General features: G+C 48.6%; 64 protein-coding genes across 64 annotated transcripts; 30 read left to right on the forward strand and 34 right to left on the reverse strand.

Moving 5' to 3' along the window:
* Positions 1-6,293: 6,293 nt before the first annotated feature.
* N7446_010513 (DUF3431 domain-containing protein) lies at positions 6,294-7,590 on the reverse strand. Its single transcript, XM_058519256.1, has 3 exons — positions 7,104-7,590; positions 6,423-7,043; positions 6,294-6,371 (listed from the first exon to the last, which is right to left on the reverse strand). Exons 1-3 carry the CDS (start codon positions 7,352-7,354, stop codon positions 6,311-6,313), a joined length of 933 nt encoding a protein of 310 aa, XP_058368094.1. The 5' UTR covers positions 7,355-7,590; the 3' UTR covers positions 6,294-6,310.
* Positions 7,591-10,236: 2,646 nt separating this feature from the next.
* Positions 10,237-12,169, forward strand: N7446_010514 (uncharacterized protein; the record flags this gene model as incomplete). Its single annotated transcript, XM_058519257.1, has 2 exons — positions 10,237-10,416; positions 10,484-12,169. The coding sequence occupies 2 exons, from the start codon at positions 10,237-10,239 to the stop codon at positions 12,167-12,169; spliced, it is 1,866 nt and encodes a 621-aa protein (XP_058368095.1).
* Positions 12,170-14,943: 2,774 nt separating this feature from the next.
* Positions 14,944-15,968, forward strand: N7446_010515 (metallo-beta-lactamase family protein; the record flags this gene model as incomplete). The annotated part of the gene is made up of 2 exons (XM_058519258.1): positions 14,944-15,065; positions 15,089-15,968. 2 exons carry the CDS (start codon positions 14,944-14,946, stop codon positions 15,966-15,968), a joined length of 1,002 nt encoding a protein of 333 aa, XP_058368096.1.
* A 963-nt stretch (positions 15,969-16,931) lies between these two features.
* Positions 16,932-17,639, reverse strand: N7446_010516 (uncharacterized protein; the record flags this gene model as incomplete). The annotated part of the gene is made up of 3 exons (XM_058519259.1): positions 16,932-17,185; positions 17,358-17,490; positions 17,538-17,639. 3 exons carry the CDS (start codon positions 17,637-17,639, stop codon positions 16,932-16,934), a joined length of 489 nt encoding a protein of 162 aa, XP_058368097.1.
* A 3,637-nt stretch (positions 17,640-21,276) lies between these two features.
* Positions 21,277-22,542, forward strand: N7446_010517 (Acyl-CoA N-acyltransferase; the record flags this gene model as incomplete). Its single annotated transcript, XM_058519260.1, has 1 exon — positions 21,277-22,542. One exon carries the CDS (start codon positions 21,277-21,279, stop codon positions 22,540-22,542), a length of 1,266 nt encoding a protein of 421 aa, XP_058368098.1.
* Positions 22,543-27,855: 5,313 nt separating this feature from the next.
* Positions 27,856-31,844, forward strand: N7446_010518 (Histidine protein kinase NIK1; the record flags this gene model as incomplete). Its single annotated transcript, XM_058519261.1, has 3 exons — positions 27,856-27,999; positions 28,073-31,741; positions 31,818-31,844. The coding sequence occupies 3 exons, from the start codon at positions 27,856-27,858 to the stop codon at positions 31,842-31,844; spliced, it is 3,840 nt and encodes a 1,279-aa protein (XP_058368099.1).
* A 2,827-nt stretch (positions 31,845-34,671) lies between these two features.
* N7446_010519 (ankyrin repeat domain-containing protein) lies at positions 34,672-35,634 on the reverse strand (the record flags this gene model as incomplete). The annotated part of the gene is made up of 2 exons (XM_058519262.1): positions 34,672-35,257; positions 35,414-35,634. The coding sequence occupies 2 exons, from the start codon at positions 35,632-35,634 to the stop codon at positions 34,672-34,674; spliced, it is 807 nt and encodes a 268-aa protein (XP_058368100.1).
* Positions 35,635-40,029: 4,395 nt separating this feature from the next.
* On the reverse strand, positions 40,030-40,817 carry N7446_010520 (uncharacterized protein; the record flags this gene model as incomplete). Its single annotated transcript, XM_058519263.1, has 4 exons — positions 40,030-40,191; positions 40,242-40,457; positions 40,479-40,708; positions 40,763-40,817. 4 exons carry the CDS (start codon positions 40,815-40,817, stop codon positions 40,030-40,032), a joined length of 663 nt encoding a protein of 220 aa, XP_058368101.1.
* A 3,049-nt stretch (positions 40,818-43,866) lies between these two features.
* N7446_010521 (uncharacterized protein) lies at positions 43,867-44,199 on the forward strand (the record flags this gene model as incomplete). Its single annotated transcript, XM_058519264.1, has 1 exon — positions 43,867-44,199. The coding sequence occupies one exon, from the start codon at positions 43,867-43,869 to the stop codon at positions 44,197-44,199; it is 333 nt and encodes a 110-aa protein (XP_058368102.1).
* Positions 44,200-45,211: 1,012 nt separating this feature from the next.
* N7446_010522 (uncharacterized protein) lies at positions 45,212-45,628 on the forward strand (the record flags this gene model as incomplete). The annotated part of the gene is made up of 1 exon (XM_058519265.1): positions 45,212-45,628. The coding sequence occupies one exon, from the start codon at positions 45,212-45,214 to the stop codon at positions 45,626-45,628; it is 417 nt and encodes a 138-aa protein (XP_058368103.1).
* A 1,266-nt stretch (positions 45,629-46,894) lies between these two features.
* Positions 46,895-47,746, reverse strand: N7446_010523 (uncharacterized protein; the record flags this gene model as incomplete). The annotated part of the gene is made up of 1 exon (XM_058519266.1): positions 46,895-47,746. One exon carries the CDS (start codon positions 47,744-47,746, stop codon positions 46,895-46,897), a length of 852 nt encoding a protein of 283 aa, XP_058368104.1.
* Positions 47,747-48,428: 682 nt separating this feature from the next.
* N7446_010524 (uncharacterized protein) lies at positions 48,429-48,893 on the reverse strand (the record flags this gene model as incomplete). The annotated part of the gene is made up of 3 exons (XM_058519267.1): positions 48,429-48,491; positions 48,578-48,834; positions 48,866-48,893. The coding sequence occupies 3 exons, from the start codon at positions 48,891-48,893 to the stop codon at positions 48,429-48,431; spliced, it is 348 nt and encodes a 115-aa protein (XP_058368105.1).
* A 4,119-nt stretch (positions 48,894-53,012) lies between these two features.
* N7446_010525 (SGNH/GDSL hydrolase family protein) lies at positions 53,013-53,763 on the reverse strand (the record flags this gene model as incomplete). Its single annotated transcript, XM_058519268.1, has 3 exons — positions 53,013-53,193; positions 53,248-53,436; positions 53,504-53,763. 3 exons carry the CDS (start codon positions 53,761-53,763, stop codon positions 53,013-53,015), a joined length of 630 nt encoding a protein of 209 aa, XP_058368106.1.
* A 1,573-nt stretch (positions 53,764-55,336) lies between these two features.
* N7446_010526 (Hsp70 family protein) lies at positions 55,337-57,717 on the forward strand (the record flags this gene model as incomplete). The annotated part of the gene is made up of 7 exons (XM_058519269.1): positions 55,337-55,978; positions 56,035-56,095; positions 56,150-56,345; positions 56,452-56,658; positions 56,721-56,889; positions 56,948-57,440; positions 57,605-57,717. 7 exons carry the CDS (start codon positions 55,337-55,339, stop codon positions 57,715-57,717), a joined length of 1,881 nt encoding a protein of 626 aa, XP_058368107.1.
* Positions 57,718-59,532: 1,815 nt separating this feature from the next.
* On the forward strand, positions 59,533-59,844 carry N7446_010527 (Phosphotransferase enzyme family protein; the record flags this gene model as incomplete). Its single annotated transcript, XM_058519270.1, has 1 exon — positions 59,533-59,844. One exon carries the CDS (start codon positions 59,533-59,535, stop codon positions 59,842-59,844), a length of 312 nt encoding a protein of 103 aa, XP_058368108.1.
* Positions 59,845-59,907: 63 nt separating this feature from the next.
* On the forward strand, positions 59,908-60,411 carry N7446_010528 (Phosphotransferase enzyme family protein; the record flags this gene model as incomplete). Its single annotated transcript, XM_058519271.1, has 1 exon — positions 59,908-60,411. One exon carries the CDS (start codon positions 59,908-59,910, stop codon positions 60,409-60,411), a length of 504 nt encoding a protein of 167 aa, XP_058368109.1.
* A 721-nt stretch (positions 60,412-61,132) lies between these two features.
* N7446_010529 (RPD3/Clr6 family histone deacetylase) lies at positions 61,133-62,788 on the forward strand (the record flags this gene model as incomplete). The annotated part of the gene is made up of 4 exons (XM_058519272.1): positions 61,133-61,315; positions 61,370-61,670; positions 61,733-62,274; positions 62,321-62,788. 4 exons carry the CDS (start codon positions 61,133-61,135, stop codon positions 62,786-62,788), a joined length of 1,494 nt encoding a protein of 497 aa, XP_058368110.1.
* Positions 62,789-63,211: 423 nt separating this feature from the next.
* N7446_010530 (HNH endonuclease signature motif containing protein) lies at positions 63,212-64,508 on the reverse strand (the record flags this gene model as incomplete). Its single annotated transcript, XM_058519273.1, has 4 exons — positions 63,212-63,404; positions 63,507-63,559; positions 63,788-63,903; positions 63,986-64,508. 4 exons carry the CDS (start codon positions 64,506-64,508, stop codon positions 63,212-63,214), a joined length of 885 nt encoding a protein of 294 aa, XP_058368111.1.
* A 287-nt stretch (positions 64,509-64,795) lies between these two features.
* On the reverse strand, positions 64,796-65,035 carry N7446_010531 (uncharacterized protein; the record flags this gene model as incomplete). Its single annotated transcript, XM_058519274.1, has 1 exon — positions 64,796-65,035. The coding sequence occupies one exon, from the start codon at positions 65,033-65,035 to the stop codon at positions 64,796-64,798; it is 240 nt and encodes a 79-aa protein (XP_058368112.1).
* Positions 65,036-68,095: 3,060 nt separating this feature from the next.
* On the reverse strand, positions 68,096-68,620 carry N7446_010532 (uncharacterized protein; the record flags this gene model as incomplete). The annotated part of the gene is made up of 1 exon (XM_058519275.1): positions 68,096-68,620. One exon carries the CDS (start codon positions 68,618-68,620, stop codon positions 68,096-68,098), a length of 525 nt encoding a protein of 174 aa, XP_058368113.1.
* A 2,389-nt stretch (positions 68,621-71,009) lies between these two features.
* On the reverse strand, positions 71,010-71,871 carry N7446_010533 (uncharacterized protein; the record flags this gene model as incomplete). Its single annotated transcript, XM_058519276.1, has 3 exons — positions 71,010-71,202; positions 71,256-71,600; positions 71,660-71,871. 3 exons carry the CDS (start codon positions 71,869-71,871, stop codon positions 71,010-71,012), a joined length of 750 nt encoding a protein of 249 aa, XP_058368114.1.
* Positions 71,872-74,702: 2,831 nt separating this feature from the next.
* Positions 74,703-75,245, forward strand: N7446_010534 (uncharacterized protein; the record flags this gene model as incomplete). Its single annotated transcript, XM_058519277.1, has 1 exon — positions 74,703-75,245. The coding sequence occupies one exon, from the start codon at positions 74,703-74,705 to the stop codon at positions 75,243-75,245; it is 543 nt and encodes a 180-aa protein (XP_058368115.1).
* A 1,991-nt stretch (positions 75,246-77,236) lies between these two features.
* On the reverse strand, positions 77,237-77,541 carry N7446_010535 (uncharacterized protein; the record flags this gene model as incomplete). Its single annotated transcript, XM_058519278.1, has 2 exons — positions 77,237-77,290; positions 77,383-77,541. 2 exons carry the CDS (start codon positions 77,539-77,541, stop codon positions 77,237-77,239), a joined length of 213 nt encoding a protein of 70 aa, XP_058368116.1.
* A 684-nt stretch (positions 77,542-78,225) lies between these two features.
* On the forward strand, positions 78,226-80,373 carry N7446_010536 (DUF3638 and DUF3645 domain-containing protein; the record flags this gene model as incomplete). The annotated part of the gene is made up of 3 exons (XM_058519279.1): positions 78,226-78,273; positions 78,357-78,422; positions 78,541-80,373. The coding sequence occupies 3 exons, from the start codon at positions 78,226-78,228 to the stop codon at positions 80,371-80,373; spliced, it is 1,947 nt and encodes a 648-aa protein (XP_058368117.1).
* Positions 80,374-80,450: 77 nt separating this feature from the next.
* Positions 80,451-81,956, forward strand: N7446_010537 (uncharacterized protein; the record flags this gene model as incomplete). Its single annotated transcript, XM_058519280.1, has 1 exon — positions 80,451-81,956. One exon carries the CDS (start codon positions 80,451-80,453, stop codon positions 81,954-81,956), a length of 1,506 nt encoding a protein of 501 aa, XP_058368118.1.
* A 1,144-nt stretch (positions 81,957-83,100) lies between these two features.
* On the reverse strand, positions 83,101-83,444 carry N7446_010538 (uncharacterized protein; the record flags this gene model as incomplete). Its single annotated transcript, XM_058519281.1, has 2 exons — positions 83,101-83,315; positions 83,339-83,444. 2 exons carry the CDS (start codon positions 83,442-83,444, stop codon positions 83,101-83,103), a joined length of 321 nt encoding a protein of 106 aa, XP_058368119.1.
* Positions 83,445-84,277: 833 nt separating this feature from the next.
* N7446_010539 (uncharacterized protein) lies at positions 84,278-85,459 on the reverse strand (the record flags this gene model as incomplete). The annotated part of the gene is made up of 1 exon (XM_058519282.1): positions 84,278-85,459. The coding sequence occupies one exon, from the start codon at positions 85,457-85,459 to the stop codon at positions 84,278-84,280; it is 1,182 nt and encodes a 393-aa protein (XP_058368120.1).
* Positions 85,460-85,820: 361 nt separating this feature from the next.
* N7446_010540 (serine/threonine-protein kinase) lies at positions 85,821-87,583 on the forward strand (the record flags this gene model as incomplete). Its single annotated transcript, XM_058519283.1, has 2 exons — positions 85,821-86,624; positions 86,681-87,583. The coding sequence occupies 2 exons, from the start codon at positions 85,821-85,823 to the stop codon at positions 87,581-87,583; spliced, it is 1,707 nt and encodes a 568-aa protein (XP_058368121.1).
* A 1,387-nt stretch (positions 87,584-88,970) lies between these two features.
* N7446_010541 (uncharacterized protein) lies at positions 88,971-90,504 on the reverse strand (the record flags this gene model as incomplete). The annotated part of the gene is made up of 3 exons (XM_058519284.1): positions 88,971-89,746; positions 89,812-90,331; positions 90,433-90,504. 3 exons carry the CDS (start codon positions 90,502-90,504, stop codon positions 88,971-88,973), a joined length of 1,368 nt encoding a protein of 455 aa, XP_058368122.1.
* A 4,532-nt stretch (positions 90,505-95,036) lies between these two features.
* N7446_010542 (uncharacterized protein) lies at positions 95,037-95,516 on the reverse strand (the record flags this gene model as incomplete). The annotated part of the gene is made up of 1 exon (XM_058519285.1): positions 95,037-95,516. One exon carries the CDS (start codon positions 95,514-95,516, stop codon positions 95,037-95,039), a length of 480 nt encoding a protein of 159 aa, XP_058368123.1.
* A 1,883-nt stretch (positions 95,517-97,399) lies between these two features.
* On the reverse strand, positions 97,400-97,847 carry N7446_010543 (uncharacterized protein; the record flags this gene model as incomplete). Its single annotated transcript, XM_058519286.1, has 3 exons — positions 97,400-97,411; positions 97,471-97,588; positions 97,639-97,847. The coding sequence occupies 3 exons, from the start codon at positions 97,845-97,847 to the stop codon at positions 97,400-97,402; spliced, it is 339 nt and encodes a 112-aa protein (XP_058368124.1).
* Positions 97,848-98,681: 834 nt separating this feature from the next.
* On the reverse strand, positions 98,682-99,828 carry N7446_010544 (uncharacterized protein; the record flags this gene model as incomplete). The annotated part of the gene is made up of 4 exons (XM_058519287.1): positions 98,682-99,160; positions 99,210-99,287; positions 99,334-99,614; positions 99,671-99,828. The coding sequence occupies 4 exons, from the start codon at positions 99,826-99,828 to the stop codon at positions 98,682-98,684; spliced, it is 996 nt and encodes a 331-aa protein (XP_058368125.1).
* Positions 99,829-100,207: 379 nt separating this feature from the next.
* Positions 100,208-101,088, forward strand: N7446_010545 (uncharacterized protein; the record flags this gene model as incomplete). The annotated part of the gene is made up of 3 exons (XM_058519288.1): positions 100,208-100,640; positions 100,691-100,840; positions 100,889-101,088. 3 exons carry the CDS (start codon positions 100,208-100,210, stop codon positions 101,086-101,088), a joined length of 783 nt encoding a protein of 260 aa, XP_058368126.1.
* Positions 101,089-104,937: 3,849 nt separating this feature from the next.
* N7446_010546 (uncharacterized protein) lies at positions 104,938-105,223 on the forward strand (the record flags this gene model as incomplete). Its single annotated transcript, XM_058519289.1, has 2 exons — positions 104,938-105,129; positions 105,194-105,223. The coding sequence occupies 2 exons, from the start codon at positions 104,938-104,940 to the stop codon at positions 105,221-105,223; spliced, it is 222 nt and encodes a 73-aa protein (XP_058368127.1).
* A 3,186-nt stretch (positions 105,224-108,409) lies between these two features.
* N7446_010547 (uncharacterized protein) lies at positions 108,410-108,628 on the forward strand (the record flags this gene model as incomplete). Its single annotated transcript, XM_058519290.1, has 1 exon — positions 108,410-108,628. One exon carries the CDS (start codon positions 108,410-108,412, stop codon positions 108,626-108,628), a length of 219 nt encoding a protein of 72 aa, XP_058368128.1.
* A 3,352-nt stretch (positions 108,629-111,980) lies between these two features.
* Positions 111,981-112,442, reverse strand: N7446_010548 (uncharacterized protein; the record flags this gene model as incomplete). The annotated part of the gene is made up of 1 exon (XM_058519291.1): positions 111,981-112,442. The coding sequence occupies one exon, from the start codon at positions 112,440-112,442 to the stop codon at positions 111,981-111,983; it is 462 nt and encodes a 153-aa protein (XP_058368129.1).
* An 8,518-nt stretch (positions 112,443-120,960) lies between these two features.
* Positions 120,961-121,369, reverse strand: N7446_010549 (uncharacterized protein; the record flags this gene model as incomplete). Its single annotated transcript, XM_058519292.1, has 2 exons — positions 120,961-121,141; positions 121,341-121,369. 2 exons carry the CDS (start codon positions 121,367-121,369, stop codon positions 120,961-120,963), a joined length of 210 nt encoding a protein of 69 aa, XP_058368130.1.
* A 1,105-nt stretch (positions 121,370-122,474) lies between these two features.
* Positions 122,475-123,574, forward strand: N7446_010550 (DNA-binding domain-containing protein; the record flags this gene model as incomplete). Its single annotated transcript, XM_058519293.1, has 2 exons — positions 122,475-122,820; positions 122,976-123,574. 2 exons carry the CDS (start codon positions 122,475-122,477, stop codon positions 123,572-123,574), a joined length of 945 nt encoding a protein of 314 aa, XP_058368131.1.
* A 2,566-nt stretch (positions 123,575-126,140) lies between these two features.
* N7446_010551 (uncharacterized protein) lies at positions 126,141-127,060 on the reverse strand (the record flags this gene model as incomplete). Its single annotated transcript, XM_058519294.1, has 2 exons — positions 126,141-126,422; positions 126,491-127,060. The coding sequence occupies 2 exons, from the start codon at positions 127,058-127,060 to the stop codon at positions 126,141-126,143; spliced, it is 852 nt and encodes a 283-aa protein (XP_058368132.1).
* Positions 127,061-127,769: 709 nt separating this feature from the next.
* Positions 127,770-132,101, reverse strand: N7446_010552 (uncharacterized protein; the record flags this gene model as incomplete). The annotated part of the gene is made up of 1 exon (XM_058519295.1): positions 127,770-132,101. The coding sequence occupies one exon, from the start codon at positions 132,099-132,101 to the stop codon at positions 127,770-127,772; it is 4,332 nt and encodes a 1,443-aa protein (XP_058368133.1).
* A 2,463-nt stretch (positions 132,102-134,564) lies between these two features.
* Positions 134,565-134,846, forward strand: N7446_010553 (uncharacterized protein; the record flags this gene model as incomplete). The annotated part of the gene is made up of 2 exons (XM_058519296.1): positions 134,565-134,621; positions 134,682-134,846. 2 exons carry the CDS (start codon positions 134,565-134,567, stop codon positions 134,844-134,846), a joined length of 222 nt encoding a protein of 73 aa, XP_058368134.1.
* Positions 134,847-149,466: 14,620 nt separating this feature from the next.
* On the forward strand, positions 149,467-150,504 carry N7446_010554 (uncharacterized protein; the record flags this gene model as incomplete). Its single annotated transcript, XM_058519297.1, has 1 exon — positions 149,467-150,504. The coding sequence occupies one exon, from the start codon at positions 149,467-149,469 to the stop codon at positions 150,502-150,504; it is 1,038 nt and encodes a 345-aa protein (XP_058368135.1).
* A 264-nt stretch (positions 150,505-150,768) lies between these two features.
* N7446_010555 (uncharacterized protein) lies at positions 150,769-151,482 on the reverse strand (the record flags this gene model as incomplete). The annotated part of the gene is made up of 1 exon (XM_058519298.1): positions 150,769-151,482. The coding sequence occupies one exon, from the start codon at positions 151,480-151,482 to the stop codon at positions 150,769-150,771; it is 714 nt and encodes a 237-aa protein (XP_058368136.1).
* Positions 151,483-152,496: 1,014 nt separating this feature from the next.
* Positions 152,497-153,306, forward strand: N7446_010556 (uncharacterized protein; the record flags this gene model as incomplete). Its single annotated transcript, XM_058519299.1, has 1 exon — positions 152,497-153,306. One exon carries the CDS (start codon positions 152,497-152,499, stop codon positions 153,304-153,306), a length of 810 nt encoding a protein of 269 aa, XP_058368137.1.
* Positions 153,307-153,580: 274 nt separating this feature from the next.
* N7446_010557 (uncharacterized protein) lies at positions 153,581-153,901 on the reverse strand (the record flags this gene model as incomplete). Its single annotated transcript, XM_058519300.1, has 1 exon — positions 153,581-153,901. The coding sequence occupies one exon, from the start codon at positions 153,899-153,901 to the stop codon at positions 153,581-153,583; it is 321 nt and encodes a 106-aa protein (XP_058368138.1).
* Positions 153,902-156,586: 2,685 nt separating this feature from the next.
* N7446_010558 (BCS1 and AAA domain-containing protein) lies at positions 156,587-157,958 on the forward strand (the record flags this gene model as incomplete). The annotated part of the gene is made up of 2 exons (XM_058519301.1): positions 156,587-156,761; positions 156,808-157,958. The coding sequence occupies 2 exons, from the start codon at positions 156,587-156,589 to the stop codon at positions 157,956-157,958; spliced, it is 1,326 nt and encodes a 441-aa protein (XP_058368139.1).
* Positions 157,959-158,233: 275 nt separating this feature from the next.
* N7446_010559 (uncharacterized protein) lies at positions 158,234-159,148 on the reverse strand (the record flags this gene model as incomplete). The annotated part of the gene is made up of 1 exon (XM_058519302.1): positions 158,234-159,148. The coding sequence occupies one exon, from the start codon at positions 159,146-159,148 to the stop codon at positions 158,234-158,236; it is 915 nt and encodes a 304-aa protein (XP_058368140.1).
* A 47-nt stretch (positions 159,149-159,195) lies between these two features.
* Positions 159,196-160,487, reverse strand: N7446_010560 (uncharacterized protein; the record flags this gene model as incomplete). Its single annotated transcript, XM_058519303.1, has 2 exons — positions 159,196-160,185; positions 160,236-160,487. The coding sequence occupies 2 exons, from the start codon at positions 160,485-160,487 to the stop codon at positions 159,196-159,198; spliced, it is 1,242 nt and encodes a 413-aa protein (XP_058368141.1).
* Positions 160,488-163,072: 2,585 nt separating this feature from the next.
* On the reverse strand, positions 163,073-165,027 carry N7446_010561 (uncharacterized protein; the record flags this gene model as incomplete). Its single annotated transcript, XM_058519304.1, has 2 exons — positions 163,073-164,658; positions 164,706-165,027. The coding sequence occupies 2 exons, from the start codon at positions 165,025-165,027 to the stop codon at positions 163,073-163,075; spliced, it is 1,908 nt and encodes a 635-aa protein (XP_058368142.1).
* A 2,450-nt stretch (positions 165,028-167,477) lies between these two features.
* Positions 167,478-169,331, reverse strand: N7446_010562 (uncharacterized protein; the record flags this gene model as incomplete). Its single annotated transcript, XM_058519305.1, has 3 exons — positions 167,478-168,803; positions 168,874-169,160; positions 169,214-169,331. 3 exons carry the CDS (start codon positions 169,329-169,331, stop codon positions 167,478-167,480), a joined length of 1,731 nt encoding a protein of 576 aa, XP_058368143.1.
* Positions 169,332-175,023: 5,692 nt separating this feature from the next.
* On the reverse strand, positions 175,024-176,238 carry N7446_010563 (uncharacterized protein; the record flags this gene model as incomplete). Its single annotated transcript, XM_058519306.1, has 2 exons — positions 175,024-175,765; positions 175,823-176,238. The coding sequence occupies 2 exons, from the start codon at positions 176,236-176,238 to the stop codon at positions 175,024-175,026; spliced, it is 1,158 nt and encodes a 385-aa protein (XP_058368144.1).
* Positions 176,239-176,690: 452 nt separating this feature from the next.
* On the forward strand, positions 176,691-178,684 carry N7446_010564 (P-loop containing nucleoside triphosphate hydrolase protein; the record flags this gene model as incomplete). Its single annotated transcript, XM_058519307.1, has 3 exons — positions 176,691-176,960; positions 177,053-177,158; positions 177,213-178,684. The coding sequence occupies 3 exons, from the start codon at positions 176,691-176,693 to the stop codon at positions 178,682-178,684; spliced, it is 1,848 nt and encodes a 615-aa protein (XP_058368145.1).
* Positions 178,685-178,691: 7 nt separating this feature from the next.
* N7446_010565 (uncharacterized protein) lies at positions 178,692-180,017 on the reverse strand (the record flags this gene model as incomplete). The annotated part of the gene is made up of 1 exon (XM_058519308.1): positions 178,692-180,017. The coding sequence occupies one exon, from the start codon at positions 180,015-180,017 to the stop codon at positions 178,692-178,694; it is 1,326 nt and encodes a 441-aa protein (XP_058368146.1).
* Positions 180,018-180,153: 136 nt separating this feature from the next.
* On the reverse strand, positions 180,154-181,101 carry N7446_010566 (uncharacterized protein; the record flags this gene model as incomplete). Its single annotated transcript, XM_058519309.1, has 1 exon — positions 180,154-181,101. The coding sequence occupies one exon, from the start codon at positions 181,099-181,101 to the stop codon at positions 180,154-180,156; it is 948 nt and encodes a 315-aa protein (XP_058368147.1).
* Positions 181,102-181,812: 711 nt separating this feature from the next.
* On the forward strand, positions 181,813-183,199 carry N7446_010567 (uncharacterized protein; the record flags this gene model as incomplete). Its single annotated transcript, XM_058519310.1, has 2 exons — positions 181,813-182,228; positions 182,317-183,199. 2 exons carry the CDS (start codon positions 181,813-181,815, stop codon positions 183,197-183,199), a joined length of 1,299 nt encoding a protein of 432 aa, XP_058368148.1.
* A 6,513-nt stretch (positions 183,200-189,712) lies between these two features.
* Positions 189,713-190,071, forward strand: N7446_010568 (uncharacterized protein; the record flags this gene model as incomplete). The annotated part of the gene is made up of 2 exons (XM_058519311.1): positions 189,713-189,934; positions 189,985-190,071. The coding sequence occupies 2 exons, from the start codon at positions 189,713-189,715 to the stop codon at positions 190,069-190,071; spliced, it is 309 nt and encodes a 102-aa protein (XP_058368149.1).
* Positions 190,072-190,916: 845 nt separating this feature from the next.
* N7446_010569 (ferric reductase-like transmembrane domain-containing protein) lies at positions 190,917-192,391 on the forward strand (the record flags this gene model as incomplete). The annotated part of the gene is made up of 7 exons (XM_058519312.1): positions 190,917-191,114; positions 191,174-191,328; positions 191,697-191,728; positions 191,808-191,906; positions 191,960-192,027; positions 192,076-192,268; positions 192,375-192,391. The coding sequence occupies 7 exons, from the start codon at positions 190,917-190,919 to the stop codon at positions 192,389-192,391; spliced, it is 762 nt and encodes a 253-aa protein (XP_058368150.1).
* An 812-nt stretch (positions 192,392-193,203) lies between these two features.
* N7446_010570 (uncharacterized protein) lies at positions 193,204-194,660 on the forward strand (the record flags this gene model as incomplete). The annotated part of the gene is made up of 2 exons (XM_058519313.1): positions 193,204-194,324; positions 194,375-194,660. The coding sequence occupies 2 exons, from the start codon at positions 193,204-193,206 to the stop codon at positions 194,658-194,660; spliced, it is 1,407 nt and encodes a 468-aa protein (XP_058368151.1).
* A 7,416-nt stretch (positions 194,661-202,076) lies between these two features.
* N7446_010571 (uncharacterized protein) lies at positions 202,077-203,582 on the reverse strand (the record flags this gene model as incomplete). The annotated part of the gene is made up of 1 exon (XM_058519314.1): positions 202,077-203,582. One exon carries the CDS (start codon positions 203,580-203,582, stop codon positions 202,077-202,079), a length of 1,506 nt encoding a protein of 501 aa, XP_058368152.1.
* A 1,285-nt stretch (positions 203,583-204,867) lies between these two features.
* On the forward strand, positions 204,868-205,344 carry N7446_010572 (uncharacterized protein; the record flags this gene model as incomplete). Its single annotated transcript, XM_058519315.1, has 1 exon — positions 204,868-205,344. The coding sequence occupies one exon, from the start codon at positions 204,868-204,870 to the stop codon at positions 205,342-205,344; it is 477 nt and encodes a 158-aa protein (XP_058368153.1).
* A 7,674-nt stretch (positions 205,345-213,018) lies between these two features.
* Positions 213,019-215,607, reverse strand: N7446_010573 (uncharacterized protein; the record flags this gene model as incomplete). Its single annotated transcript, XM_058519316.1, has 6 exons — positions 213,019-213,069; positions 213,116-214,173; positions 214,262-214,620; positions 214,684-215,114; positions 215,166-215,373; positions 215,429-215,607. The coding sequence occupies 6 exons, from the start codon at positions 215,605-215,607 to the stop codon at positions 213,019-213,021; spliced, it is 2,286 nt and encodes a 761-aa protein (XP_058368154.1).
* Positions 215,608-218,358: 2,751 nt separating this feature from the next.
* N7446_010574 (uncharacterized protein) lies at positions 218,359-219,769 on the forward strand (the record flags this gene model as incomplete). The annotated part of the gene is made up of 2 exons (XM_058519317.1): positions 218,359-218,488; positions 218,583-219,769. 2 exons carry the CDS (start codon positions 218,359-218,361, stop codon positions 219,767-219,769), a joined length of 1,317 nt encoding a protein of 438 aa, XP_058368155.1.
* Positions 219,770-236,573: 16,804 nt separating this feature from the next.
* Positions 236,574-238,798, reverse strand: N7446_010575 (PSP1 family protein; the record flags this gene model as incomplete). Its single annotated transcript, XM_058519318.1, has 2 exons — positions 236,574-237,738; positions 237,804-238,798. 2 exons carry the CDS (start codon positions 238,796-238,798, stop codon positions 236,574-236,576), a joined length of 2,160 nt encoding a protein of 719 aa, XP_058368156.1.
* An 8,744-nt stretch (positions 238,799-247,542) lies between these two features.
* On the forward strand, positions 247,543-249,958 carry N7446_010576 (uncharacterized protein; the record flags this gene model as incomplete). Its single annotated transcript, XM_058519319.1, has 16 exons — positions 247,543-247,625; positions 247,694-247,727; positions 247,794-247,863; positions 247,923-247,995; positions 248,060-248,088; positions 248,157-248,159; positions 248,217-248,353; positions 248,411-248,525; positions 248,579-248,657; positions 248,712-248,775; positions 248,826-248,858; positions 248,916-249,142; positions 249,197-249,403; positions 249,456-249,603; positions 249,655-249,733; positions 249,789-249,958. The coding sequence occupies 16 exons, from the start codon at positions 247,543-247,545 to the stop codon at positions 249,956-249,958; spliced, it is 1,551 nt and encodes a 516-aa protein (XP_058368157.1).
* Between the last annotated feature and the right edge of the window lie 27,543 nt (positions 249,959-277,501).

Consider the following 277,501-nt stretch of genomic DNA (forward strand, 5'->3'; position numbering starts at 1 on the left):
GGAGATCATTCTCGTAGTTACCCTGTGCTAGGTCAACCGTGTACCCTTCACGTTCCTGATGGTCGGACTTGTCAAGGCGGATAATATTATCCTGCAGCTCCGGTGGAATGAACTCATCACTCCAATTGTCTATCATCGATTGATTAATGGCCAATGTCTGATACAGATGATTGTGTCGGACGAGATATTGCAACGCAGCGAGAACTTTGACTCTACGTATAACAAGAAATGGACTTAGGTCCTCATACGTTGGTGGTCGATCACCTAACCAGAAAACCTTGATCAGGCTATCCAATCTCAACTGTCGGCTTGGCAGAATTTGAAGCAGCGGACCCGGGTCCTGTGGAATGACAATAAAATGACCTCGCAGCGCACGATGGCTGATAGAAGATCGCCGGCCCCCTGGACGCAATTTTACAATGACTCCCAGAGGGTGGCACCTTGCAATGACGCACTCCTCAGTCAGAGTAAGGTCGTCTAGTACAGACGGATAGTCCTGGCAGAGAGTCACGTTGACGAGATTCTTTGCAGAGAACTTAGGGGTAACCCCTCGAATAAGGGCTTTGTGGCAGGATAAGCACACATTCTAGGTGCGCTCACGCTGGCCACAGCGATCGAGAGCACTCCCGAGAGGTAAGAGCAAAGGATCACCATCATCAACAGGAACAACATCAGCATCTGGTACGAGCTTACCGCAAGAAGCACACACCGATCTTTTCGAAGCATTTGAGGTCATTTCTTCATAACTGGAAATCGACTTTCGTATGACAGAAGGTGTTATTTCTGGCGGGAAAGATTGAGTAGCGGCTGCATGACATTCGTATTCATTATGCAAAAAGCCAAGTGCCTTATCCAAACTGTCATTGGGTGCTTGTGGGTCTAAGGTCCTTGCCTTTTCGCACGGGGTTGTGGAAGCGGGTGAAGGCGGCGTGTCACGTTCGCGCCTGATGAAACAGACCCGGGAAATCCGTCTCTCGCAGTATCAGAATGCCCTGGAGAGACCATTTCGGTGGCGGTAGCGGATATCAAGAGACCGCGATATTTCTGGCGACAACTCTGGCGACAGGTATCGCACGTTTTATACCGCGGAGATTGCCACGGGCGATAGCATTGAGAGCAGAGAGCACGCTGAGAAGAGGAGGCTAGACCAACAGAATGTCCGATAGATTGTATAGACGTGGAGCCCGGTGCCTCAGCGACTGCAAGTGGATGACGACGGCGCCAGTGATGATGGCCCTCTGGCGGCAGGCGTCGCACGTTTTATATAGCAGCGGCTGCCAAGGTCGTTTGCATGAGGAGCATTGAGAGCTATGCTCCAAAGATAACGCCATAAGAGCGGAGCGAGTCAGGAATGGAAGGAGAGAATTGTATAGGAGGGGTTAGGTAAACTTGCCGTGTATGGCAGGCAGGGCATCAGGGCATATGAAAATGAAGATTAACAAAGACGTGGCGGTAATATTTACAGAGCACAGATAGTAAAACGAGTAACATATTTGGATACGGAAATTATCGAAAGGCAGCAGTGAACGTGAAAGGCCCAAAATTGTACAATAAAAGCATAGAAATAAAAGAAAGTGCTGGAGGCACGCGAAAGTATTGGTGTAGATTAGGGCTACGCAGGCGAGGCGGAATGACAGGCGAATAGCAAGAAGAGAGCAGCAGACAGTCTGAATGTCGAGGAAGCAGCACTGGCAGATTATTGTGATAGCGGACAGAAAGGGTATACGGCATAACATACAAGGATGATCCTGGCAAAGCATGCAAAGCACGATGATCAGAAAGCAGAGAGACAAAAAGAGGCGAGCGAACACGAGAAGGAAGACTGGTGACGCGCGCTCCACAAGCTCCGCACGCTGATGCCCTGAAACGACCAGTCACAAAGGAACGGAAGTTAGTATCCGCAAAGTGATCTTATTGGATGCAGCCGTAAGGCCTATAAGAGTAGATCGAAGGTTTAAGTGATCAAAAAATGGGTAAAGGACAGAGCTTAAACCTTGATATATAGTCAAATATATATAAGCTCGAAGTTCCTTGGAACTTAGTTTAGTGGCCTCCTAAAACCGTTTGTTCTTAAACGTTTGTTCTTAACCGTTTGCTCTTTACCATTTATTGCTGACTGTTTGTGGATCATTTGCAGTTGGCCGTTCACCCTTCACCATTTACCGTCTGTTGTGAACATTGTTAATCGCGCGTTGTTAAACGTGCACTGTTTCACCATCGCTGTGTTACTGGCCTATCTTTGCTCACCGTATCTTTTTTGAACTATTTTTACTGAATCTCTTTCTATTGCCTACCAGGCACGCAGGCGGACACGTGACACTAGCGTTGACAGCTCCAGTGGTCAGTACAGAATGCCAATCTGACGAGAGTTCGAATATTCGGTTACCTTGCACTTTGCCTCAAAATAACTGGTTAAAAGTCTGGAAGATGCTGGAAAAGTAGGAGAAACCGTGGCCATGTATCTTGAGATTCAAATTAGATCCAAATTCTCGTTGGAGATAAACGCGACTCGCCTCCGCTTTAAGCTACAGGTGAACGGTGATTGGCCCCAAAGATGGCAGCACGCACGGTATTAAATTGAACGCGCAGAAACAATTAAATGAGAACAGTGTGTCCTGAAGTAAGCCTTCACTGTCACGTATACATCTTCCTTGGTCAGGATGGCAAAACGTAACTCTGTGCGATTTATTTGTTCTCTCACGGACTATAGAGGTCCGTAATCACTACTGTCAACGCCAAATGTCTGTTGAAGACCTTAACCACGACGATGTAGTTCCAACTTTATTTTCACGTTCCGCTGCAGGAGGATAGACCATGTATTTTCATACCGCCCAACATAAAAGCGAGACCCCGCTGCGTAGAACAAAGTGACACAACTGAGACTGGACAACGTTACAAAGGCTTTTACAATGCAGGTTTGGCAATTTTGAGTCGGGTAAAGGGTGAATTATGCACACACCCAGATGGGCGGTAATGTAACGGCTAAAAGCCGACCCTCGCTTCGGTTTCAAGACAATAGCAATAGCTTTTCAAGGTGAATATTGAGCCGACCAAAATCACGATGTATGGGAAACAATCCTTGATTTCTCTCCCAATATTTGGCTCTGGCCCGAGATAGTTGAGACATCAGTGAGTCATACTGTTCGAATAGTAAGTTGGTGTCGGTGAAAGCTCGGCCGTACAGAGGCATACCTAGGACAATCTTGTAAGAGGCCAATCCGTGCAGGTGTAATAGTTGATCGCTTGGGTGGTGTTGAATGGAGTTCTGGCTATGTTGCTGTTGGATGCGTGGAGGTTGGCATCATGGCCGGCAACGGTGTCCCGACTTCTGGTATAATCGTAGGCCATCAAGTTCCAGAAGTCAAGGTACTAATTCACCTGGGCAAGATGCTCCCACTCGTAGTTGGCAGGGCCTAGAGTTTGGGTTGGCATAACTAAAATATTTGAAAGAAACGACACGTACCAGCAGGTGACGCAGTGGTGAGCAAGAAATGATAACCGTCTGCGTTGGCAGAGCTGTACAAATCCAAGGCCTGAAAAATATAGTCTTAGCAGAGTCATCAATAAGAGAAGCTTGAAATACTTCACGAAGACGGCGTAGGGCATCAACAAATTGGTCCGCTTCGTTGTAATTGGCAGGATACTATCCGATATCAGCATCAAACACTGTCGACGAATTAGCAAACTTACTTCAAAATCAACATCGATACCGTCAAAGCCCAAGTCCTTCAGCAGCTCGACAGAACTGTCAGCAAACTTCTGGCGTCCCCCCTCAGTTTCAAAGGCAGTTCTGTGGTTGGAAGAATACGTCCAGCCTCTAATCGACAAAAGAACCTTAGGTTTCGATTCTTCTTCTTGAGTAGGAAAAGCTCCTTGACACAACCATAGACATTATTCCCGGTATCAGCCCATGAATCAGGGGAGTAGTGCTTGTCGGTGGCCGACCAAGTATCCGACAGGACCACCTCACCAGAGGTTCGGGCATTGGCAAATGCGTAGAGAACATGGGTTAGTTTCTCGACAGGGATATCCTGAGGTTGGAAGTTGCGAGCGTAGATGCCCTGACGGTAATAAGTTAGTTTAATTTAGTGGTGGAGTAAATATGGTTCAAACTCATACCCAGTTCACAAAGTACGCCATGGAACGATATCCCTTAACATCACGAGTAGCAATGTTAGTCGTATTGGCCTTGGTCAAGTAGGGGATGTAGGTAGCGTTGGCTAGTTACGCCAGGCCCAACATAAAAGAAGGACAAAGTGCATCGTGAGAGAGTGGCAAGGTCGTATCTGATGATATGGCCCGGCCTAGCGCGCTTTGAGAAGAGGGGGCCATCGAGAAGAAAGGAAAAAGGCAGACAATTTGTAGTCGAAAAGCTATCCCACTGATCATTGTGACCCACAATAGGGCAACCAACCCCTCAATAAGTTCTCAGACATGACCGTGAGCGTAAATACAAGAAACGAACAAAATGATGAACCTGGTTCCGAGCGCGACTGTACTTGGCCTCTTGATGGAGGTAGCTGCGTTGATCTTAAATGAAAAAGAAACAATGGGGTCTGGATACATGTAATTAAGATCTGCCATATACCTATAGTAAGAGACAAGCCGATTCTAGAAGCCCAACTTGTCCTCCAGACTGAGAGCTTTCCACCCTCTTCGGCGTGGTTTGGTGGCTTTACTGTAATGGGCCTTGCAGTGTTAGTTTGCAGATTTTGTATGTGGTGAAGAAAGTACTACGCCACTTACGATCAAAAAGATAGAAAGGAACGGATAGTGGCATTGACACAGCGTTCGGCTACTTCTCTCGGAATGGTATCCTCGTAAGGAGTGTTGCAGTTGATATCCATGCTCAAGGTAATGTTGTTACCGCTGTTGGTAGAGACCATTACCGTCTCCGTGCCGGTTTCTAGATTCTGAGACCCAGCTTCGAAGCCTCCAAACTCTTTTCCCGGCCCTGAACAGTCGCTTGCGGTGTGGTAGGTAACTGACCACAGAGCAGAAGCTGATGTGGCTATTCCAAGGATAAGAGGCAAGATAAGGCGCATACTTTCAGCGTTTGGATGAAATGTGGATGTGATATAAATAAAGAGCAAGCTGGGGGCCAGAATACTGCCTGTAGGAAGTCATTTTTATATCTCCCTCCAGGTCAAAAGTGCACCTTTGCAGACAATACATGTATGGTCGAGTCCACTGTGCTAGTTTGACTGATTCAAAGGAGACATCGCTGAACTCCCTTTCCCAGACAGCTACTCCCGCAAGTCACTACACGCAATACTACACTGCCTGCTTCTTTGACAAACCCTGGTCATCCTCTTTAGTACGTTCGGCATAAAAAGAAGTAACCGATTGGGCTTTTCTGGTCCCCAGATTTGGTTTCACATAATTCGTCACAGTCATGGTCTTCCTTCGCTGTAGCGAAGACCAGGTCTGCTTATCAGGAACGGGAAAGCGGTCGAACCGTCAAGCACCGCCAAACTTCGAGGCATGAAAATTCGACCACAGGAGTTACGATGCACGATATGTGCAGTAGATACTTATCCTGTGGTACTGTTTTTCCTTCCCTCTCTTGTTGTTGGTCAATGCAGCGATAATAAGCCCCCAGCCGCTATACCGCTCTCCTGGGATGGTCAGCAGATATCTGCAACAATGGGCGGAAGCTGATTAGCCCTCTTTTTTGATCTCATCCACGGTCATGTTCATTCACACTTTGTTCTTACACTGACTCCGAAAAAGTCTATTTGTTCCACCATTTTTTCTCAGGCAAATTGGAGGTGCAAAGATTTTTCAACTGCGCTTGGAATGTTATTCTGACCAGTCAAATTACTGCACGCACCAGAAGATGCCTGTGACTTGTCATGTTTCTGGACACGGGCGACAGTAAAAATCCATTATTTGCGAATCCCCTGATGATAGCAATTTCAAGTGAGTCTGCTCAAGGCTAGCTTATAAGTGACAGTCCTCCACCATTAACAACTTCAGCGAGGTGTGCATCAAATATTTCAAGTCGCTAACTAAGCCTGGAGAGTTTGAACCTGCAGCCGCTCTAGATGCACACAAGTTGCGATCCTTTCATCCGCACGCATGTTTCTTACCCCGAGAACTTTCCGACAATGTGGAGACAGTTGCAACGGCGCACATTTCGGTTGAACGTAACAGACCCTGCCAACCACTCCGGAAATCACAAACTAGCAAATGCACATCGAAAAGGGGCATGTACAAGCCGTGCGACAAAATATATCAGACGCGTTTCCCAGGATATGTACAACAGCAGCACTAGTCACGATGCTGGGTCTGCGATAAATGCACAGGTTTAAGAAAGGGGTTGACACCTCCCGTAGACCTCGCATTGGCATAGCTGTTCATCGGGGCAACTGTGGAGCGTTAGGAAATGCCCAAATAAAGATAGGGTAAGTTTAACTTACTATACACCCTCCATACCAAAGATAATATGCCACAAGAACTCCATCACCCTACCCGAAGATGCATCGTTCAATTTGGTTTTAAGAATCCATTGTCGGATCTTGACATAGTCATTCAGCGGCCGCTTCTGCACCTGATCGCGCGAAACGGCAAATTGCGCACAACATGCCGCGCCAATCTCATCAGGCTTTCGGATGTATCCATGGCCACCGTATTCCATTTCCCAGGGCGAGGACATGTTCAACGGAGGTGTGCTCGTACCTTCGAAAACATCCCACCAGATCTGATCGGTGACATGCTTGTTGAAGCGGTGGGCACCCTTGCAGCCGGGATTCCAATTGCAGCGCAGGTTGACGTAGCCGTTTCGCTGGACGAAGTCGAGTTGGAGATTGCGCATGGCGATGACGTTGTCGTGGAGTGGCGCATCCACGTGCCAGGCCGTTAGGAATCCTGAGCGGTGTGCGTGGAGGAAGGCAATTGTTGCGGGGAGGTTGTTGTAGTTGTCGATTATGTAGGTTAGGTAGGCCATTGCTTCGTGGCCTTTGTTGAATGGTGTTATCAGGGCGCTGGCGTCAGATCGTGTTTCTCGGGAGGGATTGACAATGTAGATTGCGCGTTGCCAGCTAGTGAGATACAGGATTATTGCTGGTTTACGGGGTAGAGGTGGGATCGCAGGCACTCACTCAGGCAGTTCTTGTTCTACCCATTCGGTATGCTCCTCTTCCAGCTTGGCCATCACTATCACCTTGTCCCCCATGGCGGAGTCGGCGTATGTCGGGTTCGGAACGGCGCCATTGCGATCTAACCAATTAACCAAGTATGCGCCAGCGCGATATTGATTACAGAGGTCTTCAAGATGCGCCTTGAGGAGACATAATGAGAAAAGAAGCAGAGACGAGACGCATATCACTGTGAGACGTATTCCAACCCGCATGATGAAGAAAGTTTGAACACCAGAGACTTTAAAAAGGGAAGCCTGTGGTTGTAAAATTCAAGGCGCAGACAATCGCATTCAAGCCACGGATGGTTAGCTCCCTTAGGGGCAACCCTTTTTCAATATGAGAAAGGAGAGCAATATTTCGAAACAGGAGCGTCAATAGTCCCAAAATAGCAAGGCGGACGAAGGCAAATTCGAGGAGGGGCGAGGCTAAGGCTAAACTTAATCAAACGTTCCTAGTGCAAAGTTGACAAGCTTTCTCGAAGCCTTTGTAGGGCCGGAACCTCGTGGAAAGATCAGCCGTGGCTCAACGAATCGAACAATTTCGCTGCCCGAGTTGCGCCGCGTGCCTGGTGGTGGGCAGCAGGCATTGGACGGAACGACCGAGGACAAAAGTCAATTTGCTTCACTCCCAGAGCCGCATACATCCAACTATGTGCTTTGTGAAACCCAACCAGTTACTTCGGCGCTGGGGGCTCGTGCCCCACCGTAATGCACCAGTACACCCACTGAAAGGTGCTAAAACCAAAAATAGACTAACATGTGTCATAATACAGTTCGGGGAAGAGTCTCTAGTGTCTTTGCCCCTCTTCTGTCCGATTTGCCCCACAAGATAAAGTTATCGGGCCGATACATAATGTTTCCGTGGTAACCAGGAGCGCAAAGCTTAAACGCTGGCCGTACCAGTTGAGCTGTGGAGAAAGTACATGGAAGAATCGTGGTTGAAAAGGCCCAATAATTTCATCCGTTGCTCAACCATTTCAGGCCTCCCGTTAAATCTGCTCAGGGGATTTCATTAATGCTAGATCACCTCCATTTGTCCAACATGAGAATTCGCCGATATAAAGCATGAGCGAATTTGGAATTCTTTGCCACAATCCGTTTTCAACATGCAAACTTGGCGGGATACTAGAGTTCAGGCATTAGTCCCAAAGCAGGTCAAACAAGCGGGATTGGAGATGAATCCCAGCGCAATGGTGGCTTGCCCCGCTGATGGAGGGATTTTCGTTCATGGGACACTTCGGCGCTGGTAGCCTTTTAAGACCCAGCGCCAGTCATCGCCCGCAATTGTTTTGCTTTTCTAAAACTTCCTGTTACGAACAAATACAAAGCTGGTGCAACTGTCTCAAAAATGAAACATCTCCGTTATATCTTGTTGATTCCTTCAGCTCCAGTGAAATATTTCTTATTATTATGACCCACTCGTACTCGTGTTCTCCGAGGACTAGTTCATTGTTAACGTAGCTCGCCTACAGTTTCCGCAAGGAGCATAACACTCACCAGTTGTCCAATATGAGATGCTCAAACTGATCAGAGATAGTAGTTAGCAGTGCGCAAGCTGAACGTGTTACCCTCTCGCTCACCCGGATCAGGCTTGTCAAGATGAAAAATGTTGTCACGCAACTCAGATGGAATAAAGTCATCAGTCCAGTTGGCTATCATACGGTGGTTAATGTCAATGTCTTGATAGATCTTATTGCGTTGAACTAAATATTGGAGGGCAGCGAGCACCTTAAGCTTTCCTATTAGTAACAATGGCCTCAAGTCTGCATCAGTCGGAAGATATTTCCCTGCCCAGTGAACCTTAATTAAATTATTCAAAATTAAGTCAGGACTCGGGTGAATATGCAGGAGCGGTTTGGAGTCCTGTAGTATTGCAATGAAGTAGCCCCGTATTACACAGTAGCTCACAGGTGCTAAGTGTCCTCCCAGACGCAACCTAAGCACGATCACAACTGGGTGGCATTTGGCGATCAAACATTCCTCAACAGGAGTTAGATCTTAAAGTGTACTAATGTAGTTTTAACATAGCGTCACATTTACAAGATCTTTTGCAGAAAACTTCGGGGTTGTTTGTTGGGAAAGCGAAGAGCGGCATGTTTAGCATGTTCCAGGTGTTTTCTTGTTCGCAACACTGATCAAGTTTATCGTGCAGGAGTCGCAGTCTAGAATCCTCCAACTCAACCGCGGGGATATCCAAGACGTAGAGAAGTCTTCCGCAAGAGGCACATACGGCTCGATTGTTAGTGACCTCAATTGCTTCCTCGTAGCGGCGTACAGACGAACGCATACGCGTAGGAGACAGGTGTGGGGGAAACGCATTAGACGTCTCTATGTGATGGTGTAGTTCTAGGCGCAAAAGGTTCACGGCCTATTCTGCGAACAATTCATGCTTGTTCGGTTTAGAGATAGCCTCATCTGGTTGTCAACATTTTTAGACTTATTTTTCATCAGAGACGGAGGCAGATTCATTGACAAGTTGGTGACTCCCACCGCAGTGGCATATTAGCGAGCTCTAATCGCGCCCCGTCGACAACCTTCAGCGGCAGGGAAACAAGGGTGGCGTTGTGATACAATACCTCACCAGTCAACTTCCTGGGCGTGTAAAATTAGACGTAGACACCCGTCCGAATCGATACAAGTTAAGATCGATCCCCAGGCATAGATGACTTTGTTGGATTCGTAGGACTGAGAATTACCCAGTGAGGCAAAGAAATGTATGGTAGTTGGAAGCTCAATCAATTCAACATCGTTCGAGCAGGAATGATTCCCGATGTTGTTGCATTTGCTCCTGATACCTCTTCATAAGCCAAGAACAACCAATCCTCCTTTCATTTACAACGCCTTGAAGTGTCCGGTGCGTGAGGTGTCAGCATCCGCTGAGCGCCATCTGGTGGATGGGAACTGCTCAATGAGTCTGGGCTGACGCTTGGTTGCGCCCCATTTTGCCACAGAGACGGATTAAGTATTCTTTAGCGAGCCACCCAGCCCCAACTTCGGTGGCCTTTTCCAAACAACAGGTCGTGTGATTATAACACTGGAACCATCTCCCAGACTCTTACGTGCCTCTTCATAGCTCTCAGCAATCAGTTGTTACGATGAATTTCCAGGGGCAACATTCTCGTCCACCACCCCTTCCTCCGCGAAATCCGACCACCCCTGTTCCGATTACTCGACGCCCGGTTGCCCCGCCGCTTCCTCTGGCATCCAAACCCACTGGCGCTGCCCAAACACCTACAGCACCCGCTCCGAGGAATAACATTCTGGATGACCCGGACGTCAGTAAATCACAATGAATATCTAGAGCCATTTGCAACGAATCACTAAACTGACCAATTATACCAGGTCATTACCTACTGCCCAGAAAACAATATCCTCTATGCCACCGCATACTGGTACTCGACACCCGACGCCCCCGCGTTCGAGATCTGCTCTTATTGCTTTGCCTCGTACATTCGTTCAAGCCAGTGGACGGCAAAATTCGAACGACAGCTGAAATCCCCTGATACAGACCGTCGATGCCGCTTTAGTACCCCACGCATGCTCCAGTTATGGCCGCAGGTCCTTCGCAACAATGACTGGGCATACATCAGCGGATACATGAACCACCGGGCTGATATTATGGATTGTAAGAGCTCGACGCCATTGACTACCGACGGAGGGCGACAGTGGTATCGTCTTAAGAACAATGATATTGATGACTTCGCGATCTGTGCTGCGTGTTACGAGGATGTTGCGCTTGCCACACCGTTTGGGAATCTCTTCCAGCCGAATCCAATTGCTCCGCCAGCCGGTGAGCTGTGGGTTTGTGACATGACAGAGTATTCACGGCGAGCGATGCAGAAACTCGGTCAAACAAATAACTGGAGGGCCTTTGCTGCGACTGTGGCACACATGATGACGATGGCTCCTTGTGGTGGTACGACTGGAGTAATCGTATCGAAACGGGAATGGTATCGGCCGAAGCCGTACATCGATGATATGGCCATTTGTGGCGCATGCTACTTTCGCTATTTCGCTGCATCATTCATGGAATCAGAGTGGGAGCCAATCCGCGTGGACTTTGAGAACTGCCGCTGGAATACTTGGGTGTGCGATATGTCGCTCCTCTCGACGAAGGTAGCTTATATCAAAGCAATGCAGCAGAAGAACTACTATATATTCTGGAATGCTGCAAAGGTAATCCTTGCCAGCCCTCCCTGCCCCGCAGATGGCGCCTACCGGGGTCTCTGGTATGGTCTCAGGCTCACTGGTGAGGAAGTCGGTGCCTGTTCCCAGTGCTATGCGGGAATAGTCGAGCCCTTCGGATTCGGCAAATACTTCGTGCGGGCTCAATCCTCATCAAACGAGAAACGCATGTGCATCTTCAACGAGTCAGCACCCCGACGAGAGGAGTTCCTGAAGAAATTTGACGACGCAATAAGCACAAGAGACTTTTCGAGGTTCCAGGACTTTGCAGTTCGATTCGCTGTCCTGCCGCCCTGTCCAACGTACAACCTTGTCAAAGACCGCAAGTGGTATGGGAGTAATGAATTTCTCATCTGTGAGAGCTGCTGGGAAGAGTTCGCGAAAGGTACAAGTCTGGCGGCTCAGCTCCCTCATCATGGCATCGTCCTCTCTAACGCATGTTGCGATCTCTATTCCCACCGCATGCGCGGCTTATGGAATGAAGCGTGCGAGAAGGGTGATATGACCTATTTTACGGAGTTCGCGAAACACCGCGCTACGGTGTACGCGCGGACTGTTCCCCGGATCCAGGTCATCCTGACCATCATACGGATGCGGATGGACCAGAAAAAAGCCCTTCTGATGAATAGCCTCACGCTGCAGGCTTCAGACAATCTTGTCGCCCTAACAAAGGGGCCAAGTTGTAGCAGGTACGGGAACTCCGATATAGGGTATGGGTATGCGACTGCCGCTGGTGCAAGGGGAGCGATACAGTTCAATCAAGGCCTGAGCATAAACGCCGTTAATGGCAGTGACATGGTAGAGGTTGCCCAGCTGGAGAGAATATGGAAGGAGGTGGAGTAAGGGGTTTATAGTTCTTTAGGTCCCATGTGACTGCATTCAAAACTTCCAATCTCGTGAAGAGGTTTATGTACGTTAGCAATACGGAGTCAATTAGTCATCATTCTAGTAGGAGCCTGTACGTCGCTACATATAATCATTTCATAAACGAGGGAGAACCGCCCGGCCTTGCAACTTTACTCTTTGGGCGAGCTGAGGAGTGGGTAGATTACCACTAACTACCCTGAGTATCCATCCAAAGCACTAGTCACTTCCAGCCCCTGGTCATTACACGGTTACTATGCCATGTAAGTACAAGCCAGGCAGAAAGAAAAATGTCCCAGTAAAGTAATATCACGTACTCAATTTTCAAGGAAGAGACGCCTCTTTCTTGGCAAAAAGAGTTTCTTGAGATAGTTCGCCAATCAGAGAACCTGCAGCGTCGAAGATTAGTCGCAACTTCAAGCACTATCGTCTGATACCTATTACATTAGTAAGATGGCCGCGACAGTTTCGAATGGTGCGAATGCACAGAAACTGCCCCCCGAAAGGAGCGGAACACCAAAATTCATGGTGCCTGGTGACCCACCTCAATCGATGGAAGACATCGCAGAAGGAGCCCGCCGGGTGCTTAATCACATCGAGAACAACGGTACAGAGGATCGACATGTCACAGGATATATCCGTGCTGTTTGCCAGTTCGCGCTCAAACCCTAACGGGGCGACAGTCAGGGGATGGCCAGGTGCTCGAAGCGCTGACTAAGAAGCTTGGCTGTCCCCTTGCAGGAGAGGACTTGATTGGTATTCTCCTTTTCGAGCGCCGTTTTCCGAGTCCCAATTGCTTTAAAATCCACTGCATAATGGACCGAGAGGGGTGACCCGGTGTCGCAGCACTATGCTGGTTATAGGCCCAAAACGGGTGGAGATGCGCTTGAAGATAGAGGCAACTGCAAACTCGAGTGCTTCGCTTAGGAGTACGGTCGGTTTGGGAAGGATTTCGAATAATTGATGCTCTTTGAAGCGTTTCAACGTGTTATAGATCGTCCGACGGCTACATTCGAATCCATTAGCTAGTTTAACTGCGAAATTTCGTTTTTATTGCGAAATATAGTAGCTGACATTTTTTCAGTAGATAGTTCAGCCGTTTTATGATGTTTTGAACTCTTTTCATTGAATTCGGACATGTAGGGGAGGCGTAGGAAGAAAAATAAAAAGATGGGGTTGGTTGCCGGATCCAATTGTAGTGGGAAGTGGGAAGATATCTTTGAATAGTATCTGTAATTTTGGGTATCATCACCATCCTCAACTAGTTACTCGCGGGTGCAGCGGTATTCCTATTTATTCCGCAAATCTTCTTTGGCTCTCCGAACTATCAACCCGGAACCGCCACTCTTTTACTACTTTAATTCAAATCAAACTTGTATTAGATTTCCCTTGGTTAATCTACCCACAAAGTGCATACGCTGCCATATTCTAAAAACTTCCTTTGGCATATTGTCTCGACTGGCCCGTGGCTTCTAGCCCACTCTCACCAAATATCAGACCCGCACCAGATATCAGACCAAGTATCAGTTTGTCTCCGTAGGACGAGGCTGCAGGTTTTGGATCCACCAAGCTATTTAGTTTTTGCAACCAGGGAAACATGTTAAAAATTCCAGCTTCAAACTGCAATCGCTGTATTCCCTTTAAGCGGTCTGGGCTCCAGCTCCAGTTCCTTCCCTTGCCTCAACCTTCGTCAGTGGCTACAAGACAGTTTCTCTAAAACATATTACCATCATGGCCTAGAGCGACTCAAACAACAGCGATGAGCATAACAGAAACAGATACAATAGCAGAAAGGGCTCTTTTTATTATAATAGTGTTTATAAGGTACATGTAGTTAGGTTTCGTAAAGCAAATCAATTCGTCACCGCTAGATGTGGTAAGCGTATGTCTCTTTTGTCTGGAAAGGTAATCATTCACGATCACCACACCGTCACCGTCCAAGGCTCGCTGCTTTAATTCAATGCCATCTGGTTCATCCGTAAATAGGTCAGCCACAAACTGGTCAGCATCAGAACTAATCGTGACTCTGGTAATAATAAGCATTTCAGCAAGGCGCATTTTAAACTGCTTTGATTTTTTACCTCCAGATTGAGATCCCAGAATATTTCCTGATAGGCCGAAGCGGCTGTGCAAAGTCAAGATCCAATTGTGACCTTGTTCGTCAGAACGCCAAATTAATTCTCTCTGATGCAAACGCATACAACGGTGGCGAAGCTTTAGTTCTACCGCATAAGCGTGCGAAATTGACGAATCTGAAGCGCTATTAATAGCGTCTTGTCTCTAAATCTCAGTGGCAATGTGTTCCGAATAGTGCATTAACATACAGCCGAGAACATACGATAATAGGCAGTGATTCTAGGACAATAGATGGGCTCGCGCTCCATTGGCGTGTAATTAGAGACGATCACTAGAGTGGGCTTCAGCGAAAAGACTCGTAACACCGAAGCTTGGATGACTAAAATCTTCTCCCCAACCTCATATAACATGCGGGTCAGTGATAACTTTGCCAGGCCAAATCATACGGAAGGTTGAATATGAAAAGTGGCTCCACTAGAATCATGAGGAGCCAGTGATCGACATTCATTCAGATCTAGACCCAGCGACCTCGTAAGCCAGGGTAAGCCAAGACTCAGCGAGTTTGTCAGCATACGTCTCCTCAATAACTATCATGTGCAGAAGACGTCATTACCCGTATATAAATGGGCAACTCAGCGCATATCGAAGAAATACTTTGCATACTATCACTGTCAGCAATGCAATTCTCAACGCTAGATCTTTTGATTTGCTCTACTTGTGGTGTTCAGTACGACGTTAGTGCAGGATTGAACTCATGCAAAATCTGTGATGATCCTCGTCAATATGTACCTCCAACCGGGTGAATATCTTTTCTTTTGCTAGTTGCCTTGGAGCTAACGTAGCATTCAGCCAATCTTGGACATCGCTCAAGAGCTTACACTCATCCACGGAGAATTATCGGAACGTTTTCTCCACTGATCAAAACAACCCCAACTTAATTACTATACACACTGTCCCAAAGCTTGCTATCGGTCAAAGGGCCTTCCTCTGTCTCGGCGATGCTGTGTCTGGGAATGTTCTGTGGGACTGCATTACTTATATCGACGAGGAAACGGTTCGGCACGTGAACTCACTAGGCGGAGTTCAGGCAATTGTGGTTTCGCATCCACATTACTTTTCCACCAGTGCTCAGTGGGCCGAGGTGTTCAATTGTGATCTATTTGTATCTGCAGAAGACGAGCAGTGGCTTGGAAACAGGGGTGACGGCCACAGGCTGAAACTTTGGAAAGGAGAGCAACTCCATCTTCCCTGTGCTCGAAGTTCCAGTGAAATGCAGCATGGGTCAGACCTAATTGTGATTAAAGCGGGAGGGCATTTCCCTGGAAGTTCGGTTCTCTGGTGGAAGTCCACGAAAAAGTTACTGATTGCTGACACAATTTTGATTGTTCCGAGCGGACTTTACCATGTCAATCGCCTCCCTGGTACTTCTTCTTTCACGTTCATGTGGTCCTATCCAAATTATGTGGGTCATAATATTCACCAAGCCGTTTACATGTGGCTTACTACCTTACAGATAACTCTTCCTCCAGACGAGATATATGGTATTTGGAGAGCTATCAAGGACCTCGACTTTGAGGATACTCATGGTGCCTTCCTAGGACAAGAGATTAGAGGCAACAGCAAAAGCAGGGTACTCGAGAGCGCAAAAATTGTGCTTAGGGCTTCTGGTCATCTTCAGCATCCGTTGCTGGACGAAGTCTAGCTGGCTGTTGTCTTCGTCTTTTTTATCTATTCTATTTGCTTTAATAAGTGTCTGTATTCCTGTTTGCATTTTAACATATATTGACCAAACCAACCATGGTTCTTAAACGCCTAGGAAACTCACCACCCTTCTATGTCTCACCCTGTATTGTATGCAAAAATTATCCTCTGGCACTCTCTTCGCTTGCACTAGCCAATTAATGCCCGATCAAGAACGTGTGAAATCCCGGGCCGGCATTGTCTTTCTAGCAACTTCATTTCAACAAAGCCACTGAGTTCGTCTTCAATTAGTAGTTTTGTTAGGTGTATGGGGAGGACTTTTCAATGGAGATAGTACCTAGCGACTTCCCGAAAGTGCTTTTATCTCTAAGCCTGCGTGCTAAAAATAGCCCTTGCACTTTATTCATTCACACCGACGACATCAATACACTATGCAAGAAAGGAATTAAACCCTTGGTTGAGACCTGCTCCAAAATAACACCGGTTACACTTAATGAAGGCCTTAAGCTCAGCCAAAAACTCCTCGATTGGATTCAAGTACAGCGATACGGTGGCAAAAAGACTTGTTTTCACCCAATATCCTTGCACATCTGCGAAATCCGTTGTGGATGATGGAATGACGCATTATCCATGACCACAATAGATGCAGGACTGGGCCATGTTCCGCGGTGCTGAAGGAGAACTGAGATAAAACGTCTTTGGATATAGTAGCATCTGCTGCAACCCACGTAAGAGAACCATTCAAACATTCCTTCTCGCCTTCCTATACCTTCCAGTATTCCTCGATTCCAGGTCCCCCAATCGCCTAATTCCGCGTTTGCCCGAGTCAGCAACTCTAGTTTCCTTGTACTTTCTGACTCGAATTTGTCGATTTTGAGTTGGAGCTCATCAACTTGCTTTTCCAATGATCGAGTGGATCTTCCAGTCATTGCTATTCGTTGGGGTAATTTGCGCGAGGCATCGATCATGAAATCACCTCCTTGTAATATGAGTGTGTTGGGGCTCTCGTCAGGATGGGCAGGCAGCCAGCAGCAATGACCGGCTCAATAGTCTTCTCCACGCCATTGATCTTACCCACTAGATTATACTTGGGCTTGTCCAGATAATCGGCCGAAAACACACCAGCGGTGATAGGCCGAGCACGGACGCCCATACGCTCAAGCTCCTCTGCCAACTTTATGTTCTCCTCCAGAAGAGCTTGCGCGCCAGCGACAGGGTCTTTCCATCCGTGAGCCAGATCCCATCCGCAAATTGGGGCTCAACTCCGGCGGCTTCTAGCATGCGGTTGAGCTGCGGACAGGCACGGTGGACGACGATCGGATAAAGACCGACATGGTTCAACAAAGCGAGGGCCGAGGACAGATCTGGAGGTGCTCGGTGATAATCGCACCGCCGACCTTGATGACGGCGAACTGCTGGGAGGAAACGGAGGTGAAGTGGGACAGGTACTGCTGGGCCTCGCGCTTGGAACCGATGTTGCTCCGCAGTTGGACGACGGTGCTCGGGTCGAGCTCAGGAGAGGGCTGGCGGCGCGCGAGTATGGTCGGCCCTGGCGCAGGGGAGTCGATACGGAGCAGGCAACGACACCGGCTCGCAGAACCGAGACGGAGTACCGTGCGGAGAGCGATTGGAGGGGCTTGGTAGAAGCTGCGGCGGAGCGAAGGGACAGCATCTTGGTCACCAACAAGTGGTAGCGTTAATTGAGACTTAGCAGGTCGCTACTTGAAATGTCCCCATTTTGTAGAACTGATTGGGAGGAGCGGAGAGGGGGTATTAGGAGAAAAGAGGAGGAGAAGGAACCGCGCATAGACTACTAACCATGGGACTCCGATTCTTTTATTTCTGAATAGCTCTACAAGCCACAATCTGGGCATATCAACTTCAGAGAAAGTCTGGCCAGGATGAATGCGGGAAGCCGCAAGAATGGAGGGTATATGCGTCGCCGCTCAGAGATGGGCGGGTGGAAACTGCATGAACGAGAAGCTCCGATGAGAGCTCACAGATTCGTGTCGAGTTGGGTGACTTTTATACCTGACCGCGACGGAAGCCAATGTGAACTGGTGGCTGCCAAAATTAACACGGAGTGGTTGGAGGTCACGATATTTCACGCTCCTCAGCATGCTGCCGTAATTCGCTGTGGCAGGCAACCGTTCTCTCGCGCAGTGCTTCAGGTCAGGCAGAGACCAGCCAGTGTCAACAATGCTGACATATTAATCAGCCCCCGGTCTGGGGTTGCCACCAATTTCCCATTGAGTGCAAAGATAGGGTGTCCGAACAGTAGGCGGCGGTCATCATTCGTGGCCGTTCCCGAAGTTCCGAAGCTGGCTTGGCCCGAATAGAATGCTGGGGGCTGTTTAGCAAATAGGCCAAGCTTCGGATGGGGTCCACGGCGATAGTGTGGAAGCTCATGATGGAACTAGCCTACTGTGGACGGTTGATGCTAGTTGGTATTAAAGGACCCACTCTTCTAAAAAGAAGGCCGCCCTATTGGCCTTGTCCATGCACTTTCTAGAGTACAATGTGCCTTCGCGATTATGGCCTAGCAGCTTCTCTTGCCCCGAACTCTTCAAAACATGGTCTCTAGCTCTTTGTACCATTTTTGGCCACAGATTGAGAGGCAAGTCTGATAATAAGATACTATATGTCTCTGGGGTTTTATTACCAGAGCTGATCATTTGTGAAGCGACAGTGCCTTTTGATTTTAGCTCAGCTCTCGCACCTTTCCTTCATGGACTGACACTATTCCATAAATCAAGTATTCGCCTCGAGCAAAGATACAAAGCGGAATAACTTGCTGTTCTGTCAACTGGCGTCGCTAATACTGACAAGGTTGCATTGCGCCGAAGATATATTTAAGGGTAAGCGACCTCAGTGAATAAGCAATATCCTCAGAGAGGTCGTGTCTATACACTAAGCCGTGAGCCTGCATCGCTTCTCACTCAGGACGCTACGTCAGCTATCATCTCCTGCTATTCTTGAGCCTGCGTCTCGCATATGTACTTGGATTTCTGCTAGGCTTTATAACAGAAGCTCCTCCACCGCTTCATATCCATAAGAACTAGCATAATACTGTTGTGTCCCACCACCATTGGCCACCGAGTCTGCCTCCACATCATCTCGCTCCAGAAGCAGCCTCACCAATTCTTCATGTCCACACATAGCTGCGTAAGACAGTGGCGTGCGACCATTCTTGTTTTTCTGGTCCGCTTGAGTACTATTCTTCGCCAGTAGCAGCTCTTTCAGTCTGGCCTCGGCTTCTCTTGCGAGAAGGTGTAAGACTGTATTCCCTTCTTCATCCTGAATAGAAGTGTGTCGGAATGTCATGAGTCGGACGAGGTCAGGAACGGCGTGTAAAAGTGATAATTGGTCACAAGGGTTGAGATTCTCCGCCGCGAGGAGAATGATCTCTCTCAGGAGATAAGCACGATCTTTAGGCGTTGTCATCGTCTAGCGTATAAGGGATGCCAAACGATATTTAAAAACCCGCAGTGGTCCGATTGTGTGGCCTTGCAGAGCTGTCATAACGCGCCGACGCGGGTCAGGGGTCCCACCGAAGTGGGACCCAACCGAAGGTACGAGCGTCCACTGCAGTCAGATCATCCAAACTGTGATCATGGCCAAACTGGAGCCCTGGGACCCCACCAAACGTGACTTTTTATGTTACCCTTGCTGACGTTGGTGCGAATCACTCATGCGAATACGTGAGCTGCTGCCATTTGAATTAGGCTGATGGTAAGTTATCGAGACGGATCCACTGGAATGTATGGATTGTACCTGCCGTTTTTGGGGGAAAACAAAGTTTGACGGACCCGTGTCAAACTTTTGGGATTTGGTGCGGGGCGGTCCGATTTGAAATTATCATCAGGAGCGAATTTTTCTCATACCCGGGGGTATGCAATGCACGGGATGCAAGCTGATGCTCAAGTTGAAGCCAAGGTGCGTCAAGCTTCGACAAGCTTCAGTCTGCCAAGCATGAACCAGCACTCTTAATGTGGAGCAAGGGAAGGTCGCCCATGTCACGATCACTGGCCAATCAAAATACCCCGTTGCCGGCTGGAAGGCGAATGTGGGGAACGACAGAAGCTAGATACGGTGTTTTTGCACGAGCACACGCAAGCGAGGTTGGATGTTGTATCCTGAAAATTTCTACTTGCATCAGCCCAACGAAGCTGCACGCGGCTTATCCCGCCTTCTTCAAGAGAAAGATCTTGGTAATTAGGAGCAGGACGCATACAGATATCATGTGGAAAGCTGCATAAAATTGCTATGTGAAGAGCCAATGTATTACCATTCTTGTCCCCAATGCAACAGGATATTAGGTGGAATTTGGGACCCCGTTTCGTCTGAGCGCCTCGGACGGGACACACCAGTACACGATTCGGCCGTTCAGGTTGTTGAGATGAGGGATAGGATATCGAAGGCACAATAGCATAAGCCAGCAATTGAGTAGTATTGAATATGTCTTTCTAAATCTAAGGTGACCCCTGAGTGGAAGTACGCTATACACACTTCCCGATGATCCACGATCTATTAAGCTAGTGCGTCTCAGGGATGAGTACCTAGTATCTACAAGGCCTCAGCGGCATTAGCGACTGCTGAGAACTTAACGCAGGTGGTGCGCATACTATATATACAGTGCAACTGAGGCGTCAATACTTCAGTACTGGTAAGTTAGAGAAGCCCCGAGCGGTGGCTATTTATAGACCATCATACAAAGCACCTACTGCTTTCTAATTTAGCCTAGATTCTCATGACCCTGGGAGTCCAGTCAACAGTCCTGCTGGAGCGGAAGGTCCTGCCGAAATAAAATGCCCTGCCAGAGTCAATTTCCAGTAGCGAGTCCAGGCTAAAGTAGAAAGCAAGGGGCACTTTGTGTGATGGTCTATTAATAGCCTCCCTCTGGGGCTTCTCTCCTCCGTATACTTCCGATAGTAGTCCCAAGCCAATGCTACAGTCATTCTCGAGTTCGGTTTGACCAAAACCCACTCAATTACTCCTTTCTGGACCCACTGTCACGGCTTTAGCGCAGATAAAATCATTGAGTGAAGCACAAGGAATTGAGGGCCGCACTGGACTGTGCAGAGATGATGACGTGTTTTGCAGCCAAGCCACGAAGTTTACTTCAGCCACTCACCTATTTCCGCTGGTCTGAGATACCTTATTGGTAGTGACATTCATAGCCAGGGATTGGAATGTTTGCTCAGCTGATTTATGAGAGTTGGAAAAACAATAAATATGCGAGTCGAAGGATTCCAGTTCTGAGTTGCGTTTCATCGCTTCGCAATACATCAAGCAGCATATTGTTCTCCATGGCAGCCCTGAAGCCTCAAATCTACCAACATGACATCGGAATCCTTACTCATCTGGCTGCACAATTGCCATCTTCAATCGCTCTTCTACGTCGTATACAACATGGCATTGCCTACCCATCTTCAACCGCCAGAATCTTAGCAACGTTCCCCCCGGGATCGTCACCTACGCATAGCCAGCCCTGGCTGGCCGCACGAGTAGATCTCTTTCGCAGCCGGGAAACCCAGATTTTTCTGTACTCTAGCCTTGAGGCAGAGCATACATCAACTCCGACTATCTTTCCTTTCTTTACTGATCCTGCGCATCAAGCAACCAAGTCCTCCGGAGCAGGATCTGCCCCGGGCTCCATCAACACGAGCCTCGTTGCGTCCTCCCTGACAGCTACCCCAGACCACTTGGACGTCACGCGAGAGCAGCTCTTGAATATGCTGTTATATATCAAGACCAACCTACTGCCAGACTACCTGGCATCTCTATCAGCAATGCGCTCAATCGGAGCCATATCATCACCGGTCTCCAATTACGCGCCTTCTAGTCTGGATCCAAAGGCGTTTTTGATCGGGTCATTACATACTGGTCTTTTCACGCTTCTTCTACGCTCGGGGACATTCGCTCACCCGATAATTGACGCAGACGTGGATCTAGAGCCATATCCCGGCCTAAAGGTCCATCGATTCGATAGTCGGCCCTACCTGAAATATTTATTTCGACAAACTCGCCTCAACTCCAAAACTTCTGATGGTGCGATACCTCTACCGAAGGGCTATCGGTATTGTGATAAACGCGGGAGATTCGGTGTCCTCTACTCGCAGCTGGATCTTATCCAGAGTCGTACACATATTCCACGGTCAAAGGAGCAATTGTTGAGTATCCCGAGCGTAGTAGTGTACCACGACTCAGGTAAAGAAGAAAACATGCATGGATGGTCAGGTTCTAGTTGTTCTCCTTCTAAGGAAAAGGACGAAATGCCTATCGCGTGGGCTTTCCTGGGCCTAGATGGCGCTCTAGCGACGCTTCATGTCGAGCCTGGCCACCGGGGTCAAGGTCTTGCTCCTTGCTTATCGGTGGAAACCATGCGTCGAGGAATGGATCTAGATGGGATATTTAGCGCCAAAGGGGAGAACGAGGAAGTGCAAAATCACCTAAGAGAATGGGTTCATGCGGATGTGGCTCAGTATAACATGGCAAGTCGGAGGGTTATGGAGAAGGTTGGAGGCGAGGTATTGTCGACTGTTATGTGGACTGTGATAGAACTCTGTGATTAAATCCGCCTTTGAACTACTCACTGCAAATAGATGCAGTTGCTCAACCGGGGTTGATTGACCACCTATCAATCGCTTGCACCTACTTAGCCGACGCTTCTCCTGGCTCTTTGAAACCCCGCAGAGCATTTCCCGAACTCTGTATTTGAAAATGCCACGAAAGTATGCAACAAACATTGTTGCCGAGCATTGTAATTCTCGAAATCGGGTTATCTAACTAATACATGGAGCAAATATTTTCTAGCCTCACCTCCAAGCCCTATTACGAATAGAGTATCGAACCAGTCGCATCAAATTGAGAGTCGCAGTATTATCCCTCCATACTGTATAGTACAGTGCGTCTAGGTTTTTTTTTCTAGTAACTAAAGTGTAGGCTATAAATTTACGTGGACTACGTCAACTACGGTATGCTACGGGCCAATCGAAAAGAACAGAACATTTCGGTGCCTACCGACTAAAGTATTAGAGGTAGAGAGAAAGAGAGAAACAGGAAGTGAGGGCAGTGGGTGAGGTGCTTAAACGCATGCCTATCAAGCAAAGCACACAAATCTTGTGGACGCTCATCGGCTCCCATCCAGTCCACTACTCTCACAACTAAGAACCCCAGCCTAGCCTAACAAGATCCAGCCTTTTTCCTAATAGTGTCAAGGATTTACTGTTCTCAGTCATCTTAATATTGAACGTTGAATAATTTATCCGCGCTAAGGCCGCCGCGATGGGGCCAGAAAAGAGCGATGGAGTGTGTCTTGGTCAAGCCGATTTCGAGAGTGATTGTAGTTACACCACGAGGACCCACTCATCCCTCCTTCGTCTTGATGCGTGGTATGCTGAAAAGTTAGGACCCGTGCGAGCCCAGGAGCCGCACATAAGAGAGACAGCAGGTCAACAGGCATAAGGTATTCGGCGGAAAGCAGGGTAAGTTCGATAGGGAGATAGGCTCCCACAGTGCTGATATTCTGGTAACTGCCTTTCTCTGAGACCGCATCGAAAGCGTGATGAATTGGTTGACCGCCTACGACTGCCTTGATCTTGGTGCGCATCGCTAAGATATTATTCAGGTTGGAAGACTGGCCTGGTTGGCCGCCGAATGCTGGCGGTGTCGCACTCCTTGTGGCAAATTATCACTCACGCTCTTGACTCAACTCGTGTAAAACAATCCAAACAAAGAAATCTTAGACGAGCGCGACCACGTTCGACTCGCGATCAGGAGCGTCGACCACGGCGAAAGCGTTTTTAGTGGTCCTCTTAACGATCGGGCTCCACTTATCGAGCTTTAACTGGAGAAAGATAGGGGCCGCTCTGTACCAATCATCAGGCTAGGTATGAGACATACAGTGACGCCTCATAAGTTTGGACACCCTTCGTCCCACACCCCTAATTATTACCTAATATTCTGCCAACCAAAAACGTCTCCTATTCATCTAACCTCGAGCAGTTGACTTTTTCATGGGGTGCCTGAGAAAGCTATCCAGTTACCGTGCCATGCCCACCCACGCTGGTTTCGCACATATACTACAAGGGGCTAGTACTGGCATGTTACGACACCGGGTATTCCAAATTAGCCCTGTTTAGCATACGAAACAGTTGAGGTAGTATTCAAGAGCACTTCGACAAGTTGGGGAAACTGAAACCTCATTCATCCCTTGAACATTGTTCATTGGATCATTTGCGTCGTTCGGCTTCCTAGTTGGGCGTGTGAATTATATCTACTGTTTCCGTATCCCCGCGAAAGCGACATAATGAGAGCGTCTAGGGTAGGAGCCTATCTCCCTATCGAACTTACCCTGCTTTCCGCCGAATATCTTATGCCTGTTGACCTGCTGTCTCTCTTATGTGCGGCTCCTGGGCTCGCACGGGTCCTAACTTTTCAGCATACCACGCATCAAGACGAAGGAGGGAGGACGATCCTACATCTACTCGCGAGGGAGGGGGAGGGCGAATTGATGAAGCTGCTGCTCGCAAACGCCAGTATCAGGCCAGACCTGAAGGATAACTGTGGTCGGACGCCGTTATCCCATGCGGCTGAAGGATATGAAGCAGTGGTCAGGCTACTGCTTGACCGACAAGATGTCGAGGCGGACTCGAAGGATAACTTGGGTCGGACACCGTTGTTATATGCGGCCTGGCGTGGACATGAAGCGGTGGTCAGGCTACTGCTGGACCGACAAGATGTCAAGGCGGACTCGAAGGATAACGATGGGTTGACTCCGATATCCTATGCGGCTCGAGGCGGACATGAAGCGGTGGTCAGGCTACTACTGGACCGACAAGATGTTGAGGCGGACTCAAAGGATAACGATGGGTTGACTCCGATATCCTGTGCGGCTGGAGGTGGACATGAAGCAGTGGTCAGGCTACTGCTGAACCGACAAGATGTTGAGGCGGACTCGAAGGATAACTTGGGTCGGACACCGTTGTTATATGCGGCCTGGCGCGGACATGAAGCAGTGGTCAGGCTACTGCTTGACCGACAAGATGTCGAGGCGGACTCGAAGGCTAACTGGGGTCAGACACCGTTGTCCTTTGCGGCTGGGGGCGGACATGGAGCGGTGGTTAGGCTACTGCTGGACCGACAAGATGTTGAGGCGGACTCGAAGGATAACTCGGGTCGGACGCCGTTGCTATATGCAGCCTGGCGCGGACATGAAGCGGTGGTCAGGCTACTGCTGGACCGACAAGATGTCGAGGCGGACTCGAAAGCTAACTGGGGTCGGACACCGTTATCCTGTGCGGCTGAAGGTGGACATGAAGCGGTGGTCAGGCTACTGCTGGACCGACAAGATGTCAAGGCGGACTCGAAGGATAACTGTTGGAGAGGGAAGCGCTCGATGGCAGTCTGAGAAACAGACGGGTCGAAGTAGCGGAATAATCGCACACTCCTGCAGTGCTCAGCACCGAGGATACAGCAGGAGATATCAAAAAAAGATCATAGCGAGGCAAAAGAATATGTATTCGGAAAATCAACTTTGTGGTTTCGGGATGGGCGAGTTTTACTCCTAGGAGGTTGGAAAGCCCCAGAATCGCTGGTCAGCTTCCTAGGACTGTAGAGTTTGTCTCTAGGTAATGGTCATGAAAGAAGTTAACTATTTCCCCGGCATCCTTGATGAATCGAGGCTGGATGTGGTTGCTCCTTCAGGCTGGGTGGTGACGGTTAAAGTCACCGGATAAAAAAAGGGTGGCGGGTATTTTGTCACTGAGCGTGGTGGTTTGGATCGTGTGGTGGACCGCGGACAGAGTTTCTCCTGCCAACCCTTCATCGGGTGTGTGCATCAATACCGGCGGGATGTAGACCGAGAAGACCTGAATCTGATGGTCAGCGGTCCAGATCTTGATCGCGTTACGTCTGCGTGACTTCATTGCACCTGCCGGTGAGAAGCTGTTGAAAGCTCGCGGTTAACATAAGATGAGGTTTCGGACCTGGATAGAGCCATCTTCTACTGTAGGTTGGTACAGTCGCCATGCCGTGCCGTTCACGCGTGTCCGGTATGCAGTAATAGACGGTTCCTGAATGAGGAGAATGTCAAGGTTCTGACTTTGGTGATCGTTGATCAGGGCTTCTATGCCCGTTCTCGATTCGATGATGTTCAGCTGTAGGATTAGTAGCTTATTTCCTAACATGGTGAGGAAGTGGCGTTGGCGGGCTTCGGGCTCGATAGTCTCCTGTAGGGCTTCCCCACTTGCCGCACTGAGACGACCACTGGGCATTCGCTCTTCTCCTATCAGATTACTGTACTCTATCAGTGTGTGTATGTGCGTGTTCTCCCACAGCGCACATTCTCTACGTGACCTGTCTGCCAGAGAGTCCCACGAGAGTCGCTTCGAACAACTGCGTTGGTCGATGACAGATGGAGAAAATCAAGAGGGTTTGACAAGGTTGATAGATAGCTCATCGTAGCTGGAGGTTAAGATGATGGAGTGCGATCGCCACCTGGTGACTTAGGAGAACGCCAGCAGAGGCTTTCAGGGAGAAGTCGTACGGTACAATATCCAGGAGGTGTGGTCTACGGAGTATTGAGTATGAACTTGTAGTCGCCATCACTGGCAGGCTGGCAGACGATGTACTGTACTCCGCAGTTGTGATACTGAGCTTTCTGATAATATCCTGGCTTTGCGGTGAACTCTATCGTGTGCATCTATTTGTCTGTGCGTTGGCACCAGTCGTAGTAGTCGGAGCTGGAGTCACTTGCCTATGCTCATCTGAAGGCCATTATCATTTTAATAGTTACTTTTATTTGCGGCGAGTGTGGATATGAGAAATGATAGACGAGAGTTCCTAAGAGAGGATACGTATGTTCAAACAAAAAGCCAACCACGACAGGATACTCAAGAGTAGGTACGGAGTACTTTTTCTATAGAGTAGCACTACTACTAAGAACTAACCACTGGAAAGACCAGAGACACCGTCCTAAAAGGCTCTCTCCACATCCTCTCCCCCCCCCCCAAAAAAAATAATAATAATAATAACCAAAAATCTGAGCAGCCATCGGCATCGCCGCCCCTTTCGAAATCTTCTTTCTGATTTTGATCGGCTCCCTCTTCCTCCACTTTGGAACCCTGCCTTTACCACCCACCCCTGAGAACCCTAATTTGCCTTTATCTCCAACTGCCTTTTTCCTCCCATAACTACATTATCTCATTTTCGGCCTTTTCACCACAGAAGGACGCGTCGCTTACATAACTGCCTTACCAGGTGGCTGTCCTCCCATCCCCCTTCACCCTGAACATCCTTAGATACCCGAACTCTCTCTTTCAGGGTCTCCTTTTCGACATCCCCGATTTCCCGAGTCAGTCGGGATGTCCCTGGATCATACCCTCACATCCGTCCCCGAAGAACTCCTGTGGAATCACCCCATGTCGCTGTAACCGGCTTGCTGGATTTGTCGTGTCAAGAACCCGTCCCAGTAAGTTGTGCTTGTCCAGACTCCGCTTCGGCGTTCGACCGTCCCGAACTCTTTTTCTTGATGGCTCCCATTCTGGCCCACGAACGCATCGAGGTATCAGGATAGACATTTCACCCTGGATTCGTATCTTGTCGGGACGACAGACGGCGCGGAGACTCGGAGTTTCGGGTTCTGCATATCATCACGACCGTAGTGATCGACTAACAGGTTGCTAGGGCACAATGGCTGGTGCGGACGAGACTCTCGTGGCAGCGACGGCAGTGCTGCAGTCTCTCGCTAGAGACGAGCCCACCAGGGGCTCTGTCTCCCCCCCTTTGATTTCAAATTTCCCGCGACCATCGGTGCCAAATCATCCAAACTTCCCGGGGAACCCAGCCCAGCAAAGGTCGCCTTCGAAGCCGAGTTGGAGGCCTTGATGCGCCGCGTGCACTACCTGGAATTCCAAGCTGTCAGTCATCACAAACTCCCCGTCAACCCCCAGCAGACCACCCCGTCTGCTATCGGATCCAACGAGAAGGACCCTGATTTTTTTGTGGACCTTCGGGCTCGATCGCTTGTTGTCCGGTCAAGATTCTGACTCTTCTTATTGCCTTACACAGCAGCAAAAACTGAATCAACCCGATCGGCGACAGCGGACCCGGTCGGGCCCTGAAGAGAATTTCCCTCATCCACCCCAACCATCCACCCCGGTTGGAGACCTTGACGAAGACGACACCGACGAGGAGGATGAGACCGGCGCAATGCGTGTGGTGCGCGAAGAAGACATCAGCATCCTCCGCAATCATGTGCAAAAGCAAGCCGAGGAGATCAGCTTCCAGAAGGGTATCATAGCGCGGGTTTGCGACGAGTTGCAGAAGCAGGAGGAGCACACCCGCCGTGCACTCACCAAGGTCGAAAACGAGGATGTAGTTCTGCTCGAACGGGAGCTCCGGAAGCACCAGCAGGCCAACGAGGCCTTCCAAAAGGCTTTGCGAGAAATTGGCGGCATCATCACGCAAGTCGCCAACGGTGATCTCTCCATGAAGGTCCTGATACACCCCTTGGAGATGGACCCGGAAATTGTTACGTTCAAACGTACGATCAACACCATGATGGATCAACTGCAAGTCTTTGGTAGCGAAGTGTCTAGGGTCGCTCGCGAGGTCGGAACGGAGGGTATACTCGGCGGGCAAGCTCAAATTACTGGTGTCCACGGTATCTGGAAGGAGCTCACGGAGAACGTCAACATCATGGCCAAGAACCTGACGGACCAGGTGCGAGAAATTGCGGTTGTCACAACTGCTGTCGCCCACGGTGATCTGAGTCAGAAGATCGAAAGTCGCGCTCACGGTGAAATTTTGGAACTGCAACAGACGATCAATACCATGGTGGACCAACTCGGGACATTCGCTACGGAAGTCACACGAGTCGCGCGCGATGTCGGTACGGAAGGTGTACTGGGAGGTCAAGCTCAAATTGAAGGTGTCCAGGGCATGTGGAACGAACTTACGGTCAATGTCAACGCGATGGCCAATAATTTAACCACGCAAGTGCGTGATCTCTCCACTGTAACCAAAGCCGTCGCCAAGGGTGACCTGACGCAGAAGGTGCAAGCTAACTGCCGAGGAGAAATTGCCGAGCTGAAAAATATCATCAATTCCATGGTGGACCAACTACGCCAGTTCGCGCAGGAAGTCACCAAGATCGCAAAGGAGGTCGGTACCGATGGTGTACTAGGTGGCCAGGCCACCGTGAATGATGTGGAAGGCACATGGAAAGACCTTACAGAGAACGTCAACCGCATGGCCAACAACCTGACTACTCAGGTGCGTGAGATTGCGGACGTCACCACGGCTGTCGCCAAGGGCGATTTAACCAAGAAGGTCACTGCCAACGTGCAGGGCGAGATGCTTGATCTGAAGAGTACCATCAACGGCATGGTGGATCGTCTCAACACGTTTGCTTTCGAGGTTAGCAAGGTCGCGCGTGAGGTCGGTACCGATGGTACCCTGGGAGGTCAAGCTAAGGTGGACAATGTGGAAGGAAAATGGAAGGATCTCACCGATAACGTCAACACCATGGCGCAAAATTTGACGTCGCAAGTGCGAAGTATCTCGGACGTGACGCAAGCTATTGCCAAGGGTGATCTTAGCAAGAAAATCGAGGTGCACGCGCAAGGAGAGATGCTGACCCTCAAAGTTACTATCAATCACATGGTGGGTCGTTTGGCCAAGTTCGCTACTGAACTGAAGAAGGTCGCTCGCGATGTCGGCGTCGATGGAAAGATGGGTGGCCAAGCCAACGTGGAAGGGATCGCAGGAACCTGGAAGGAGATCACGGAGGATGTGAACACCATGGCCGAGAACCTGACATCCCAAGTGCGTGCATTTGGCGAAATTACCGATGCCGCCACGGATGGTGATTTCACCAAGCTCATCACTGTCAACGCTTCGGGAGAAATGGACGAACTGAAGCGCAAGATCAATAAGATGGTTTCCAACCTGCGAGACAGCATTCAACGAAACACTGCCGCCAAGGAGGCTGCCGAGCTTGCTAATCGCACCAAATCTGAGTTCCTGGCCAATATGTCCCACGAGATCCGAACTCCCATGAACGGTATCATTGGTATGACCCAGCTCACGCTGGATACCGACGACCTGAAGCCGTATACCCGGGAAATGCTGAACGTGGTGCACAATCTGGCCAACAGTTTGCTCACAATCATTGACGATATACTCGATATTTCGAAGATTGAAGCCAACCGGATGGTCATTGAGAGCATTCCATTCACCGTGCGCGGTACCGTATTCAATGCGCTCAAGACTTTGGCTGTGAAGGCGAATGAGAAATCCCTTAGCCTGACTTACCAGGTCGACAACACAGTCCCTGACTATGTCATTGGCGATCCATTTCGTCTGCGCCAGATTATTCTCAACTTAGTCGGTAATGCCATCAAGTTCACTGACCACGGTGAGGTTAAGCTCACGATCCGCAAATCCGATCGTGAGCAATGCACCACCAACGAATATGCCTTTGAATTTTCCGTCTCCGACACCGGTATTGGTATCGAGGAGGACAAATTGGACTTGATCTTCGATACCTTCCAACAGGCCGATGGGTCAACCACCCGCAGGTTCGGTGGTACCGGTCTCGGTCTGTCAATCTCCAAACGCCTGGTCAATCTCATGGGTGGTGACGTTTGGGTTACCTCAGAGTACGGACACGGCAGTACCTTCCATTTCACTTGCGTCGTGAAGCTCGCCGATCAGTCCTTGAACGTTATTGCTTCTCAGCTCTTGCCATACAGGAATCACTGGGTGCTGTTCATCGACAAGGGCCAGAACGGTGCCCAAGCCACTAGTGTCATGAAGATGCTCAAGCAGATCGAATTGGAGCCGTTGGTGGTGCGCAACGAAGAGCATGTTCCACCACCTGAAATCCAAGACCCCTCTGGAAAGGAGTCTGGTCATGCATACGATGTCATCATTGTGGACTCGGTGGACACTGCTCGCATTCTGCGAACATTCGACGAGTTCAAGTATATCCCCATTGTTTTGGTGTGTCCTTTGGTCTGTGTCAGCTTGAAGTCCGCTTTGGATCTTGGTATCAGCTCGTACATGACAACGCCTTGCCAGCCTATTGATATGGGCAATGGTATGCTTCCTGCATTGGAGGGTCGGTCGACGCCGATCCCCACCGACAATTCCCGCTCGTTCGACATCCTTCTTGCTGAGGACAACGAGGTCAACCAGCAACTCGCCATGAAGATACTCCAAAGGCACAACCACAACGTCTTTGTTGTTGGTAACGGTCTAGAGGCCGTGGAGGCTGTCAAGAAGCGCCGCTATGATGTGATCTTGATGGATGTTCAAATGCCCGTCATGGGTGGTTTCGAGGCTACTGGCAAGATTCGAGAGTATGAACGAGAGAGTGGTCTCCAGCGAACCCCGATTATTGCACTCACTGCACACGCCATGCTGGGTGATCGCGAGAAGTGTATCCAGGCTCAAATGGACGAGTACCTGTCCAAACCACTTAAGCAGAACCAGATGATGCAGACCATTCTCAAGTGCGCAACGCTTGGTGGATCGCTGCTGGAGAAGAGCAAGGAATCTCGGATCTCGAGCAGTGGAGAAATGCATCCCATCCACTCTTCTGTCCCCGATAATCCAAATCAGCAGCAGCGGTCACAGAAACAACAAGGGTTACCCTCCCCACCACGGCCTGGCATAGAGACCCGGGCAATCTCCACTGCTGGCCCGATAGGCCGTGGTAGTGTCGCCGAGCCTGAAGACAAAGATGAAGAGATGATCGATGATCAGGTACGTTAACATGTCTGTTGTCGAAGGACTAGGTTCCGGATCAACCCTTGGCTAACCGTTCCTTCTTTCGTCATAGACATTGCTGCGCTCCAACAGTACCTGAGCTCTCGTTTGCATTTCATGAACATTTACTTTCCCGCCCTGCAGATTGGCCCGATCGTACGCCTAAATATAATTCGCCACCCAAACCAAGTAACCGCAGAGGATCGCAAGGCTCAGCAACCACGCAGCGCTATCCCAAATCTCCAACATAAGGGCCATCTTGGCTATCGTCATAGTAATCAGCCCCTATCCAACAAGACATACAAGCAGCACTTTTTGGTGTGACCTGTTGATACCCTGTCCATATGAGTCTGTTGAGTGCTTCTTGTTATCATTCCCATTTCCTTTTAAAGGTGGTGAAACCTGAAGCCGAAACGGAACTCTCATAAATTTTCTTCTTTATTCCCACTTCACTCATATTTGCTCATACCCGCGTACTTCATTATCACCTTTTTTCCATCGTCTTTGCCATGGCCGGTTGGGTTCACACTTCCTCTTTGTCTCTCTGTCCCGTACAAGGATAGGCCTAGTACAACTACAGCGTGAACATAGCGGGCGTGGATTTTGGCCTGAATGGGGAATCTGCGCAGCTGGATCCTTGGGCTCCTCCGACAACAACCGAGCCAGATGAATGGATCGCGCTAAATGCAACTATTTTCCGCTCTCAAATTCTTTGGATCTGCCTTCAATTGTCATTCAGGGAGTCTATCCCCACTTCTGATGCGACTTTCAGCCACTTGAATAGACTCATCAATTATGTGACTGATGCGGGCACAATGAGTCAGCATACGCGATACTGGATGTTGTGAGTCCCGAATCCATTTTCAGGTCGCAGACCAGTTTTTCCAGTTAGTGTTCTGCCAGGTTTTATTTGAGGGGCTATGTGACATGGAGCAATCGAAGTTGACTCCTGCTGCTGATGGGTGACTCTTTTCTTCAAAAAGGCACGTGTAACTTGAAGCAATCGGTTGATACCAGATACTAACTACAATCAGATCGCCTGTTTTCCTGATTCATGTTGACTGTTCGACAGCCGCCGCCGCCCGTATTTCTCTGATTCCCTCCCGAAGGGCCAATTCCACACAACAAGCTGTCTGCAATTTGTCTCCGAACCGATGCCACGAACGGAGATATTGCCACTCTAGAGAGAGGGCTAGGTATCCTGAAATTGCATCAAGCCCAGCGAGCCTAGATTAAAGATGCTGTGGGTATTGACTTACAAGGGAAAAATCATGTCCTGACCCGATCAAATAGGAACAATTAAAGCTCAGGAAAGGTCTCAATGTCCTGTCTATTTATAGGCATTCCGCAGTTGCCACAGAACAACTTCAAATAGCAATCAAGGCTCTCCATGCTAAGCAATCGTCTCTCTCAACCTAAGAACGTCGCTGACCTCAACACCGAGACGGAACCGATGACCAAGAATTGGCCAACGTAGTAGACTATGCAACCAATTGCGTTGAACAAACAAGTCTTTTATACTGGTTATCCCTTGATGAAGAAGACCACAGGAAAGCCAAATCCCTGGCTAAGAAAGCCTGTGCCACTACTATTCTCGGTAGTGGGATTGCATACATCGGTGTGAAAATCGCCATTCCTTTGGTCGCCGGAGTGGGCGTAGCTATTGCTTGTGGGGGCGTTCTCGCAATTGGATGGGCTGCTCATCTGTGCTATCGGAATTCCAACGACTGTAAGGCTATACTGCGTCGGCCATAGCTATATACACACATATTCAGATTGACAATCTTCCTTAATAGTCAAAGACCAGGTCAGGTGGATGGTCGAACCCCTCCAGAGGATTTGGCTTTTTGCGAGGTTACTTCAAGCTAGACAACAAGGATTTGTAGGTGATAACGATGGCCTACTCTCGCAATTTGCGAATGACATGGAGTGATCCTACAGGATTGACGTGCGGCGAGACCAGGTAGACCCGGAATATACCCCAACATTTCTGACCTTGGAACTGGAGGGCTTGGAATTGACTGTTAGCGAAATGGAGAGTTACGTGGCGAAGAGTGAGTCGACCCAAGTTCTTGGACCTTATGAGGGATGATGTAGCACGAGCTCACATGAAAAGCTTATATGCAGACTGAGAAATCCACCTTCATTCTGATGGAACCTGTCCTTGCGCTGATATTCTCTGTTTTCAGCCTGTCTTTTGACCAAGAAAAGAATGGGAAAATTCGAAACAGACAAGACGGTATCCAACCTGCGTCGTCCAATGCAGGGTGTCATGGACCGCTTGAATGACAGATATCGACTAAAGTAGGAGAACCTTACCAACGCATGCTCAGTCTCGGTTTTAGAAGACTTATCGTAACCTGCGCAGAGCCGTAAGTAGCGTCACACTCAATTGACTGCTCTTACGGGCAGCTTTGAAACTAAGAGATGTTGATTGCGGCTGTGACTGGCGGGCACGCGCTCCAGGACGGCAGGTGTACGCACCACATGCCAATGAGCACGCTCGAGCGTACAAATCTCCACTGGTGTGTTCATTAGAATTTGCAATTCATGGCAATTTATTTAGACATTGACATTTCCCAAGGGACTAGCCAAAATCTAGTCCCATGTCCATATTACTAAGGCCCTATAGGAATTCCTTTAAAGGTCTAGTCCTACTACTAGACCCACTCCCATATGACTACGCTCTCACTCACGGTGGCTTAGCTAACCACATAAGGAGTCGATGTGGCTTTGAGTTTTCTCTTTCTATGGCGCTTGCCCACTACAGTTTGGCGATATATCTGATACTAGATATTTTTCTTTATGCGCCTAATCTACTTTCCGGTTATAGAGTTACGCATGCCAGAAGCCATGAATTACCACTGTTTGCAGGACATAAATATGCTCGCCTCCTCATCGGGATTTAAGGAAAAGGTTTCATACTTCTATATCAGTTGCGAAAGAAACCACAACACGAAAATGAACACCCAGCTGGTCGATATGTCAGTCGTTCCGGAACCAGATTTGTACTTCAATACTGCAAGATTGCACTGCAACAACAGGTGCCAGTGTTTCGTTCGAGAATAAGAATGGACTCGGCCCACATGCTGCTGATTCTGGCTATAAAAGTGACCCTCGTCAAAGGCAGTTTTAAGAGCGAACCTGAAATCTGCGGAAGGTGTCAGGTATGCGAACACATCCTTTTTATTCAAGCTTGCGGCAACTCCGATAGGCGTTTCGCTTTTACTGTTTGCAATATCCATGCAGGCCCCATTCTCCACAAGAGCCTGCACTGTTCTAAGCTTTCTCCATTTTGCTGCAGCAATTATAGGACCTCCGTCGTTGCGGCCGTTTAGATTGGCGCCGCCTTCCAGTAAAAGTTCCAGTAGTTTAGGGTTTCCTTTCCCAGCAGGGACTTTAAGAGCGGTGCAACCTGACGTATCACACCTTAAATCCACCATGGCTCCCTCCTTCAACAGAATGCTATTGATTGCTACACTACCGCCATTGGCGGCAGATACCAGGGCAGGACTGAAGCCATTAGTTTGAAAATTGGGGTCAGTCTTCGTCATTATGCTCGGCACATTTGCCAAGCGCTTTATGAACCTCTAGTGTACTAATATATTCGGGGCTCATCAGATGATCTGTCAACGTCATCAACAGCTGCGGATCCTTCTGACTCCATACAATATCGAGGGTGTCTCCTCAATCTCTGTGCGCTTTATGCTGGCCGTTAGGTCTGCGCCCTCCTTTAGAAGGTGTTCCACTGTTTCAACGCATCCTGAATGGGTTACGAGTAGGAGTGGATATCCATAACGAGGCTTCTCCTGGGAGCCCTGCACAGTAGCAAGCAATTCCTTGACCATGGCAGTATCACCTAGGGTGGCGGCTTGCCATTTCCAAAGCATTGCGATACCCCTTTGGTGTCCTTTCACCACGTGTAAGGTCCAGCCATCTGCGTAGCTTGTATTTGGCTTCGTTCGATAGATCCTCATGGAATAACCTGTAGTTATTTGTGGAGGCTCAAGGTTCCATTATGAAAAGTGGTCACAATTCTGCTCGAATTCACCCAAATCAGCGTATTTAAGCTGCATCTGAGACTTTCTAGATCTATAATAGTAGATTAGTAATCTGGCAAACTTGATTATTTATGTGGTTCGATTTTTGGATTTGCTCTGCGAATAGCATGCAACTGATTAGACCTTGTAGTTCTCAGTCATCCTGTTCCATTTCTAGGCCAAAAAGAGGACACACTGGCAAGCGAACATTGGTCTGCATCGATGGGGATATAATGGTACATGGGCCAACAAGAGAGTGTTGGTGGACCGACCTCGCCTATCCCTATATTAGCGGAATATAATATCCATACGCTTTTGTACATAAGGGTACACGCGACAATATATAGGTCTTGGCATATTCGCACTGCGGAGATGGACGTGATATGTGGAGCATTTGTTTATTTTCTCTTTTCCCTAATCTTTTTTTTTCTTTCTTTTCTTCTGTTTGCCTTTTAAGAGAAACCACTTTGGCCAAACATTTAGCAGTTATGTGCCACCCAACAAAAGATTAAGCTTCATGACTCTTTGATTTTTACCTTCTCAACCTCCACCGAACTCCACTATCCGGCGCGCGGGCCCCATAGGTGGGCCGGGCCATTTTTTCTGTATTTATTCTGTGGCTTTTTACCCTTGTTTTACTTTGTTCTTTATGTTTCGGGATTTCGATTGGTTGATACTACGTTTCTAATTCTTCCATTTTTACTCCGTGTTTTTTTTTTTACCTTTATTTGTCCTCGTACTAGAGTCAGTAGAGTAAACACGGATGAGATACCCTTGATCGCCTTGATATCTGCAGATACTTCCTCCTTACTTTTACACCCCCCAGTTTGAGTTTACGGGGCGTAAGACATACCGTATTGGCCCTTGCCAGTAATACTTGATGGATTTGCGTTGGTGCTCGTTTCTTGGGAGCTAGGAACGGCGGTAATGCCGCCCGCTATTTGGGATTTATTGTTGAAAGTTGCCCTAGTAGAATAATCAGCAGAATTTTGACAAGCAACGTCTATCGGGGAGTCACTTACGCGTTTACTCTCCGTCTCCCGGGCGTGAGACAATGGAGCGACACTTGGCATTTCAGACCTCGCTCGCAGTGTTCCGAAAGACTACAGTGTTGTGACCGTTATTCTCCATGTCTCTAGAGTGCCGGGGTTCAAGTGCGACCTGCGGTGATTACCGGGTTTGAGAGTGTTATGGCTATCCCCGACCGCTGCCGTGGTTGAACCTACATAGCCGACGAAAACAACGGCACATAGAGTTGGCTTCATAGCGTCCTGCAATGAAAACCGTCTCTGTATTCCGAAAGCCTCAGACCGCAGATTATATACTCCCAGCGTGCTATATCCCGCTGTAATTCAGGCCCTCAAAGCTTTAGTACGGAAATAGCACACGTAGAGCGCTGCTACCGAAGCCTGGAGTTCCCAAAATAGTACACTCCATGTCGCAATAAATGTTACGAGGGGTCTACTTTTGAAACACCTATAAAGTATATAAACAAACCGATCTGCATAATAACCACTGCCAGTTTACCACAGCGGTTTCTTTGTTTTAGTCGAGAATAAATCCAGAAGGAGACATTGATATACACCATGAGGCTAATGATAATTTGTGAGGTAATTCGTTAGTGTGTAAGAGTGAGTCTCCAACGGAAACCTAGCGACATTGTTCGATTTTTTTCGATCGACAAACCTGTACGCTGGAACTACTAGTGGCACTCTTTCCTTCTGCCCCGGCCAGATTCATACACTACCTAAGAAAGGTATTGAGGCTTTGGTCTGGGCCATTTCAAATTTGTTTCCAGTTACGCTTAATGAAATATCTAACCCTAGTGAAGAAGATTCGATCAACAACGAGGAAAATTCTAGCTTTGTCGATATTTTTCAATACTGCAGAAGCTAAACTATGAGATTCTCGGAGACAACAATACCCGCGGAACCACCGCAGACATAGCGATGGACAAAGCCGCCCTGGCTATATGATCATCGGATAGTCTTAATTACAATGGAATCGTGCTATCGTGTTACTTGTTAGAGATTTTTGCAAGCTGGTGCCTAGCCTGTCCGCAAGAGCCTATTGTGTTAACCACACCCAGATTCGTTAACATACACTAGGCGATACGATTGGAAACCCGGAAAAGCGTGTAAAAAATAGTCTCGCATCGGAAGACTACCACATAGTACGCTGTCGTGCAGTCTTCTTCGATTAACCTTTGGTGCCAAGGATTTTTCGGATACTGGAGGTGGTAACCGCGTTCTGGAAGTCATCCAAAAGGGAAGCATCGCGGTAGAGATTGGGCTTCTAGCAGCAGTGGTATTACGGTTCGCTTCAGAACTATGCGGGTTTAGGATAGTCTTGCGTGTTGTATATCAGAGGAATTAATTGATTGTTCATTGAGAAGGAAACATGAGGCTATATATATGACAAGAGGATCGAGTTGATTTTCAATCAACTTGGTTCTTTGCATAGACAACTCGGGATTAATTCCGGTGGTGCGGCTTTGTTGCTGGTCTGCATCAGCCTAATATCACAACAATCACTCGTATGGACCGCCAACCCCCCTTCGAGAAAGAATTGAGAATGTCTAGGCGGACATCTTCAAGGCTAGCGCTCTGAGGTGGGTTATTTCGTTTTCTTTTTATATTTTTAGGGACTAACCGGGAGAACAGAAATTGTCTTACCTAACTTCAGGGGCTCCCTGACTATAGATCAAAGGGCTATATCTGGCCGCCCTCTCGGAACGTACCATATACCTTTCACATTCTCCGTCCCTCCCTGCAAGAAGCACTGGCTTTATACTAGGTAAGATTGATGCGCCAGACATCGATTTTAACGCCGCTCACTCCAACAGCCTTTAGAGATGACTAACAAGAGATCACGATCACATGGGAACAAATGTGCGATCAGTCCTAGTACATCCTACATTGCCAAATACGAGGCCAATTCTTCTGAATGTATTAATCCCGTTGCTAGGTCGGGAATCGAAGTCGCCGTTTGGTCCCGACCGACCATCAAGCGAACTTCTCACGGATGTAGCACGAAAGGACACCGATACCGGGATACGCCGCCCGAGAAAAGTCGAGAAGCAGAAACTTCACAAACATGGTAAAATCCCGCCCTTTTTTCAATGGTTTCTTGCTAGCTTATGCCTTTTTACGTACATAAGGGGCATGGAAGAACTCGGAACTCAGAAGGCTGAAAAGGCCATGTCAAGTATCGCAGGTCAGATGCTAAAACGCAAGGCCCTGCTTTATCCGACAATGGAAGATGACTTGTCAAGGGAAACCAGTTCAGGTCACCAGGTGGCTATATCAATGGCAGCGTTGCTAAGTAACCAGCGAAGGGATGGCATGGATGCTTGAGCGATGCAGCATCTCCTTCTACCACCCCCGAGAAACAAACTCAGTACTGCGAGGGCGGGCTGGCCGTAACACTCGGAGCGACTGGCCCACTTCCTGATATTGATAGACGGAGCCATGTTTCATCACCGTTCAAGATAGCGAGCCTCGCCTTTGCATCCGACGAGTTTCTGAGCTGCGTATCTACCACCTGCTGGCTTTCGAAATTCAAAGAGAACCAAAATCTTCTTTTCCAGTCGTCGTCCCCAGTGCAGGTGCCCTCTACCTTCGATACTGGCATTGATCCCCAACTTCTTTTGAAATGCTCCAGTTAGGTCTCGAGTGGAGCCTGTTTTGTATCTAAGGTTTCGAATCCAAAATCGATATGAGCACCGAATCACCATCTACACCTAGAACGCAATTTATTCCATCTCACACAAATTAGCTCGGGGTGGGAATAGGGTGGTAGGCTACAGCCAGCTTTCATCACGGCTCGGTGTTGACCTCTTTCTCACTACCCCTAGTATTACGCAGATCACTAGACATACCACATGCCTGCAGCTTCGGAGTATTGACTCTGGAAATATATCGAGCAACCTTCAGTCCGGATGTTTTTAGTGGCATCCCTCAGATAGTACATGTAGTGCCTAGAAATGCTCAGAGCGCTCCAACCACACCACTGACAGCTTGTGTGAGACCCCAAGGGGCTGCCAAGTGCCTCAAAGGCAGTTCATGTGTTAAGCTATATCAGGCCCGTTATTGTGAATGGAAGCTCGACTCATGAAGAACTAGTTTACGACAAAGTAAGGCATATGAATTTGAAAGCAGGGTACTGCCCAGTGGCAGCATTGGGATCGTTTGGTGACAACGTTTGTGGCAAATATCTGGCGAAGTCACGCGACTAGGGCTAACTTTAGAAATCCTCACTATACGGCTGCAAGTCGTGGTCCTCCAACATCCTAACCAGGCCATATGAACGATGCGCTGTGCCGAACATGACCCATCCCTTGCTAAATTCCTGCACACGTTCAATGATCAGTCGGTCCGTCGGTATCTCATCTATCTCTTTCATTGCCTATCACTTCCGTGTTAGAATTGAAAGAGCACCCATTTCAAATTACTCACCTTCACACCGCCGGCTGCAAGCTCCTGTAAGACCTCGAGATCCGATAAACCCCGCTGCTTAGCTGAATTAGCCACAAAGTTACCCTCCTCGAGATCAAAAAACGCTTCCTTATAATACGATAGAATATCGGTGCGGTAATTGATAAATTGTATAGGGCTCGGGGTCACTTCAGAATAGCTGAATGCGTATTTGTCTTCAGGGAAGGGATCCTTCGGCTAAAGAAGATGAATAAGGACTTCCCCCCGGCGGAGCTTGTATTGAAGATAGGCCGGCATGAGGCTTGACCGGTTTCCTTGAGTATAGCTTTTGGAATTTGCCTGCTCCATCGCATGCCCACATATATAGTCGATCAGGGTCTTGGTGATCTGGGAATAGCAGAAACGGCCGTAATGATTTGGATAACCCGCGGATATGTCTATCAAATCCATTGAGAAGACCATTTGCATGATCCTCCCGATCGACAAACCTAGACATGTCAGTAAATGCACGTTTCTTGTAGCATCGAGAACCGACTTTTGACCAAATGATCTGAGACCCTGCATGGACTGCTCCGCAATACCATCCACCATGAACATATAAACAAATATGATAGCGCATTGGTCTTTAGTTACTTTGGGAGCTTCGTATATGCCTGGTGGGTAAAAGTCGCAACTACTTTAAAGACAGGCTCCACCGAAGAAAACAGCTTCTTATTTGAGGAAAGACTGTCAAAGTGACATCTCACACATTTTTCAGTCACAGGATCTTCGTCAAAATGGCTTCCGGGTCCGTCAGATGGGATATTGCTTAGATATTCTTTGATGAGTTGCTTCAGTTGAGTAACACTCACAACACTGGCACGTGACTGGAGGGATCCATGCTCGATGAAGATATACAGCGAGAAAGTAGACTTGATGGATGGGGTCGAGCCGATTGAGACAGGGACGGAAAGCTGGTCTTTATACTTTTCCCTCCTAGAACTAGCCAGCTTTCTCAACCTTTTTTTGCATTTATTGGTAGCAGAGATAAAAAGATTAGGGCTCTTCTATCGAAGGAGTGTCATCAGTGGCCCAAGCTGAGATGATTACCTTTCCTAAGTAGCAAGCCTTCTGGGCCGGTCTGCAAGTCCCTCCCCGAAAATACAAGTCCCCAGATTTTGTGAAGGTTTAGGCGGCCCGTATAATGTTTCTCGATGTGCTAAATTTCGGAAGTGTCACTAGGCTATTTGCGCGATAGAGTAGCGGCATAATGTTTCTTATCTACCCCTTCGCGTTAAGCTGGGAATTATGTGCGCCTGTGTTCGAATACCTTTGGGGCCCTAGGCTACACAGAACCAAATGATGAACTGTTCAAAATCGAACCATCGCCAAACGGTCAAGGGAAGGACGCCCGAAACAGACGTAAAGATTGCTTGGCAATTATGATTTTCAGCCCACGCGGTCGCATCAGGTTAGTACAGCGCCCGGTCAATTTTGGTACTGTTGAAGATGGCATGTGTTTGCCTTGTACTCCACTGAAGCCGTTTCTGAGATTACTGTTGATTTGTCAAGTTGAAAATAAGCCAAGAATAACAAAACGAGAAAATATGCGATTGGCCGATAATTGTTCTGATGTCGACTAAAATAGCAGGCAACAGTGAAAGCGACTATCAAACTGACCCCTGAGCAACCACTTGATCCCGGGGAATATCTATACTTCAAATTAAAACACAGCACTAACAATAACCCACCAACACAACAAAACAAAGACTAAAGAATCCTCCGATCCAATCTCTTATTAACAGCTCCCAGGACAGCCTTCAAAATCCCCTCCCCACGAAGCCCCTCCGTGCTTGTACCGGATGTTCGTAATTGCCACAGAGGCTAGCCCAAGACCAATCCTCCCCACCCACCCCTCCTTTTTTTCTGTTAAGTTAACTAACTTTACTAGTGAAAGAATGAATACGCGAATCAGGAATTTTTGCTTTGAAATCGGACGACAAAGTCACAAATGGGCCGTCCGTGGACGGGCCTTAACACCGGCTCTTTGTCCATGGATGGACGGCTTGAACCGTCCATGAACACGCCATAGACAGAACCGCGTGAAGTTGTACCTGCTATTCACAATAGTAAGTACGGGTTTGGCTCTGTCACTTGGGGAGCTCTCGCCTCGCTCAGGCAGCAATTAGTCGCGAAAGGATCCCTCACCCCAAGCAGCGCTCTCCTGTTATTTCACCACTCCAATCTGATCCCGGAAGATGCTATTGGTTTGAACGTCGCTATCTGTGTAGACTGCTGTCATTAGACTAACTTAAAAAGTATACCAGCGATGATCGGAAATATCTGGTCGGATTCAAGGAAAACAGGCGTTTGCTCCACTTGAGTGTGAGGTCAGCCATCTCAAAGGTGGCTGGTTAAGTTAAATATGAGGTATTTCGCGACCTGGACAATGATCTCCGCGGGGACAACCCAGGTTTTGAAGATGACTTGACAAGGAAAATATCAGAAGGATAAGGGACTTTCAGCACAGCCATTACTGCGACTAGGTGCTACAGGATATTAGGCCATATACTAACCTCTATGCTCACAGGTTAGATATATAATCCTTAAAACACATGGAGTAGTCATATCATGCCCAAGTCTAATGCAAATTAAACACGGCAGAAATCTACTGGGAGAAATGACGAGCTATTGTAGAAGTAGAGGTGGATATTTGGAGACGTTTAAGAGAAGCTTTCATGCCTATTTCATGTGTTGTGACATGAGGCAGTTGCTGCTCAGGAACGAAGCCGCAACATCGGAAATAATTCCTGCATTGTCTATACGAAGATAGAGTTCATTCCCAATTACCTTGGGCTTCATGTTGTATACATAGCCTCTCAAAAATCGGAACAAGCAGGCTCCTTTCGGTTTACAACATTGGAGAATGAGGCACCGAACCTCGAAGACAGCGGAACACAGCCTCGTCACAGTGCCAGTGATAAGATTCACGGACAAACCTAACCAGCCATTCCACGAGAGAGATAGCATAATTGACGATATATCATAGTAGTTTAAACCATATCTACGCAGAAGGGACCGGAGCGGCAACGGGACAAGCAGGCGTTGCAATCCATAAAACGTTCACAAACTTATTCGAGAAAAGCGCTGTAAGCTGCGGGGTTTTCGCGCTCTGACGGGCGACGAAAACAGAAGGTAAAAATGTGTCGGCGATATGGCATAATTATTATTATTAAGTGGGCGTTCTAAAAGGTAACACAGTTCGTTTCGATCCCGGTTATCTCTGGTTCTCGGGTGCGCCTTGGACAATAAATTTCCACTAGGCAGCACTATAAGAAAAACAACCATTTTCTTTATTAAATCTGTTCATCTTTCCGAAGAAAATGACTGAGGGTACGCCGAGGTCCGCATAATCATTCTGAATCTCCGTTGGCTTATTGGGCGCCTACATGTATGAGGGGCATCTCGTGTTCAATGGACATCTCGTGTTCAACCGACCTCAGACATTTAAAGATCCACCCCACGACAACATTAATAAGTCGGTGATCTTCTACAGCAGACATGGCACTAATACTGCCCCTCTTCTCTTCAAGTAAACCCCTGATTCCATTCTAAGTGTCTTTCCATCCCTTCTATACGAAACCCTCCCTCTTCTCCATCCGTCACAATGACTTTCACCGCCGTTGTCGTCTACCCCAATGAGCCGGACACCACGTTCGACACCGACTACTACCTGCAGAACCATATGACTCTGGTGGCCAAGCACTGGGGCCCTGCTGGTCTCAAGAGCTGGAATGTTGTCAAGTACGACCGCGATCCTGCCGGTACCTCTCCCAAGTACCTGATTGCTGCCACCCTGGTGCGGGAGAGCGAGGACGCTAGAAAGGTTGCTGCCTCAGGAGAGGCGGCGGCCATGATCAGAGGCGATGTCCCCAACTTCACCAACAGGAAGCCTGTTATCTTGGCGGGCAGCACTATTAGAAGCCAGGTGATCGCTTAAGGGATTGATTTTATGTCAACCTGGTACGTGTATCTCTTGAGCCTGTCTCTACTGGTCCAATATGTTGAGTTCATAGCCACAGGTCTGGTCAGCGGAAATGATTTCCTTGGATAGCATTGAGATGGAGGATGAGAATCTTTCATGCAGATGACGATGTTATATATGACGTTATTATACCAAATTTCAGCTCAATACAATCGTGTACCTGAGTGCTAACGGAGGTGTCTCAAACCTTAGGACGAGAGTGCCCGAGCCCATCAGTTTTCTAAGCTTCTGCAACATCCCGCATTGTGGTTGAAGTATCTCCAGTTCGGCATGAATCTCGGGCTCGTTTGGACTGGAGGCTGTTTATCGATCCCTGAATAGTCAAGTGTTCACTAGTGTAATTACGAGTTGATTTCTGGGTTTTGACAAAGCATGGTTTCGCACATGGCGATTGACCTGTCTACGCTATGAACTACTGAAACCTGAAAGATGGAGAGGCGTTATCGAATGTTCATCAGAGGAGAGATAAGCTTAGATTGGTCATTGCGGGCGAGGTGACATCGAGACGATAGGGAATTGGAGATCCCCGCACCTACAGCTCTTATCTCCCAAGTAACACAGTAAATGCTGCAGCTGCGCCCTATGCCTGCACCCCTCGTTTCTCTTTCTCCCTTCTTCTCTAGCCTTTTCCTATCTTCTCTTCATTCAAAATAAATCCCAAGATCTCAAAGGTTCACGTCTATAAGCGCCATCAGAATGTCCAGCCCATTAATCGTCGACATCCACACCCATGTCTACCCACCCGCATATATCGACATGCTCCGCGCCCGCCACAAGGTGCCTACATCCACGACCCATCCGATGGCGGAACACCCCGTCTAATCATCCTCTCATCAGACGATGACTTGAACATTCCCCTCGACCAGCGCTGGCGGCCAGCGGACTCGTCATACTCCGACATCAAGGTCAAGCTCGACTTTATGGAGAAACAGGGCATCGACTGCAGCATGATTTGCCTCGCCAACCCATGGCTCAATTTCATCGGGGGAAGGGCAAAGCCTCTGAATGGGCACAAAAGATCAACAATGACCTGGAATCTACCTGTGTGCAGGCCAATAGCGCTCAACCGGACAAGCTGCCCCATCTCTTTGCCTTTGGTGCCCTACCACTCGGCGCGCCGCAGCAGGGCACCGTGGCGGACGAAGTGCATAGAGTCAGTACCCTCCCTCATATCCGCGGCGTGATTATGGGGACAACCGGACAAGGCAATGGCCTGGATGACCCCGAGCTAGAGGCTGTTTGGGAGCCCTCCAAGACACCCAGCTCATGCTCTTCTTGCATCCGCAATATGGCTTGCCGGACGAGGCATTCGGGAGACCTGAGGTCGTTCGTCGCTACGGTACGTTCTCCCGCTGGAGATACTCTTTCGCCACACTTGCACTAATGTAGTTGTCGATGCGCGCTAGAGCCTTCTGGGTAGCTGCTACCAAAGCTCTCTTCTTGTCGAATTAGCTACAGAGTCTATCATACTTCACGAATAGCTCATCACTTAGGTCTGTCGCATCCATTGCATCTGGATCAAGATCGGCGGGTTCTGGGAAGCGACTAGGGAATTGTGGCTCTTCAGGAACTATAGCTTCACCCGGCTCGAGATATCTCCAAACGTTTTGGGATCTAGCCGTCGATTTAACATAGCTAATCCAGACTCTCCATTGTGCTCCGACCATACAGTAGTTTTCGAAATCAGTTATGCGACGGGTACCTCCAAACTCTTGCGACATCATTCCCGGAAAATAAATCCGCAATATGTGAGCTCTGATTGGATCAGATCTTCCAGGTCTCATTTCAGACCCGCTTTCTAAAATAGTTAGTGTAGTTTAAAATAACACATCGGACCGCAAGCGATGTAATTTACACGAAACTGCTCATACACACGCTACCTCAATGGTCCCCCTCCATCCCGCCTTTGTCACGCAACAAATTTCCCGACACATTGCACCAGCCTGGCCCCCTATCACATCAACGCGGCATGGCTCCAAGACTGTCTCCTACAAAGCTCGTTCCCATTCGTGATATGATAGTGAGCCAGTCCTTTACCATATCTGAAATAGCGGAACAGACTAACAAGCTGACCATCATCAATATCCGTAGAAACTTGTGACAAGTTGGAAGCACGTACGCCCCTTAACCTCAAGTAGGTCGCAAACGAACTGTGACGCCTCTGATGCTTGAAGCCCTCTGTGTACCACCGTAGTGACAGGTGACCCGTTATGGCTAAACTATCCTCTTCTTGTCCCTCTTGACTGTGTGAGATCACCAATAAATTGAAGTTTATGAATCATGATGGCTGAATAGCCCCTTGTCTATAGTTCCGTACTATACCCGTGCAGCCAGAAAGGACCATTTTCAGAATCCGCCTGTGTCTGAAGTCAAAATACAAATCAAGCAACTTCTCAGCAAAATCTGACGTTGAAGGACGTGATGCTGATAGTTCTACCGATGAAGACTGGGAGCTTACCACCCCGAAGTATGTATTTTCTGCACGAGCACGCCTTGTGGAAATCTTTTACGGTCCCGATGCAGAGAACTTTGACGAAGAAAAGCTACTTTCTCAACGCGTCCAGGTAACTAAGGATACGGTTGCGCTTTTGCGGCTCTATGAACCGCCCCGCCGAGGCAATCGAGTCAATTGGAATTTCGATTATTTCCCTCAGCCAAAGGAAACCTGCTGCCAGTAGCTTCTTGAAATCTTCTCCGGATCCTGACTATTCTTCACATTTATCCAAATCGGTTGAAAGTTTTTCATCCTATACGATGCATCCCGAATATTCTGGTCCAAGACGAGGACAGCATTCCGTTGTAATACCCAGTCGATACAGTTCCCAGACACTGCAATAACAGGAACTCCCAGAGAATCAAACTTTTCCTTCAACTTTTCAATCTGAGCCTGCTGCATCTTTGAGCTCCGTTCCGTCTCGCCCGTCCACTTGCGTAAAAACTGTAGTGAGCGTACCCACGCGGGACGAATTCCCTTAAATCGATTTGAACATGCCACCTCCATGACGCGCGCGAAGGCCACTTTCTCCTCGGCTGACACCAAGCCTGCATTTTCCACTTGATCTCGGAGGAACGTCCAAAGGAGCGTTCGGTCCCATCCACAGTCCTCTAATAACGCAAAGAGACCGGCGGCGCAAGAGAACTTCCACTCGCGGATGGCGACTACCAGAGGTAGAATGATGCGACTCGTTTCGCGGGGCCAAAACTTGAGCTTCCTCGGTGGGCGCTTGTTTGTTCTTGCAGCATACGCGGCACGCACGTGTTCTATCAGGTCAGGATGGAGTCTTTCGAAATGACGAAGATATAGCTCGGCAGGCTGCGTTTCGAAAGAGAGTAAAGACCAGTTAGAGGAGAAGTATTTAAGAGTATATGGGAGAGCCAGAAAATGGAGAATGGGATTGACAATAAAGTATGCTGGGAAGCCGACAGCAATGCCATAAATCGACTCTATTAAAAAGCTTATTGCACTTAGAAACGTGTCGATGGCATCTCGCATCAGAAGCATGATTGGAAAGGTGGGGGGAATATCCACCCGATCAGCAGAGTTTTGACTGAACAGACAGATGAACGGAACCTATGCCATCTTTATTGATCAAAAGACAAATAACAACGCTAAAAAGTCTTTGTTCCTTATCTACATGAATGGAATGCAATACGAGGAGGCGCAAGACACTTGTCTATTCTGAGTTAGTAGAGATCAGAAGTCCAGCCAAATACGAGCGGCACAACCACACCATCGGATCGAGAAGGGAAGAAGGAAAGAGCGTATATTAACCTGGAAGCTCCTCAATTCTCCACTCCATCCGCCATACACTTACAGCACTTCGAGTATGCCCATATCTACTCGGCTGAGAAAAGTCTTCTCCAAACTAAGAAGAAATAAAAGCAAGCAAAAAAGTGAGACTCAATCTTCACACGCACTCCAGCAAAACCCAAAAGTCGCACAGAGACAGAAAACGCTAGTTGAAGCTTCTCGCCAAGGCGATATAGTCGCCGTGACAGAAATTCTCCGACAACGCGGAGCATCTCCAGAGGAAGAAGAGTCCTTGCGTGCAGCAGCCTCAAATGGCCATGCAGATGTCGTTCTTCTGCTCCTGCAGCATAGAATAGATCCGAACAAGCTCGACAGCGTCGGCCAAACCGCTCTGCACAAAGCTATTATCCATGGCCACGGCAAAGTTGTTCGTCTACTCGTCGAGAACGGTGCAGACCCGTTCATAGGCACTGCGCCCATCCTGTGGTTTGCGGAGCTATATTGGAATAAGAGACCGTTGGGATTACTGCGAGAATTGCTCCGCAAACATCACCCGGAAAGATTCGAGGAGCAGCATCTTACACCAGCGAAGCCAGCAGTGAGGCCAGCAGTGAAGCCAGCAGTGAAGCCAGCAGTGAAGCCACCAGCGAAGCCACCAGCGAAGCCAGCAGTGAAGCCAGCAGTGAAGCCAGCAGTGAAGCCAGAAGTAAAGAAGGCCCCAGCTAAAGCATCCAGGAATTCTACGAGAGTCTCTCCCGCATCTCCAACCGAAGATCTCTGGCCAGATCGGGTATTTCTCTCCAGAGGAGAAAGGAGAAGGGTCACGCCTTCCGATCCAGCTTACTGGAATTGACTCTTTCTAGCGAATACCATCGGGCGGTGAATTTAAGTCTTGCATGATAGTAAATTGGCCCTAGTGATTTGCTAATTTGTGTACTCCCACCATAGACTCTGAAGCGAGCAGTACAATCGGCTGGGGAGCATCTATTTTCTGTGGTCTGGCCCCGAGGGCTCAGAATGGAGCGGACTACTCACACCATTGTCTTCGGAGCAGGCTGAAAAATTTCCTGCCACAAACCTGGGAATACGAGGATGTTAGGAACTGCACGGACCTTAGATATAGGCGGAGAACGTGCTATTTCTTAGCCAATCCTATTCAATTAACCCTCCGTTTCTCCAACTAGAACGGTTTGACCATCTCCCCAAAGGGTATGTCACGATTTGTCCTGTATCCGGCCAATTGGAGATGTAAATGACTCAGTATTTCCATTACCCCTATTTCTCACTAACGTATTTCACATGCGAGTGGCCACCCCAAGCGAGTGGCCACCCCACCTAAAAACGCGTCAATTAATTAGACCTTCCCTGTTTAACCACCTACCATGCCACCAATTCGCACTCAATCTTCTCAAAATTCAATTGAGCAAGAGGGTAGGATCTTATTAGCTATCCAGGCTATTAAGAATCATGAAATCAGCAATATTGCTCGCGCTGCTTATACTTTTAATGTGCCGCGTTCAACTCGCCGCCTACAAGGGGTTAAAAACCGCGTCGAATCTCGCGCAAATTCACATAAATTGACTGAAATCGTGTAAGTCTTCTGCAACAGTACACTGAAGAACCGCTTTCGTCATCCAGAGTAAGATGTAGATGGTGACGAAGATTACGGGCAAAGGAAGAAAGGGCATGAGCGTACTAAGCTAGATGGCCACATCTCCCCCCACCGCCTCTAGATCCCTCCCTGGAACTTTCCATAGCAGAAATACAGTAATTTACGATGATGTATCAGAATTTACAGCTCAGTACGTTATATACGACGATACTGCCAGACAGGGTTTATTTTACTGTAACCTCATATGGACTAGCGTGGTTTCGGGTACGGTCAGACAAACTAAGAGTGAGTGTTGTGAGGGGGTAAACTGTTTTTGAATCCTACTGTATTGCTTGGGGATGAAAGCGCGAGGTATACCGGAGGTCCTGCTTCGGTGGGTCGAAGAGTTCTGCTCGGAGCGAACGGCGACCATCCAAATCAATGGGCAAGCATCTGAGGCCCAAAGCCTCCCACAGGCTGGACTGCCTCAGGGTTCTCCCCTGTCCCCGATCCTGTTCCTCTTCTTCAACGCAGATCTCGTACAGCGACAGCTCGACGGCCAGGGAGGCGCGATTGCCTTCGTGGATGACTTTACCGCGTGGGTGACCGGACCGACTGCGCAGAGCAACCGGCACGGTATTGAAACAATCGTCAATGAAGCACTCGACTGGGAAAGAAGAAGTGGAGCGACTTTTGAAGCAGAGAAAACTGCCATCATACACTTCGCCCCCAAGGCGCACAAGTTGGACTCGGAGCCATTCACTATCAAGGGAGAGACCGTTGAACCAAGAGACCATATCAAGGTTCTTGGCGTCATAATGGACACGAGACTCAAATACAGGGAACATATCGCGAGGGCAGCGTCCAAGGGACTCGAGGCGGCGATAGACCTTCGGCGGCTTCGGGGTCTATCCCCCGCAACAGCGCGGCAGCTATTCACATCGACCGTGGCCCTGGTGGTGGACTATGCCTCCAATGTCTGGATGCACGCATGCAAGAATAAGAACATCGGGCCGATCAACAGAGTGCAAAGGGTAGGAGCGCAAGCGATTGTCGGGACATTCCTCACAGTTGCCACCAGCGTAGCGGAAGCGGAGGCTCACATCGCCACGGTGCAACACCGGCTCTGGAGACGAGCTGCGAAGATGTGGACCGATATGCACACCCTACCGGTAACTAATCCCCTCCGCAGGAGTACTGCTCAGATCAAGAAATTCAGAAGATACCACCGTTCGCCTTTGTATCAGGTCGCCGACGCGCTGAAGACCATTGAGATGGAAACCCTGGAAACCATCAATCCATTCACACTGGCACCGTGGGAAGAACGGGTGCAGAGCGATAGTTATGATGTACCGGAGACACAGACCGAAGCGGGCGGAGCCATGCGAATCGCGGTCAGCAGTTCGGCGCGGAATGAAATGGTAGGATTTGGCGTGGCGATTGAGAAGCAGCCACCTCGGTATCGAAAACCGAGGCTGAAAACTTTATCCGTCACGCTGGGCGCAAGGACCGAGCAGAACCCATACTCCGGCGAATTGGCAGCAATGGCATACGCACTGGGCACGCTACGGGGACTGAAACGGTGCAGGGTCACGCTGCTCACGAGCAACAAAGCCGCGGCTCTCACGCTGAAGAATCCTCGACAACAATCGGGCCAGGAACACATCTGCCAAACATACAAGCTGATCAAGAGACTACGGAAGCACGACAACCGCATCAGCATCTGTTGGGTCCCGACCAGCGAAGGTAATCAACTGCTAGGCCTAGCGAAAGAGCAGGCTCGGGCCGCGACGCAAGAGGATGCTACCCCGCAAGCGCAGGTCCCACGGATGAAGTCGACAACACTGAACATCTCACGACCCCAAGCAGTCCCCAAAAATTGCCTGCCAGAGAATGTAGGGAAACACTCCAAACGAGTGGATGCAGCACTCCCAGGAAAACATACCCGGCAGTTGTATGATCGATTATCGTGGAAAGAAGCGAGCGCGCTGGCCCAACTCCGGACTGGCATGGCTAGACTCAACGGATATCTCCATCGAATCAATGTCGCAGAGTCAGATCAATGCGCATGTGGACAAGCCAGAGAGACCGTGGAGCACTTCCTCTTTCGATGTCAGAGGTGGACCACACACCGGACGGAAATGCTGCAATGTACCCATACTCACCGAGGCAACATATCTTTTTTCCTAGGCGGAAAATCGCCTTTGGATGACCAGAACTGGAAGCCGAATTTGGAAGCAGTGCGAGCCACAATACGGTTTGCAATCGCCACGGGCCGACTCGACACCGCTTGACCGCGTCGACCAACACAGATTAACCCTACCCCGCCTCAACCCTAATCAAACCCCCACCAACTACCTTGTGCCAGAGACGGTAGACGCGCTTCAACTGCCGAGGATAGGATGTTGAACACTTGGAGAAGCGCCTTCAAGCAAGTCTACTAACAACACTAACCCACAAGGACCCGCTAAGATATTGACATCTGAGATGACATACACTGAAAGGAATTTTGTATGGGCTCCAAGGAGGCACAGCATTGGCTAAGGCATGTACATTTAGATCAGTGATAGTTGCCCTTTCGGCTCAGCCGCCGGGCGTTAATGAATTGTGTGTGTGTGTGTGTGTATGGGATGATCGTCAGACCCAAGGAACAAGCTCCGGAAATCAAGGCCACACAATGATTCCATGTGAATCCACATAAAATTACGGTATTACGACGCTGATGGCCGAAGTAAAGTAATGTGGAGGATCAAAACGGCTATGCGATTGGTGGAGGGTGCATAAGAAGAAATACCCTCGGATGGCTGCTGCTGCCAGGGATTACCTAGCGATTTTAGCCTCTGAAGTTTCAGTTGAGACACTATTAGATATAGGAATGGACATGCTTTGAGTACGAAGACTATGAAGGGAGAGATATCGAGGATCTTCATGCTGTTAGATGATATGTATAAGTTATGGGTCTGCATAGTAGGCTGAAATGTGAGAGGGAGAAGGTAGTAGGATTCAGCACCATGTTATAAGAGTCTGCAGATACGACATGCGATACTTATTAACAAGGTTTTTGAGTTGCTGATAGCTGATTCTTGCCAATTTCGTATCTTCAACAGCCTTACACGGTGACACAATCCCACAACAGTTCAACTACCTTGCACACATGCTACAAGAGTCTGACAAAGAATTAAAGAGTAAAAAGCCGAGACTAATGTCAAGCATGCCTGTGTTATACACAGAGCGAGCATGATATGTGGAACATTGCTGGTTCAATGCCGTCCATCAACAGAGGAAAGCAGTGGTGGGGATTTCCACCCGGGAAGTGGGGGAGGGATCCACAATCGTCGGAATAGAGAGTGGTCGTACTATTAAGGCATCGAGGCTCTGATTATTGTACTTTTGAATTCTCGTTCTGAAACACCTCTATGCTCTTAGCTATGCTTCACGTTCTAGGCCTTTTTCCTCCTTGAGCAAGTTCGCCAAATGTTCCCCTATCATACTCCCCATCAAGTCATAGCCACGAGCTGTTAGATGCAATCCATCATCAAAGATCTCCTCCCTGAAGTTCTCCGAGCCAGTATGGTACGGGATCTTGCTGTGTAAATCAAAGGCATGGCTATGGCAATTTAGTTTATCTTCCTGCGAATTAAGTTCGAAATTCGGGACTCACATTCGCTCAGACTGATGTGCCAGTATGTACGAATTCAACGTGGCTCGTCTTGTATCTAGCCTCTGAGATTTGGCCCCACATTCAGGTATGGTCAAGGCGAGCACTTTCGCGCCAGTAGAGAGAGCCACGTTCCATGAGTCTTGCAGAGCAGAGTATATCTTGTCGGGCTGGTTCCCGTATCCTAAGTCACTAAGAAAGATAAAAATTTTAGCAAACAATCGCAGTAATCCAATGAAAAGAAGAAAGTGAAGTATACTTGGTTCCACCGAGAACGACAACCCAGTCGTACCATCGCTTGGCGCATTTCTTTCGTATCCGAGACAAGAACACCCCCGGGGGGGATATCGCCAGATCACCTGGCATTCCATCCACATCAACTATGATTTCAGTGTTAGGGAACACTGCCTCAAGACTCTGCTTGAGTTTTCCGGCGTACGGCTGGTACTCGAGCCCGTAACTGTAATAACCCGCTGTCAGGGAGTCGCCGAAGCAAAGGAGGGACAATTTCTCTGCCATTTCCTCGTATCGCTCTGCTGAAAGGCCGCTCACTGGGGTCATAAGAGATTCATCGGATCATGAGGCTGGAGATTAGCTTGGTCGAGACTTCCAAAGCCAAAAATACGGCCCAACCAGACGCGCCGATTTGACGCGAGGCGGGAACTTGGGCCAACAAGCGTTACCATGTTCGGTCATGTGATGCTACTGTCATAGGAGGGACCTGTCCCCGCCATTACTTGCTTATTGTCCAATCGAGGAAATGAAGTGCAGAAGGGCGCTTCCGGATTGCTGGTATCACACCTGAGGAATGTGATATGGGATGCGGTACGTACCACGTAGATGTTGAGTAATCGTCCCCCAGTGTCAAGCTTAAGTTCAGACTCGAGGTCCACGTTTCGTCTATTCCAAGGATAATCAAGAGACAGGAAGCAACCCAAAGAGCACCGTGGAATTAATAGACACTTGTTTCTAACTGAGTGTATCACAGGGCTCCCTGTTTATACCGATGGTGTTTTATGCACACGGGGCGTATTATGTCGCTTGCACAATTCAAATCCACTGGCGCACTGAGCATCAATGGTCTGCGCGGCCGTGGCTATTTGGGATTCCACGGAAGCCGTAGCGCGGATAAGCCAAAAAGTGAGCAGCCGCGCGGGCTATATGATCCGGGTGGAATTCAAGGCTAGCATATTGGATTGAGGTCTGATTCGGTTTGTAGTTTGACAGCAGGGATGGACAGCTCTCGCCCTAACTGTGGGACATGATACCCTTGCAGTTTCTTATTTTGTTCCTGTCATATGATTTTCTCGAACCTTTTCCTAAGAAAACCCGGCTATTCCCATTCCGGTATGCATAGAGAGCGTGTGGCGAACAATAATTGGCTCTCAATGGCCGAAGTCTATACATTTACCAAGAGCCCTCCTATAAACTCGTGAAGGTCGTAACGGCAACAGCGGACACAATCCTATGCTCGAGTCATCCTTCATCTCCTCCGTATAGCCCGCAAGCACTCAGTCAGCACTGATAAATCTTTAAGCGCTTTACCTAGTGGGGAAGTACACTCCAGCGCGTTTCAAGACAGCCCAAGTTCTGTTCACCTCTCTCACCCAACCTTGGCGCTTGCAAAGCAGTGCCTATTGGAATCCTCAGTGACGGCGTAGGGGTCTCGCAGCGTATAATCTCTCTTCTGGACATGGAAAACATCGCTGAAGTCAGGGAGCCGCTGGCAGATCGTCATCGATGCTGTCTATCCTATAAACAATCACTCGTCGATTTGTATGTCTATTTGCGTGTTTTTCGACGCGATTTGCCAGATCACGCCGAGGGGGTTGGAGGATGGAAAGGGAGATGAATTGGCACGCGGCAACGCGAATCGGCCATCGAGTAATGTAAACGAACTGGTCAGCTGTTACCGTCTTCTTTGTCGGGTAGTCAACGGGACGGAAAGTAAAGGGGCGGTGCAAAGTCCGCAAATCCGAAATCACGTGATAGCATAGCATGCAAAACATTGGTTGGACCCCCTGGCGAAGCTGCTTTCCGCCGACAACCAATAACCCTGCATGACACCAGCTCGAGTCTTCACCTGCGCACCATGAGTGAAGAGCCGTCTCAATTGATAGTTGGGGTTGACTTTGGAACCACATCTTGTACCGTCAGCGTCGAATGGATGGGTAGCAAGGTTCCCCGTCTTCTTAAATTTCCAACCCACAACAACGCCAAGAACAATGAAGAACTTGACGCCATCCTTGCATGCTCGCCAGATAAATGGTATTACGGCGAAAACGCCCAATTTCGGCCAAATGCCGTTCTCTTTGAACATATCAAACTTGCGGCTATGGGGCGGAAGCCATATACGAGTCTGCTGAAGAGAGCTGTGCATGAGGCAGCGACGATAAACGGGACGGCCCTGACCATCTTGGATCTGTTTGAGAAGCTTTTTTCGTACATTTTTGAAGTTTTAGAGGAGCAATTCCCCAAATTCCCAGAAAGCAGTGTCTACTCGATGGGTCGACCTTTCCACGAAATCCAGAAAGCCTGTCGAGTAACGTATCCGGTGGAATACAACATTTGGCTCAGAATGATGCTCTTTGAGGCGGCACGAAAGGCGGGATTCAATGAGGTGGCCGGAGTCTCGGAGCCTTTGGCAGCTGCCCACTATATTGCATTTGAAAGTGAACGTGCTCGATTGCCTTCCCAAGCTATGTTAATCATTGATAGTGGCGGTGGAAGCACAGTAAGGCTGCGGACTCCCTTGATTCGCAGCTCATCATTGACTAATCTTCTACATAGGATGGGGCAACGGTATTTTTTGATGCTGAAGAAGAAGTCAAGTTGGCTTGCCCTACGGATGGTGGGAACTTCGGCAAACATTCGGCAAGAAGAGCCTCTGCTAACAGGTAGACAGGGTTTGATGGAGGAAGCCAGATGATCAATGACGCTGCGCGCACGTGGTTGCAGTATAAACTCCCCGACAATGTCTACTTGAAAGATGATGAATGGTGGCCGAGGATTTCCCGAGAGATCGAAGGTCATAAAAGAAGGTTCGATGCAACCACGGCTGTCGTCATCCAAATTGTGAACGAAAGCGTGTCGATAGAGATGTGAGTATATTCCCGTCCTACCCCACCTCTTCCCCCCCCCCCCAAAAAAACCAACCCAACCCGGCGCCCCTCCTAAATCAAGATTGTGATTGACTGGTGAGAATAGTGAGGAAATGAAAGAACTTTTCCAGCCCTTGATCCAGGGCATCCTGAAATTAGCTATGAGACAATATGCCGCGGCTAGCGAGAACGGCCATCCGCCTAGCGATTTCGTTCTTACTGGCGGGTTTGCGCGAAACAGCTGGGCTACTACCTATATTTTTTCGGAGGTGCAAAAGTTGATGCCTGGAATGAAATGTACCACCGAAGTTGCGTAAGTTATAACCGCTCCGTCTACCACCGATGATATTTCAATTTTGACCATGAAACATTTAGAGTCGAGACTGTGGCTCAAGGGGCGCTCAGATATGCGCGAAAGCCATTGAAGGAGGTCACCAAGGCTCGTGTGAATGTGGGACTATCTTACTTGGAGGACTGCACTCCAAGTGGGAGGCCCTTAGGAGGAGATCTGGTAAAAGACGCCATCGGCTGGGTTATCTTGAAGGTATGTTACTCGCAAAGTATGTTCCTTGGGAGATCTCAAACATTGTTAACTGTACCAGGGCGAAGCCGCTGGTGCTGAGAGTCGAGTGGTATTGATTAAAACCGTCTATCGGGACAAGCGGGAGCGGCCGAATGAATTCATCTCGTCCAAGGTCTGGACAACGACCGATGGTTTTGATCAAAAGATGATCCAGCCTAATAGCCGGAATGATTGGGACTGTCCAATCACATATCCACTTACTGGATTACGATCGGACTTAAACTGTATCGGCATCATCGAGGCCAAGATTCCACATGACAGATTATTTCCCGCCGGCAGCAAGCATGATCAGGTGGAAGCGCGATTCCTTTTCACCATTAGACCCAAGGACCAACTTCTTGAAACGACAGTCTCTCTCATATGTGACAATCACAACCAGTTATTGCTTGAAAAGTCCTATGTATCCGCCCCCACCTGGGTCCCTCAGTCAGAATTTGACGTCGAAAGAGACCGCCATGACGGTCACCAATCACCATCTCTCACAAGCGAACCCTCAGCAATCTCAGCAACAGGTAAGAAGCGAAAACGAAAAGCACCTGCACCGAAAAGGAACTTCGCAGATTCGCCTATGCCACGAGGGCCAAGGCCTGGCTCGGTGCTTCCGCCTCAATCTAGCTTTAACGATATACCACTGCCTCCAAGGCGAAGAAAAATTCGAAGGCTCGGGTCTCTAAAGCCACGTCGATCATTGTCGCCTGGTCGATCATTGTCGCCTCGTCGATCATTGTCTCTGTAACTGCTGGAGCACCTGTTTTGATGCAAATGTTCTGTCATCCCAAAACGCACTAATATAGTTAACAATGTGGTATCTAGTAACTAGTGCCTGGTACATACAGAGATGTTAAGTGATGACCTATTTATATTAGTACAAAAAATTTCGATTGATAATATCTTCGTAGCTTGTGACTTAGCATTTCCCCTTTTCTTACTGGGTGCGATGTTGGACTTCGGTTTCATTATGCTGTATCAACAGTAGCCCGTAAAGAGGGACAAAATCCGCGAATACTCTTTCTGCTACATGGGCAAGACACCTGCCCGCAGAGATACACTCAAAGGCAGTAATCATAGTCCGTTTTACGTTCGCACCTCGGTCTTTGGCCAGGTCGTCCCGGCCTACCAATACTTTAATGGAGCCTAAAACATCCAAGAGCATGTCCGTCTCGTCCATGTTATAGACGGATGGTCCAGCCCGGCTTAATAACGCGAAATCACTCTTGCACTTTCTTATGTAAACTGTGGCCTTGCCTCTTCCAATATATCGCTGACAATGTCCTCGCTTTCTCCTCGTCGTCACGTTTGTAGAAGGCCTGGGGATATTTCTTCGCTAGAAGGCGAGAAATTCCGTCAAGGAGAGGGATGGAGACGGGCGGGGAGCGACGGCTCATGGTCTCCCACGCTAGGGCACGTAAGAACTTGATGGGCAAGGGTTAGCCACTCTTTGATAACCATAGAGAATATGCCACCAAGGATTCTCGTCCTAGGGGGTGAGATACTGTTGAACGCCCATTTTCGAAATTTCTACTACTGCCACGCTGGCGTAAGGTAGAGCTTGTCACATAACTAGGTTTTGATAAGGCAGAGCAATTTTTAGGTTGTCCAAACTCTTCGGCTGGAGCGGTAAGCCCAGGTATTCAGAAGATGTCCAGAATAAACATAGAAATGAAGATGTGGAAAAATGAAGATGTGGAAGAAGAATATATCCTCTGAAATTACCTTGCAAGGCACACAGCGCAACCATAGTAGACGACTCCATTGAGATCGAGTGTTGTAGGTAAAGCATGAAAAACGGGGTGCCAGATTGCCCCCTTGTCTTTGGCATTCACTGGCCAGTTTGTCGTATTTGCAGAAGGCATACAATCTGTTGTAGGTAAGGTACCTGCCTATGGCATTGATTAAGCATTAGTGAGCGGTAGTCGAACGGTGGAACGAGATAGTCAGAATCGGGGAAATTCAATGCATACGATGAGAAGCTATTTAGCTCGGTTTTTCGAGGTATTGTCAATGTATTAGGGTCTCAGTGATCAATATCAAGTTCCTCCGCGCTGAGATATAGCTTTTTACCGTGCGAACATTCGCCAGACAGAACTCCAAGTTATTGCCTAGTAGCTAATACAGGTAGCAGGTTGATAATGAGTTCAAATTAAGGATGAAGTATGGGAATCAACTGAAAGTGTGGGAACCTAAGATCGATGGCCAAAGGAAAACCGGCAGGGTAGCAAAATTCCTCAAAGGCAGGGAGATAACCTGAAAAATAGTGAAGCGCCACAAGAATAAAACCAACACCCAATTGGCGACACAGATTGGCCAGTCCTGTCCACAAACCACTGCGGGGTAAAGATAATGTATATTGAGGTGTATGCCTGCGTTTCTTGTCTAGCCAACTCCTATGTAGTTCGTGGAAAGAAATATGTGTACAAGGCATCGCATCCCTCCAAGTCACGTGTTAGAAAGTGTCGACTCGGAAATTACATGATCTTACCACTAGCCTAAAGGGTGTACACCTTACTTAGGTAGGATAGGTCTGACAGGAACTCTTGCAGCACTGGGCTGCATCCTCAACTTGCCATCGACTGTTCCATTCCGCGAGACGTCGCCCATCCAACTATGCATTTCTCACTTCCTTATTATCGCGATGCTGGTCAATTACCAGGGCCTCTCCCTGATCAGAGTGAGATTAAACGGGCAACACGAACCCTCCCCAAGAGATCAGATTACGGTGGGCGCCTAGTCGTAATCAGAGAGAAATATGTTGTGAAATATGGCCCGCTTGTGACCGAAAATGAGGGATATACTCTACTTTTTGTTGAAAAACGGCTCAACATCGCAGTGCCACGACTCTACGCCATGTACCGCGATCGGGACATCCTGTATATCGTCATGGAATACATTCCCAGCATTTCTTTAGGGATGGCGTGACCTTCGCTCACCGAGGCAAATAAACATTCGATTGTTGGACGACTGCGATGCATCTTTGATCAGATGAGAGCGCTGCCATCGCCCGGATTTTATGGCAGCGTCAACCGAGGACCCGTTCCCCATAGGTATTTCTTTTCCCGTGAAAAAGACGCCGCTGTTACCGGTCCTTTTCATACAGAAGAAGAATTCGGAAAAGCCATCGCACTTCGCTCAAAAACTATGTGGAGCGAATCGAATGGTCATAGCTTTCTCTCCGACTATCTTGCTCGCCACCTCCCATTGGCACTTTGCAATCATCCACCTGTATTCACCCACGGAGATCTCTCCAGGGAGAATGTTCTTGTCCGAAAGGTCGTCAATCCTGTCACAAATGAAGAGGAGTATGAAGTAGTTGCTCTTGCAGACTGGGAAGCAGCTGGATGGTATCCTTCGTACTGGGAATACTCTCATATCTTCCCTCTGTTGCAGTGGGTCGATGACTGGCCAGAATATGTTGAGAAGATTCTCGATCCCTTGCCGCTGGAGGGTGCCATGATGCGGGTTGTCTTTAGTGCCCTGGAGTTTTAGAGCGAGATAATACCGTGTTGACCCTGGTGTCTTTATCCGGTGACAATGAAAAACTTGATTGGTGTGATTTGATCTCAAGTTATGTTCTAACTTAAAGTTTGATAGCTGGGGATTTGACTATGCTCCAAGAAGGACTGATTTCATTTACTTTAAATGAGTGGTTTACAAGCTGCCTTGTCCCATGGAGTCCTTGCGGTCTATGCAATGTGATGCGGTGATGGGCTTTCTGCTGACTAAGTCGCAGCTTTTCCACTTGAAACAGGCAAAGTATCACTGAGAGACTATGAACGAATTGGTACATCCTTCCATGATATTGGAATGAATGTACCTAGTGAGCATTATTTTATCGCGCGACCTGGGGATTAATCAACTGACATGACCAAGCCATAGAGCTGTGCTCGGCCAAGGCGGTGTGCTTTTTCGTCCATTTTGACTCCTACCCACGCCACGATTCTCTCCCAGTTTCGAAATCTCGAGGCCTCAGCTAGGACAGAGTGGCTCCCTTCATGATATTCCTGTTGCCTGCCTTCAGTCCGCGAAACTTGGTGATATGGGTCTTCTGCTGATTTTACGTTTCTGAGAGTATTTCTAGATTACGCCTACAATTCCCCTGACCGCGTACCGCATATTTCTATCTCCATCCCCCATTCTCCAAATTTTATGTACCTGTACCTTTGAAACTACTTCCCACTGTACTCGTTGCCCTCAATAATTTCGCGACATGGCCGCGGAACCAATTTCTGACCAGCGTCTCGGGCCTAAGAACAAGAAAGTTGCCTATTTTTACGACTCCGATGTGGGCAACTACGCCTATGTTTCGGGTCACCCCATGAAACCCCACCGCATACGCATGACACACAGCTTAGTTATGAACTATGGGCTCTACAAGAAAATGGAGATATATGTGAGAGTTCTTTTCTTCTCTCGCTTTGCCATTGGCTAACGCACGACTTATCAGCGTGCAAAGCCTGCTTCAAAATATGAGATGACTCAGTTCCACACGGACGAGTACATTGATTTCTTGTCCAAGGTTACACCAGACAATATGGATCGTTTCTCGAAAGAACAGAGCCGATACAACGTGGGTGACGACTGTCCAGTCTTTGACGGCCTATTCGAGTTCTGCGGAATTAGTGCTGGAGGCAGCATGGAAGGCGCAGCACGGCTGAATCGCAACAAATGTGACGTCGCTGTCAACTGGGCTGGTGGTCTGCATCACGCTAAGAAAGGTGAAGCGAGTGGCTTTTGTTACGTGAATGGTAAGTTCCTTACCCATAACAATGCCCTCGCATGTCCTGTCTCTTGAACTGAAACTTTCCAGACATTGTCCTTGCAATCATTGAGCTTCTACGCTTCAAGCAACGAGTCCTTTATGTCGATATTGATGTTCACCACGGCGATGGGGTCGAAGAGGCCTTTTACACGACCGATCGCGTCATGACTGTTTCGTTCCACAAGTACGGCGAGTACTTCCCCGGCACCGGTGAGCTTCGTGACATCGGTGTAGGGCAGGGCAAACACTACGCAGTCAATTTCCCTCTGCGTGATGGCATCGATGACGTCTCATACAAGAGCATCTTTGAGCCCGTTATCCAGGGTGTAATGGATTGGTACCGGCCGGAAGCTGTGGTCCTACAGTGCGGTGGTGACAGCTTGTCTGGTGACCGTTTGGGTTGCTTTAACTTGAGTATGCGTGGACACGCCAATTGCGTCAACTTTATCAAAAGCTTTGATCTACCGACCCTGATACTTGGCGGTGGCGGCTACACCATGCGCAACGTTGCTCGGGCCTGGGCTTATGAGACCGGCATCCTCGTTGGAGAGGGCCTTGGATCGGATCTACCTTACAATGACTACTATGAGGTAAAACAATCTCTTCTTGGTAAGAATATGAAGCTAACGGGCTCAGTACTTTGGTCCTGACTATGAACTCGATGTCCGTCCTTCCAACATGGACAACGCCAACACTAAAGAATATCTGGCCAAGGTTTGTAACAAGGTCATGGAAAATCTTAAGCGCACGACCTTTGCTCCTTCAGTTCAGATGACAGATATACCACGGAATCACATGTTGGATGGTATGGATGATGAGGCCGATGACTTTATGGATGACCTTGACGAGGACGAAAACAAAGACAAGCGGTTTACCCAACGACGATTCGATAAATACACGGAGAAGGCGGGCGAGCTTAGTGACAGTGAAGACGAAGAAGAAAAAGTTGCCAATGGTATTCGCCGCCAGTCGGGTACTATACCTTGCCGTAATCAAGTCAGTTACCGAACCCTGGACCCGGAGTCTAGGCCAGACTTCAATTGGACCATAACGCAGGATACTTCGTCTGCGGGTGATACGGACATAAATCTCGCTCGCGCTTGACGCACTGTTGACGAATCTAGAATCATCGCAGGCGCTTCCAATACTTTTTAAAGGTGCAAGATGGCCGGCGATGTTCTCAAATATCATTGATAGCGTCCAGACCCTTCTTGTTCCGACGTAATGTTCAGAGTTGGCGTATGAGCCATAACAAGGAAAAGCACAATTTCACTTCGATTCTCCGGTTCATTCGTTATCTCTTACCAAATTAGCCTCTGATAGGTAGGCTGGCATCAGGTCGGCCTCTGGGATGGCATCTGCTTTGAGCGTACGTGCGGGAAAGGCTTTAGCTTACAAGAAGCTGATCCATTTCCTGAAGACGGGCTGGAGGAGAGACAGCGAGGGTTTCGTTGTCATGAACTTGCCCGATGGTTTCTCTTGTAATATATGATTTGCTGCAAGATGGCGAAAATGCGAGTTGCTTAGCTAATGTGGCTTTTCAAATTCTGGGCCTACACTGGGGACCTTGACGCACTGACCAAGAAGTACAGGATCGCGGTTGACCATATCGGCTAGCTCGTCACTGTGTTCAGCAGCATTGTCCCTCTCATGCCATTTCTCAAACAGTTGCAGGTCTTGACCAATTTGAAGCTGGCATACAGAGCGGGCTATGGGGCAGCTATCTGTTAGATCGTGTATCAGAAAGTGCGATCAGATTGGGATTTACTTGGTTCATGCATAGTCTAGCAATGATATCCCATGAATTCTCAAAACGGCTTACTAGAGCACACGCAGCCAGATAGCACTGCAGTTGTTGATAATTGTTTCGATAGGCTGTTGCGAAGCCGCGTTAATTGCCTTTCTTTTCATGGATACTCTGTTGCTAGACAGCCGTGCGGGGGTTCACTGTACAAGATTGGAAAATTATGGCTCTATTGTTGAAGTGTTAGCCACGAAGTCTCTCGCTTGTTGGCTATGATGGTAATAGATCACTCATACCTTTGTACCAAAAGGCCATTGCTTCATAACGTGGTCCCAAATGTATGTTTGACCTTAACTAACCCCTCTAGAGCCCTGCCGGACTCGTCGACCTCGGCGGTGTCCGTAGAAGGTGACTGCTCCCTGATGTTCGTCGCCGCTTCCGACATGGGCTTGCACTCCGGCTCTCTCGGGTAACTCTGGTAGTTGCATTTGTAAGGTCATCAAACAATAAGAACTCCTTGCCGGCTTATGTCAAGCTTTTTCGTTTTCGAGATCTACCTCTATCCTCTTCTTCCTCTTCATCATGATCCTCGCTATCTGGTTCCTCCAGCACAGAGCCATCGTCGACCTCGTTTCTCGGGGCAGATCTTGACCTCTTTTTGGGACTTTGACTCCTATTATTTGCCCTTGTAGATAACGTGGAGAACTTTCGTTGATATTCATCCGGAGCCATCTCTCGAACCTGAACTTCGGCTAAGCCCTCGTAATCGACGAGAATCAGCTTCCTCGGTACTCTTTGGCTCAGGAAAGGGCTGTTGGAAAACACAGCGAGGGCAAATCGACACAAGAAGAAATGCCGTGATACACCAGCGAGCGGCTGCAACTCAAGGTTATGATATCGCTCCTGAATCTCCACTACCGAAGAGTTCCACAACACATGAACAACCCATTTTCCTGCTTTAGGCACAATCGCAAATTTGTGGTCATCCCACATCTTATGTAAGTCGCGACGTAGCAGAATGGTGTTGTCGGCGCATCTAGTGTCGACACCTTGGCCGGGGTTGACTGTGTGCAGGAACATACTTTTACGCTGCCACTAGTCGCTCTGCGCGGCGGGTATAATATGCGTAGTCTCATTTGGAAGAGCCGATGCCGTGATACGGCAGCTGATATCGCGGCGAATGGCGTCGTCAGCTGAGCTTGTTAGGATCGGCGCGGACGAATACAGAGAAGGGAGAGAGACCGGACAGCGGAAGTGATCGAAGGTGGGCACAACTGGGTATTTTTCATCGTCTTCTATACAGAAGTAGTATCGGCCATGTGGAAGCACATCATCAGGACCAGCGGAGAGTCTGGGCCCGTTTCTGCTCAACGACAGCCATCCCAGCGACAGTTGGTGAGAATGGCACAGGCTGTGTGCGCAGTTCCATGGTGGACCCCACCAGTGTCAAATGCGGGAAGAGTCAAGAGAATATTGTGGCTGTCAGCGTAACCGGGGTGGAGGAAGAAGACGAGCGGCGCAGTTTGTGCGGTGTTGTCTAATGGTTGGTGGCGAGGTTTCAAGAAAAGCGGCGGGCTGATGCTCGGGGTAATTGTTTGCTTGTTCATCATTATGGTCCCAGGAATGAGTAATATAGCTCGGAGAATAGACCTGTTACTTAGTCGTTCATCATTTCTCTTTTGTGGTGGATTAAGTAGGCCATGATACCATAGCGCCCCTTAATGTTGGTTTGGGCGGGGGGCGTGTCACCTTGTCAACCACCATTCATAACCCATGTCACGTGAAAAGGGTCGTGATTTTATCCACCTTGTCGGCATGGATATCCCCCGGATACCGGGAAGGACAATTCGCACAGATCTAATCCCTCTTCCGAAAGCAACGTCGTATCAGGACGTGTCTACCGACCAACGCGGCCACCACGCGGACGGCCGATGTATGAACGGTGTCTGCCACACTATCCCTCGTCTACTCTTTCTGTCCCGGTTTCTGCTGCCTCACTAGGGGCTATTACGTGGTGTGCTTCTTCGAAAGATGTCCATGCGCTCACCAAGGCGTGAGCAGTATTCATAGGCTGTTGGTGACGGTAGTGTACAGAGGCCCAGGAAGAAACGAGAAAAAGAACATCGATCCACTTTCCTTAGTCCCACCTGTCGTCCAAGGGTAAAGTAATTGTTCTAATGTAGGGGAGTTTAGCGTCGGGTGTACAAAATTTGTACTTTGCCCTTTCATTCGAGGGCTGTTAGAAATAAGAAAGAAGGACACAATCTTCGCTCATAGTTGCGCAAAAATATAGATTTCGAACCTCACCGTTACGTTTTTACTCTAAATATAAACTATTTGATCGTGTAACCCTAATCAAGCACTATGAGTACATAAAAAATACGTTGAAAATTATTAAAATACAAGGGTGTTCCCTCTTCCAAGTTTTGCTACATCGACCGCAAAGAGCCTCGTTACCATTGACAATAGAGTATAGTTATTAAAAAAAGGTCAATCGACGATATGGTATACTTTGGAGTGATGCTGCCCATAGAGGATGAATCCAGTGAACTTTCCGTATCCCAATCCCCTGCCATTTGATACTCAGCTAGCTGATACAGCATTGCCTCTACCGTGGGATCTAATTTCAAAGCCTTATGGATCACCATAAATCGCGCGATCTTGATCACCTTTGATAGTATAGGTGGATAGCCTTCCGCCGTACGCCAGCCAGCCTCGCCGCGCCCGAGCACTGCCATGGCGCAGATCAGCGCGCTTTCATAGTCCTCGACCTTAATTTCATGGTTTAAAAGCTCAATACAAAATTTGAGACACGCTGAATCAATGGGTGCGAGCTGAAACGATGACACGGTGCTGTTTTGTGCTCTATTCGCTCTCGATTCGCTCTCGATTCGCTGACGATTCGATGGGTGGGCTGATCCTCGATGTCACTCTCCGAATGCTCGCTATTATCGTCTGAATTAGCCGTGGCTCAACTAGCCCTAGCTGGGCTGGGTGATGCTCCCGTCTGGGCTAGTCTCCAAAGCGAGTCCCACGTGGCTCGCTGGCGCTTAGTGAATTTATAATTTGGACTGGCCCATTCATGCGTAGCCTGCGTACGAGTGGAAAACGTCAAAATTTGCTGCCACGGTATGGTGTGTCTCTCAATGTTATCGGCATCTATGTACGCTTCTAGTGGCTGGTGCGGCAGTCGGTCACGCTCCGTACGTACGGCTTCGTTGCGAATTGTAGGGCTAGTTTTTGTACAAAACCAACTGGCTAATTCCCGCGACAGCGGCTATTACATCCTATATAGTGCTTGCCGCCATTGCAGTCGGATCGGATAAATCAGCGTCGGGTGCTTGGAGGCAGTCAATAAGGTGCTGGGGGTCGATTCCACCGAGGTAGACGGCCCGCTGCGTACGACGTAGCCATGGATTCGCGTCATCACGGTCGCCAGCTTCAATTAGCTGAGGTAGCTCACTTCCCTCCGTGAAAGCTAGTTCGATTGCATCAATAAGCCGGTCGCCGACCTTGGTCGCGGGCATTAAATCGGCCTCGGCAATAGCCTCCGCCCCGAGCGTACGCACCCGAATATAATGAGATCCAGTACGACCGGGAAACGCTCGCTGGCATCGTACGACGCGCGTAAATTGCTAGTTTTGCTGCTCGGCTCGGCTGCCGATAAGCCTTGCTGCCGTCGACGGCCGCTATAGTGAGACGGTGCGAGCTGCTCACGCCAGTGCTTACGCGTGGTGCTAGCTTTCCTACCGATAAATTGACAAAACTGACCCTTTTCACAAAGAATACCATCTAAGAAAACTTGAATTGGCTGGTCTACGACGGTCGGGGGCTGCCATTCATCGCATTCATACGCCCGGTCGGAGGTTTGCACAACGTGCGTAATTTAACGTGCCGTATGCATTGGAAGGCGATCATTAGGTGATTGAAGGTGTCGTAAGACCTCTCTCGGTCTAACAACGTGCTCGCATCGCTTACAGACGAGAACTGGGTCAGTCGAAGGTTGGTGGAAAAATTGGCTTGCCATAGTTGACTAGTGTAGTATATATATCGTACAATAATGAATTGCATGAATCGTGTTGAGATTCATGGCCTCATCAGGCATAAACCACCTCGTTGGCCTTGACCTACATGCGTACTAGTATCATTCATCGTATCTCCAGTTTCAACAATGTAAATATATATATCCACAACAATCTTGTTCATTCAATGAACAAGAATTATCATATCATCATTCCTACCGGAATCCACCTTGGGTAAAAACAATAGTTTTTCTCTACCATCTCAATTATTAATTAATCGAACATTAACTTGGATAAAGTAGTATGTTGAAACTGGAGGGAAATACGATGAATGATGCTAGGAAGCTAGCTAGTACGCATGTATGTCAAGGCCAACGAGGTGGTTTATGCCTGATCTCTCCTCCATGGAGGAGAGATCCTATTTAATGAGAAGCATTTCTCCTGAACTATACTCTACATGGTAGGTCAATGCTGATCATGAGCTTCATGCTTGGCGAAGCAGGCATTTCATGCCTGGAGATGCCTGGAGAGGCCATGAATCTCAACATAATACTCACTTTCTGTAAAGATCGCGCTTCGCCCCCCCAGGCAGAGCCTGGGGCCCCCAAATTCTTCATAACAAAATATACACATATATACTAGTATTCACCAGTACGAGTATTCACCAGGACATTTATCAAAACAATAGTCCACATTACCTGGGTCACAGTCAAGCCATGACTCCATTCCAAACCAGTCACGATGGCGGGGTACAGCCCGCTCATCCATAAGATGATCCCAAAATTGTTCCGGATCGTCAATTGAAGACACATGCAACGAACGACACTCGTTGGGCAAAGCATTAAAGACGTTACCCGCCTGTTCAACACTCAAGTCAATAAACGTGAGAATATTAACCATAACATGGTAATGAATGAGCTTCTTCTCATCCTGCTCACGGCGACCAAGATATAACGCCTTCGGGTAACCGCTACGTTTCAGCATATCGCGAAACGCTTTTTCAAACTCGTCCATCGACGAGATTGAGCATTCAACATATCTCAATTTAACCCAATGCCAATCGAACCGATCGGTATCGTTCTTCGTAACTTTATGCGGAACTAGATCAGTTCCCAGCGATTCGGAGAATTTTGACGGCCGGTACTCGACAACAAATTTTGGCTCCGACATTTTGATATCCAAAATATTAAACACTCTAAGAGGGGAACACCCCTCCTTTTATACCAGGCACAGCACCCTGTGCCACAAATTACTTAAGGGTAATTTCCCTCGACTTACCGATCGAGCCATGAAACACGAATAGCTCGTATGGTGCTAAAAATAACCCCCACATCTTGGTGGTGTGCTTACTCACCGTAAATCTAACCTACGAGGCTGTATCAGCCTGGTGCCGTAAGCATTAGCGTGAGCACCCGTGCTCACGTGTTATCACCTTGGACTTCGTCCTTTTGGCACGTCGTGCCAAGAATCTCCCCTTCTTGTAATTTTACCAGGCTCTCAGGCTTTTGCCAAGAATCGCCGTTTTGGGTGGCGGTCAGTCCCTGACCGCACTCTTCCGAGTGGAAATACCGTCTCGTTACCCGAGACTTACATAACCCTTTCGGGATAGCTTACGCTACATCCTCCTATCGCCGGGGGTCACTCCCCCTTACCGGGGGGCCCCTCCCGTATCCAAATTTCCCTCAAAGGGGAAATAAACTTGAGACTCAGGCTCAAGATTTTTGGGGCAATGTTATATATCCAAGTGGATCCAAAAGGTTGTCCAATCATATCAACCCTCGATCATTGTCTGATCGAACATCACCTCGAGTAAACTGCAGTTTCCCATCAACTCTTTTTTATCAAGCAAAAACATTACCTTTCGTAGAGTAACACTTTCGTGGTGTAGGGATTCATCCCCCCAGGCAAAGCCTGGGCCGTCCCCTTCAATCAATAATACGAAACTGCTAGGAAAATGAATTTGTACCGAGAAATATATACATTCATGAAGTTCAAGCACATATTAACAACTATCAACATATATGCCAAATTAATACCAATGCCCTCAGCCATCGAGAAAACCTAGTCATGCTTGTCCCATTAATTCTTTCAAAAATTGGGGAGGGAATAAACAACTCATCATCGTTCATAACATTCGCAAACCAAACAAATGTCTGTAATATCCATCTGCGTCGTAGCCATGCAAAGCGTGACAACAACAAGCACAGACGTCCTTCGCAACGTCTAGTAACAATTCTGACATCGACTGAAACACTCAAATCCGTTTGTCGCTGCAACTCTGGATCAGGCGACTTAGGTGACTGACTCGCGGGTGTGAACTTGCTGCCTGCGAAATACTCTCGCCCCATTCTAAGAATGAGAAATCATCCGGGCGAAGCCCTACGCCCTCGAAAGGGATGAGTTTACTCTAGCCAAGCTAATATCTTTTTTTTTTTTTTTTTTTCCAATTTTGTTCGGCTTTCTAGAATTAGGTCTCGACGAATATCACCGGGAACATCGTCATGGCCGTCTAGGATGCCACCTTCACCGACATAGTCGATAAGTCGTTCTACATGTGAGTCCTGAGTTTGTAATGTCATTTGTCCTTCGGGTCCTCCCAGCACCAGTCAGCCTTATATGGACATGAGCGGACATCACATCGCATGAGCTCATACACACGTTCCTAAGTCGAAGGTTGTCCAGGACCTTGAGATTTTGCTATGTTTGCGCTGTTTGTTGCGTTTGCGTGAAATGTTCTAAGAGTTCCAGGCTTCTAATTATAGGTCCTTGTATCTACCTTCATAAAGGCTAAAACAAGAAAGGAAAAGAAAAATAAAAATAAAAATAAAAATAAAAATAAAACCAAATTCTTGCGGTGGGGATCGTCGTGTCCGCCATGTGATTGGCTCCAAGGCGGGTTCTTTCCCCCGTGTCTATTATGGACAATCGAAAAAATCGTCAATGCACAAACAAAATTTACTAGCCAAAATTAGAAATCGATCGAAACAGTCACTCACTTCAATGTCGTAATCTATTTAGTAAGGGCTGCCATAGATAAGGGCCCGTATATAGCGACGACCCGTTAGTCGTGCGTAACACCTAACAGGCCCATTTTCCCGTACCCCATGAAAACATCTCCGATTTTCAATCGCCTGTTTCTCGAGAACTAGTAGGCTACGCATGCTCCAATGAAAATAGGAGATATTTGAGATACTCTACTATAACTTGCCAAAATTTTAGACCGATCAGAGGCCTCTAGACTTTGGTAGTCAGGCGACGAATTTCACTTGCAGTCAGGCGTACGACCCACTTTTCCTGCCATAGTCAAGGGAAAACCCTAGCCTGCAGTCTGCCAGACTGCAGGCATCCCGTGGGATAGGGTCACATGAGAGTCTATTTTGAGGTAAACTAGCGAGATTTATGCTACTGTGGATAGTAATGAGACATCCAAGGATATCTTGCGGATGCGGATGGGAAACGGCATCCGCGTTTGCGGATTTGCTGCTGTCTAATCGTGCATATTGCTGCCTTAGTATTCCACTCGATTCTAGATATGTCATATATAAATGCGAAAATTCGTCTATTCACCCTTGACCTTCTGCACTTTATACACCCAAACATAGCAAAACGGATATATCGTCTCCGGAAGCAAAGTCAAGACCATAATGGCAATACTCCATGGCGAGGCAACATATTCCCAATTCTGGGGCACATTCAAGTATCGCCAGATAAACACCCCGTAGGCTAGATAGCAGCCTAAATATCGAGTTATCCTGCATCTATTAGCTATACTTTGATGCTGTGGTAAAACGAAAGTGAAACCCACCACATCTCCAACGAATGCCCCCTCGTCCCCTCCTCCGCATACAACGAATGCAAACAGACCCAGCCGATGGGAAGTTGAAGGAGAATACCCGTCCAGTACGCTGTGACTTGTTCGCGATCATCTGGGTAGAGGGTCGTTAGCCATTTCAAGCCGGCTATACCCAGGAGGAGACCGATGAGCATGTTCCGGATGAGTCGGGGTCGGTGCTCTGCGCGATGGACGTGCTTAAGGATGACTGCGACGTAGCCAAAGTCGTGGATGAACCAGGCGAGAAAGCCTACTCGCTCTACGGTTGTAGATGTGGTGGTGAAGGCGTAGAAGAATTCGTAGGCCATTGTTAGGCATCTGGTTGGGTTGTTAGTAGGTGTTATACGATGCGATTAAAATATGGGGGTGGGCATTACAGATACTGGACACTGCCATAGCTCGATCCAGGGACTCGCTGGTCTTTATATGCGCGGAATGTGCAGAATAAATAGCAAAGAACGTAGAGAAAGCCGCAGGAAATAATCAGCCCATCTTGAACGTAGAGATAGCTCTCTGGTGGATTCAGTCGCAGGTCTGCGGGTTGTATAATCAGATGCTGGACTTTATTCGCTAAATCGAAATCAGACATTTGAACTGTACAGTGTATATTTTATCTTGCGACTCTCACCTTGCGATACATTGTCGTTCTTGGATTTTATAAGCGCTGGCAGCACCGGAGTCTGCGTCAGCTGGCAGAGCGGGTGGGGCTAGCGCTCGGACTAATGACATCATCAACGTTAATGCTTTTCAAGAAAGGTACATTGCCATGGCCAGTAAGATGTAAACAGCGAAGAAGGATCATGCACAGCATTTCTTGGAGTTTGGAGTCTGGTTCGTCGATCTGAGGTGGGGTTTAGGCAAAAACATATTTTTGTGGATAGCTTTGGGTGGTGGACGTGTTTTCCATGGGATGATCTTGTCATATCTTTTAATGAAAAAGGTTCAAAATAGGAAAAAAAAATGAAGATTCCAAGAAAATTCTGGAAAGCCAGATAGAGGCGGTGTCGATCGAGTGACTGACATGATGTGCGGCCTCAGGCGAAGACACTAGTCTGTGTACGTGCGGTCCATTCACACGATCTGGGGGCATTGATAGGGACACCATCCTGTTGGATCCTGATGGTATTGTCGTGTCACCTAATACGCACTATTCATGCATTAGGGTTAGACCTGTACCTATATAAATACTGGGTCACAGAACTCAACACAACCATCATACACATGCTACGAGACATCTACTTCCGTTAGGTTCCAGACTATAGCACTAGAGCGGGTTTAAGCCGGCAAGCCGGTGAGCCAATCGACCTACTGAGGGCAATTTCATAGCAGTGACGGTTCGAATTGAAGATGTTCCATTTGCTTTTCATGCAAAGCCACGCCCAGAGAGAAATGAAATAGTTCATGATGATGAAGTCATTTGCCCGATGTAGCTCGCTCTATGTATATGCTGCTATGCGGGAGTGCTGCCAGGCCCGCCGACAGGTGGAAGGTGGTCGCCAGCCCACTGGGCGACCGTCAAGGGACTCGCCTGCAAATTTCAGATCTATCGTCCTCGAATAAAAAGATATCATTAAACAAAAGAAATGCACGGATGTAGACCTGATAAACACAAAGCCAAAATGAACGTCATTTACCCCTGGTCGCAGTTCGCCAGCCATTTGATGTTCGGTCAGCTGATATAACATACCCTCTGCCAAGCTTTAAAGCCTTATGGGCCACCATAAACCGGGCGATCTTAATGATCTTGGATAAAATGGGAGGGTAGCTCTCCGCAGTACGCCAGCCAGCCTCACCCCGTCCGAGCACGGCTATGGCGCAAATCAGCGCGCTCTCGTAGTCTTCGACCTTGGTTCGGTGGTTCCAAATCTCGATGCAAAAGTCGGGACACGTGGCATCAATGGGGGCTGGCTGGAACGGGGATCCGTTACGGACCCGACTCGCTCTCGACTCGCTGGTTCTTCGCGGCTGATTACTCTCGTCGGAACACACGCTGCCGTCCGAACTGACACTGTCGGAACTGGCCCTATCGGGGCTGGGCGATGGACTTAATCTGGGCTAGCCCAGTCGCCACAGCGAGTTCCAAGCCGCCCGCTGGCGTTGGGAAAACCGATATCGTAGACTGGCCAATTCGTGCGGGGCCTGCGTCCGAATGAAAACATCAGGATCTGCTGCCACGGGAGCGTATGTCTCTCGATGTTTTTGACGTCCATGTAAGCTTGCAGCGGCTGATGCGGTAGTCAATCCCGCTCCATACGGACCGCTCCGGTTCGAAGTACAACTCAACCGGCTAATTCGAGCCACCGTAGCCGTCGAGTCCCAGATGGCGCATGCAGCCTGCTCAGTGGCCTTGAGCGACTCGGCGTCAGGTGTTTGGACGTTGTTAACAATGTCTTGCGGATTGATCCTCTGAAGATACACGGTCCACTGGGTCCGTCGAAGCCATGGATGGTCTCGTCCCGCTGGCCAGCGTCGATTGGCTGGGGCTGTTTTTGGCTTTCCCGATATGCTTGTTCGATCTGATCTAATAGCCGATCACTGGGTACGGTCGGGGCAATCGGTTCGGGCTCGGGAACTGCCTATGCTCCGACCGTACGGACGCGAATGTAATGGGCCCCGGGCCCCTGGGTAAATGTGTGTTGACACTGTACTACTTGCGTAAATTACTGAACTTGCTGCTCAGCGGCCGACTGACCTGGCTGCTTCCTCCGGCCACCACGGTTAGTCGAGGCGACCCAGACATGCTGTTCACGCCAGTGGAACCGCATTGTCCCGATGGACCAAGCGATAAAATGACAAGACTGGCCCTTTCTACATAAAAAGCCGTCCGAAGAAACTGGTAAATTGGGGATTAGCTCGCTGGACAAAGTTATGTGATATCGTACGCGCCCAATCCCCAGTTTCAGTATAATTGAAAATCTAATTTCCAATCATTTCGCGCCAGATTGAGAGTCGTTCATGCTAATGTACTTTGCGTACCAACAGCGACCAATAAATGCGTAAGACTATCACTTGACATCGCTCAATGCACATCGACCCTCTCCTTCGCAGTTACTGTAACCTAATGACTCCTAAGTTTACGATTAAAATCGGCCAAGAACGATTTCCGTTGAGCACCCAAATCTTGACGTACGCCGGTTCGATCGAACATCTATTGGGCTTGAGGTTTCCGCATCTCTTGAACTAGGCAAAGGTCAGACCATCTCATTCGCCAATGAATCGTCGGCTGCATAGGACACTGGCAGGATTTTAGGATGCATTACACCGCTTTATGATTTATTTTCCCACCCCCTTCCCTCAAGTCGCCGAGCAACTTGTCCAGTATCTACATTACACCACGAACCGATTCGGTGTATTCAGCGGGCTACTCGGCAATTGAATTCCACTCAGTGAATAATTCTCTAAGGTTCTAGCGTGGACAGAATGCCTGGCTGTCTTCCTTTGTTTGTCAGGTGGCTCAAGAGAGACCATTTGACGCGTCAGACCTCCAGCGACAGAGGATTCCAAGAAACCCCAACCACAATCCGTCACGGTCCGGATTTATCACCACACAGTAATCGCAATGGAGAAAGGGGACTTGACGCTCCTGCAGCAACCTTGAATGCACATTGTGCCGACGGAGTTACCGCCAATGATGAGCTCCCGCCCCCACCCCCGTACCAAACAACGCCTCTTGAGACTCTACCTTATGGCGATGAAATAGAGACAGAGGCAATATTGGAACAAAGTGCTATTCCAGACAAGAAATGCAACCTAGGATCTGCTCTCCTGGAAGCTATAAGAGAAGGTCATATTGACTCCTCAGTAAAGATGCTTCGAGAAGGGGCCGATCCGGATGCGAAAGATTTCTATGGCTTTGCTCTCACCCAGGCTATAAGGGGTGGCTACGAAAAGGTTGTAACGGAGCTACTTCGTAGAGGAGCTGACTCAGGAGTGAAGGATTCTACGGTTCTGCGCTCACACTAGCAAAAAACCGAGTGCGTTGAAGGAGTCAGAAAGAGCGATCCTTGAGCGGATTTCACAGATCAATAAATACCCGATATTCACGATTACTTGGTCTATATTCTACCCTCTGCTTGTAAATTATCCTTAAGAGTTTCCCGAGAATGCAGAGCGGTGCGTGTTGCGGTCCCATCGTGCGGATAAGAGTGCTCAAGGCTTGTGTTGAAAAGAGCGTTGGGGTGCATGAAATTGTTGAGGTGAAACAGGACCATGTTGTGTCAGCCTGCTGTAAAAATAAGTGACAGAGAACCAGAGGAACAAACACAGGATCATTGCTAGCTATGCCCTGCTCAAAAACGTGGCTGGGAAGACGAAAAGTATATTTTGTGAAATGTAAATGCTGGGTGCTCGTAACGATTGACTCATTAAACAGACTTGCATCGGAAGATCGCAATCTGATCAAAGCCGTCCCAGATTATTGAGGTGCCAATTCTAATAGCAGCCTGAACGTATCACCCTAGGGGATGATAGCGAATAGTTGAGGGCACTGGGTACGAAGATTGAATAGGAGCAAACAGACAAGTAATGGCGGAGAGGATGGAGTGGTAAATTGGACGAATTGAGCAACCTGCTCAGTCGGGGTTTGGAGCAAACGGTTTTTTGTTTGCACTTATGTACTCTTTTCCACACCAAATGCTCTACATATCCCAAATATGACCTTATAATCAAACTGCAAGGCCTGAAAAGGCCAAAATGAGGGTATATCGTACGAGCAGAGGACTAAGCTATCTGGGTAACATGGCTCATGTTGATAGAAAACATAGAGAGATGAAAACAAACAAAGGCATAAAACAATGGCTAGCTACTGCTCTGGTCAGAAATGTGGCTGGAAGGTTGGAAATAGAATTCTAGGTAGGAGAATGTGGGGGGCTGGTAAAGTTAGTTGCACGCATGGTTAACCATGGGTAATAAAGGCCTACCCCATCTAACAACAACACTTGATAGCAATTTGAATGTATTAGATTGGGGTTAGCAGCGTCTAGTCGGCGGTTTGTTTATTAAAGCCGCAACAGAAAGATTATACTAGACGCGCGAGGCGGATGCTTGACCTGTCCGAGTAGCCACCCTCAAAGACCTATTAGGATTGAACGTAAACAGTGATAGATAGCTACACACTGGCCAAATTGAAAGAATTCGTGGCCAAAAATCGAAAAAGCAAGATTTGCGGAATGAAATTGCTGGGGGCATGTAATTGAAGAAGGTCATTAAAGAGATTGCATGGGAGTGGATTAAACGATGTGGTACATTGATTTTTAAGCGAACAGTTATTTCACGCTTACTCATTCCACCGAATAATGAAAACGTCTCCTAAGATAGTAAAATGCAGGAACAAAAATCGATGGTAGTACATATAATGCACGGATGGTAATCTGAGGGTCATAATCGACGTGGAAGGCTGTACTAAATTTAGAAGACACGAGTGATTACATGGGCATGAGAAAGCACTGGTACAAAGACAGACACGCGGACGAGAGAAAATGAGAGATCTACAAGGTTAAAGGAAAAGGAACTAACGAATAGCAAATAGAGTTCAGCAGACTGGTAACATGGCGAGAAGGCAAAACGGGGGAGGGCACGTGATTGCGTTGTCTTTGACGCAGTTGCTTGATATTTGTCATCCTTTCGCGCATCGAGAAATGCATCGTGGAAGACTCCATGAGTTGGAGACCTCGTCTCACAAGCTGAACGGCATGGTATCTGCTCAACAATGGGTGAAAGACCATTCTTGGCTCAACGAAAGATCGCTACTGAAGGTGCTGCAGACAACTGGTAAAGGACCTAATACTGCTACTAGGTACAAATTGGAGTGCTGCACACGGTTAATGCAGGGGTTAACCTTTCGAGGACATATTATAAAGAAAATAGAAATTGTAACTATTCATCCGTACAAAAGTCAACCTATGCGAGAACTGTGTGGCTCAGAATAACAAAGGGTAGAAACGCGGCCTGGAGAATCACAGGTGCGAGGGGTCAATCGATTCCCATCCTTCGATGTCATTGTCCACAGTCTGATCAACGTTAGCATTTGTTCGGTGGAGATGTATGCAAGTGCAATAAGAGGAAGAGGTAAAAATCATAGATTTATCCCCGCGTCGCTTACACTCTCGGACTGATTGCTAACCTTCCTCTTATTAGACTCTAGGAAGAGGCCACCATCAATACCCTCCTCAGTCCGCGCTGTCTTGCTTGGATCCATCCGCTCTTTGTACTCCCTAGCGCGTTGCTCCAGCCGTGTGGTGCTATTTTCCAGAATTTGCATTGTTTGGAAAATGCGTACTTGCATCTCTTGGATTGAAGCGCCGTTGTCTAATAAACGCCCTATGCTATCAACCATTTGAAGGGTAGCATGAGCTGGAACACTGCCGTTTTTAGCTGCTGATCCAAGAACTTGAAAGGCATTCTGCCGCAGCTGGTTGTATACGTGTTTGTCCATACTTTTGAATTGTCAGATAGACTGGTCTCTGCTTGTGGATACATAATAGCAATGTGTACTTACACTGACCAAGCGAAACAGTGGGCTGATGCGAAGCTAGATACTATCCAACAGAGAAGTGCAAGTGCGATTGGAAGGTAGACAGCGCTGGGGTCTTCGGTTGGCGATTTGGATACCAGACGGAGTAAGATGGTTCTATTGACCTGAAGATGGCGGCTGGTGTTCAGAGAAAATAGCGCTATATAGCACGACTAGCGCTATCTCAAGAACCTGGTGGGGTAGGTGGCGCGGTGTTTGAGGGTTGCATTAGATGCCGTGGAAACTGGAGCCAATCATAGCGCCAAGGTGAGCGCCCCGCGTGCACAGACCCTAAGGATGAGTCCTCGTTCACACTGCTGCCCGTTAACGCTGTTTATCGTATAAACGTGCCACGGTGATATGCTGTATCACCGAATCAACCCCCCTAGAATTGGCAAAGGAGACCATATTTGTGGCCTTTCAAGCGCTGTCATGATTTTGGACTGTTCGGCTCTGTTGGGGGCTACATGCGGTAGCTTTGTATGTTCAGTCCCACCTAGCCCCATATAATATGGGCGCCTAAAAAACGATTGATTGCCCAGCGTTAAATAATTGGGTGACAGTCTCCTGGTATCTTTCTATATCTGTACCGTGGGCTAAAGACACGTCGCTGCGGCGTGACGGAGCGCGTACGTTGGAGTTACGAGACTGCAGATCGCGGAAGAGAAACGATCTTTTGTTCATTACGGATGTTCGATCGCAACGCTTCAGCGGGCGAAGCGACTTGCTAGCGCTGTCAACACACAGGATGAATTGCTGAAAGAACTCCAAAATCCAGGCCATACCAACTGGGATCCTTTCGAATTCCCAGAGACTCTTTTACTGGAGATTGAAAATGGAATCCTCATTCGGGACGTGCAGGAGAATATTGCACAACAGATGAGGAACTTTCCTTCGGGAAAAAATGGCGTGATGCAGTTGAATATGGGCGAAGGTAAATCATCGGTAGTCATTCCTGTCGTGGTCACGGCTCATGCGAACGGCTCAACTCTGGCACGGGTGCTTGTGGCTAAGCCACAATCGCGACAAATGTTTCAAATGCTGGTAGCGAAGCTAGGTGGCCTCTTGGGTCGGCGCGTCTATCACATGCCCATCTCGCGCTCTTTGAAATTGGGAGAAGCCGAAGCAGATGAAATTGAACGAATGTGCATTGAGTGCATGTCCCTCGGCGGGGTGCTACTCGTCCAGCCTGAACACATACTCTCTATGAAGTTGATGTGCCTTGAGTGCTTCATTGTTGGCAAACCCAATGTGGGCCGCTCTCTTCTTCGAATCTTGCAATTTTTTCAGAACTCCTCGCGTGATATCGTGGATGAGAGTGATGAGAACTTTAACGTCAAGTTCGAGCTAATCTACACCATGGGCGCTGAACGCTCGGTCGAACTAAGCCCGCAACGATGGATGGTGATACAAGAAGTTCTGCATTTGGTAAGAGAATACGCCGACCGCGTGAAGGTTCGACTGCCTCAGTCTATCCAACTTAATCAGCACCAACGTGGTAGATTTCCACGGATCCGCTTGCTCGATCGCGATGCTGAACAGGCTCTTCTCACATATATCGGAACCCACATATGTGAAAGCGGAATCGGTTCCCTGCCGATCTCGAGGCAGGCTAAGCCTATGAGAGATGCCGTGTCAACCTACATCATGAAGTCAGATCTCACAGCTCATGAGATCGCGGCTGTGGAAGGTGACGGTGCAACAGGATTTTGGGGAGAAAGCACCCGGAGTTCCCTGCTTTTGGTACGAGGCTTGCTTGCTGGAGGCGTTCTGGCCTTTTGCTTGGCTCAAAAGCGATGGCGGGTGAATTATGGGCCTGATCCGAACCGAGATCCGCCGACAAGGCTTTGTGTGCCATACCGGGCCAAGGACAGCCCTTCTCTACGCTCTGAATTCAGTCACCCAGACGTCGTCATCCTGTTGACGTGTCTGAACTACTACTATTCAGGGCTCCAGGATGATGATATATTCCTGGCCTTCAACCACCTTCTCAAATCCGATCAGGCTGATGCGGAGTACCAAGTGTGGGTGGACGATGCACCAACGCTTTCTCCTGCTTACCATCAGCTAGTGGGAGTGAATTTGGACGATCCACATCATTGTACGGATCAAATCTTCCCTGCGCTTCGATTTTCAAAAGCCACTGCGGACTACTTTTTGACCCACATTGTTTTCCCGAAAGAGATGAAAGAGTTCCCTGACAAGTTGTCGGCGTCTGGCTGGGATATCGGAGAAATCAAGTCCTGTCCCACTGTCGGATTTAGTGGGACGAATGATTCGCGGCAAACCCTGCCATTAAGCGTGCGTCAACTCGATCTACCTGAGCAAAACCACACAAACGCCTTGGTCCTGGAGTATTTGCTACGACAAGAAAACTCTGTGGCTTGCATCCCTCATCCAAGTGACCCATGCAAATCAGATGCTCAAACCCTGTTGGATTTAGTGTTGAACTTAGAGCCACCCGCTCAGGTGATCCTTGACGTGGGCGCACAGATTTTGGAGCTCAGTAACCATGACATGGCAAAGGCCTGGCTACGCAGAATTCCAGCGGGGGCCGAACGCAAGCGATCGTTTTCGTGAACGATCGAGACGATATCTGTGTCCTTGATCGAAATGGGCGTGTAGAGTCTCTACAAACCTCTCCTTTCGCACAACAGATGGACGCATGTTTTGTGTTTCTTGATGAGGCGCATACAAGAGGAATCGATCTAAAGCTCCCGGTCAACTATCGTGCCGCGGTCACATTGGGCCCGGGGATCACAAAGGACAAGCCGGTACAAGGTATGAATTCCGACATCCGATATGAGACGACGTCAAGAAGTGACAGTATTATAGCCTGCATGAGAATGAGAAAGCTAGGCAACGGACAGTCTGTTGTCTTCTGCATACCGAATGAAGTCAAATTTAGCATCCTCGCCTTACGTCGCAAGGATGGAGGCTCACCCATCGATGTCTCAGATGTTCTGCTCTGGGCAATTGCTGAGACTTGGAGTGAAATTCGACGAAGTATTCCTCTTTGGGCAGTACAGGGTAACCGTTTTGAGCGACAACAAGAACTGTGGCAGGATTCTCGTCAAAGTGAGAGTGTCGAAATAACGTCGATCCAAGCCCAAAGATTTCTCGAGCCCGAATGTCAGACTCTCGAACGACGATACCGACCTGGTTACCAAGAGCGGCCGCTGTTTTACTCTTCCTCGGATAATAATCAAAACATGAATAAGATAGCTAGGCGTTGTCGAAAGTTTAAAGGTCTCGACGTTTTATCATCCCGTCTTCAGGAGGAGCAGGAGCGCGAGCTCGCACCAGAGATTGAGATCGAGCCTCAAGTTCAAAGGCCTCCACCAGCTACACCAGCAGCACACCACGTCCACCCACACATAACCTCCTTTGTCGCTACGGGTGATCTTGCGAGCGCTTCCGAAGCCTACAAGCCGGCTTTCTACACACTGCGAAGTACCTCCGCAGCCTCCTTTCTCGACATAACTGAGTTCCCTTCCGGTGTCCTAGCTACGACAGAGTTCTCTACAACAATCAAAATTCCCACGGGCTCACCATTGTTTGCTGATGCTTTCCAGCGGCCCGTTAGGTGGATTCTGACGAGTAACCATCGTGTGCCTTGCGATGAAAGAACTGTGATGCAAATGATGATCATCAGCCCTTACGAAGCCAACTGCTTGATGCCCGAGATACGTAAATCGAATGCTGTTTCTCTTCGTCTATATGCACCACGCCATAATCGAGGATGTCTCCCCTTGGATAAACTGGCGTTATACACTGTCCCTGAACATGCTAACAAGAGCGAAGCTCCCGACATACTTCGGATCGAGCTCAACCTCTTCGCTGGACAGCTGTACCTTGATTCATACTCCGAGTACAAGGACCTCTGTGAGTTTTTAGGGGTGGCATCTTTCAAAACGCCTGCTGGCTTAGTCGTTGCGGCAGATGGTTTCATCCAGGGAGGTAGCCAACGAATAAGGGAGGTTTTCAGCCAAAGTCCGCTCAAGTTTCTTAAGGTTCTTATGTCGCAGATTAGAAAGGATTGTCAGGATATTGGACGGACACATATGGGCCACATTCTTGATGGCCGATTGCTGTTTCCGTCCGACTTTGTGGAATCGGCGCGAGCATCCGTAGAGGGAAATCTTCGGACATTGGAAATCTAGTTTGTCTCAGTCAGACATGGATTCTATCGCAACTCATCCATGTCATTCTTGGAAATGGTCCAGGTTGAAAGAAGGTGCCACACAGTCCCCAGAATCTGGCACTAAGCTCAAGGATCCCGTGCCATTTATACGTTTTTGGATATATATATTGCTTTGAGTTAATCTTCCATATCGAGGGGCCTATTTTCGTACCTGTTCAGTCAGATCGGTTGAGCGCGAAGTATATTTAGAGACTCGCTAGCATTCCTTGGCCGGCCCCGATGAAAATATGAGATAATTCACCATGTTTCTGATGAAAGCTTCCATGTCGGGCCAACTCAATTGCTTGGGCACTGCTTGCTTGACGAGATTGGTTCAAGAAACCCAATTTCTGCACATCGAACCACTGTGTGACGAGAGCCTGGCTCATAGACTGCATCCGGATATTGAAGTGGAACATTTTCAATCCGCAAAGAATAGCATGCTGAGAGAATAATCCATGTTTCTTGGGTACATGGTTGCCAGAAACCACGTTAACTTTCAGGACGTAAAAGGGATCATTGATAATCCACGACTCCACGCTCTCGTGCACTCGTTTTATTTCTTCCTCTCCCTCATTAGGCCAGAACGGGGGATCAGGGTGTGTTTTAGAGACCTCCCAGTAGTCCTTGGTGATTATTTGAAAACGCAATCAAGACATCCGAAGGTCTTCGTATGCGCTCAGTTTGCTGTACCGCATAATATGATGAATGTGAAGTAAAACCTGGGAAGTAAAACAATGCCATACTGTGGAAGTTTTAGTGTTTGCAATACTCCACTAGACCTTCAGCGAGAGCATCGGAGGCATGTATGGGAATGTCGAGAAGTTCGACCATGCAAAATTCTGGGAGGAGTTTCAGCATAAGGATTTTGTCTTCATTGAACTTCTGGCCCACGGACATCTGCTCTCTGTTGCCTGGGGTTCAAAAGTTGAAGTGGCCGTTGTTGAAGACCGGTAAATAATTTTCCTGCAGGACATCTGCAAATGAATCTAGAAGGACCAATGTAGCACCACTCAGCTACATCTGCTATACCCTTGTTGTATGGCAGACTATCTTCGACGGATGGTGTCGGAGCAATGCCTCGGTTGAGGCAAGAGGCAGTAAAAACCCCTTGCTGGATACCATCACATGGGAATCAAGAGTGGTCCAACCTCCAGCACAAGATCTCGCGCAAGCTTCGCGGCATTGTCGGTCACAACAGCAGCATCCACGGGGTCAATCTTCTTGTCCCTATATTCTGTCCAGGTGTGGGGGTTGATGCGCGCATGTTTTGTAGATCCCGCAATAAGCACAATGCTTTGAAGAACATATGTCCGAGAAAGAGTCACTTTGTTCCTCCCTGTCATTCTCGAGCAGCTCCACCTTGGCGATCTTTTGCGATTCGGGGGACACTATCTGCTTCGGTTGTGTTTTGTGGATCCTCGAGAGTGAGCAGGGCGAATCTGTTCAAGAACATTTCAAGGTCCATATCGCTATTTTCGACCGTTGGGATTGGAGGTTGTTGGTGGGTATATGGGAATCGGATCTATCGTGATATTGCAGGTAGGTACGGTGGTATTCCAAAACAGGTTTAGTTTTGACCACGAAATTCGGAAGGTTTTCGTGCATGCTTAAATAGGCACTTTGACCTCGAAAACGACCGGATTCAACAGATTATACTCCATGGCTATTCCATTTAAAAAAAAAAATGTGGATTGTATATTGCTTCAAGATTGCGAGATTGAGAATATCCAATCGGAGTTCGTAAGGAAAATTCAATGCATTTCCATGGCCCTTATCGCCGGATATCTATTTAGCTGCAACTTTAGAAGCTGATAATTTCTTTGACCCGTAGGAAACACCAAGACTCGGGCATGAAATAGGATTTAGACGCTTATATCTCGGTCAACATTAAGGGGAAGGACTAAGATAAATGAAAATTCGACGTCCAACGAAACGCCACTTATCCGGAGCCAGCGCGACGATTTATTATAATAGTGGCTTTGCTGCTAGTAAATGACTATACTTCAGTCAGACGATAGATAAAAAATGGGTTGAAGCGAACGTTACTTGCATGTATCTTGCCCAACCTTGGAAGCAAAGACTTCTGAGCTATTTGGCGCTCTTTGTGTTTACTTCTTCAATGTTCTGAAAGCTCCTTTTTGGTTCGTTCGTAAATAGCCCTAGAAACAGCTGAAAGATCTAAGTAAAAATATTCTTCCTCGACTGTACATACAAAACAGGCATTCGCTCAAACTGAATAGAACATGTGGTTTCTCTAAAATGTGGCACAATCAATTAGCTCGGTATAGGCCGAGCACTTCACACAAGTTCTGGTCCATTGAAACTTGCAGCCTGTTTTTGTAAACGCCTGCTTCTACGTGTCCCAGTACCTTGAGTTCCTTGATCATTCGTATCCAATCGGCTGCTAGAATTACGCTTTTCGATCCTAGAGCTTGATGTATCCAACCCGCCAGTTCTGGAAACCTTCCTGATTGAGCTCTCTTTATCGTCGGAGTTTGCGGCAGCCCTGTTCCTCTTACGAGCTCTCCGACCGCCTTCCGAAAAATGACCATATGTTTCAAGAGGAACACAACCGTCAAAAACCGAAGGCACAGTATTCAAATTGCTGGTACCATTCTCCGTGATCTTTGTTTGGCTCAAACCTAAATCCGTGTCAGGCTGTAAAGGTCCTTCGTGCTTCCATAGCATTCCTGGCAATATGCCCCATTTTTCGTTCCAAATGCCTCTTTTGACCCAGGTACGTTTCACGTTATTATAAGCGTTGGTGTTGATATCCAGAGGGGCAGAAACAAGAACAGTATCATCTGGAGAGCCACTTTGAAGTTGTTCCCGCTCCTCTGATATTTGGTAGATGAACTGATGGAATGGGCGTGATGCCTCGTTTTTGTTCTTCTGTCTTGCTCGTCGCTCAACGCGCTGTTGTATTATACTGCCGCTATACGGTTGACTGGACCATGACTCTGCTTTTTCCAGGGGAGAAAACAAGTTGAGCTTGAGTGCTGTGCTAGTGTCTGTCTCGGATGCGGATGACATGTCACGTGACTCTTCGTGCATCCACCGTGTTTTAGGCATGTTCTTCCATTGTTCATTCCATATTCCTTGCTTTATCCAGTTCTTCTTCACTGTGTCTCGGGCGAGATTGTGCATATTTGTGCCGTCGGGAACGGCAACCTTTCGATTTTCGATTCCGTCAATTATGCGCGCTTCTAGTTCGTCGACCTGAGCGTCAAATTGCCGATCGGGTCGTGAAGCTTCATGATCCTTCGCCAGTTGCCATTGTCGACGATCACGGCGTTGCTCCATCTCGGAAGTGCCGCAAGGGCTTTGAGATCGTGTTGAATTGTGCGACTGACAAGACGTGTGCGACGGTGCGCGTCTGCCGAAACGCGACCGGTCAAAATCGAGTCGAGACGGGTTTTCAACAAAGGTTTCGAGCGCGGTGTGGACAATAGATAGGCCGGATCCAATGCATCTAAACATACTGAGAGAATGGATTTTCAGAGAAATCGAACTCAGAAGAATGGAAGTGGGTGAAATAGGGGAAAGGGAGTGCCAGAAGCCAGTGCGACGTGAGCGCTAAGCTGCGGCACTAGCGTGCAGATAGTTCTTCAATCAACAAATCGTACCCGTTAAATAGCCGCCTAGTGTTCGACATTTCCAACATTTTGCGAACCGATTTCCCGGCGATTGTGTTATCTGAAACGAATAAGTCCCAACCCCAGGCTCTGTAGCGCTTAAGCATGCTCTTTTTCTTTATGAGTGTCAAGCAACCATGCCCTTAATACTTCTTCTGAGCGTGTCCCTCGGCTTCAAATTTGTAAACTGGTCGTTTCTGCTCCAAATGTCGTTGCAATCACACCATCGTCGTCTTGCTCTCTTCTCCCTCAGACCTCTAAACGAACGAGCCAAACAGGTCGTCAGCCATCCTTGGAACCAACACCTTGCGTCGAAGTTAACCGATGGCACAATTGTTCTCGACGTTGGTTTCCATATACGGTCAAGGTCCCATCGCACCATTGCAACGCTGGGGCGTGGCGATGCGGACATCTTTGTGGAGGGCACCAGCATCGCCAAAGTCCAATGCTCTTTCGAAATCGAGACGAGCACCAATGTGATTATGCTCTATGACAGGTCTCACGGTCAGACAACGCAGGTCTTTGGCGATAATGCTACAAAATTCGAGCATGGGCGCCCTCGTCGAGTAGTGGTTCAAAAAAAGCTGAACACTGGTTTGGGGATGGGCGGCAAAGAGCAAGATCTGGTCCAATTCGAGTTGCTATGGCATCAAGATCCTACTGAAACGGCGGAGAGAATAAAAGATCGAGAGGATATCACGAGTGACTACGAGGAGAATCCCCGCCTAGCTCGGACAATTGATGAGTTAGCGACGGTTTTACCATCTCAAAGGCAAACCAGAATCCATACTCCAGGCCCTCGACAGCTGACGATGAGATACACAAAGGTTGCCACACTTGGATCGGGACAATTCGGAGTTGTATATAAGGCCATCGATATCGACACGGGCAGGTTTCTCGCTGTTAAGATATTACAAAGACCTCACCGAGCATCAAAAGAGGCTGAGTGGAGGCAGTCATTGTACTATGCGCTGAAACGCGAAGTCGAGACTTTATCGCACATATGCCACGTTAGTCACCATTCCAAGCCCTCCTGGGCTCGTGCTCTGAACTGACGCTGTCCTAGCCGCACATTATCGATTATATCACGTCACAAGGCTGGGACGGACCATCTGTGGAGATATTCATGGGACTCAAGGATGGCACCCTTAGATCGTTGGTTCTCAAAGGTGGTTTTTCGTCCCTCACCAGCCTTGCCCACTACGTCTTCCACCAGATGCTTCAGGCATTGGATTATCTCGCCGCGAAAGGCATTGTTCATCGAGATGTGAAGCCCGAAAACATTCTTTATTCTTCACTGCCAAGTGCGCAATATCAGTTCCAGCTCGGCGATTTCGGTCTGTGCAACAGCACTGTCAGTGCCGTGACTTCTGTTGGGAGTCCATTGTACATGGCCCCTGAGGCGTTTCAGAATCAGGTCCAGACACACAAGATGGATGTCTGGTCCCTTTTTGTAACCATGGCATGGACACTGGACGTCGATGGGTTTCGTGAGAGCTCAGAGCAGTTTAAGTGTCTCCAACACGCCCATCAGGCCATCTTGGTCGCAGCATCAAAGATTGAAGTTATTCAAGAAATGGCGAGAGTCGATCCGGACGAGCGCGCCTCCGCGGCACAGATGCTGGTCAAGTGTTTTGATGGAATAGGCCTAACAACTCACCGGAGTCGAGTTCCACCGATGATTCCACTGAAGCCCTCAACTAGGACCAACGCCGACACATACATGGGATCCACTGCTCAGGTCACTCGTCGACCAATTCAAGGTATACAAAGGCCTCGAAGGCAAGTAAGGGATCCGTTCCGTATCCGCAAGTCTAATAATCCATGGGCTCGAAAGTTGAGACAAGATATTATAGCGGCTACTCCTCAACCAAATATTCTTTCCACAAAGAGGCCTGGGGTTCCTTGCAAGGCTGAATCCTCTGAGCTTGTACAGGGGTTTCGTCTGCGGTCGCGAACTCAAGACTAGATATGCGACAGTTTCGGGGTAGAGTTTCTTTCACCAGATGAGCCCAGTATTGTCAATTTAGTTAATCGTTCTAAATGTTATTTTCTTTTCCAGGTGCACGTTTTCACGCACATGTCCTAGCTCCGGGACACTAGCCCTGCGGTCAACGGCACCTTTTACCAGCACGTCTCCATTCCAACTAGCCACGGCTCCCCGGAACAAAGTAAATTCGAAATTTTCACCCGGCACCCTACCACTATCTAGAGTATAGTGTGTAAGCAAAGCCTATTGGTAAGCCTATATAACCAGGAATGAATGGAGTAAAGCGGGACAAAAGCATGAAGAATACCCTTTATGCGAAATGTTGTATTTTATAGGAAGTTTGCGCAAAATCGATCTCGAATCGAGGTCCATGCCAATTTTAGGAACCGTTCGTGTGGTTTTAAAATTCGTATATAAAGGATTTAAAAGTCTCGATTAACACATCCCCGGCTGCAACGTTCTTGCGGCATGAGAAGGCACCGCTGAAGGGGGCAGTTAAAAAGCCAGCACATGTCAAGAATTTAAAATGAAGCGGCAAGTTGGAGTTATTAACCTGCTCATGGCGACCAGGCTTGAGAGGGCCAAGTGAATTACCTCGACGAGGCTTACCACAGTCTTTGGTAGCGCAACTGTCCACTGATCGACCGTCGTTACAAATCCTCGCTGAGCAATCGTTATAATGTCTTGCTTCCTGTCGCATCCTTACGAAAGAGCCGACGACACGTCAAACTCTCTCATCGTGACAGCCAGAGATGGTCCATTAGACGCGTCTAGCTAAGACCACGTTCTAGGATCGGTATTTCCGTACTGGGCGAATCACAAAACGAACATCCATCGCGCTCGAATGAGCCCCACACCTTCTGCTGGAACGAATCGCAAATGTTGATCGAGCGCTTTGGCTGGTGCAGATTGATGTCTAACGTGTGGCCCACTTTTCTACCATAGTTGAGGAAACCCTAACTTGGAGTCAACCAGACTCCAGTACCCCGTGGAATAGGGTGGGCCGGGGACCGTAGGCTCGTACGACGGACCGGGCCGTCGAATGTGGATACGGTACGAGTTGATACCACGATGAAATAAACGCCGGCATACGACGAACTGCGTTGAACGTTAAATGGCATCCTCGATGACCCAGACGGTGGCCTACTGATCTTCCTGGCGCTAAGATTTCTTGATAGTCTGGACGCTCCGACATGTACCCCTAGACAGGAACGCCCATCGTGGTAGTATGGCACACCCCCATGGCATAGGTGTCAAGTTCTAGGGTGGCCTGCTCGCTTAGGAGTATGTTCGGCACTTGCCTTTCTAGCGGACTAATAAAGAACTCAAGTGTATAACGACAATCCTAGGAGATATAATACCAAATCTAAATGGAAATGCGTCTAGCCTCAGGCCCCTCAGTGCGCCGCTGGCCTGGGCTTGACTTGCTATCAAGTAGGGACTGGGCAGAATCACTCAAGCAGCGCGTGAGCTCTGCGAATCTTTCTGTCGCAGACTTCTCAACCTTGATCCCCTGATCCTCGATATCATCCATGCACCGTAGCGCCTGTTCTTCTATTTCCTTCGTACAGTCATTGGCCGTAATGCCTAGGTCAACCTTATAGTCGTCGACCTGTTCCTCCAAGTCGGCTTCGTGCGTTCTGTATCGTCCCTCGATCGCTTCATCACACTCATTTAAAGCACTCTCAACAATATCACCGACAACTTGTGATTTGAGGTGCTCAATCGTCTCATCGACATATTGTTTGAGGCTGTGCTTGAGGCGGCGCTCAAGCATATTGACATTGGCAATTCCGACGGTCTCAGACTCGGATGACAGATCTCTGTCTACATCTTTTTGTATGGCCAGCAGATATTGCCGTCCTGATCGAATTAATACTTGGCATATCTCCTCATCGGAAACTCCACGGAGCTCCTCTTCAAGGCGCGCAAGTCTCTTACGCTTTGTGCGGCCAGGAGAGGAAGCAAGCATAAAGTCAGTTGGGGGGATTGAGCGGATTGAGGACGGTGACGAGGAGCGAGTACTCGGTGTGGGTTCGGTGGGAGAGTCTAGCGCTTCAGGGGATGTAGAGCTTAGCCGTTCAGGGGATGTAAGGAGCAGTCTCTTTCGTGCTTTATCGTCAGGTGACAGTAACCATGGGACTAGACACTATTAATGAGCTATTGAACGACAAAGTACAAAGGACGATAAGAAGGTGACAAGATACCTGTGCGCCGTTTTCCAGTCACCTGTTCAGAATGCCTGCAATATACGGGCGGATCCCCCTGCTCGGATACGCGCTCCTCAGGATAGGGGGGTGGATTTGGATTGAGCCACCGAGCAAAGACACCACAACCTCTCTCCTCCACACCATGCCGAGCGTTCTGAAAAGTCTTTGCCTGAAGACTTCGTAGGGCACCTGAGAAAATTTCTAGCTGGTCAAGTTCTTCGTCCGCAAATTGTCGTTGGGAAATGTATAGACATAGAGATGTGGAATAACAAATTTTCGCGAATGCATCGAAATTCAAGTCTCCTGGATTGGCTGGGCTTAGAGTCTCCATCCCAGTCGGACAAAGAACAATGCCGGTCTCGCTAAGTGTCAGACTTAGTGTTGAGACGGCCGAAACTTTTTGACACGCGCCGGGAGCATGGAAAACAAACCAGGCGGACAGAGGCGGTCGTTGCTTTTCCGGGCTAATGTACACTCTTTGACTACTCCTGGGGATATGTTCAACATCAGCGGTGATCTGCCGCTTAGGTTAGCAAGATCTGCCGTAATCTTAAGGGAGATAGATCCTTCGTTGGCATTTTGATCATGGGCAATACGAAGGACAGCAAAACAAGAAACATCGAAATCGGGTGTATAAACAAGTATTGCCTTCTCGAAAACCCAGGCCCCGTCTGGCGATGTGTTGGTCATCGTGTTGTTGCAATATTCGCTGGATTAAAAAGAACCCTCAATGAATCGAGTAGCCCTCCCACCCGGGCTTTCGAATAGCGTTGAGCAGCCCTGACTCGCGTAAAATGTCGGATGAATAATGATAACAAGAAGATGAGAGTAAAGTGGTAAAGCTTTTGCGGCCAGGCCCCGAGTACATGCCCAATCCGAAGAGAAATCGGAGAGCCCTATGTAGTCACAGGGATGACAGAACAGGAGACGAGAAAGGCAAAGAGCAATACTATCTTTACAGGATGATGATGTTGGAGGGAGAAGGTGAAGAAGAAATGCCCCGAGAGAATGGGAAAAAGGGGAGGCTGGGGCTTGGCGGGTTTGGAGTCTAATCACGTGATCGGATACCGGACTCTGGACTCGGACCTCTGATTTCCGTATCTTTTTTACACCCTCCATTTCATAGTCAAGATAATTAGAAGCGTTTCGAGTTCAGAGATGGTTGCAGGGTACGAAATCAGGAATCCTTGTGATGGGGTGCCAATCCCAGGCGACCGTGATACTGCACACAAACACCACCACCAGGGTATAGGGTATTACATATATATTTTCAGTCTGAAATTCAGGGTTCGTTCGTATTTACTTGTTGACCTCGTTTCGAGGCCAATCAACCACGTCTCAATCTGTTGAAATTACACGATGAATTTACCGGGAACCATGTACGTCAAGGCCAGCGAGGTTGTTTAAGCCTGATCTCTCTCTCATGAGAGAGAGATCCTATTTAATGAGAAGCATTTCTCCTGAACTATACTCTACAGGGTAGGTCAATGCTGATCATGAGCATCATGCTTGGCGAAGCAGGCATTTCATGCCTGGAGATGCCTGGATAAGCCATGAATCTCAACACAATCACCAGATGCTCAAGTCATCTCAAAGTTAAAAAGCCGTATGTTGATATATGTTTCCATATAGGGCATATCTCATACCACCCCATCAGTCCCATCGCCAACGAGGTTTTTACTCCAATTGCAAGTCTAACAAGTTATTCACTGTAAGTGCGCATACCTTACGAAGAGAACATGTTAGAGAGATAATTTTTTGACGCATAATCAGCACCAATCACCGGGTCCAAAAACGGCGCCCTTCATCCGCATTTGGCTGGTCCAACTTGTCGCAAATTCACTAGTCTGAAGGCTAATATAAAAAGGCTAAAGTTACTTGCAAATCCTGTGTGCACAATCAATAGAAGCCCGACCTAACAGGATTTAACCTGGTCCGGTGGCGTAAGGGTACCGACGCCTTGGACATTTCGGATGGATGACGCTGGGCTGAAGTACTCTGAAATGAGGAATGGGGCCCGGATACTTGGAGAAGCTGACATTGATACCCTGGGGTTAAAGCGGACCTACCAGGTCAATCAATGCTTTGAGTATTTTGTTCGGGATGCCAAGGACCCTAGACTCTACCTATTCTAGGGGGGAATGTGGTATGCAGTGCATCCCAGTAGAAATGCGCGTACAGATACCAGAGGGTTATTGTGAGCCGATCCACGTCAAAGTGAATTCTAATCCGGCACGTCCTATGCGTTTTGGCGCAATTTGAAGCCCACAGCACGTGAAAGGGCCAGCAAAAGGCATTGTCCTGGATCGAAATTCGGAGGAAAGCCGTTGTTTGCTCTTTCACCGCCCATACTGCGAAACATTTGTGCCGGCTTGTGTCGCTGAGTTTGTATGCGCGGCATGGAACCGTTGGAGCTACTTGAATCACATGTTTCAGACATTCTTTCAGTTTCTCGTAAAGAGGCTCTTCTATCTCTTGAAAATATGTTAGAACCCAGCGGGGTGTGAATCATGTAGAAATTGCGAAGAAGCTTCGGGATTCCATAGCTGCGGCTTCGTCTCAGAGACAACGATGCATATGCTCAGATGCCTCGATAATCAGGTCACCTCTTTACAGGAAGTCTGATGTCAAAACGCATGTTCAGCTGTTGACTATAAGCTCGATTAAGACAACCCCAAAATATTTGCTCGCTCACTTCGACAAACGTGACCTGGGCAGCAGGTGCTATATATTCGAATGTGTATGGGTCCCCCTTAAGGCCACCCTGGACCCCGAAGAAAATTGTTCCAGTTGTAAGGGCTTTTCTTAGGCGGCCAAGTAATTATGGTTGATTGGTTCATTTGCGCGATGTAGCTCGCTCTAGGTATCTAATGTTACACTGATGCGCTATCGGACCTACCGACGGCTAGAAGTAGATCACTGGCCTACAGCATAAGCAACCTACATGGACAGCAGTGGGTGAGAGATTCAACGAAAGAGAAGGAAGATAGAATTATCCAAAGGTTCAGACAGATGAATCGTGGGCTACACATTATTCATGCTGTTATCCACACCAAATTACTTTGAGCAAAGCCCTTCGCAATAGTTCCATCTGCATACATGTGCTTGAAATTAGATTGCACAGAATCTAATCAAAAGTTGAAGAAGTTCTTCTTCCACGTCCTCCAGAGACACCTGGCGATATCTATCTCTCATCTCCGGCCGATAATAATTGCAACGGCCGAGTCGACAGACGAAATGTGAGCCGTAGCGGACGTAGCGGTCAGGCCCTGACATCTGTCGTTTGCTGGAAACGCCACAGTAACAGTGGGCATTATCGGGGTCATTGCCACGGGTGTCGTTGAAGACCAAGAATTTGTCACATGGGACACATTTGAAATAAGGCCGACCGGCATTGTTGTTCCTGTTTGAAGTTTTCGTCACGAACTGATCGCTTGGCTTGCCGCATTTAAAGCAGTCTGGAGCAATTTCGGGCGCGGGAGCCAAAGCTACACATGTTCGAAATCTCATTTTCTCCTACACCTCATGTCAATATCAGTACATCAGAAACGGCCGAAGGATAACCCACTTCACTTTCGATTTAGATTTACTTCTGAGCAATGATGAATCAAGTCGCAAGGAAGGTCTGGCTTAGACTTAAATATTTGATATATTGTACATGTCCAATACGTCATGAATTTAGGTTACCGTCCACTAGGATAGGATTTTTACATCCTCTACGGTATGATTCTACGCTTCATAACCGGCCTGCTCCGAAACTGAAGTGGAATTACGCCGTGATTCTCCTCAAAATATAATTTTCCGAGAAATCAATGATATCACCACTACTACGTTCGCAAGGTTATATTTTGTGCTTCACGCCATGACTGGAGCGAATCTGAAATCAACATGATGAATTGAAGAGGTGCGAGCAGCACAACAAAGTATGTACCCACAAGAAGTTCTTATTAAGTAAAGCTTATTTGCCAAATCTTCGCGACCTTCAGTCTAAATAAAGTTCGCCAACGTCAGCAGTGTCTCGATCCCTCAAAATGCATGACGATTGAATATCCGAGGACGATATTAGATCGAGCCATTATATACCGCTGGTTGTTGATAAGAAACCGGGTTCCATGATCACAGTTAGTTTCGCCATAGGCTCGCGACGTAATATAATCTGAATCTGATCAGCCTCTCAGGAATCTCTTTCGCTATACCAAAAAATACTAGCTAGAATAAAATGATATTCATTACGATTATCCCCTGGGATAGTGTGAAAATTTGATTGTCAAAAGATGTGCATCTCCCAATTACTTGGCAACACATTAAGACTGTGGTGGCCCTGTAATCTCTTTCTTTGGATAGGTGGTAATGCACGAAATATAAAGCAGTCTGAATGGTGAGACTTGCCGGCCGCGACGTAGTCTATTTTGGGTTATAGGGCCAGGGCTCCAATATTGTATTCGGTTTTGTTTCTTACATAGTTTGCAAAAATCGCTTTCTGCGCTAGTGCTGGTATTGTGATATTGAATGTCAATTCCCTCGGTGTATTTGAGTAGTTGGAGATGTCAATGTCTCCATTGTCCTCAGTCTATCTCTTTCGCATGGAGGTTCTTGAGATTGGGCTGACGCTAGAGCCCACCGCATGGAATAAACATTTCAAGTCCCGGATAGTTTATGAGAGATCTATTTCCGATATGACTGTTCAAAAATACCCGGAAGCAAGCCTGTGGAAACAACATATTTCTATCTTCTGCATAGTATGAAATAGAGTTCATCTAAGTCAAGATGACAACTTATGAGCGAAGTGGTAAGTGTACAGCTTATGCAGGTATTTGTAAACGCACCAAGATTATTATTTACCACCTATCTAAGAATCTCAGAATCTTCAGGATCTAAAGGCAATCGGAGCAAAATAAGGCACTTACACCAAGAGACAAATGCACATCCTCTGGTTCCTCGCCCTCTTCGTTTCATATTCCTGCTCAGCCAACCATAAGCTTTTATGCGCAAAGCAGAACGTATGTTTCTACTATAACTACAGCCCAGGGATCAAACCGTTATCCAATCCTGATCCGTTCAGACTTAGAATTTGGTGATTAAATCAATTATTCGATACCTTCCATATATAAAAGCTAAGCCCCGAAAATTCCTAATACATACTCAAACATCAATAGGTACCATCATGACGACTTAGCAATTTCCCAGCTTCATTAGGAGAAACATACCTAAATGCAAGCTATTTATACTCCACATTTGGTGTTCGTGAATGGAAGAACGTGGTCGGGTTCAGTGTTGTTCTGCTCAATAAAAGTGGCAACACAGGCCTTGCACACATCGAGCGTCTTCTCGTTGTGCTTCCGCAGGATGTTTACCGCTCTCTTCGGCATAGTAGGCAGGACAAAGATGGAAGTCGATTTTCTGGTCCTGCCTTGGATCTGTTCGAGAATGGCCTGACGAACGTACTGCCGGCCGAACAAGTGACACATAACAAGCATCAGCGATAGTAGCCTATTTTTGGGCTTGTGATGAATTTGTGCGCAAAGTTCGTGAAAGTAACCGGCGTCCAGTAATGCGTGGAATGCAAAACTCGAGTTCTCTGTGTAGTACAAGTGACTGACACATCCTGCAAAATCCAAGGGTGCTCCATTGCGGTCCAGAAGGTCGTTACGTCGAAGGTACTCCAATGAGAATCGCAGGTGGTGAAGCACGGTATCCTTCATTCGGGTCCGCCCAGATATTACATATGACGCCCTAGGTTACTCACAAGATGATATCGGAAGCCTACTGGATGATGTATTCGAGGCTGGAAAGCTCCTCAAGATCAAGTGTGTATATAGTATTAACTAATGCGTTTCCGTTTCGAGCCTGCGATTGATGTCGGTGCCATCCGTGTTTTCACGCCTCTGAATGACTTACGGTTGTCCTGAGCATAGGCATATATTGTAGTGGTGACACCGGTGACAGTAGTTTATTAGCGTTCTGAGCTGTCTAAAATGCCACGGAAGGTAGACTGTCCGCCCAGTCATTACGAGTCCATTGGCAAGATAAACGGGGCAGTCCCCAGTAGCCACTGGGCTCGACTAAAACCGTCCGAGACGGCGCTCATCCAGGCAGAGATAGATACCAGTTACTAGAGCATACCATGCCAGTGGATTTTCGAGCACGGGCCCGACGCTTCATTCAAAGGTTTTGGACGAACTAAATCACCTCAATCATCTTGCTCTACAAGGATTAGGAGGATTGTCGAGTTATTCATGGGGTTTATACGAAACCCAGTTATGGTCTGCATGTTGTTACACCATCTCGCCTAGACTTAGTATTCGACATTTTCCAAATTTCACGCATATCATGTAACTATGGTTTATATATTTATCACACCGTGGCAACACCACCCGAGCTTTTCACGAACTATCGACTAGCCCAGCTATCGTTTGTTAGAAATTCGCAGTAAGATCAAGAAAGTCCTTTCGACGCACCCGGGGACCGAATCATCGTCTTCGACGGAGTTTTGCGCGTGAAGTGAGTGATACGATCAAGTCGTCCGACCGTGCTACGCAATACGACTAATGGGAGGTTCCAGCTATAGTAAATAAGCCAATTTCCAAATTGCGAGTTTTCTCGGATGGACTTTTACACGCAAAAGGGACATCTTGCCAATTCCTCGCGCGTTCCGTCAAGACTATACGCTCATAACTGGGTCGCACCAACTAGGGCGGCCGTAGGAAAGAGCCAGGGTTATCGGCCGCCGAGCAGCAAATTCAAATATGTCTCTCACGATGTTGTAAAACATAATAAACCATCGGTGTATACGGTTAGTCTGGGGATGGGCTCGACGACCTGGGTGATGATCTGGATGGGCCAACTGCTGATATCGGGTCGTTAATATGCTCTCATTGCTGCACGCGTCTCTCGATATACCGCGCTGTCGTACGGGGGAGGACCCGGTGATTGGTGCTGGTTCAATGCGAGATAATATTATCTTTTCGTACGGTATGCGCACACTTGCAGCAAATGACTATGTTAAACTCGGAATTGGTGCAAAGAGCCTCGCTGGCGTTGGGACTGCTAGGGGTGGTATGGGATATGCTAAAAACGGAAACATATATCGTTATATGACTCTCTTGACTTCGGCATAACACACAAAACGTGATGATTGAAACATGGTTGGTTGGCCTCGAAACTGAAATGGAATACTGAATTTGCTGACGTGGATCAACCCTTGATTTTTCGACTACCTATACCCTATTCCAACTTCCCACTACTTCTTACATAACCCGTTTGCGCATGTGCCGCCATGCACTCCACAGGCTTCTTCAAAATCTTCCAACCAATCACGAATCACATACAAGGGAAAGATAAAGTGCCACCGAAATGTAGTGTTGATTAATTTACTTTCAAGCTTTAGGTATGTTGAGGCTAGATTCCCAATATACTAAGCAAAAAAAATCAATACTATCTGGGAATATAGCCAAAGAATGACAATAGTTAGATCGGCTTTGACCTCCTCGCAACAGCCACACATGAAGTAGCAAGTAATGTTCCGCGTCCCTAGACATGGTTCTCCAAAGCTCGTGTAAATAGCTTGATACCGCAAAGCAAATACCTAGCGAGCTTGCTATAGAATGGGGTTAGCTGCGTGTTAATTTTCACATGAAGTGGCGAGGTAGGTATTACAGTCTGCTTGGACGCATCCACCTGAGCGTGATTGCCTTTGACCTTACCACCGGCGCTAGTCTCGCCCTGAACAGAATAGTGATCGTTGGGATCACTAGGGCTACAATGAGTCATGTTGCTGGTGGCGGTTAGTCAAGATAGCGTAGAAAGATCAAACTAGTCACTTACGTAATTGTGAGTTGCTCCATCTGCTTCATGTCATCGTCTTTGAAAAGCTTGCCGCTTTCAAAGGGCTCCTTGACCTTGGCAAGAGCCGCATCCTTGGCAGCTTGGTCGATAACACTGGGCATGCGAATGTAGCTGTTCCCGGATAGGGCGATATAGACCGGGATGGACTTGTTGAGAACTTTGTTAAAGACATGGCCGATGAGAGACATCTTGAGTTTGAGATTGGAGCCGGATTCAATAAAATATGCGCGAATAGGTATGGAAATGACTTGCCAATGCGTTTGGGACAACTCTAGGAAAAAGACTCTCCTTTTATATTTGACTTTGTGTCATAGCTCCAAACCACAATCCAACGAGATGGCATAAAGACTTTATCTCGTTGGGAATGAGTTCTTTGACAGGTTTATCTCGTTGGGAATGGGTTCTTTGACAGGACGATCTTTGCTGCCTATTTGATCGGTCCCCTTGATCAAAGCCACTGGATTCTAGACCATCCGCACAAGTCATCCTGATGTTCCTTTTAATTTGTTCTACTATAGGCCAGATACGAGTGGGCTTGTTTTTGATGAAGGAATATGTCGGGAAGTCCGCAAAGCTTAATCTTATTGGTCGGCAATAAACGCCTGAGGCATGGCCCAGCATCAATAGCTCAAATTCAAACAGACCAAGGGGCGTTGACATGCGCGACCTATCATTTTCTATCGACTTAGAGGATCCGACAATCTTTTCGCGGGGAAGCGGGCGTCTCGTTGGAAATCCCAGCAATCGCCGGAAAGTTGGAGAATTGCCTCTCTTACATGGAAAGGCCCACCACAGCATTCCATTTCAGTTCTCGAACAAAAGGAGAGCAGGCCGTTATTGGGGCATAAGCGGATCACGGCACTGCTGAAGGCTTGGAATGCATAGGCGATTAGCTCCGGCAGCAACAACAAGGAAACAACGAAACCCTTCCGGATGAATTACCACAAACACAGATTTAGGGAATCAAATTTAGTCACTATTTACCCCCTATAGACAAGATGCGATCCTCTAGCTTGATTAGATTACACACTCACGTAACTCTCAAACTCTCGAAATTCCCTCGATGCAAGCACAGATGAGGCGGAGGGCCTTATTTTCGTATCAGGTACCAGAATAAAGCGTAGGAGATCTCTTAACTGCTGCGGCATTTCCACCTTTTTCGTTTCCTCGTCGAAAGGTAGGATCGCCTGCAATTCTGGCACCTCTTTACTTAAAGATTGAGCAGAATTTACTGCAGCTTTAAGGGTATCGCTCTTCACCATTTCAGGAGTCGGAATCTCCCAGTGAGGAAAGAGCCGCTGTATCTTTGCCATAGACCAAGCCTCGTTAATCAAAGGATGAGGGCTGTCCCATGCGCCCAACACACCAGGCTTGATCCAGCAAAGTAGCATCGCGGCAACAGCCCACACCTGCGATGGCTCAGTGCACGCTTTGCCTAGGAAGACTTCAGGGGCGCGCATAGCATATGGTTGGGCGTTAAGAAGTTCGCCGACCGGGACAACTATAACCCTGTTAGTAAAGGTATGCCTCGTATATCAATACTTGCTCACCGAGACCAAGGTCTCCCACTTTAGCGATAACATGGTCAGTCCGGATGTCAGAAAGCAGGATGTTGGCGGGTTTATAGTCTGTAGTAATTAGGAAATGCCAGCTCTTCGAAACCAGGTATCTTACCTGTATTCACATGGTTGTGGTCCTCCAAAACAACACAACTTGTGAACGCTACTCTTAAAAAAGACTTGATAAGGGAGTAGATGCGCATGTCAGGGTGGTATTCCACCTCTGCGAGAGTAGTGTCCAACCATTCCAAAGCGATGGTGCTATCGTCGATTACATCATACATTTTCCGGAAACACTCGGCCGAGGCGACACCAGGAAGGTGATAAGTCAGAACCTCACGTTGCATATTCTTGGTGGCAGTTTCGTCACTAGTTGACGCTTGTTTGATCAAAGCCCTAGGTGGCAGAGTTAGCCTTACTAGCCTGGGTATGATTAACGCAATACAACGAACCATTTGGGGACTTCGGGGACAACTCGGGCGTTCTCACGTGGAACAACCTGGGCCTTGAAAACGGTGGAAATATGCGTGTTATCTCCTTTGACGGGTTCCAGAACGCGGTAGTTCCAACGGGCACCTTGAAGAAGATGCCCAGGAGTAAGAGATGACATTTTTCTTGCCAAAGAGCTCCTTGCAGCAGATAAATTTGGACTGATGACCGAGTACATTGAGGCAAATCGAAGAAATCACAATTGTGAGGGGTAAGTGGGTTCATATATATGAGCGTAGGGATGGACACGATTATGCATGAGTATGAGAAATCATGAAAGGTTAGAGGATTCCGCCGCGCACGGACCCTACTCAAGGTGTGGCTGTGTGGCTTTGTTGGCTGAGGCCTGAAACCAGCCCCTGGCTCAAATGCTCCAACCGGAATAACCGCCTTTCCAACGAGAAGGGGCCAAGTTCCCAGCGAGAACTGATAAATTTCCTGTTCGCCCCCTGAACTGGTCGTTTATTTTTGTAGCATGCAGTCATTCTTACACATTCAAAATGCCTCGTCACAAGCGCCCATTAGTAGTCCAAGCCCGCAATCAAACTAATCAAACAGGAAAAGGCTCTCGTCGCACATCGTTGGATCGAGAAACTGCCCTGAAAGTGTCTGCCGCCTGGGTGGAATGGATTAGGACTGGCGAAAAGATAATGACCAGAGATGAGAAGCGCATACACGAGGCCTTCGGACTAGTGGCCGACAAACATTACACGGATCCATATACCTATACCGCTACTTTGCAGCGCGCTCATGCCATCGGTGGTAAGGAGCTCACCGCCATTATTGCCCTTGCCATCGGCAGGTCGGCCCACAGGGAAATGAGGAAGGAATGGAGGAAGGAACTTCCAGCGATACTGGCGCAGGAAAAATGGCATCTGTCCACCCATATCAGAAAATACGTTCATAATCTTAAGGATCGGCCGATTCTAGAAGGTGAAGAGGCGGTGTCGATTCAATTGTTCAAGCTACTTACCAATCAACAGATGATGATCATTCCACCCACTTCAGCGAAACTGCCTCAGCAGTTACAGCGGCAAGCGAATCCTCCAACGAACCCGAACTGTTAGCGACAGACCCGACACCTTCGCAACCGGCAGCCGTCTCCTTCACGCCCCAGCCGCACCATCAGACGGGTAAGTTGGATCACACGACGATGAAGTGGTGGACTGACAGATTTCCAGAGCTTACCGGGAGCGTATATGAGCTTACCCCGGACGACCTCTTGGAGCTCTCAACTGGGCTCATTACCAAAAAGCTCAGTTGCCCAGGACCTTTGTTGCTGACGGAACCCTTTCACCCGCTAGCAAAGCCATTCCTTACCGTCCCCATCACCACTCAACTCTGCCTCTACTTCCGCAGTCAACGCAGACAGGTTATGTAGCGGTGGAGCGGTTTACTAGGTATCTTATTTTGATCGAACCGACTGCGTAGAATTGCCACTCATGCTGCCATGGCCATATTAACAATTGCGCCTCGCCCTTTGTTGTTACCCTTTCTGCGAGGACGTTATTGCCCCATGGCGCCTGTGTATGTGTCCCAAGAACGAACTTGCCGCCTGGGGAGCTGATATCGACGATAATGGCCACGGCGTTGTCCGGCGCGGAGATATTTTTGGACATATCCCTTGTCTCGCTCGAAATAGTACAGCCGTTATGCATGAGCTGTCTAGGTTAGTGATCGAAGGAACATAGGCGACCCAACCTACTTGCCTGTGTTTTGCCGAGTTCAACAAGCTCGTCGTCTGTCGCGGATTTTGCGACCTTGATCGCCTTCATCTCCATCTGGATATTCAACAGTTGCGTGACCCACGGGGCTGTCGGTGCAGTGTAAAAGGTATGCGGAGGACCTTAGGAGCAAGAGACTGTGATATGATTGCTGGCGGAGGGGGTGTTGCGAAGCTAAAAACATTCTGGAAGCGGGGCAACTGTGTCTAAACAGCTGACTAATAGTCAGCTGTCGTTCGGTACCTACCTAGCCTGTCGGTGAAGGCCGTGAAACAGTGAGAGAAGAGCCTGAATAGCTGCTAGTTTTATGCGATCGGCAAAGTTTTGTATTTGATAATCTACGAGTGTGGATTGCAGAGGTTTCTCCAGCGCAGTGTGCGGACTGGTCGACAAATGTCGATAAAAGAGGGTCGCAGTTTTAGTAGTGCGCCCGAGGAATATTCATATACCAATAGATAACGGCTCGAAGATATTTATGGCCGATCTCGGCGGCGAAAGGAGGATCAGAGCTCAGCAGAGGCCAATGGCTCAGGTCTGACGCCAACTCTGATTTGCCTGACACTGGTCTTTTGAACTACCAGGAAAGAAAAAAGAATTAAAGCTGCTATTGTATTGATGAACAGTCAATAAGAACAATGACATCTGAGAGGTGTTCATCTAGGACCAATGAGCGCACAGAGAAGTCGGACCCTGCACTGGGTCCTTCGAGGCATTATACCATCAATATGGCAAGTCACGGCTCCATGCCCTGACAATATCTCGGAGTCTGCATACTTCACATAATTCAACTCTCTCATGGAATCCAACCTCCTTGATATCAAAATCAGATGACGGATGTTCCACCTCAGTCCATCTTCATCCATAGGATCGTATGAATATAGCCGTGTTACAGGAGACCCCCACCCTCTCGGGTAGGGGGTTATCCCTCGGTAAACAGCTGGACTGCAGGTGAAATTCGACCAGTGCGGAAACTACCACAAAGAAGCTCGTAAGATTGGTACCGGCCAGGAAGTATCTTCCGAATGTATGAGTTGAGCCGCTGTGCTCTATGATGAAGGATTGCTGCAAATGAAGGATTGGGCTTGGAGAGATACCCTGGCATTAGGCGTGTTATTTTGATCGACAACCGAGGCTTTACAATTGACTCAAAAATGCCCACCTAATCACTATTGTCAAATGAACTTTAGACTGGGATACCATTGTCTACGCATCGTGGCTGCTCGGTGCTAGCTCTCGCACTTAGGGTCCCATGCCAGTAGACTCCCAGGTGAAATTATCAATGTGAAACAGAGTTTTGTGTGTGTTATACACAACCATTGCAACATATTCGCCTCTCCGTTTCCTACCAGGTCCCGTCACAAATGAGGAAGTGTTGATTTTCCCCGCAATATGCAGAGTTGTGGAGTTGCAAGATAACCAAATCGTCCGAAAGGAGCCTGATGGTATAGGACCAAAAGATGAGTATGTTTCTTGTTCGTACATAGATACTCTATCGACTGCAGACATGACCAATTTAAAAAAAAAAATTCCATGCAAGGCGGGCACGGCGGATGCAAGTCTCTTTGTATCTACACTGAGCACTAGCACCACCTTTTTGAAACGCCTCACGAGGGAGTTTTCCTTTAGCGTGTAATTATTTGACTTGTCTCTTCCCCTGTCGACTTTAAAGATTCTCTTATTAAGCAGTAACACTTACAATCATCCTATGACCATTGTCATCACAAAAATATCATGGGACTTACCCAACAATATAGCTCTTAAACGGACGACCGTGTAATGAGGCACGCTTCACCCAATTCCTGCTATGGACGCCGTGTTCATCAGCTCTTCCCTTAGGGTATTACGTATTTCACATGCGAGCTGGCCACCCCAAAACACCATAGTAAATGCGATTGGTTACAACGTATTATCACCACAACGGTAGGTTAAAGGGATTTATCTTTATAAGCGAATGCTTTTTAGGTGGTATCTATTCTCTAAGAGGGGTTTAAACAATTTTTATAACCAAATAACTGAAATATATATATTTCTAGCTCCACGCAGCGTGATTTTCGATACCGTAGTATTTTAGGTTCTAGATCTCTTCAAAATTGATATATAGTAATGAAAAGCCTTATCAAAAAATAAAATAGCAACGTGTTTGTGGATATATCAGTGTAGAATATATCGTTGGGATGGGCAGCTCGCATGTGAAATACGTTATATGGAGTCTCCGTTCACAAGCACATTACGACGACCGCTTTCAATCACTTATGTACGTAGATTTCTTGTACTAGCGGCCTGTGAGGCCACAGTTTTAGAGTTTTCCTGCCCCTGGTGTCTGATTCGCTTGGATTGCGTCGGCCTCTCTCACCCCGACTGAACTACCGATCGCCCGATCATCCCAGAACGCCCTCCTAGCTAGACGCGTCTGCTGATACACCATCTCCGTGGCTATCGCGTTGCTGTGGTATGAATCTCGGCCTCGCCTATCGACTCCTGCCCCTGCTACCGAGCACGGCGAAGCACAAACATACTGACTCCACTTACGCAAACTAACAGGAGATTCATATTAAAACCCAGAATTTCTTTCACCGCCGATCTAACCAAAGTATGGAGGATCTCTGATGTAGCCGATGCGGAGGGGTTTACGGGGGAGGCTATGCGAGTGGACTTTGGGTTCAAATCAACAGACTCCAAATGTTTGTTCAAGGTGCAGAGAGATCGGTTTATGGGACCTGGGTGGCAGTGGAAACGGAAACCGTCGGCCATATTACCCCCATCCAGGCGATAATGGGGAGAAATGAACTCGGTTTAAATCTTCTAGCTTCAACTCTCAATGCGCTCGTTCGGGTTCTGGCGTTGATGCTGTTAGTACCAGACAGCTTCATCGACTGGGGCCTCCAGAAAACGAGGCAGTAAACGCCCAAGTGGGACTGTCTTCGACCCGTAGTCCCGTGGCCCCGCCACAACGGACACGGCTCCAAGTACGATAAACAACAGATCAAAGCTTCACAATCTTTTTCGCGCCTTGGATTACTTAGCCACTTCCGTAGATCAGCATCGGATACCAAGTTTGGAGCAGGATACCCTGTTCAGGTCAACAAAGCTGATCAATTAATAGGAGCAAAGCTGCTCTCCATGGCTGCTTTACTTACCGATGATAGAGGTGCGAAATTTTTCGAAGGACGCCCAGCCACGGGCGAAGACGGTTTTACTGGACTATGACTAAATTAAATTATGTGACCTGTGTCGTCGTCACCGGTTCGACAGTATGATGAGTCAAGACTAACGGCGAATCAGAGGTCGATAACTGGGTGATCGCAATGGCGGTGTGATATGAACTCCCCCTGGACGCACCGTGGTGGCACGTAAAATTTAGACATGCTTGTATGTGTTCATCAAAGTCTATAAATACAAACATGAGGGAAGCTCCTGCCCCGAGTATTCAACGACTTCTGACTGTGTCTTCATGATCTATTTATACGTCGCATCACTCCTCACCATACTCTAAGACTCAGATAGATATGGAAGAAAGCAAAGATATCGATCCGACACCGGGACCTGATGCGGCGGTAGCATATTTGGAAAACGAGCGACAAAGACTGAAGGAAGAACTGGCCAACTTCTGCAAACAGCCTACAGAGCGGGGCATCTCGGAGTTGTTCACATTGCTAGGGCTTACTATTGAGTTTGCGCAGTACTCTGTCGCCTTGATGGTGCGTTGCTTCTCTAAGAGCTCGTGGTCGTCATCTCTCAAGGCTAAACCAATAATGATTTTAGAACACCACGGGAGCCACGATAGTGACCTGATTTGCCAGGCGACAAAAGAAGCCACTTTGAAATGTCTTCTGCTGGCTGAATCTTTCTATTCGAAAACATTCCGGTAAAAAACGTTCCGGTATTTATTCCAGATGATGCTCATAGGAAGAGAGACACTCAAAGAAAAGAGACATTCATTGAGCTTGCGGTTGCATGGTTATGTTGTATGATGTCTTACCTGTAATGAGTACAGCGAGAAGTACGGTTTAGCTGGCAAACCTTATTAGCCTTTCATAAGGATGGTTGCAATGATGTTCATTACATCTCACTCAAGTTTCATTGAATATGGCGCCCATGTTTCCCTTAGCGACAGAAAACAGTAAACCAACCTCTTTGATCAATGAATCCATTTATAATCCATCCTCGTAACAATATTCGCAAGAAACTCAGACCACTGCATTCAAGTATCGTCGCACGTCTCACCTCAATACAGCGTCCCTTCGAGTTCATACGATTATACATATATTGTTCGTGGTCGAGGAGTTGCAGGCGGTTAAGCATCATCTCATCAGAGGGCTATGTGACAATAATCTTGGGTACTGGGGTCGAAGGCACAAAACGGATCTGGGACCAGTCACCGGGAAGTTCTGCGAAGCTTGAAGCGTCGTATTAGCGGGGGGATTGGGGGGTGATATCGCCGGTTGGAAGCATTTGAGTTGATGATTTCTAGCACTTATTTCTCCAGCGTAGTCTGGGAAAATTCGATTGATGTGTTGGTCTCCTTCATGAATTCCGAGGTGACTAGGGCTCCTGCTGAGTTGTGTTCCGATTATACGTTTAATAGTCAGTGCTGGCGCCTATTTATTAGTTCATGATATCAGCGTATCGAGTCAGAGCAGGGTGAACGTCGGCGTTGTATAGAGGAATAAATCAGTTCGTGGAAGCAAGGCAAGCTCTAAACCTGATGGGATGAGAGATTCGAACGGAGAGCAACCGTTATTGGCTGTTGTAGAATAGAAGCAGCAGGTAAAGAGTAATTGACCATCTTCCAGGGTTTTCGTTGGATTTTCTATTGGCCCAAAGCATTTCGCCTTTCCTGCCACTAATTTCCACACATTACCTAAAGCAGAATCGGCTGGTAATTGCTGGGCCATTGAGAAGAAGGGGCTGTGATTGCTTCTTTGAGATAGCCGGAGCCGATCATAGGCAGATCTTTGAACATCTTGACTTGTATTTCACTTGCCATCAGGTGTTGATGCAGAAGGTGTATGATTGGCGGGATTGCGTGGCTGGCCAGACTCAGCCCCAAGGTAGGAAATCAAGGGTGCATTCCGTGGCCGCTACACGGATCGTATTTGAACGACTCTGAATCGCGTGGAGTTCTGTGAAAAGATGAAGCTCGCTCAAGCAGATTTTTCCTCTTTCCAAATCTTCGGCATTCAATAAGAAGCCCCTTGGGATCTGGCCCTCGAATCCATCTCACAAAAACATGGGGAATAAAATGAAGGCTAGGGTGCTGCCTGATGGGGCAAAAATCGGTATTCTATTTTGCCCTCCACAGATAGCGATGGATCCTTGGTTGACACCGAGCCAGTCTTCTAAATCTTGCAAAGGAAGGTCTGGGGTAAAAAACGGCAAAAAGTCTGGATACGGTTCTTGTACAGAACTTGCGTGCGTCGATTCCATATCGTTGACAACGAACATGACCACTAGGCAGATAAGCGCTGGCATATGTGATGTGTATTTAGTCTGATGGTAATTGGCGTCTTTAGCGTGCCGATGAGCATCCACACCACCTTGGTGGTCATTAGTCCCATGGACTCCCCTGTGAACTTGGGGGTTGACCGTGGTGTACTAACAAATCCATCCCCTTGCCAATGTTGCCTCTTCCATTGTAAGGTACGATTTGTGGTTTGAAGTCCTCTACCGACAATGGGTTGATGGGACGAGCTGGGTTTGTGGGAGGGGAACCCGCGGGTGGTCAGCCATCGGTCTCGGGGGTGAGTCCCCGGTACCTAACAATTTTATTTCACAGTAGCATAAATCTCAATGTTGTTTGTTTATCTCACAACGGGTGCCACCTACACTTTTCGATTGATTCTGCAGCCCAACGCCAAGACACGCTAGTCTATATTGGAAGTAATTTCGTCAGAAACCCTCGAGTGAAGCCTCAGGCTCCGATCACATGTCACGATTTGTCCTGTCTCCACCCAATTGGAGATGTAAATGACTCTGTATTTCCATTACCCCTATTTCTCACTATTTATGGGTCCATTCTAGTTACATAAGCTATGCCGACGGATCATCTATCGACCGGTTTCATGCAGTATTCGTAAGGTAATCGCGACATCACAACTGGTTCCATTGCATCAAAAACATTTCTAATTTTCAATCGCCATTTCCCACGATAACTAGGACGCTGTGCGTACTCCGAAGCAAATGGGGGATATCCCAGATACTCTATTATACCTTGTCAAACTTTGAGGCCAACCGGAGGACTCAAGTTGGCTATCGAAACACTAGAAATCATTTGGAGGCTCCTGGGCGTTTGAGGTCTTCAGGGGTCTGGAGATTCTCTAACCGGGCCTTTCAGCAGTTTTTTATTTGCGCCCCTAGCAGTTTCTTCCTGAAACATACTTCGTTCTCTCGCACTTTAGCTGAGACCCTGACGAAAGTCGACAGGGTTATTATCATACCGCGATGTTGGGTCTCGCACGAAGTCTGAACATTAGGGCTACTGAGGCGGCTAAAACAAGATCAGCTTAGTGACCCGCACGATTGCCCCCCGTTTCCGAACGTTCCAATCATTATGCTGGATGTGGGGCATCTCACTGGCGTGATTCCGAGATAGGAAGGACTCATTTCCACAGACGGTCTCTTTCCACGAGATCGGGGCTCCCGTGGTAACGTTCCACACAATTGTTTGTTCGCTCTTACTGAGCAAATTTCGGTGGCAAAGAGCGGCGCAGTATCATATGCGGGGATTGGCTAGACATACGCAACATCAATAGTTCATGCTGATCGTCCAGAATTTCCACCCAGCCACATTCAGTCCACTTGACCAATGTATTTACCATGAGGAACGTTTGGATCAAGAGCCCCAACAACCAAACTTCAGCTATATTCCTCTTTATCTCCTCACTGCCTTGCCAATCAGTTTAGGACACCCATTTCTTTTTATTGCCCGATATTTCATCTTACGATCCATTTTTGGAAACATACTTCACGCCGACTCTGATGGCACTGAAGTTCCCAGATTCGGGCTCTGCCGAATCCGTTAGCCGCAGCCTTCCTGGCATCGGATCTGAGGAGCCCATCCCTGGCAAGCTCATTGGTAATGAACTAGACCAGATCGATTCGGACAGATTAGATTTCTCCGGTCTTCCTCAGCCTGGGCCGAGGTCGTCCGTTGCGACAAATGCTTCACAACCGTTCGAGAAAGATACGGTACGATGAACTGCCGCACGTGCGAGCAATGCTTCTGTATAAACTGTGCTTCCGGTCTTGTGGATAAATTCAACGATGAAACAAAACCACACTCCTCCTGGTGGAATAATCGAGCCAAGCTGTTCCCTCCTTCATTACTGCACGTGATTCACGAATTTTCCACCTGTCCTCTGGTGTGCAAAGAATGCGATTGCTTCGTCTGCTATAATTGCGTCGCTAATGCTCCCTGGTGTGCGTGCGCCAATTGCACCGAAAATTATACTTGTGTCAATTGCTTGGAGCTCAACGGCCCCGACAAATTGTGCGGCAGGCGTCAGGAAAGCGAAGAAAGAAGTCGTTTCAGGGAACGGATGGAAACGGAATTTTCGAATAGAATCTCCGAGCTAGTACTCATGGCAACACAGCCCACGACTCCATCTTAAGTCAGAAATAGAAGAAAGTTCATTTCACTGCTTACTAAAATGCTCCACTTTAGCCCGAAAAGAGGATGATATAGTCCGTAATGTCGCCTTCAGCCACAACCTCCCCGGCTTTCTCAAAAAAATGGGATAGGGTTTGAACGCGAATGTAGTAAGACACCGCGCGGCTTATAAAAGCGCGCTGGCATCGGACTACTCACGTAGGCTGCTGCATTTGCTGTTCGGCGACCGGTAGTCCCTGAGTTCGGCGACGGCCTCCGAGATTGGTAGGTGCGCCCCAGCTATGTTGGTCACGACAGTACTGTCTCATAGTCTTAATCGTACGCGCGATAAAAAAGCAAAAGGACCCTTTTTCGCAAACGATACCATCAGGGTAAATTGGTAATTAGGAATTAGCTGGGTAACCGAAGTAGGTGGCTGCCAGTTATCGCACTCATGCGTCCGGTCGGAGGTCTGGATAACGTCCGCACTTTGGCGTGCCGTACGCATTCGAGGCGACGGTTCGCTGATTGAAGGTGCTGAAAGAACTCCTTTGGTCGAATAACGTATTCGCATGTCTTACACACGAAAACTGGGTAATGTCGAAGGTTGGTAAAAGAATTGGTCTTGCATGATCATAGTGTAGAGATATATATCGTATTACGATGAATTGGGGAAAGTTAGCTGGAACCTTTTAAACCCCCTGAATTAATTGCTACCTCTCCTAATTACTGTAAACTAAGATACTCGAGGAGATTCAATTCGTCCGAAACCCTGAGTTCAACCTGAGGCCCCAGTTCTCAACTGATACACTACATTTAGTACAACTTAGGCTATAACCAACCTCGATGGCCCTAAGGCGGCAAAATTCAAGATATACAATATTACTGGGTAACTACTTGACCGACCAGCGACTCTTACCGAAGACTTACGATCAACCGAAACAAGACATCACTCGTGTGAAGACAGTGGCTACATTACTTCGCATTTTGTGATGACGAAAAGAAATGCAACAGTGTTAATCTTTTAGTTTTGCATGATCACAGTCATAGCTGGTCTCCCCCATGGCAAAGTGTACAGTCCGAGAGAGAGAAAAAAGATAATCATTGACTCATGACCTTCTGGCCACATCATCATTGCTCCAAAAGCAATGAAAAACATTTTTCGGTTAGTCCTCCCAGCGTCAATGATGTCACAGCAGGACACAATTTTCCTTCAGGAGTCGCTTCTCCTGATGGATTCATGCCCAGAACCTATGCCTCGACGAACAAATCAGAGATATGATAGCTGGGACAGATCCTCTCAAAGGTGCAGTCCAGCCTCGATCCTATGATGAGAACAGATAAATAAATATTTTCATTATTGATTTATTTGAACGGCACTATATATGATCCAATATATCCAAGGAACAGAAATAAAGTCTTGCCTTCCCTAGTAGTCTTTTGAGCAGCTGACACTACTTAGCGGAGTGGGGCTGAAACCGAAGCAATATCTGCCTGTTTACTACCGCCGATTTTCTATCCTTGAAGTCATCACGTTCTCGTACAGGTTCGTGTCATGGTCCTGAAACATACCCGCTGGAGTTTTACGCTCAACTAGTTACGATACAATTTAAGGATTCACGTAAAACTGCAATCATTTTCGCCGGTAGGGTAATAAAATAGAGTCGGCGAGATCCAGGATTAAAACAGCTTACTGGTTTGCTGCCAGCCTCGAAACAATTCCACATGGTCTCTTGCATTGCAGCATCTCTATGCTGGATGGGTTATCGCACTAAAGTAGCTGTCGCTGACACTTTGGCCCTGCAGGAGAATCCCACTCCGTATCCTGATGCGGGCAGCAGTTGGTGGCCAATGTCTTACTAGCAAATACTAGCCAGCCACCAGCGTCTCCGTGAAACAGTCGACCTTAAGCAGTATTTTTCTAGAACTGGGGACTTACTGGCCCGAGCGCTTATTAATCCGACAGAAAATATTTCAAATGAGCATTCTCTACAATGTTGCTCAGTCATACATAGATTCTACAACTACCCTCAAGCACAACGACATTTCCTACAACACTAAAGAGCCCTTTGCTTTTCTTTGTAAGAATACTTATCTTTCAAGATCAAAGATGGTAAGAACTAATTCTTGTAAATCATTGAGTTCGTTTCTGACCATCATTAACTAAAAGATCAGGCTCCATGGCTCGCTGATGCCATTTTTCTTGGAAATGAGGAAGAATTGAAACCCCCGTAGAAACTACCCCAATCGACAATAATTCGTTACGAGGTACACCATTGATCGTGGCCGGAAGTGTAGGGCGGCTAGATTTAGTCCAGGTTCTTCTAAATAGAGGAGCCAAACCATATGCTGAACCGAGGCTGACAACGAGACGGACTTACACCAGGCAGCAGAAAGTAAGCTTGTAAGGCGCTCTGTTTGCTTGAGGGAAAGAGTCGCTGCGTCTAGGGCAGCTGCGGCGTCCAATCTGGCGCGGCACAGCTTCTCTGGTGACAAGCGAACTTCCATTGCCATAGAGTTCACCTGGATACTTAAGACTGCCACGCAGTTTCCTTGCTCGTCCTTCTTGGTGTTGAGAGGGACACGCAGGTAGTCGGTGAGTCCATTGTAGACCTCGTTGAAGGAAATGATAGAGTCGGACATTGAAGGAAGTCGAGTAATTACGCTTAAGTGGTCTAGGTAATATGAGGCATTGGAGTATCCAATGTAGAGCCTCCGCAAAGAGAATTAAGAGAAATGGGTCGGTTGCGAGACCGAAGGGCAGACAACATTCGACGTAAGTAAAATTGTTCCTGAAAGGCAAGGAGATGCTGGTTATCTTAGGCTCTAACCTGTCTGCACCGAAGTATCAAACGAGGGTTCTACCGCCTGTATTGCCACTTTATTGTTCGCTCAGTACAAGCTAGCTGGATCTTCTTCGCCGGAGACGAATAATTTCTTGGCTAGCAACTAGTCATCCTTCTAGCGCTGATCAATACCTGATATCAAATTTTTCTCCAAGAGAGAATCACGGACCAGATCCAAAAAATCCGTGTCAATGCAGGTCCACCAGTGCTCCCGGCCTAGGTACTGAAAAGCAGGTTTAGCGCGTTTCAGCATTCGATGCGCCTCATTGTAATCCTCAAGGCGAGCAGCAAGATCGCAGAGGCAGTAATCGATAACCATCTCCAGGAATCCGGTGACTTGATGATGTTCTCGGCAATATCGAACAGAAACTTGGAAGTCTTGCCACAGTTGCGTCGCTTTGACGATATTCACATCAAGGTACGCAATGATCACTCGGCCAAGAGAAACTCTCAGGTACTCGAGACGCGACGCCCAGTTCCTTGTCTTCAATTCTTTATACTCAGCATCCAGGCCGTCGTAAATCGATATCGCCTCTTCTAATTCAGAATGACGATGTCGGTCCACGTAGGCCTTCATGCCATGATCTACCACATGGCGGTGAAGGAGAGTCAATGTATACGTAAGACGGCCTTTCGTTCTCCCAGTAGACTGAATAGGAGTAGACACCGGGATAGGTTTCTGGTTGCCGCCCAATACGACTGGGACACTGGTTAAAAAGTCGTTGCGCCACCAACAAACCACCTCTTCCGGTTTAGAGGCCCACAGCAATGATATCCTCAAAGTCACTCCTCAGAACCATGGCATATCAGTAACGATGGAGGCTCTATTCAGAACTACAGCATAAATCAGCTCCGGGCAATGTAAGTCGAACGGGTAAAATCCATGGAGTGGTCGACCCACACTTTGGCCTTGGATGTGTTGCAACTTGCTAGGGTAAAGAAATGCGCCATTACAATACCATCATTATCTGTACCGGTCCAAAGTTTCCCTTTACACGGAGCAGTATTTGTTTTAGCGGGCGATGGATCTCGGTGAAGGAAAGTAAACAAGTTAATTCAAGAAGTCTATTTAAACACACAATCAATTGACACCCTCTGAAACAGCAGCTACGCGATGTAGTGCCATGTAGATGCGGTTTGCTTCCGATTTCAATCCAGCGGAATAGAGACAGGCCCAAAGATTCGTAAGTTCGGAGGGAAATTTTGCGAGTTCCGAAGGTTCCATAGGCCGACGAATATACTTTTCCCAAATCGTTTGGCAAATCTCCAGCTGCTTGAGCTTGTGCTCCGCAAAAAAAGGGAGGAGACACCGCGAAACTCCGAAAGAGAGAGTTGAATCATAATTCCATCTCGGCCGAGACAATAGTATTATCTGCCACTGGGCAAGGCCTGAGACGAATTTTTCCAGTCTCTCTGGTGGGGTTGGAATTTCGGAAGGAATTTCATGGCTGACATGGTTTCTGAGCGACACATTACTATCCAAACTCACGAACATCAATCGAGAAGCTACGCAATAGGTAGCTACTGCAGAGATAGCTGCGAGCTTGTCAAATGCGTGTGGTTGCTGTAAATAAGGAACCAGTCAGCTTCATAAGAGAGAGGAGCAAATGAAAGAGGCTTGACTGACATCCATCGTCGTTGGAACGTAGGCCAAGATAAGGCGCAAGTAGACAAGATCGATTCCATAAGATTATTGAGGACAGGTGGCCAATGAGATGGGACATTCCAATGGGAAATACACAGAGATGGTACTAACTTATATCAATATACACTGAGTATTTACACGACTAATTGCGTGTTATATGCATAGATCCCTCTAAATTCATACTCCCTGATTACAATTAGGTGGAACCCAATCATTTGGCAAGATTGGGGGAATCGAAGGGCCCATGACAGGCTAGCCACCCCTGTCAGCTTTGTAAAAGGCTAGGGATTATAAGTCTGGATCAGTGTATGCAAAACGCTGGGCTAAGACGATCGCATTGCCGCAAACCTACCTGTGTGGGGCTCAATACTTCGATTAGTGCATCCGACTGACCATGCCAAGCAAGGCTCCACAAAGCGGCTCCCGGGACTTTAGGTATCAGCTCCGTAATTACGAAAACTTTCAATACATCATATGATAGGTTCTATTCGGGACTGTTGCGTGAGAGCCCCTTGCGTCGGGCCCACGATATCCCGTGCTGGACATCGCACACAAATATCGCCTGGCCTTCCCCTCCCTCGAAAAGAACATCGCCGTTTCGAGGGAGAGCCGGGCTCTCTCCGCGACGGTTTCTTCAATAGTTCCTTTTACAATGGTGCGTCATAGTTCGGTGGCCCCCAGTCTAACCCCTGGGGGACAGACCACCCTGGGCTCCTCGATCTATCCACCAGAGTACATATGGAATTCCCTCTCCGACTCCCAGCAGGACTCATTCATCTCTACTGTGTCCGCGTCCCTTGTTGCGGGCGACGGGCAGCGCAAGCGCCCACGTTTAGACCTCACTGCGGAAGAGGATGCTGACGAAGTGGAATGGTTCTCTTCCACCGCCGCATTTGTGACCTTGCTAGGGCATATAAATGGCAGGACTGTATCCTGCAAATGGCCCTGGACCACCACCAGATGGTCGTCGATAAAGGCGACCTCACCGTTTCTCTTAGCGATTGGGAAATTGGGAAAGCCCTCGAAAGCTCCTACCTTCGCCCGGACAACGTGCTCCCAGCAAAGACAGCGCCGGCTACCCCAACCACACGGTCAACGCGCTCTACCGCTGCCCCAAATAATGACACTGTCATTTGTGAAAAATTCAACTCTTCTGCTGGCTGCCACTGGCGAACATGCCACCGAAGACACGTCTGCTCTAAGTGCGGCAACGACCATTCCGTGACAAGCTGCAAAGTAAAACCAGTGAGTTAGGAGCACGCCGGGGTCGGCCCTGGTATAGGTCAAACCTTGTCGCCACCAACTAGCTGGCCAGCCCCGCGTCCCAACACTTCTATTCAGTTTGAGGTCTTCGACCCTTCCCTCCCGCCTCTGCGTGATTCCGCTTCTCCCTTCATTGCTTCGGCGTGGAAAACCCTCCTCGAACGCTATCCTGGCAACCTAGGGACTATCTGCAGCGGCATCCTTACATTCGGCTGCCGCCTCGGTTGTACGATCCAGCCAAGATACCGTCGAACTCCTAATCACCGCATCGAGGAACACTCTCTTATCACCCAGAAGCTCTCTGATGACCTATTATGTCGTCGGGTGCAACCATCTACTGGCCCCGTCGTTGTTTCCCCACTAGGGCTGGTGCCTAAACACGACGGGAGCTGGCGCCGTATCCATGATCTTTCCTACCCGCCGGGTCGCAGTGTCAACGAGTCCATCCCCGACGCTGCTTCTACTATACAATACATATCTATGGATAACATCTTCGATCTCATACGCACGTCTGGACGAGGATGCTATATCATCAAACGCGACATCAAGGATGCCTTCCGTAATATCCCAGTCGCCCCCGCTGACCGGCCCCTCCTAGCCTTCTCATGGGATAGCAAGACATACATGGAGTGCTGCCTCCCATTCGGCCTTTCAACGGCACCCTTCATCTTTAACCTTTTTGCTGAGGGCCTTAACTGGCTCCTAACCGCTTACTTGCCTTTGGCCTCTATCGCTCATTACCTTGACGATTTCATCGTTATTTTTCCTTCCTCCGTGGGAGGTCTCTCTAAAGCCCTTACCGCTTTCAATAGCGCATATATTCCTCTCACGGATGCGTTAGGCATCCCACGGAATGACTCGAAAGACGCCGCGGGTACCGTGGTCAGTGTCCTTGGGGTCGAAATCGACACGACACTTCTGCAGGCCCGTATGCCTCGCGATAAGCTAGCACGCGCATCTTCCGAAGCCGCGTCGCTACTACAGCTAGATCGTGTCTCGCATAAAGCTTTGCAACGTGTAGTCGGTTTCCTCCAACACTGCTCAATAGTTATCCGTCTCGGCAGAGCCCGCCTTCAGTCGCTCTACAGCGATCTCGCATCCTTCCCGCCTCACCAGCGCTCCGTCCGCCGCCTATCCCATGATAGCCGCGGGGATCTCGCGTGGTGGAGGGACACTCTCCCGTTATTTAACGGCATCCATTTCTTCGAGAAGAGCCGCCCCCTAGTTGCCCTCTACACAGACGCGTGCGACTCAGGTCTGGGCCTCTTCTTCTTCTATGCGCCCTCATGGGACTCCGCCAGGGACTGGATGTCTGCAGCGCCTCACCTGCCTTCCACCCATGCGGCTATTGTGGACGCCTCCTCCGCCTGCGGCGACGTGGCCCACATTAACATTAAGGAGGTCTCTGCGATCCTGCAGGCCTTCCTCATACACAGCCCCCATTGGGCTCATCATCGTGTCCTCGCTTTCACGGACAGCGCCGTCGCGTTTCATGGCCTGTCTAAGCAGGCACTCCGTGGGCCGGCTCATCGCTCTCTGCTCATGCTTTTCAGCATAGCAGCCGCCCTTGACATCGAAGTCCAGCCACACTGGCTTCCTTCATCGGAGAACCTACTAGCTGATGCACTGTCCCGTTCCGATTATAGGATCATCGCTGATATTTGCCCACAGTTGACGAGCTCCTTTCCCTTGCTCCGCCAGCCTGGTTCTCTCGACAGCCTATTTTCGTGAATGCTGGCCATGCAAAGTTGGTCTGGAATGGCCTTGCAGAGGGAACCAGAAGAGGCTATCGCTCTGCGCAGCGCTCGTACACCCGTAGCTGCGCTATTATCGGAGTGCAGCCCTGGCCAGCCACTGCCCCGTCGATCTGCACTTGGCTTACGGAACGCCTGCTGGGCGCGGGTAGTTCCCCACCTGTGAAGCCCGATTCAGCTATGTCTGAGCTCTCGGCTCTCCGCGCGTATCACATCGATAACGGTCACCTGACACAATTTTTGACCTCCACGCAAAGCATTTTCGTCGCATGATCGATGGCGCTCGTCGGCTGCAACCGCCCCGCCAAAAGCGGATTCGCAACCCAATCTCACGCGCCTCAGTCATAACCCTTTCAGGGAATATCTCACATATCCCTGCCCAACCGCTGGGGCTCTCAGCGGCCCAGAAAAATGACCTTAATCTTGCCGTGGCCGCCCGCGTTGCCTTCGCTGGATTCCTTCGGGTCGGGGAATTTACATACTCAGCTGCCGACCTTAGAAACACTCAAGTCTTCGCTGCTACTAAGTTAACCCGGGCGGATATCAGGTTCTCCCCCACCATGGACCACGTCCTCCTTACCTTGAAGAGAAGCAAGACCGACCGAAACCACGAAGGTGTCAATGTTGTCCTTGCAGCAACAAACGACGCAGCCTGCCCCGTCGAAGGCCTTTCTAAGCTATTCCTCCACGACTCACAGCCTATGTCTGCCCCCTTGTTTACGCTCTCCTCTGGCCCCTTCACCTCATCCGCCTTCCAACGTGCGGTTATCTCTAAGCTCAACCGCGCCGGGGAAGATACCACGGGACTTAAGGGTCACAGTTTCAGAAAAGGGGCAGCACAGCACGCCCACAACGCAGGCTTAAGAAATGACCACATCCAAGCCCTCGGGAGATGGTCATCCGAAGCCTTCCGCCTTTACTTCACAACACCTACGACAACACTGTACGCCTGGAACCGTCAATTCCAGACCGGTCATCCAACGCCGGTCTCATCTTCCATACCACCAGCCCCTCCACCGTCCTCTTTTGGCCCACCGGGTCATTTGGGCCCGCCTGCAGCCCTCACGGCGCTGTAGCCCTCCGTCAACGAGGCCTACATCGCCAGTGTTCAGACCGCAGGTGCCCCGTGCGGGCCAAAATATCTCATCCGTCTCCATTTGTGCCAGTGTAGCAATGGTTAGAATAGAATTCATCGAATTAAATCCTGGGGAAACGGTGGGAAAGGACAACCAGGCAGAGGGATCTGATGCCGCGCTTGTTACGCTTGGAACACTGGTATGAAATGAGGACCCACCACCAAACCACCTCCTCCCTTCCTTTCACACGCCCCTGCCGCCGGCTGAGGGCTAGATCAAGTCCATCATTTCCAGGATGAGTTCATGCAACCGCAACGCACATCACACATCTATTTCCATCTAGTCTTGTGCGCTTTAACTAACGGAGTCTGCGCATTGATCGTTTACTTGATCTCTAATATATATTTGTATATATCCCGTGCACTCATTTTTCTTTTCTATGGAGCAACCTCTATAAGCTGCCCCTTCCAACCAGTTCACAATCGGTTGAGTTACGGTCACTTTTGTGTCTGGAAAAACGTCATAGATTCATATCCGATTGACCATGGATTTTCCTCCGTCAAATTTTGCCCAACTACTGCCAGATAGCAATATACCAGGTCTCAATGCCAACGGCAACTGGTTGGTATCCAATGCAAATGGGCATTGGATTGAGACGCATCATCCATACCAAAGCGCTGCTTTCATCAACCCCGGTAGGGATTTCCTCCACAATCTTTCATTGAGATTCCGGAACCAAGGGACGTTTAGAGAGACTGATGCTCGCAAAAGATCAAGTGAACCCGTCAACCCTGCCCAGTTCGAATGCCTCACAACTTACGTATCCGCCAGTACACTATCCATTTTACTTCCATCCACCGCCGCCAGATAGAAGACTTGGCGTAACTTTCAATCTTGCCAACCCGCATCAAAACCGTCCAATTCACCTGCCCCTTCACATCACACTGATAACTGGACAACGTGGTCAGCCTTATGGGCAGCAGAACTCGCGGCTTTATACTGGCTCCTTGAACGAAATGCCACCTGTTTCCCAAAACCGCACAGGGGATATCCGTAGGATTTCATGGACTTCAAGCCCTGGCGCGACTCTAAAGTCAACGAGTCCGCAGCCTGCCTCTGTGCAGCCTCCTGGGCCGTCCTCTTCAACCCAATTGAAGAGACGCCGTGGAGAAGTGGCGCACACCTGTGTGAAATGTAGCAGGTGTTTCGGAAGACACTCAGATTTGAGGCGTCACGTTCGCATCCGTAAGCAACTGCCAATTGTCCAAAAACTTGCTATACTGACTCGATCATTATCAGACACCGGAGAAAAGCCATTTATTTGCCCGTGTGGGTTGGCATGTTCTAGAAAAGACGCACTGAAGCGCCACATCAGCACGTCACACCGAGATGGGCTCACTTCGCCAAGCGGGCCACTCAAACCAATAGTTCAGGCTATTTTCAAGCCCCAAGCCCAGAACAACAATGCTTTTCTTGATATTGCCCGGAATGGCCTGACTCAGGCTGTTGCTAAACCGTCCTATCGTGTCATCCATGTTGAAGAGGGTCGGACACAGACAAAATCCGTGGCTGACTTCAAAGACCCATTTTGTATAGAATGGCAAGTATGGTCGTTGCAGGGAGTGCCACTGTAAGTCTTTTGCTTTCGACAGGTTCAAACCATGTTAATCAAGATTAGGAGTGATATATTTACTCATCGGGTGAAGTTGACAGAAGATAAAATCGTTGAGACTGAGAGAGCGATACATCCATGGCTGTTGGAGCCATGCATGGCCGACAGCTTGAAAAAGGACCCGGTTGTGGGAAAACCAAGGGTGATCGTTAAAGAAGGGTATGTCTCTAGTTTACCATCACAGACATCATTTACTAACTACAAATGCCAGCTCTACTGCCAATGACTGCTTGTGGGTAAGCTATTCTCACACATCCTGCGCTGTTCTAATAAAATAAAGAGCATTTTCAATACGAGCAGCAACAATACTCGTACCAACGGGGTGTGAAGATAAAGCACCGGTCACGGTTAAAGCCGACTTTTCAAAATGGATTCCAATTGTGATCATGGAGGACAGTACAGCCTCAAGACCTCCATTGGTAGTTGCACCTAATGAGGAAGTCTCTCTGTCCATGACCAGAACAGGCACGCTAAAGAACCCGGCGACTGTTCACTTGGATAGAGCAAGTCATCCACAGAGCAGCTTCATTTACAAGGCAATCCCAGACCCAGATGACGAACTTAATGATCCTGCCTGACCAAGGCCTACCTTGGACTGATTATAGATTGAGAAGATTCCAGGGGGTGACCGTCAAGTTGTCATAGAGATGCTTCGAAAAACCGGTATAGCTTGCAAGGGCACTTTTTACGCAACAGTCTTTGCGACTTTGAGTGACCAGGCATGCACAAGCGCTTTGAGAGCATGGGTGCACACACCTACAGCTTTACCACAGGACTGTGGTATGCTGGCCAGCCGGACTCACTTGTTCATCAAGTCATTAATTGCAGAAAACCGGAGACATACCCTTTCGGTGGTATTTCAAAGCAGCTGCATTAAAAAGCTCGAAGGAGATATTGCAGGCCTGAAAATGGCACCGATAGGTAAATGGAGGATCTGCCTTTGCTTGTGGTTAATAAAGCTGGAAATTCCCATCAGGGCAAGCTGAAAAGTGCGCCATACTCTTGATCTGCGCGTAAATGTTGCTGACAACTAGCAGAATTCATCTCGCATATCCCTAATCTATGAGATTAATCAGCAGCAATGGAAGATGTTTTGCCAGTGTTCTACCCTGGTTTGGGAGTAGAAGCGCAAAGCCGTTTACAGCTTCATCTATCTGGGAGTGCTTCGTTGCAACAAAGGTTGCCGTCAAACGGTACTTCTTGTTTCTGCAGATTGAGCGAATGTTTGTGTATTGTTGTTCCAGGGAGTCCACTACTCGAGAATCGCATTTCCGAGACATAGACTTCAATGGGCTATGGATGTTATCATTTTAAATAAATTTGTACCAATTCTGTGCTTTGCTTGATGGCTGGTGGGGTTTGAGGTCACAGCCTCGAAGCTCTTGTTTGAAATAGTGCCTTTTCATATCTAGCTTTCCGGTTGTATTCTATGCGTCAATTCTGTTTCAATTCTTCACCACGAAAGAAGATTGTAATGTGAAAAAACATCAGAAATTATTATAGGACTAAATTTAGTAAAGCGCTCTAGGTTGGCGAATTTCCCTTGCATTCAGGGTAAGAATTGAACTATTCTTGTCACCCATCTTGATTATCAAACACGAAAAAGTCCGTAGAATAGAACATTTGAAATCCTTGAATACTGCCTTCTGAACACGTCAACGAAGATACAGGCAGTCCGATTCATATCAACGGTCCCTACAGAAGAACGCAATAAAGCTCTTTGGGTCCATATTTCCGTTGGCGAGTTTGCTGTTGTTTTTGACAGAACCACCCTCAAGGCTATGTTTTCCGACTGAGCCAGTTCTCTTGCCATCGATAACGCTACCGTTAATTACTTGCGAGCTACCATCGATTTTGGTGGCCTTGCTAGAGTGATCTGTAGCTGCATATCTGATTAGCTACTGCATCAGAAAACGTGTAGGCAAATCAGAGAGTGGCGGGAATGGTGGTGGTACCTCGGCTATCTTTCTGGTTGTTTTTACCTGGGGCAAGACCTGACGGCGGACACTGGTTAAACAACTCAAAAATTAGTGCAAATTCGAGAATAGGCAAGGAAAAAACTTACCGTAGACTACGCAAGTAACCGTCTCCCATCTGTTTTCTGGTGGGATGTGATTGACGATCTACGATTGTGGTCACGAGGACTTTGGAGCGTGATTTCAGTCATATTGATGAATCAGTCTGAGAATGGATGAGCAAGTTGGGATTTGATTTGTTCCTTGAGTTGGTGCAGAAATGGGAGTGGACGGAGAATTCCCTGCTTTTATGGCGGACTCTAACCCCTGGTAAATACGAGGTATGCCGTAAAATTCCTGCAAGTTTCATTTAATAGGCTGAAAATAGCTGCGTAGTCAATGCCCGTAGTGACCAGTGAAAAGGCTTGGCCGGTGGAACCAACAGTATATGCGAAGCGAAGGTTCAGACCACGGAATTGTCGGCTACCTCGGACCCCTTGGTTAGGAAACAGCCTTTGGCGGGCCCATCTATATCCTGAATGGGCATAGCACTGAGATTTATCGCATTGGATTACCCTCACTAAAGTCGTGCTATCCGGCAGGGGGTAGAGCCGGTTCGCGGACAGAGCGGCCTTCCCTGTTTACCCCACACAGCCTTCGCACAGGGTAGCATTCCCATTCTTCTCGTGAAACCAAGCCTCGAGGTACTCCAGAAAACCGACTTGTCCTTGGCATTGGGGCGGCTTCAGCCACGACAAAGGCCCTAGTATGCAAGCATGACCAATAGCGACCAACTTGCTGGTGGATAACATCAGTTGATCTGCTACTTGGACAAACAGAAGGTTTCTACCGAGGATTTGGAATCAGTCTCGGTATCTCCGATTATCCTATCTGGGCAAGAGCAGACTACAGTATCTCCGACCGGGTCCACCATGACCTGTATCTTAAATTGTGCGCCCGTCCTTCATGGACAGCTATGCTCACTAGCTCAGCCAAATGACGTTTATGCATCTCGCGGAAATGTCACGCCTCCTTTGACAACATCGTCTCTCATGTCTCCCTGTACAGCACTACTTGTCTGTTCGCTATCTTCTTAATTGGATTGAATCTCAACAATGCCCCTGTGTTCCCAATAAAGGAGTGAGTCATCGTTCGGATTGGTATTATCCCTGGAGAGCTCGGGAACTACGGACTCGGAAACATTTCGGTCTCCAGATGACAGTTTCAATCATTCATAACTTGCAATGGAACTACCGAATCTCGACCCCTGGACGCCTACGGAAACGGATGCTATGTACGATTTGCAAGTACCGCCGCCATATATATCGATGCCTCACTCAATGAATTACTTGGCGCCATCACAATTGCAAGCTCCCATCCCAATAAGTTCGTCGACCGTCTACGAATCATTTGCTTCCCCGAATCGGGCCCCAATATCGGCCCTACCCTCGTCGCTGGCGCGTGCGTCTCACTCTTGCAAGAGACCTGCTGCCGAATCAACACCTCCTGGGTTGCTTACCGACGAATACCGACGAATGATATGCTTATACCACGAGCAAAACAAGGCAGCGAAACAGACTGAAATTGGAGGTTAGTATGGTATATTTGCGTTATTGCAATATGTTGACACGGAGAAATGAATAGCCTTATTCGGAGTGGAAAGAAGGTAAGCTAGGAATATTTTTAGAACATTTCTGTACCCCGATGTACCCTGACATGACGCTATAGCACTGTTTCAAAAATAGTCAAGCGGAAAGAAAGATATCTCGTCATCAACAACCGCGGCCAGCCTCCAGAAAACCGAACTAAGGGGCGTGTTCCTGACCTTAAATCGGCGCTTTCGAACTTGGTAAAGCAATACCAAAGAAGCAAAATTCCAATAGATGACAAGATACTCATGGATAAGGCGCTTGCTTTTGCCCACGCCTGCAGTCTTACCGAAGGCAGCGGAGTATTGGACAAGAACTGGCTGGAGAAATTTAAGTCGGAAAACAAGATGTTATTTGCCCACAACCGGCCTTGCACGAAGGATGGCCAAGCAAGGCGCACCCAGCCGCAATGCATCAACTCGAATATAATAACCAGAAACATGAACGATGTTTCGCCAATCAGTGTCCGTGAACCTCCTTCGAATGATCAGGCACGACGTGCCATGGAGCTCGTAATAGACTATTTCGACAAGATCGGGAAAGTGTCTCCCCAGGAACGTGTGAGCATTGGCAGAGTTATGGAACGTCTCGAAAACGACCACAGGATGTTCCGCGTGAGGGATAACTGGTGTGTCCAACCCTCGGGGGAGGTTCCCCTTGGTCTTGATGCTACGCTTCCTACCAATTTGTTTTAGCGTATCATTTGCGATGGCTGTTCTTTTCATAGATGTAAGCCTTGCGTAAGTTTCTTTCCAGCTCAATAAATCTTGCTCTTCACTTAAATAAACATTCCAACTTCGCGTCCACCCAACCTGAAGCCCCAGAAATACTAGTATCTCATAAGGTATAATGCACAACAAAGCGGATTGTCAGTCCCGAGAAGAGGCTATATATCTTTCCAAGAACACAATGACAGTTCGTTCGTATTCCGTAATATATACATTGAGTACAAACAATCCCCCATTCTTGCACAGGCCCGTACAGACCTCTGTCCATAATTGTGATCTTCATCATGGGGGCATTTGTATAGAATTTGTTGCCGATATCTTTGCAAAACCTACAGAGGCGGTAGGATGATATACAAGCATCTTCTCGGGGCTTAATCATACTGTTGCACCGTGCAATGTATTCTCCGTGGGGGACACCAGAATCTGTTGCTGTTTCGGGGGTCTGCTGGTCGAGGGGTGGTTAGATTGGGAGAGGATAGAGAATAATGAAAGACCGTGTTTATCTGCTGTAGATTTGGCCACAAGGTGCTAGCTGTGGAGTCGCAATTGCCCATTCTCGCCTCCTGGCGGTTCAATACGTCGAAGCACCATAGTCGCAAGTAGGACACCTTTGGAAAGTGGGTAGAGTTAAACACTCCAGAAGCTCTTCCAATGGATTAGAACTTGGTTCGAAAGTCAGGTGAAGCTGAGCTCAAAATGAAGCGTGGGCGAGTAAGGAAACTGGAGTGAGGAAAAGCGTGGAATCCGACCCGCTCTGCCTCAACTAGCCACTCAGACACTGGATTTGTGCTACAGTCACCGGTGAAATGGGATAGCCCGTAAATACCTGCATGGGGCCCCCTGGGTACCATTTCTACCATTGGAAGGCTGGGAATGCTGGTCATCACTGGCCGGAGAACCGCAAGCAAGCTATCTCTAGCCATCACTGCTGAACACAGCCAATTTGGCGTTGCAATATTATCCAATGGCGGCACCATGCTGGCCTTGCTCAGTTGGCCCTTGGTGTTTGAAGCCCACTCAGTTGGGTATGTGCATGCTCCCCTAGGTGCTTTACTGACCCAAGCAAATATCCAGCCGCATTGCCTACTGTTTCAACGGCGTCCTCGGTCAAAACTGGGAATGAGTCTAATTTCCTCAGGTCGATTACTTCGGAGCAATACCGGCTCAAAGCAGCGTCTCATCCACTCCAGGATGGAGGATAGAAGGCAGGCTATGTGCTACAACCGGCTCATTCTGTCGATGTAAAGGAGTAAGTATTGTGTTTCAAGGGTTGCGAGATCCGCCTCCAGTTGATCTTCCAGCCTGGGCAACCCGTATTCTCCTTCACACGCCACGCCAGTGAAGCTGCTTGTTGCCATTCTATCTGATACCTGATTCCACCATGCTCATTCTCTTTTCCTCTAAACCAGGTCGACCATGATCAGGCATCAGGGCACGGTTCCATGTTTGGCTCAGCCTTCTTCCTACAACTATCGTTAAGGAGTTGGAAGATTGGTGAGACTCGCCCCGTTAGCATTCACCTCCGACCGCCGAAGCGACCCCCATCGACCGAAGCAACTCCCCAGATGTGACCTGCGCTGTTGCTTCTCTCCGCTGCACTTCTACCTTCTGCAATACACAGTCAAAATCAATCGATCCAGTGCGATATATGTGTCGGTGCTGGTTATCCCGAAACCAACCGCCTATCTGGCTCTACACGGATTACGATGAGTATGCAACTCAATAGAGCTAGGTCATATTGGGGATATTAAGGGAAACACTACAATTGGTTTGATTGCTGGAACACACAGAACTGGTAGGTGATGTATGGGGCAAACTATGAGTGAGATTTTGAGAACAGGCGCAACGCGTAAAATGGCTACGATTTTTTTGGTCGCATCTCATATGTACCTGCAGCTAGACTAGGTCTTATTGGTTCTTTTCAGGCTAGCCAGTCCACGAGGTATATATTCTGCCTATCATTGCCAAACAGATACTCCCCAAACTCTAGCGCGTCTCTAGATACCCTAGTCTACGAATGCGAGCCATCTCTATTACTGCCAGTTGGGCAAAACGGGCACGTCGCAAAGATTCCTCCTCGATATCTGCAAGTCAAATTACGATGGACAGAGCAACTTGATGGACAGAATGAGAATATGACCATTCATGCCCGCATAAACGTTGCTTTGAAGTTGGACAAGTCGAAAATTGATGGACACGTGGAACGACCTAAACACCGAGCGAATAATTGTCTTCATGTAGATAGTAAATGATCCGTCGAAATGAAGCGCCAGTCTTGATTTCGGCTTAGTATTAAAATATTTCTTCAAAAGAAGTTCCGAGATCGTTATAACAGGATTATGACTTGAGTAACCTCAGCTTGCCAACAGGCAGCTACAGAACGCTTAATTAATATCAAACTCGCTACCATCTGGAAAGTATTGACTGGAACAGCGGAGCCGATTTTTGCTCCATATGAGGCTCATGCAGGTCATAGAATTAGAAGAACATACATCAACGCGGTGCTTTGTTTTAAGAGCAGAGGCTTTCAGTTCTAGGCAGATATACACGGAAGGGAAGCGTCAAAGTCTTGTGTCCAGCTCATCGTGGAGGAGTGCGTATATGTTTGCTGGAAACGTGCAGCAAGACCACTCAGAATTTCGAACATATCTCCCAGGTTGCATGAGTTCTCTTTGAACAGTTGTTGAATGGGGCCTGCTATGAATGAAAGGCGGGGCGTATCAGACAGGGGCATGTTGTTTTCCACGTCAGGTTGAAAGACCATGAGACATTTGGCAAGGGTTTGATGAGCAAATGGACTTAGTGTCCGAAGATGCTGTAAGACTTAGCCAGCTGGCCCTGAAATATGCGGGTATATTGCGCTGAAGATCTTGGATCACTAACCTTCTCCACCGTTGAATAGAGAGTGATTTCCTTCGGGTATTCCTTCATATGTTCCAGGAAAAGAACCCCAAGGGCCCTGTGTTGCTGAAGAAACCATTCTACTGATGGTGCTTCATACCCAAGGGCGGCGCGAACAATGTCTTCGAAAGCTATCTGTCTGAACTGGAAGTGACTTTCCGCTTCGATATCCAGGGCGATTGTTTGAACGTCTGATAAGTCTTCTGGTGCAGGGGGAAACCAGCGCCACGGAGTCAACTGAGGAGGTGCAGGTATCGATCGACGTAGGATCTCTCTCACTTTCTCATGATTCGACAGTTCAGAAAGGGAGTGATTCTCAGAGGTCTCTGGTATGGCAGCGAGGAACGAATTGAGTACACTCAGAGGGCGTCTCTCCAGTATGTACTGTACATATTCCATATCGCGAAAGAAGCCGAAGCGAAGTCCCTGGAAAATGGCTTCGATGTCATAAGCCGACAGCGTGATGGCTGCATATTCTTCCCACCATCGATCCCGCACAAAGAATCGAGGGGTCTCCAACTTTGACAGGAAGATATTGGGAGATGATGCCATCAAATTAGGAGCATGACTGGGAAGGTTGTGCACCATACTGGATTACCTCGGGAAACAAAATTATCGTTTTATCGAGGACGGGGAATGAATACGAATTCGAAGCCACCTTCAGACATAGTATATATCCGCCTTTATCTTACCGCTAGTATTACCGTGCGTATTGCAAAGAGCGGTCACCCCTGCATGTTCTGGCATTGCGAACTTGGTTGTGGTGGGGCCAGAATGAGGGCTGGGTTATGCGGGGGTGATTGGGTCACTGCCTACGCGCCAGACAGCACCGCTACCAGCAGCAAGTGGTGATCCTGACGCGCTTTGACTGCTGCAAATGAGGTACCGTTGGGAGACTTGGAAGACCAATCCATACGCTAAGGCCGTGTGGGTGGCAACTCTTGGCTCACCTTTCTTACATGTGTTGTAGTTCAAAGGAAGATTGAATTGTACTGAACTAGAGGGAATAACTGAGGCTATATATACACAAAGAGTAGATCAAGTTGATTGGAAATCAACTTGTTTCTTCGTATAGACACCTCGGGATTAATTCCGATGGTACGGCTTGGTTCCTGATCTGCACCAGCCTCATATCACAACATTCCCCCTCAGGATCGCTTTGCGCGCAAGGCGATACTGGAATAACGCTGTGCAGCCAAGCCTCGGTAAAACCACTTAAAAACCTTCATGGGAAAATAAAGTGGAAAGAGCGCCTGCGCTGTCAAATTTGTTGCCTCTGAGTCTTCAAGGCTTCGATTCCAAGGAGACTACAGAACATGGCAAAAGCCGTTGGTCCCAACGGCTTGGTGAGACCGTCAGCGGCCTGTTCCTCAGTCGGAACGTATTGAAGGCTGATCTCGCCTGTATTCAGCACTGCTCGCTGGTAATGGAATTTCACGTTGAAATGCTTGGTCCGTTTGTGGAACTCAGGATTGCGAGAAAGTGCAATGGCGGACTGGTTATCAGCCATGATATTGGTGACCGGGGACCGATACAGTTGCGTCTCGGCCAGGAAGGTCCGCAGCCACTGTAGATGCAGAATGGCATTATATTGTCCAATGTACTCAGCATGAGTCGTAGAGGTGGCTACTTCCCCCTGTCTCTTGGACGACCAGGAAACCGGCGCACCCGCAAGTTGGAATACGTAGCCGGACGTCGAGTAAGCTCCGTCAGTGACGACGGACCCACCAAAGTCGGCATCCGTGTATCCAATCAATTGACCACTGCGGTATATGATGCGATGGTACTGTGTGGCTTTGACATAGCGAAGCAACCGCTGCAGAGCGACTTGGTGGTGCGATTGCGGCTGAGCCGTGAAGCGACTCAACATGCCCAGCGCGAACGCAATATCCGGTCGCGTGCCAACCATCAGATACATCAACGAACCAATGGCAGTCGCATAACGAGCTTTTGCTTCCTCGTCCGGAGGTTCCTCGTCTGGACGATGATTCAGGATGTGCTTGGGATTCATCGGCGTAGACTTCGGTTGACAACTCTCCATGCCAAAGTCGGAGAGCACCTTCTGGATGTACTGGTGTTGGTGAATGGACACGGACCCATCGACGTGATAGTCGAACTGGATCCCGAGGAACGAACGCGGGGTGCCCAGATCGTTCAGTCGGAACTCTGTTTGCAATGCTTGTTGCACTTTTTCGATTTCGTGCGTGTTTGCCGCAGCAACAAGGAAATCATCGACATAGACACAAACGACGCAATTCGATTTGTAAAACACGCAGTTGTCCGATTGGGCCATGGTGAAGCCATGAGAAGCCAGGACGCGGTGGACGCATTGGTACCAAATCCGCGGAGCCTGCTTCAGGCCATACAGTGAGCGGCGTAGCCGACACACGTACCCTGGCTCTTCAAAGCCTTCGGGCAACTCCATATAAATACAGGAATCGACGTCTCCATGGAGAAATGCGGTGACCGCATCGAATTGGTGGAGTTTCCATCCGCGCAACACGGCGCTGGCTACAATGCAGCGGACGGAGTCCATTCGCGACACAGCAGCAAACGTTTCGTGATAGTCGATGCCATGTTTCCGCCGGTAACCTTTGATGACCAATCGCGCCTTGCGCGTTCCGTTGGCTTTGGTCTTGAAGACCCATTTACAGCCAATCACATGATCTCCGGCTGGGATGTCCTCTCGCCGAACCTTTTCCCATGTTCCGTGTTCGAGAAGCGACGCATATTCTTTCTGGATGGCGGCCCACCATTCCAGCTGGGTTGGGCCTGACACGGCCTCGTGGAAGGTCGCCGGGTCGACTTGTCTGGCCGGTGCGGTATTCAATGTGCCTGCCGAGTACACCTTGCCTAGTGACTCCAGGAGTCGCCGCGACGGTCTTCGTCTGCGACCATAGATCGAATACCCAAGATCCGATGTCAAGTCGTTTCCTTGTTGGCTTGGATTGACCACTGGAAGTGTTTCTTCCACACGCCCAGATGGCGTTTTCTCTTCCTCGTTTGAGGAATTCGGCGATAGAGGTGGTGTTGGCAGCCCGCTAGCTGATGAGGGCAGTGGTGGAAAGACAGGTGATGGAGGAGCATTGTCCGGGAGGTCGTTGCCTGTTTCCCCCTCGATGAGTGGCGCCACCGGGGTCCTCTCATCGAACTCGACATCACGGGAAAAGACTGTCTTGCCAGAATGTATCTCATAGAGCTTGTACTGGTTCGGTTCACAATAGCCTAGCAATCGACACTCGGATGATCTCGGTCCGAGTTTTGCTCGATGTTCCTTTGGGATTAAGACCCATGCACGGGAGCCGATCCGTCGCAGATGCAAGAGCGAGGGCGGCTTCCCATATAGAATTTCAAACGGTGTCTTCTTCTGTAAGATCGATGCTGGCGCGCGTAGCTTCAGATAGACCACCGTGTCCAAGAGCTCGACCCACCAGGGAGGAGAAAGGTTCGCATCGGACAGGAGCGTGTTGATCCGCTCCCGGATAGTACGATTGGTGCGTTCGGCCAGCCCATTCTGCCCTTTGCAGTATGGCGGCGATGTGTCGAACTCAACTCCCTGGGATTCGAGATGTGTTCCAATTGGCAGATATTCTCTCCCGTTATCGGTGAGGAATCTTCTGATCTGGGCGCCGAACTGTCGGTGCACCCAGGCCTCAAAATGTCGGAACTTCTGGAGCGCTTCATGCTTCCATCTCATGGCATAGGCCCACGAGCCACGAGAATAATCGTCAGTAAAGGTGATCACGTACCTGGAGCCATCTTTGGCAATCGGCATCTCCATGATGTCCGAATGGATCAATTCAAATATTCTCGTTGAATGCAGACGTGGCCGTCTTGCGCGGGAGTTCCTCTTCTGATGCTGCTTACCCGACATGCACGCCGGGCACTGCGGCGTTGCCAGCAGCTGCGCCTGTGTCAGCGGTCGGTACGGAGTGCCGGTCTGCCGGAGGACCACCCTCAAGTCTCCCCGGTTCAGATGTCCCATCCGAGCGTGCCACAACGCTTCGGAGGCCTGGTCCACTCCTTTGCACGCACCTTCTTCGAGTATCACAGCTTCACCGCCGAGTTCAGAGGTTGACGCTGCGCATTCTGCGCCACTTGACTCCTGAGGCTCGTCGACGTCCATGGCCACCGCCTGCGGTTCCAGGGAATCTGCATGGTCATGGGTCGCCGGCGCCCTCGCCAGTTGGACTCGCTCTCGAGATCTCTTGCTCACATGGCACCGCAGGATCAACAGATCCTCCTCCGCATGGTAGGCGGTCCCCACGGTTCGTCCTCGGCGTTGCACAAAGACGTTCTGCGGGTGCGCCACCACCGAGTAGCGGTCTCGCAACAGCTTCGGCACGCTGATCAGGTTCATCCCGACGCGCGGCGCGAAGTACACGTTCTTCAACACCAGGGGTGGGTTGAACTTCCCCCGGAGCGTGAGCTTCACCGTACCAATCCCTTCGGCTTCCACTGGATCGCCGGCCGTGTCCAACATCTCGCGGTGGGGCCGCAGACTGCTGAAGCAGCTCCGGTCCCAGCAGATGTGGCTGGTGGCGGCCGAGTCCAGGATCCATCGGGGTTGCGGTGCGTGGGTATAAAGGGTCGTCACCCTCGCCCTCACGATATTGATCCTCGGTCTCTTGGAAGTCGGCGGGCCCTGCCGATCTTCCATCTGGCTTGATGGTATCATTTGCAAATTATTTCTTGGTGAGCCGGAAACACTCCGTTCAGCCTTCAGGGCATGGTCCCTGGACGGCTGAGCTTCTCGCTGTTTCTTCCAGCACTGTGCGACCACATGGCCGCGCTTCTTGCAATAGTTGCATTTCTTGGCAGTCTGCTGCACCGTATTGACGGACGGGCCAGACGTTGCCTGCAAGGGTGTTGGAGCTTCTTTTCTCCGAACCGTCTGCTCAGCATTAGACAGACGGTTTCCGATCGTGGTCGGATTCACCGGATCCTTGTCATTCTGAATGGCATCCACAACTAGAATATATTCCGGTCCGATCTGCGTCAGTAAGATCGCAATGTGCGTTCGATCGCCAATGGATCCGGGCACGATAGCATTCAATCGATGTACGAGCAACCGTACCCGATCGACAAATTCGCGGGCACTGCCGCAGCGCTCGCCAGTGGTTTCACGAAGCTGCGCAAACAACTCGCAGAACGTGGCGAGTTCCATTCGCCGGTACCGTTCTTCAAGTTCATTCCAGAGGTCGTGGGACGTCTCTAGTCCTGCGACATGAATGCTAATGTGGGGGGACAGATACCGGAAAATGGTGTGGTAGGCCTCAGCTTCGCGGCGCGACCATTCACGGTGGCGCTCGAATGCCTGGACCTCCACTTCGAGGCGCGCTTCAATGGTGCGCTGCCTCACCGCCCCAACCAGGTGCGGCTCCACTAAGGGGTGGATATCCGCCGAAATGGGTTTGGCGTACTTGAATAAGCAGTCAGGACGCTGGAGGTCGCCCGACACGACATCCCAGACCTGCCTCGCTTTGAGGTAGGACGTCATGAGACGTTTCCAGGTCGCGAAGTTGTCGCTTCCTGTCAAAGGCTCGATGGCCGTGACGGCTCGGTCGGGCGAGTCGTGGACCAGAGCAGACATGGTGATGATTTGTAAAAGCGGGGTAGATATTCAATCAAGCAGGTAAAGATGATTCTCAGATGAGCAGAGACGGCACCCGAGAGTTGCTCCCGGGCTCATAACCTGTTGTAGTTCAAAGGAAGATTGAATTGTACTGAACTAGAGGGAATAACTGAGGCTATATATACACAAAGAGTAGATCAAGTTGATTGGAAATCAACTTGTTTCTTCGTATAGACACCTCGGGATTAATTCCGATGGTACGGCTTGGTTCCTGATCTGCACCAGCCTCATATCACAACAACATGTACACGGACTAAACAGGAACCTCTCTTTATTTTCCAAGTTAGCAACGCCACGTCTCTTCCATCTATGAAGCACAAGCTCCCCTACAATGGCCCAGCCTAGTTCTCGGCTGCTATCCCCAATAGTCTCGCAACGAGTGCGATTATTCTTAAAAACAAAACTACTAGGCATGAGAGACATGTGAGAGAGTCGTTCTCAGCGAGGCTCACGAGAAGGCTCTTATGCTAATTGATCAAGGTCGTCATGAAGCACCTGGCGCCAGAGACTCAGCCTGTGAGACAGCAAACACGGTAGTGTGGCAGAGCTGTACTTAAAAGGTCTCGAGTAACATCCCATCGGCTGGGTTACAGCAGCAAGTTGGAGAACTGAGGCAGACAGGCAGTGTGGCATATCTCAACACACTGCGAATGGATTTCTGATTGAGCCTTCGATCAACATTATAATCACAGAGCATCACGCATAGTATTTCCGAGGGGCAGATCCATCCATTGTTGTGTGGGCTTCCACCTTTGCAACACAACGACTCAACGCTCCCGCTTTCCTAGCTCCGAAACAGGCATGACGTTCTACCAGAGACCTTTCCGCGGAATGGTAGCCACACGGTCTCTTGGTAGAAACTAGGAAGTTTGTATTGTATTGGTGTATGCGAAAAGGAGATCCGATGGTCTGGAGGACAATTCTTGGGCGCGTATGCACGGGCATTCTGTCTAGGAGATTCCTGATGGTGCTTGGATTCGACTCGTTGAAGCAAGGAACTGCGAATTACATGGAGCTATTAGCTCTAGAATGAAAGGCTAGATTGAGATTGCTGACGAAAATACCTGTAAAGGAACGGGGAAGCCCTCACAGCCTTTCTTGAACTCTCATCGGCGGCGACCTTAAGGGAGGGATACTAGAGTGATTTGTTTCCGAATGTGACAGGACTGTCCGAAAGTATACTGTGTCCCGACTGACTCTGGAATCAATCAGCTCACTGTTCAATGCATATGAGATTTACTGCGGATCAAAGAAAGCAAGAAGGCTGGATGGAAGGAAAAGGTTGGGAAGGAAAGATGAGACCACGCCCGAGTGACTACGGACATCTTTTACCTAGAGACTTTGCTTTGAGCCCTGCTCAGGTCCTGCTCACACGAGTGCCCCTAATGAGGTCTCTCCTGGGTAGGGAAACTCGGAAGAATTCTGGTCGATCGACAGAAGCAGAGTGAATCGAAATTCGGGGCTTTCGTTTCGTTTGCCTATCGACTCCATTGAAGAATGGTCAAATATGAGGCTGGGGTGGGAAAGCCCCTCAAGAAGAAGAGTTCACGAGTGGCGTGGACGAAATGAGTTGTGGGAAGCAGGTCTGGGCAAAGGGAGGGAAGTACTGCGGTCTTCCTGCTTTAGGCGAAGAAGATTTCGGTTCATCTACTGCCATCAGTTTTAGGCGCACTCTTCTCCGGATTACCTCGTCCAGCTTTGAAGTCTGTGACTGACACCACAACTGATTTATTTTAATACCTTTGTTCTCTCTTGGTTATTGCACTGGACAGTTTTGTTTCACACCAGAGGAGGGGCGTCAGCGCCTCACTTGAGCCCATCGGGGTACGAGTTGCTCAACCCAGCACTTCAAGTTTTCGGTGTGAGGCTTAAACGCAAACAACAGGTGACTGGCATGGCAACTTAAATGTGTTAATTTAGCTAATCTCCATAATGACAGTTTCGACCTACCCATCCAACTTCAGCCATCGATCGGTCGAGACCAGATTACCACCACATTCGATGGAAATGAGCCTACCTCCGCACAATCCCAAATGTTTCTAAGAACAAGTTTGCCCCAAGACATCTCGACTTGGATACGACTGCTATTCGACTAAGGCAACTTGAATGAGCCAGCGACCGTGGTACGAGCCCTGGGGGCTCAAGTAATCGATCAATCGATTATCCCTGTTGCAAATGTTCATGTGCATGCCTCCGAGTGCGACAGCTTCACGAATCCTGATGAGACAATCACTGAAAGGCACATATTTTATTCAGGCACACTTGTGCCCCGGAGCGAGCTGAGACAGTCCTCGCCATAGTTCGGACGTAAACAATGATCTACCGTTACGCCGTGTGGGATAGACTGGGCTCGAAATGCTATGCACTTGGACTCTTGCACCTCGAGACGATGGAGTCATAATTTTCTCTTGAACATACAATATGCCCTACAGAGCTCGTACTTACAACCTTCCCTCGGCCGGCACTGGGGATACGTATGTAAGCGCACATGCATTTCCACGCTTGAGCCTTTAAATGCTAACACAAGTACTCTTCCAGTTCCCAATGACGACTGCACGAAATGCGTATGATAACCACATCATCACAAACGAGCGAACCCTTTTTATCCTGCAAGCCGCCCTCACAAGGACTGAGTCACCACGCCTATTGCCTATTCTGCTTCGCCGCTCCTTCGTCGCCTCGTGGTATCTGATACAGGACTGATCGGTTGCACGAGATATGAAATAAGTGCGAGTGAATGGCGTGCCCTCCACAAACTATTGGACTTGTGAGGTGCGTTCTCCTCGTTGATTTCTTAAACCTTCGCGCAAAAAAGAGGCACAGTAGCCTTTCAGTGCTTCTGGTGCCCCTGAGTTTTAAGAAAGATATAAAAGTGAATCTGGAACCGCGCCGCTCTGAATAACGATGATGTCATGTTCGCTGAGAACTTTCCAAGAGAGGCCAGAACGGTCCAGAAAGAATAGAGAACACGTCTAGGACTCAGATATGGGCCTCAAAGTTAGGCATCTAGTGAACATATACTACGAGGTAACTGGTGCCCGAGTTGGAGACGAAAGGACGGAAATCTCACTTCCACTACCAATCAATTCACGGTGAAATCTTCGTATGAAAGCTTTCACCAAAGCGTGAACACAGGCGAGGCTGAATGCAGCGGTCGATGTCCTTGCTCCCAGCGTTCCTGTCTCTAGCAAAATTGTAGGCCCTGCACTCAGATGGATTGAAGAGGAGTACAGCTGTGAGAACCACTGCGAGTATCTGGTACGAACCGACCGGTCTCTGTTTGGCTACGGCCGAGCAAGCTCATGGTTCTCCTAGCAGGTCTTCGGTGTTCAATGCAAGCACTTCCTCGTTCGCGCGGTACAACTTTGCATGATATGCCAGCTTGTTTCTTTTGCAGACAAACTGCCCCACAGATACGTTGAATTGTTGCTCGCTTCCCGAGGATTCACACCACTCGGAATACATAAACCATGTTGTCTGTTCTGGACTGCGAATCCAATAATATCAGGCTTTAACGTATTTCCCGGGCGAGTGGCCACCTCAAAACACCATACTAAATCGGATAAATTACAACTCACTACCTTAACAACGGCGATCTATAGAGAATTTCCCTTATAGCACAATACTTTTTAGGAAATAGTTAAGACTCTTCAAGGGGTTTAAAAGAATTTTATAACGCACTAATTAAGAGATATATATTTCTAGTGCCCTGAAACGAACGAAGTGAGAGAAAGGGTTGTTGATCACGCTGACAATGTGGTGCGTGAGACGTGGAAAGAAGAACTTAATAGATTGTTCTGCCACGCACTTCTTTGATTTGTTCCCGTCCGCTCCTCCACACCCCTGCTGGTGCCACCTGTGCCCTGAAACGAGGAACGAGTGAAGGGGTTACTACCCTGCGCGAGCTGCCCGCAAAGTTTGGCTGCGTTGTCACTGTAAAATCGTCCCAAATTCTCGCCGCTGATTCGTCAATTTCCGCCGCCAAGACCTGCTCTATCCGTCGTAGCTGTTATGGTTCTAGGGTTCTAGGGCTTCATTCTACGCTTCTCTTTACGTTTCCCTTCTATGACTGGCCCGTCCTTGGTTGTAAAACTCTCTTCTTAGCTTAAGTTTAGCATTGCTGTTCACTTTCACGCTTACCGTCGCCGATTCGCTGACTTGTGAAATCCTCACTGGGCTTGGCTATCGCTGGTCCACGAGGCTCTATAGCTTCATCTGCACTGGTCGCAAGTTTACCTTTCGTACTTACCTCTCTTCTGCTCTATAGCTCTCTTCTTACCATAACCCACTACAAGTTGTTCCCACGCCTTGCTTCAATAACATGTGAGAGCACACGGAGTGCAGTCGGGCCTTTTGTTACAGTTACTTAGCTTTATAGTCTGATTCGATTGTTTGGGCTATTCATAATTCGAATAGAGCCAATCGGCTTCGGCTGCTGTCTTCCGTAACTTTAAGTGCGCTATGACGTGCAGCCATAGCTCCTCGCACTCCCGCTATACCCGATATATTCGACTATTACCTCACGAAAGAAAGAGATTCCCTAGCTTGGCTCTTCTGTGGGATTTTACTTCTATGTTTTATTCTGCCTAGTTTTAATATATGTCCCGCTCTTCAATCTTCTTGACTTTACGGATATGTTTTTGCATCTATGCTCGCCTAATCATCATATCCTACGCCGCACTTTACTACGTAACTTAGTATATATATAATTGGCTGTTCCTAATAGTTTGCAGTTTCTGTATGATTCCCTATAGGTGCACGTCTAGCACATACGACCATAGGGTGTGGAGAGCAGGGCTTCCCGTCCGCTCAGCCGTACTTAAGCCACTCGCCGGCTAGTTAGTAGTATGGTGGGTGACCACATGCGAATCCTAGCTGTTGTATGTTTTTCCTTTCCTTTTTGGAAGGTGTGAAAAATAAGAGCATTACTGTTTTGAGCGTTACGTAGGTGTGGCTTCGTCTTCATAACGGATGTCCTCGTGATCAATACTGCCACGATTCTCAGCGTCGTTTTTTCCACATATTTTTGTATCCATACTCGTCCAATCATCACACCCTACGCCGTACTTTGCTTCACAACTGGTATGCATATAATTGGCTGATTATAGGACATACGTGTGTACCTTTCCGGTGCCTTATCAAAACTAAACGTTCGACTTCCATGTTATCACTCAATTTACGATTCACTTTTCGTACTTGTTTCGTTTCAGGGCCACAGCGTGCGACAGCGCGCGTCACCAGTATTTCCTTCCTCGGACTGGCCTGTCTTGGCTTAGGGTTGTAGGGTTATATCTGCAGGTATATGCAAGATTTTGCTCTCTCATTGCTTCGTGGTTCGGACGTTCATTCGCTTTTGCACTAGTTGAACTTTGTGTTATTGCCACTGATCTTGCCCCAGGAGCTCTGTTTTTTTGCTCCCCGCGCTTCACTTTTCCACATAATGATTAGCCCTTTTTCCGACCCTGTCCACCCTACACTATGCTCACCCTGCGTTCCTGCAATGATTGTAGTCGTCGAGTACGTCTGTCATCAAATATTCAACCACCAAGGTGTCCTGCTTGTCGCTTGTCTAGTTCACAGCCCCATATTGACACTCGTTCTTGCATGCGCTGCCAAACTCCTATTCCTATTCGCACCCCAAGCTCTCATTGCACGAATTGCCAATCTAATTCAATTCCTTATGTCCCTTGCTTTGATTGCCGTAATAATTTTCTCGCCCGGCCTGGAGTCACTCGTTGCTTTAATTGCAGGTCCAGAAGATCAACAGTCGTGCTGCCTCCTGTCGATTTCGGTCCCTTATACTCGAATTCTTTCAATCCATCTGCTAATTCATTTCACCAATTCAATACCTCTCAGCGGAAGCGACAAAGGCTCGGCTCGTCGTCATTTCAGGCCTCATCATCCCGTGTGGAAGTCTCCCGCAAAGAATCCTGCCTTGTCCAACAAGCGCTAGGATTACTTGCCCATGAATATGAGGCTCGTGCAGAAGCTTCGCTAGCCTTTCCAACCCCCGTTACTGATTCCCAGATTCGCCTTTCTGTGGCTCGTTTTGAGACCGAACTTGCGGTCGCCGCTCTTGATAAAACATGCTCTTCTTGCGGCAGGCTTGTCTGCAACAATGAAATACGTCGAGTGCTCGCCGATGACTACCTGCTCCAGCCATTAGACGGCGGCCTTGATGGCTGTGGATGGTCTGATGGACGCTGGAACATATGCTCACTTTGCTATGCTGCTCTTCTCCGAGGATCCGTTCCGAAGTTCTCTATGAAGAACAAAATAAATGTTACCCTGTGTCAACATTACCCCAGAGTTCTTGAAGATCTTACGCTTACGGAAGAGTACCTTATTGCTAAGTCCCATCCTGTTGGGGTCATCCTGAAGCTCCGGCCTGGGGGCCGATCATCACCAGCAAACTACCATGCGTTACGCGGCCATTTTATTATCATACCACAGGATCCGAAACCGCTTCTTCAAATACTCCCGAGCCCTGAGCTTCAATTTACGGAGCTCATTAAAGTTCTATGGATGGGACGGCGTCCTCCAAATAACGCAGATCTACGACCCTTCCTGACTGTACGCAAAAGCAGGGTTCTCGCTGCGTTGCAATATCTGATTCGGTACAACCCGCTCTACCAAGATGTCGCAATCTCTCATTCCACTATGCAGAATTGGCCCGATGATTTTGTTCCGTCAGGTTTGCAGCAGGATATCATATGCCTGGACGGGGACGACCATGACGAAAGAGCTGGCTACACTGTTGACTTACAGGAAGGAAATTGCGAGAACGACTGGCAAGCTGCGGACGACGATCAAGACAACTTCTTCGAAGACTCAATTCCAGTCACTGCTTCAGTTACCGTTGATCTAAATGGAGATCGTTATAACCCTGACCTACGTCTGCTCAATACAATACAGTCCTTCAGTGACCAGCCATCTTGTGAAATGCGGCCGCAATTTATTTCCGCTGGCCAGATCATCCAGGAAGTGCCACCAAGCAGTCCATATCACCGCTTCCCTGAGATTGAATATGGTGTCCGAGGCCAACCTTTACTTCTCAATCAATGGCAAGATCCTCATTATTTCACATCAGCTTTCCCTACACTTTTTCCCACTGGCCGAGGGGGTCATCTGGATGACCGGGAAGTTAATGTTTCGATCGCCGCTTTTGCGAAGTGGGCATTATGCCATCACAGCCGAAGGTGGTTTTTATTTGGTTGTTCATGTGGCACAGGCTAATGAGTCCAGATTTGCGCAACACCGGACATTTATGTATTTGTTGTATGATGTTATTCAGCTCCGCAATTCATGTCTTGGCAATTCGCTGCTCATTAAGAGGTCGCAGTGGTCTTCCGTGACACAAGATCTGAATTCTCTAAACTACGATCGCTTGCGAAAGGCCGCTGGAGAGCTCGCCGAACATCGCTTTGCCTCAGACCCACTGGTTCGAAGGCTGCTCAAAGACATTACCGCCATCGGTGTCAGGGTTCCAGGTTCTTTCTTCCAGAAACTGCAGATGCGCGCCGAGCTTCGAGGTTTGATAGTACGCGAGGGAATGCCTGCATTTTGGTTGACAATCAACCCATCAGATCTACAGAATCCTCTCGTGCTCGTCCTTGCGGGCCTGGAGTGCTCGACTGGTCCCGAGACTGACGTGAGCACAGCAATTAGGTGCGCCACGGCTACGTCTGACCCTGTAGCCGTCGCAAAATTCTTCCATTACACATGTAAGGCTGTTCTCAATGGCCTTCTGGGTGGTAAGCCGGTTGAAGTGGGTATCCTTGGTGACATATCTAATTATTTCGGTGTCGTGGAGAGCAATGGTCGCGGCATGCTACATCTTCACACACTCGTTTGGGTGCGAGGAAATCTCGGTTTCGGCCAATTAAGGGATCGAATTCTTACCGATCGTCCCTTCGCACATCGCATGATTGAATTCTTAGAAACAATCATCATGCAGAGTCTCCACGTGTTGGACAACAGCCGTCCGAAAAATACATCGGGAATGCCACCATCACCGACCACCTCCGAATCGGATAGTGACTTTGCTGAGAAACTTTTTATCGATAGTAATTCTGTAGCCCGCACCAAGCAACTTCACTCGAAGCATCACACAGCAACTTGCTTCAAATACCGCAACCGAGGGTCGACCTCCACTTCCTGCCGCTTTCAAATGCCGAGGAGTCTTGTAGAAGTGTCCAGGGTAGATGAGTATGGTATCATTCATCTTGCACGAAATCATGCCTGGGTCAATCCGTGGAATCCTTCCATCGCCAGCTGTATCCGCTCGAATCACGATATTTCTTGGATTCCGACCGTATCAAAATCGCTGTCGCTCCTGTATTACATAACGAACTATGCGACGAAGGATGATGTCTCGGCCAGTCAGATGGTAGCAAAGGCTGCCTTACTTAAACAAGCCATCGATCGCGCAAGCTCCACTTCTGCGCCGAGCGCGGCTGATTCAAGGCTACGTGAGAAAGGCATGAACAAATTCGCTCTTCGCTGCTTTAACAGCCTCTCACAGGACCGTGAAGTGAGTGGCGTACAAGTGGCGAGCACCGTACTTCAACTTCCTTCATACTATACTCTGAACTACAACTTCACTCGGATAAATCTGTGGTGGCTACGACGATACGTTCGGTCTATAATTCATCCAGACCACCATCAAAATACTACAACGTCTGATTCCATTGAAGAGGAGCCATGCCATTATGATCAGTCTAACATCGCACCGGCTAACATTTTTGATAATTATAAGCTGCGGGGTGTTCCTCTGGCGTCCTTGTGTATTTTCCAGTACGGCATGGTAGTTCGCACGAAGACACTGCAGGATGCGACGACCGAAGATATACCCTTTGATGAACCACATCCAAGACATCGGACGCATGTACAAAGGCTGGCTCGATCTGCTGCTCAAACAGCTACCGTCACCCTGCAGGGTGAACTTACCGAATTTCAGTCCTCGGAAGATGCTATTCCAGGTGGTCACCCTCTAACCACAGCGATTCAAGATGACTTGGCCGAGGTTCTCCTCGGTCTTTTCGTTCCCTGGCAGAGGCTACCCTCACTCTTCCCCCGAGCGCCATCAATGGCACCTCGTATGCCCAACTTGCTTCATCGCGTCTGGACTACTGTGGAACCTACACTTCCTCCGTATATTCGAACGTTCGCGAAAAATATCGAACTGTTGCGGAAATCAAAAGACGATTGTCAGGCTGACGTTTCTCTACGAAATTTATCTCAGAATACATCTCCACTGGACCAAGAACTGACCAGCCCACCTTATCCTGAATCGGAGACCGAGAATGAGCCCATGTCAGTTGCCCAGCGTGGGGATGACACCATAAAAAAGGAGACTCTTTTAGCCGCTTTTCTTGCCATTGGCCGGAGCTGGTCAAACGAGGCAAATGAAGCACAACGGCGTATTCCCACTCTCATCTCACGAGCTTTGCCTCCTTCACCCCTTCGATTTGAAAATTTTGGACCAATCGATATGTCAAGCAGAACTCTATACGAATCCACCGGCTTTCAACTTCTCTCTTCGTCCACCCTACAAGAATTGAAAACAGGGCTTCAAAACATGACCAACACCTCAGACCAAGACATACAGGCTGGATCGCCCTTTCCGCTTACTTCTGACCTTGACGACTTCAATATTGGACTGACTGATGAAGTTCTGGTCCCCACATTGACTGATTCGGGTTTTTCGGGTGATGTGCATCACCATCGTGCCGCTATAGCCCAAAATCCAACGGGCGCCTCCATAACGTCTGTTATATGCCATGATATTCCGCTGAACAAAAAACAACGGCTTGTCGTGGAGAAGGTTATATCAGATCTTCTCATCTGTGCTGCCAACCCGTACGACTCTTCTCTGCGTAACCAGACTCTCCTTTACGTAGGAGGCGAAGGCGGGGTGGGGAAAAGCCAGATTATCAAGGCGATTGTTGCAGCGATGGACCTGATTTACCGCAGGCAAGAGGTCATCCTTATGGCTCCCACCGGGGCAGCCGCTGATGCCATCGGAGGCAGCACGTACCATACCTCTCTTGGCATTTCGCTCAACCGATACAGGCGGGGTGGAGTTAGTCCTCGGGTTCGCAGACTATGGTCTCGGAAAACCGTCATGATCATAGATGAGATCAGCATGGTCGACCTGGCCGCATTGAGCATTATCAATACACATTGTAAAGTCGCTCGATCCCTAGATCGATCATCGGCCGATCTGTTTGGTGGTTTGCCGATAGTGATTCTCATGGGGGATTTCCATCAGTTTCCTCCAGTCCAGGGCCAGCCCTTATGGAGATTTCCCAGGAACGAGATGGAAGAGGACGGTAAGTTGATCTGGGACCAGTTTAAACAGGTTGTCATTCTCGATGAACAGATGCGCCAGGCCGAGGATATATCATATAGATGTTTGCTAGGTCGAGCGAGGTCTGGTACACTGACCTCCGACGACTTGGCGACGCTTAATTCAAAAGCCATTTCTTCGCTCACCGATCCTCAATTGCAAACATCACCGGCCATCGTCAAATTAAATTCGCTGCGCCATGTCGTAAATCGCCTCCAAATCGAACGTTTTGCTCGCGCCAGACATCAGAAAATCTTCGTTTTCCCGGCCCTCCACACTCGAACAAAATCCTCAGGCCCGACCCCCCTTCGCTTGCGAGCCGATGACTTGCTGGGTTTGCCGGAGCAAGGCGCCAAGATCCCATTTCCTGGGCTCATTCTCTACACTCTTGCCATGCCGACAATGGTGTTAACCAATATTTGCACGCCGGCCGGCCTAGTAAATGGTGCCACAGGCCAAGCGGCAGGCGTCGCCGTTGACCCCGAAGGTAAGTCACCAATACGAATATATATTTTCACCATTCTGAAGCGATCCACGTGCGATCAGCGGAATTCGTAGAACTGGACGACCAATACATCTTTTGTACTAGACCACCACTTTGTCTTCTTTTCAAACCTGCTCGCACACAGGCAAACTATTCCTATCTCGAAGACGGATCCTTGCCTATCTTTCCGCTCGAGATGTCTATCACTGTGAAAGGCTATTCAGTCCGACGAAAACAAATCCCCGTCTGTCCAGCATTTTGTCTCACTGACTACAAGATTCAGGGTGCCACCCTCGATTCTGCCATTCTGGATTTGAAAAACGATCGCAAGAATCGGCGACACGACTCCCACCGAAAATACTGTTCAACATACGTACAGCTATCGCGTCTGCGATCACTGGGTGGTCTTCACCTCTTGCAGCCCATTGGCATGAGTGACATCGAGCAGAGACCTGACCCCCATTTACTGGAAGAAATGCAAAGGCTAGATTTGCTGCAACAAGAGACCCTTCGTGCATGGCAGACCAATCCTTGCGAATGAATAGCAGATCCATCCTATCATTCTTTGACACACGCCCTTTATATTTGTAGGCTGTAGTCTCGCATACTAGATGCACCAACTTTTTGCACAACCGGTTAAACTTTGAGATAGCCGTGTCACGGGACGACCCCCAACCCTCCGGGTAGGGGGTGTCCCACAGCCATAATGCAATTAACAGCCATAATGCAAATTTTCAATTTCTTCAACTTCTAGCTCACTTTTTAGACGTATAAGGTCCAGAATCCATGAAATAAAGCCCATCAATAGCCTCATTAGCCAATAATGTATCAACCTCCTCATTTTCAAGTGTTTCCTCCAATTCCTTAGCCGCCAAATCGGCCGCCATTTTCTCTGCGTCTTTCCGCCAAGCACGAAGCTTCGACTCATCTTCTTTCTCACACCTTCGCTGTACTAGCCTATTGCCTGAAATCGATGAAAGGGGACTCTTTGTAGCACCCTTCACCCATCGCTTGCTTTTTGTAGGTTTTTTCCCAGGCGTTTTATGGCTAAGGGCGCGCGCAAGACTCATCTCAGCAAGTTCCGCATTGTATAGAGACGATTTTCCGGCATCAATTGCGCGCCGTAGATGCTTCCGAATTTTATGTAAATCAGGATTCGGGTTATCAAGTAGCGGGAAAACTGTCTTCTCCAATTTTTCAATACGCGCATAAGAATTGGGCGGAGAATTGGTCGCTGAACTTGGGAATTCGCGGGTAGGTGACGGCTCGTCGTATATGCGTAAGGTCTCTTCGTCCGAATATTGCCCTAAATTACCCAAAACTTGTGTCGGATCTAGTGGCCAGATACCAGTAGATTTGAACGAGGTTTGGATAGTTTTGGACCTTAAGGCGTGGCGTCGGACGGCGTCAATGTTGCGGAAAAAGTCGCGTTTTTCGTTACTTCCACCCCACGCCACAACCTCAGTATTCGCCATTTTAAACTTATGTTTTAGGCTTAAAAAAGCCTCAGCATCAAGGGGCTGACATATATGAGTCGTGTGAGGTACAAAATACCAAGGAATAATCAGGTTTTCCTTACAAAAATCGAGAAATTCGATAGTTGTATGAGACGCATGATTATCCATTAGCAAAAGCCTCGGTCGCCCGCGTCGTACGCGGTTTTTTGTGGCTTCATGAACTGAGCATAGCCATCGGTAAGCAGTCTCACTATCCGTCCAGCCACTAGACGTCAAATGGATAATTTTGTACGCCGAAGAAGAGGTTGACATATTACTATACCAGTCTTCCATGTGGACGCTGCCTTTGACTAGAAACCACGGAAACATCACCCAGCCATCAGCGGCAATACATTCAATGCCAGTAATAGTTTCACCTCGATCTCCAGTAGAGCAGTTTGACGCGTAGAGACGACGTGTTGGTTAAGTCCTTCGCCATTTTGGAAGCCGGTTTCATCCCAATTATAGATCTCATGAGGTTCAAAACCATGCTCACGGTAGAGATACTCAAGCCTATCGTACCAATGGCTAATAACTCCAGGATCCTCGGCTTGAATTCGTAAAGACTCCTTTGATTTTTGGGTAATAAGCTTGATGTGTGGAGGTAGACGCCGTATAAGCCGATAGCTATACATTGAACTAACAACTCTCTCCGAACCCGCTATTTTCAACAGGCGATTTGCGGCAATTTCAATGTCTTTTGCAGTTGGAGGTGTATAGCAAGAATTTAGCACTTCGATCCAGCTAATTAATGCATTTTCCTGATTCAAATTCAATGCATTATTGGTGGTAGGGCGATCGGAGAGAGATGTCTGTCCGTTTTTGCGACCGCGAAGCTTCGAATAAGACACGCGATAATGGTCCGCAGCCTTACGTAGTGATGAAAATTCTCGCGTAGTATAAGCATGTAATGCCTTAGCTAGCAGATCCTCTTCATCACGAGTTTTTTTAGGCATTTTAGGTGGGTAGGAATACGCGTAAAAGTTGAAAAGGTAGGAAATTTGCATTATGGAGGTTAATTGCATTATGGCTGTGGGACACCCCCTACCCGAAGGGTGGGGGGTCGTCCCGTGACACGGCTATATCACATTTTGGCTCGTATCTGGAGACTGTAGCTTGCGCCGGGTAAGTACCTCGACCAGCACACATTTTTCAGAGCAAATAAATGAGTTATTACCCCGCTCTACCTTCTGCGTGACTTTCTGGTTGTATTTCGTCGCAATTTTTTGTTTTCACCACGCTTGACTTTCTATTTACAATATGCTGTCGAATAAATCTTTTCCTGCTATTCTCCACGTACGTGATTTCGTCGAACACGTTGAACCAGATCCAACGCGTCCGGGTAAAGCGCTCTCGATGCAGCTACGTGTTTCACTTAACATCCCGTTCAAAGATATCGAATCAGATGATGTTGAATCAAAGGAGATCTCTACTCTCGTTAGATTTTTCAACGAGGGTAAACAATCTGATATTTACCAACCCAATACTTTCGTCTAATCGTCTAGTCCCTTTTTGACTACCTCATCTGAAGATGGCGGGTTCCACATAATACTGCACGCTCATAGTTTGGACCGGTCGGTACATGTATATCATGTGAACCAAAGTACTTTGCTAACACCATGCAGCCATCCGGGTAATCAAGAAGATACAGATTCATATTCTATGCACTGTCCCGGTGCTGCCCAGCCCATAGTGACTTTTCTCGGAATCGTCCTTGAACGAAGACGACAATTGAACGAGGGACGGAATTTACTTCACTATCGTCTTCAAACGACTATTACAACCCATCAACTCGTACCCCTCATACGTTTCACATCACCGCTTTCTTGAAGAACGGGCAGCGTTGGGCAAAGTTCCCACCACTCAATGCGAACGCCTATGTGTTTGTGACGGGTCGTATTTTTGGCCTCACAAAAGAGGATCGCCAGTTAGCTGTCGTGGCTGATGACATACATTTCCTACCAACATCAACAAGTAGTCTTCCGCCAACCCCTTCTTCTGCAACCGGGAAAAGGAAACGCGTTGATCGCTGGTCCCAAAGGGTTGGACCAACAACACCGCCCAAATCCCTATCATCTCATGACCCCCACCTTGCAAAGCCCATCAGAGCGAATACTCCTTTTGACAAAGATGAGGAAAGCACTCAGATTACGTGCGCTTACACATTGGATGAAACCGAGAGCTCACCACAAGCAAGTACACCAAATCCGAAGAGGCGTTCACAAAGGCAAAAAAAAAAAAAAAAAAAAAAAGACTTCATACGCCGATATACTTGCACTGTCCAAATAAAAATGCGGCTAAGGATTCGAATACTTACGTCATCTCTCGTGTTGCGGATATTAGTCATCCGGGAGCTCTTTTTTCATTGGCTCATTTGGATTTCAGTCGCATTTCCACTTCAACGCTGCTTTGCGCTTCCAATTCCTATTCCCCCTGGTTTTCGTTTCAGGGCCGATGCGTGCAACGCGCGCGTCTTCCAGTTTTTAGCACTGTAATATGGGGACCTGTGAATTACTGTATCCGGTTAGTTTTGCCTTTTTAGGTTTAGCGCACCAATACGCTGTTTTGTAACCTCTCCCGGCGTCGCCTCGACATAAAAGAACCGACCTCGCCCTTTCGGCCTCTCTTCTCCTTCTTCCCCTCCCTGGAACTCCTCTATCTTGCACTCATCGCCGCCCCCTTTATTTCCCTCTCGCCCCACCGACTATTGCGCCTTGTTGCAGCCCGACGCACTGCCCCTTTCATTTTATTGGAGATGCCGCTCGACCCAGCCCCAGCTTGTTCTCGCTCCTCGGGCTGGAATGGTAATTGCACAGAAGCAGAACCACTGGAATGATCTAGGCCGCATTGGCATCGTGTGGCTTCAGTTCGATACTCCTACTCCTTTCCCAAAAGAAGTGACTGTGTACCATGCTACGAAGCTATCTAGGGTTTTCCTCTGCCAGTGAGCCTTGTTCGTCTCTGATACCGCCGGCCTCCTTCACATCTGGTGTACCTTCCTCGCCGCATGCCCCGCTCCGTCCGCTCTATCCGAAGTTACATTGCACAGCCCCGGCGTCACAGATGGCTCTCGGTTGCCTGGCCACAAATACGACCCAGTTTGTCGTCATCGTCGGTCTCTCCGGTTCCCTCTACACCAATCGATAAATATTCGAAAGCACAGCCCGGTGATATAGGCCAATAGCGAAAATACCGCACACACCCCTAACCTCGGTCGGTGCTGCATCTTGCGGTCAATGCTAGACAGCGACTGCGAAACTATATCATGATCATACCATCACTTTCCTAATGGAGAAACGGCCTAGAATGGACTGGTGACTAGTGTGGGCATGCATCGCAAGTGTCATCAGCGAGCGCAGCGGGAATCCTTGCCAGTGAACCATAGCCCGTGGTGTTGCCTGTGAAACTGGCATGGTCTGGCTTCCTTGGATGCAATGGCCTGGATTGCAGGATCTGGAGATCGTCTGCGCTTGATAAAAGGAGGATTCCAATAATGGGCTGTATCGCACATTCCGATCGTTCGGAGCACAACCTCAAAAAAGCGATCTGAGAAACCTCAATATCGATCGTGTCTGGATGGCCAACTTCTGAATTAGGGTGATTTGTTTCACGCTGGTAAGGAACTAAGGCTGCTGATTATGCTAACCAGTCGTGATATTTCCAGATTCTAAAGTATCGAAATGCGCATTTAATAGGGCCCAGAGTAAAGCAACAGATAACAGCGACTACCCTCCGCCAATATTTACTCATGCATTTTCAACTCTAAGAAAATTCTGCTGCAAGACCTATCAGTCCCTGAGAAAATCGATTCCACTACAATATTAGCTAATGTTCTTCTGGACGCTGAGCGTCAACATTTCCTGCGCGCCGCGCCCGCCCCCGCTCCCCCAAGCCCGATTACATCCAATGAGTGAGAGCCGGCTGCTATTGCTGAGCTGCATCCTGCAGATTCCGCAAGCCACATCCAGATTGGAGGACCTTCCAGCCTATGACGCCATCGAGCCCGCAATCTTGAACTGTTGCGACCGTTCGAATGCTGAGCAGATCCAAGTAGCGGAGAGTATTGCTGGTATCGCAACAAATGAGTACCCATTGAATTACTCTCAGTTCTTGAATAAAGAACTGCCTTTCCCCCAATCCTTTAAGGCGAATAAACGTTCAGGTGCTGTGACGAGAAGCATACAAACCGATTCCGGTCTAATCAAAGTCCCAGCCGTCGCAATTGCGTTTCATCTCGTGCCGTTCGTGCTCAATTCTCGGCCCTTCCAGTGGAGGACCTGTTGCTGTTTGAAGTGCTCTGTCACACTGCATTTCTCCGCATCCAGATGTTGCCTGTAGTAAAAATGCATCTCTGGCCGCGATGAGGTTCATGTGACTCTCGGCCAGCCGAGCTCAAACTAGTCGATGCACGACAGCCTCCCGCGACAAAAGACTCACCAAGGATCGTTATTAGTAAAGCTGAAGGAAGGAAGAGCAGAATCTCAGCTAGTCGGAGGCGACGACACAGTAGTATCCCGGGAAGGAAAAAGGACCTATACAGGAGTATTGGATGTCACGTGAAATTTCCACTATATGTGTCGCCGCCTTTCCTCTTGCATTCAAAATTAGATTTTCAGTGCTTCGAGAATGTTGATGAGCGCCAAAGTTTCATTCATTTGAGTGCCCGGCCAAAATGTAGGTAATAAATAATAAGGCGGTTGACAGGGCGGGTCCCTTGTAACTTGCATTTTCGCCCTTCTATAAAATGCTGTGCCATAAGTCGTGAGCATGACTCGCTTCCGGAAGTCTCGTGGTTATCGGAGGAATAATAATCCGTAGAATTGTCCTGGCCAGTTCTCGACCTGAAACCCTTTTCTTTCTTGCAGCGCGCCCAATGTCATCCATTCCCTGAATGAGAACAACATAGCCGCGATTACAGCAAACTCAGGCTCCTCGCTTTCACATGTAGGCAGAATAGGTAATGTCCATGTCTAGAGAGGGCAGGCTGTTACAATGGACGATTACCAGAGGCTCGTCGTGGCTCAGTTCTTCGAGGCACTGCCAAACCTCTCCCAGATATCGTGTCACCAGTTTGTCTTGCACCATATTGCCCCGATCCTTTTTCCCAACGCCACCGGCAAGGTAGACGTTCAACCCAGCCCTTTCCAGGGAAGCATGAGCTATACCGCTATATTACATACTCACTCCACGCTCACCGATCATCGCATTGCCGTCCAGTTTCGAAGCGAAAAGCAAGACCTCTTTGGAGTCACCGAAGCTAGCCGCATTCATGGACCTATTGTACCCTTGGTAACATACCAGGGCATGTATGAAGGGCTGTTTGTGTATACATCGCCTTTTGCAGAAGGGACACCGTATATCAGTGTCTTGATGTCTTCTCAGGACTATAAACTGCCGCTTCAGAAGAAGATGGTGACTGTCCTAGACCTTGCAGACCTCGTTACTCGGGGAGCTAGGGCGAACACTACTATATCCGACACTACAATATCCGACCTCACCTCTACTCTTGATGAAATCCGTCATAAGGTCAATAACTACATTTTCCGAAACACAACTCTCAGAAACAGCATTTCTGCTTGCATCAGCAAACTCCTACCACAGTTACGCGATCTCGCCGCCCTCCCTGTCACCCTTACCCACCAAGATCTCGCCCCATTCAATTACCTTGTCGACGACTCCACAGGCCGGGTCCAAGCTGTACTAGACTGGGATGGTGCTATATACCTCCCTGTTGGGTCAAATTTCTATTTTCTGGATAGTCTTTTCGGGTTCATGACCCCAAGTGGTTGGCAAGACACGGAGGATCGTCAGGAACTCGAGGGGGCGTTTTACGATCGGGCTCTGGCTAGTCTTGCTTCCCAGGGAGTTGGGGGAATAACAAAAGAGCAACTGGAGTCGCAGAAGGCGATCGGGATGTTGCTATACGGTGTTGAGCGGCTTCTCAAGTTCAAAGACGAACGAGCCGAGCACTATCTAGATGGATATCTTCGGGGGTTATCTTTCATGAACGGGTTTATGTTCTCGTATTAGCTTAGTATCTGGACGAGGCCTGTCTGCGTGGGAGTTAGACTATGTATATTGGAAAGGATATTAAGAGCCATGCCAGCTTCCTAGGAAATAGGAAAATAACAAGGAATGATTGCCCCATACCTCGCACAATATCATGTTATTAGCTTTTCGGTGGTTAGGTATGTACTCAATTTCTCATTCTGCAGATATAGCTAGCTAAACGAATGTACGAGGGGACATCCTTGCAAAAGATAGAACCCCATGAAAAGGGTAGGATTTGCAAATTTAAGACTCCTCAGCAGCATCCAACCGTGGCATAATCTCGACTTCATGCTCTGTGTAGGGCTTCGAGTCCGTAAACACTTTGTGATTGCCAGAGTTCAAAGGGGCACAGACGTTGTTCCCTTTGCACTCCACAACCCCATGTTCATTGACATGGAAGCTCCACCCAGTGATGACAGGTTCACTCGTCTCAATCTCTTGTTCGGAGATAAGGCGAAGAGGGACACTGATGGTGCCGCGTCCACTAGGATGTGTGAACTCAATGAAGTCTTCTCTGTCCGCAGGGTTCGGGATGATTGAGATCCGTTTCTCCAGGCTGTGAGCTTTGAGAAACCCGGCAAGGTCTGAAGCGAAAGCTGCGTTGATGTGAGTTGCCTCGCCGCTGGCATCGTACTCAAATGCCTGGAACAGTCCATTTTGGTTGAGGAACCACGAGTTCGGCGCGATCTTGTCCATGGCGATGCTTGAAAGAGCCTTTGGGATGCAGACATCAGATTCAGGGGATTGAACCTCGTGGAACATCACAGTCCCGTCTTGGAGTGTGTCGTGGCGATGGAGGAGCCCGGCACCTAGCTTCTTGTGCATGCTGTGCCTGACAAATATGTCCGCGATCGCCATCAAGGTCGCCTTGTCCACCTCCTTTTCCTGTTCTTCAAAGGTCTGGATTGCATTGAAAGAGAGGGCATCCAAGAAGGCACACTCTACTGCAACCGCCATTGTATTGGCAGGTGTCACTGTTTTATCGTTCGTGTTAGCGATTATTGCTTGCACGATGGCGGCCAATCTAGGTGTCTTTGGGTGGGATTGAGCAGAACATGAGATAGCTTCTCGTGAAGTGGAAATAAGAAACCCACAACAAGCGGGAATGATCAGTGTACTTTTGATGAAATCTGCGCTGTGCAACTAGTCTGAGGGAGAGAATGGATTGGAAGGTACGTCTGTATTTATATGAGAAAAGAGTCGGTTGATGCTTGTCATCAATATGACTTGAGCTAGGTCGGGCCAAATATCGAGTAAGCGGGGAACCCTGTCATCCTGGGCGTGCTCAAGCAGAGGAGAACGGGAATAAGTCCAGGATTACAGCGGCTAGAAGTCCATCACTATAGCAAAGATCCACTCCAGCTGAAAAATATTTGAGCCGCAACCACCTATTCTTGGCTTGAGAGCTTCCGAACTTAGTTTTCTGGTGACGTGGCCTGCAGCACGCGGTTTCGCAATGACAAATATGCATGTAAGCACGGACTCGGTCGTCGGAAAGGTGACTGGCGGCTACATACTGGCTGCCATTGGCCATAGAACGGAGCAGCCAGCCACTCATGAATTCAAAGCCGCTACATTTTTATCTAACCTCAAAAACGTGAGTGTTGTTATACTTCAAAATGCGGGGTTCGGTGTTACACCACGTAAAGAGTTATATCAAATCTGGATATATCACCAAGTAAATAGCGTCAGGCTGGAAATAAATGGTAAATTTAGCAGCCACGCATTAGTTTAGCTCGAGGCTGCGCTATAGTTTCCAGCCAATAACCATGTCAATTGGCTGGGACCTGCTTCGATCCGCCAATAAAGCTCTCGCATTTTCGTGACTTTTATCAGAATGTGATTCTCCAGTCACGTAGTCAACTAAACCAACTTGGGATAGGCTAAAGACCGACCCGCCTTTAAAATACCATTACTCTCCCGTTTTTGCTGTTTGTTCTTTCCTGAGTTGCGTCTTCTGCCTATCTCACCATGTCTGCCGTTGTGGTTCTGTCGCAGTTTGATTCACTGGTAAACAAAATGGAATCAGTCAGCTTGAAGCTCTGTCAGAAACGTATTCGCCCATCTACGGACCAGTTAACTGAGTTCCAAGGTTTATACACACGATTCAAGGCGACATTAGCGAATTTTGATGCTGGCATACAGGGATTGTTGGCCATCGGGTATCCCGATGAAGAGGATATTCGACTTGCAAGTCGTGTCCGGTCTGCCAAGAACGACGCACCCTTTACTCCATCGACGATGACGACTCTGAAAAGGAATCTAGTTCTTATCTTTATGGGGCCAACGACGTTTACTTTCGAATCCAAGCAAGTGAAAACAAGAAATAAGCAGACTGAATCGAGATGTGCGACACTTAGATCTCAGCATGCTCATGTTATTCTCATGTGGGCGATGGCGCTTCAGCCATCTGTCTGGAAAGCTTCGGGGGGTATGACCGACAAGACCTTCCACTTTCTCATCGGAAACCTCCATCACGAACGAATCGAACAAATTCCGCCACGAATATTCGAAACTATGTTATCTCTCGCAAAGGAGGGACCTCTGAAGGCCTCTGGACCATTTCAAACGTTCATCGAGAAAGTTTCCAACCCCAGCGGTGAACAACAGCCACCTCTCAAGCGAAGACGTATAGAAGAGACGCCGATGGATTCGACTGGATTCGAAGCAACCGACGAGGGTGGGCCAGAAGGAACCCTTGCTACTGGATCGCGTGGAATACAACATAGCCACAAAAATAATTCAACAGCGATACAGCAAAATAGACGTGAGATACCATGACTAGCTCGATATTCATACAAGGCATCTTAATAACAAGGAACAGAAATCGACTACCGATGCTCTTCTTCGCCTATCTCCAATCTTCCAATGCTAGGAGATAGGCTCTTCAATGCACTTCAGAGCAGTCATCAATGGCAGTGGGAGCGCACAGTTGGGGGGACAGAAACATCTGATTGTTTGGCGGCGCTCGTGCCAAAGAACCGAAGTCAGGATATATCCATCAACCTTTTAGTGGGCCATAAAGATGGTCTCCAGCTAATCCACGAGCTGAAGGCTATACGCGTTTGAAAACAACGACTGCTCCAATCACGCGAATTTCGAAACCCGCTGGTACTGGACTTGTTTCTTCCTTCGATGGATCGTCGTTCTCCCAGTATGGCGGAGAGTTCATGTCTGCGTTCGGATCATAAACCATGATTGAATCTCCCTTCCCGGTAATTTCCCTATCGTAAGGCGTTGGTCGAAATAGTATGGCTCCACGTATGTTGTAGATCTCTCCTTCTATTGCATCGGTTCCCAAAGCGGCCTTGTTTTGATTAGAATATACAGCCGAAGGAGTCTGGGTGGGACGGCAGACCTCGTTCGGCATCACCATGCTCACAGTTGATATCGACGCGAAACCGAAAGATGAAGCCTGCGCTTGTTACTTCGCATTTTAGCATGAAAGTTAGCATAGCTTTTTTGTTATGGACGGAAGGAATTACACTTACCAGCCCGGTGTGCAAGGAGGGCAAGATGGTCTGAGGCTTTGGTCGAACGCAAAGCGGCGCACGCAGTTCCTCAGCCGACTATGTTGTGCGATGGCGCTGGCAACTCGGTGCAAGATAATCTGCGCTGAAGGCGGGCAGAGGGGTTGAAGATTGACGGATTACCAGGTGACCCGAGGGGTTGCCCCACCTCGGGACAGAGTCCAAGTTTCATCGGGCAGCAAAGGGTACTTACAATAATCTCACTTCCTCTGCGTCTCTTCTCGTCAGAGGTAAACTGTCGCTCGCCCACTCATTCGTATCAGAGAGAACAGTAATATGGCACTGCACCTACTGGGCTTCAATTTCTGTTTACATCGCACTGTTCTTAATGGTCATTCCCTTGCACCTACGCCTACAGCAGCACAGAACCCGAGACGATTCTTCCAATTCGTATATGTATTAAAATTGATATTATTGTTTTGTGTAGCTCTGACCGGTATTTTAGTGCTTTCTTTGCCCGTGCTTAAATTAAATGTCTGCTTGCGTCGGCCGATCACCTTCTTCACCTGCGCCTGCTCCTAGTCGACCATCTTTTCTTTTCGACTCGGTTAACTCGTGATGATTCATTGGCCGCTTCTTTTGTGTGGTGATCTACGATCTCGTTACCGATCACTTCTATTGGGCAAAAGTCGAACTGTCCGGATAGCTTTTCCCTGCAAGCTGCCGGTTGAGGCGACCTCTCAACAGAGGAATAAGAAGAACCACTTTCCACAAAAAGAAATCGTACCCTACAGGACAGTTCTTTCACAAATATTGGCTCCTATGCCCGCTTCTGATCGACCCTACCCTTGGAATACAGAAGTGACAAGATTCAGAAAACGCCAGTCGAAGTCACAACCTTCCTCAGGCTAATTATGGCGACTTGGAGCTATGCAGCGGGTAAGTGACTGGGTTTTTGATGAGGTCAATATACGTACCGTCGTTAATTGGACCCACAGACATGGTCTTATAAACACAAGGATTGTCGTGCCTAGTGAGTAAAGCAAAAGCACGATTGACCCCATCGCCGCCAACCAGAGAGCCTTGTGATGCTTGGATGTCGTCGGATCTGGATGTCGCCAGAATACATTGAAAGTAGTGGCAGCTCCATTTTTGGGCTTCATGCATGTAGCCCAAAACCGTATGAATTGTGCGTTAATAAACCCTTGGCTGACCAAAATCACGAACGTGTATAACACAAGCAAAGACCTGCGATGTTGCTGAAAGATCGTTAGTGAGAGGCCTTCCATGTAAGAGCCAATTCAGACTTGCCGGCTGGTAAATGGTCAGGGACAAAACAACAATCGTACCAACGAAGAATAAGCCCGCAATTATGTGAGTCAAGAATGACTGTAAAGTTGATATACAAAGATACTGTAAATGAGTGTCAGCGTCGACCTCGCTCTTATCACCTGCACGTACCTCGTTCAAAATGAGCAAAAGTAGCACGACGCCGACCTCCACGGCAGATATTGAACGTGATAGATCTAGCATTGGGGTAAGAATGAGTTATCATCTAACAAACAAAGCTGCTTACCATTATCTGCGGTTGTTCTTTTCAATGCGAGCAGCATGGATACAACTGAGCCAAGAATAATAATGCCACCTATCATGATCTGGCTGTAGATGAGTTGTTGCTTGTTCCGCTTTCCCCGGCTTAATGCCTCCGTATACAAGAGCCAGAATGCAAGGCTTGCCACAGAACAAAGCGTTGCTGTTGTCGATGCGACCAGTTGGAATATTAGATCTAGTTCCATGTTTCCAGATTTCCTTTTCATCAGATCTTTGACTGTAGTCCGTGGGACCAGTCGTCTTTAAATAGAAAAGAGGATCCAAAATACATTGCTTTCTGTCTGTCCAGTCCGGATGATCTCTTAATTGTTCCTTTCTTCCATGGATGAAACCTCGTCCATGTTTGGCCTCATTTGATAATCGATTAGTACGTTGTTTGACTGGTATTTATGGGGTATTTTGGTTGACATGTCCAAAACGGAGTTAGACCTGGCATGGAGAAAACCAGGCGAAAGATGACTCCCATTAGAAACTCTAGGGTAATACGATCGTGTGTTGAGTTCGACACAATTGGCATCTATCCCGAGCAGGTATAGCGCTTGCGAAATAACGCTTGGCAAAGCGATATTGGATGGATCTCACTAAAGGATAACTATCAACAAAATGCCATTTGTTAGATTGTCATTTTCCCATCTCAAACCACAGTGTAATAAGAGAGAATATATATGTGCGTGTGCCTCAAAACAGAAAGCCACGAAGAAGAGCTTCGCCAGATTAGACTGCAAGGGTCTTCCTCCTGCATACAGACACGGCCCGTTCTATCAATATTGACTGATGAGGGCGAATCAAATGATTGTCTGCTCACGAGCTCGGTTCTCGTACCCTTCTCCAAAGAACGAGACGATTAGAAAAGAGCCAGCAGCGAATATATAAATATGAGCAGAAACAACCTCTTGTCATCTACCAACTTCGAATCAAGTCTTCCAATTCTTTAATACACGATGAATGCAATTAGCGGAGGTGGTTCTTCCCCTTTCCAGATGTCTCTAATAGATATCATCTTTCCCGGTTTCAGTATGGTCACTGCCTCCGCACGCCAGCTGCTTGCTGGCGACCCGGACAGCTACACTCGACTTCTTTGTACCTTTGGGATGTTTATCCTCTTCGCCCGCTATGCAGTCCGCTATGTTTGGGAGATAGTGAGAAGTTACTTCAGTCCGTATACCTCCTGTTATTGCCGGGTGGGACTGACAATTTGAAGCATCGACAATTTATGTCTCATATTACGACGAAGCATACGATATGCTTGTTGATTGGATAGCCGACCAACCATTTGTCCACAATGCCCACTCATTGATTGCTCGCGTAAGATCTCCACAGCGGGCAAACAACCAATGTTCGACAAAGAAAAAGCCGTTGACCTTTTCTCCTTGGGATGGATCTTTTTTGTTTTGGTATAAAGGGCATTTGCTTGTCCTTCGCTGCGCGGTCAAAGAGCATCGAGAAGATCTCTATATCTCTTCCATTGGTCTTAATGCAAATATTTTGAAGGATCTCATCGAAGAGTGCCGCAAAAAGTATCTCAAGGATACGCAGAGAAAAGTCTCTGTCTTTGAACACCGCGAGGGAGAGTGGAAGAAAGCCAGATTGAGACCGGTCCGACCCATCTCCACAGTCATCATGGATAAGCAGGTAAAGGACGATGTTCTAAGAGACGTGGACGAGTTTCTCGACCAAGATATGCAAGACTGGTACGCAGAACGGGGTATTCCGTATAAACGAGGCTACCTTCTCTTTGGACCCCCTGGAACTGGAAAATCCAGCTTCAGTCTATCACTCGCGGGGAAGCACGAACTGGATATTTATACGCTTCAATTGTCGAATATTTCAGACAGCAAGCTCATGAAGCTTTTTGCTGAACTTCCGCCGCGCTGTATTGTTCTCTTAGAGGACGTGGATACCGCTGGAATGGGGCGCAGGGACAGCGTCGACGCAGACCAAGAAACCGAGTCAAAGTCAGCAGTCACCCTATCCGGGCTTTTGAATGTGCTTGACGGTGTCTCATCTCAAGAAGGCCGGATACTGATCATGACGACCAATCATATTGAACATCTGGACGAAGCACTTATTCGGCCTGGGCGCTCAGACAAGAAAGTGCATTTCAAGCTTGCCGATCAGAACATCTCGACTCAGCTCTTCCACACGGTCTTCAAGCAGTCGCCGAACCAAAAGCAACGCAATGAGGAATATGATGAAAAGACGATCGAGGGGCTTGCTCGTGACTTCGCCAGCAAGATGCCGGAGCAAGTATTCAGCCCAGCAGAAGTTCTATCGTTCCTTTTGGAGCGAAAGAAGTCGCCTTCAGATGCTGTCTCTTGTGTGGAGAGCTGGGTGACGAAAGCAAAGTATTGAGGAGAAGGAGGGGCCGGGACAACTGAAACGTGAAACCCTTAGGGAGAAGAGCGGTCGAGAAAGTTGTAGCAAGGAAAATATGTTTGACGTCGCCAAATAATTAGTCTTTTCAGAGCTTTCATCACATATATTCGGAATATCTTCCAATTGGCGCAAATTGTTTTTATGACCAGTAACAGAACGTGCGATCACTTATCAAAACTTCCTTCCGACTCATAATCGGAAGCTGAGAACATGAATCGCCTCAAATGAGTCTTAGCCATGGGCCTGGGGCGTCATGTGCAAACAGCGGTTGAGCTGGACAAGAGTTTTTGCCCGGATTTTCCCACCTTCACGCGATGACCATGCCGTGCATTTCCAGACGTTGGTTCAAGGGTACGAGGGCGCTTCAACCATTTCACGTCCTCCAAGTCAATAACAATCAGACGGCTACCTAGGTCATCCCACAACATATTGCGCCACTCACTGTCGCCATGGACCACTCCATGCGACTGGAGCACGGTCAGAGCTTTGTCGCGCTCCTGGTAAAAGAATCCAAAATTCTTATCGTTGATGATATGCTGAAGCCGTGATCCAGACCAGCTCAGAATCATCATCTGCGCCATTAATTTGCCATGGTACCAATACGCAACGCGGGGTGTAAAGGCCCCAAGGCAGACGGGGATCTGGTGTCCCTGCAAGCTCCTGAGGTAGCGATAATTGTCCACTTCCGCTTGAAGGAGATGCTGCTTCTCCATCGTGGTAGCCTTAATGATCACAGTGTATCCGTGTAATAGAAGAGTAGCTTTGATGAGGTAACCCGTCCGACCACAGACATGGAGTTGTTCAAACCCGTGGTTTCTGTTTCGGGCAAGTTGACGGTGAAGCTGATGTGTGAACTCCTGCGGTCCCATGGAGTGTCTCTGACCACCGTGGAGTTTCCAATTAGGGCATTCTTTATCCAGAGGGCCTCGGTTGACTATGCCGCGGATGCAGGCAATTGTACAGTAGGGTCGTGTAGACTGCCCGTCTTCCCGAGAGGTCTGTTTGTTGTCCCGACCGGCTCGTGTGCTTTCGCTTTCCTTAGTTGATTGGTGCTTGTGGCCTCGGCCCCGGCTCGACCGGCTGCGCGCCGCTGCTGCGATGGATGGGGAATGCGATTCTGCATCACTGCCGCTGCCTTCAGTCGAAGAATGCTTCGGAGTAGACATGTTTGGTTGGCAACGAGCACGGGATCGTGTATTGTGTGTCTTCGGCTCTAGTTTCCAGTGCGATGGTCGATAATTGGAGGCTGGGGGTCTTTACGGAGCGTTTCGGGAATTTTTCTCAACACGTCCAGGTATTCGACCTTCCAGGTCTTTAGCTCGTCGCGTGCCGTATCATGCCACTCTTGAGACGGAGCTTCGGCGGCTAGCGCTTGAAGGGTGAATGCAAGCACCTGACCGATGGCGGTCCGGTGGAGGCGCCATTCATCGTCCGCCTGCACGTCCTGATTCGGGATACACAAGAAATATTGAACAACTGTGGGATCATCCTTCGGGATATGGAGAAAAACAAAAGCCTCCCCTGTGCAGATGTAACCGTATGGAACCCCACTGTCGATCATATATGAGAATATCTGAGTGACCACAGCGGCGACGAGGCAGGTGGCATAAAACTCAAACGTGTCACCTTCCTGGTCTATGACATCGCGCGCCAGATGTATCTGATGTAAACCCGCCACCAGCTCGGGGATTGTCACCTTGTGCGGCGCTTTGAATTCCACCGCATACACTGGGATTTGTCGTTCATCGGCCACAAGGTGCACGCAGAACTGGTCTGCACGACGATTGCGTCTTCGTGCAGTGCCATCCCTCTTCTTTCCCTGCGCCGCTCCTCTTCCCCTTCCTCTGCCTCTTCCAGGCCTAGTGTTCGCGAGTCGTTGGGGCGTTCGCACGTCCTGAAGATTCATTTGCTCCAAGCTGTTCTTCAGCGAAGTTTCCGATGGGTTCGCGCGGTCGTAAAAGGTGACTTGGCCCTGGATTCCAAGCTCACGACGAAAGACTTCATCATCTCGCAACGCCTTGATAATCAATTCAACAAAATTATCCACCGTGTCTCGCTCAAAATTTCGAAGGGACGCTTCCGAATAAATCGGCCTGTTCTGGATATTCGTAACGACATAATCTATTTGGGTATCAGAAGGGAAGAGGGGGCGCGAGGTAAAGGCGGCCGTGCGGTCGAATTTCCTCCAAACTTGCTCCTGGAGCTGGGGAAGTCAAGCCAAGGGATTATGCGCTTGGGGTAAAGTCGGTTCACTGGGTCGGTCGCGTCGCCTTGAGTCGTGAGGGTCGCATCCGTCTCGATTCGGATCGCTTGAGACAGAGAGTCATGGCAGCGATCGAGAAGGCGAAATAAGGTGTTGGGTTGGAGACGCCGTTCTGCTTCTTCTCGCGCCCGTCTCTCTTCCTCCTCACGGCGCTCTGCTTCTTCTCGTGCCTGTCTCTCTTCCTCTCGTGCCTGTCTCTCCTCCTCAAGCTGACGTCGTAGCTCGGCGATTGTTTCTTCCATCGCTTGTTAAAATCAGTATTCAGCAAATAATGGAAGGATGCAAATCGAAGTCAACATGGTAGGGGGTTCGCTGTCTGGCGCGGGGGAATGGCCCGTCAGGGCGGAATGCGTCCAGATGTTTACCAACCAGCTTACTCACCCCCTTGGCTCGATTCTATATATGCCTCAGGCACCAAAGGCACCAATACGCTTTGGCCTTTTGATGCCCTTTGGTTTCCGGAAAATACATCGATTCAAATGGTTTCAGATTTCCTAGACCGGCCTCGTCAGTAGATAGATAAATTCAGTCCTACTTTAAATTCCTCGGCAAGTACATCCACCGTGGCGAGGTCATTATCTCGATTACATCACTCGCGACACCCGAAAGTTCTTCTGATATAGGATAGGCTTACCTCTCTCATTGATAATACGTTCGTAGTATACAGTACTACTGTAGAGGACAACACCAGAAGAGGAGGATAGTAGGTTCAAGTTCTCCGGTCTCGCCCGAGGGCTCGGAATGGAGCGGAGGTGGTCCTTGCGAGCAGGTTGAAATAAATTCGGGCCAGAGACCTGGGGGTTGCGAGAGTATTAGGAAAATGCACGGACCTTAGATCTAGGTGGAGAAGGTGATGTTTTTTAACCAATCCTTCAATCAATTCTCCAGAGACCTTTTCAACCGCTTCATGTTTAAATCATATAAACACTTGAATTTTCAATTGCTCCAGTATCACCACCTCCGTTTTTCCCCTAACATTTGTTGAACTTACAATTAGGCAGGCCTTCATGTCTCCTGAACCGGTTCATTTACACTGATCAAGAGACTGTCATCAATTAATCGAGAATTAACGGTAGACCGTGATAGTAGTTCCTCAACCTACCTCGGCCCTCATGTTGAAGCTACAGTAGACAGAATAATGACCGTTTGAATGTAGTCTCAGCCAGTTTCTTTTCCTATTTTCAGATATTGAACATTCTTTTCTGAATTGGGCACCTGGCTAAACACTCAATTGCTTAGTTTTTACGAAGGGATTTGCAACTGCGTTTAATTAAAAAAAAATCTTTTCCAATTTTTTTTGCCCTACAACGAACCGAGTGATTTAATGTAGATATTATCTATTCTGCCAACAGCGTTTTCTGCGGTTGGTCGTAAATGTAAATGGTCCGTATATCAAAGTGTTGAATTTACTGTAAAGTAGAACCAAGGTGGTCTGAAGACTAAAAATCGTGGATTCTTGATCTGCCTCAAGATAAATATACTCTTGCGTATACTCAGGGAGTATATACTGGAGTCATGATCACGTGACGTGGATCAGCCGTTTTATTGTAATGTGGGGTTATATTTGAATCCATTACATGGAATTTTTGGTGCGGCAGAATAATGGCAGGAAATAGCGGTGACTGAGAGTAGACACTGCCTATTTTGGTCTAGTGGAGCAAGAGTAAGAGATACGCTAACCACATTTTAACATCCAATTCTCCAGCTCATACTACGTCTGTGACGGATTCCACAAATTCTTTAACTGAGAGAAGCTGGTGGTTGCGCTTCTTTCACTGTGTCCAACAAGAAAAATGTATGAATGAATCGATTTGTTTATTATTTTCGATCATGCGGTACTCAGAGGACCTACAGGTCCCGGAGTGAAAACATATGCTCCGAGGAACGAGAGGTGGTACCATGGGAGCTTTGGTTTACTACTTCTGAGGTCTATTATGAGGGTCTTATGCTATAGAGGTGATAGCGTCTCGAGCGATCAATTGATATTAAAGAAAAATTATAAAGTTCACTCTAGATACAGAATGTAGCGCAAACATGTGATTGGTTCAATGCTACTCCTTTCTCCACCTTGGAGTAGCTACACCCAAGGGCCATTGCTTTCGTACCCAATACCTTAGGCTCTGATTTCTCGACTCGGGCAGATCTCGATCCTTTCCAGTTGCTAGATGTGCCAAGACCCGCACATTTGTACCCGACACAGTCCACATTCGATTATACACCTTGACCGGCAACTGGCCTAGAGGGTTCTACGCTATAATACGCCCGAAAATATGAACGGCGTTGGCATGGGACCACCAATGGCAGAGCCAGCGGTGCTCAGCAGCTTGGGAGATGAAGCTGAGGTTGCATTTATCTACCAAACAAAGTTTCATAGCGCTCCCAGGACCTATCCGCATAGTCTGAAAAACTTTGAGGGAAGCAAGCAGACATGCCTGCGCCGAGTTCCCTCTCAGATCTTCTAGTTTTCCTGCCTTGTCGAAGAACACTAGCGGCGTTGTGGTCCATCGACTGCCCTTCATTGCGAAGGAAAGACGGCATTGACCAGACACTGCGGAGGTGACAGCACGACACTGCAAGCTCTATCTAGCCTTTGTGATTGTAGCCATTCTTCCTCCTATATGACCTGATCGCTTATTTGTAATACTCTGCTCAGACCTCAGTCCGCTAAGCATTCTCTCGATAGCGTGCTAGCAAATTCCATTTGTTATTTGACTAATTTCTGTTTGTAGTTACATAGCTGATTGTTCATTTCCGGCTTCAAGCCTAGTATGAAAATCAGTAGTGTCAAACGCTTAGTGATGCCAAACGCTCAGTGAGTCCTAATTCCTCAAACTTCGTCCACCTCCATCAAACTTGCAGCCGGGGAGTTTCCGCTTTTCATCATCGAGGGATCGAGAATTGGCTGAGGTGGCATGGCAAATGGCCCAGCTTGGTACTGGTAAGGGAATGGCTTTTGATGCTGCTGAGGGATAACCTGTTGTAAATGCTGCCTGGGAGCGAATTGTTGAAACTGCTCAGGAACAACTTGTTGAAAGTGGCTCGGGTACGGCCGCTGGGTAGGATCGGCATTGAAATCGACATTCGACACATAGTGTTGCGGGGTGGGTTGGCACCACCACGGCTGAGTTTGCTCACGATATGGAAGAAGCCGAGGCGCGTTGTTAGATGAGTTCTCCTGAGTCCCTGGTGATATCTGAGACTTCAGAGCTTCTTTCAAAGACATGTCGGTATTGCCAACGATGCTCTCAACGACCAGCTTCTCTCCTTCGCGTGTTCCCAATATTTTCGCAAGAGCAGAACGAGAGATACCTTCCTCACACCTCCCACTCTCATTTTGGTGGTAAAAGCCAACAACGATAAAGGGAAGCCTATTACTCGTTATGTCCCACTCCCCAATAGCTACAAATTCCAACCCGTATTCTCCCCCGCAACGAACTCGGGCACGGAGCTTCTGGATTTCCACTGGATCCTGAAGCGTATGTCGGACTCCAGCACTGTTTGCTAGGTCTATAGTGGGCTGACTGCCTGGGACAAGTCGTATTTTCCCTTCGCTATCAGTGACAACAAATCGCGCATTCAGTCCGAGGGGTTGAATGAACAAAATCTTCTCCCCTGACGTTGTGAAGCCCGGCTGTATGGCTCTTTGTACTTTACGTGGCCTGAGGGCTACCACCCGTTTCTGGCCACTCCCTGCTTGAAGTGCTATGTCATTGTACGGCGACCCTGCCTGCGGGATCGTTGTCCCGGAGGATACTTGCATATTGAATGTTTGTTGCGGGGTTGATCCTCGTGGGACTATAGCTGCAGCGGCATTTGCACCACTGTAAGTTGAATCCAATGCTGGTTTTCGCACTTGAGAATTTGCATCCTTGTCTTGTGCGGTATCTGCAACATCATTTGAAGTGCTTTGCGATTCTGGCACTTTTCCTTTTTGACCACTGGATGGATCGCTGGACGGTGGTTGATTGGCCCATGTTAAAGGATAGTGCATTTGCTTGCAATACGCCAATAATGACCCATGCAACATTTTCTTTGTATCATCATCTTCTAACAGAAGGATTGGTCGCCACTTTGCAAGCAAATCGCTATAACGGATGATGCCCAAGTCGGAGTCCTGGCCGTGTTTTGCATTTTCTTCCTTGAGGACGCTGTTGATTTTATCCAGCGCGGATACGGCATCTCTGACCGCCGATGTTGGGGCTTGGCGAGGTTGAAGCAAAGGGTTGTCCACCAATGCCTGGAGGAGTACTTGCATATGAGGAGTTGCTTTATGATGAGATTCCTCATGGTACGGGGAGACCTCCCCTTCGACATGAGGCTGTGGGCGATCTGGATCGTTTCCGAAGTTAAAAGCGTTGTTTTTGTCCACTTTGCTGGATTTTGCCCCCACGTTATCTCTGAGAAATCCAAGTTCTTTCCGAGTTAGTTGTCAGTACTCTCTTGTGCGAATATATACTCACTTTGAAATGCTTTGGTCGCTTTGTCTTTCTCGACAGGGTCCGGGAACCTGTCCGAGTGGATAGTTGCTTGGATTTGCCTGAAATTCAAGGTCACATCTGAAGGCAGAGCTTTCTCGATGGACTCCTCTATTTTTTTGGCGTCGTCCGGTGCGCTTAGAATTGCTTCTATTATCTTGAGTTTTTCTGTAGGTGTCATTTTCCTGGAAGACGTTTCCTCATTATCCGACTCATCCGACTCAACAGATGGTAGTGGAGGATATAAAGGTTGGTCGTCGGCAGAATGGCCTTCTTGCGCCTGGTTGCTGCTTGATGGTCCTGGCATTTTTCCAATCCTTAGAGAATCCAATTTACTTCTGAAATTAATTAGATAATGCTTGGAGGGCTGACGTCCACGAGGTATTTATATGGGCAAGCCTTGCTTGGTCCTGGTGGTCCCTGGTAGTATCAGCTGTTTTGAACAGGGTTGATGGCAAAAGAATCAAGAATCCCCGCAGAAATATATCAAAAGTGCCGAGGAGATAATTACACATATCAAAAGAGGCCTTCGTTACCATCACTGAAGCTTCTGTAGATATCCCACGGGTTATATCCGCTGCATTAGATGCCTCATATTTTGATATTCATGCCCTCGTTCTTCAATATCGACTTCCTCGAGAAAGAGCCTTTATTCCTTCTATTGGAAAGAAGGGAACATTTGACACTTCAGAGCTCTACCGCTCAGTTCAGTTCCACTGATGCTCAAAGGGCCTCACTCACTACCAAAGGCTGTACTAGATATTGCAGTATCGTTCTTCTGGTCACAAATCACCCCCTTTTTCTTCGTCTAATCAAAGTACATGTACGAAAGCCGTCACTTTCCAAGTATCAAAGGTTATCTAGGGACTGAACGTGAATTGGCATACATATTATAGCTGGCTAGCTCCTATTTAGAAGGATAGGGGCTCTCGTTAGGATAAACGAGGGGAGAGTGGGTAGTCTAAATACTACTGTAGTCTTAATCACCAGGTAAATTTGATGCGTAGTGCCTGGCAGCCAATTAATTTAGTTTTCGAGAAGGTCTATTAGATAGTAAGTCAGGTATCCAATAGATGGTACATTAAGTATTCATTGTATTTGAAGATCACGTGGAAATTTTGGTGCGGCGGAATAATGGGAGGAGATAGCGATGACTGGATAACAAACGCCTTGCCTGTTTTGGTCTAGTGGCACTCTCAGCAAGAGTAAGAGATACGCTAACCACATTTGACATCCAGTTCTCCAGCTCATACTACGTCTGTGGGGTTCTTTACCATGACCGGATTCGCAAATTCTTTAATTGGGATGAAGCTGGAGGTCGAGCTTCTTTCACTGTGTCCAACAAGTAAATGTATGAATGAATCGGTTTATTTATTATTTTCGACCATGCACTACTCAGATTTCTGACAATCGTTCTCAGAGGGCCTATAGGTCCCGGAGTGAAAACATGTGCTCCGAGGAACGAGAGGCGGTACCATGGGAGCTTTGGTTACTACTTCTGGGATCTATTATGAGGGTCTTATGCTATAGAGGTGAATAGCGTGTCGAGTGAACAATCCCAAAATAACAGGACGTAGTGCAAATGTGTGATTGGTTCAATGCTACTCCTTTCTCCACCTTGGAGTAGTTACGTCCAAGGCCATTGCTTTCGTACTTCACTATTTCGCTAAAATAGATGAAAATTCTGCTATGACTAGGCTATTATATGGCTAGCAGTTCATGGATTTTCCCCGCTGTCAAAGATTGAAAATCTTCCTCCATTGCTGTGTTGGGCGGTGGAAGTCGGGAAGGAACAGTCGTGGGGTGCCGACGCTATTTTTGTTGCGTACATTGCGCTAAGCCAGAACGGGTAGGACGAAGCCTAGAACCTGCCTCCCAAATTTGAAGGGTGAATGCAAGCACCTGACCGATGGCGGTCCGGTGGAGGCGCAATTCATCGTCCGCCTGCACGTCTTGGATTCGGGATACACAAGAAGTACTGAACAACTGTAGGATCATCCTTTGGGATATGGAGGGGAAAAAAGCCTCCCCCGTGCAGATGTAGCCGTATCGAACTCCACTGTCGATCATGTATGAGAATATCTGAGTGACGACGGCGGCGACGAGGCAGGTAGCATAAAATTCAAATGTGTCCCCTTCTGGTCAATGACATCGCCAGCCAGATCCATCTGGTGTAGAACCCGCCACCAATTCGGGAATTGTCAACTTGTGTGGCGCTTTGAACTCGACTGCATCAATTAAGTGGTAAACCTAAGGATATCTGAATTAGATCAATCCCAGAAGTATTCCACTCAATCCCTAGACGTAGAAAACTGATTATAGTAGCACGATAACTTCCAGGGCCAGCTCATGTGTCCCCAGACAAACAGCCTGAACCTAGAGGCGATCTAAATCTTATTGATGCAAGAGGGGAATTAATGATTATCAAACAAATGCGCAAACAATCTCGCTAGAGGGTTTACTACCAAGGCTTTATGAGAAACGATAACATGTTTTTCTTTGGTCACAGATTACACCACATTACTTGTTCATTTACAACTACTGTACGTTTCTTTCGTACATCTTATCAAAACATATCAAGGTGCGAAAGCAGATCACTTATTCAATTATCAAATTCGATGTGCGCTCGATCAAAGTGCAAAATTAACGACGCATACACATTATAGCTGGCTAATTTTCTTTGCCTGTTGTTCCGGCGTCACGCGTTCCCTTAATACAACCAGTGCTCGATTAAATATAGCAACAAGGATGGTTCAATTAGTCAGCTTCGCAAAGTCCGAGAAACCCCCTCTTTGCGTTCTCAGAGGATAAATGCAGCACGTACTGCTCCTGCTGAGCAGCCACGCGAACGAAAGGGTCGAACGGCATTATGGGCTTAGTGGCTTTCACAGAAACTCTCCATGAGGTGCAACTATCGGTCCCAATATCATCATGGATTACTTCCCATTGGAGACGGACGTTTGCGGGACCACCCGGTTCTGAGACCAGCATTTGGTTCAGCGTACCAGTGACTTGTGAGTAGTCTAGCCACAGACTGTCGATAGGACCGCGGATACCGTGGGTTGTACTCCAGTTTTCCGAAAACCGAATCTTACCAGCAAATATGCCTAGAAAGTCCCCCTCACGCACGGGGACAATGGAACAGGCGAACAAGGAGCTACCATCTTTCGGCAGGAGAGAGGTGAATGTAGACTTATCTGCCCCAGAGTCTGATACTAATTGGTAGTCGTAGGGTGCGCATAAAACTTCAGGAGAGAAAGCCTGCAAACCCTTTGCATTGAAGCTTTCTTCTTCCCTGGTGAAGGCCCGTTCATTTTTGGCATTATTCCAAGAGGACTCGTGAACTTTCAGCCTCTCTACAACTTGGGGGTGCTCAAGATCAGACAGGCGCATGAGGTCGCCTTTCGCGAGTCTGAGAGCCCGTGTTTCCAGTTGTTCGATGTGAGGTCTATGTTGGGTCTCCCACTTCATTATTGCATCCACAAGGGAGATTTCTGACGTCTTCGGATATCCCTTGCAGTAGCTGTCGAATTGTTTGGTGCGGTAATAGAGGACTTTGTCAATACCAGCTTCACGCATTTCAAATAGGTTTTTCCAGAAAACACGGCATTGCCGTTGGTTTTCTGCACCCAACCCGTATCCGGCATCTTCCATGAACTTCTTGGTTGCAGCTTTTTCCGCCATTGTGAACCCGTCTGCAGGCCCTTTCGCGGATGGCAGCTTTGTATGATCGATCAACGCAGCACCCTTGAGAATGATTTTCCAGAAAATTGTTTCGTTGTACCGATTTTGCAGACCCTTTCCTGTGGCTAAAGCATTGTCTCTGCGGATGACGTCAATTGCCTTCTCATAATCATATTCCGAAATCTCATCGACATATTTCAGGATGTTGTCAGGCTTGGTTGTTGTTGGGGCACCGCTCGTTCGATGTCCGTATAGAGCAATAGCTAAATTGACCCTCGCGCATTCGAACAATATTGATGACATTGCTTTCACTGCATACGCGGAGTCTGCTTGATACGACGAGGAAATGTCGACGGGGATATCCAAATGGCGGGTACCTTTCACATGGTCGTAGTCAGGCTAGATCAAAGGACGTTAGCCTCGGATCAAGTACGTGAAACAATTTTGTCAGAGGGCAAAAGTGGCATACCTGTTGACTTATATTCTGACAACCTGCCTCGATAGGTTCATCAGGAATTCTGTCGGAGGGAGATTTATCACCACAATTTTTCGAAAGCTTCGAAATGGGCCGCTTTCTTCTCTTCCTGGGTTCTGGGCCTGCAAGTTTCCCATAATTCCTTTTCGGCGCATTCAGAATCCGATAGGAGCCACGCCTTCCGTGTGGTGAAGCCGGAGGTGTTTGTAAAGCCGAGCCGGTTGTTCGTAACGAGGACTCTTCCGTGTTGCCGTCTTGGCTCGCCAAATGAGCCTCCAGGACTAGAATCACGGTCAACACCCACTCTATTAGCTAAGTCGAGTGTCCAACGTACCGTCATTATCGACTTTAGAAATCAAGGAATCAATGTACTCTTCGTTATAATCGATGCCAGAAGACGTGAATGCGTCCCGGATAGCCTGGGCTAGAAAGCCTCGGGTGGTCTCGTCCATGATCTTTGGAGCATGCGCTGCGATCAAGGACGTGGACGACTCCTGCATATTAAATACCAGCCACTTTTTATGCTCTGGAACTTTCGACCAGAGTGATCGACGGGCCAAGTTCACCTGGGCGGGGTTGTTGACAGTTATAAGCCACTCATGTAACCACAGCGTCTCCTTATCCCAGATTTAGCAGCCCTAGGGCGTAGATCTAGACCACATTGTGAGGTGATGTCATTTTGTGGTCTCAAAATTCAAACCGACCTCCCCAAGCCCCCCCCCCCCCCAACCTGCATCTTCGCTGTGTCGGTCCACGGTGTTCAATATAATATCGCAGCTCCGTGTTGGCGGCTTGAAAGAACATGTGTTTGCAAGCTAGGTTGGATTGAATGTGGTTGGCCAGTGGCCTGCGTTGTGCCCCGATGAACGAAATGATTTGTCTACGGGACCCATAGGCGCAAAATTCGGAAAGACGAGTAATTCTCGCACTGGAAAAGCCCCAGACCCCAAAAAAATTAACAGGAAATGGGATGAACAGGACTTGTAGAAGAAAACATCATGCAATGCCTAGTGGATAAGACCACGAGAAGAAAATGAATACCTACCCACCAGCTTGTTGAAGCCAACACATTCGTTGGTATCGATTGAACAGCTCTGCACCTGGAATGCGTAAGAAGGCGGCTCAGTAAGAAAGAAGCGAAAAGCGTTGAAGGATGAAAGTGACAGAGGACTGTTTTTAAACGGTGACTCACCTCCACTTCGTCGCGCTGATCTGCATCACGTGCATTTCCTAATAGTCGAGGACCTCCCACCTTTACTTCCCACCTTTTATCTTTCCAAAAAAAAAAACTTCAAACTTTGAGCTCATTATGGACTCAGGACTCCCTGCACCCCCCAAAAGGCCGGCAGTCTTTGTATCTAAGTTTGTGCCTTACTGTATTGCCTTATCACAGAACTTTGGTTTTCGGGCTAGGAGACGCGGGCCAGTTTCCAATCACCTGATGTCGGTCAGCCTCGTCTACTACAGTATTTTAATTGAAATAAATGAGTTCAGTCGCTAAGCAAACAGTATGCCCCCTGACCCCCTGACTGGTCCTTCACGCTGCAATTTGATCCATGTTGAAGGGAAGATTAGTCTTCCATGCGAAAAATCCGAACCGCTCGCTTCGCCTACAACACCACTTCCCACTCTGCCAATGTCAATGTTGATCGGCACCGCCCATTTCAATCGAGGAGTTCTTGGCTTAGATCTCATGGTTCTCGTTTCGCCTTAATAGATTCTCAATGTCGTCGTTTTGGTCACCGCATTCTGGGCTAATCTACTCCGTACCTCCATAGGCTCGCTTGAATGTGAGCTACTAGTAGCTTCTTATTGGTTCGGCACTGCCATCCCTTTCTGCACATTGGGGTAGCGACCTTATGCCTGGTGTGAGAAAGAATACGCGGGTTGGGTGCATCAGACAGTGGTGACAAATAAAATAATGATGGCGAATGAGTTTTAATAAGAGTCTTGAATGAGGAATGACTGCCACTTTGATTGAACTGCGGCGGTAATTATTGACACGGACCCCCAGTTAACTGCTGGAAAAGATCGTTCTGAAGATACTGTAGAGTGGTCAATCATCGGGACACCGTGGTCACTAAATAGGTGCATTGAGTGGGTCAGGTACTTTAACGTCGCAACTACTTTCCTCAGGGTCGGTGAAACAAGTTTGTCCAACGATTTAATTTACTTTTTGCAGTCGACTATCTCATTCCGCCGTTGACTACTGCTCACTAATGCTTAATTCACGCCACAGGCAGGTATCTTAGCTACAACAGATTGTATGCCTCATCTTTTGACATGCCAACTTCAACGCTCTGCTTCGCCAAACCGGTTGAGTTCTGAACTAGTAGTGTTCGAGTGGGTCTGCGTTAGCAGTGATGTGCTCTCCACCAAATCAGTCCATGTGGGACTGGCCGTCATGGTAGACCGCACACAATAAAAGAGCATTGAAAGCCTTTTGGGCCCAGCCGTATCTAGCATATCTAGGTTTTTGCCTTAGCAAGAGGGCTCCGTATGGAAGAGGGCTCCATATGGACGTTCGTTCCATTAGACACATCCAGCAGTGCGTTTGCCAAACACATCGATTCCGGATGTCGTGGAAAAATAGCTCGTAATGTGGTCTAAAACTCCAAGGTGGAGATATGAGGCAGCGGACCAAACACGCATTGCACTTTCTGCCCTTGCTCCAAAAATAGTAATGCAAAGGCACTCGAGAACTCAGGATGCCTCAACCGTCTATATCTACCATAGCCTACCGAGGGAGGACTTTATTGAGCATCGACAAAAAGCAGCAATAAGAGCAATTCCTCTTATTACCTATACACTATTTCAACAGAACATCTATGCCCTTGCGCGTCGCTTCCATAGCCGTTCGCGATTTACTTAAACGTGGCTTGCACATCCTAGCTGCCCTATGCTGTCTGGGGGGTTGGCGAAAGGCGTAGTAGAGTGTACAGAATGGTTACTGGGAGGTGAGCAGAGCCATGGGGGCACTGGCAGAGGTATCGAAACTTCAGACCAAGTGAAGAGAACCTCTGAGTTAACATTGCCGGAATTATCACGACGCCACGTAAGATATCTACTCCATTAGCATTAAAACTAAAGTAGTATAAACGAGAGTAGTGATACCCCAGTAGTATTAAAGCCAGAGAATCCCCTGAAAACTTTGAGAGATTAGGAGAGGATTGGTTGGAAGTAGCATAAGAGACCACTGAAGCGTGGGATGCGACCACTTTGGTAACTTACTCCAAGGTGGAGAAAGGAGTAGTAGCAAACCAATGATATTTAAAATCATCCACCAATGAAACAGGACTCTTATTGAGAGTGCCACTAGACCGAAGTTGGTAATACTTCGCCACTTCATCATCAACTGGTGACGCGCGCTTCGCACGCCGATGCCCTGAAACGATGAAAAAAGAGAGAACAGTACTACAAGAGACCGCGCACACGCACGAACTTGATATATCTCCCAGTCGTTCCTATACTCGGTGTTCGACTAGGGTAAGAATGTCCTCTACGCCTCTCCATGGACACCGTTCTCGTCCCCTTCGTCTTGTATCGCCGGGTGTGAAATCCGCCGGTAATCAGGCCTCCTGCTAGCAGATTGCGTGCCCATCCAAGTCGTTCGATGGCGCGAAAGCCGAATTAGAGCGATCTATGCAGAGTTCCCTATCATGAAGACTTGTCCACTCATGACCTCTCCCAGACCCATGCACCACGCTTCAGTTGACGTTTTAAGCGTATCTCTTACTCTTGCTGAGAGTGCCACTAGACCAAAACAGGCAAGGTGTTTGTTATCCAGTCATCACTATCTCCTCCCATTGTTCCGCCGCACTAAAATTTCCACATGATCTTCAAATGCAATGAATACTTAATGTACGAACTTTTTTCCCAAGAAGACTAAAAACTTCTTGTTGAAGTATATATCTGCATGCCCTTTGCACTTTCTCGAATATTTTATCAAGAGTGAAATTTCTGATACTGTAAAACCATGGATGTGGCTCCACCCTTCGTAACGTTGAACACGTAGAGAATGCGACGGTCACCGCGTCGCCGACAGCTTACAAACAAATGAAAATAGGGTTGGGAGTATATTGAAAATTTAAAGCCGATTTTGACTTTTTTTTTGGAGTTCCCATAGACTCAGGATATTTATTGGACAGCAGCATCTCTTGGTGCCAACAGGCCGATTCGTGGTACTATTTTCTTGACCCCCAAAAAGAATGCAAAGCTCCTGCAAAATTCTTTCTACTCCTTGGAGAAACTCTAGGCTACTCCGTCCACGCAGACTACTCAGTCTTCCCAGACTACTCGGTAGACTGCAAGGAGTCCAAGAGAACCCACATCTTGGATCCTTACTTAGCGCTTCCTTATCTCCGGCTAACACCGAACGACTTTACAGGGAGGCGTTTTTGCTTGGCGGAAGGGGGTAATAATCCGGCCCGGTCCGAAGCTAAGCATTGTAGTCCATACTTACAGTTGCGCCTCCGAACTGCAAACTTAGTGCGGCCTCTCTTCAACACCACACCCCGTTTGTTTGTTAAGGCCGAGGCAGTCGAGGGACTGCTGTCACGGCTTACCATTGATTCTCAGTTGATTGATGACAGTCTCTTGATCAGACTAGATGAACTGGTCCAGGAGCCTGCTTAATTGTATGTTCAACAAAGATTAGTGGAAAAACGGACGGTGGTGATTCTGCAGCAATTAAAATTCAGGTGTTTAAATGTTTAGACATGAGGCCGTAGAAAGTGGTGAGAAGGTCATTTTGACGCTGCCCTCTCTGTAGAAAAGTCGGTTTGATTAATAGGATCGGTTAAAAAACATTACATTCTCCACCTCGATCCAAGGTCCGTGCATTTTCCTAATACTCTCGCACTCCCCAGGTCTCTGGCCCGAAATTAATTCAGCCTTGTTGCAAGGACCAGCCGCTCCATTCCGAGCCCTCGGGCGAGACCGGAGAACTTGGAACTTACTATCCTCCTCCTGTCCTGTGGTTCACTAGTACTGTGAACAACGAACACATTATCAACGTGAATGTCTGCTTGCTTCCCTCGAAGTTTTTCCCACTATGCGGGTAGGTCCTGGGAGCGTTATGAAACTTTGTTTGGTAGATAAATGCAACCTCCGGCTTCCTCTCCCAAGCTGCTGAGCACCGCTGGCTCTGCCAGTGGTGGTCTCATGCCAACGCCATTCATATTTTCGGGCGTATTATAGCGTAGAACCCTCTAGGCCAGTTGCCAGTCGCAGCGTATAATCGAATGTGGACTGGGTCGGGTACAAATGTGCGGGTCTTGGCACATCTAGCAACTGGAAAGGATCGAGATCTGCCGCAGTCGAGAAATCAGAGCCTAAGGTATTGGGTACGAAAGCAATGGCCCTTAGATGTACTCCAAGGTGGAGAAAGGAGTAGCATTGAACCAATCACACGTTTGCGCTACATCTTGTATCTAGAGTGAACTATATCAATTTTCTTTAATATCAATTGATCGCTCGAGACGCTATCACCTCTATAGCATAAGACCCTCATAATAGCTCCCAGAAATAGTAACCAAAGCTCCCATGGTACCACCTCTCGTTCCTCGGAGCATATATTTTCACTCCGGGACCCATTGGTCTATATCGGGAATAGACTAGGACTATCAATTTTCCTGTATGTAATCGTTCCCGTAATTTACCTCTATTAAAATACGACTTTTTGTCTCGTGACTGTATTGAATCCAAGGAACAAAAATTTTCTATGGCTGGAGAGGTAAATTGAACAATCGAGTTGTTGTAAAGAATACGGAAATAGAGAACAGTCCACATCGAAATTCTGCATCTATCTTTCTACACCAATTCGATATGTAATTTCGAACCATCTTTTTGCGGTAATATTCGCGAACAGTTTTACCTGCATACTCTCACCTGGAAACACGCTGACTCAAAAGAAGCTTGGCGGCAATCCCCAGGTCCAAAGGCCAGGAGGTCCTGTATTTTACATACCGGAACTGGGCTTGATTTGGTCATATTTTACAAGAAATTGCCACACGGCTGTTCGCCTCAGGCCCTACTGTCCACTGTTCTCAGAGTCGTACGACTGAAACAAGAAAAGGATCCTGAATTGGCCATAGCCCGCGGGAATATATTTCACTAAACTGACCGTTCCTAGATCCGAGTTCTCTATTCACGGAAGTCCTCTTGGTTTCGAAGGACGTTGTTCAGGGAGTCTTCGGATAGTTGTCCTAGAACTTGCAATGAGCCAGATCCCGAGGTGATCCGTCGCGCAGAGATCAAATCTTTGAGCGTCGTCACAATGAATTGTTTGCTCTTATCACCCGTAGATACATCCTCGAAATAGTTCATTCGACCCTCGGTGGTTTCTTCGGATACCCGATCAAAGAAATTCAAAGAATGTTTGATGTTTTCGGCCTCTTCCTTGATGTCACTTCGTTCGGCGGTGTGCTCATTCCCTGGTAGCAATCCTCGGTGTTGTGATGACCAAGGGTGACTTTCTTGTGCGCGACGATATTGAAGCAGTCGCAGTCTCGAACTGACGATTTCTCTTTCCGCAGAGCTCAAGGCTTCAGCAAGAATCAGCCAAGGCATGTTGTATTCTGGAGACGATGATCTTCGTTCGGACGTTCCAGAAGCCTGAGTCATTTTTTGCAGAGAGATCGACCTTGTCTCCTCTATGTATGAGGAAAATTGCGCGCAAATCTCCAGGCCGTGCTGTGTGCTTTCTAATTCTTCTTTCATTCTCTGAACGTCAATGGAATCCAATCCCACATCGGCTTGTCTTGCGGAAGATAATAATTTCACTCTATCCTCAATGGACTGCAAATGCAGCTCGAGGTCGCACTTGGTATTCTCAATTAACTCCTTGTATTCGTGCATGACACTTTGCGTCGTTCTGGTGAGATGGCTATGAGAAGTCAGAAATTTTCGCGAAGAAATTAAATAAACTTGTAAATGAACGTACACATTGGAATAAGCAAAGGCGATCGTAATTGTAGATTTGTAGCCAGAAAGCATGTTTTGAAAGCCAGTGACGTCTTCGCCCATGTAGCGCAATTTGGCCCAATCACGGATGCTGAAATGATTGTCTGTTGAGTGCTCAGAGCACTGCATAATCAGTTTATTGAAATCGGTGCATGCTTTGCAACATCGATCAAGAGGTCGTTCAATTATTCCGCTGCTTAGAAACGGTGAGGTGCTGATCGAGTCCTGGAGTATTTTCAGCACCTCCTCGAGATCTCGGAGCGCTTCTCGAAGACCCCTAATAGCCTTTTCCCGGTTGCGAAGACTCTGAACCGTGCTGAACAAGGTGCGACTCGATTCGAGGGCTAATGCCAATAAGCCAGCGAGGCCAGAGCTGATACCAATTACTTCGGCCATTTGAAAAGGAAGGGCCGCTTATTGTTCGATACGATGAGCAGGTAGTGATCAATATATAGGTGAGCTAGCGCGAGGTGTGAGAAAAACGAAAATGAAGTGTAGGGGTAACTATTTGCGCGCGGCCCCCGAATGCTTTTCCCGCTGGGTGATAGCGGGCGCGTATCGTGGACCGATCATTGGCGTGCGTTGTCTACCGGAATTGCCTCAGTGCCTCAGGCCCTCCACTGCATCGGAACAAGCATGTTCCGTAATTACCTAATCGGGTAATTCGCCTGGGGAGGGCCTGAGCGCAATTGCACCGCTTTTGCTGTGGGTCTCAATTTCGTAACGTGTAAAACGCATAGTTTAGGTTCTAAATTCACAACAAAACGACGCGACCATCGAGACAATTTGTCCTGTTTCTCCGCCAAATTGCATTGCTATACCTTGAAATTTAACCCATCCTATCAACAATGCCTGTTAAATCAAATGCAGTATCTTTTATGCCTGAAGATCCTCCATCTGCTGAGAAATTACGCGACCTTCTGCACCGACTCCACGGATTCCAACCCCGTCCCGACCAGGTAGAGGCCATTAAAACCCTGGCCATCGATCAGAGAGACCTCATACTCATAGCTAGGACTGGCTGGGGGAAGTCAATGATATTCCAATCAGTTCCTGCACTTAGAACGGGCGGAATCGCCCTTCTGATCATGCCTTTAAACCTGCTAGAGGAGGACCAGGTGGGTTGAACAGCCAGCGTTGAAATTGATTAGCATGCTCCATACCCAGTTGGAGCTATCACAGGTGGTTCATGCAATCTGACATGTCCTAGGCAGCGTCAATCAAGAAAATATCTGGCTGTGTTCCATGTATTCTCAACAGCAAATCGAACAACGCTCATGTGCGCCAGCGGATAATGAATGGAGAATTCACGCACAGTAAGCTGCATCCAGCTGCCGTGGCACAACGACCCACTAACGGGAGGATTCTAGTTCTTTTGGGGCCTGAGATTGCTCTCTCAGATAAATTCGCGGAGCTGTTACGGCATAGGGAGTTTCATCAGCGCTTAGTCTTAGTTGCCATCGATGAACTGCACGTCGTTCAGCAGTGGGGTGGCGATTGGCGAAAACACTACTCTCGGATTGGCGTCCTTAGACATCGTATCGATAAAAGAGTGCCATGGTTTGGGACCTCTGCCACCCTTGACCCGACCATGCTTCAAGATGTCATACAATTGGCGGGTTTTCAGGACGAAGTCGAGGTAATGAAAACAACGATCGACCGACCAGATATCTCATTATCCATTCGTCGGATTGAGCACAGCATTGCTAGTTTCCATGATCTCAGTTTTCTCTTAGACGAAGCAGTGACTGCCCCAGGGCAGGTCAGCATGAGTCAAATCCCAAAGACGATCGTGTACATGGATTCAATCGCCCAGATCGAGGCCGCAGAGTTTCAAATGATCGAATGGCTCGTGAGGTTGGGTAGCCAGAGAGCCTTGGCAAGCGCCGCTATTCAAGCCTATCACTCTCAGTTGGCTGACTTCGACAAGCGCAGAATATCTGAGGATTTTTGCCGTCCCGACCGAGGCCAGGGCGGTCCCGCCATCCACCGCATCATACTAGCCACAGACGCAATGGGAATGGGAATCGACAACCCTGATATCCGCCGCGTCATACAATGGAAACAGCCCTCCTCAATGTGCACACTATTTCAGAGAGCAGGGAGAGCTGCAAGAGGAAGTGGATATATGGGTGACTTCCTTTGGTTGGTGGACTCCTGGTGCTTCGAACCGATGGAAAACCAAGCTGATGCATCCCGAAGAGCAAAATTGGAGAGGGTGCGCAGAGCACAACTCGATCCTGGCCTGCGGGAGTTGATAAACACGCGTGGCTGCATTAGAAAATGCGCTCTAAATTTCTTCGGGGAGTCAATGACGGATTGCCAACGACCTGGACCGCTGGCCTGCTGTACTGGTTGCAGTCAAGTTGACATCCTCCCTAGGCCTCGAAAGCAAGAGCAACAGCTCCGTAAATCGAAAGTCCCTAACTGGGCAAGACTAAGGGCTCGCACGGACTTGATTCAGTGGCGCAAGACAAGGGCAGCGCAGCTCTTCCATGCAAGCTTCTTCCAAGATGAGGACGCTCATGAGGCGCTAATGCCCACGCACTTGCTGGATAACCTGGCAAGAGACGGATACCACATCCATACAATTAATGATCTTCGAGACCGTATTGGGGGAAGTGGATTTGGTTGGAGAGATTTGGAGGGGAGGTCGTCAAGACCATCAGGGCAGCTGGGGTTACCAAGGGGGTCGACATCAGAGCCATTGCAGCTGCTCGTGCAGCTAAAACAAGAGACGAGAGACAAGCCCTTCAACAGCTCGATGCAAACAGGGCATTCCGTCCGTATCGAGGTCAGCCACCGATTACGCCAAGTCAAAAAAGGCAAAAAAGGCAGATAGGATAGATTCATCCCGTGTCCTCCAACGCGAAGAAATCTACGGGTAGATCACCTGTGTGGGATTCCTCGAGCTCCTCGCTCTCCATGCCATACCCTCGGAGTTCTCTTGAATTAAACCTTTCCATTGTCTCACCAGCCAGTTTGGCAACACCTAGTCGCACAAGATCCGGAGCAACAAACTTGGTAGTTCGATCGTTTTTATATGCCAACGAACCTTGGCGGACCAGTCTCTCTGCCATGATAGTGAGATCATACGTTGCCGACTTCACCGTGTGCTCCGGGTTAACGTGTACGTTAAAAATGCGCTCGATCTCGGAGCGGAGTAGACGGAAGAACGATGAGTTAAGGGAGCAATACTCAAAGAGATAGTCGAGATGGATAGTGGATCCTCGTTTCGCCTTAAAAATCTCCTTCATATCCCCAATATGGAACTCCATCATCCGATCAGTTTCAAACCACGAGTCCTGATGGCCGCGCAAGTTAATGAGGCTATTCGCGAGAATGGCCCGTTGCAGCGCTGGAGTTGCAGATGTGGTCAATAGCTTTTGAAAGTACAGCATCTCATTGGCATACTTGCGTTGATTGGTCCCGGCGAACAGAACACAGGCTCGATCGACCGCTCTCCGTAGAAGACCAATGTCTGCGTATTTGATGGCGTACTTGAGCAACAGGTAGTTGAGTGTATGCTGCAGGAAAAGGCAGTGGTTCTGTAACTCTTGGCCCCCGCGGGTAGCCTGGTGGAAATATACCACACGGATGCGCTCGATTAGGGAGAGGAAATTCTCTGGGCTGTGTAGGCGTGTAATTCGATCAATATCCTCGTAAGATTTCCCTAGTCCGGTATTCGCGAGAAGTAACCAGTACACAGCGGCCACTCGGGCTTCGAAGCTGTGGATTACCAGCTCTTCCAATGCGAAGAAATCCGATTTTGCTTTGCTGATTTTCTTACGCCTCCAAAAGTTAGCGGCATCATGCAAGGTGGATGGATCGCCCCCAGTGCCTCCGTAATGGCACGTTGATATCATGTACAAATAATTCATCTTCAGGTGGAAGAGGCCAGCGACCGGTAGGACCCACTGGAGATTGTCATAAGGTCGAGAGGCACGTCGCCGAAGGCGCTTGCAGGATCGAATACGATCAACGGTTTTTTGATCACCATATACGAGGAAGAGCCGAGTGCGATAAAGCTCTGAGTCCTCGTCGATAGCGTACTGCTTCCGGAAAATATTGTCAAGTATCGATAGGTTTCCTTCATTTGTCGACTCGTCATGGAAAATGGGTCCAAGAGGGGAATGCTTCGTGATCCCAACGGGCAAGACGTCAAGTTTTGGCATGTTGGGAAATGCCGCCGTCGAAGGAGAAAATATTGCTTCAATTGCTTGAGGAAAGACCCCTTTCACAGCTTTAGCAATGAAAAACCGGACAATCTACCACGCTAGGTTAAAAGGGAATACTTACCATACGAGTCAATCATACCTGGCGCTGAATTTCGTCATCTGAATTGCCCGGTGCTAGGAGCACACTTTCCGGTTCCAGGCGGACATTTCGATCAAGCATGGTCTGCTTCAATCCTCCATCTGGCATTTCCCTTCCTTCAAAGACCTCCCCGGCGGTCACTGAGTGGAATGTACTGTTTCCTTCAACACGCTGCTCCCGGACGCCTTCCATTTGCTCAAAGTTATCGTAAACAGTAACAGAATTCTGAGACCTCCCAGCAGCAGTCACAGAAGCGATAGCTTCTCCAGAAAGAGACTTGATTACCCTCAGAATCGTACTATAGCTCACAGAGAGCCCATACTTCGCGAGCAGTTCGATGACTCGTCGCCGAACTCCATTGGCATGCAGGTGTATGGCAAGAAGAGTCTGCACGTTGCTGTGTCGATTGGATTGTGAATAACAGAGGATTGCGAGGATTATTATGTACCGAGACGAAAGCGAACTTATCTCGCTAGCACGCCGAGTTCCGCATGTTACACTATCCAACAATCCAATAAATCTCGGAGCATGCTCATGAGCCGTATCGAGGAGTCCATGTAGCGAATCAGCACTAGCAATGGAGACAGCGAACTCGCCAAAGCCGGTCTGTTTTCCGAGCTCAACAATTTCTCGTCGATACTCTGGCATGCCCCAATTCACTGAGTCGAGTAGCATCTTGCGCAATTCCAGTTCTGATGAACGAGGATGAGCGAGGCAGAGGTCAATTACCTCCCTGCCATATGCAGCTTTCATATACCCAGTTTGTCGCTGGCGGTTCTTTAGGTCATTTTGCTGGCACAGGGTTCTGATCAAGTCGGATAGGGACCAGTTGAGTTCAGTACGAAGGAATGCGAACGTCTTGTCCAACTTTTCTGCCGGACTGAGACGGCTGCGATACTGCCTAGGTGTTGTATGAACGGGGCTGTCAGAAGGTTGCGACATTGTTGGATGAAGGGGTTGTTGTTCAAAATACATTACGAAATTGAGACCCACAGCAAAAGCGGTGCAATTGCGCTCAGGCCCTCCCCAGGCGAATTACCCGATTAGGTAATTACGGAACATGCTTGTTCCGATGCAGTGGAGGGCCTGAGGCACTGAGGCAACTACCGGAAATCAACTACCGATTCCCACGTGACTTGATGTGACGTGATTTACATGCATCACCTCTGCCACGCATCACGCCTGTGACGAAGTCAAAAAAACAGTCACACTCCGGAGACTGCCGCATAGCAATTGTATGGGTTATCATTTGTTCGACAGATAAACGCCTCGGACGCGCGCGCGAATAGCAGGCGCTTCGATGCCTGTCCGAAATTAGGTCCATTCAGCACGAGTATGAAGGGCGCGTACAAGAGGCTAATTATAGCGACCGACTCAAAGGAAGTTGTCTGGAATTTTACGTGTGACGTTGTGAGGCTTAGTAATCGTACAACTAGCCGCCGGCCCCCACCCCAGCCGACCTCGTGACATTCATAGCGGCCAGTGAACCATCATTGCTTGCGGTCTGGCCCTTGTTGGCGATTCATCCTGCCCCCAGCTGAGCCATCAGCAAGTGGTTTTGGTTGACTATAAAGGCTCTTTCATTCTCGGAACGGGCTGTTTCCCCCACCAATCTCCCACTCATACACCACTCATACACGTGTGAACAAAGTCATGGCTGAACCAATAGGCCTAGCCTCCGGATTGCTAGCGCTAGCAACTTTCGCCTTCCAGTGCAGCATCTCGCTATACGAAACGGTCAATAGTTTTCGTTCCCACCCGAAACGTGTCCGTGATCTTCTTGAAGAACTTGAAGCCCTGAGTGCTGTGCTTGGCCCACTTGCCGACTTTGTCAAGGCAACAGCTGATATCGACCTGTCGCCGCTAGATCTTCCTCTTCTACGCTGCGGTAGTGCCTGCAAGGAGTTCCAACAGGAGATTCTCCGATGCTCGTCACGGTCAGATATGAGTCGGACGAACTTTCGGGACTGGGCCAGGCTAAAGTACATGGGTGACGACATAGACGGCTTCCGAAGATTACTGGCCGGGTACAAGGCTACAATCAATATTGCTCTCACTGATGCGAACCTGTAAGTGATACTACTCTTGCTGGATCCAGACGTGACTGTCGGTCATGCTTTCCATTCGCTCGATATTGTGTTGACTTACGTTTATCAGTCGCCAAACCTCTGTCAACACCGAAAGCCTAGAAGATTACAAGCGCCTTATTCAAGACGCCAAAGATGATCTTGAAGCTCGTCTGGAAGCTATAGATAGCAAATTGGAGTGCATCGTTGAGAAAAGCGTGGCGCAATCGGAACCAGAAGCAGCTGAACTGCAATCTATGAAGGAGGAGCGCCTGAGTACAGAGAAATGTCTCCAGATTTGTGCCCAGCTATCCGATCATATTGACCATATTCAGTTGATATCGGACGGAGGTGGTGCCTCTCATCGCCCAGATAGTCTGGACATTTCGCCCGAGACCGTTACTAATGAAGGCTTGCAAGAATGCAAAAACAGCTTGGCTGTGACAGCTGCTAGGCTAGAGAAACATATGCAAGATGTCATGAATCGACTACTCTCGCAATCAAAGACAACAACCTCTTCTAAAAAAGATGAACAAGACTTGGCAAGGCTACAGGATGAGTGGAATTCTGCTCGGCAGTGCTTGGACATCTGTTCTAGGGCGGATAATCATCTGAAAGAGAATGTCAGTGTGATCGAAAATTATGGTACAGGCGATGCCTTGCAATTCATGGTATCCACAAATGGCAAAATCCTGCACGGCAAAAACCGAGCTCATGGTTGGAGAACAAGACAAGTGGGAGGCTATTTGAGTGATGCCTCCGTCCAGCAGCTGTCAAGAGATATTTCAACCATCAACATGAGTCATCTGAAAGGTGGAGAACCTTCTTCGACAGACCACAGCACACTGGGTCCGCGTGATGAAGTGAAGGGCGAAATGACCACAGAATTTAAACAACGGTACGGACGAGGCTTCAAACTGAATCCGACAAGTTTCCCAGAAGCGTCTACTCCTTCGACGACATCAAGCCACTGAGGGGGTGGACAGGAACACTTACGAAATAAGTATGTTTCTTGGGGGATTGAGGCTTGTCTAATCTTTGTTTTCTTCCTTGGTTGTCGAATAAGACCTGTGCACATCTTGTCCTGTCTGTCTAGGATTTTGGGTGCGAGGATCGGGGTTTGATAACCAGATCATTTACCTTGATAAGCTTTCATTGGTGTTCTAATATTGTAGAAAACCTGCATCTAAGCCGTAACTCTCTTGCAAGTGATTCAATTCTCGAGTTGGAAGGCCCACGTCAAGCTTGTCGGGAGTTTAGGCTCGGGAATTAATCTGTGGACGGAGTGATCAAAGGATGCGTTCTCCATGACTAGCACAGATTTAGGCTCGGGCCGTTTCCCACAATGCCTTACAATCTGCGCAATGAAATCCTCAACGACGGACGCATCGATTGGGCCCTGGAATACTCGAGACAGAACAATACCATCTTGGGCGTAGGCAGGCAGTATCTAATATTGCTTATCACAATGGAATTGAAATACTTGTACTAGTGCCATACCTAATTGGGACCAGCCTGTTCGCCTAAAGCCTATCCTTTTACCACATCCAGACTCATCCACTTTAACAAGGTGATAAGACTGGCAATCCGTGATAAAGTGAAGATATTCGTCGTGGAGGTCTAAATTGCGCTCTCTGGCCTTACTCGGGCGGTATTTTTTAGGCCAGCCTTTGGGCGCAAGAGCGCGGCTAATGCTTGATTTCGTTGCTTAGATAGCCAATTCGTCCCAAAAAATAGCCATTTCGCTAAGGTAAAGGGTCGGCTCTTCGAGTAGATAGTCGCACAAAGCCTCGAGAATGACGGGAGTGATGATGCTACGGGGTCGTCCACCTTGATTAGGCGGTGCTTTAATGCTGCCAAACATCCGTATATTAGAGAGATTCTCAAGATAGTACTCCTATTGCGGCCAGCAGCCTGTACCTTCTGCGATATAGATAGCTCCCCACTGTGGATCATGTCATTGATAAGCTCATGCTTAGAAGGTGCTAGGTTTGGCGCCATCTCAGTTCGACCACACGTGACTGATTGTTAAACTACGCCGTCGGAAGTGGTATGGAGGAGTCAGATATATTGGAGGTACAAGTGAATACATGGTTTAAAATACATTGTAATGCCCTGAAACGAGGAACGAGTGAAGGGGTTACTACCCTGCGCGAGCTGCCCGCAAAGTTTGGCTGCGTTGTCACTGTAAAATCGTCCCAAATTCTCGCCGCTGATTCGTCAATTTCCGCCGCCAAGACCTGCTCTATCCGTCGTAGCTGTTATGGTTCTAGGGTTCTAGGGCTTCATTCTACGCTTCTCTTTACGTTTCCCTTCTATGACTGGCCCGTCCTTGGTTGTAAAACTCTCTTCTTAGCTTAAGTTTAGCATTGCTGTTCACTTTCACGCTTACCGTCGCCGATTCGCTGACTTGTGAAATCCTCACTGGGCTTGGCTATCGCTGGTCCACGAGGCTCTATAGCTTCATCTGCACTGGTCGCAAGTTTACCTTTCGTACTTACCTCTCTTCTGCTCTATAGCTCTCTTCTTACCATAACCCACTACAAGTTGTTCCCACGCCTTGCTTCAATAACATGTGAGAGCACACGGAGTGCAGTCGGGCCTTTTGTTACAGTTACTTAGCTTTATAGTCTGATTCGATTGTTTGGGCTATTCATAATTCGAATAGAGCCAATCGGCTTCGGCTGCTGTCTTCCGTAACTTTAAGTGCGCTATGACGTGCAGCCATAGCTCCTCGCACTCCCGCTATACCCGATATATTCGACTATTACCTCACGAAAGAAAGAGATTCCCTAGCTTGGCTCTTCTGTGGGATTTTACTTCTATGTTTTATTCTGCCTAGTTTTAATATATGTCCCGCTCTTCAATCTTCTTGACTTTACGGATATGTTTTTGCATCTATGCTCGCCTAATCATCATATCCTACGCCGCACTTTACTACGTAACTTAGTATATATATAATTGGCTGTTCCTAATAGTTTGCAGTTTCTGTATGATTCCCTATAGGTGCACGTCTAGCACATACGACCATAGGGTGTGGAGAGCAGGGCTTCCCGTCCGCTCAGCCGTACTTAAGCCACTCGCCGGCTAGTTAGTAGTATGGTGGGTGACCACATGCGAATCCTAGCTGTTGTATGTTTTTCCTTTCCTTTTTGGAAGGTGTGAAAAATAAGAGCATTACTGTTTTGAGCGTTACGTAGGTGTGGCTTCGTCTTCATAACGGATGTCCTCGTGATCAATACTGCCACGATTCTCAGCGTCGTTTTTTCCACATATTTTTGTATCCATACTCGTCCAATCATCACACCCTACGCCGTACTTTGCTTCACAACTGGTATGCATATAATTGGCTGATTATAGGACATACGTGTGTACCTTTCCGGTGCCTTATCAAAACTAAACGTTCGACTTCCATGTTATCACTCAATTTACGATTCACTTTTCGTACTTGTTTCGTTTCAGGGCCACAGCGTGCGACAGCGCGCGTCACCAGTCTAAGTAAGACACAATACACGTCCACCAAGCAGGCATTTCGGAAAAAATTCTAATAAGGATTAGTGTGTTTTGGCATTAGGGTCGGAAAATCAATCGAAGAGTGTAGGTGGTCGCACCAGTTTCGGGACGGACTGTAGTACCGGACATTCTGAACTTTCCTCATGGACCCTCAGCCTCCAGATCCCAGGGCAGACAGGAAGCCTTTCCCACCTCTCCACCGACCGTCCTCTATCTCCAACTCCGCGACTCCCCCCACTCCACCCGAGCTATCTACCCCACAACGCACCACTCAAGAGAAATTCCTTATCTCGACCACCTATTCCACCATCGCGGCCAGAGCTCTGTCATTCCAAGGACAAGTGCTCAGCGGCGTCACCCCGCTACAGCTGGCCAAGAATGGCTTTCACTACCAGCCTTTCTCAAGTGGCGGCCTGGCTTGCTGCTTTGCGTGTCAGTCAGCCAAACGCCTAGATAGCCTCCAGCGCGCACCTTTCCAAGAGTTACAGCAACCACATAGAGCGGATTGCATATGGAAGGTCATCTCCTCTGACTTGAAACAACATCTCGACTCCACCGACACGCTCTCCTCTTCCACCGATACGCTCTCCTCTTCCACCGATATACCCCCTCTGCCTCACCAGCCAGTCCCTAGCCGCTTTTTTTCCTCGAAGAGCGAACAACACAAGAAGACGACTACCGACGCTAGTACCCAAACACAATCCAAACCAGCACAAACCGTCCTTTCCACAGCAGAGGAATGCTCTAATGACTCCCGTGCTCACCCGCGATCTACTACGACCGACCCAGAATCACGTTTACCTCCACCAACCCTCTCGCCTCAGCCTCCCCGTCCGTCACCAACCATCACTACCCTACCCCTAAGCCATCAACCAACCTATGCTTCGGTCCTCCGGCAGGCCACCACGAATTCACCACAATCGATTCCTAAAACCCAAGAACCTGTACCTTCCACTAGACCTATACTCACAATAGAAGATCTTCATCGCCGCTTTTACAACAAACCATCACCGTTCCAGCTCGAGTCCAAGGCAAGGAAACGCTCAGCTAGTCAAAGTCGCAACAAACCCGTATCCGCAACAAAGTCATTGTCCAAATTCCTGACTTCAGCATTGCCCGCATTCTCGCGCTTCCTAGCAGAGATGCAACCAAATCCGAACAATCGTCGGTCTCATTCGCAAAGTCATTATAATCCCGCCATGCGGGCAGCCTAACACCATCAACGGCTATGAGGCCACGGCAGGCCCCAACGAGGCTCCAAGTTCGTTTAAGAAGTGGTACACGACACATGTACGTACATTGATATATAGTTGTTGTATGCTGCATATCGTTCGCGAGAGGTCAGCGTAAATGAAATCATCCATCCATCCATACTGTAGTACCGTATACGACGAATGTATTATCCGCGTGATTGTCTGCTTGCTTCCCTGGTCAGTTTTTAACACTACAGATTGTTCCTAGTAAACGTCGTCTCAGAAGTCCTTATAAATGAGTGTAAACTCCTACTTGATATCGGTTATAGGATTCGTGTTAAGCCTCAAGGCAGACACAGTACGAGCTGGATAATTGTGATGTCAAATGTGGTTAGCGTATCTCTTACTCTTCCTGAGAGTGCCACTAGACCAAAATAGGCAAGGTGTTTGTTATCCCTCAGTCATCGCTATCTCCTGCCATTATTCCGCCGCACCGAAATTTCCACGTGATCTTCAAATATAATCATGCTTAATGTACCATCCATTGGATTCGACAATACCCGACTTACTATCTAATAGACCTTCTCGAAGAATGAATTAATTGGCTTAGGAGGCCCGCTTCGCAGTAACTAACTAGACGGGAGCCACCTTGTACCTTAGGCATCTCCAGATTGTCGATGCCCCGGGAATTGTACGGTAGCAGTATGGTGGTAGACATAAGATTTCTTCCTAATGGATATCGTTAGATGCATCAAGTCGGACTTGCACAATCCGGCTAGCCTCTCTCTTAGTGTAGTTTGGAGTGCCACTAGACCTAAATTGGTGATAGAGTATAGTACATACGTCATACCAGCTTAGCCCGCGTCATTTCAAGAGTTTCGAAGATGTCTGCCGGGGGCATGTTGTTCCTCTCCTTCAAAAGCCCTAATATACACACACATCTTCGACGGCACGTGTTCTGGGAAAGACACGTATATATTGAGGACGAATATTCACACATACGCATTTTGCTATCGGTGCAGTAAGGTATTCCTTGCAGAGTGACACATAAGTAGTTTTTGGAGGGTGATCTGGAGACAGCTAGCGTCCTACAGTAGAAGGTTCTAAATCCTTCAAGGTTCTTAAAAGATATCAATATTTCAGCAGCATGGGGTGGAAGATGACGGGTTCCAGACCTTTTAGCCGGGCCGACCCGTTCCGAACGGGCCCAATCCGATCTAATCCGACATAGACTGGCAGGGTCGAAATTTTTTCTTGCTGTAGACCTGGGGCATATCAGAGTATCAGGGGCTGCACGTGATCTAATGACTGGGTGGAGGGGTTTGCTACTTTCTAACCAATCTTATTATTTACTCTATGTCAAGTAAAGGTGTAACTATTTTTAAAAAGCAGCTTCCACTTTTCACAGCATCTGTTTCAACACCTGGGTTGTGGGAAGATTTGATTGCACTTTCGCCGCCCGCCATCGTTCTTCCTGCGTTGAACCTCCTGTTAAACCTGACGGCCTTTCTTGTCTCTTAGAACAGTGCTTTTTAACCAGATCAATATTTATGGCAACGGAAATTAATCAGATGGGCATAATACTTGTGGGATTCGTCAACATTGTCCCGCAGTAATCAACCATATGAATGTCTGTTTGACACACTGTACGTTTGGAGTTCTGTTAGTTGATTTGAACTGGTATATTCGTCATTGTGTTGAACCCTTACACAGAAGAGAACCGCACTGTTTGTAGTAGCACATGAATAAAAATTGTTACGATATGCCCCCCGTCAATTGGCCACGTTTGGTTATCGATGGTGGACGTAAACATTCCTAGAGAGCACAATTGTGTATTTTATCTACCCAGGTGGGCAGAAAAGAACAACAGCATTCCGTTGTGTTGGCTTTCGGAATTATACCAGACCAAAAAATGGCTGATTTCGTTACTGTTGATAGGTAAACTCTCTATTGGTGTCCTGCTGCCCCCACCGTTTGGGACGGCGATCCACTCCCCGAAATAGCCAATCCGGGCCATATGCTACCCGCACTTTTTGATGTCCCCCGACCTTCACCGTTTGGGGGCAACGGTCTAATCGTTGCAGCCTCGTTTTGGACCGTTCCCTACGATTCTAAAGATACCACAGGCATGTTTCTGGCAGTCTCTAGTTTACAGCGAACATTGCCGCACCAATTTCGTGCATGCCTTCAAAAATCCCCTGCTACTCTTCAGCCTATCATTTGAATGTTCTGTTCTCAGTTGAAGTTGAGGGGATCGGTCTTGACTTGCTGCCTCTCGGCGTTCAACAACCGTTGTATTTCCTTGCAGCACATTTTGTGTGTCGCGCAGAGGGCCATTTAAACTGAAACAGTATAGCAGTTTCCTACTTGCAGACCATCAGGTCATTCACCAAATCACTATAGCGCTAAACACGAATACTTGAGTTTGGTTTAATCATTTCACCGATTAGTTCAAAAAGATCGTTACTTCGCTCATTGCCCAACCCATCTGTGAAAGAGAGCTGCGACCCCCATATGGTGACGGCAGTTTTATGATGGCGGTTAACTTGCGGTTTCAGCCTTCGTTCATAACGTGAATCAACACAAGACCATGGTCCCTCCACGTAAAGAAAATCGTGGCTCTCTTTGTCTATCAAAATTCCAAAAAATTCAACTTTTCGCATTTGTATTTTAGCACCTGTTTTATTGAGATTCTCTTGTCAGTTAGCCTTTATAAGCGCCACCTTCAGCCTCTCGTCAGTTAAGGGCTGTCATTTCCTCCAAAGAAAAAGGCAACTTATAATGGCTGCCTTAAAAACTACCCGATCCAAAAATTCCTCGGCGAGAAAATTGAAGCGCCAAAAACAGTGTCGTCGCAAGACAAATATGATGAAGAAGGCATCTGAATATAGCAAGATGTGTAATGCAGATGTATGCGTAGGTATTCGCATGCGGGAGACTGGTCAGGTGTATATTTTGTCGGCCGATGCTTCAGGCTTTTGGGCTTTTCTTACTTCGCAATTGGTATGTAAACTGCATGGCGTCATCCATCAGGCGGAGCGCTAACGTGCCAGAGCTCTCATTACCCAACCCCGACTGTGATGACGGATCGTGATTTGGAGAAAAGCAGGGAGGAGGCAGCTTCTAGGAAGCAACGATAGGCCCTTTATAACGCAAGTGCTGTATACTGGAGTATGCAAGTGTATTACGGGCTAGCCCGTCTTGCAGTACGATTTTGCCCATAGACTTTCTTTGAAAAAACAGTTGTTGCTTTTCCTTTCATTCTTGTACTTGCTATGTCAAGAAGTATATCAGAGGCTGTGCCAAGCCAAATACCACAGTAGTCCACAATATCATTGGGAGCTTCATGAACAAAGCGGAAAGAAGCTCGAAGCTTGACCGGGAAGAGCCGCCAAATTGGGGCAGGGATATAGTTGCTTACGATCATCTCACGATAGCCTGGATGCAAGGAAGATGAGCCGCTTGCAATAAACTATATCACGTGTGATATACACTTTAGATTAACAAGATTAACAGCGGTTCAAGGCAGCGATATGGGTGCCTTAGAAATAAACGCGGTAACGCTGAACGAGGTGTTGCTTCTGGCATAAAGATTAGTCATCCTACTGGTGAAATCTAGTATCCTGAGAGTATAAAGCACCGGCGGTTTCTTGCAATAGTTGAAAAATATTTGATACCTTAGTCCTGACTGACAATGGAAATCACGATCTTTTACGCCATTGCAGCGGGGTGCTTACTGACAACACTCTTTCTCATTCGCATAGCACCTTCCTTTCTGAATCTACTCACAGTTTTGTCATTCCTGATTACGAAGCACTTAACATATCCATACTTGTGGGGTCGCCATAGGCTGATTGCTCCTTGCACTCGATCTGATGCCTTGTCGTATCTCGCGTACGCTGTAACAAATGTGTTTCTTGTTGCCTTCAAGACTCCATCAACAACAATTGCTAGAGACCGCGCCGGAACTCTTTCAGTGATCAATATGAGTTTCCTGTTCTTGGCACACCATCTGGGATTCCTTGCAAACGCCATGGGTGTTTCTTTGATGATGTGCAAGCGCATTCATCGGACTGTGGGCTGGATGACTGGCATTCTCCTCATGTTACATATCATCATGGCTATGATAACTGAGCAGAAGGGCTGGAATATTCGTGAGAAAGCCCAACTCTTCGGATTAATCGTACGTCATCACTCTCGCTCAACCTACCTTGCTAATCTTGTGATACTGATCTTTCTCAGGGTGCTGTGAATATGGCCGCAATTCTCTTATTATCCTTCCCTTTCGTTCGCCGTTTCCTCTACGAGCCATTCCTTCGACTACATCAAGCCCTGGCTACAGCCTGCATATATTTTGTATGGCGGCATTTGCCATCCGATACTCTGCTGCCCCGGCTGTATGTTTATATTCCGCTTGGCACAATGCTACTTGCATTATTGGTCGAACTTTCCCTTTTCATCTTTAGGAATGGCGTCTTCCCCCCACGTCCTTATTCTCGTGCCTCTATCAGATGTGACCGGGTGCAACAAGCACCAATACAGAGCATAGAGGCAACACCGCTGAAAGTAAGGATTGCTCTTACAAGGCCCCTACATGTCGAGGCAGGCCAATACATAAGTCTCTGGATACCCGCGGCAAGCCTATTCTCCTGGGCCCAGACACACCCGTTTATGGTGACATCTTGGTCGCCAGAAAAGCAGGATGTCCTAGAGCTTTTTGTTCAACCTCGAAGAGGGCTCACTGAGACTATTCATCATCGTACAGCCACGGATGGCTATACATCCTTGACAGCATTGGTTAGCGGGCCGTATGGAGTCAGCAAATCCGTAGACCATTACGAATGCGTCTTGGCAATTGCGACTGATTTCGGTATAGCAGGTGTCATATCTTATCTTAAGAAGCTCCTCTACGGGTATAACACTTGCACGTCACATGTGCGCCGGGTACATTTCGTGTGGGAGGTCCAAACATTAGGTAAGGCCGGCCTCCACGTTCAAAGAGCAAACCAATGATGCTGAATTTCTCAGATATTGCGGTTGCAGCCCAGCCACTTCTGAACAGCTTGTTAAGCGATGATGTCTTGGATGATGGCTATGTGGGTTGGCTCTTCCTGTCTAACCATACTCGCGCTGACGTGATACAGATACTCGAAATGTCTTTTTATGTGGTATCAAACCAGATGATAGAACATGGCAAGCCGTTCGGCCAGCATCGCCGCGCGACAGTTTTCAATGGAAAGCCTCGATTTGATGAAATTATATCAGAAGAGGCTTCCGGGCGAAACATAAAACGGCTGCCAAACACTCATGAAGATCGCGGTGAGGTTCTGGTTATGGGTAAGTCCATCAACTGAATCACAAACCAGACGCTAACTTCCTAGTATCCGCATCGCATGACGTACGAGATCGTATGAGAGAATTAGTTTCTAAACACCTCGAACAGAGGGTAAGGTTGCATGAGACGGAGTTTCAACCCTCGTAACGAGAAGGGCCGATCTGTCAAGTGAAAGGAGATGGGTCGGTGGGCCCAGCGAATGACCAATTTGCCACAGATTAATAGAATTAAATAGAATACACCGCCCTCCAGAAACAAACAGCTCTTTTCACTGTTGAACCATTGCACCTGATCTGTTCTTCACCGTCACCGTAAACCGGTTCATCAGTATTCCCCGGTCCAAGGAACAGCGTATACTCTATCTATGCTTTTGTGATCAGCTCTTGTTTATCCAAGTCATGACACACTTGACAATTTGTAAACAGGGTGTACTCCATTTCCCGATCGGCTTCTGGTTCAATTCCGGTTGACCTCACGGTTTCTCAGAAAGCGATTACGTTCTAACCATGACTTTGCTGTTGTGTCGACGAGGATTTTCATTGGGGCATGGCGACCGGAAAGATCTACTTCAACGATCCCTTTTTTTGGCGGGTTGGGTGAACCGTGGCCATGTGAGAAAATTCGTGGCCAAATGATTTGATTAATTGCCGTTCTGGTTGCGACCCCAAAAAGGTGTCGCAACCAAAACGGCTCGCAGTTGTCACCTTTCAAGATGCGCTTTTTGGGGACGCTTGAAATCCCTGTGTGCCATTGTTTATTTTATTTTCTGGCCATTCGCTTTCTTTATTTGCCCAGCTATCCCGTATTCAGTGTCTGTTCCTCTTCACACTTTACTTGACAGAACACGAGGCAATTCTCCTGCTATTTAGACGTTCCTTCTTGAAGCACCGTTGCGAGAAGTTGGCCAGTAATTTCTTATTGTCGCTGACCGGCACTAATGGTATCATCTGAGCCAAACACTCTAGTCTCTGACAGCGCCCATGGACCCGATATTTCTGATAATGACCCTGTTGATTGGGATGCATGGCTCACATCAGAGGCACTCGACAATGAAGAATATCTGGCTACCTCACAATGCAGCTTTATCAACATGGAAGACTGTACTGAGCGTCAGCCTTTACTGAAACATGCCCCTCAGCTTCATTCTAAACTGCCAGAAATCTCTCTGCTATCAGATGGGAGTTTAATGTTGACGCAGTCCACAGACAGCAACAAAGAGACAACGACAACAGGTCTCCGAACGTCAAGTCTAGGCGCATATTCTTCTCCGAAAAGTGAAAACACAGAAATGCAACCCCTCATGATCAACGAAAAAGAACAACTCAAGTGTTCAAAGTCCAGTGAAGATCATTCTAGTGCTTTCGGCCTTGAGAATCGGCACCAGAGAAGAGTCCTCACTTCACCAGATCTCAAGTTTCTGGAAACACAAGAGACCGGAAGAGGAAGCTTTCACAAATACAAGCCAGTCGATAACCGGACCCAGGCAGTTGAGTACGTTGACTGCATTCAAACAATATGTCAGATTGCAACTGGCGAGACAATGAGCGAGAAACAAGCTCGAGACGTCGAAGACTGCGGGGAGAGTCTGATCACAATTATACAATCCGACAGCCCGATTGCCGCATTTAAGCCTCTTTTAGTCAACTGTCACCTGCATACCTTACCTAGTGTTGACATGTATGGCTTGAATTCGTCCCTGACGGCATGCGTGGCATATCTGAGGTACTTGAACTCGGTCACTGGTTCAGTTTCGAAGTCAGACGATGTGAATCGCCGCCTTGCCCAGATTTGGATCCATATTCATTTCGAAAATCATGTCAATGATTTGAAGGAAAGTGAGAAAAACGGTCTTCCGCTTAACCGACAACGTCGGGCAATTCCCACGATAGCCAGAGATTCTATCTTACAGGCTTTTCATGGGAGCCCATTCGTGCCGCAAAAAAAAGATCGCGACTTTTTGAGCGATCAATGCCGCTGGGGCGAGCGTTGGTGGAAAGTTGCTACCTGCATGGGACTTGGTGTGATTTTACTAGCTAGTGAAGACTTGGCAAATCAAATGTATGCTCATTTACACTCTACGGAATGTTGTATTGCTGACTTTGAAATAGAGGCAGAAGAACAGCTTTTCAGAATAAAATGGTAGACACGTTGGCCATTTATGTTCTCAATCGCTACCCAGCTCTGACCAGTCTTTATCGATCGTTTGAGTCTATGGCAGTAGGCCTCATGCTTGGAGGTGATAATGTCTTTTCCCAGGACCAGCTAAACATCTTCCTCGAGGCGCTCGTGGAGGATGAAGCAAACTCATGCAAGCTAGAAAGATGGGTGGTTCCAAACCTCAAATCTCTATCTAGACTTGCTGCTTCCCACCTAATCTTTCTGCAGAGATTCTAACGCTACAGTCAGTTCCAGCAGGTGTTGCATCAAATATATTATCTTCACGATGCCACCATCTTTTCTCCTCTGGCTTTTAGACCGTAGGGAACCGTGCCCCAGAGGGTGGGGCCTTTTCCGAGTAGCGATTGCTGACTTAGAATTATTTCCAAATGACCCTTTCAGCTACAGTGGTGACCGTTATTGCCCTCCATATCAGGCAACATAGAGTTACTCTTTCAAACCGTATCACCTGATATGTTATCCTAGTATGGATTTTGCGTAAACCACCGATTGTGTATATACGAATATCGTAGTAATACCTGGTATTGTACCTAGCTGTATGGATACAAGGCTCTAGACAGAAGGCTCCATGCAACCGGAGCAAACAGGCGACTGTTGGCAATCTGTCAACTTCCCTCCATCTCTCAGTTGCTTCACTGCAGAGGGTGTGGCGCTCCCATACTCTCCCCTATTCTTTAGACACAAATCATTGACTTTTTAGGCCACATCATTGACTGCGAATTATCGTAAATTCTCTGATGACTTCAAATTCGGTTGAATGAAACGTACCAAGTTCAGTTGGGATTCCGCAGTTCTTACTCGCAATACAGCGTTCGCGGTCCTGTTAATCTTGTTAATATTGTCACACGTGGTCGAGATAATGCGTTTCCCACTACAACGTACGCCTCGGACTAAACACGGCGCCACGCATTTGACTTTTCCAACGAGACCGCGCGGCAGGGCCGTTGCATTGACTGCTTGCACGGCAGTAAGAAACGCGGCAATAATAATTGTAAATCTCATGTTGACTCAGTTCGGTTGAAAGAAATTCTTCGAATGACACATGAAAAACAATATCATGCTGATAATAGGCCACCTTTATATATTGCTAGTAAGAAAATCACTTCCTAATTTCTGCTATTTTAACTCGTCGCTTATACCCTGTTTCAATTATTTGGAGGACTATTGAATTCAAAAATCAATAAGGTCTTATACGTAGTCTTGTGACCAATCACAAGTCTCAGCTTACTGGAGTAGACATTTCCAAGTTGTCCTAATAAATTCGTTTCATCTCTAGACCATCTCTTCGACGTATAGGCCAGGCTTTTCGGCGAGGTGGTCACAGAGGGCGTCAAGCATAATCGGGGCGATATTTGGTCGTCGACCGACCGAGACTGGGGGAGATCTGGACCGCAAGTTCTTGCGTATGTTAGTGATAGAACGCGAAAAAGCAATATGGCGAGGTCTAATTGGAGGATTCTGGTCGGCTGTGGCCTCCCGTCGGGCCGGTCATGAGTCTATCACGTAGCCACCATGAGTCAATCACGCAGCATATATGAAGTCCATCACAACCATCATGGATCCCTTATGCGGCAGTTACGTCTCACTTCTAGGAATGGGGCCTAATTCCCATCTCAATTTCCCAGACGAGATTCTGAGCCCACGATCTCCGTCACTCATAACTGTACTGTGATATTCTGAATAGCTAGGATCTAGCCGCCGTTTTAGAACCTATAGTAACAAATATAGCACTGGTAGGTTCTTATTTTATGCAGTGCTCAAGATTGGAGCTTTAACAAGAGCTCTTTGCCACACGAACTGTCACGTTTGGATGTCTATTGAGGCCTATAATAGATCATATTTGTCTGGATATACGCGGGATGCATTTACTGACAACTTTTTCGACATGATTGAAGGCTACGGGCATATGATGGATCCTTTGAAAACCATGAGCAAGCCAATACTCACAGTTCCCTGAGAGGGATTGTTTCCAACTACCTCTCGTATGAATAGAACATCCTTGCAGAGACTAAAATAGACCGAGCAAGAAGCATCAACTCTCCTACCAATCGACCTTTTTCGCGGACAAGCGGTTGCTGACAAATGTTAGTTGCATATTGATCCCCTCTTGACATGGTGACTTGGGTACCTTTTTCAAGGATTCAATGGACTTTGCTGTCGAGAGGGCGGAAAGAAAACCAACGCGTCCGAGTCGACAGGCCAACGATCCACGTCATCTACTCCCACCATTCCATCATCTTTCACATACTTCTGCATGACTTCCATGGTAAGGGAAGCGAGTGTTTTGATGTATACATTCTGTGCCTGACCCGGCTGACATTCTACGCACATCTCCAAGCTGGCTATAGAGAGTCAGGAGAATCATTAAAAGGAGGCGTCTGCCACTTACCGATCTTGATAAGACCATCTAGGTCGAGAAGAATATTCCGGCATCTCAGAGACTGATGTTCTAATCCGGCTTCATTGAGGTAACATAAACCATTCAAAATCTGCACTGTCATGAGCTTAATATAGCCGAAATGTCAAGAGCCACATACCTGCCAAATTATGGAAGCTAATTCCGCCTCCGTGGGATAAAGAGACCGACACCCCACAAGTTGCTCCAAAGTAAGCTGGAGGTCGTTAACGAGAGCGTACATGTATCCTTCATTGACAAAGCACTCTCGGGCGGTCAATATATTATCGTGATCAAGGATATCATACAGTCGTTGCATTTTAGCTACGTCCCCTTTGGTGTACTCCCGAATGGCTACCACCTGGAACGGACGGGAACGACGAGCTGCAATGAACACCTCGCCCGCCAGGTTACACTTGAGTGTCCGACGATAAGTGTCCCAGGGTGATTCTTCCCTCACGACCAGCCGGCGAGATGTACCACTCTCGCACACCTGAGGTAAGCCGAATCTTTTTGGGCTTCCACTCACAACCTTTCGTGTATGTTCGCTCCGGGGAGAAGTCTTTCTCTTTTTTGAGTTGGAACTACCGTCCAAGTGAGTGGGTGCATCAAGCTGGTGTGGCTGTTCGCCCAAGGGTGACTCTCGTGATGGGTTATTCGCAAACTGTTCTTTGTATCTCACGAAGTCAACCGCCGTGCAGTGCTTATCTTGTGTCGACATATTGGGTTAGATCAATATGGTCGGAAAGAAAAATGAGTTAGAAGGATGTAGTGTTCGAATGCGAAGATGGTCCTATTTATAATGCAATTATATCGATAGATGGAACTAAATATATTTTGGGGAACAGCTCCGACTTCTTGCAACCACATTGGTCACCAGGACGCTGACTCAGCTAGGTGGACCCTTCCTTATGTGAGGCCAAAACCAGTTAAATATAAACAACCGATGCTCTCCCGCTACGTAGATTCTGCTTCATCAAAAACCATGGACGAGCCTATGTACACAGACCCCGAGCTGCAGATTCTGACAGAAAGGCGTCGAACATACCAAGGAACAGCCAGAGTTAACATCAGCCAGATTAACCCCCACCCATCTGTCTCGCAGCATATGAACACGAAGAACGTGGAAAGACTCTGTCAGATATTTGACAAAGAAGGTTGTCGAAGACTCGATATCTACAACCACGTGAGCGCTGTTGTGTCGCGACAGCATCTCCATGAGGCTCTTCAAGCAGGACGAGTAAACGCCGCTGACTTGATGACTGACCAACCGAGTCGCTACCCACACCTCCATTTCCCCACTGGTTCCATACAGTGCCTTCATGGACAACATCGATTAAAGGCTGGAGAACACTGCTTACCACTGATCGACCAATGGTGGACTGTTGACTTGTACTTGGAGGGTAAGCCAGAAATTCACCACTTGCTTTCCCACAGTTTTGACAGCCCCAAGACATTAGTCCCGGCCTTCAAACAAGCCTCATTGATGAGTATTCCAACGAGAGAGTCCCAAGCGATGGTGAGATTTACATAAAAGTTCGACAATATCGAAACGAAGCAAACGCACACTTCGAGAATCGATGGTTGGCTCGGCTGTCAAACAACAAAGCCAGGCGGCTCCGCGGACTTGAGTCTCATCCGAGCGTCCGAGCTGCTTTTGATTCGTTACTCGTCTTGCCCTCCTTGATGATACATGGAATGCAAATCGGATCTCTTCCGCAGGCTCTGGCTATTTGTTGCGACGAGGTAAAATCATCTGTCGGACTCCAACGTAAAGAGATGCTGACTACGATTGTAGGAGATAGTTCACGCGCTAACTAGGTTACTGCAATATTGGTCTTCACTCGTGGAACACAATCGTACTAAGATGCTCAAAGTTGACCCTCATACAGTAGAGATATTGCAACTCCTGGCGCCTGGAGTCTCCTCGAAGGATAGAATCACCGTGAAAGGCCTTGTACACAGTGGCGGAGTCTTTTCAAACTTCGCACAATCCGAACGTGCCTCGATTTGGAAGCGACTGAAGAAGACGGAAGGCATAATTCCATCTCTGTATACGTTCTTCAAAGATCTACGGTACCTAGAATCATGCGCGAACTGCATCAAACGACTTATCACTCCTTCCAGATCTTTCCCAACGATCAAAATCGCCATGCGCGCGGCATTCGTGTCCTCCGATCCCACCTACGCGCAGTTCTTGATACAGACATCCGAATCTGAGTTTCGGTCTTATTCGGACTCCCAGGGGGACCCAGCAGAACTTGGATATCGACAACTCTGGCTCTATGCTATGCGACATTACCCAAGCTTATTCCAAAAGCCGCCGAGGAAAGACGGGAAAGACCCTATGGCGAAGCCTAATCGTGAGGTGGTGGAGCCTATGATACTGTATGACATGGCAGTGCTCGCAAAGAGACTTGGGTTTCACTCGCCACAAATTGAACAGCTCATCCAGCAGTCGCCAGATCGGCAAATCGCGCAAGATGCTCTTTTGAAAGCCCGGCGACCAGATCGTTATCAGTATAACAAGGAAGAAATCGAGTCACTGATCAACAAAGTCACCGAGTGCTTCTTGAGGGCCGTCCCTCTCGACCAGAAGCTTCCGGTGCAGTTCGTTGGTGGAGGAGAACTCAAGAAAGAATCTCGATGTGGATATCCCCAAGCCGAAGCCCAATTACGAGATTGTCAATTCCTTTTCATTGATCAGCTCCATGGTGATTCACTCCAAAGGGAACGAAAAGCCACCTCCACTTTGGTGAGGAGGAGTGTCTATTTTACCTTTTTCAGCAAGATGCCAATGCCCCGTGTGAATAACGACACGACAGGCAGATCTCCAAACCCTGATTTGCCAATGTCTCCGCTTTTCGTTTCGAGCAATCGTTCGCCGCAAAACGAAGGAGGGGAGATTGGGTCTGCGGGTCCAGGAGCCAGGCGGGATAGCAGCTTAGAGCGACAACGCTTGAAAGAAGCACGTCGAGAGCTACGTCAGCAGAAGCGAGCGAAGAAGCTACGGAGGCGACAGCAGCGACAGCAACGACAGCAGCGGAGGCAACGATTCTCACATGCCGACCGACATTCGATATCTTCTTCCAGAAGCTTGTCACCAATATCTTCCGGATCTGACAAGGAGACCGCACGCATTGATTCGGAAGGCGGCGGGTTAGAAGAGGTATTGGAGCCAACATCCGAGACAGAATTCGTGCTAGTTGAAAGTAGGGGTATAATAGATGGAAATGAGCAGGGTCTTCCTGATAAGGAACCTCCCGTAACCGATGAACTCGAGCACGGTGAGCCTACGGAGGAGGATCACGGTTTCAGCGAAGGTGAAGAATCAGAAGATAGTCACGCGGAACTGGGATCTGAGGACGAGCAGCAGCAGGGAGGGGGTGAAGAAAGTATAGCTGGAGGAGAATACCTGGAAGATGACAATATGGAAGAGCACGAAAGCGAACAAGACAATGAAGCGGCAGAATCTGCAGCGCAACTTTCTTCGGCGAAAGAAGTTGAAAAAGCACTGGAAATGTTAGAAGGACGTGGGGCGTCAGATATCAAATCGGGGCCCACTAGGACTGTGGGCAGAAAAGGTGCAGCGTTGCGTGAGAAGGCCAAGTTCAGTCCATATGACCGGACACAGCGGCGCCAACAAACCCGCAAGATATCAACACCGCCACAGGAGACTCTGGAGCAGGATATAAACGCACTCTTACAGACGGCTACCCCGGAACAGACAACGAGACGTATTACTGACATCAATTTCCTCGAAGCACAGCATCCTCCTTTATTGGGAGTAAATGAAGAGCAGAGTGCGCGGCCCGTGGCTAGTCAAGTTAACCTGACTCAGGACCACCAACAGGCACCGGAAGAAATAGTACGCTCCGTCGAGTTCGAACCGCAGTCAGAAATTCCGAGCTCGATTGATCAGAACTCTAGACGCCATGGAGTAATGAATACCCGGTCGGAAAGACCGTGGTCAGAGTCTGTCCCGCCGGACGCTTCGCCGCAGTTTCAAGTCATAGCAGATGCTACGCAGGAAGGCACGGTGAGGGAGCGCCCCTCGTTATCACCACCGCGAGAGTCTTCCACGCAGACCGATGCGAGCACACGCATGAACAGAGTCAGATTAGAGAAGCCGCCCGAGGAACAAGACAAGTCTCGTGGACGAGGAGAAGGAGCAAGCGATGCAGCCAAGCGCTCTGCGGTAACAATCATGTTCCGTGCACGTGATGAACACGGCGACTGGAATCGCTTGGTCCACCACATGGTGGTCGACTTATCCGATCCGACTCCTGTGGAGCGAATGGCGTCCAAGAATGCGCGAGCACACAAGGCAACCTTTTATGACCAGAATCTACGGCAGGTCCCTCCTAGGCAGTGCTTCGATGCGGCAATTGAGGATGGCACGAACACGATCTTTATGACTTTCGGCGACGATCTGGTTGTGAGCGAGGAAACGGTGAATTCGATCACACGGGCACTTCAAGCTGATTGTGATTTTGATCGGCCGGCAAAACGCCGGCAGTAGACTTAAGAGGAATAGATGCAGTTAAGATCTAGATCAAAGTACTTGTGACCAATACAGACTGTAGTCAGAAGATCCAGTCCCTTTGGGGGTTATAAGCCAGGGTGGCCGCCAGTTGACAGTTTGAGAGCCCACCTAGACCAGGAGCTATGGACGTACGTCCAAAGTGGATCCACGTCCACAGCCCTCAATCTGTGGCCTCGAATCAACTGTTCTAGGTCACGGGGCCTAAAGCCAAAGCCTTCCCACCACAGCTCCCAAACCACGGACCCACATCTCCAGACTCAAAGCCTGCCTGGACACGGCTCCACAGCTCTATTACATGACTGGCCATAAGGCACTGGGTTTGTGTCTCTGTCAGCCTGGGAACAACACAGAGCAAAGGCCAGACAAGAGGCGGACCTTATCGTATCCCCACCCCTTTGCCTGAGTTGGTGGTTTGCTTGGAAGGGAACGGATGTTCGAACTTGATTGGCAATGATTGGGAAGGTTTAATGCAAAGAGATAATTCACTATGATATGGAAAAGAACATGATATATAAATAATCAGACAAAACAACTAATCAGATTCAAGCATTGAAGAAACTTAATCACCCATTCTTAGTGTAACACGTCGGTTGAACGACAGTGTAGTCGCACAACATTGACATAGCCACGTTGCATGTTGAATCAAACAACGGCTATAAAATGTGGGTATTTCTCTGCGGCTGCGGGTAATTCACTGTGCAGGTACCGCAACATCCTTGGAAAGCTCATGATTCTCACAGAACTTCTTTGCATGCTGCATGAATGACAGCAGTCGCTGGCGCCGGTAGTAGATGTTAGTCAATTCGATGTGGGCACTTGCCTCAGCATCATTCTGGCCAGTAATGAGAATGAGCATGAAGAATGTCTCAATGATGCTGGGAGGCACGTTTGAAATCAACTGTCCGGTGAGACTCCATTTCATTGCGCTTGAAGCGACAAGGCATCCAATGGTGAGGAAGAAGCCAGCAATAACCATGGAGAGATGGGAGCTGACAGCATCCATCCAGCGGGAAACGCGCTGGCTCAGTGACGGGCGCTTGGTGCTGCTAGCTGAAGGGATGGCCATGGACAGTCCAGCGAAGAGCCCCATGTCTCCCTTCTCCACCATAATAATCTGACTGTTGATGTACTGGTGCACCTTGCCTTGGATGTTGCGGAGGACAAAACTGTCGAACAAACCAACCAGCCCTGCATACGTGCCGATGAGCAGCCACCAGTTACTGTTGAAATGAAAGACAGGTCCGACGGCTGCCCAGGCGATCATCACCATAACGAGGAAGACGATGCCGACCAGGGTGCCGATGATGTCGGCGTAGTAAAAGATTACCACCTGCAGGAAGTTCTCCTTAGGGGGCAAGATGACTTCCATCTGGTTCGGCAGGTCATCCTCGCTGAGGCGACGAAGCTCCTTCTCGAGAGACGAATCGAGTCTGAAGATGGCATCTAGGCAGGTGTTGGTATAGTCGGCATAGCATTCCCGCAGGCAGGCCAGGAACGCAAAAACCAGCACCATCAGCGCCGATGTCGCGTCGTTGATATAGAGTTGCCACCGGTTCGACCAGTTGCAACGCGGACCGAAGCCCAGCCAGATGAAGATGCAGACCCAGTAGAGACCAGCGCTGATAATATGTCCGAACGTCTTGGCGAAGGCGATGATGCACCGGGCAAAGAGACCCTGGGTGCGCAGTCCATGGTCCAGCGGTTCTAGAGGCTCATCGTGACACTTCTTGGCGACATGACATATCCCTTCCGCTCCCAGCTTCTTCTTGACACTGGCGATCATGCGATGATGACTGTTGCACCGGGACTGGATTTCGACCATGGCTTCACGCTGCTCGGAGTACTCGCGGAGCAGCTGGCGCATGAGGAATGAATCGAAAACATAACATAGAATAGCCTGGACATCGGAGATAGCAGCAACCCAGACATCCGAGTTACCAAAATGAATGCCCATCAAGGCCCACATTAACAGACCAGCGATGATAAACAGAAAGACTGGGGCCGACCCAGCCACCCGGATTGTCACATCGAGCCAGCGGTCCAACAGTCTCGGGCTCGCTTTGATCCTGTACCCAGAAACATCTTCAGTAGTCGTCACGATAACGGTATCAACATTTGCATCCTTCCAACTTGCCACCCGCTGCGTCTCCGCAGCCCCCTCAACCTCGCATCGAAAAATAGGTCTGAAATATTTCATCGTGGTCGACCAAACAACCGCTGTTGGATGTTGGATCCGATACTGTGCAATTGCTCAGGGTTCAGGCTTATTGACCCGCAGGGTAGTTAAGGTGGGCGAGTTGCGTTTGCAGACTCGCGAGTGGATTGCAGCCCAGCTAACGCGCCTGGGATCGAGGAGACAATGGAGACAAGGGAGTTCATGGAGCGAGGATCAGCCATTCAGAGTAAAAGACCAGACACCGGGTGTCGTGGAAGATTGTAGTTAGTGGGTGAGTGAAAAGGAGAAGAAGGGAATAGATGGTAGAGAAAGGGAAAAAATTATGTTCGATAGGAAGATGCCATTAAATGCCGCATCTGGGCACAAGACCATACTGTAAGAGGAAGAAGACTCTGCTCAGGCACCGCAGCGGCATGATAGGCCGCGCCATTATTTTCTCAGCCACCATCGTCTTTGTCTTGATATGCTTCCTTGTGGGCCTCGTCGTGTTGAGAAGAAATGTTTTTGGCGGCTTGAAAACCCTCCGAGGTCCTCGTGGGCGTCGGGGTCGCTAAAAGTCACCAATAACAGGGCTCGGCAGTTAAAGTTTGCTTAACAAGGCTTAGCGTGGTAAGGGTTGGGACCTCAGGTGGTCCGAGCTGGCTGAATTGGCTTTCGACTTGCTGTTGCCTGAAATAAATACTTAGATGCTATTGGCGTGGAGAAAATAGAGACATAAATGTCCAATGGATGACTTCCCGTGGAAGCTTGTCCCTTGCTTGGTATTGCACCGGGCATCTCTCCTCTACCTCTCCCCCCACTTCCATCCAACCCATATGAGTGGCATCAACAGGAACACCACACCGGTTGCCATAAAGAAAGCTGCCATCGCCTTCACAGCACCAAATCAATGGTTGATGACACTGGCACCCTCCACACCCAGTATACAGCGGCACAGGTTGCTGAGCGCCGTTGCGCTCGCTGGTCAGTCGAGGAAGCAGTCAATCAGCACCGCCGAGTTGATATTGAAGATAACAGTCTCCGTGAATGAAATTGGGGGCTGTAGGATGAGCGGCGCCGCAAGATTTGGAACAAAATAGTACCGCAAGTCGTTGAACTCGAAGCTTGACCCCAGACTTGCCCTTTTCGTCCCCTTCGTCTTGCCAACCTTCACTCTTCGAACAACCAGGCAATGTTTGATTTCTTGCGCAGCTCAGAACTCCAAATCCTTGAAACTTCCAGGCTGTAACCTCCGCGACCAACACCATTTACTCTCGCGCGCTACAGTCACCTAGGCATTTCGCCAACCCGAACCCCACACTCCGCAATGCCCTCCTCCGCCACGAACGGAGCCTCCTCCACCCCGGACGCTCTGGGGTCCGATCTCCTTGTCAAATTGTCAGCCAGTTGCACCCTCGAAGATCTCCAAGAAACCCTACTTGGTTCTCTCCACCGTGTAGGTTGGACCGACAAAGTCACGACCCTCGCCACTGAACTCCTCCGCGCCGGCCGATGCGAAACCTTCGACGATGTGATGGAGGCAATCCTAGCTTCAGCAGAAGGCAGACCGCACCCCGCGCTAAGCTCAAAGGCCACAAACGGTGAAGCAACAACAAACGGCACGAACGGCACCAAGAAAGGCAGCAAAGAGAATCCCCCCTACGACCCTCTGAAGGACATTGAAGAAGTTGATGTCCGGATACCTGAAGCGGTGGTGGATGAAGGCGTCCGCGGTCTCAAGGATATTCTACGGGATGTTGCCGACCTTGAGGGAGAGAGTGCGCCCAATGGCGACAAGAAGTAATGATACCGGATGGAGGCGGCACGTCAAAGTGCGATCATGCATGGCTGGGTTTTCCTTAGAGTGCAAATGTTTTCGGGCGTGGCTACGGCATTGGACTTTGTTTCTTCTGTTTTCCCATTTACGATTCGCGGGGTTACATGTGAAGTCCACAGGCGCTCTTGCATCTCAATAGACATACTATACCGGGGCCAATTATTCTAAGCAAAGAACCGTGCTCGTGGAAGTCAAGTTTGCAAGTGTCAGATAGCCTAGTCCTAGTCAGGTCACCATGTTATTTTCGGCATAAGGCCCCGACATCCATTTTGTTCTGTTGTTGCAATTGGGGATACTACGTTTAGTCATCTCCCTGGAAGCCAATCATCGACCCGATATAGAGAGCCTCGCCTATACAAAGGCCACAGGCCCGCTTTCCTTCTGTTCTCGAGCATCACACCCGACTCTTCAGAAAGATTCTAATACGGGCTGAAATCGACCGGTTGAACAATATGGAGTTGCTACCTACCGAAATCCTCTTCGGCATCGTGAAGTACCTCGACAATTGGGAAGTCAAACAGCTTTCCCTTTCCAGTAGGCGAGTGAGGGACGTCTGCTTACCCACCCTATTTCGCAAGCTCAGCATTGAATTTTCGAACGAGGGGTTTGACTTGTTGGAAAGCGTTCTGGAATCAAACTTGCATCGGTATATCATCTCCTTCGAGTACGTCGCCCCAATGTTACTAAAGCCTGGTAAGTGTCCCTGAGAGAATCATCCGTGGGAAATGACCTGACGTCAAATTAGAGATACGAAATTATGAGTTTTTCAAAACACAAATCCTAAGTCCTCAAGCATATGTCGAAACATGCGAGAGTTATGATGACGTGAACACTCGTGAGGACTGGGATGAAATGGAATACCTCTCGGGCGATCTTCCTTCATACACGCGTGTCTATAAGACACTACGACGGACATGTGCCGAGCAGCAAGAGATCATAGAAACAGGAAGGTGTTCGACCCTGATGAGCCTTGCTTTCAATCTGCTCTCTAACTTGAAAGAACTGATATTGGTATTTCGTCAAAGACGGGACGACGAGGATTGGGAGACCGATTACCAACAGGTGTATGATATGACACAGCAGAGGTCTTATGAGCACCACATCAAACTGGTCTTGGCTGCTCTCAAGGGTTGCAGCATCACCTTAAAGGCTATTGAGCTCGCCTGTCTTGACCCTCTCGATGACCCTCCGTCGGGAAGCTGGGACTCACTGACGATTCCTCTCACTGAGCTTGTGGGACACGCCCCAGGCCTACGGCTTGTCGAAAGTGCCTTGCCTTTGGCATTATTGTGTCGCGTAAGTCTGAACATACGTGAGCTAACATTGTGCTCAATTTACAGTACTTCCGGAAATCGGTGTCACCACCATCATTCTTGAACCTTGGTGCTAGACCTCGCCATATTGCTTTTTCGGGTACCCCATCGGTACCCGCTAGCCCGCCAAGAACCCATGAGCCCGTATATTACGGAATAACAAACGTAATACAGACAGTACTGTAACTCATATAAAGATATGTAATATGGTATATATTACGTGTATTCAAATTTCTTGGCGGGTTTTGGGTCAAGGGTCGAAACCCAACCCCACGGTTTTGGCGAGGTCTAGGCATGACTAAGATACATAGCTTAGAGGGTGACACGATCACGTCCGGTTACCCCTTGGAGGTAGCGGGTCACGCGCCACGTGACCTGCTGGCGACGTTAAATAATCAAAGAGGGGGACACTATTTGATAGGTTAATAAGACGTGAGAAGGCTATCCTGGTATAAGACAAACCTGGCAGACTACACCGTCCTATGAAAGGTCAGTCATTTGACAGGTCTTACTACGTTGTATTAGTAAAACTTACAGGACAGGATCCGTAGGAGTAGATAGTGCCTGATTCATTGCATCCGCCAGCATCAAAACAGCATTCGCCGCCATTGGTACAATAGGCGCGGTTGAAGTGATGGTAAATCTCGGCGTCGGAGCAAGGAGTTGCGTTCGCAAAGGTAATAAGGCTAAGAAAGCCAGCAATCACAAAAGTGAACTTCATGATAAATTATGTCGCAATGAAAAGAGGGGAGGAAGTAGAGTGAATTGGTATATTCACGAAGAGAACATGGGTGGTGAACGGGCTAATATATATTATCCCCTCGTCCGTCCTCGGAAAGCACAATTAGCGCGGTATCATTAGTGTATTATATCATCCAATCCACCACGAGACTAAGATCCACTAGTATATAATTGGATGTTAGCGCTCCACTAGCTGTTAAGTCATAACGCGTGGCCTTTTGAGCGCGTTTCACCATAATATTGCCTACCTGCCTACCTGCCAATTCGCCATGGCTAGCGTCACCCAGGAAGCAGTCCAAAAACTCCAAGGACCACGGAGGCTCGCGGTCTAAGGACAAGGATTCCTCCTCGAAAGACAACCTGAACCCTATCGGAGAGGACGGGAAACGCAAAGTATGCTTCAACTGCGGAAGTGAGCGACACTACTCCAACAAATGCCCGGAACCTAAGAAGGACAAGACCAATTCCCCTCCAATCCAGTCTGCCACTCAGGGAAACTCTCGGGAGACGAAGTAGACTCCACGCCCTCGTCTCAACACCCTACACACACAATTCATTAACGCCCGGCGGCTGAGCCGAAAGGGCAACTATCACTGATCTAAATGTACATGCCTTAGCCAATGCTGTGCCTCCTTGGAGCCCATACAAAATTCCTTTCAGTGTATGTCATCTCAGATGTCAATATCTTAGCGGGTCCTTGTGGGTTAGTATTGTTAGTAGACTTGCTTGAAGGCGCTTCTCCAAGTGTTCAACATCCTATCCTCGGCAGTTGAAGCGCGTCTACCGTCTCTGGCACAAGGTAGTTGGTGGGGGTTCGATTAGGGTTGAGGCGGGGTAGGGTTAATCTGTGTTGGTCGACGCGGTCAAGTGGTGTCGAGTCGGCCCGTGGCGATTGCAAACCGTATTGTGGCTCGCACTGCTTCCAAATTCGGCTTCCAGTTCTGGTCATCCAAAGGCGATTTTCCGCCTAGGAAAAAAGATATGTTGCCTCGGTGGGTGAGTATGGGTACATTGCAGCATTTCCGTCCGGTGTGTGGTCCACCTCTGACATCGAAAGAGGAAGTGCTCCACGGTCTCTCTGGCTTGTCCACATGCGCATTGATCTGACTCTGCGACATTGATTCGATGGAGATATCCGTTGAGTCTAGCCATGCCAGTCCAGAGTTGGGCCAGCGCGCTCGCTTCTTTCCACGATAATCGATCATACAACTGCCGGGTATGTTTTCCTGGGAGTGCTGCATCCACTCGTTTGGAGTGTTTCCCTACATTCTCTGGCAGGCAATTTTTGGGGACTGTTTGGGGTCGTGAGATGTTCAGTGTTGTCGACTTCATCCGTGGGACCTGCGCTTGCGGGGTAGCATCCTCTTGCGTCGCGGCCCGAGCCTGCTCTTTCGCTAGGCCTAGCAGTTGATTACCTTCGCTGGTCGGGACCCAACAGATGCTGATGCGGTTCTCGTGCTTCCGTAGTCTCTTGATCAGCTTGTATGTTTGGCAGATGTGTTCCTGGCCCGATTGTTGTCGAGGATTCTTCAGCGTGAGAGCCGCGGCTTTGTTGCTCGTGAGCAGCGTGACCCTGCACCGTTTCAGTCCCCGTAGCGTGCCCAGTGCGTATGCCATTGCTGCCAATTCGCCGGAGTATGGGTTCTGCTCGGTCCTTGCGCCCAGCGTGACGGATAAAGTTTTCAGCCTCGGTTTTCGATACCGAGGTGGCTGCTTCTCAATCGCCACGCCAAATCCTACCATTTCATTCCGCGCCGAACTGCTGACCGCGATTCGCATGGCTCCGCCCGCTTCGGTCTGTGTCTCCGGTACAAGTATTGATTTGTATTACTAAGTTGGGCACACTTGATAATACATTGTAGAGGTGGCAGCATGTCTACCTACATAGACCCTCTACCTTGCATCCCCTTCGATCCTCATCCGCATCCTTCACGGGGCACAGCCAGTTCCGCAAGTCAATACCAGTTTGCACCTTAAGCCTACTTCCATAGCGGCCTTGAAGACTCCATCCTCGATAGCCATCTTCAAAATCCTATTCTCTCAGTAGACCGACACGCGCGTCCGTCCTCTCGAGCCATATAGAAAGTGTCGTATCTGCAGTCCGCCCACCCAGTCTTCCGTCGCTTCCATTATATGCTGCGCCCCACGGATTGTCAAATCCATTTCGCGCTACCTTGTAAGATCTCTCTGACAAGGCCGACCGTGTCTCGCAGGAGTTTGCCCAGTTGTATCCTCTCTGTACCCAGAACAGCCAAGCAACACAGTGTTGTCCCTCCTACTAACCAAAGTACCTCGTCGTTCTCTGTGTGGATTCAAGCATGCTGGGTCGTGCCGTGTCGTTCGTGGTTTTGCTTTTGACTCTGTCGTTTGTGTATCCTCAGACCCAGCGATATCCTCCTTTCAACAGAGCAGCCCGAGAGCACCCCAGGGTGTCCTATCCCACGACCCTAGTGTCCACTGATTGTAGGATCGGTTTCGCAGTCGTGTGTCGGGTGGTTTTCAAAGTGTTCCCTTGTCGCCTGTGCGTGGGGTCAGGCAGGGCCCCTGACCCCTGAGCTCTCGCTCCCGCCGTAGCCCTAGCCAGCGGACAGTGCTGGCCAGTGGTGACTCTTCTTAGCTCTGCGAATACATCCCAGGCAAGGCATTCACAGGTTCCCAGCCGGCACCACGTGGAGGTGAGAGTCGTCGCCAGCCGGCTTTATGTACAGAGGATTTCGAAAACAGTTTACCCCCCAGACACACACGCTTTCTTTCCCAGCGCCCCACTCAGAATGCGCTAATCTAAATTTGGCTAGCTGAGGTACCTTCCTTGAGGCGTAACACCGTATTATTGGCTGCCGGGGAATCTGAAACCCAGCGATCCGGACTAGACGTCCTTGTGGGTCTCTGGGAAAAGAAAGAAGGGTGTGTCTGGGGATAAACTGTTTTCGAAATGCTCTGTATGGGCTCTGAGGAGACACAGTACTATATATATTATGGCATGTATAGTAGATCAGAGATAGTTGCCCTTGATGATGATGATGATGATGATGATGATGATGATGATGATGATGATGATGATATTTCTTATACCTAATGGAGCCTGCCTAAGCGTGCGGTAAGCTATGTAGGTCGGTGCACCCGGACTGGCACCACAAGAAACCTTCTTTAACGCCGAATTCCCAATAGAAATGACCGGACGGGGTCTGTCCTAGTGCTTTAAAGCGACCGAGTGACCAATTGTTCAGTATGTTGTATTTTTGTTCAATGCAATCCAGGGCGCCCCCTGGAACTCAGATCGTACTTTGTTGAGCTTTGCAGAACTGTTACACCTTTTCTCAATCTAGCTACCACAGAGGGGACATCCTTCTTTCCTAGCGGCCCCGAGATAAACGGCTAGTACTTCGGAAGGTAAGCTGAAAGGCTAGACCGGTGACAGTTTTCCCCACCCGCCTTTTATTGCGTACCGCAGTAGCTACCCCTACCCCGGGTCTACCATCCAGGTCCTAGCCAAGTCAACCAAGGCGTAGGCTTTCTTCAGTAGGTGCCTCTTGGGTAAAAGTTGTGAAAGTGACAGGATTCGAACCCGCAGTCCCTACGTTCCGTGCTAGGACCCCAGCTAGCATTTTCGCGTAAGACCTAACCAGTGACGCACTACTGTTTACGCCACACACCCCCAGATAGTTGCCCTTTCAGCTTAGCCGCCGGACGTTAGTAAATTGTGTGTGTACATGAAGGAAGAGTTTTGGCTAATGACTGTATACCCCGAACAGCTGATAGCACACAAAAAGGTATTGAGTGAGTGAGAGATGAGCTCGCAGCATCCAGACGCCAGAGGAGGCTGGAAGCCCAAGCCTCTCTCAGCCCTACGTCGTCCTTCGCTCCTCCTCAAATCCGCTAACCCCTCTGCTCCACCCAACCGAACTACCCCACATCCCAACGACGAACCTCCCCACCAAATCCCGATCACCTACTCCACCATCGCAGCTAGAGCTCTCTCGTTTCATAGACAAGTGCTTACCGACGTCACTCCTCTCCAACTTTCTCAGAATGGCTTGTATTGCAAGCCCTCAAGATCTGGAGGATCAGCGTGCTGTTTTGCCTGCGGATCGACTATCCTCTTATACACACTCCAGGATAATCCCATTGAAGAGATGCAACAACTCCATTTGGCAGACTGCATATGGCAGATCATCTGTCGCGATTTGAAGCCTACCTTTGAAATGCCCAACATGGTCACCCCCTCAGACACCGCATCTCCATCTCAACGACCACCTCCCGAATCAGCGCCAGCATCCACTCTGCCAGATGAACCTTCAACCATGAACATCGATACAGCCCCCGAACAGTCCACTACGATACCTGAACCAGGACCGCAACAACCTCAACCGACCTACTCTTCTAAAGTCTCTCAGCCTCCTCAACCTCTCTACTCAACACCCCTCGTTACCTCCACACCAGACCAACAACCTACCTATGCCTCAGTTTTGCAACGCCCCAAACCTTGTCTATCGCAACCAACTTCCAATACCTATCAATCCGTACCTTCTCCTAAACGCACACTTACAATCGAAGACCTTTATCGCCGTTTCCACAACAAACCATCGCCATTCCAACTCAACAAGAAAACCAGCAAGAGCTCAGCTAGTCGAGCTCGCAACCAAAAAGCATCTGCTTCACAGTCTCTCGCTAGGTTTTTAATCTCAGCTTTACCAGCATTCTCAAGGCTCCTAGCCGAGATGCAGCCAGCCGCAGACGATTGTTGGCGGCCTTATCGAGGAACTCATTATAGCCGCGCCATGAAGGCAGCCTAACACCATGAACGGCAAGCTGGGCACGACTGGCCTTATCAGGTGAGGCTCAAAGTTCACCGCTCAGGAAGTTTGGAACAATCTCCGTGGAACACAAATGCATGTATTTACGCAGTAGTTGTAGCCTGCATATCGTAGCTATAGTTGGATCCCAGGTCACGTGATGTATATAGATCTATAGGAGTGGCTGCCTGTTAGGCAGACACTCCGCTAGGCAGCAGGGATGAGCTGCTGCAACTACAGATAGCTGGATCTCTTCATATAGAAGAATCATCACACTTGTACTTTAATCCAGGGTTCAACCGCTATTCAACGTAAACGATAGTCTGGCACTAGTATCATTGCTAAGCCAGAAATGCTTCCGAGATAAGATCTACAATCAACCTCTTGAACTGCATCCAAATATACGAACAAAAAGAATCACCCCAAGGCCACAAATCACTGGGCTCGTAATCGCTTTGACCGACGTGGCGTATATCTAACACTAGACGCTTTCGATTTGCCTGGCCGTCCTTTACCCTTCTGCTGCCCCCCAGGCTGTTCTTCTGGGCGCCTAATTTTTCGAGACGAGCGCGTCGCATGCTGTGATGAAGATTCCAGCTTAGGACCAGGTTCTATATTTGCCGCCTTTGCTGTTCCCCTCGTTACTCGCCGTGCAGAATTCTCCGCCGAATTTGAGTCAGTGGTCGTCACTGGGCATCCAGAAGAGGAGGCGGAAATGTCGGTTTTTGACGGGCAGGCTGATGGCTTCACGACGGTGATAGGGCCGGGTCTCATCAATCGAGGATCAATGTTTGTCATATCAAAATCGACAGAGGAGGCGGGAGTTTCAGTGCTTTGCCGATTCTCTGATTCCATAGATGTTTCCCTGGAAGAACCGTCACCGTGGCTAACCCGTGGCCTTTCGGTGAGATGACATAGTTTAATATTGATATCGTATTTGTGTTCTTTATTAGCATGGGCTAAAAATTCGGTGATTTTGGCAAACTTGGGAAGAGTGCGACATGCTTCCCAGTTGCAGCTGATCCCGTCGTGGGCATGAAGCAGATGAGAGTCGATGAGATGACGACGAAGTGAGTCCGGTCGCTTGGAAGGAAATTTATGCGGAGGAGGGTTCGACGCCGAGCGACGAGATTCACCAAAGCAGATGATGCAAACATCTGTTGGACATATTTGCGTATCATCATCAGACGCCAGTTGCTCGAGCTGTTCAATAGGTATGTTTGCCTCTTCATCGAGATCCCAATTAACACGGTTGCCTCGCCTGCTCGGCTCGCAAAGCAGTAGAAGCGCAACCATGTCCTTGGTAACCTGAATGCGTCGACTAAGTAATTTGTCCACATGGAAGTCTTCTGCGTCAGGACCGTAAAAGTTCTCCACAAGCCGAGCTCGTTCAGGAAATACGTAGTCTGGGATAGGGAGCTCCCAGTCTTCTTCAGCGGAACTATCAGCATCGCGTTCCTCAACATCAGATTCGCCGAGAAGCATTTGCTTGATCTGTCGGTCAACTTCAATCACGGGAGCATTATTAAAATAGTCCTTTCTGGCTGTCTCGCGAGTTTCGATCGCCAATGTTTTCCGAAGTTTGGCCAGGTCTTTTTTGACAGTCTCATGCCTTTGGAAGAGGTGTGGAAAGGTGTCACGGGCGTTCTTGATTGTGCCAGCCACGGACCGCATCTCCGCCATAAGCTCTCTTTTCTCGCGTCTCAGTTGCAAAATTTCAGGGTTTTGGCAAATAGCACGTTTATGAGCTTCGGTAAGATCAGATGGTGCCGATAAATCTCTCTTCCTAAGCATGCTCCCAGCGAAGCGTACCAGACCTTCTTGGGAGGGCCGAAGAAGAACGACATGCTGAAGGTCGCGCGCAATAAATTGTGATTGGTAATGCTTTTCAAACACCGCGTCACCAGACTGCCCGAGCACCCTTTGTCGCTCCTGGCTGGTAAAATTTTCTGCGAGTAGATAGTCAGCTCCGTTGCGAGTGACCCATCTATCGTAGCGAAAATGAATCCATCATATCGCGTTCAGCAAGTGACTTACTGTTGACTTCATTTGCCGTCCAGCGGCGGTAATTGTAATGCCCAATATCGTCTTCAAATCTAGCATCTCGACTCAACTCCTTGAGCGCCTGCCGACTTGAATCATAGGTCATTGGCAAAGACCCATCGAGTCTGTAGCCGTATGGAGTGCGTTCAAGACGTCGAAGGAGAGGCACATTAAGAATCTCGGGCTTCCACCGGAGGGGAAGAGATGAACTGCCTCTTGGAACTCGTAGCCGCCAAATGAGCTCTGGTGTGAGGTCGGCATTGGCAAAAGCTCCATCGCGGAAAGCGAACGCAATGATCTGAGCTATCGGGCAATATGCCAGTTGATAATCGCCATGCATGAAGAATTTGGTTCTGTTGGCAAGGATCAGTATCGGAGTTGGTTCATGAGAAATTCGATTCAAAATTTCAGCTTACCCATCAGCGCCTTCCGGTCGACCTTTGAGGTTGCGAAACTCGATGATGGCACAGAGGACATCACGTTTACTTTGAAGGTCTTTCAGGTAGAAAAGTTCGATATCGCGATAGCAGACCGAGTCCGGAAGGTCTTTCAAGGAAATGTGCTTTGGAAGATCACTCTGGAAGGTGTCATCCCGTTTGCGTTTGCCCAAAACTGGATTGCCAGGCGACGAGGTGTCTTGAGGAAGCAAGACGCCAGGTCGCGTGCCTGTAATGGCGGACCAAAGCTGGACTGTAGCAAACTGAACAATCATGCTCCCGTGACGGAAGAATCTCGAATGGACCCAGTGATGTCGGTAAATCACGCCAAAAGCATCCACATCTAGAGTATTTTTGTCCTTTGTTCGTCGGGGAATTTTGCGCTCGGCTGGGAATACACCTTCGAGAAACTTTTCCAAGGTAAGCATACTCTGTTTAGGAACAGACAGGATATAACTTACTCGTCGCATCTGTTGACGGGCATCCTCACCGACGCGGCGACGGGCGAATAGCTCGAAGTATTGACAAAGACGTCGCCAGTATTCATCATACGACTGAAGCAGTTTCTTTCGTGATGTTTTAAACATCCAATCAAAAAAGTTCATGTAGATCGTCTGATCCTCCAAAAGAAGAAAGTCCACATAATCCTCGTTCGATTGAATGCAATATCTATTCCCGTGTTATTCTCAGTCACAAGACTTTTCCCGACCAAGTGAGCACTCACTTTCGCCAATAACGTTCGACGACAGCGATGCCTTCTAAGGTCTTTGGCTTAAAGTTTGGAGGGAGCCATCCAAGACTGCGAAAATGTTCCAGTCTGGCTCGAGTTTCCTCGCAAAGAATGGGATCGGTCCAGTATTGGTGCTCATCAGTTTGAGCCGGCTGTACAGGCGTAGGTGCCATGGAGGAGGTCAGATACAAAGACTAGGGTGGAAATTCGTGGTATGGGAAACGACAACGTCAAGGTCGGCTTGAGGCGTGGACAATGAGGATGAGAGAATGGGAGGTGCAAGGACACCGGAAGGGAGGGAAGGCGAAGCATCTTATAGGCGCTCAAATGAACTGGTCGAAAAGGGAGGGGACTTGGATTCAGCTGAAGGGGAGCCATTTTCGGCGTCGTCTTGGTCGCCAGTGGAAACGAGGGGAACACTGTGCAAGTCGAGCGTCAACATCAGGACCGGAGGATGACTAATGGTGCTAGGTGGGTGCAGAATAGTGGTGTTACGGGGCAGTGGGCGGTCAAGGGGCGGCTGGACAGCCAAAGTTACGGGTGGAAAGGAAGCCGTTTCTGGCGTCAAAAGTGGTCATTTTCGGCGTCATTTTCACAGGTCCTCATATTCTATATGTAATTTTCGGTAATTTTCGAAATCACGATGACATAGTCTTCAACTCTCTTTGAAATTGATATATAGTACAAATGCGTCTTATCTATGTCCATCGATAAATAAGGAGCTAAAGCTTAAACGTGGTTGTTGAGATACTACGTTGTAATTCATCCGATTTAGTACTCGGGCCCTTCCAATGCTTAGCTAAGCTAGTCGCCCCAATCACCTTCGGTGTTGGGGCTCCGGTTTTAGACCATACTTTCGGGCCCTTCCAGAGAACCACATTGATTCGCATCTTATCAGCTTTCAGGACAGTGGCCACCACGACTCTGGAAATAGAAGCACATGTCTTGCCAACGCACCTCCGCCTCCGCCACCGAGCGCAGAACACCATCGCAAACCTTCACACTCTGCCGCGCGATCATCCTATCTGGGATACACTGCGGCGAGCCCAGAAACGTAGGAACAACATCGGGTCGTACGCTCGTTTCCCACTGGCAGAAGCCCTGAAGACTATGAACCTAGAAAGATTAGATGAACTAGAGACGATCGACCCACGACCACTGCCACCATGGCGAACCGAGTCCTTCACGGAGATTGAGGTCGGATCAGACCGAGAGACGGCAAGAGAACGGGCTGAGACCGTGCGGTCCACATCCGCCATCGTGGTCTACTCCGACGCTTCGGGCCGTGAAGGCCACCTGGGGGCCGCTGCCGTAGCACTTGACAACAACTTGGAGGTTGTCGAATCCCACCAGGTTCAGGTGGGACCGACGGACCGTTGGTCAGTTCACGTAGCAGAACTGATTGGCATTTTCTACGCTGTCAGTACAGTGTTTAAGATCAGCCATCAGCGGCCAAGAACGGATCATAATAGAATAGCGACTGCAACGATCCTCTGCGACAGCAAATCAGCCCTGCAAGCAATCCAGAACCCGGGAAACAAATCAGGACAACGCATCACCCACGCGATCCTCCAGGCAGCTGCAGAAGTTCAAGCAAAGGGTATCGTGCTCCGTCTCCAATGGATACCCGGACACTGCGACAATCCAGGAAACGACGCAGCAGATCGGCTGGCCAAAGACGCGGCAAGCCCGGGCAAAACGCACCCCTTCCGCCCGTTGCTGACAAGGAAGAAGGGTTTTATCCGAGACACCATCCGCGCTCAGTGGGAGCGGGAATGGAAAACATCTACCAAAGGCGGTCACCTGCGAAAACTTGATAGCACGCTACCGGCGGCCTACACCAGGAAGCTGTACGGGAACTTACCTAGGGGCCGGGCATACCTGCTGACACAGCTTCGCACGGGACATAATTGGCTATCTACCTATGCCAAGACCTTCGGCTTCAGCGACAATGATCAGTGCGTGTGCGGCGCGCAAGAAACAGTCACCCACGTGCTAGTGGACTGCCCAAACCTGAGAGACATTCGACGGAAGTTAAGGAGTGAAGCTGGGGACGCGTTCAACAGCGTATCGAGTCTGCTGGGAGGCTCAACGGAAGGTGAGAGAGGTAAACCAGACACCGTCTCGCGGGCTAGGACGGTCAAGGCCGTGCTAGACTTCGCTGAGGCGTCACAACGATTCAAAAGTCGCGCGCCATGAGGGGCAGCCTAATAAAGTGAACGGCACCTGGGCCACGACAGGCCTTGATGAGGCTCTAAATTCGTTTTCAGGAAGTGGGACATCATACATGTACATACAGGGATATATATAGTTGCTGTATCCTGTATATCGCTTTGCGAGTTGGATTATAAACCATATCCCACTAGTCTGGGTACGGATTCGTATTTTAGTCTAGCTGGGAAATCAACTGGTTATGAGCCCGGATTGCACGACTTTTGAGCGCGCCGGTTCGATCCTCACAGTTTGCGTTCTTGAGCAGCCAGAGCCACCAGAAGACGGCCTATGATTGGTCGCACAGCCAGGCAGCAGAGCTTCATACGCGCCCCCAGCCAAGCGTCTATGGTTTACGGGGGAGAGTTGGATTATAAACCATATCCCACTAGTCTGGGTACGGATTCGTATTTTAGTCTAGCTGGGAAATCAACTTTGCGAGAGGTCGGGGTAAATGAATTCTACTACTACTACTACTTTCGGGCCCTATTTTGGTGCCTAACCATACTTTTCACCCACCTCGTAAAACGTCAATTTTCGTAGCATTTTTGTATAGCAAATTGCTGCCATAAATATTGCATTCAAAAGAGCATTGCGTAAGCTATTTAATGTAAGCAAATCAGAACGCAATGCATCTAATATTGGCCTTACCATGACGTTTTCCCGCTAATATCTCCATGAAATAGCTCATTTTTCGACCATTTCTCGCTACCATGTCGGATGAAAATGAGCTCAAAATCGCCAATGCATTGGCCGCTTACCATGACCATAATGAGCCGAAGATCAAACCATTGGCAAGGGAATTCGACGTTAGTTACCAGACCCTGCTAGGCCGTATTCCGGGTGCCGGGTCAGCAATTGGCCGACCTGCCACCAATAAGGCATTGGACTCGGTCCAAGAAAAAGCATTGCTTGACTGGATTGACTTTATGGATAGCTGCGGCGCCGCCCCCGACGGCAGCATCGATACAGCAGCGCGCCGATGACATTATTCATCGATCAAACCCGGACAGGAAGCCTCTTTGGCATGGCTGGGGCCTCGCATTCACTAACCGACTGCCAAAGCTTACACCCCACCTCCATTTTATTAAGCAGAAGCCGAAGGACCCGAAGCGAATGGGCGCCGAGGACGTAGGTCTTACGGAGATGTGGTATGACCGCCTAGAGCAGTGTATTAAGCAGTATGGGTTTCGACCGAAGGACATCTATAATATGGATGAAACCGGCTTCCGAATCGGCGAAGGAAAGGCTCAAAAAGTGGTATCTGCTTCACCTATTAGCTTCACTGCAACCGGAGGCCATGGCGAGAGTATTACCGCTATTGAATGCATTGCTGCCGATGATTGGAAGACGCCGCCGTGGTTTCTAGTGAAAGCTCAGTATCACCAGGAAAGCTGGTATATTGACGAAATGCCTGATGATTGGACGATAAAACCAACACCAAAGGGCTATTCGTCTCATACCACAGCATTAGAATGGCTAGACTCATTTATCGAGGCCACAAACCACCGAGTCTATCGCCATAAATACGCCGAAAGTGATGATGAGATAGCGGAAGCTCGTGGCCATGGCGGTCGCCGTCGATACGGCCAAGATGCAGCTATTCGCCGAGAGATAAAAGCGATACGCGAAGAAGCAGACCGCGTACACTGCCGAGGTTATCGCCTTCTTCTTTTCGATGGCCATAAGTCTCACTGTACGCCTGAATTCATCCTAAAATGCTGGGAAAATCGCATTGTTCCGTACGCCTTCCGGCCGCATGTCTCCCATATATGCCAGCCCCTCGATTCGGTTCCATTTCAACGGTATAAAGCGCTATATCGGAGAAATAATGTCGAGGTTGCCCAACGGGGTGGCTCGGTATCCCGGAAAGTAGATTTTTTTCGCGAAATCGTTAAGGTTCGAGAGGTGATGGATGCTCTCTCGGAGCACGTCATTAAGGAAGGTTTTCGCCTTGCTGGAATCGTCCCTATTGATGCGCAATTAGCCATGGAGCAAGAGACCAGAGATGCTAATGATGAGACTAATGATATATGGGTAGACGGCTTTCCTGATAGATATGGAGACGGAGTTGAAGCTCAAGACCGCGAGCTAGCTAGCTCTATCACTATGTCACCGCCGTGAGACGTACTAGACACGAAATCGACGTCTCAGAACCTCCTCAATGGTATCGCCGCTGCTCGACGCCGTCTAGCTACCCTTAAGCGGACGGCCACGTCAATAAGGAAGAAGAATAATGAGAGTGCTAAGGAGAGAAATCATCGCGAGGACGGAGAGAGACGTCGTCTAAAGAGCTTCCTATCTATCGTGGAGAGATTTTTGCACCGGTCTACGCTTATTTGTAGTACTGCAGGTAGGTTTCTCGCTTCCTCGCCGTTATTTTACGTGTATCTAACCTTTAGTATAGGAAATTCGACGGAGAGCCTTGCCCAGTTCCGTGCCGACAATCAGCTTCTTCTTACCCATACCCACAATCGGACGACGAGGCCCTCTGGCCGGCAGATCAGGATAGTTGGACCACTCACAAAAGGCGATGCAAATAAGGATATACGCAAGCGAGAGCAAAGAGAGAGAGATCAGGCTGAGAAGAAGGCGATATCGCTAGGTACGAAAGCGGCTAAGAACCCTATGCCAGCAGAGCTTCTTGCGAGGGTGAATGCCAGCCTAAATACGCCGGCGCCGCCGCCACCGATGCCACCCCTGCCAATGCCTAAATCGAGTTCACCGAGAAAGCGAGGAAAGTGGAGATAAAATTGGAGATAAAACTGGAGAAAAACGAGAGAGAAATGGCTGAGAAATGCATGTACGCCAAGAGCATGAGGAATACTGCGAAGATCCTACCAATATAATATGTATTGCATTCTGATTTTGTTGGTATCACCAGCTAGGTACCGTGTACACAGTTAAGTGAACAGTGTTTATGCTCCTAAAGCGAAAGTTGATTGATTCATGTAGATAGATCTATCTCCTCAGTCTAGTTGGGAAACACCCCTGGATCCTACACGCCGGCCCTCGGCGGTCACAACACGGGGGCCGCAGCCTGGTGCAAGAATGCGTTCACCAAGCAAGGGATGATATCCGGCAGTCGCCAGCAGTAAGTTACCGCTAGCTTGTTCAGATAGAAGGATATATCCCGACATATTTACTTACATTAAATAGCTGAGGCAATGCTCTTTTGAATGCAATATTTATGGCAGTAATTTGCTATACAGAAATGCTACGAAAATTGACGTTTTACGAGGTGGGTGAAAAGTATGTTTAGGCACCAAAATAGGGCCCGAAAGTATGGTCTAAAGCCGGAGCCCCAACACCGAAGGTGTCTGGGGCGACTAGCTTAGCTAAGCATCGGAAGGGCCCGAGTACCAGAGGGAATAACTGGGGCTATATATACACAAAGAGAATAGCCGTGTCACGGGACGACCCCCCACCCTTCGGGTAGGGGGTGTCCCACAGCCATAATGCAATTAACCTCCATAATGCAAATTTCCTACCTTTTCAACTTTTACGCGTATTCCTACCCACCTAAAATGCCTAAAAAAACTCGTGATGAAGAGGATCTGCTAGCTAAGGCATTACATGCTTATACTACGCGAGAATTTTCATCACTACGTAAGGCTGCGGACCATTATCGCGTGTCTTATTCGAAGCTTCGCGGTCGCAAAAACGGACAGACATCTCTCTCCGATCGCCCTACCACCAATAATGCATTGAATTTGAATCAGGAAAATGCATTAATTAGCTGGATCGAAGTGCTAAATTCTTGCTATACACCTCCAACTGCAAAAGACATTGAAATTGCCGCAAATCGCCTGTTGAAAATAGCGGGTTCGGAGAGAGTTGTTAGTTCAATGTATAGCTATCGGCTTATACGGCGTCTACCTCCACACATCAAGCTTATTACCCAAAAATCAAAGGAGTCTTTACGAATTCAAGCCGAGGATCCTGGAGTTATTAGCCATTGGTACGATAGGCTTGAGTATCTCTACCGTGAGCATGGTTTTGAACCTCATGAGATCTATAATTGGGATGAAACCGGCTTCCAAAATGGCGAAGGACTTAACCAACACGTCGTCTCTACGCGTCAAACTGCTAGTATTGCTACTGGAGATCGAGGTGAAACTATTACTGGCATTGAATGTATTGCCGCTGATGGCTGGGTGATGTTTCCGTGGTTTCTAGTCAAAGGCAGCGTCCACATGGAAGACTGGTATAGTAATATGTCAACCTCTTCTTCGGCGTACAAAATTATCCATTTGACGTCTAGTGGCTGGACGGATAGTGAGACTGCTTACCGATGGCTATGCTCAGTTCATGAAGCCACAAAAAACCGCGTACGACGCGGGCGACCGAGGCTTTTGCTAATGGATAATCATGCGTCTCATACAACTATCGAATTTCTCGATTTTTGTAAGGAAAACCTGATTATTCCTTGGTATTTTGTACCTCACACGACTCATATATGTCAGCCCCTTGATGCTGAGGCTTTTTTAAGCCTAAAACATAAGTTTAAAATGGCGAATACTGAGGTTGTGGCGTGGGGTGGAAGTAACGAAAAACGCGACTTTTTCCGCAACATTGACGCCGTCCGACGCCACGCCTTAAGGTCCAAAACTATCCAAACCTCGTTCAAATCTACTGGTATCTGGCCACTAGATCCGACACAAGTTTTGGGTAATTTAGGGCAATATTCGGACGAAGAGACCTTACGCATATACGACGAGCCGTCACCTACCCGCGAATTCCCAAGTTCAGCGACCAATTCTCCGCCCAATTCTTATGCGCGTATTGAAAAATTGGAGAAGACAGTTTTCCCGCTACTTGATAACCCGAATCCTGATTTACGTAAAATTCGGAAGCATATACGGCGCGCAATTGATGCCGGAAAATCGTCTCTATACAATGCGGAACTTGCTGAGATGAGCCTTGCGCGCGCCCTTAGCCATAAAACGCCTGGGAAAAAACCTACAAAAAGCAAGCGATGGGTAAAGGGTGCTACAAAGAGTCCCCTTTCATCGATTTCAGGCAATAGGCTAGTACAGCGAAGGTGTGAGAAAGAAGATGAGTCGAAGCTTCGTGCTTAGCGGAAAGACGCAGAGAAAATGGCGGCCGATTTGACAGCTAAGGAATTGGAGGAAACACTTGAAAATGAGGAGGATGATACATTATTGGCTACTGAGGCTATTGATGGGCTTTATTTCATGGATCCTAGACCTTATACGTCTAAAAAATGAGCTAGAAGTTGAAGAAATTGAAAATTTGCATTATGGCTGTTAATTGCATTATGGCTGTGGGACACCCCCTACCCGCGAGGGTGGGGGGCGGTCCTGTGACACGGCTATCAAGTTGATTGGAAATCAACTTGTTTCTTTGTATGGACACCTCGGGGTTAATTCCGATGGTACGGCTGGGTTCACTCAATTCGTCCGAAACCCTGGAGTGAAGCCTCAGGCCCCGTCGCAACCTTAACTGGCCCAGTTCCCACACTCGATCAAAACATTTCCAATTTCAATCGCCTTTTTCTCGATAACTACTAGGCTGTGCATACTCCGCAGCGAATAGCGGATTTTTTAACCGGTCTATTATGACTTACTAAAATTTGAGCTTAATCGGAGACCACCAGACCTTAGCAGTCTAGTGGCGAACTTCACCTGCAGTCTATCGGCCGACCCACTTTTCCTGCCGCATTTAAGCAAAAATGTCACGTGTATCTATATCCACTCTTCGTATTTAATCTTGTTTTCCCGTACCATTCTTGACCCCTTTGGTTTGACGAAAAAACCTAGCCTGAAATTTACTAGTCTGCAGCACCCCCCGTGTGATAGAGATCTATGTACTCAGACTTATCCATTGAGCCCTCAACGCCACCTGGGAAGCGTTACATCAACATGTCTAGAGTCTCCACAATAGGACCAGTGTAGATCTTGCGGGCGCGCATAAAGTAATACAGCGTGGCAAGAACGGTACAGCCGCCGATACCGACGACGCTATAGTTCATGTCATCGAGCCTGGGGTTCATTTTCGAGGGCCAGAAGCTGAAAAAAATGATTATAGTGGTATAGATGACGGCAAAGAGATTCACCAAAGTACCAAAGACACCAGGGCAACGGAATGTTCCCCAGACCAGCTTCGAACCAGGCACATTGATAATGTCGTCCTCGTTGTCGTTGTAGAGGTTAATGTCTCCCCGGACGCGGCGGAAGAGAAGGAGGGCAGAAATCACGAGGTATGACAGGTACAGGCCAGAAACGGCCATAGACAGGATGTCTCCTAGAGCCACACTGGAGCCAATGTTGATAAGGGCCAGGAGAGTAGAGATGGCGACGGAAACCATGACAGCATAGATCGGTAACTGGTTGGTTGGAGAGACCTAAAGACAATGACGATGAGTTGAGTGAACGACTTGTGCAGACAGCACCATTGTTATTTGCTTACTTTGCTCCACCAAATCCATCCAGGGACACCCCTGTCTCGGGCGAAGGACCAGAGCTGACGGGACGCGGCGGCCAGCAGCCCCATCATCGAGCAGCAGTAAATGATCAGGACAATCGAAATCATGGCCAAAGTCCACGGCAGCGAATTAGTTGCTTGGAAGAAGATCGCCATGAACGGGTATCCCGTGGGTGACTGCAGCTCGGACTTCAGGTCGCCGGCGCTGAAGAGAATGGCAATCAACATGCCGAACCCCAGGCAGCCGTTGATACCGACACTCAGCATGAGAGCCTGGGGGACGATGCGCGCCGCATTTCCGATCTCCTCGGCCATCTAGCTCGAAGATGGTTAGCTACGAGCATAGAACAGCTTCCGAGCAACTCAACACTTACGTGGACCGCGGCATCGCCGCCAGCGAACGTAAAGCTTAGGCTGGTCATCCCAACAAACCATGACAGCCCCTGGGTGGCAAATTCACCACCGTTCTGGAACGACAGGAAAACATCGTGGGTCGCCGCGTGGTCAGACATGTACACTAAGGGAATAATGACGACGAAGAATCCAAGGACGTGCAGAACTAGGATGACGGCTTCAAGTCGGGGCAGAAGCTTTCCACCAGCCAGATTCACCAACATTGCGACCAGCAAAGCCAGCCAAACAATCAACGTTCCCTGCCACGGCAGGGCATCATACTTGGAGTGGGCCAGGACCGCCGTGCCTTGGATCATGGTTCCGGTAAGAAAGGCACTCGAGGCAAACCCGCACTGCCAGCCGATTAAGGTAAACCAACCCGTGATGTAGCTGAGGAATTTCTCGAATCTGGTCGGGGCAAGCATGGCAGCCCAGTGATATTGGCCACCCGCAGTGGGAGCCCTAGTTGGAGGGTTAGCTCGGTGTAATGGAATGAGAAGACGGTGAGAAGGTAAGCATGTTTACATCGATGCTAATTCCGCCAAGACCACGAAAATGCAGATAGTCCCAACCCATGCGAAGATGAAGGCGTACACCGCACCTCCTGGGCCGCCACTGGGGTTCTGTTAGCGATATGCACCGGAAGAATCGTGTTGGTATTCACCCACTTTGTAACAGGGCTCAGGAAGGTCCTTGACAAGCCGTTAGCAATCCCCTAACCAAGTCATGACAAGTTCCTTGTCAGACTCGGACTCACCCAAGCATACCCTCCCAAGTACCGAGGACAGTACAACTGAATCCCAGGGTCGAGAGAATGCCGAAGTTACGCTGACCAGATAGAAAGGTGAGTGATTTGGACTCCATTGCGTCGTGAACAGGGTATACTTCCGCGCATACCTTAAGAACAGGCTTTTTCCCATGTGCCGGAGATGCGCATTATCGCGGTCCTGAATGGACATGCCACTCCGGACTTCACCCCGACTGATTACGGAGGCCCGGTTTTTCACCTCATACGCCACCATGATAGGGCGTTGAACTTTTGCAGGCAAGGTTTGGATGGACGGAAAAGAGAACCCAAGGAACGAAATGGACGACAGAGGAGTGGGGCTGATTCAAAAACATAAAGAAAAAATATCAACATAAGGATTGGAATGTGCGGACGACGGCTCCAGATTGAGGAAGATGCATTATTAAATAAGCTTTTCTCCTAAAACTTTTTCGGCAGCGAGTAGTAACTTATACGGTACATCAGTTTCCTGTGCAGTTCCCACGTCTACAGAATGCGATGGTCCTAGACAGCAATACGCCGTACCGTGCCAGGAATCGCGGATGGGCGTAATTGGGCCGAGAGGCTGATATCGAGAATGAAAGTTCATAGGCCGCTGACCGCCATAAAGTTCAAGCTACTGCAAGTGCGAGGCGGGCCGGCCATGCGCCGCCAATGATAGGCGCCCCGCCTAAACCGCGGGCCGTGTCGAGATCTACTACTGATTGTAAATGGTTTTACGGGGCATTCTGCCCTCTGAGCCCGTAATATTGAGCTCTGTATCTCTTGATAGTCCCGTCGAAACGAAACGCAGATGTGAGCTCCTTTGTATGCCAAATAGTTGGCCCATGTGGTAATATCTGACCTGACAGTTAATATACAATTGCTGGGAGGAAAGACAACGTCAGCTGAAACACGCGGGTCCCTAGTCCGGCCTTCCGAGCAAGGTAACGTGCAAGTCTAAGTAGCACGCAGCACTGAAAATGGAAACAGTCATCAAGTGCCTTGATTCAGACCGCTAACCCCGTTTTCATGCTATTGTGCAATTTTGAGCTACTGTATTGGAAACTTTCTGATATGTATGGCACCGGGGGTATCTACTCGTAGTTTTTGCGATTGATTGTACTTATAATGTACAATACTCTTTTAAAGAGTCTGGAAGTTGTCATTATCGACTAGATATTGGAGCTCCTGTTACTGTATTAAACGCTTAGGGCTATGCTTACTTTCGTGAGTCGGTGCCCCGATTACTCTCTACGGGCCAATCAATTACAGTTCCTATTTTAACGTGTCAACGAGGTTCTGAAGGATCCTATGCTCCATATCGTTGGGTAATGATCGATGTTCCCAGGTAGTAGTAGACACTTGAAGATATTTGATTGAGGCATATGCATACTGATTAGTAATGCAATATCCAATTGAGAAATTGTCTGTTAAAAGCTGATAATCTACCCCTAGATTTAGTCATTTGCTTGTCCAGCACTAAGCTTGCACTATCTAACACATATACGAGGCACGAACTTTGAACATGCCCGTGAGGTGATGTACATCCTTGTGTCACGTTGGCGCTAAGCTACGCAAAATGCTGGAGAAGTTTAAAAAATAGAGGAGAGAGAAAAAGGAGATAGATACCGTGCCAGGCCCGACAGCCGCATCTCACACAAACGCCCCTCCAAGAAAATAAAAATGCAACCACGAGCACAGGAGGTTACAGACACTGCCTGCAAGCTTGAATATTATAATCTCCGTTCTGTAGCTCTTTCTGGCTAGCTTTCTACAACTGCTGTCAAGTTTGTTACTTCCATCCCTCCATCCGTTCTTTGACATCCAGCGTTGATGGGTGGACGATTCAAAGGCGACACCAAAGACCCGGCAGTCAATGTCACAACATGGGTCCTCCTGGTCACGATCATCCTCAGTGTCTCAGCCCGACTTGGGACGAAGTGGCGGCTGTTTCATAAATTGACTGCCGACGATGTCCTGATTGTGGCATCCATGGTAGGGTTCGCCCGAGGCGATCTATGGGGGGTGATGATCCGTTGTACTAACGAGAGGACCACAGGCATTCGGCATCGCTCAGAGTATTATGGTCAACCTTGCTGTCGGATCCGGCTATGGGAAACCTTTCAAAGAAGTCTCTAACAATCAATTTGAGGATGTGATGAAGGTTGGTCGATCGTCCGTATTTCTCTTTCCAAGGCTGACTGGCAACGCGATGGACGTAGTACCTGTATACGGCGAGTCTCCTGTACATCGTGAACCTGACTTTGTCCAAACTCTCTCTGGCGGTGTTCATCCGGAGTCTCACTCCGTCCGTCCGAGACAAATTCGTCGCCCATGTGGTCAAAGGCATAATCTATGTCTGGGCGGTGGTTGTGTTCTTTGGCTCTGCTTTCCAATGTGAGGTGCCGCGCACCTGGGATTTCTGGAATGGCCGATGCTTGGATATTGTAAGAGCGATTTTCTGAGTTAAATGATGAACAACCCTGACCAATTCTGATACAATCTAGCTGGCATGGCGCTACTTCCTCTGCGGCTCTATTATTGTCACTGACCTGTTGATCTTCGCGCAGGCGATGGTCCTGATCTCGAGCGTCCAAACATCGCTGCAGAGGCGCCTAATCATTGCGGGTACCTTTTTGCCTCGACTCTTGTGAGTGTCCTGTCCTCGAACCATCGCAGACGTTCCCCAGAAATCTAACCACCCGTTCCCTCTCTTTAGAGTGGTGGTTGCCACGGTCATCGAGCTCGCCTACATCAAAAAGGACACCACTAACCCGACCTATACCCTGTGCGAGGTCACCATCTTCGAAGTGATCATTCAGTGCCTGAGTATCGTGACCGCCTGCTGGGGACAACTCAACCCGTTCCTTTCGTGGATACGCTCTAACGGATTCAAGATCCAAGGCGTGGGAGACACGACTACTTATAACTATAAGATGAGTTCGCTTCGCCACGACCAGATCCTCGTTACGCAGGACTGGGAAGTGAGCAGCCAATCAAGCCGGGCGCAGATCATCTTGGAGACGCGGCCAGGAAATACCAGGGAGCGATCCCCTGATTAACTCAGTGAATCATGAAGCCGACTATTTCAACTCTTTTGATACCTTTTTGATTCTCTTTTCCTTATTTTCACAATTCATTCAGATGCAACATGCTAAAGTGATTCCTACTGACTTCGAATCCCTTTCTTTGTCCTCTTATGTCCTATCCAAAACATGGACTGTCATAGATACGTATCGGTTTTAGCTATGTAAACAAGTCGAGACTCTCAGCATCGAGGTACAGTTGCGTTGATGATGCAGTTCATTTGACCTGATTTTAGCCGAGGTGAGACGCAAGGGAGTCATGGCGTGGTTAGAAGTCTTGGTTTTTCTGTTTTCAAATTCCCCTACGAGGTTCAAAGCGGGATCTGGAACAGGCCATCAATATTAGGAATACAAATAAACATGCGGGTAATAAAGGCCGGCAACGTAAGAAGAGGTGATTAACTAGGCAGACTTTGGTACAGAGACACCATTTGAGGAGAGAGATGTTGATGAATGACTAAGTACCACACTTATTTGGGAGTTGATTCAACGATGATGATGATGATGTATTCATTTGCCCGATGTAGCTCGCTCTATATATATGCTGCTATGCGGGAGTGCTGTCAGGCCTGCCGACAGCTGGAAGGTGGTCGCCAGCCCACTGGGCGACCGTCAGGGAACTCGCCTTGCGAATTTCTGATCAATCGCCCTCGAATCGAAAGACGTAAACTAAACAAAAGAAATGCACGGATGCAAACATGATAAACACAAAGCCAAAATGAACGTCATTTACCCCTGGTCGCGGGTAGGACCAGGGCCCCGCTTCAACACACCATTCCCACGCCCTCTTCTCTCCAACTGTCCAGTCTTGTCGGCTGCCGCTTGCGCGCTCGCTTGGATCAAGGGAGTACAGTGGACCTGGCACTGCACTCCTAATGGGCGCCATCCTTCTTCTTCCGTCACACTGTCTAAGGGATCATTGTCTCCGCTCCTTTGTCGTCCCCTTCCTCGCCCAGAGCCGTAGGGTCGACTGTCTGAAATTGGCCTAGGAGGCCGGTCTTGACCATGAATTCGGCCACAACTGTGCGGGCCTCCGGTCGTGTGAGGAGTTCGTCCCGGTGGAGAGCGACTCCCTGGTATGAGAGAGCGCTTCTCATCCAGTCTCGCTCGTCCTGGTGCAAGGGGCATTCCAGTAGGACGTGTGTTACTGTTTGGCTGCCAAGATCGCAATCACACCGCGCTGTTTCGCGTCGGTTGATACGATTCAGGTAAGCCCCTAGGCCAATTCGCCCAGTTCTAAGCTGCATCAGAATCGATGTCGTCGCTTTGCGCAAGCCCGTCCAGTATTCCAGCGTCTTCTTTGTTGGTGCTTCAATCAAGCGTTTCGTCGGACGACTGGTCGCTTCCTTGGCCCACGTTCTGTCCCACTCCAGCTTCGCTTCTCTGCGAATTCGTCGTCTCGCTGCGGCTGCGAGACATATGTCTCGGTTGAGGGGGTTATGCAGCCCGTCCTGTTCCTGCGCCGCTTCTTTTGCGTGTTGGTCCACGATCTCGTTGCCAATGACTCCTTGGTGCGCAGGAATCCATCTGAGTTCTGTCCGAATGCTTCTGCCCGCAAGTTGTCGGATCAGGTTGAGGCATCCTGCTAGATAGACCTGTCCTGACGGCATCCGCGGTCGTCTCAGCGCCTTCAGCGCTGCTTGGCTGTCTACAAAGATGACTACCCCGTTTTTCGCCTGCTTAGCCCATGGCTCTGTGCTTTCCAGAACCATTTCAAGTGCCATCTCAATGGCTCGAAGCTCTGCCGCATATACGGTGGACGTATTATCATCTCCCATCTGGCTATGAGCATGTTGATCCTCAAGGTCCACGACCGCTGCCGCTCCGATCCTTCCATCAATTCCGCTCCCGTCGGTGTACAGAATCAAGGGTCTTTCTCTTGGGTCTTTCATCAGGATCTGGTTGTGATTGTTCACCGCAGCTTCTCTGTCCTCGATGATTACCTCTGGTGGCGCTTGCCATGGTGCCAGGACGAATGCCTTTCGACTCTCCCATTTCCTCGTCAAAGTATCCGGGGGAGCCATAAGACATCCGCCCGCCTTCCAAGCTTGCGCCTCCATCGGTGACCATCCAGCCCAGTCTCTCTCATCTGCCGGTCGTCGACGTAACATCGTTGGCGGGACAGCGAACTTTGGTCCTGTCCGTAGTCGAAGGGCCGTTTCTTTCACCAGTCGATTCATGTGAACAGAAATAGGCGGTAGGTGAAGCTCTGCATTCAGTGCCTCTGCTGCCGTAGTTCTGAAAGCTCCACTGATGAGACATGCTGCCTGCTTCTGGATTGCCACGAAAGGCCGACTGATTATGCGTGCCTTGGAATGACTGATGAGCATAGGTTGATACCACGCGGAAACCCCAAAGAGCATCTGCGGGATTATCACCGCTTGGTAGATCTTTCGCATTGCATAGAGTGAGGCTCCCCACGTTGATCCTGCCAGGCTTCGTAGTGCGTGGAGAGAGACACCGGCCTTGGCCACCGCTTTCTCGCGGTGATGGTGGAATTCCAGACCCGGATCCAGCCAATAGCCTAGGTACCGCTCAGCCGTCCTCGTCGCTGTCACCGTGTGTCCTCGTAGAGAAAGCGATGTGTATTGTGGGTCGACTTCCCTGGTGTTTACAAAATGCACGAGTGCATACTTCTTCGGGTCAAAAACTGATGCATGTTTCTCGGCCCATTGGTCGGCTTTGCGGCATGCCGCTCTGAGTTTCTTGATGGTTTCGCGTTCGCTGTCTCCCTTTGTCATGAAGCAAACATCGTCGACCCACCCGTTGCTAGTCACACCGTTACCGCAGTTCTCAACGAGGTCTGCGTTGTAGATGAGATATAGAATGGGTGAGATCGGTGATCCTTGAGGGATGCCTGTAGGTGTCGGGATTCGATCAGATGTGCCCTCGGGCATGCGGATCCGTGTGCTTCGGTTGGTCAAGAAGGCCCTCACCCAGGGAACGAAGTGTCCCAGACGTCGTTTCTTGGCGTTGTGTAGTAGACGTTCATGGGAGACATTGTCGTACGCTCCGGACACGTCCAGCATCAGCAGAGATACCACTGGCTTGCCCTTTCCCCATGCAGTTTTGATTCGGTCGATGATAATGTGGATAGCATGATCGGTGGATATACCCTTTCGTCCGCCTAGATGGGTTCGTGGGAGTAAACCGTTGGTTTCTGCTGCGTAGCTGATCCGTCGCGCGACAACTGCCTCCAGAAACTTTCCGAGCGTGTTCAGCAACGCCACGGGTCTGTAGGATTTTGCGAGCTGGTAGTCACTTTTGCCTTGCTTCCGGAGCACCACCGTGATTGAGCGCTGGAAATGTGACGGGTTGTACCCCGTGTTTATGCATGCGTTGAATAACTGGACCACTGTTTCTAGGATCACCGGTATCTCGATAAGCTTGTGCCAGAGAGAGTTTGGTATACCGTCTTCTCCGGGTGCTTTCCCTGCTTTCGCTCCTCGCACCGCCTCCTGTATCTCTTGAGCGGTGACTGCTGGAAACTCAATTTGCTGTGGGTACAGGAATGAATCTGTGTCGGATAGATCGGCTGGTGGTGGTTTTGGGAAGAAGGCAGTGCGGAATGCCTCTGCCTTTTGCTCAACTGTTTCCGCGAGAGTCCCAGGTATTTGGGGATCTTGTATTTTCAGCGAAGGGGTGATACCCTTCTCATATGCTCCGTCTCGGTTTCTTGCCCATTTAGCCAATCGCCACATACCCTGTGGGCCATCTTCAACGACCTGCTGGACTCGGCGCCGGTGCGCCCTTGACAAGGTTTTCTTGACGAGTCGTGTTTTTCTGTTGCGTGCTTCAGAGTAGCACATCCAGTCGTAGGGGTCTTGAGTTCTCGTATGTTTGCGACGGAGGCGACGAACCTCTTTGACCGCAACTTTACACTCGTCGTCAAAGTCGGGGTTCGACCACGCGGATGGTTTTGCCCATGGGGTTGATTCCTCGATTGCTGTTTGGATCGCTCCCATCAGCTCCTGGCATTTGGCTTCTATCCTTTGCGGATTTGCCCGGTATAGGCCTCCTGTCCGTAGACCTCCTTCGATCTTCTGGATGAGTTTCTGATCATCGGTTGCGTTCCAGTTTCTTCTCTTCTGTTGTACTGCAATGGGTGTAATAATATCAAGCACAGTCCTGATCGGGAAATGGTCGGATGCGTGTTCGATGTCATCCGCCCTCTCGCAATTGATAAGCCTGTTGACAAGGTTGGATGTGATGAAGGTGAGGTCAATCACCGACGACTGATCGTTTCGAGACCAGGTAGGTCTGCCTTGTTGGGTCGTCAACTCGAGTCCCCATTCATTAGCGATTTCTAGGAGTTGCTCGGCCTCCTGATCGAGCCTGGTCCCTGTTCCTCCCCATCTCGGGTGATGCGCGTTCATATCTCCAAGGATGATGTGTTCTCCATGAGGTCGTTTTGACAGCTCATTTCTCAGATGTCTAAGAGTATTGCTGCCCGGCCTATTGTATATGTTGTGTATGAAGAGATCTGTCCAGTCTCTGCCCTGATGAGCCTTTCTAAGTTTCAGTAACTGGTAGTCCTGTGAGACGAGTTGACACGACCAAGTGCTCGGGTCAAGCCTTTTAGACACAAACAGGCATACGCCCGGTTGGGAGAGATCCGAGGCTTGGACTTGATTGTCCTGGCCTTGGGTTGTTCCGTCGGCAGCTGCTTTTGGTGGGTAAATTAGCTGGAATGTTGCCGTCGCTGGTTGGTGTGTTGTGTGTTGCATTTCGTTCTTCCATGGCTCCTGCACCGCGACGACGTCCGCCGCGAGGACATTTCTGTCTCTGAGGAACGTTGCCATCACTGGCCACGATTTGTGTACGTTGTATTGAAGAATCTCAAACGATTTCATTGATGAGTTTGTTCGTCATCGCTTCGTTCGCTGGCCTCGTGCCATACTTCATCATTTGGGTCTTCGATTGTTGGTGCATCCGTCGTAAAAATCGGCGGAGAAGATCCGATTGGTATCGCTTGTCGCTGCTTGTATTTCAGAACCACCAATTTGCGGTATTCGGGGCTCTCCGGGTCCAGTTCGTCCTCGTCATCAGGCTCGGACGTGTTACCGGCCATGTTGACAGAGGTGAACTCGTTAATGAATTGGGTAAGTCAGTGTTCCCGGCTATCCTGCGGAGTGTCAGGTTGAGGGAGATCGGCCGGAGTGGGTTGAATGCTGAGCCATTCATTGTCGTCTGGTTGCTCGTCCATGGTGTCGTCCGGCTCGCCTGTGCGGCGCCTTTTCGAGGCCGCTTGGAGCCTTGTTGACCCTTGGCATGCTAGTGGTATCATTGCTGGTTTCGGATTCTTTGGCCTCGTTCTTGAGCCTTTTGGGCGACCAGGACCTCTTTTGAGCTGAGTAGGCTGAATAGGCTCAGTGTTTTCCTCTGGTGATGTTTCTACTTCTATTGCTGCAGCCTCCACGTCGATTACAGCATCCTGGGGGTTCCGCCGGGGCTCTTCCCCCCGTTGCTCCTCTGGAGCGTGTATCGACGCTTCGAGTCCATTCGTGGCCATGGGGTCTGCCCTGGTCGAAGTTGCTTCTTTGCCAGTGCTTGCCGTCACTCGGAGGTGCAGAGGAACGCGGTGATATGCAGGGCAGTTGGCCAGCGCTTGCTTGGCTTCGTTCATCGCTGCAACCTTCACCGGACATTCCCGACTTGTAGGGCGATGCCCTTCACCACAGTTGGCGCACTTGACTGGTATCGCTTGCCCCTTCGTCGACGGACACTCCCAGGTCGGGTGTCCGTTGGCGCAGTGACCGCATTTGAATAAGTTGGAACAGTGTGACTGGGTATGCCCCGGCTTTTGGCATTTTCTGCATAGCTTTATCCGCCCCTCACGACAGAATCGTGATGCATTGTGAATTTGCTTCCCCCACACGACTCCCGAGATGATCGCGCGATTAGCCACGACTGGGCTGGTGAACTCGATCAGGATGGAGCCCTCCGCCCTCTCACCCGGACGGGTCATCCATCCTAGATACTGAATCTTGGCGCCTTCGCCCCAGTTGTTCTGCCTGAGCAGCTCAGCCGCAACGTCAGCCATCGTCTCCGGAGTAACCTTCATGGACCTCACGGGAATATGGTACGCCACCACTCCCCATGACGGTTCTTGGACCACCGAGCCTGGTCCAAAGGCTCTCAGCCACGCAGCATGTTTGCGGAGGACCTCTGCCCCTGCCGCACTGTTGGCGATCATTGCCACATCCCCCGACGGCAATTTTCGAGCAGCGACAAAGAAAGCCTGTCCGGCCAGTACCCCTGAATTCTTCTGACGGGCATTTGATACCCTCTGTCGTTCAGCCCTCTCGACCAAATCTTTTGGTGTCAATCCACGGATTTGCTCGCGGTTCATTCCGACCTTGACGATGACCTCTCGGTCCTCGCGAAGTTCCATTTCCGGTACTCCTGGTGACGATGTGCCGCCGCTCCGGGTGATAGGAGCCGCAGCCGTAGCCAAGTCGCGCTGCCATTCTTTGGCCCGGAAGTTGCGCCACGCTGCCGCAGAGTTCGCCGCGGGGGTAGATAGTGCCGTCGATAATGTGCTCGTTGTCTTTTCAATGGTATCCATTCGCTGGTTCAGACGTTCGGTGTCGATGTTGATTTTGGTCAACGCCTCGAGCACCTTGGCCATCCCCTGGCCGTCTCCCCGTTGGGCGTTGAGTGCGTACTGGCGGACGGCGCGAATATACCCAGTGACATATCGGTCCTCCGTGCCATTGTTTTCGATGTGGTTGAGCACCCTGCGGGCCCCTTCCGCGATGTCGTCCATGGATCGGGGCGGATCCGCGAGGGCCGTGGTTTTTGGTGTTCCTCTCCTGTCAGGGGGCAAAATCTGTGCGTTCGCACCCGTCCCAACCATCGCTGCCATCTCCCCTATGAAAAGGGTATCAGGCCGTAGCGCTTGAGGTTACGATTACGATGAACTAATTCACGAGGCCTTGGGACCTCTGATTGGTTAGATATTTCAAGAAAACGTTTTTGCCAAGAAAGTGTTGTTCAATATTATAGACCATTAAATGGTGGTGCTATATACTGTGTAAGTGATATATATATTTTGAGAGGGGACCCGAAAAAGTGAAGTGGGTAAGAACATTTGAACCCCCATGTACTTACTTTTGGGGCAGCTCGGGTATTTGGAATATCATGCACATGGGCGACAGGATGGTAGGCTAAAACCCGATCCGTGGTTGTGTTCTCCTACTTGCACTCGGAAAAGAGTAAGTTCCCCTGCCAAGTGGCAAGCTGCTCTTTGTCTATCTGGTTTGTAGTACGTTCCAAAAGCTATGTACCTTTTCTTGCATCGGCTTTTCCCTGATGATTATACTCTCTTTGAGCCCGACACATCCTCACAATCTGGTCCATTCGATCGCCGTTCGATAACTCTAGCAGATGGCTTGTATAAATAATGCCGATTTTTGATTTATCCATATGGACGTCCGTAAATAAGGTCTTCCGGCTTTTACATTGGAAGCCGGGGAACCGATTGGGTCCCGGACTTTAGTCGACATTGTCGGCCGGCCCCTCCTGCGGCCTCTAAACTATATTCCCAACACCCTGTGCATCTTGATCATGATACTAAAGTATCGTCTTTTACAATATCCCACATATGGGCAGACCGAGATTGTGGTGAGTTTATCCCAATTTATAACTTAGATTCTCCTAGGGCTGTAGGCATAGATTTAACCAATGCCAATCCAAAACGTCAGTGGAGCAGAAGCCTGTACATAAGCTTTCAATGAGGATCATTCATGACAACCGCGTTCTCTCACCGAGCGGGCGTTTCCGTAGTTCATCCAAACCAAGTTTTCGAAAACGCAGTTCTGCTACTGATCGAGGGTCTCGCTCGTGATTCTACGGTCTGTGTGAGACTAATTTTCCTCCTGACTTAGGGCGTGCTTCGAAAACAAATGGTACGCTTCAGCTTCTACTGCTGGCTGCCCTCTTAGCCGCTTGGTCCGCTCCTTATTCTCCACGATTCCAGCATGGCCTTGGAGGCATTGTATAGATTTCGGCCCTGAGCCCGGCGATCCCAGGATACGGCGTGCGCTTGGAACGCGGGCGTCTGGCCTGGATCCACGTACGTGTCGTGCCTGACAATCACCGCCTGCAACTCCAGTATGACCATGATCGGGCAATTGCTCTCCACTTATTAGGTCTCCAATCTGGAGCCGGCATCGCTAGCGAGATAGTTGAACCGGGCTCTCCATGCGGTAATAGGTGAAGTTGAACCGGGTCATCTCCATGGGGTAATAGGTGACCGGAGAGAATGGAAAAATGATTCGTTCGCCGCGGCCACTCGGCGTGATGGCTGAGCCAATGGTTCGTAAGGGTCATTGTAAGCGGTGAAAAGCGTGCTCTCGGGTTGAGTATTGGCCGCATCCCGTACTCCATCGTAGGTCGAGTCGCCACACAGGTGGCGACAGTCGGTATATCGTTCGTCCTCTCTGTAAAGCGGGTTGCTCAACCTGCTGGGTCCCTGCAGGGCGGCTGTCGGCGGCATCATTAATGCGGCAGGGTTGATGGCGGACATCCAGATTCGAGTCTTATAGATCTTAAATAACTCGGCGACCAATGAGTTGAAGTTGATATACGAATCCGCGAAGTAGTAGAATGTGAGTTTCTTCCCGTCCATTTGAAGCTCGGCGTCCAGAACTTGAATGTTTAGCCGATGTTCGGCGACTTTGTGCTGGCAGACCCGCTTAGCATTGACCTCGTTTCCTGCCTTGTTGCGCAGCGGTTCGATCTCATGATACTGTGCTAGGCGCTTGATGAGCTTGGGCTTGATATTTGCACCGGTCTTCTGCACGCCATGTGCGTGGGTGCCCACGCCGTCCATACCATTGATGATATGCATGCCTGTATTTGCCAAGTTCGGGCCCTCATGTTGTCTTTGATGCAAAAACATAAGCCGTTTGTAGTGCTCCTGGGCATACCGCTGTTTGAGGTCGCGCGCCTTCTGTATTGTCACATTGGCATGCTGCACAGTGCCCAAGTCCGTGCCTCGGTCAGCCTCGACGATGACAAGATCACCCGCCTTCACATTAATATCACTATCCTTCTGAACATAGAAGATATCTGCGCGGTGACACTTGAATGTGACAAGGTATAGAAGTTGGTTTTTTCGTGCTTCTGACAAGAGTTGCGGTTGACGGTCATCAGCGCCAGAAATTGCATATCGACTAGGAGAGGGTGGAATGTCTGATGGACACTCATCACTCGACGTCTGTCCGCACGGGTAAAAAGTTTGGGGGAGTACAGAAAGGTCAGAGAAGTTGTTGGTATTTCCATACCCTTCATTGCGGTCCCTAAGCCCAGACAGAGTGGTAGCAGATGCGTGCGAGTCAATCGAGCTGATGGAGATACGACGCATGGGCATATCGGCAAATGTGTAGGGACGACTGTGAGGGATATCAGTGACACTTCCAAACCCAATCGAGGTCGCCGATGAGACTTGCGAACGTACTTCGGAGTGAATGATGAAAATTGCTGCCCCAAATCGGGTGAATGCTCGGAAATGGGCCGCTTTGAGTTGCTGCCCAAGTTACTGTACTCCTGGACATCGTGGAATTCCCCTAAATCGTCTACAACAAGATCCTCTTTAGGGATACTACCCCGAATTCGAAGAAGTGAAAAGATTTGGTCCGTGACCTCCTGGCGTAAAAGAGCATTTTCGCGTGCAAGCTGCTTAATCGTTCGAGCTTGATCAGCGGGTCGATTGAGGTCCCCACCAGAGTTGTTGAGGCTCTCTTCACCATGGTCCTCCACCCAATTACGGCTGCAGCTGGCGGAATCGTGTCGCAGTACTCTGAGAACGCTTGGCCGCCGAGCATGTAGCTCAAAAGCAGACAACGGCCCGACAGAGGATGACTGGGAACGGCGGGTCTTGGGGGTGAGATGCAGCGGAACCGAGCCTGGAACGTCTGATTCAGTGGGGATGGTGTGAGTGATCGGGTTGAGCATTTCGTCACCGAGAAGGCCACTCGCAGGCGAGAGGTTGGCCATGGTCTGAGAGGCCATGATCTCGGACAAGTGCGGTGGTGTTTCCTCCCCGTGTTCAGTGTTGCAGATGTCAGTGCCCCAGGGGAAAGAGCTTCTCCAGGATTGACTCCAGTTGGAGGGCCTCCTGCTGACGCTGGTATTTGCTGTCCATGGTACCTGGTCACTAGAAGTGCTTGAGGAGACACCAGAAGTGACCGGGCCCCTAAGCAGAGAATGCTTTTGCTCGGCTGCGAGCGACACGTCATTCAGCCATGAGGCCCGACGCTCTGGCTTAGTTGCAGGTGTAGTAATTCTCTGCGTCGGCGGCGCGTGGTCCCTACCATCGTCGGACGAAGTCAACGCTTCTGGGTCAGATGTAGAGCGGCGCCCACTCAGGTGATTCTTCTCGGCTTTAGCGGAGGGCGCAGAAGGTATTCTTGACTGGGTTACAGAGGTTTGTTCTCCGTATGGCGCAGCCATAGATTTTGGATAGGAACACAAAATTTCGTTGCCCAGTATTGTCAAGGACGAAGGAATGAGAATGGTGTACTGTATATACGCCTGTTAGGTCAAGTCGATACACGCGACAGCCAGTTTTTGTTCCACGCGCACGATGAGGGTCGAAGAGAAAACATCAATCTCAATTTTCGAAGACTCAATGTATGGCCGGGTGTATGCGCTACGTGCAACACTGGCGGGAATATGTTCTAGGCACCATAGCACGAAGCGTCCAGGGTTCCAAAGGCGGCGGACCGAGTGAAAGCGACCACCGGCAATTGGACAAGGAGCAGAACGAGCTAGAACCGCCTCGCATGTGAGCAGGGATTCAAGGCTATGGGAGGTTGGTTTTTGCCGCACGTTTTCGCCAGTGGAGATGTTCTTCTCTATGATCCAAAACCGCCACTGACTTATTGGTGGGGAGGAAACGGATGGATGACGTGGAGCACACAAATCCGGCGTCCGAATCCGTTCAAAGGCGGATAATGTTCCATACGACGAGAGATCCCAACGTATCGGCATCCTGTGGCTAGCTCTCTCTCCTGGGCAGGGGAAAGTAACTTTACAGCTCGTAGCGACTCACGTACATGACAAATAGTCACTTTATTGCCAGCCGGGACGAATACAGGCAATTCGAGTCTTCTGGATGATTATTGGCTCTCCAAGTTGTCTTATTTGTAACTTATCGCTGCTGACCATAGGTGGCGTCAGAACACGCTGCCTGGTTTTCCGATTGGTACAGTAAAACGAAGTGACAACGTGAGACTGCACATGAAGAACAAACTAAGTACATGAATGAGTGTCCTTATAGTTATACCCTTATCTGCTCCTCCTAGATCCACCCCGAAGGTATATCTGGCAATTGCGGTACACTCCCAGACTGTATATCGATCCAAATTATTGAAGCCAAACACCGACTGTTTTATAATACTTGAGCGCAAGATCTCGTCTCCGAAACTCGTAATAAGAATTCTATTCGGTTCACATCCAAGGAGTAAAGAGCGAATAATTTCATCATACTGAGTTATCGGTGTGGCTAGTTGTCCGTATTCCGGGCTGTTTGATGTCAGCTGCCTTGTGAAAATCCAGCCGCAACACTGGTGAAAGACCTCTGGAGCCCAAATTAATAGCTGTCACGCATGTCGTCACCATGCTAGCAATGCCATCGTCAATCAATCTCTCGTCTACAATAAACAAGCAGTCGGAGGCATTGTATATCATATCTATTTCTAAAATCTTCCTTGGCCTGACAATGATTGTAATTCTCTATGTGCTTTGCCGTTTTTCGCTACTATCGGCGCGCAATACGTTCAAATATCCCCCCGCGCATCCAAATAAGCTGTGACATATATTACCAAGACCTTGCTTGACACAATACCGATAGTGAAATTCTGCACTTTGCAAAATTGCGAGGAATATCCGACGAGAGAGGATACTGAAGGGGCGAGGCACATTTCCCTGGGACATTCATGACAGAGGCACTTGCTCATCAAAAGACGCAGTTTGGGGCTCCAGGTGATGAGAACGAACGGTAACACGGGGCAAACTTTCTTCATGAGTAGGTCGGTGACGTAGTAAAGGCTTCTGTGATCTTACTCTGAAGCAGAGAACGATAATGCATTATACCTAAAGTGTGGGAATGGGCTGGGCCATCAGATATAACGCAGGAGGATATCGCCATAAGGTAAGTCTTTCAAGTAACAGAACATGTAGAAAACGGTGCCACCACTTGCACTTTTTTATTGCTTCTCTGTCCCCATTCGCTGTGTTTGGCAATGGTAAAAGAACACGAACTGTCCGTATTACCGGTAGAGGCCGAGATATACGCTGAGGCACTGGACTAGAAGCTGAAATAATTATCCATGAGAAGGGCATGTACCTCAGGCAACTGGAGCCAAGTGAAGGAAGGTAGCCGGTAAAGGGGCCGGATATTCTGCGTTGGAACTGGCACCGTACTCTCATCGGCCGGATCCAAGTCAATCTTGAGATCTTCCGTTGTGTAAAGGTTGCTAAGGAATGGAGTTTCTGATTGCGGATAAAGGAAGGAGCCTGTATGGACATCTTGGTCATTTGAGATAGGCGTAAAATAAGGAGAGAGATGTTGGTTTCTGAAATAGTCTGTCTCATGGAAGTACCTTGATGACTATTAGTGTGGGAATCCCAGGTGCTTTCGCAAATGATTTACTTACGCTCCCTTACAATTCTGCTCTTCAAAACCGCGTTGCGATTTCCTTTGTATATGGGTTCTGCGGTGACGGGCTAGGCCGGAGGACTGCAAAGGTCAGATAATGTTGCAAATTGAGGCTGATCATCCATACTAACGTCTGCAAATGCTTTTTCGCAGCCAGAATGCTCACATAAGTGAGGCTTCTCACCAGTATGAGTCCGTAAATGAACAGTCAGGGCACTGCGCTGGACGAAACTCTTGTTGCATCCAGTTGCAGTGCATCTGTGAGGTTTCTCTCCGGTATGGACCCGGATATGGCGACGAAGGTCCGATTTGCGGGTGAACGCCTAGAGCTCCCTGTTATAATATCTGTCTGAGTCAACTACCAGAGCTAATAATTACCTTGCCACAATTCTTCCAAGTGCAGCACAACGACAAATTTTCTTTTGAAGCCATGACTGCGAGTTATGATTCGCGTTAAAGTATTTCAATGGAAAGGAAAAAGTGCACCGCTCGTTGGATACTGGTAAGAGATCTGCAACATGCTAGAGGTCAACCCATCAACCCAAATATATGAGCTGCAAAACGATGACGAAAGTGGGAAGGGATAAACTTCGAAAAAGAAAAAATGGAGGGCAATCATGAAAGACCAAGGGAGGATGTCAAAAGCCAATGAAAGAATAACGCACTCTGTTGGCATTTGAACTTATCCAACCGCTAAGGAGGGATTCCTGATGAAACCCCCTGCGTGCTCCACGGGGCGTCGTATTTACCTCGTTGTTTTAAGACCAGCTGATGGTTATTAGTGCGAGGTACGTAGATGTCTGCCACGGGATGAGCAGCACCCTGATTGGCGGATACCGTTTCCATCCAACCACACCGTTACCTTGGAAGAATGTATGAGCTGGGTGTCATACCTAGTTTGGTTCATGCTTATAACGTTTCTCATACTTGGTAAAATTCAAACAGATAACACACAATTCAAGTAGCCCCCCAGTCTATGGGTATTTGGATCACGTATGCTACTGTGCGAGCTAGAAGGAAAAGCAGTCATCGGGGCAGTTTCACCTCCATGACCATTGTCGCGCCCCCCAAAAACCATTATTTTGTGCATACGAACAGCATTTTGTTCGCGAAACCCGCCTGGAACAGTGTTGGGCTCATCAAACGCCTGCCCCTGAACTCGGGTCACCTTAGCGGTCAGTCAGTCACTCTCCAAGAAGGCATCGGCACGTAGAACAATGATTATTTCCCGAGATTATTGGAATAGGGACCTACAGCGTCAGCATTTATAAAAGAGGCTAGGGATTTTACTACTACGGGAGAGAGACCACTAACTTTCTGCTGGCTATGTGAAGATTATTAGTAGGATGATCCGACCCGTTGGTATCTACATTACGGGATAATTGAGTAACATAACGTAAAGCACAAGATGTTGAGACCAGGGCAACACCCCCTATTCAGACTGGTGTAGTACTTAGCATATATTTGTACTATTCTGATCTCTAAGGTGGCTATTGAGCTGATTGAGCTTGATCCTGTACCAGTCAATCCCATCACGTCCATCTCATCTATTTTCTCACCGCTTCAAAGCACAGCATACTCCAAATGATACCCGTAAAACACTGGAAAAGCAAGTCCGTCATGGCGTCCAAAGTTTCATTTATCAGGAAGCCAAACTGTAGGCTGCGCTATGACCCATCACAAAGAGGCCAAGGGCCACGATGTAAAGCACCCCCCATGAGTGGGTGGATGATATCGCTAATACAGCACGGAATTCCTGTGAAACATAACAATTGGACGGAATTTTGTCCCTCCAATAGGAACTTTGGTTGTTACCCCTTGTTTCCTTACGTTATCTTTTCGGAAATGGAAAGATGAAAGTAGTGTGCAAGGACGTATGTCTAGTCGTTTTAAGGTATGTTCGGCCTTTATTGCAGCGCCTCACGTTGGGCGATTCGTCGAGAGGGATGCGCAGACGGACGGTTCCGTTGAGTATAGCATTCCGGCTTCATAGACGACTATCAAAACAACCCATCATGCCAGTTGGAATGCATGGATATTACCTTGTTTTGATACATGTCTAATTATGTAGGCCTATAAATAATTTAAGTCTCTGTATACGAAGAATAAACTGGCAAACTACAATGTTGGCTGCAACTACGGGCCAGACAGACCATTGTCTCCACACTGGTCACTCGGGACAAGACCTGACATGTTCAAAGAGCAGAAACCCTTCTGTATGTTAATCAAACCAGGTTGCTATATTGTTCCGCCCCTGGACCCTTGCAACGCTATGGCTAAGCCACGCATTGATCTAATCATCTTCACCAGGACAATGGAGGTGCTTCGCCTAGAAAGCCCCGTTCATTCTTGTCCGAGGCTTATGGCAAGGAGACACTTGATATTATGGCTCCAAAGACACCAAACAATGAAAAGCCTGGCTATTCAACATGTAGAAATGGCGAAAGGTCTGCTGCTATACCTTTTTCCAACGGTCGACGTCGGAAAAATTCCGGATACGATATATCTCCATGCTTACGCTTAAGCATCCCGAAACAAGGGTTGATATCCAAAATCAAGAGCAAAATCCGGTTCCATATCAGACGGAAGCCTTCCAAGAAGATCATTTCAGCCGGAGTGGTCAAACGGCCGGTAAAACTTGTCAGTGGAATTGGAATTGTCTCCGGCGAAGACCTGTCACCCAAGCAAGCGAAAAATTGATTGTATACTTATGGTTACGCTGCATTGTTTTAAACAGTCGGCAGAACTTAAGCGCCATAACTACCTGGTCGCTTGGTAGTATAGGTTGCCTTCGGGGCCTGAGCAACAAGACTATAACTAGATGACCGTTCCCAACAGCTGACTAGCCAATACCGTGCACAATTATTATAGTACGTACCGACAGATTTAAGCAATTTCCACTAACCAATACTGGGCTCGTACCAAATCATACGTCGGTCCCCTGACAATAGGAAAAGCCTAACCACTGCTGAAAGTGTATTTCAGTACAGAGTAAGGGCTCGTAGGATATGAAAAACGAGCTCCATTTACTGAGTCGAATCCCCTCAAATGAACAAGGCAACAAATACTGACAGGAATACCCAAAATAATGCAGAGACGGCTATCGGAAGTTGACCAAATATGAGAAATGCAATCACATTGCCCGACAAACATATAGGGATATTGAGCAACAGCAGAATGAAAACAAATTCCTCTCGTCTTGGGACGTGTGCTGTATCTGTCATGGCTTGCGAAACCCCATAGGAAGATGGCCCGTTAGCTGATCGACGTCTAAATTAAGTATCTAGTTTCAAAACTGAACCCACCTAAAAGATCTCGGAGCTTTGCTCATTTTCATTTCTGAATTTTAACTGTTAGAACTCAAGTCGGCTCTGGCGTCATTTAAATAACAGTCATTGTCAAATGCTTGACCAAGCCGCAAACAGTGGATCCAAAGCAGCTCTTAGAGTTAACAGTCTGTGGTCCTTCGAAAAGACACCAGTGGAACTTGAAGATGCACTTTTCCTTTTCCGCAGGTGATGATAACTTCCCAAACTTGATCTAAGTTACTGTTGGTACGTACATGTACCATCACACGCATGAACTACGTCACCGTCCTGCCGGGAAAGCCGAAGATACCCCTGGTTGCTTAATAATGTACTGTTATCGAAATAAGAGATTTCATCAGTCAGAAGGGGGAGGCATATTTGGATTCACCATTACTGCCTTCTGCAATTTCAAACCTGCGGTCAGACGGAGCTCCTGTAGATAGATAGCTACGTAAGGGGTTGTCCTGGGCCTTCTTCAGTAAGGCCTGGATGCGGCAGTAGTCAAACTGGTTATTGTCCGTACATATGTTTCCAAACTTAGGTCTCGATGGTATGGGACCAATGGGATACCGCCTATTTGTAGCCGATTTTTTCATCCCTTCATAGCATGCCATTGGACAGACTTAGTTTATCATATTGACATTCAACGATAACAGCTTTGGTATAAATACCGAATTACGTCAAGCATTGAGCCATGAAGTGCCGATACGTTGCTGACCTTTCGCTTTCTCGAGCGGCAATCAGTTAAAATAAGTCAGACAGCAAGCGTCATTGATCCCATTATGGAACCTCCATTAACGCCACAGTCCATTTCCTTCGCCTATTGGACCTCATTATTCTAATTCTTGTGAACCTGCTACGACACGATGGTCTATAAATACTAAGATACGCGTTTGGTGGCCAGTCAAGTCCGGCTGAATCCTTAGGCGTACTGATTTTGGCAATGACGCAAACATCCCTTCCCCCTCCGGGAATTGCTAAGGACACTCCCACTTTTCCTGGGGACACTCCTCATTATGTAACGTATTTCACTAGTGAGTTGGCCACACCCCCGAGTTGGCCACCCCACCTAAAAACGCGTCAGTTAATTAGACCTCTCTTTTTCAACTACCCACTATGCCACCAATTCGTACTCAATCCTCTCAAAAACGTATAGAGCAAGAGGGTAGGATCTTATTAGCTATTCAGGCTATTCAGAAGCAAGAAATTGCTTCAATTCGCGAAGCAGCACGCCAATTTAACGTACCGCGTTCAACTCTCACAATACGCATTAATGGGGTTCAAAACCGCGCGTCTTCTCGCGCAAATAATCTAAAATTGACGGAAATTGAAGAGGAATCTCTTCAAAAATGGATTCTTTCTATGGATTCTCGCGGAGCAGCCCCTCGGCCTTCTACTGTACGAGAAATAGCAGATTTACTACTCGCGGCGCGTGGATCTACCCCTTCTCCTTCGGTCGGCCAAAATTGGGTTACAAAATTCGTGAAAAGGCATCCTAACCTTTCCTCCCGATTCTCGAAAAGCTATAGTTACGAGCGCGCGAAGTGTGAAGATCCAAAAATCATTGAAGAATGGTTTTCTCTCGTCCAAAAAACGATCATTTCTCACGGTATCGATCCCGATGATATCTATAACTTTGACGAGACCGGATTCGCAATGGGCTTAATTGCGACTGCGAAGGTTATCACGAGAAGGGAATACTACGGTCGGCGATCGCTTTTACAGCCCGGAAATCGCGCGTGGGTGACTACAATTGAGTGTATAAATGCTTCGGGGTGGGCGCTTCCTCCGTGCGTGATTTTTAAGGGCAAAGTCTTTGTCGAATCTTGGTTCGACGGCCTTCCGAATAATTGGAGACTCGAGGTTAGTCCAAACGGGTGGACGTCCGATGAAATTAGCGTTCGGTGGCTCGAAAAGCTCTTTATTCCGTCTACTTCTTCGCGTACGAAGGGGAAGTATAGACTTTTAATACTCGACGGCCACGGTAGTCATTTAACCCCGAAATTCGACGAAATTTGCGAGAAAAACGATATTATCGCAATTTGTATGCCTCCGCACTCGTCTCACCTTTTACAGCCTCTTGATATCGGCTGTTTTGCGGCGTTAAAGCGTGCTTACGCTCGGCTTATCGAATCAAAAACGCGTGCTAGAATCAACCATATTGATAAGCTAGACTTCCTCGAAGCCTACCCGTCCGCGCGAATTGAGGCATTTAAATCGGAGACTATTAAGAATAGCTTCGCCGCCGCCGGTTTAATGCCTTATAATCCCGATCGAGTGCTTTCGAAGCTCGATATTCGCCTTCGTACGCCGACCCCCCTCGAGCCGGGGAAGTGAGTGGGATCCAAAAACGCCTTCGAACTACGTCCAATTACAAAAGCAAGCTTCCTCAATTAAAGCTTTGCTAAAAACGCGCTCACAAAGCCCACCGAGCCCGCTTAACTCCGCGATAAATCAGATTTTAAAGGCTTGTCAAACTACGATGCATTCAACAGCTTTACTCGAGAAAGAAGTAAGCCAATTACGCGCCGCAAACGAGACAAAGAAGCGAAAAAGGACCCGGTCTAAAAAGCAAATAGCTTCCGAAGAAGGCCTTACAGTTTTAGAGGCCTCTACCTTAGCAGCGCAGCCAGAGCAAGCAGTTTTTGCACAAATACCCTGTGAGGCAGAATCGGCTCCGACACCTTCACAGCCACGTAAGAGAGCCTTACCGAAGTGCAGTATATGTGGAATTCAGGGTCATAAATTGACTACATGTCCTAATAGAACTAGTTTTTAGCTTATTGAATTTAATGGCGTTTTGGTTGAGAAAAATGCATTTAAAATTAGGAGGTATGGGTGGGGTGGCCAACTCGGGGGTGTGGCCAACTCACTAGTGAAATACGTTATAAAAAAGTGGGTCTTATGTCAAAGTACCGGAGGTGAAATACTTATGATACACCACTGTACTGGCCATGGATACTCGCTGGATGTGCTGGTGACCCATTACCCCAATCTATTACCTAACAGCCGTCCAACTGCTGAATCCCCCCGCGTTGTTCGGGGAGGAATGGAGATAGAGGAAGACCCGGGCGGAAGGTGAGATTCGAATGGGCCTGTTGTCATACCGAACTCGGCTTATTTGTTTCCACGCCTGTCCTCGCTTTTTTTGAAGGTTTCTGACTGTCCTTTTCTGACTCTTCGATCTGCACTGCGTACACTCGTCTGCAGAGCATACAATTGTCACTATGGACGAAAAATACCTCGACGATGATGCCCAGCTGGCTCAGATGGGCCACAAGTCTGAGCTGAAGCGTCATTTCTCGTTGCTGTATGTGTATCGTTTTTCGTTGTGTCGGAGCCTCACCGCAAGGCTGACCATTTTGATGTTCTTTCTAGGTCGATGCTGGGTCTTGCCTTTGCCATTCTGAACGTATGTATCAAGTCGAAGTTGATGGATGAGGAGAAAGAGTTGACAACTGACATTTGCATTCAACAGTCATGGACCGCACTATCAGCCAGTCTATCTCTCAGTCTGCCCTCTGGAGGTAGCGTTAGTGTTGTTTGGGGTAACGTGCTCTTGGATCTGACTGAATCCCGGTAAACATACTAACCTTGTCACATATAGGCCTGGTAACCGCTGGTATTTGCAATATGTGCATGGCAGCCTCTCTTCCCGAATTCCTTTCGGCCTATCCTACGTGAGTGTCGAAATAATTAATCACAGGCGTGAGACCCTCTCGGTATGACTAACGGTGACAATAGAGCTGGAGGCCAATACCACTGGGTTGCTGGTAAGTCGAAACACCCATTTAAACCGAGAAGCTGATGCATTTTACTCACACTGGATTTGGTTTCACAGTCAGTGAGTATTCACCCTGAAGAACCAACGTGGAATAAGCGAAAATTGACCAATCTGCAGTTTCTTGGGAGCGTTGGGTGCCAATTCTGTCCTGGATCACGGGTTGGGTCAACTGCTCTGGCTGGGTTGCCCTGGTGGCTACTGGTGGCCTGCTCGGCAGCCAGCTGGTCCTTGGCGTTATCTCTTTGATGAACCCGGTAGGTATCTTGTGTGCTCATTCGGTAGACAAATCTCTAATTAATATCTATGTTTAGGACTATGAGGCCCAACGCTGGCACCAATTCTTGATTTACGTTGCCTACAACATCGTCGGGTTCGCAATCAACAGTCTCATGAACAGAATCCTCCCTCACTTCAACAAGGCTGCCTGTGAGTTTGTTGTGGTTTGTTTCATATCTACTTCCCAACTGATCGCTTTTCAGTCATCTGGTCGCTTACTGGGTTTGTCGTTATCTGCATTACTGTTCTTGCGTGTGCTGCGCCGAACTACAACTCCGGAGAGTAGGTCTCAGCACAAGAGGGTTTTTTGCTGAAACTGTAAGCTAATTGGAATAGCTTCGTCTTCCGCGAATTCCTCAACGAGACTGGCTGGCCTGATGGTATTGCCTGGTTGCTTGGAGTGGGTTTTTCTTACTCAACGAGTGTTGTGCCCTGCTAACCAATCGACAGCTGCTGCAAGGTGGTCTTGGTGTGACTGGATTCGTAAGTGCTTCCTCTAGCGCGACACGTAACTCGACCACGAAATTAACAAATTTATAGGACGGTGTCGCCCATATGATTGAGGAAATCCCCAACCCCTCGGTTGAGGGCCCAAAGATTATGATCGCCTGCGTCGGTATCGGTACAGTCACTGGAACTATTTTCCTCGTCGTTCTGCTTTTCGTCGCTGGTAACATCAACGATATCATCGAGTCTTCGGCTGGTCCTCTCCTGGCGATTCTCAAGAATGCCACCCAAAACAACGCTGGTGCTATCTGCCTGTTAATGTAATCAATCTGGTCCCGAGTCTACTTTGATCCTTAGACTGACCATTCTCTAAGCTTCCCTCTCGTCTGCATGCTGTTTGCGACGACTGCTATCATGACGACTAGTAGTCGCATGTGCTACGCCTTTGCACGAGATGGCGGTCTTCCATTCTCGCGTTTCTTCTCGACGGTTCACCCCAAGTTGAAGGTGCCCTTGAACTCGCTCATCCTCAACCTGGCCCTCGTCATCGTTTTCGGCCTCATTTTCCTAGGTTCCAGCAGGTAAGGTTCGGGCGAACTCACTTCAGCGTGGATTTAGACTAATATTAGACAGCGCCTTCAACGCCATTGTGTCTTCGTCGGTTGTCTTGCTCGACCTTGCCTATGGCATTCCCATCGCCATCAACTGCCTGCGTGGACGCAACACCCTTCCCGAGCGGGCCTTTATCCTCCCCAACTGGTTTGGCTGGATCCTGAACATTGTAAGAGCAACACCATGCATAATTCTACTGTGATATACTGACATTTTCTAGATCTCACTTGTGTACGTTGCCTTGACGACAATTCTTTTCCTCTTCCCGCCCGATCTTCCTGCCACCGGTAGCAACATGAGTAAGCGGTCCATCCCGTTCTCAATTTTCACTTATCTCTGCTAACCAACCATCAGATTACTGTGTCGCCGCCTTTGGCATTGTCTTCGTCATTTCCACTATTACATGGATCGTCGATGGACGCAAAAACTATGTCGGACCCCGAATCGAGGTGGCAGTGCTCTCTGGACAGGCTGGTGACCAGGCAGATCACGCACCGATCCCCATAATTAAACAGAAGGCTTAAATACGTTCAGTACCTTATATAGCAAGTGAGATTAGCGAATGAGATACAGTCTTTACTCGCCGTTTTATTTAGCGTTTAAACGGCGCTTCGGAACGTGTTGCTGCACACAAGAATTTGTCCACCGGGTGGTGCTTTCCTATCTGGGCTGCCAGCCGCTTGAATGAGGGCGCTCAGGCTCAGGCTCAGTGGTCATCCTAAACGTGGCGTCTATCTCGGCATCAAGGCTCGCTTAGCGGATTGAAGGAACATTAAATTCCACGAAACACGCCTTGGAAATGGGACAGGGGGACTGGTCACAAACCCTCCGCAAACACCCTCATGATATTGATAAATCTACCAAAAACCTAGCCGGAAGCAACCTCATTAGCCCCTAGTAGCCTAGTAGGTATCAAGGTAAGTGTATTGTGAGCATTTCATGATACTATCGCGGTGCATGCATCATAGCGTGTTACTAGCTACGTGATTTGGAAGGCGGTATGTGACTTATTCAAGGCGGTCTGAGAATACATAGATCCCTAAGGGGTGTCCAAACTTTCGCGTAGCCACTGTATTGTCGTTATAGTACCATACAGTAATGTTTCATGGAACACTGTAGAATAGGTTTTTTAGATCGCCCCTTGCATCCTCCTCAGGCCCTGGCTTTACAACAACCTGGCTGGGATTACAATTTTTCCAATGTTCCCTTTCTTTCATCCTGCCCACGCTTGCACTCTGTCCCCTTCTGGATCTCACTTTTGACGATTTCCAAATCGACCAAAAATGTCCGCCAGATCGTTGCGAATGGTTTCATTCCAGGTGGCCTGGTCATGCGACGAGCCCTCAATAGACCTGCTGAGACAGTTAGCGCTTTACATTGTCACTCAAGATGGACCACAACTGACCGCATCCGGTTATCTAGTCTAGATGTTGTTAGCAGGCCAGTCTTGATTATGTGCTTGATAGGATTGTACTTACTCCGTCAGGCATTCCAGAGCAACCGAACTGCCATCTCCGGAAAGCTGAGTCTGCCCACGTGGTTCCAAGTCGCTTTGGTGTCCAAACACAGTCTTCCGCTGTCGTACAGCTTCTTGCTCACTCTCATCGGCCGAGGTGCTATTGTCTTGGTCGACAGAGTCGTGTCCCTCCTGAAAGGATGAATCGTCCTCTGTGGTATCGCCTGTAGCGGATCTGGATGGACTACCAGTATGCTTAGACTCAGAAGATGACAAGGACAATGCACGTTGCAATCGGCTTCGAAAGTTCTGTCGTCGAGGAGCGTGCGAGACTTTTCGAATTCCGCCCATACTTGGGTCTGAGTTACGCTGGGGTGAGGGGTGGTCCTAGTTCTGATAATCTGTGATAGGAGGAGGCGCTCGGGTTTTATAGCATGTTGTATCGCGGGATCAGGATTGACTGTTTGCTTGCTCGCAATTGAGGAGGGGTTCGCAAGTGCACGCATTTTTCATTCCTACTTTCTACCCGTAGATATCTATTGCTGAATCTGCACATTTTTTAACAATGACTCACTAAGAGGCGGATCAGACAATAGAATTCAACAATTGGTGAAACAACGGGAAATTGTCAACAAGAACGGACTCTTGTGGCCGCGTTCAACGTTGTTGCTTCTCAACGATATACATTGCATCAAAGATTGAGGGTTATTGATTGTCAACGAAACACATTGCATCAAAAAATGAGGGCTTGTTTGGGTCAAACCTCATAAACACACAGAAGTCGATTTTATCTGCCACACTTCAATCTTTTAAACTCAACAACCCTACATCTTCAAGTTCACTTTCTGCAGTTTTCTTCACCTGTTCTAACCACTTCTGCCAACTACCCAAGCATAACCATGTCCCCACGTAACGCTTGCGGCTGGCCAGAATGGGAGGAGAAAAACCTTCTTCCATGGTTGGATGCCCATCCGGAGCTGTCGTGGAAAGCTCTCTCCGACGCATATTATGAAGAATACCAGGTGCATCGAAGCGTTGAGTCTTTACGAGGAAAAAAGTACCATATCCTGCGGAAGCAGAGTCGCACTGGCGCCAAATCACCCCCAAATCCAAGCAAACAAAAGCAAGCAGGCGCCGTACGGCGCTCCGTGGTCGGTAGCGCTTCACAGTCGAGTCTTTCGGCCAAGACCCCTACCCAAAGGAACATCGACAAATGGTTCCAAATAATTCTAGCGGCCGACCCTAACCAGCCCGATGACAGCAGAAAGCCAACTCAAACGAACCCAATTTCAGGTACGAAACACTTAATCGTCTTATATTACATACTGACCCTTGTCAAAGACCGCTTAACGCCAGCACCGCTTCCGTGCTGGCCTAAAAGAACACGGTCGTCATCCTGGAGGTGGGACTATGTGCATCGTGTCTGTGCTTCTAGGAGCTGAGATACAGGCAAACACAACGTCCATTTTAGCAGTATTTCATCGGCTGGAGCACTACATTGCGATGCCACAGGAACAGTGGCCAACTATCTTGATAAACTATTCCTAGTGCATGTTCCTACGTCAAAGGCTATGATCACCAATGAAGCTTCAGCATGAGGAATATAAGCGTAGTTGTATATCATTCCATGTATTCCGTAGAGGAAGTAGCAATCGCCCTTCTTTGAAATGACAATAATATAGAGGATGTCCCAAAGTCAAAAGACTCGAGCACGATGGTGGTTGCCCTTGGAACAGGCCCGCCTACACATTTTCATCCTTGTCATGCAAAACCAGGAGGATTTCATCGGAGTGTTATATGGCCCAGTAAGTACTGCGGATAGCGCATAACGATTCGCGATACTATGAGTGTTCCCGTAGGGAGACAGGACATTAGAAGGGGGCTCTGGGAAAATGGAAATACGGCATTCTTGTTGGCTCAAGGTAATACGTCTGCTTGGATTTGATAGGGTCGATGGTCGAAAGCAGGGTAATCTTTGGGGTGAAGCGTACGATTTGTTTTGACCTACGCCCAAGTCAGGAGGAAATTAGTTTGACAGAGACCGTGGAATCACGAGGGCAGCTGACGATCATTAGCGGAACCGCAAATCATTCGACCGCTAAGTTTGGACGACCCATGGAATCGCCTGCTCGGTGAGAAAATGCGGTGGTCATGTAGGATTCAGGCCCGGGCTTCTGCCCCACTTGCTTTCTGGGTTGCTCGTGATTAAGCCCTACAGCCCAAAAGAGAAGCCCAGAGAATTGGGGCACATTCACGACAGTCTCGACCTGCCCATGTACGGGGAACTCGAAGAGACCAGCAGTGTACTAGAAAGATTCTCTCTCGCTACAGTCGTAATCAAGATGCGGAGGGTGATTGAGATAAAGTTTTATTGGTGACCTCACGCAGTCAAGAGGAGCAAGATGAGTGTAGTTTGGCCATAACGGGTCACCTGTCGCTGTGGTCGTAGACCGTAGCGTCAGATAGGGCCCAAATGACCCGGCCAAACTAGGATGGTGGAGGGGACGGTGGTGGAAGCAGCAGAGACAGCGGGGCCGGCGAGCCTGTCTGGAACTGGTGATTGAGCTTGTACAAAACTGACGCGTTCGCCGTAAAATACACCCTGAAAGACTCTGAGGTCCATCTCCCTAGCATCTGAATCTGGTCGTCGAGTATCCCACTATCGTGCGCATGCTGAGCTGCGCCCTTCCGAAAACTGTGACCCGAGTAGCCCTCTGTCCGTAGTCCAAGCGCTCTTAGCTTAGTAGATAAGGCCGAGAGGAAGTTGTTGCGACTGAATGGTCTTTCGTGGAAGGAGAACAATGGGGCGTCGGGCCCTCTAGGGTCGAGAAGTAGCAGCTTCTGAAGGGCATCAACAGGGCAAGCGCCGTCTCCCGTCTTTGCAAGAATAATTTGCACCCCTTCGTGGCGGCGGTCCGTCTTACTGCGCTTGAGTGTGAGTTGTGCGTGGTCTAACGAGGACGAGAATCTGACGTCGGAGCGAGTTAACTTTGTGGCTGAGAAGATAGAATGTGTGCTAAGGTCTTCAGTCTTGTAGGTGAATTCTCCGAGGCGGAGGAATCCAGCAAATGCTACGCGGCACGCGGTTGCGAAGTTCAAGTCGTCTAGAAGGTTCGCAGACATCTCCAAGGGCCGTGACGGGAGTGCGGCGAGGCCCGCGGATAGTTTCGTAATAGTGTCACGTGAAATAGGTTTTCTGACCCGTACTTTTGTTGTGGGGTTCAGTCTTCTCGCACCGTCTATGAGACGTCGAAAATGCTTGTGATCGAAGAGTTTATCGTCAAGGAAATTATCGATATGGTAGGCTCGGAGAGCGGCTAAGTCGGCGAGTGCGGTGTCAGGCTTGACGGCCTTTTGGCTGGCGTTACCAAGGAGTCGTGAGCTTAGCCATGAGGTTAATGAACGTCTTGACACTGGCCATGCGGAGAAATTTTGTAGCGCGCAGTGCTCTTCGTAGCTGCGCTGAACGGAGAGGTAAACGGAACGTGTGTTGGCGCTGAGTCCGTTCCAGAGCAGTTTTAGGTGGCCGGCATTGAGCTGAGGAGCTCGTGAAGAGAACCACGCGGGCGGTTCAATACCGAGAGGTCCTGCCAATGGGGACAAATGTTAGCAATGTCTTCAAGATTGTTACGTGAGAGCGCGTCTGCTAATGTATTTTCCCCGGAGGGGAGCCAGTGTGGCACGATGTGGATGTCTCTCGCCGCCGCTAGGATAAGCAGGCTCTTCAGAGGTGCGTTAGGCGGACCATGAAGAAAGCCTTTCTGGAGTCCCGTGTGCGCTGTGGAGCTATCCGTGTGGATAACGAGAGTATGATGGAGCCAATGGTGGCTGAAGAGTAGGAAGCCTTGTAGAATAGCGTCTACTTCGTTGGTATTGATGTGCGCATGTGCGTCTTGAGCAAGGGCCAATGTGGCAGCATTGCTTGGATGAAGCTGGTGACAATGGGCCAGCCAGCAGTCTAATGTAGACTGGGATGAGAAGAAGAAGAGTCCCTGGCCTATACTAGAGGCATCTGTGTAGAGATGCGTGATGGGGCGGCGGCAGGGGTCAATTAGGAGTACGCCGTTGAAGAGAGACAAGGAGTCCTTCCACCATTCCAAATCGTCACGTACCTCGTAAGGGATACGGCGGCGCGCACTACTCCCATGTGGGAAAGCGGCTTGGAAGGTGTATAGTGACTGTAGTCTTGTTCTTCCAAGTCGGACGACTTTTTGAACAAAAGGCTAATAAGCCTGTGAGGCGCTCTGCTTGCTTGAGGGAGAGACTCGCTGCGTTCAGGGCAGCTGCGGCGTCCAATGTGGCGCGGCACAACTTTTCTGGTGGCAGACGAGCTTCCATTGCAATAGAGTCGATCTGGATACCTAGGACTGTTACACAGGTCCCTTGCTGGTCCTTTTTTGTATTGCGAGGAATACGTAGATAGTCGGTGACTCTGTTATAAACCTCATCAAAAAGACCCGTGGGGTCGGACACTGAGGGAGACTGAGTAATTGTGATGAAGTCGTCTAGGTAATGATTGATATGGAATGCAGGGAGGAGGCATTGGAGTATCCAATGGAGTGCCTCGGCGAAGAGGTTGAAGAGAAACGGGGCCGTTGCGAGGCCAAAGGGGAGGCAGCATTCGACATAAGTGAAATCGGTCCACTGGAAGGCAAGGAGGTGCTGGTTATCCTCGGCAACGGGGACTATTCGGAAGGCGTCCTTGATATCCCTCTTGATTATTGTGCAACCTGGGCCGGCTTGTATGACCTGCTCGTATATGTCGTCGATTGTCATGTATTCGATAGCTGACCAGGAGTCCGGTATGCCCTGGTTAAGGCCCTGTCCAGGGGGCCAGGATAGATCATGGATGCGGCGCCATCCCCCGTCGTGCTTAGGGACTAACCCAAGCGGTGAAACGAAGGAGGGCCTAGAGGCTAGTCTAACACGACCGAGGCTGAGATCCTCTGCTAGTTTGGCCGTGATCATGCCGGGTTCATGTATGTGATGGTTGGAGGAATAGCGAAACTGCTTCTTGCCCCTATAGCCGACCTGAACACCGTAGGTCAGAATGCCGGCGATAGTGGACCCGAGATCGCCCGGATAGTAGCGTAGAAGATTGCTCCAGTCTTTCGCATGCAGTGGCGACGGAGAGGACTGTAGCCTTGGGAGCTCTGGGTTGAAAACGGGGTATTGAACAGCAGTGTTTGGTCTGGGCGGTTGCCCCTGTGGTATGAGGCTTAGGGATAGGGGATTGAGAACAACGTTGTCGGTGTCACTAGTGCAGTTCCCAAGGGCTGTCACTTGCTATTTCTTCTTGCGGCAGGAGGAGGCGCCATGCTCGCTTAGCCCACATGCCGTGCACTCATGACGTCTCTTACAGCCTTCCCAGGAGCACCCTGTCGTATTGAACTTATCGCAAACTTCTGTCTCATTATTCGAAGATCTGGTATTCCTAGCTTGACGAGGCCGGGTTGGAGGGTTTGTTGGTGTCTTTGCAGACAGGGTGAGATTGTGGCGGAGGTATTTCTCGCGAAATGGGCCTGTGACCAGGTAGTTGTCCGTCGATAACTCTCCTTTATCCATCATGTATTGGTGGAAATTAAGAGCAAGTGGGAGGACTGCTTCCGACCACTGATAAGTCTGAGCGAAGTCCAGGATCTGCCTCATAAACATGAGTAGATTGGGAACTGCTTTAGGATGTTTTTCGCCGAAGAGATATCCTACAACGGCCAGATAGGCAAGAAAGCAGGTCGTCCATATTTGAGGGTTGGGGCCCCAGTCCTTAAGCGACGCTGCTGCCTTCTTGAAGCCTACTGTGCCTCCCGACTCGGTCATCTTGAAGACTCTGTCCTCCTGATCTAGCTCGGTGACTGACTTCTCTTTGAAGCGTATGAGTTCAGTCGCCTTCAACTTCTTCTCAAAGACGCGAGTAAGAAGGGCGGCGGAGACACCCGGAAATATGTCGATGAGTGGTTTGACTTCGGGGAGTGGCTCACGGTTTTCTTCGAGACTATCGTCATCTTGCAGGTCCACACGAGGCCTTCTGCGGCGGAGGTCGGTCTCCGCTACATCAAATTCAAGGCGCCTAGCCCGGTCTCTCTGTATCTGTCCTAGCCAGCTGGCACGGTCTGCCGCACCCATGGTTTCCCAAATGTGGGCCGGCGGCCAAGCGGAGTCGAGCGGGGCAGGAGTGGCACTGCTAGACTGGCTGAACGTCATGGTGGAGAGCGATATAGTCAGGGCCTATCGGTGATGTTGCCCTGGAGAAGGACGTGAAACAAAATCAAGACTTGACTGCGTGAGAGATGATGAGCTACCCGCAGAGGCAAGCAACTGACTCTCGTGAGGCAGTTGTAGGAGGAAGAGGCCCTCAGTAATGTCGGTGTAGATATCACGTGAGGCTACGGGCATTGTGAGGCAACTCCAATAAAACTGGAAGACGCGCGCTGCGCACGCTGTGGCCCTGAAACGAAAAGGGTTGACGAAGTGAACTGGATTTGAAGAGATAGTATGACAATGAACGCTTGCTTTTGATAGGGCGCGGATAATAATTATGCACGGATAAAAGTATGAGTCAAATATATGTATGCCAAGCCACGCAGTACGATGTGGCAAAAGGGGTGATTGGTTGAGCATGTGAGTAGAAATATATCCGTAAAGTTAAATTGAATTATTTATCACGGGATGGGGCCCCTAAGTATATATTGCTACTAGTGTTCGTCTACCAAAAGTTTGAGGTCTAAAACGAGTACCTTTACGTTGATTCATCGCAAGGACTATTCTGTTATGGTGGAGCACGGTCTCATTTATTTGAAGCTTCACGCCAAGCAGCAATCGTCTCCTTCTCGAGGTCCTGAAGTCTTTGCATTTCAGTTAGTAGTCGGGGATCAGGTCTGAATCGAAGATCTTGCATGTCGAGTTTCTGCAGGAGATGAAGACCTTTAGAGGAACGCAGTCGAGATAGCTGCACATACATCGAGCAATACTTCCGGTGACGATCCTGTCCTCGGATCGCGGGGTCATCTTTAAGGTCGAGGATCGCAGCCACAAGGGTCGAGCCTTGCACTTTATAGTCGGTAAGGCTGAAAGCGGGGCACATGGGAACTTGCGTTCTACGGACCGAATAGCCTTTCAGGGTGATAGATCGCTCTAAAGGAAAGACTGGCAGGACTGAAGGTTCAAGGTCTTGAAACGCAGTGGGTTTGGGTCTGTCCGGTTTAAACAATATGCAGGCGGGTGGTTTGGTGCACATGATATAGAGGTCGTTGATTTGGAAGAATTCGGCTAACAGAGAGGTGTCAGGCAACGTTCATGACTATTTATGGATGACAAACGGACCAGTCTGATCTATCACGATGCCTACAGCAGTCCCCGCAGCACCATTGACCAGGCCGAGCAGGGTACAGATGTTAGTCAGTACGACTGCAGGCATATTTGGGGTGTACAGAAAGAGTCCCGGGAAGGGGATCTTAGTGCCTTGGTCCGGCTGCTGGAGCAAGTCGTCTGCATGGAGCCGCAAATTGATTGGGCCAGTAGACTTGGTTCGCGTATGAAGCGCAGGAAATATATAGACATTTTGGCATCGCGTGTGTGCGAATTGCTCTATCCGAACGCGATTTACCTGGTGTCGCAGAGAGTTCAACTTGACTATGGTGGTGGCATCTTGCAGTTGAGGGCTAGCCAGGGATGTGATGGTTTTGCTGTTGAGGACCGTTCGATCGGCTTCAGTTAAAGTCCCTGCCCTCGCTCGCGATAGGAGGTCACGAAATGGAGCATCTTCTGACTGTCTCATTTGCTCGTCTAAGATGATCACCTGTTTGAATTGATGCCAGAGAAGCCGACCGTTCTCATCCTCACCCACTCCCCTTCGTGGTTCCTTCCATAGTGCCGGGCCGCGAACAGGTGGAAACTGAAAAAAGTCGCCGATAAAGATTACGATGGGAAGACCACCGAAAAGATCAGTAGAGGATCTATCGAGAGATTTGGCGATCTTGCAGTGATTATCAACCACGCTAATCATGGTCAAATCCATCATGCTTACTTCGTCCACGAACATGACGGTTTTACGAGACCAGAGTCGCCTCACTCGGGAACTCATTGCAGTTCCTCGTGAGCGGTCGATGGAAATCCCGAGAGATGTGTGGTACGTATTGCCGCCGATATTATCGGCCGCGGCACCCGTTGGGGCCATGAGGATCACCTCGTGTTTCCGCCCGATCAGGCTCATACCGGCTTCAATTGCCTTGACGATCTGGCTCTTCCCCGTGCCGCCTTCACCTCCAACGTAGAGGAGAGTCTGCTCGCGCTGCGCTGAGTCATAAGGGTGGTCCGCCCAGACCAACGCCTCAGATAGCACCCTCTCCACGATCATCCGTTGTTTCTGATTTAGGGGGATCACTTCGATGACTAGGGATGTAAGAGAGGCACCAGTGGGATGCTGGCCAACCCGGGACTGGCGATCATCTATATCAGTGAACATATCGGAACTAGCCAGCGCGAGCTGCAAGATGTTATCTTCAACCTGGACGTCGAAATCGTCAAGTGGAAGGCTGGATGTGGCAACCTCACGCTCTGTGGTTTCCTCATGATCAAGGTTGGCGAAACGTTTCAGTCGAGATTCCCATTCCTGCAAAGTAGACGATGGGACAAATTTTAGGCCGGATGTTTCGTACGCAAGAGTGCGTGAGATATCAAGTGGCTGAAGGTTTTGTAGATCTACGTTTCGAGTTTGGGTTGTCGCGCGGAGCAAAGGAGGGATCCGCCGCCCGGCTACTAGAGACTCTCGATGCCATGCTTTGCTGATGGAGTGGTAGGCTGCGATCAATGTCTCTGCATTGAAAGTCTCATCTTGCAGGTGAAAGGATTCTTCCGCATCATCGCTATCAGAGCCGAAAGTTGCGGGCTCGAGTTCATCGACATCGTGGTGAAATGAGTCAGCGGCGCCGTTTGCGGACTTCCATAATTTTGCATCAGCCTGGCAGTCTTCCTTCGACTTCCGCAACAATTCGATGTTTCTTGCAAAAGCTCGGATGTGAACTGGGAGGGTTGGTTCAACGGCCGTCCATACTTGAATCCAGGTGTCCCGTTGTGTCGCATACCGTCGGAAGATATTTACCAAGTGAGCCCAGGGAACAAAGAGCCCCAATAATATCTCGGACATGTCATTTATAATCGCGGTCGTTTTCGGGTGCCCTCCCGGAACGGCATCTTCCGCGGCCTGGAATTCGGTCAGTTGTCCACTGAAGGTCACAGTGGCCACCTGGGATGGGGAGCGGGCCAGGCGCTGCACATGCGTTGTATATCTAGGGTGGTTTGGGTCGAAGTCTGCATCATCTGCAATAGCATCGCGTAAATTCTTAGTCTTTACAAGCATGCAGTATTCAAATAATGCAAGGGGGGCCAGGTGCGGTCCGCGCCACTTATAATTATCAAAGATGCTTACAGGGGCGGTGTCGCCAGTCTCGTATGTGCAAGGTTCTTCTGCCATGGAGTCGGAAGAGCGACTGCTGTCAAGGCTTTCTGACTGGATTATTGATCGGACGTAACGCCTTAACCACCAGAGGTTGATGCGGGTAAAACTGTAGTTGACCGTGTAATAGGTGGGTAGTTGGAGCAACACGCTCGCGACTTGGACGCCGCTGATCTCCCGGTCATGAGAGAGCGCGTTAAAGCAGCGTAGTGCAAAATTCCTCATGCCCCTTTCTCGAAGTCGTAGGTCTGTTGCGGTTGGTGGTTCTGCTACCCGTGCCTTCTCAATGGAATGCCTCAATAGAGCCGCCTTAGCTACTACCTGCCACGGGGAGACATCATCTTTCGTGGCATAATTCGTGATGTAGTAGATCAGAGACAAAGACTTGGAAATCGTTGGAATCCAAGAGATGTCTTGATTAGAACGGACACAACTTGCGATGGCCGGGTTCCACGGATTTATCCAAGCATGATTTCGTGCGAGGTGAATCAGTCCAAACTCATCTATGTAAGAGGTAGGAACGAGGTCTCGAGGCATGCCGAATCGACAGGCATTCTTGCCCGATCCCGTCTTCCGGTATTTGAAGCATGTAGCAAGATGGTTTTTGGAATGGACTTGCATTTTACGAGCAACGCAATTGCTATCACTAGATAGTCGGAGATGAAAGTCGTCATCGGATTCATTCTCTGTGGCCGAAGGTGACATGTTGGGGGCATTCACTTCAGGGTCGTGCGGAATACTCTCATCAACGCCTTGAGTAATGACTGACTCTAAGTAGCGAATCATGCGAGCCGCAAAGTCGCTATCCTGGAGCAGGCGATCCCGTAAGGTAGTGAAAGCCAGGTTTCCTCGCGCCCATGCTAATCCGTGGAGATGTAACATGCCTCGACCATTCGTCTCGACAACAGCGAAATGGTTCGAGAGATTGCCAAGGACACCGATCCGGTCAGTATTAGTAGCGAAAAGGCCGTCCAGAACGGCTTTACAGACTTGATGGAAAAACTCAGCGACTGCCACCGGATTAGAGGTAACGGCGGCCTCACGGATAGCGGCATTTGCCGCAGCCAAGTTGTTCCCAGAGTACTCTACGCCGGCCAGGATCAGGACCAAAGGATTACGTAGGTCAGAGGGGTTGATAGTGATCCAGAAAGCTGGCATACCGTACCGTGTAATCAGTCCTCGAATTTTAGAACGCATTCTTAGTTTCTGGGCGAAGGATCCCGGGACTTGCATCCCGACAGTCTCGATATCCCGCAGCAGTCGTCGGATGACCGGATCCTCAATCTTCTGGCCGCTTTCGATGGTCTTCGCTGCATTCTGGAGTTGGGTCACTGTTAGAGAGGCGATGTCGTCCACTGCCGACTGCCAGTTCTGCCGTTTAATGATGAATGCGTTCCCTAGCGAGGACTTTCGGAGTTGGATCACATCATACAGCAGGTACATGAACGTTTTGTGGCGTGCGAACCTACAGGAATAAGGAGAGACAAAGATCAGTATCTATAGAATTTTTTTTTTTTTTTTTCCAAAGAAAGCCACGCACCTTCTACTGTGGTGACGCAAAGCCCACTCGGCAAACGCTCCAATTGACACCGGGACAGTTCGTTCATCGAGATGGCCCCCAATGCCTCTCGGAAACAAGGTTGGAAACGCGGCAGTAAAGTAACGAGGGTCCGTCCAGTGATTTACCAGGGTGGTTTGGCCACGGATTGTGTAAGAAATTAATGGTATCTTTCGATGACCAAGGGGCCGTGTGCCTCTTGCACGTTCTCTGGCTGAGGTACTCTCACTCGATGGGGCCGGTTGGTTCGTAAGGACGGTGAACAATGCGTCCAAAACGCGGCGATCCAGGTCTTGACGTTCTCCGTTTATGTCCGTGGCGACAGAGCCGGTATTGAAAGGGCTACCGCCACTCGCGTCGAATGCACTATCCTGGGCAGCCTGAAGATCGTTCTCGTAGTTCCCTGTCTGTAGATTTACCGTGTAACCTTCGCGCTCGTGGTGATCCGGCTCGTCGAGATAGATGATGGTATCCCGCAGGTCCGGCGGGATAAAGTCATCGCCCCAGTCATCGATCATGGGACGGTTAATTATGGTGTTACGGTAGAGGTGGTTATGTTGGACAAGGTACTCCAAGGCTGCCAGAACCTTCGCCTTCCGCACGAGTAGGAATTGAATCAGGTCCGAATCTACGGGAGGTCGACGACCCAACCAGAACACCTTGATCAGACTATGTAATGTCAACTCCGGGCTCGGTAGGATCTCGAGAAGTGGTTCTGGGTCCTGTGGGATGACAATGAAATGGCCACGGAGAGCACGGTAGTTTATTGGCGAGGAGCGGCCACCTGGTCGCAGTTTCAAAACGACACCGAGAGGATGGCACTTTGCAATGAGACATTCTTCTGTCAGAGTGAGGCCTTCCAGAGCAGACGGATAGTCCTGGCACCGAGTCACATTCACAAGGTTCTTCGCAGAGAACTTGGGGATCATATTTCGATTGAGCGAAGCATGGCACGACGAGCACAGATTCCAAGTGTTACCATGTCGGCCGCAGGGATCAAGACTCCCCAACAGTGACAGCAGCAAAGGATCCTCATTATGTGCGCGGTAGATATCTGTGTCGGAGACAAGTTCCCCGCACGAACAACAGACGCATCTCTTCGCAGCCGCAGAAATCTCATCCTCGTATCTGGCTATGGATGCTCGTATATGCGAACAGGAGATATCCGGGGGAAAAGCATCGGAGGCGACGGCACGAGCCTCTAGCTCAGCACGCAGGAAACCTACCGCTCGATTTAAATCGGCCAGCGACCTCTCCAAATCTACCGTTCTCTCCCTGTTGATCGTGGCCTGTAAAGGATTCGGATAGCATCTTGTCTCTATATTGATGGGAGATGCCTGTGAGATCCGTGGCGACTGTGGGGAGGACACCGGCAAAGGACCTGCAGGAAGTAGCACTCTCTGGGATCCCGGCCCGGTTCTCGAATATAATGGCACAGGGACGGGCCGAAGCGCAGCGTTTAGAATATCGAACGATGGAGGCGGAGCCATCGGCGCTTGCGGAACTGGTGCCAGAGGCCGCAAACGGGATCTCCTTTCTGGCAAGTATGCTACAGTATCATGTACAGAATTGTCATTAACAGGACTTGGTATGCGGAGAGCTGGTGCTAGAGGCCTCAAAGGAGATGCCCTTGCGGGCAAGGATGCTCTAGGATCACGAACAGGATGTGGCGTGTGTGGAACTGGGGCCAGAGGCCTTAGAGTAACCTCCTGCAGGCAAAAACGTTCCAGGCTCTCGAACGGGCTGCAGTGTGTGCTGAACAGGGTCAACAATGCAGCAGATAAGAAGGACGGACCACTCCCAGTACCTGGTACGATGTTACCGTCCTCCGTGTAGCTGCCTGGCGGCAGCGATTACACGTCCTATGATACAACGACCGGCAGGGGCGTGCACATGTAGAGCACGAAAAATGTAGCGTCGAAAAGGCAGGAACAGTAGGGGAAGTTAGAGGCGGAGGTGGCCCAGTTAAAATATTACTCGTGCCTACAGTAGCTGAAAGCTGTCGGGCTCTGACCGCCCGTTGAGAAGCCGTCCTGCGGCAATTGTCGCAGGACCGAAACTGTGTAGAGCGCCATGGTCTGGCGCAACCAGAGCAGAAAGAACGTTGCGCAGGAAGAGATGTCATTAGAGAAGAGATGGCTTGAAACCAGCAAACGGCATCCGTTCCAAGGCGCACTAGGAGAGGAGCGACAGGAAAAAGTTGGGGCCAGCGAGAAAGATCCGTGTTGATCATTCATATAGTAGAAGTCGAACACGTCACCGTGCGCATGAGTGCATAATAGTACTACTGCAGGATGCTCAGGACAAACAAGGGTGGAATCATAATAGAAAGGCGAGAAGGCCGGAACACCGACTCCAAGACGAGCGGGAACACCGGGATCCCTAGACACGGAGAAAAAGCAACAGAGGCCGAATACGAATTCGGGAAGCACAAAGCCTAAGGAGGAAGGAAAGGAAAGTAGGTGAGCAGCAATCAGAAGAGAGCGCGGAGAGACAGAGCAGCAATCGGAGGAGAGCCTGGAGAGTCGCAGCAGCAAACGAGAAGGAGCGTATTGGCAGTCAATAGGAGCATTCCTTGGCACGAGAAAGCACCAATTAGCAACGAAAAAAACGAAGAGTTTGGCAGTGAGAGGCCAGCAAAGGTTGGCGGGCAGCTCGCGCAGGGTTGTAAACCCTTTCACTACGTTCCTTCGTTTCAGGGCACGAAGAGTTTGGCAGTGAGAGGCCAGCAAAGGTTGGCGGGCAGCTCGCGCAGGGTTGTAAACCCTTTCACTACGTTCCTTCGTTTCAGGGCAGGCCAGCAAAGGTTGGCGGGCAGCTCGCGCAGGGTTGTAAACCCTTTCACTACGTTCCTTCGTTTCAGGGCACGAAGAGTTTGGCAGTGAGAGGCCAGCAAAGGTTGGCGGGCAGCTCGCGCAGGGTTGTAAACCCTTTCACTACGTTCCTTCGTTTCAGGGCAGGTTGGCGGGCAGCTCGCGCAGGGTTGTAAACCCTTTCACTACGTTCCTTCGTTTCAGGGCAACGAAAAAAACGAAGAGTTTGGCAGTGAGAGGCCAGCAAAGGTTGGCGGGCAGCTCGCGCAGGGTTGTAAACCCTTTCACTACGTTCCTTCGTTTCAGGGCAGAGGCCAGCAAAGGTTGGCGGGCAGCTCGCGCAGGGTTGTAAACCCTTTCACTACGTTCCTTCGTTTCAGGGCAGGCCAGCAAAGGTTGGCGGGCAGCTCGCGCAGGGTTGTAAACCCTTTCACTACGTTCCTTCGTTTCAGGGCAGAAGCGCAGCAAAGTTTTGCGGGCAGGTCGCGCAGGGTAGTAGCCGTGTCACAGGACCGCCCCCCACCCTCGCGGGTAGGGGGTGTCCCACAGCCATAATGCAATTAACCTCCATAATGCAAATTCCTAACCTTTTCAACTTTTACGCGTATTTCTACCCACCAAAAATGCCTAAAAAAGCTCGTGATGAAGAGGATCTGCTAGCTAAGGCATTATATGCTTATACTACGCGAAAATTTTCATCTCTACGTAAGGCTGCGGACCATTATCGCGTGTCTTATTCGAAGCTTCGCGGTCGCAAAAACGGACAGACATCTCTATCCGATCGCCCTACCACCAATAATGCATTGAATTCGAATCAGGAAAATGCATTAATTAGCTGGATCGAAGTGCTAAATTCTTGCTATACACCTCCAACTGCAAAAGATATTGAAATTGCCGCAAATCGCCTGTTGAAAATAGCGGGTTCGGAGAGAGTTGTTAGTTCAATGTATAGCTATCGGCTTATACGGCGTCTACCTCCACACATCAAGCTTATTACCCAAAAATCAAAGGAGTCTTTACGAATTCAAGCTGAGGACCCTGGAGTTATTAGCCATTGGTATGATAGGCTTGAGTGTCTCTACCGTGAGCATGGTTTTGAACCTCATGAGATCTATAATTGGGATGAAACCGGCTTCCAAAATGGCGAAGGACTTAACCAACACGTCGTCTCTACGCGCCAAACTGCTAGTATTGCTACTGGAGATCGAGGTGAAACTATTACTGGCATTGAATGTATTGCCGCTGATGGCTGGGTGATGTTTCCGTGGTTTCTAGTCAAAGGTAGCGTCCACATGGAAGACTGGTATAGTAATATGTCAACCTCTTCTTCGGCGTACAAAATTATCCACTTAACGTCTAGTGGCTGGACGGATAGTGAGACTGCTTACCGATGGCTATGCTCATTTCATGAAGCCACAAAAAACCGCGTACGACGTGGGCGACCGAGGCTTTTGCTAATGGATAATCATACGTCTCATACAACTATCGAATTTCTCGATTTTTGTAAGGAAAACCTGATTATTCCTTGGTATTTTGTACCTCACACGACTCATATATGTCAGCCCCTTGATGCTGAGGCTTTTTTAAGCCTAAAACATAAGTTTAAAATGGCGAATACTAAGGTTGTGGCGTGGGGTGGAAGCAACGAAAAACGCGATTTTTTCCGCAATATTGACGCCGTCCGACGCCACGCCTTAAAGTCCAAAACTATCCAAACCTCGTTTAAATCTACTGGTATCTGGCCACTAGATCCGACACAAGTTTTGGGTAATTTAGGGCAGTATTCGGACGAAGAGACCTTACGTATGTACGACGAGCCGTCACCCACCCGCGAATTCCCAAGTTCAGCGACCAATTCTCCGCCCAATTCTTATGCGCGTATTGAAAAATTGGAGAAGACAGTTTTCCCGCTACTTGATAACCCGAATCCTGATTTACATAAAATTCGGAAGCATCTACGGCGCGCAATTGATGCCGGAAAATCGTCTCTATACAATGCGGAACTTGCTGAGATGAGTCTTGCGCGCGCCCTTAGCCATAAAACGCCTGGGAAAAAACCTACAAAAAGCAAGCGATGGGTGAAGGGTGCTACAAAGAGTCCCCTTTCATCGATTTCAGGCAATAGGCTAGTACAGCGAAGGTGTGAGAAAGAAGATGAGTCGAAGCTTCGTGCTTGGCGGAAAGACGCAGAGAAAATGGCGGCCGATTTGGCGGCTAAGGAATTGGAGGAAACACTTGAAAATGAGGAGGTTGATACATTATTGGCTAATGAGGCTATTGATGGGCTTTATTTCATGGATTCTGGACCTTATACGTCTAAAAAGTGAGCTAGAAGTTGAAGAAATTGAAAATTTGCATTATGGCTGTTAATTGCATTATGGCTGTGGGTAGACCTCGAAAGGATCCGTTCTGATCTGTATCCGGATCCGCCCCGATCCGCCTTTGGGGCGGATCCGGATCTAGTTCTTCGATCCGCGGGGCGGTTCTATAAATCTTTGATCCGCCCTGTACGGGGCGGATTGATCCGCCGGATTAACAAAAAGGACAAACATAAGAAACCCTGTGATATGCATATTTTATGTAGATTTGGGCTGTATTTTTAAGTATTTGGCTTACAGATTAATCAAAAAAGTATACTAATGAAATAGAAATTGATTTGGAACTCTCTAATTCTATTAAATCTAGGGCTTTAAGTACTCCCATTCACCATCATCCCGCTTTGAACGCTTTGGAACCCGCCCTGATGTACGCCTCTGAGTACCACTTGCATCCTGCAGATTTGAATTATCAGGTAGCGGGATCTCATCCTCTTGGACTTCTTCATCCTCGTCTCCGAGTTCAATCAGAGGTGTATCTCTGATATCTCTAAGAGGTCTTTTACCAAGCGCAACCCTGCTCGGGCCCTGCGATGGTTGAGCCTTAGCTGAGAAATCTTCTTCAGTATCACTGATTAGATCAAACATATCATCATCTAGCCTTTCGCTCTTCCTTTTCTCCTTCACTGCTTGTATCTCCTGTGCTGTAAGATACTCCTCTATCAAAGTATGCTGATCACTTTCAATGTCAAACCTCGATGTACATAAATACATCATAAGATCCTGGATAGTTGTCGGTTTAAGAGACCCTCGGCGGTAATGACAGATATCACGAGCAGTATTGAAGAGTCGTTCAACACCAGAACCAGTCGCAGGAATAGAAAGAACATCGCGTGCAAGGCTCGCAAGAACTGGGAACTCATACTGATTACACTTCCAAAAGACACATGGATTAATCTTGCGAGTACCTAGTAAAGGATTAGTAAGAGATAATAAAAGGTATTTAGTAATGATTCACTTACTACTTCCAAGATATTGTGTAAGCTCATCGTCTTGGTTGATCTCACACCCCTGGGCTTTCTGCCTGTCACCTATCTGATCAACTATAGAGAACTGCTCTATAGAAGAAACTCCATGCAACGCTGGCCGAGTTTCAAAGTAACGCTTCTTGTATGGCTCAAGGTATTTTTCAAGACTCTCGCGGTATTGTTTGCGATAAGGCCCATTCCAGTCCTTCCCAGAGAAGTATTCAAGCTTGTTCTGGGGTGCCATGATAGTCGCAATCGCATAGAGATCACCATAGGCCTTGTCGGTCTCGGCATAATAGTCTCTTAGCTTCTGTGTTGCATATTCGAGAGCGGTTCGCATTATTATCTGCCATCTTGCTTTCTTTCGTCTAAGCTGGTCCCTAGACCTCTCGAGATGATCGAATAGCTGATTGTAGATACTAAAGACTATATGGATAGTGACATCCTTAGTCTTTGAGAGAACACTTGTGAAGTTGAAGAAGGGTTGTGTGATAGAAAGAAGATAGTCAATCTGCTTCCATTCGTCCTTAGTGAGCACAAGGTCAGAGAGGCCACACTCAGAGCAATACTTGTCGCAGATAGTCTGTAGTCTTTTGGCACGCTGGAGCATCAGAAATGTAGAATTCCACCGGGTTTTAACGTCCTGCATCAGAACAAGCTTTGGTTCTTTGGACTGGAGCTCGAGGAATTGCTCTCTACGCTGAGGGCTTCTATTAACCCAGACTGCTAGTCGCCGAACCTAGGTTGATATTAGTATAATATTAGCTAAGAAAGAAGGGGGGGGGGATTTCTTACCTTATTAAGGGTAAGCACGATATCTTTCTTCTCTCCATGAGCTTTACCCCGGGACTCAGAATCTGTCCATTCCATTTCTTCTCGGTCATTCTTTGGGGCTGCTTCCATCCTGCCGAGAAGCTCGTTTAAACTGAGTTGAATAACATGTGCCATACACGGGATTCGAACAATAGGGGTACCATCTGGTAACACGAGTGAATCAAGAGCTTTCATGATACTATCATGGAGCGTCGTGTTATTTGATGCATTGTCAGTGGTCATTGTTAAAACCCGATCTTCGATGTGATGTTTTTTTAAAAGATCCAAGAGGACAACACTAAGGTCGGCCCCTTTATGGCTTCCATGAAGTGGCTCAAATCCAAGCAAGATCTCACGGTAATGCCAGTCTATATCGATAAAATATCCGGTAATGGCCATAAAGGCTTGGCGGAAGGGCGAGGTCCAGCAGTCTAATGCAATAGAAAGCTTCGCACCTGACGGAAGCATCTGTAGAAGGCCTTTTTGGCGTTCTATCACTTTCGCCTGGATCTTCTGTCGTACTAGATATGCAGACAAAACCCGAGGCGGAGATGAGGCGAGACTAGCCAGTTTGACTAGTTTATGAAACCGAGGATGTTCAACAAACTGAAATGGTAGTCGTAACTCAGTAATTAGAGATATCACACACTCATCAAACTCCTCGAGGGTAAATTTCTCTGGCTGAGGGCCATTAAGTACCTAAGATAAACAAGTTAATTGTAGGTTCAAGGAGGAGTAGGCATAATAAAAATAAGTTCTAACATACCCCTGATTGAAGAAGCTTTCGAATATCCTGTGAGGGTTTCGATCTCCGGCAATTAACACCCTCCCGGACATGCTTATTTAGGGAGGATGTCCCACGATTTCCGACCGCGGGGTGGATGATAACCTGGCTGCATACTTTGCACATGACCTTAGGTGACCCATTTTGAATCATAGCAACCTGATAGAAGTGTTTCCAACAGTCCGCTTGGCGTCGTTTCTCGAAGATATTCCTTTTCATCTGACTTCCATACTCTGTCATCAACCACCACCCACAGAATTCATCATTCATCTCCTCAGTCCAGAGTATAAAGTGCTTCTGGTTTGTCGTAGGCCCAACACGTTCTAGAGTCGGTGGAACAGGAGGTACTATTAATGGTCGAGCGGAATCGCCGTCAGGTGTAAGGGTGGATGTCTGCTGAGATAGAGCACTAGGGGTAAAATATATTGCTCCGTCAGAAGGAATATCTGAAAGGTTATCTAGAGGATTATCCTCAAAGATAGAGGAAGGGTAGGTATCCGAGAACTGAGAGGCTTGACTTTGTGACATAGTGAATAAGTATCACTACTAACTTTAGTAAAGAGAAAGAAGGAGACTTACAGGGAGGAAAGAAGCGAGAAAGAAGGGAAATTAAAAGACGCGACCAGGAGCGCGAGCTGAACGACATTGTAGATATATCAATTCTAATATGGGCTAGGCGACCTACAGCCCTACTATATGATTGGCTTTAAGAGCAAAACGAGCCCACAATAGAACGGATCTTAACGGATTGATCCTGATCCGCCCTGGGAAAATCCTGACTGATCCGCCCCGCCCCGCCCTCCTAAAACCTTTTAGTATGTTTGAATTTGCCTGACTCTTTAATCCAAAGTATGCTATGTAGGCTACAGAGATAGGTATTTCGGTAGGAATCACTTATTAAAAACAAAGGAAGAAATGAAGTACCTTAGTTTATCAGCTAACTAATCATAAGGATATAATGATTTTAGAAGGCTTTGCTTTAAAATAGTTCAAGAAAGTTCCGAAAAAGTGTGACATGATACTTGGGTGAGAATATATATTTCCCATGTCATTACAACACCTCAACTTTACTTTAATAATTGGCTAACAACCAAGGTCGGAAATGATGTTACGACTTCTATTATTCAAATTCCATAGGTAAAATGATTTACATACGGTTTCAAAACATGAAATTTCAACCAAAAAATCACTAAATCTTAGGAGTTATGAATGCATTGACCAGAACAAGTGTATATTACAGTATTTTATTTAGATAAGTCATCATTTATATCCGCCAAAACAGGAAAGTCTTGGCGAGTTTATGCAAATCAGGATCGAAACGGATTGATCCTAATCCGCCTTGCGTAGAACCGCGGTGCGGATCCGGATCAAAGAATTCGATCCGGAAATCCGGCGGATCAGGATCAGGATTCAAAAGTTGGATCCGGATCCGCCCCATTTCGAGGTCTAGCTGTGGGACACCCCCTACCCGGACGGTTGGGGGTCGTCCCGTGACACGGCTATACCCTTCACTTAGACCTCGCCAAACGCGGGTTTGGGGCGGGTTGTCGCTTTCTCCTACCCGCCCACGGGTAACCCGCGCGGGTTTTGGCCTTCATGAACCCGCCCGTGGGTTCTTGGCGGGTACCCGTGGGTTACCCATATAACCCACCAAAATGCATAATAAGTGAACAAAAGTGTATTAGTCAGTAGTGGTAATATTGGTAATTTAATTTTGTCACAACTTTATATGGGAGATACCGTCTCATGAAATGCCTCACCACCTCAATAATATATAATATATATATGTACAGGCAATTGTCCAGCCAGAGCGCGCTCTCCGAACACTCTTGCATCCCAGCGTTGGCACTAAGAACATCCATCGACCCTTATTGATATCAAGCCTCTCGAGGACACTTTTAAACTATAATATCCAGAAAAATGATTGACCAGCCAGTGAAGAAGCATCCTCGCCATCGTTTTACTGTCGCACGGGTTTTGGGTACCCGTGGGTTTAGGGTACCCGCGGGTTGACGCGACCCACTATCTCATACGAAAAACCACCGCGACGCGTTGGAAAAAAAATCACTCTGATCCCACGAAAATTCCAATTCTTGGAACTCCAACGAGGTTGAGCTGTGAACATCGAATCTCCAAAAGCCATGTCCTCGCGGTCAATTCATCGGTCTTTGAGCCCCTTGCTCTCCATTGAGCCATCATCGGATGTTTCCATGGACTCGGACTTCCAGTCCTCGGTACGATACTCTCAAAATCGCAGATTAATTCAACAACTCAGAGACGCAAGCACATACTAACCAGTTAGCCTTTCACTGGCTCCCGACGTAGCGTCGATACTCCCGCTCAACAACCTCCAACGATACTTCGACGCGTCGGACCGGACCGCAGAAAGAACTGGATATTGTACGAGCCTGAACATTCCAGCAGTTTTTTGACTTGGTGGCAAAAAACAGAATATGGTCAAGTGCTGAATGGCGACGGACGGTCTAAAATAAAGTGGTCGATGGAGTCACATTACGCTGAAGTTTGGAAGCATTTCGACCAAGTTGCGGGCATTGAAACTGGCATTCCCAAAGTGATCTGTAGGGCTTGCTTGACCCTACTTGATCATCCACAGCACAAAAAGCACGGCACAAGCGCAATGGGAAAGCACCAGAGATCCAAGTCCTGTCGAAAGGGCCAGAAAAGAACATGCCATCAAGCTCTCGTGTCAAACTCAATCCAGAAAGCCTTCTTGGGAGTACCATCCGGTCCGAACAAGTTCACCACATCGCAGTTCGAGGAGCGGCTGCTGAGGACCATTGCTTGTCTTCGTCTGCCCTTCCAGACCGTTGAAAACCCTGAATTTCAAGCACTCCTCAAGTTCACCCACCTCGGACCGGGAGAGCTGGAAATGCCTTCAGCAAAAACCTTGCGGCGACGCCTGCGTGACGCTGTAAGAGGACAACAGGAATCACAGTTGCGAGATCTACCCGAAGACGCCAAAGTTTCACTTGCATTAGATTGTTGGACTAGTCCCTTCCAGCAAGCATTCATGGCAATTACAGTCTACTTCATCGATAGAGATTGGAACTACCGCGAGCTGCTTCTTGGGTTTGAGCCTTTGCATGGACCTCACACGGGAGTCAATTTGAGCGACGTGCTCCTCCAGCTGCTCAGAGAAAGACAGCTATTGGATCGTATCTTCAGCGTTACCACGGATAATGCAACAAATAATGAAACCCTCATCCGAGCGCTGCAAGAATCACTCATTTCTAGTGGCGCCATCGGCTCGAGAGAATCCATTGTCCGTGTTCCATGCATGGCCCATGTGATTCAGCTTTGCCTCAAGCAGCTGTTGGGGCATATCAGAGCTGCTCCCAAGAATAAAGAAGTGAGAAGTTTTTGGTCCGATTCACAAGCTCTTTGTCTCAGGGACTCAGTGGACCATGGCGAGGTGGCGCATACTCTAGCAAAGGCGAGTCCGTTGATTTCGGACCAGTCATATTTGGACATTGCTGACGGTGTCTCTTCCACAGATTCGGTCCCTTGCAGTTTTTGTCAACGCCAGCCCCCAGCGGCGAGATGCATTCCTGTGCCTCCAATCTGGTGGAATGCGACTTTTCCCGTTGCATGATGTTCAGACCCGCTGGAATTCCACCTTCTTGATGCTTCGACGAGCGCGCCGACTAAGGAATACCATCGACAAATACTGCCGAGACCATGACTATTCACAATTTAAAATCACTGACATTGAATGGCGGCAAATTGACTATCTTGTTCACTTGACGAAGCCGTTCTTTCAGTTCACCATGGCCCTGATGAAGACAAAAGACGTGACAATTCACAGCGTCTTCCTCGTGTACAGGAAGCTACTGGAACACATTGAACGCTCAAATCGAAAATTGAGAAAAAGACGACCCCCTGGAAGAAGGACATGTATGGAGCGCTGCTTGTCGCGAAGCAGAAGCTGAGAGAATACTACGAAAAGACGTATCGTGATCACGGCTTCCTCTATGGCACGGGGACCCTACTTGCTCCCCAATACAAGCTTTGCGCTTTTGACGACGCAGAGTACTCGCAGTGCCACAGTGAAACTTCCAAAAAATACTGTGAATACCTCAGGACATGTTTCTCGCAATATCAGCAACGGAATCCTGAGATGCTCTTCCGTACCGTGCATCGCCCTTCCTTGCAAGCCTCGGAGTTAGATCGGCTTCTTGGGCCGTCACAAGACGCACAAGTCAACGAAGGGTTCGAGCATGACGAGGTCGATCGATATCTTCGCGAGGGTAAGTATTATCGGGCCGCTGAAGCTTGATGACAGACTAATTCCTCGTAGCAACTGTCTCAATTCCGCCCCGCGCATATTGGAAGGAGAACGAGCGTAAATTTCCAGTCCTGTCGCGACTGGCTCGCGATTTGCTCTCGGTCCCTGCTACGGGCGCAGGAGTGGAAAGGCTATTCAACAGCGCACGGGATATCTGCCATTACCGCCGCGGATCCCTCAACGAGGCAACCATTCAAGACTTGATGATGTATATGTGCTCGGAAAGATTCACTTTGGAGAGCCGGCAATTGAGTCTTCTGGAAAGTCCAGCAGTTGAGAGGGAGGGCCAGGAAGCCCTCGAAGAAGATGAGGCGTTAAAGGAGACTGAAGACGATATTGCTCCTATCAGCGATGTCGAGGAGAACGATCCAATTGAGGATTCCGAAACAGGTCTCGCCGTCGAAGGGGTAAGTGGAGTAGAAAGCACAGCCTCAGAAGAACCTCCAGCCCATGATCAAGTGCAAGATGCGGCGATGGCTGAAGTGGCCGAAGATGAGGACGACGATGGAGATTTGCTCCCACCTCCAGTCACACGCCTCGGCGGTAGGTCCCACAAGAGATCATCCGGTAGGGTAACAGTACCTTCAAGCCGGCTGCAGGGTTACGAGCTGTATTAGTCTATGAATTAAGCTTAATCTGTTTTATTCCTCAAATTTATGTACTCCAAGAGTTTAGACCATACTTATACCAGAGCCATACCTTAGTATAAATCAAAGATACGGCATTATTTTATGCTAGCTGACAAATCACTCTTTTTTGGCTATCGCGGGTTATATGGGTACCCATTTGGGTCGCGGGTCGGGTTCTCAAAATGAAGACCCGCCCACGGGTCTGCTGACTAAGACCCGACCCGTCCCGTGGGGCGGGTTTTCGTGGGCGGGTTTGGGTTGTGGGCGGGTTTTGGCGAGGTCTACCTTCACTCCGTTCCTTCGTTTCAGGGCATTGGGCCCGCGTCTATTGGTCTGACGAATGTACGGTTGAACGTGGTATTGGCCAGCGTCAAGAATGGACTTTTACGCGTCCGAAGGATCAGCTATTTCAGCATTGGAAAGAGGGCCATCAGGTTCAAATGGTTCCAGCGCGAGGGAAGCAAATTAAGCAGATGTTTTGGGCTGCTTTTTCCGGTCTTCCGCGTCGATCAGGCCTTATTCCACTATTCGGAGATCCCTTATCTCGGAGAGGTGGCGTTTCTTCGCGTACGATCGAAGAGCTTTATCGGCGCGTCTTATAGCATTGATTCTAATGCTATTTTTCAGCAAGATAACGCGCCTGTTCACACGGCATATATCGTACGGGATGCTTTAAGTGAGCTTCAATGCGATATCATGGAATGGCCACCTTACTCGCCTGATTTAAACCCAATTGAGAACCTCTGGGCGCTACTCAAAGCCGAAATTCTTAAGCGTCATCCTGAGCTTATGCAGCTTCCTAATAACGTATCTACGCTAGAATTGCTACTAGAAGCTGCGCAGGAAGCATGGGAAAGTTTAGATATTGATCTATTTAAGCATCTATGGGAGACAATGCCTCACAGGGTAGCTGATGTCATTAAGTATAATGGGTGGCATACTAGCTATTAAATTGAATTCAATTTTGGAGGTTTCTGCTGGCAGTATTAAAAAAGTGGGTCCTGGCCCGAAGTACTCGAGGTCAAATACTAATGTTACACCACTGTATGTCTACGGAGGTTAATAGGGATCACGAGTGCAATAACCCAGAATCCAATATAATTGGGCAATCTGTATACCGCCTCCTTTTCCGCCCGTATTTTATATCCTGTTCGCCCTACCTTAATTAGGTTAGCCACTATGGCGAGGAACAGACTTACAGTGACTGGACATAAGTTTCTACACTGTCTGGCCCCATCCCCTGATTATATAATATACTGCCAGTCAAAAACCTCCATGAATTCATACTATGGAATCTAATACGGTGTATACCGCCTCTGGCTCCCAATAATAGCTTCCATCCGCTGCGGAATCGTCTCAAGGAAATGCTCCCATCCTAGGTTTGCGTCGCTTACTATTTTTAGCATGGTTCTATACTACGCGCTTTAGGTAGGCGGTATAAATCAATAGAGACGGTGAGCTGGCCGGGGTGTAGAAACTTATGTCCAGTCACTGTAGTTCTAGGTCGGAATAACGTAATCCACGGGCGAGTGAAACACACGGGCGTGTGAAATACCCCAAAACTCCATACTAAATGCGATAAATAACAACTTCATATCTCCAAAAATATAGCTCTTTCGGATAGCATATAAAGCTCGTATAACCTAAATAGCATTTGTGACCTAGTGGTGCAGCATAGAAAGTTTAAGAAATAGGAGATATATATATATTGATGTCTCAATATCAAAACTACGCTGTATTTTATGGTAAAGTGTCGAAATAATGGTCTGACTAGCTCAAAATCTAGATATATTATTGCTCTTGCTTGGAAAACTGTTGTTTCAAATTTTAACAAGAATAAACCGCTAGTGGTTGAGATATAGAGGAATCAAAATATGGCATTCAATATGGTATTTTGCGGTGTTTCACTCGCCCGTAGATTACGTTACTAAATCTCCGACTCAGTAGTTACGCTAGTGTAGTGTGTATATAAGACCGTATGACCAGGTAGCCGGCAATCCTTTCTATTGATTTTAACACAGTATAATTCCTACTATTTTGGGCTCGTATGAATAACCTCTATTTTTACCATGCCACGCCCTCCAATTAACCTAGAGTCTTATAGGGAGGAGATTACTCTCTTATATTCTCAGAATACACCTATTGCCAATATCCAGACCATCATACAAAGCTACGGCGTCAATATCTCACTTCGCACGCTCAAAACTCGCCTTTCTTCCTGGGGCCTGCGACGCGAACTACCCAGCCAAAATGAAGCTTTGCACGCTCGCCTTCTCACGCTAGTTACCGAAGCCGGTTTATCTCCTAAAGAGACACTCGAAGTGCTACAAAAGGAGGGATTCCAGGTCTCTGAACCTACACTTAAAAGGTTACGAAAACAGCTTGGAATTCAGCTTCGTACAGACTGCCCGCTTCAGAGGCAGCAGCAGCGGCTCGAAATCGAGGTTATCTTGACCGAGGAGCTTGGGATTGGCGATGCCGAAGGTTATGGGCGTCGCGTTCTCTATCACCACCTTCGCCGTCATGGTTTTCTTTTCCCACAGCACCGAGTATTCGAAGTCTACCGCTCCCTTCGCCCTGACTCACTCCTCCGCCGATCATACGATCTCCAGCGCTCCCGCGGCGAGTATTGGTGCCCTGGGCCGAATTTCGTGTGGCATGTGGATGGTTATATGAAGCTAGCGCAGTTCGGAGTTGAGGTTTATGCCGCTATTGATGGGTACTCTCGGTATATTCTCTGGATATACGTGGGAATTAGTTCTCGTACAGCAGTGAGCGTTCTCTCTCAGTTTCTTGACACCATCGCCGACCTCTGCTACCAACCGGAGATTATTCGGTCTGACCTCGGCTCGGAGACATCCCTAATTGGGGATGCACAATGGGCGCTGCGGCAGGTTTTCGATCCAGAGGCTGC

The sequence above is a fragment of the Penicillium canescens genome, assembly GCF_028828765.1.
Source record: "Penicillium canescens strain IBT 15451 chromosome Unknown utg000007l_segment0_segment0, whole genome shotgun sequence".
In the NCBI taxonomy this organism is placed as follows: domain Eukaryota; kingdom Fungi; phylum Ascomycota; class Eurotiomycetes; order Eurotiales; family Aspergillaceae; genus Penicillium; species Penicillium canescens.

Coding starts and splice junctions, on each gene's coding strand:
- N7446_010513 (XM_058519256.1), bottom strand. CDS start 7,354: ATGCGGGTTGGAATACGTCTCACAGTGATATGCGTCTCGTCTCTGCTT. Junction 7,044..7,103: donor GTAGAACAAGAACTGCCTGA/GTGAGTGCCTGC, acceptor GTATCTCACTAG/CTGGCAACGCGCAATCTACA. Junction 6,372..6,422: donor TTTGGTATGGAGGGTGTATA/GTAAGTTAAACT, acceptor AACGCTCCACAG/TTGCCCCGATGAACAGCTAT.